This window comes from Micrasema longulum, unplaced genomic scaffold (assembly GCF_059751315.1).
Source record: "Micrasema longulum isolate JH-2025_06_02 unplaced genomic scaffold, ASM5975131v1 h1tg000109l, whole genome shotgun sequence".
Classification (NCBI taxonomy): domain Eukaryota; kingdom Metazoa; phylum Arthropoda; class Insecta; order Trichoptera; family Brachycentridae; genus Micrasema; species Micrasema longulum.
The window spans coordinates 5634-293991 of record NW_028277315.1 but is presented as its reverse complement, the minus strand read 5'-3'; the positions used below and the strand labels follow the sequence as shown (position 1 = coordinate 293991).

The 288358-nt window shown below is 33.2% G+C and overlaps 5 protein-coding genes across 15 annotated transcripts; 3 read left to right on the top strand and 2 right to left on the bottom strand.

Moving 5' to 3' along the window:
• Positions 1–7953: 7953 nt before the first annotated feature.
• On the bottom strand, positions 7954–45738 carry LOC148284568 (uncharacterized). Its single transcript, XM_088237934.1, has 18 exons — positions 45538–45738; positions 45219–45322; positions 44347–45048; positions 43324–43450; positions 41320–41437; positions 37418–37532; positions 35474–35710; positions 34169–34303; positions 32113–32137; positions 23543–23701; positions 23270–23373; positions 21114–21857; positions 18119–18239; positions 17418–17535; positions 15206–15317; positions 13167–13400; positions 9581–9715; positions 7954–8158 (listed from the first exon to the last, which is right to left on the bottom strand). The coding sequence occupies exons 1-18, from the start codon at positions 45640–45642 to the stop codon at positions 8056–8058; spliced, it is 3498 nt and encodes a 1165-aa protein (XP_088094060.1). The 5' UTR covers positions 45643–45738; the 3' UTR covers positions 7954–8055.
• Positions 45739–48135: 2397 nt separating this feature from the next.
• On the top strand, positions 48136–72810 carry LOC148284567 (uncharacterized). Of its 7 annotated transcripts, none has more exons than XM_088238114.1 (10): positions 48136–48319; positions 51297–51412; positions 53762–54488; positions 56599–56767; positions 59969–60073; positions 62962–63116; positions 66871–66995; positions 69220–69477; positions 70967–71101; positions 71734–72810. In XM_088238114.1, exons 1-10 carry the CDS (start codon positions 48215–48217, stop codon positions 71933–71935), a joined length of 2097 nt encoding a protein of 698 aa, XP_088094240.1. In that variant the 5' UTR covers positions 48136–48214; the 3' UTR covers positions 71936–72810. The 7 variants fall into 7 exon arrangements, 6 of the variants coding, with proteins under 6 accessions (XP_088094240.1, XP_088094264.1, XP_088094271.1 ...); XM_088238127.1 differs by lacking the exon at positions 48136–48319 and adding an exon at positions 48403–48464; XM_088238120.1 differs by lacking the exon at positions 48136–48319 and adding an exon at positions 50199–50486.
• A 14743-nt stretch (positions 72811–87553) lies between these two features.
• On the top strand, positions 87554–122772 carry LOC148284566 (guanine nucleotide-binding protein G(I)/G(S)/G(T) subunit beta-1). 2 transcript variants are annotated; one of them, XM_088238026.1, is made up of 10 exons: positions 87554–87788; positions 104826–104953; positions 110012–110110; positions 112206–112351; positions 114262–114432; positions 115900–116022; positions 117858–118059; positions 118431–118508; positions 118902–119040; positions 120138–122772. In XM_088238026.1, exons 3-10 carry the CDS (start codon positions 110054–110056, stop codon positions 120242–120244), a joined length of 1023 nt encoding a protein of 340 aa, XP_088094152.1. In that variant the 5' UTR covers positions 87554–87788; positions 104826–104953; positions 110012–110053; the 3' UTR covers positions 120245–122772. The 2 variants fall into 2 exon arrangements, with proteins under 2 accessions (XP_088094152.1, XP_088094160.1); XM_088238034.1 differs by lacking the exon at positions 87554–87788 and adding an exon at positions 87812–88063.
• Positions 122773–158180: 35408 nt separating this feature from the next.
• LOC148284564 (polyamine-transporting ATPase 13A3-like) lies at positions 158181–277032 on the top strand. Of its 3 annotated transcripts, XM_088238091.1 has the most exons (18): positions 158181–158781; positions 223020–223159; positions 241049–241216; positions 242093–242157; positions 245776–245885; positions 247436–247592; positions 248094–248298; positions 251945–252140; positions 253945–254080; positions 256263–256428; positions 257095–257295; positions 258763–259182; positions 259971–260099; positions 262026–262170; positions 265267–265509; positions 266579–266730; positions 270119–270344; positions 275139–277032. In XM_088238091.1, the coding sequence occupies exons 2-18, from the start codon at positions 223043–223045 to the stop codon at positions 276155–276157; spliced, it is 3855 nt and encodes a 1284-aa protein (XP_088094217.1). In that variant the 5' UTR covers positions 158181–158781; positions 223020–223042; the 3' UTR covers positions 276158–277032. The 3 variants fall into 3 exon arrangements, with proteins under 3 accessions (XP_088094217.1, XP_088094207.1, XP_088094227.1); XM_088238081.1 differs by lacking the exons at positions 158181–158781; positions 223020–223159 and adding an exon at positions 236971–237784; XM_088238101.1 differs by lacking the exons at positions 158181–158781; positions 223020–223159; positions 270119–270344 and adding an exon at positions 236971–237784 and having other exon boundaries at positions 275139–275321.
• Polr2L (DNA-directed RNA polymerases I, II, and III subunit Rpb10) lies at positions 218104–222420 on the bottom strand. Of its 2 annotated transcripts, none has more exons than XM_088237961.1 (3): positions 222314–222420; positions 221910–222014; positions 218104–218296 (listed from the first exon to the last, which is right to left on the bottom strand). In XM_088237961.1, exons 2-3 carry the CDS (start codon positions 222002–222004, stop codon positions 218188–218190), a joined length of 204 nt encoding a protein of 67 aa, XP_088094087.1. In that variant the 5' UTR covers positions 222005–222014; positions 222314–222420; the 3' UTR covers positions 218104–218187. The 2 variants fall into 2 exon arrangements, with proteins under 2 accessions (XP_088094087.1, XP_088094076.1); XM_088237950.1 differs by having other exon boundaries at positions 222223–222379.
• Positions 277033–288358: the final 11326 nt, after the last annotated feature.

The following is a 288358-nucleotide window of genomic DNA, read 5'->3' as shown; positions in this document are numbered from 1 at the left end:
AACAAAGGCTATACACTTGTGGAGCAGTTGATTCAATATTGGTATGGGCGAATGAGACAATCCATTTTACCTCTACCTAGCTCCACTATCCATTTTTTATAGCCTTTTTAAACATTTTCTCGTTACTAATTGTTTTAATAGATAGTGGAAGTAGGTTATAGATTTTAATTGAATAATACTCAAAATCCCTTTGTCCGAAAGTGGTATTAGTTTGTATTTGTTTAAGTTGTCTATGTGTTGAGGATCTAGTGATTATATTATTTGTATGTGATGTATTGTGGGGGTTATGTCATTCATTTGAGTAAGAGTAGTTTTTGAATCTATAAGTGAGTATTGTTTTAGCGAATAATTGTTTTGGTGTCATAAGTTGTGATTTATAGAATATTTCTTCAGTAGATGTCTGTATCGGGACTCTGGGTATTATTTTAATTATGGATTTTTGTGCAACAAATGCACTATTTAAAAGTGTGTCACTCGCGCCACCCCAACCTATTATATCGTACTCCAAAATTGATTGGCACAATGCAAAATAATTTTTTTAAGTTCCTGTACATTAATTATATTTCGAATTGTTTTGAATATATACGTTAGTCTCTTAAGTTTATTAGTAATATGTTCAATCTGCTGTTTCCACTTTAAATTTATATCAATAAAAACTGCTAAATATTATGCTCTAAAAGATAAAAAATCTCCATCTTACAACAGGCTGAGCCATGTTAGATGGAGACTATCATAAACAGAGAACACTTCGTTTTCATCTTCTATTCATTAGTTTTATATAGATTCCCTGTTAATTACATATTTAATAACTATGTATACTATTTTTATGCAATAAATTTATAAAATAAAAAAATGTTTAAGGTTACAATAATGTTCTGTGTGAAAATTATCCTGTTTGGTTTACGTGTTCGCATTTTTTCGACGTTAAATTATCCGTTTTATATTATGGCATTACATTTTCTTTTTTCTTGAACACGGTGAAAATTATATTACGGCATTTAAAAAAAAATCATATAAAGCTTATATTTTATAATAAGTATTATTTTAAGGTGCAGTCGACTGATTAAATCGTAAACCAAATAAATTGTGAAACAGATAACCAGGTTGTTCAATATTCCGAGCAACAGGTAGTTTTGAGTTTCAAATTTCATTTAATTCGCTGATAACATAATATTGATAATGATAACCAACGCGTATCGATAAATTGCTTGCTGATCAAACAAAAAACCCAAAAAAAATATAACTTAATGGTTTGATGAAAATAATATACAATATTTTTTTAATATAACGCGACGCTGGAAAGGAAAAAAATACCAAGCGATATGCAACAATTTTACGGCGCACTATGAGGAACTTCAGCCCTACGGGAAATAAGATACAAAATATGTTTTCTTGCGCCCGGTAAAAATTAGAGCATTAAATTGTACTGCAAAGTTTCTTGAAAATGTACGAAAAAAATAATAAAAAATATTTTAATAAAAACGCACTACTTTGATTGACGTCACTGGTTCATATGAATCATCCAATGATGTGACAGCTGTGAAGGATATCCGGTTGGCTTACCGTAAACGAACCAATAGGAAGAACTAACAGAGAACAACCTGAGTTATTTCAGAATTACAAAACATTAAAAAATCATAGCGCTGATAATACGATATATAAAAAAAATGGCTTAGTTTAATAGTCTAAAGACATGAAAAGACACTGAACTTCTTCATTCTGGCAGTGCAAAACGGAGTTTTAGTCCCAACACTTAAGTATGAAAGTGAAACAAGGAACTGGCGGAGGAAGGATGAAAGCCGAGTGAACGCGGTTGAAATGCGATCTCTTAGACGAATTTATGGGAAATCAATGTATGACAGAGTTACAAATGATGAAATCAGGCGAGACTGTAAAATTGAGTCAAGTGTAATTGATAAGATTAAGAAAGGGTCTCTGAGATGGTTTGGTGATGTAGAAAGAATGGTAAAACAAGTCTATATGGCGGAAATGAACGTTAACGTGAGGCGAGGACGACCAGGGAAGACGTGGCATGATCAGATTAACCAAAACCTTAAGTCGGGTCTTGTCAAAAGCAGACATAACCAAAGGGCATGAATGAATGTGGAAGAAGCTAGGAATATATATCAGAAAATACGTGTGTGGCAGTCCATTCTCTCTGCCTACCCCTAAGGAGAAATGCCGTGATGATAGTATTAGTAGTAGTAGTAGCCAATCAGAATTCTTTTAAAATTAATACAGAATCACGCGTACAAATTTTTTATTTAAATTATGCAGGAATCACGTCAAAATTAAACATACAGGGTGTTCTTTAAACCCTGTCACATCCGAAACCACGATGATCAGTATGGGCAAGAAGACATATTAGCATATTAAAAAAAAAAAAATTGCATCGGAGAAACGAGGGGGGAGTCTGGTACACTGTCGGCGGCCGCGCCCCTCGCTTCTCCCCTGCAGAAGTAAGCAACTATTTGTTTTTTTCAATATTTTATTTTCAAAAGTTTTCTTCGTTCTAATCATTTTTTTAAATATGCTAATATGTCTTCTTGCCCATACTGATCATCGTGGTTTCGGATGTGACAGGATTTAAAGAACACTCTGTGTATATATATATATATTGTTTATTTGATAGAGCAGCGTTTTTTTGATACTTTAAAATACATATTACAATTTGTTACCCAAGTGGGTTTAAATTTTTATATCTCTTTTAATGTTTTTTTACTTATTTTTTATTCCTAATAATGACTTTTAATTTTTTTACACAATATGTAAGCGTCTATATTGAATGAAACCATTGTGATATCATGTACATATAAACGTACATATAAACGTTTAATGCTTTTTTTTTCTTTTTTTATGTACTGTATTGAAGTGTTTATTTCTACACAATCTATATTTTTTGTAAAGTAAAAGGCACTACATGCCGTGTATATAAATAAATAAATGAATAAATAAATACATGTTTTAATTACTATATTTTATGTACCAATTTTTTTAAATATTTTTTTGGCTAGCAACTCAAAATTGACAACATTATTTTCATTGTCTATGTTTTATCTATTATATAACCTGTGCATATTTTGGATTATTTTTGTATTTTTTTTATTTGAATTTTATTTTAATTGACGAATAATATTATATTACTAAGCAAAAGGGCTAGCTTCTTTTGTAGTGTGGTATTTCGTTGTTTTATTTTTTTTATTTACTTTTTGCCTAAATACATATCTACCCCTTCATGTTAAAATTGTACCTACTTTGAAATAAAACGGATTTAATATAAATACAAATTTTCTTGAATATTTATTTTATTTATTAAAGGCTACTCTTAAGTAAAAATTCTGCAAAATTTTTGTATGCTTTATTATGTGTTTGCTATAACTTGATCTAACTTCAAGAACCAATTATTCTTTAAGTTTTTGATAAATAATTGAGTTTCTACTACTTAAATATTTTTTTAAATTAATTTTTAAATTAAAAAAAAATAAAGTGGAGATGTGTCGACCTCATGGTATACGGCTAGTGCATTTGCCTGCCATCAAATAAATAAAAGTGATTCTATACGAAAAAATCTCAATCCACCGATTTTCACCATTATTTAAATCACATTTTAAATAATATTTCATAAAAGAAATCAAATTCGGCTTTTAAGCATCGTGGATAAATGCTTCAATTACTTCTATATACCAGGCGGATTTATTTCCTCTTGATTTAATTTTTCAGGATTTTTACCCATCGAATGATTGAATAAAAATCATTGGAAATATAACTAAATTTTACATAGCGAACTATTTTATTTATCTTACCCGTATTAACTACATTTTATTCGTCACTAGTAATATCACAAATATGGCACGTATTGTAAACGTTTATCATCAAAATTATCCAAAATTTCACACGCGGCATTACAAAATAAAAGTGATTTTGTGAATGCAGCATTATGTCAGAACCTACCTACATTTTCCGGTCATTAGTACATTCGAGCTCGAAGTGTGACAACTGGCAACATCGTTTGATTAATTCAATAAATGGCGCTGGTAATGGCGGTGGCGCTGTTGTTTTGATTTGTGACATAACCTTCGAAATTATAAAAATGTTTTTTTTTTATGACAGAGCCCCGCAGATTATATCTTAACTTTGCATCAGTGAATAAAAATATTTTTGACAAAACTATTACACAATTTTAGAATACCATTTGCTTACTTGTAAAGGTTATAATCACGGGTCCTTCCGCGATTGAATTGTTTACACTTTTTAATATTCATGCATTTGATTTATATAAATTACGTTTATGTATTAATAAATGTTTATATTTACCCGTGTTCGAGCTGAATAATGAATAAGTTTTGTTTAAAAAAAAAAAAAACCAGAACCCCATATAAATGTTTTCCATATATGTAATGGCTTCTTTTAGTTAATAATCCTGATAAGAAAAATCAAGTGGGAATTAGCCACGTGGTCCATTGGTTAATTTTCCTGCCATGCCTAAAAGGCCATTTACATGTGGACGTTACAAAAGATTTGCTATTTATCAAATCTTCTAGGAGCAACTTTTGTATTTATGCCCTAATGTGGCAGCCTCCGTGGTATAATGGCTGAGACACCACTCGCACGTGGAAGGTTCCAGGTTCGATTCCCAATGAGAACACAAAAATTGAATGCGATTTTTCTGAGGCTGTTGCCGTAAATATATGTGTATCTTTTTAATTAATTAAATAATCTTTTTAAAAACGTGACGACTTCTTAATTTTTTACTAAATTAACTGTAAAGTCCGTAAATAATCAGTGGACAGGCGCGTGAAGCATGATCATCTTACCTTCATATATAGTTCGCCCGCACCTAGAGTATTCCTGTTATCTGGTCTCCATATTATGATGTTCACATCAAGAATATTAAATCAGTTCAACATCGATTTTTGAGAAAAATAGGCTGGAGGTTGGGCTTATCCAGAGACCAATATAAGTATAATGAGCTAGAAACTACCTTAAATATATCTTCTCTCCCGCTTCCACTCCCACCAAGTCTACTATATACCATTGTGTCTTTCTACTTTCCTTTATAATAATTTTCTATGCATAAATATGTCCTTTAAAATGCCCATTGAGCGTATATATAAATAAATAAAATAAAAATATATGTCATAAATTATATTTGATGCACTAGGATTGAAGTACTAATGCCTACCATAATACATGCCACTTAGTACAGATTTTGGAATGATGATGCCGTAATGTATTTCCACAAAATATACAAATCGAATGTTAAAAAAACTTAATCACTATCTCATAAAATCTTTGAGATTTGCAATGGTTAAAATGTCTGAAGAGAATTTAATATAAGCTGTGCTGGACAGTATTCAAATTCCTTCATGAAATGGCTCCAAGGTATCTATCAGGACTGCAGTAGGGAAAATACAAGTAAAGAAAATCTACTCTTAGGTCAGCATTTTCATTTGATTCAGAGAGAGGAAAACTTGTCAAACTCCGGCGCTGCCCAAGCACTATAATAGGTTTGGAGATCGGCCTCTGCCTGGAAGCAATTGCCTTCACACTCGTGAATCATCGACAGTCCCAGTCAGTTCAGATCTCAACTAAAATCCCACTTATTTTGTTCATTAGTAACTCTCAAGGTTTATAAGCAGATAGTTTAATAGTGGCCCTTAACCGGTGCAAAGCAGAACACTGGTGAACCGCAAGCCTGTTGCAAATCTTCTTATGGTTTATTTCCTCTGGATTAGTTTGCAGCAAAGCTCTTCTCTTCTTTAGATCTTCACGTGTCCTGCAGCTCATATCTTTGCATAAATCCTCGAGGTATTCTCGGTACAGAACGCCCCCTATAATTTGTCCCCTCACACATCTCTATTCCATCATGTAGGAGACCTTTGTGATCAATCCATCTACCGCGTCTTTCGGGAATGGTCTTAAGCAGGTGCCTTTCTACTTCGGTTCTACTAAAAACCTAAAAAAAATTACAAAAGCAGAAAAATCTTTTTAAATTTAACTTTATGGAAGAAAAAATTGCATATAACCTTCCCTTAAATACATGGAAAATCACAAAGCTGGTGTTTCAAATATGAATTTTATGGAAAATTATGACTGGAAAAAAAAGAAGCTCTGTACGTAAGGGTACTGAAAATCTTGTTATGGTTTTCGACATCATATTTGTGAGTTCTGTTTTTCAACAATAACTAACACATTATGAAAACTAAAAAAACGAGAAAGACTAAAAAAAATATACGAGGAATTTAAGGTAGCTATTAGCTATTTATCAAAATACACAACCCCATATTTTTTAAATCTGCAAAATCCGACAAACTCAGGTACCACATTAATTCATTTTTACATCAAATAAATTTTATTTTGTTTAGGGTAATTTAAGTTACAGTTTTCTATGTGTAACCTTTTTAATTTGTAATAAAAGTCATGTCCGCATATTTTTATTTGATTTTGGTGCACTGCAATTTTTTCATACGATCAAAAATGCACCGTGCCTTCGAAATAGTCAAGAAAGAGTCACTGCACAGCAGTTCCCAGTCCATACTAAGGTGCAAAAAAATTCATAAATATTCAATAGGTACGGTTTTATTAACTGAAACTTATATAGTTTGGGACAACGATATTTATTCAAATAAAAAAACGAAAAATGTATTTGAAGCGAAAATATCTTTATTTTCAGATATTTTGAAATGAAATACATATATTATGAAATGCAAAAAAGGAATTATAAAGACAATTATAATTCATCATTTTCAGTCATCTACATACCTTAAATTACAGTATAAATACAAAAAATCCCTTAAATAAATTACTAAACACGACACATAATAATATCATTGAAAGTTTGTGATACTTCAAACTATTATAATATGAGATCTTCTAAAAAATAAAATACTAAAAGACTAATCAGACTAGATATAACATGACTTTACTTTACAATATGTTTATGTAACTCTTAATCTGTTCATTGGAGAAACGTAGAACAGCAATGAACCTTTTATGCGTTTTCAAAATACTATTTATTTTAAGTTCAATATGCAACTTATGCGTGGTATAACAGATAGCAAAAAGACTATTAATTTTAAGTTGAATGTGCAAATAGAACTTTAAAAAAATAGTAATTAGGCTACTGGTTTTGTTGGTCTTTCCAAAAACAATGATGATGGACGGTGGCGGTTTTGCTTTTAACTCCCTCGAGTGATGCCTTATTTCTGTTGCTATCAATTTCTTTTTATGACCCCAACCGTGTCACCAGAAGTCAAAATTTTCTATGTATCAAATCTTCTAACAACTTTTGTTTTTATGCGCCAATGACCAAAACGTGTAGAATAGTCAATTTGTCGCACAACTTGGAATTCTTTGTGATAGTTCTTCCCGCTTTCGTAGATCTCTTTGCCATTAACACAGTGAGATGAAAATGGATTGGCATGGCTTATCTCAAAATTGTGTATGTTGATCATGTTCTTGAATACATTGTATATCACTATTTTATTGTCCTTTTTTGTCTTTGCTACATAGTTTTATGATCTTTTTGTTCAGTTTCTTGTACACACGTTTCTTCATATAACTGTTGTAATTGGCTTAGGCCACATATATAATAAATAAATAAATAAATATAACCTTTAAAGATTTTTTTTCAATTATGTACTTGACAGATATTTAAACAGATGGAAAACATCTTTGAGATTACATGACATGTATTTTGAGAGAAATGGAAAACCTCTTTGAGACTTTGGTACATCTTTATAAATTCCTTAGGGGCATTTGCACCATAAAAGGTTAAGTTTAAAAAGTTTAACAATTTTTGCATTTTTGCTATGCAAAATGGCTTGTTTTATCTTTTTTTTTGCAACTAATTTTGTTTTTTTTTTGTGCAACTGGCCCCTAGAGTTAAATCCAGTGCTTACCTACAATGATTCGACCACAGACAAAATTATGTATTTGTCTTATATTATCATCTTTTTCTTTTTTCTGTAGGTGTTTTAATAGGAATTTGAGGTTGTCCAAGCCACAAACAATTTTGAAATCACACACAAATCGAGTATTCAGTTTGCAAATGATTTATTTCACACACGGCCTTTTCAAATGCCCCGACAGAGTTCCTTTACTAACAAATCCTCTGTCACAAAATCTACATTTGTATGGCCGATCTCCCGTATGGATCCTGCAAGCGAAAAATAAATATAAAAAAATGTACACACATTCAATAATTATAAAATTAGACAAAAACCAAAAATTTCCTAAGACAAAAACAAATAATGGACAAAGACAAAATAACTTTCATGCACCTAAACCTAAAATTGTTTAAATTTGGAAGAAAACCGACACAACCTATATTAATTCCTAATACACTACTTGTCACCCCAAAACACTCCTAGCCTATTGACCAGTGGAGTTTCTATATCCACAAAAAATTTAATGCATGTGAGAAAAAATATGCAAACAAAATAACCTCTTTACATTTTACACATAGATTTCTGTCATCCCAAATTTAAGTCTCAAAATTATCATATACGAGCTGCACCCGGCAATGCTTTGCTATTGCTAGATTTGAGTATACAGTCGTAAATAGATTAAACCAACACAATCGAAAGTTCGACTTTTGTGCTTCGGATTACATGTGAGGATATGGGTATTTGAAAATTGTTTTTCAGTCACTGTCTTGCAGATGCCTCCCCGATACTGTGCGAAAAAGACAACTGCATGTCGGACCTTTTATACCCAACTCAAAAGGATAAAATCGACATTTCGCTGTCCCGTTTTCCGCACCTAAGAACTGAACTGATTTTGTTATTTTTTAGACAGAATATCAGAATAAAAATTTCTGTATTGGTACGTCTTGCAGTTTTCAAAATGAGTTACCATATTTGTATACCGTGCGCCCGAAGACAGCGGATTAAACTGGGCATTTTTACGGGATTTAGGATGGTTGTAACTTTTCATCGGTAAGTAGGTACCAAGGTACTTGTTTATGATTGAATTCTAAAACTTGAAATAATTAATTTTCAAATAAAGAATTATTTTTGGTAATTTAAGGTCAAACTCAGCTCTTCTTACCAACACGGGTGCACTTTATGTAGGAATACGTTTTTTTAAAACTATATTAAATGCTATTTTAGTATAACCAAAAATCCAGTAAAAATAATCAAATGGGTGGAAGTTATAAGGAATTTAAGTAAAGCATCTGATTGGGAGCCATAAAAAACTAATGTTGTTTGTATACATTCAAATTCAAACTTTTTTCAAAAATAACATTCACTCATTTTTTTAGTATATGCGTTCTCCTCGAATGCAGCCCTGGTGAATGATGAATAAGACATTTACGCTCCTAACTTTTTTTTTTACATAACAGATTAAAGATGTTAAAAGTTATAAACATACCCATGGCAAAGCCCATCATTTTGATAAAAAACGCACATAAATCAGTCAAGTAGTTATTTAGTCTATAGTCACACATACGAACATTGCTTTATATATATATATAGAAGAAACCAGTCTGAGATTAATTGAGTGTTTTAACTACAGGCCAATCTCTACCAAATGAAACAGGTATTGAAATTAAATTTATTATTTAGAATGGTTTTACCTCTCGTGGATAACACAAGATGTTTTTTGAGAGAAACCTTTATCACAATGGGAGCATTTGTAGGGCTTACTGCCCGTGTGAATACGCTCGTGTTCCTTCAGCCGGCATGAAGATATGAAGCTTTTCTTGCAAGTCCTGAGGATGAAACAAATAACATTACTACTCAATATTAGGAGTTAAACTTCTGGTAGTCTTTTTAAACTCTTGATGCTAAAATAGGACGAAGAGTTGATGATTCTGTAATCTGAGAAAGATTAAGGAGAGCCTACAGGTGCAAATGCACAAAAGCATGCTTTTCGTAGGTAGGTGTATCGACAATACCTCATGTGACGCAACGTCCGTCTTGCTCCGATGTTTATCTAAGACTAAGTTTGCATTAGACAGAAAGTAATACATATCGTGGTTATACAAGTAAAAGTGACCATTAACGAAAATTGACGAAATTGAGATTAATGACTTTTTGACATCGTATTAGCATAATGCTTGACTGCTAAAAATGCCAAGTCGATCCGACACTCCAAAAAAATTTAATTTTTAAAATATGTGACCATTTGATAGAAGCTCACAGATTTTTGACAAGTAAAACTGACCAACACACATAGTCACTTTTATTAGTAAATTTAAGATCCAAAGAATTGACCAAGTAACAGTTAGTCAATTTTACTTGTAGGTGATGTCACCAGTGAAGAGTTAGTTAGAGTTAGTAGTTAGTAAGTTAGTATACGTTTTGTATTTGACATATACATTATTTTTAAATAAAAAGTTACCTAATAAAATTTATTCTTTAGACTATTACGTAACACTTCTTAATTATTTGTTCTATTTCATTTACTTTGTATTTCAGTGTTTATTTAACCTTCATAAATATAAAAAAATTTAATTATTGAAATAAAAAATCCCAAAAACATAATTTATAGTTATAAAATAAAATACTACCTCCCTCAAGAATGAAACAAAAATGATTATCTGCAAAATTTCATGACAAAGTTTTTCAATTTTTTTTAATATAAAAGTGAAAATGTTTTTTTAATACATTTATACTTTAAATTAGAGTTGAAAGTACCGTACAAATAATGTAAAATTATCAACCACCTACTTGAAAAATCCAATCTTTGAGAAGCAATTGAACTCTAGAAAAACACTAAAATGACTCCCCTGAACATTATTGGGTCAATTTTTAGGTCAATTTTTCTTGTATGCCCACGATATATAATAAAATAATAAAAAATGGTTTTAATGATACCATTATTTTGTATATTTGATTATGTATGAATCTAAATTTGTATAATTTATATTTTAATATTGGTCTGATTATCTTATTTGCATTGTATTCTTTAAAATTTTATTATTTGTTACTTATACCTTGTTTTTCTAGATTGTTATTCTATTGCATCACATGTCATTATAATTTAATCTAATTAATTTTACTATGTATTTTTATTGCTAATTATTATGGCTTGACACGGGCATAGCCTAAAAAGCCTTTATAAGTTCATTAATATTACGAGTGTAATTTTAGTGAATAAATAAATAAAATATATGAGGGGTTAAATGCAAAACGGCTACTGTGCATTATCATTATTTATAGGAAGGGTCTCAGTTTTGGCTCTTCTCGCCTCTGTTGATTCGGATCTCGTTCACCTTGAAGAATCGTCCTTTTGAGCTTCACATTTTTTTTGTAGTTCGAAGTAATCTAAATGTAATAAAGAATAGTGTCTCACTCAAAATAATGCTACAAAGACCATACTGAATTTACAGAAATATTTAATATCGAAGTAAAAATACTGGTAAGTTAGCAATTAAAATTAAAAAGAAAAGAATAAGTCATTTTAAAAGATAACAGTCAGCTGCGGCCGACTGTTACATACTCAGAGTAATAATGCGTAACCTACGGAGAAGCCCTATCACTATGTTTCATAGAACGCAAGCGATGTTGGTTAGCAACAAATTGCTGGTTATTTTGTTTTGTTTGACGACAAACACATAACGGTTCTGTCGGATGCTTTTGTCGCTGTGCTTGGCTTTGTTTGTAAATAACTTGGATATTTTCCATGGAGCTGGGATTTATGTCTCAATAAATGTAACATAAGTATATTGTGAATAAAATGAATAAATGAATAAAAAAATTAACACACATATATTTTCAGTTTTATAAAATATATTGCTTAAAAACTTTCCTTATGTCAACATATTTACTTCAGATACTATTTTTTATCAATTTAGGGGATAAATTTGTGAATTAAAGTATGTTTACTGTGGATAATGACAGTTGATTATGGGCAATATGTCAGGGCCGCACTAGGCATACATATAAAGTTTGAGTTTTTATTGAGTAGAGGTCGATTAAATGAATAAATAAATAAAAAAATAAACACACATGTATTTTCAGTTTTATAAAATAAATATAGGCGAATTATAGAAAAATAAATTGGAATAACCCTGCAATAATAAATACACAGGTACATATTTAAAAGTATTTACAATGCAAATTAATATCCATTTGGCAATTCTCGACCTGAGTACGGCCCATTGTTTTGCTGCGAACTGTAGCTAACTTAATACCCAATAGTCATAGAATAGTTTTTCTACGTTTGGGCTCCTCTATAGCTTGGCGCATTATTACTCTGAGGTTACATACAATTTTAACAAATAAAAATGACCCTGATTCAGCGGAGATACCACGGTAATTAGGCTGAAATTCCTGTGCGCGAGTATAAGGGACAGACGCAATCAATCAATTCTAGAGTATTAATATTATAATGTACAAGAACTTTTAAAGATTTATTTTGCATTGTGCCAATCAATTTTGGAGTGCTGGGGACACACTTTTAAATAGTGTATTTGTTGCACAAAAATCCATAATTAAAATAATACTCAAGAGTCCCGATACAGATATCTACTGAAGAAATATTCTATAAATCACAACTTATGACACCAAAATAATTTTACGCTAAAACAATACTCACTTATAGATTCAAAAACTACTCTTACTCAAATGAAAGACATAACCACAATACATCACATACAAATAATATAATCACTAGATCCTCAACACATAGACAACTTAAACAAATACAAACTAATACCACTTTCGGACAAAGGGATTTTGAGTATTATTCAATTAAAATCTATAACCTACTTCCACTATCTATTAAAGCAATTAGTAATGAGAACATGTTTTAAAAGGCTATAAAAAAATGGATAGTGGAGCTAGGTAGAAGTAAAATGGATTGTTTCATTCGCCCATACAAATGCTGAATCAACTGCTCCACAACCGTATAGCTTATGTTAGGTTTTTGTTATTTTCATTGTGTGTTTTGTAATATAAATAATATAGATGTACATAAATACCTTGTTTTTAAAACTGTCTGAATATTTTTTTATTATGTTTGTTTTTTAGGTTAGTCTTCTTTGTTTATTCTCAAATGTAATTTCAAAAAACTAAATTGTTAAGTGTCCTCGGCACGGGAAACCCCAGTGAGGTCACATTATTTTTATTATTAATTATAGTTTGTAAGCGAAAAATATGAACAAATAAATAAATAGATATCGGAATTTCTCAGTAGGGTTGTGCTGTTTTTCTCACTTGCAAATGTAGGGTTTGTATCCGGTGTGAATCCTCATGTGCAACCGGAGATGATCCCGGGAGCTTAATTTCTTTCCGCATACATTGCATAGGATCTTGCTTCGGCCTATGTGGGTTTTATAGTGGTGCAAGAAACTGTTCTTGATCGTGTACTCCCTTCGACAGATTGGACAGGGGAACACGATCGGCTGCTCTGCGGACTTGGGATGATATGTACGATGATTAATCAAGTTACTGGAAAGACAATGACCACATTTAGTGTTTAAAAATTTTAGACAAACTATGTCTTAATATTATCACGATCATAGAGCAACAGTGCATGTGATTTTTTTCAACTTTACATGAGAGAGCTTTACATTTTTTTTAACACTATGTCACAACTCGATAAGTGCAAAAGATCCTTTGATACTAGGGTTAGTTAAACAGCTAAACTTGGTCACGGAAATACCGAAATTTCGGATATATTGAGGAAACATTAGTTGACATCATAGAATTAATACTTAGAATACATCGGACTATGTCCAAAATTTCCCCCACTATGCCCCACTTTCGCCGCGTAATGTTGCATGCTGGGAAAAAATATAATCATAGCACAAATGTAATTTATTATATAAATAAAAGACGAGTGATACTTTAATTCACAAATTTGGAATATCCAGTGACCGGTTTCATCGCTTTCGCGACATCTTCGGGACTGGTATCTTTATTAAGGAGTTCAATGTATTTATACAAAACAGAGGTAAGGATAGATAATTCAAAGTTATATGAAAGTAAATTAAATAAAGTTATTTTTATCCTAAGGATCATTATCAAAAAAAATTCTTCGGGTTAACTAATGAGTTGATATAATGCTATTTTAATGAGTTAAAGTATTTTATTTTTAGTGTCCCATCCTTCTTGAGTGTGATTTTGTAAATTATGATTTCTGAAAAACAAAGGGTAAAAAGTCATTAGTAAAAATATATTACAATGGGTAAAGTAATTGTAATATATTTTGACTAATGACTTTTTACCCTTTGTTTTTCAGAAATCATAATTTACAAAATCACACTCAAGAAGGATGGGACACTAAAAATAAAATAAAATACTTAAACTCATTAAAATAGCATTATATCTACTCATTAGTTAATTAAAGAAAATTTTTTGATAATGATCCTTTAGATAAAAATAACCTTATTTAATTTACTTTCATATAACTTTGAATTATCTATCCTTACCTCTGTTTTGTATAAATACATTGAACTCCTTAATAAAGATACCAGTCTCGAAGATGTCGCGAAAGCGATGAAACCAGTCACTGGATATTCCAAATTTGTGGATTAAAGTATCACTCGTCTTTCATTTATATAATAAATTACAATTAACTTCCATCAAGAATTTTCACTTACAAACTTAAATGTTTTACACAAATGTAAGGTTAAAAAAAGCAATCTGTTAATTTCTCTCAAATTTTATTGTGCACGCGGAAATATTAATTGACACAGCAGAGTAGATAAGTAAAAGGTCATTTAATAAGAGTAATTGAATTAATGAACTTTGAACTTAAAATATAAAACAAATTTTATTTTATATAAAACTGATATTTCATATCATGTTAAATAATATTTTATGTTTTAAAGATGATGTCGGTCCAATTTTCATCATACCAAAAAGCCGCTTTCTTTCGGAAAGCCTTGTACTAAATCTAAAAATTCCGTGTCCAGACGGATGAGCGAAAAAGAACCAGATGCCTGAATGAGTGTTTTCGACTGACTCGATAGCTACACTTGGGTGAAAATCCCAAGAGTGGAAATTGATCGGAGATAAGTCCGTCTCATTTAGTGGTTGGTGCATTCTCCAACCATCCTCGAGGTCCCGTGTTCGATTCCCCGAGAGGTCGATGTGAAAAATTTATTTTAAAGGCGGTTAGTTGCAATATTTCGCTGTCCCCGACTGGCGCCTGAAGCGTAAAACGGTCACCTTACCTTCGATTGAAATATGCCGCATTTGGTGTGCCGTATATTAAAAAAATTAGAGAGGAAATAATGGTAAATACATACATACAATTGGCAAACAGTTCGTCACACAGATCACACATGTACATTTTGTCTGTTTTACCACCCAATTTGTTTGCAGGATGGTCTTTCTTTCCGTTCTCGTGGAATTTCCGACCTAAAAGGACAAAAAATAGTATATTTATTTATTTGTTCTTTTACAATTTATGTATTACTTTTTTTGTATTAAAGATACTGGGGTGTCCTGTGTCGAGGGAGACATTTTATATAATTTTGAAACATGCCTTATTAAACATAATCAAATCATAATCTCAAATACATATAAAACATAATAAAAACAACAATATTTTGAGTTTGTCTAAATTTATGTAGACAAGGACTGGATTCAACTTCCTAGGGAGCTGATAACATTAACATATTACAACAGAGATGAAGAACATTTCAGAAAAGGTAATATAGAAGTCTAGGCATCTACAGGGCTTATGAAGGCGGCCTCCGTGGTGTAGTGGTCAAGACGCTTGGCTCACGCACAAAAGGTTCCGGGTTCGATTCCCGGTGAGAACACAAAAATTAAAAATGTGATTTTTCTGGAGCCTGGTTGTTCTGTAATGTAATTCACCACTGTAATTGGGCCTCCTGGCCTGTTGTGGTGCAAAAAAAAATAAAAATGACCTGTCATTGGCTGGTTTACGTATATGTTATTCAAAATTGTTTTCTTAGTTTTTTTTTTAACTGGTTCAAAGTATTTCTAATACCAAATTATCTTTTTTTATCGATAATTCTATAACTGGTAATATTTTATTCTTTTATATAGTTTATATTTCTTAGACTTCCTTAATTAATAATATTGTTTTAAATGCTCTGTATTACTTATGCTTACATGTATGTATATTTAATTGTATTTGTAACTGTATTTGTTCTGTAATATTCAAGGAGTTTGCAGTGCTTGATATAAGACAGCAATATTTACTGAGAGCAGTGGTGGTCACTCACATTAACAGAGATATACATCCATCAGTTGGCTATCAGTATGAGACTCGGAGTTCCAGTAACGATCTGATTTATCGACAAATGGTTAGAACTTCCTTAGCACAGAGACAATACTCCTACATAGGACAAAAGCTATATAATATAATGCCAGAGTCATGGAAATGTTGCAAGAACCACAAGCTAAAGAGGTTGCTGACTACTTTCCTTGGAGAAATTGGTCGCAGGGAGTCTGAGGGGTTAATGGTGGCTGTTAGATGGCCAACACATGTTTTAATTTAAATTGTTAATATATATTTTTAGTTTTTTACTGATTTAATTTTTAAGATCCTCATGACTTTTTAACTTGTTTTAACTATGTATTTATTTTTAAAATTTTTATTACATCTTTTACTTTATTTTTTAATAAGCTGTTTTTTTTTTTTTTTTTTCCTTTAAATATGCTTTTTGCTATACAACATACATTAATTTTTTTATTATGACTTTAAATATGTTTCTTACTATGTATTCTGTTTTTATTTCGCATTTTACTGAGTTTCAAAATATTTTAATAGACATATTTATATATTTTCATGGTTTTTTTTTTACTATGTTTTCACTGCATTTATTACTTTTTTTTATAATTATTTTTTTTGCTACGTTTTTTTTACTACATTTTTACTATGTTTTTACTACATTTTTACTATGTTTTTACTACAATTTTACTATGTTTTTATTACATTTTACTATGTTTTTACTACATTTTTTACCATGTTTTTACTCCATTTTTTACTTTGTTTTTCACTTTGTCCTGTATCTTTATAACTGTTTCTATAAATTGATTACTGTTTTTTATATTTTTTGACTGTTTTAGAACGGGGTAAATAACCCTAGTTAGACAGTCAAAGCAACTTTACATAAATTATAATTTTGTGTATGTAATATAATGATAATAATAAATAAATAAATAAACTAATACGCAAAAGGCACTAAGTGCCGTTTATTTCAATAAAATAAAATAAAATTACCCCTTTGCAATCGGAGTAACCATGCCACTTTCCTTAGAAAACGGTCTTGGACAGACTAGATATGGTCAATATGAGTCCTATAAAATGGAGACCAAATTGGAGAAGCATATTCTAGGTGGGGTCGAACTAGTGAGCAATAGTTTTAATGGAATCAATATTTTTGAAGAAAATGGTCATAGTTATTTATTAATAGTTGTATCAAATCTAGTGATTAAAAAACGTGAGATTTCAGTAAACATCAATAAAATAAATTAGAGACTTACCGTGTTCTAGTATTTCTGTCGGAGAAGGAAAGCTCTTTTCGCAAATAGCACAGACGTATGGCCTGTCAAATACGTGTTTTCCTAAGTGCTTGGAATAAATTTTTGAACTTTTGAAAACCTAAAATTATAAATATTGGAGGTGAAACAAGAGGCCTCGAAGTGGACGAAGGAGATGGTGGGAGAGTTCTATGAGGAGGGGATCAAAAAGCTTGTGCCACGACTTACAACCTGCATAGAACGGGAAGGCGACTAAACGGAAAAATAAGTGATATACTGCTTTGTCTTTAAACCCCGTCACATCCGAAACCACGATGATCAGTATGGGCAAGAAGACATATTAGCATATTTAAAAAAATATTTAGAACAAAGAATTTTTTTTTAAATAAAATATTTAAAAAAAACGAATGGTTGCTTACTTCTGCAGGGGAGAAGTGAGAGGAGCGCGGCACAGTATCAGACTCCCCCCTCCTCCTCCTTGTTACTCCCCTGCAGAAGTAAGCAACCATTTGCATTTTTTGATATTTTATTTTTTTAAATTTTATTTGTTCTAAAAAATTATTTTAATGTGCCAATATGTCTTCTTGCTGATACTGATCGCCGTGGTTTCAGATGTGACAGGGTTTAATGAACATCCTGTATATACAAACAATGTAGTGTAATTAATGAAGCAGGCATAAATAAATCGAATTGATTTAACCAACCTTTTCACAAATAGCGCAGGTAAAACTATCTCTCTTTATTTTTAACTTTAATTGTTTTTCAAGTCTGCCTTCTGCCTTGGATACCATGTTTTGATATGCGAATGGACTTTTGTAGTGAATTCTGAAAAAAAGGAAAACATATATATGAATCTACAAACAAAGAAACTATAGTAGGGCCAATTGAATAGGTCACATTTGACACTTCATCAAAATTCAACAACATAACCTTGTAAGGGCGGTAGTAAAATATTATTTATTTTTTCGAATTTAGAACTGCAAAATTGCTTAACTTTTTTCAAGTACGTTAATTAGAAAAAAAGTAAAATAAATATCTCTATAGTAGGGCCAATTTAATAGGTCACATTTGACATTTGTCGGTTTTAGCTTCATAGTGAGGTAACCTGCTTAAAAACATCGATTAAAGTGAATGAATCGATTCGGACTTCAAACATAATATATGCCAATTGAATTCAGTTGCTATGAAAAAGTACTTATAGGTACTGTAATTTTATTTTCAAAATCATAAGTCGAATCCCTGTCCCATTATTATTTTCTATCTTAAATTTAAGGAACAAAATAAGATATGTACATAATTTAACAAAACTGTCAACATTCGATTTTTCTGGGTAACATCCCTAGTGTTTAAAAAGAAAAAGGGTTCACTGATGCAACATTGTAACGACGCGACGTTAAGAACAGAAAAAGTTTATTATGTTTAGAATGGTTTATTAGTGAAAGTAAATCATAAAATTACCTTCTTTTGTCATTATTACAATAAATATGTAATCGCAATTGAAAAAAGTGAAGCAATTGTGCAGTTCGAAAAAATAAATAATATTTTACTACCGCCCTTACAAGGTTATGTTGTTGAATTTTGATGAAGTGTCAAATGTGACCCATTCAATTGGCCCTACTATAAGTACCAAAATTTGTTTTTTTTTTTACTCAGCAGTATTTCATAGACCCTTATAAATTTAAAATTGTAAAAAAAAGTGATTTTATCCTAATAAATTACTGGTTACCAACTAAGGAATTTTAAATTTTCATAAAAATATACACATTTTTGTATATAAATATCAATTTTACTTTATACCGTCTCGATATATAATGATAAAGATAGCGTTTATCATCACAACCCAACTTATCATATAATAAGGAACAAAAATCATATAATCAGCCCTTTTACTTCACAAAATTCAAGGAAATGCGGATGTATAAACAGGAATACTGAATGATACAGTGCGTAAAGCGGCCTCTTAAAGCAGCCAATAACAGGTCATAAGCCCTGTAAGTGCCTAGACATCCATAATTCCGTATCATAAATAGGACAAAAAAGCGACAACACCTTTTAGACAGATCTCCAATTTCAATCGCAGGTTGTGATCTTACCCTAGTATAAATATTAAACTACTGGGTGATCATTTAGATTCAGATCGTTCTCTTCATTCTCAGGTCAAAAAATGGTCAGTGCTGGTTTCTTCCATCTCCAGCAAATCAAATCCGTACAGAGAAATATTCCTATGGACACAACATCTTTTTTGAGATTTGCATTGATTAAAAAGCCCAGAGAGAATAAAATACAAACTTTGCTGGACAGTATTCAAATCCCTTCATGAAATGGCTCAAAGATACCTATTGGACCTTTGTATTAAGGAAAAAACATGTCAAAGAAAATCTTCTTTTAGGTCAGCATTTGATTCAGACAGAGGAAAAATTGTCGAAATCCGGCACTCCCCAAACACTAGATTCGGAGATCGGCCCCTCTGCCTGGAAACAATTGCCTTCAAATTTACGAATCATCGACAATCCCAGTCAGTTCAGATCCCAACTAAAATCTCACTTCTTTAGTTTATCATACCCTCAATTTTAAATCAGAAAATATAATATGTGGCTTTAGCTTAGTTAGAATGTAAGTTTACGTATACAATTGTAAAGTGCCCTTGAGGTGATTTTTCACAAAAATGGCGCTATATAAATCAGCCAAATTTATTATTATTACAAATATTTTACCTGTACGTTCAAATAGATTTTATATCTACTAGATTACTGCTTTCAGGATTTTTGCCAGAGATTAACTATCGAGTCCAAAGCACTCGTTCAGGGTTCTGGTTCTATCCGACACAGAACTGTATTCTTCATTTGCCAGAGTACAGAATAACAACAGCACCCTAGAGGTGATATTCACAAAAATGGTGCTGTACAAATCTGTACCTCAGAGGCAGATGGATGCAAATCCAGAATTCGATGAAATGGCATTTCGATTTTCGTATCCAGTTTATGATCATGTCCATTGATTTTGAAGAAATGTAAGTCTTATAATGAAAGAACCAAAGTATTAAGATACTGAAAATACAAATTAATGTTCTGAATCATTAGAAATTGAACATTTGACGTTTGGATTTGCATCCGTCTGCCTCTGAGGTACAGATATTATCCATAATATTGGCATTGCCGATTATATACAGCCGATATTAAGAGTTTGAAAAGCTATAATACTTGTCTTATCAACTGAGCTCAGTTGCCTCAGAGCGTCTGTTTTCAACTGCAGGTCTCATACAAAATGATTTGCGTAACAGATTGTCTGCTAATAATTTGAACCAACTTTGTTTTCTTAACAAAAATCTACCACAAGTTAACTTTAATTACTGACTTTGTCCTGTGTATTGGTTGTCTTTACCACTTTGTGTAATTGAATGATAATTACGTTCTTAATTAGCGCTTTGATTGCTTGATAATATTCTTGATTATTCCATACAAATAAATGTTTTCTTCGAATGTTAATTTAACATTTCGGTTTACAACTTTTCAAGGTTCAGCCTCTAATAAATATAGGTAACTTTTATGCGGAATAATGACAATTATTCATTTTTTATTTTTTCTATTTCTACTAATCCACCGATATCGGAATCGGTATGGCCGATTATTTACTCTAATGATCGGTATCGTATCGGCAAAATTATGTATCGTTACATTCCTAATAATAACCGTTACTCACTTGTAATGCGACAACATTTTGTGTTGCGTATTGGATTGAAAATCACAGATACAGCAATTCCACTCGAGACTCAGATCTTCCTCATCGGGTTCGAGGTTCTCATGATCATCCACCGACACATCGGAGTCTGTAGTCGGCTCGATTCTGTCTCCAAACTCATCTTTTATGACAATCTCTTCTCCATTGTAACTCGACCTTCGCTTCCTCCGTTTCTTCTTTCTAACATACAACGGTTTATTATCTTCCTCCTCAGAAACTGTCTTGGTTATGGATTTGGAACTTTTTTGAGTCTTATTTTTTACTCTTTTAATTTTAGATCGTTTTCTTACTGTTACTGTTTCCGTTTTGTATTCATTTTCATCGGATTTACGGTCTTCGTCTTCATCTTTCACAAAGACGTCAAAAGACTCATTATGAAAATTATCAAATACCTCCACGTCGTCGATAATATTGCAAAATACTGGAGATGGAGGATTCGATTCATGTTTTATTTCGTCTGGTTTTAATAATTTACCGTTGGTGTTCGCCGTGATCGACGCTGCATACTCTTGTAATGAAGAATTTGGCTCTTGTTTTATTTCGTCCGGTATTAAGAATTTACAGTTCGCGTCCGCCACGATTGGGGCTGCATATTTTGGTAATTGTGTGTCATTAGTTGTACTATCCGGTGGGAACTCAGCATCTATTTCTTGATTGACGACATTACTAATTTCTTTGCTTTCGTATTTCTGAGCAAGAATCAACCTAAAAAAATACAAAACTTTAAATAAGTTTCCAAACTATAATGTTTCAAACATAAAAACAGTATTCTTGTAGCGTTCATACGATGACAATACAATATTTTCTTGTCCCAGCATCAGACCTAAATGTCCCGATTGTGTCGCATTGTAATCTGGAGACGAGATCTGGACTTTTTTGGTGTAAGTCTTTCTAGACTTAAACAATCACTAAGATAGACCAAATTTTCTTTAGTTGCATTTTATTTCAATTGAATAACAAACCAATACAATCAATATTTCCTCGTAGGGGTAGACAAAGAGGATAGAATGTCACATCACTTTCTCACATCACATCTTTGCATACAGACCTCGCTTCCTCTACATTCATACATCTTCTCGTGCACGCACGCCGATTATTCTGACTCTTGACATGTCCATCTTCAAGTATTTGATGGACTTGATCGTGCCATGTCTTTCTCGGTCTTCCTCGTTTTCTGCATCCATCAACATTCGATCGTTCTTTCCTTGTCCATTTGCTCTACATGTCCAAACCAGCGCAGCACCCCTTTCTTGATTCTGTCGATAATGCATGCCTCGGCCATACACAGTTTGCGGATCTCGACATTTGTGCACCTATCATACATCGATCTACCACACATTCGCCTGAGGTATCGCATTTCGACAGCATTTAACCAACTTTCATCATTATTTTTCCAATTCCATACTTTCTTCCATACATTAGGGCGAGCACTAGAACTGCATTGTGAACTGCTAGTTATGCCTCCTGCGACAAACATTTGTTTGCCAAGGTAGATTTCAGTGCACCGTTTACCCTGTTCCCGGCACTAACCCTCCTTTCAATATCTTTCTGTCTTTCCATCCCTAGTAAACATACTTCCCAGATACACAATTTCAATTGTACCTGTATATTTTATAAATAAATGTACTTACTATTGTTACATGGACTTCATAAGTCCGTAAATAAATAAATAAATAAAAGGCAATACGAGGGACAGGACAATGTATCGGACATTGTCACAGAGATAGACGGGCAGGACAGTGGATTACCACCAGCTCCATTGTCCTCGTGTGAACGCGCACTGACAGGACGGTAGGACAATAACCATCTTCTCGGCGCGTGCGTATCGCTCCCGCGCGTTTTTACTGCCGAATGTGTCGGCAGAAAAATGGCTATTTATTTAGTTTGTCCTCCAACAATTTCAAAACATGTTTTATCCAATATTTTTCGCGAACACGCTCGTAACGCACGTCGTCGTGTATTCATTTTCGCAGCGTTCCACATGTGAACTACGGCCATATTTTGTCCCACTGTCCCGTCCTGCGCGGTCGTAGCTGTTCAGAGCTGGGACAAGACAATTATTGTCCTCGCGTGAGCCTAGATTTAAGCTGGTTACAAATAATAGAGCGTATATTTACCTTTTTTGAGCATCTAAAGCATTGTTACAAAATTGGTGAAATTCTTCGACTTTGCAAAAACAACTGTCGCATATTTTTTCGGGTAAGCCATCATCTTTTGATATCTAAAATAAAAGTTAATGTTTTATTTTCATAAGTAGGCGTAGTTTAAAAAATTTAAACATCAATATCAGTTTATTTTATGATTCATTATAAAAGTTAACTATACTAATTAAATGCGTGATTTAAAAAACGCGTTAAAATTAAATCACGAAGCAGACATAAAATAGTTACCTGTACGGGTAAGCAAAAGCTTATTTTAAGATGTATTCTAGTATTTCCAAAAATATACGTGTTGACTGATGTCAAACCGAGACATAATCTACAGGGTTTCGTCATTATAGAAAATATTTTTTGAATTTCAGAGCTTATGTCAGAAATCAAAACAAACGTTCGGCATTATTATATGTATTCACCGCCGCCGGCGCCATTGCCGCCATTTTATCAAACAATGTTGCCATTTTTCAAAAGCGACATCGATATAAAGTACGAATGACCGATAAATATAGGTAGGTTCTCAAATATTATTACCACAAAATATTAAGATGCGGCATTTTCGTATGCAGAAATTCAATATTGTATCTTGTTGAAAAACATTCCCGGCGAGGTTGATAAGAAATATAAAGACTTTTATTTGATGCTCCTAGATTTTGAATCTAGTAATTATTTTATGTACAACTTGTACATTCTGAAACAATAAGAAACTTCAGCTCTACGGGAAAATGGATACAAAAAATGTTTTCTCGCGCGGGGCAAAAATCAGAGCAGTAAATTGTTGTGCAAAGTTTCTTGAAAATGTACGGAAAAAATATTTTAATAAAAACGCACTACTTTGATTGAAATTTTCCGGTCTGCTTGTCGCTTCTGGACCAACGGGAAGAACTGAATAAGAATAAGCGAAAATGAACTTATGACGTTACATGTGGAGTTATTTCAGAAATACAAAACTTAGAAAAATCGTAAAAATTCAAATTTTTTTTTTGACTTAGTTTAATAGTCTTTTAACAAAAAAAAATCACTGAACTTCCTCGTTCAGTGCCCCCATTCAAACAATTGAATGCGAATAAGATATTGTGTTTTTTTTGTGTCAATCTATTTTTTAATTTTCTCTTAGTAAAATATATTTTCATTCTCGAAATTTTTGGTAAAAATATTATAATATTAATTGCTAATTAAAATATTTCTAAGTAATTAAAATATGCGAGTGTGTCTTTAGTAACAGTGTATTATGTATTAGAAAAAACAAAGCATCTCTTTTCTTATATTTCCTTGCATATTAATTTATTACGAGTCAATATTTCGGATGCAAATGTTAAAATTCAATGATGCTTTATTGAAGCCTACCTTTATTTTTCGGTCATTATTCATAAGTTAATTTGTTCGATTTCGAAGTATGGCAATGTCTGCTTCGTTCTTTTTGTTTAAATTTGAATCGAAATAGCGCGAAATTAAAAAAAAAATTCAGTCGTCTATAAACAAAGTGTTTTATTAATTATAATTTTAATCGTGTTATTACACGAATGTGAATGGCGATTCAAGCTTACATTTAAGTATTATTTTCAAACCTAAGAATTTTGCTTTTCATAAAAGTTATTTTGTAGTAAAACTTAACTTTCTAATTTTATTTTAAACCTATTTCATTGTATTTGTTATTTAATTTAATTTTTTATTACCTAGGTAGATATTTTTCGCAGATGCTGTATTTTATTTTTACTATACTTTCTTCTAACATACATATAATAAGTTAGAAACTAGCTTAATTATATCTTTTCTTCAAGACCGTCAATATAAATTCAACCTTCTAGTCCTATTTAAAATTTTCAACTCACTCTTTGATGTGCTTGAACTACTAAGTACTTCTACATTATCTCTGTACTGAGCTCAATAAAATTAAATATCTCAACTAAAAACCTCAGACAAAACATACTCTTTTATACCGATAACCATAGAACTAACTATGGGTTTATGGGTTTTTATTCCCCTATGCCCAGCGTTCCGGACGCGCGGGCAAATTTATAAAATGTATTTACTATGCATTATGTAACTAAGTATAGGGCCTCGGTGTATGTAATTAATAGACACAAAGCCTTTTTTTTTAAAAACATTATTTCTTTACATATATATATATATATCTATTTCCATATCCATATCTATAACTATATCTATATTTATATTCATATCCATATCTTTATCCATATCTATATCTATACCCATACATGCATACAAACATATATATACATATAAATGCACATATATAAATATCCATGTCAATATTACATATTTATATTTCTGTTATGAATGCGTATTTATTTATTGAAACTTGACTATCTCTTTGTGTTGTTTTTTTTATTCATATATATATTGACTTTCAATAAGCGTGTAAATTATAACTACACGAAAGAAAAATTAAAAACTAAAAACTAACTGTACTAAAACTGCTCTATGTCTCCGTTCTTCTTCCTTCAAGAAAGCATCCAAACAGTTTTTGAACTGGTTGACTGAAATGTAATGGACATTATTCCAGTCTGAAACAGCCCTGCTGGAAAGGAAGTTTTTCTTGAGATTGAGGCGGAATTGGGGACGATAGAACTTCCAGTTATGATCCAGTAAATTTGTACGTGTTTTTTGTGTCAAAAATATACTTTTTCCTACTGAAAACCATAGACCTAACTATGGTTTTCACTTTGCCATGCCCAGAATTCTTTGCTCTGCCAACAATTATCCCAGTCTTGATTTCTTTGAAAACAAGTTGTCTTCTTCAGTTGAATCAAATTCAACTGTAAACATCTCTCTTCCTTTTCCAATCTCACCCAGTTTCCTATATACTATTGTCGTTATTTTCTTTCTATTATATTATGTTTACATATGAGAAAAACATAATGAGCGGACACCCGGGAGGAAAGAGATTAGTGGGAAGACCCAGGATGAGATGGGAGGATGAAGCGAGAAAGGATGCAACGCAGTTTCTCCAGGTGGCAAATTGGAAGACAACGGCTGAGGACAGACAGAGTTGGAGGCGAAAGTTTCAGGAGGCCAATGCTCAATATGGGCTGTAGCACCATCGGAGAGAGAGACATGGTGCTGGAACCTGGTGGACATGATGCTGGCACAGCTTGTGTGTTGGAAGCACTTCACTCGTAGAATGTTATTTGTTAATTTAAAGCGTTTTTGACTAGGGAATGGGAAGTGGGACGGATATGGATAGCATGCGCGGTCCGTCCATAGTTTGGATAGAATGAATGCTTCCCTAAAAATTTTACTTTAAACAATCAATAACTATTTTTTTTGTTGTTAATAGTAGCAATCAGAGATGGGCTCTCATTTATTAATAACTACTAAAAAATTACAACAACCTTTAGCCTACGCTGTTATGCATTAACTGAAGTCAAATTTACTGCACTCTATCTAATTCTGATTTAACCCTAATTTCATCAGGGATCTTGACGTAATTTATCAAACATATTGACAATATTTCAAATGAGGCCCTTAGTATGCTGGGATTTATATTCAAATTTTAAAATATTATACCAATCAAGTCACTTTATTGCTCCCTGATTAGAAGTCATTTAGAATATATTTCTCCAGTCTGGTCGCCCCAATATAGTGTACATTCTGATTCACTCGAGCGCGTCTAGAGGAAATTTCTAAAATATATTCATTTTAAACTACATATTTCAGCTGCTTTATTTAATCATAATCAATTGTTATCTTCAGCAAATCTTTTAGAACTTTCCGATGGAAGAATCCTAACTGACTTAATATTACTTTATAAAGTGATCAATTCATTCATTGAATGTCCAGATTTGCTGAAGTTGGTGTGTTTCCGTGTACCCGGTCGACATACCCGCCACCGATCTCCTTTTTGTTCTGCAAATTCTAGGACCAACTGTCACATGCACTCGCCTATCCCTAGGCTCCACAGATATGGTAATCAGTATGAGGACAAGGCTGATATATTTGGTTCTGGACTTGATAGTTATAAAACGAGTCTGATTTCTTTTTTTCTCTCGTAATATAATTCTTAAACTTTTCTTTATATTCAAAAATGTTTTTCTTTTTTGCTTCTTCATATTTATGCATTTATTTCGTTGCTTATGTGTATTTACCTACTTGTTACTATTTTTATAGTTATGCAATTTTGTCATTTTTTGTTATGTATTTATATATGTATTTTTTTTCATATTTATGTTCAATACATGTTAAAGGCAATTTATGCCGATTATGTAAAAATAAATAAGGAACTGCGTAAGTCTGTTGATTCCTATGAGGCGATCGCCCAGTACCCGATTCACAAATCTGGGCATGGGTAAACTCAGATCTTTGTAATTAATTATAATATTACACTTTGAAATATAACTCTTTATGCCGAAATTATGGAATAAAATTGCTTTTTAGTTTATTTCAAAGCACTTAATTGGAATGATTGTGTTAGTAGTATGCACATATTTTATCAATGTACCAAGTGACTCCTTCCCGAAAACCTCACCGCACACCCCAGATGGATAGTTCGATATTAATTTACTATTGAGAGTTAGTCTGAACAATTATTCTTATACAATTTAAGAAAAATGAATAAAATCATGGTCTTTAATTTAAGATTGGTTTAATATTCACGTTTATTTATGTACATAACATTATGGAAAAGTAATAAAATTCACATGTATAAAAATAATATTATTTAAATTACAACACACCCATTTGAATTAAAACATAAATATATAAAGTAAGCAATGATTATGAGAATCATATTTTGAGAAAGTGTTAAAGGATATTTCTGAGTTCCGAGATATTATTATTATTATGGATAACTTATATAACGCCATTTTTGTAATATAATACCTCAAGGGCGCTTTACAACGTGATTATATAGAGATATAAATTTAATTTTTTAATCTAAGGAAAACAATGTACTTTGTCACCACATGCTAAGGATTTATTCAAATGATTTAGAGAACAAGTGGGTTTTAAGTTTTTTCCGAAACATCACTTCACTATCACAGCCTCGCACCTCTGCTGGGAGGGCATTCCATGCCATAGGGCCTGCGACCGCAAATGCGCGTTCACTAAATTTAGTGCGCTGTTTGCGTAGAGGTATAATAACTTTTCCTCTCGCCGTAGACGTAGCTGATCTAAGCGTGAGATGCTTGTCAGCTAGTTCATCTGGAATGCATAGTTCCCTTAGATATTCTGGAGCAGAGTTGTGCAGTGACTTATACATAAGCCAACAGAGTTTGTATTTCACCCTCTGTGGAAAACGTGGCCAGTGTAATTCCCGAAGTAGTGGAGTGATATGACTGAACTTAGAGATTCCAAAAATAAGTCTCGCTGCGGCATTCAATACATACTGTAGGCGAGTCATTTTATTCATTGGTAGACCTGCGTAGATACCATTACAATACTCGACTCTAGACACTACAAACGTTATGTGGAATATTAAATTAGTGTTTTGTGTAATAAATCATCAACATGATAGTGAAAAGAACTGGACCCCAATGAGGAATTCCAGCCCAACCTGGAATTAAATTTTAAAAATGTTTTCGTGTACACGTGAATGTTTAAAAATTTTGGAGTAGGATGAAATATCTCAAAAACGCACACAAAAAGAAATAAAAAATGTTAAAAATAGTATTCATTTTAAAATCGTAAATAATGACGTCACTCCTTATCACGTGTAGTATTTCCGGTTTCCGCTTTAAAGCCCCCGCAACGTTTTGACCATAGAAAAAAAGAGTATAATTTGTATAATTTGACATTTCAACCACATATTATGTCAAGTTTCTAGGTTTTTCTTAATCGAAACGTTCGTAAAAACAACCATAACATAGAAATGTGCAAATTACGATCAACTAAATGAAGTAATCAAAGCAATATTCCATAGATTCTTGTCAGGTCAGTGAAAGTAAGAGCGCTAACCGTTTTTATTACGTCACTACTGAAAAGTGACACACTGATTACAGTCATTTGGCGCGGTATTTAATAAATGTAACTTTAAAAAAATCATATCTTTGTAAAGAACGCACAAAAAATATATATATACATATATTTTTGCTTAGTTATACTGTCTTTTGTCAAATTAATGAGTTTCTTTTTAACATTAGTGCTCTGTAGCAATACTCAAATTAATAACGAAACATCTTACACTCAAACGCTTACAAATTGAAAAAAATTACTTACAAATCAGTGTTCATTTTGCCAAACATATAGAGCTCATAGTGAAAATGTGAATTTACTGCGTGACAAGTTTGGCGATAGCATTATTCCCAGAAATTGTCCTGTTAATTGCCTCCACGATCCTGTGATTTGACGCAGTTGGATTATTTCCCGAGGCTACATCAAGTCCGCGATCTATGGAAACAAACCAACGACCTTGAAGCATTGAAAGCCAATATGATATGACACGCACCATTTTGGAAATAACGCCAGATTTGTTGGTAAAAGTGGCCAGAAATTGGACTGACAGAATGCGTTACGTAACTGCTAGCTGCAGATTTTGACGGATTTTCCTTATTATTTTTATTATTAATAATACACGAGCAGCTATTAAACTGATGCGTGTATATCAAGTGTACATGGTTATTAAACATTATACATTGCTGTGTGCATCTAGTTAACATTCACTGAACTAGCACCAATCACTTTCTCGGGAAGGCCATTCCATTTCTCCACAACTCGGTTTGTCAGGAAGTTCTTCCTGGGGTTGGATGAGAAGGAGGCAGTGTTGAGTTTCAATGAATGACCTCTGAGATGGCGGTTTACATTCATAGTGAACATTGATTTCAACTTGGGTACATTATATTGCTCAGTTAAGATAGTCAAGTCACCACGCTGCCTTCGCTCTTCCAGCGAACTTAACCCGAGCTCCCTTAAGCGGTCCTCGTATGATTTATTTCTTAGAGAAACAACCACTTTAGTTGCTCTTCTCTGGACTTTCTCCAACAACTGTCTTTTTTAAAATAGGGACTCCAGATTTTACTCCAGGAGTGGACGAACATATGTTTTATAATTTTTGAGGAACTAATCTTGGGTGTTGTGAGCTAATGTTTTCCTTATTAAGTATAAGAGGGAATTGGTGCGTTTGACAATTTCGATAATATATTAGTAATCCCACTCAAATCCCTCCCACTAAGGAATCTTTTTGATGAATTTCTGAATGTTTGAGTTTACTGTTTAACATATTGATGTGCCATATATTTTTTTTTTTTAATTATTGTTATGTTTCTGACCCATATACTCATGTGTCTGTGTCAACTAATCGCTTGTCCCAACTCAAAACAGGACTTTTAGTCCCATGGAGTTGGGACTTATGTCTCAAATAATTTATAAATATAAAAATAAATAAATAAATATTGTTTTAAAAAATTAATGTGTATTTTCATTCTACCGAACACAATAAAAAAAAAATCTTTTCAGCACATATTTGGTTATTTTATTTCAATTCAAAGTTATATCATGTTTAAAAAACACCCGATTCAAGGTAATGACATTATATTAATTTCAGTTTTGTTTTAAAATGATATCGAAAGATGATAAAAAAAATAAAACAATAAAAAAAAATCTTTTCAGCACATATTTGGTTATTTTATTTCAATTCAAAGTTATATCATGTTTAAAAAACACCCGATTTAAGGTAATGACATTATATTCATTTCAGTTCTGTTTTAAAATGATATCGGAAGATGAAAGACATGAGAACACCGGCACCCTCAAATATTTGCTACTCATTTTTGACAAACTGTAGTTCATTTCACAATTTTTTGCTGTGTACCTCTATAAAAAAAAATATTTTCAAATTATTTCATACAATAGGGAAACATCACTTTTCAAAAAAACCTTTTTTAAATAATACCGGTCAATAAAATACTGTCCAGTAAAAAAAAATTTTTTTGATACTTGTTCGTAGCATAAAAAATATTTTTAAATTTGTAATTTTGAATTCCCACAAAAAACGGTCATTGGATTGGCCACGCCCCTAATATGTCACGATTCATGTTAATTTTCAACTTTATTCCTAACTGTTCAAATTTTTATAGGACATTGTCACGCGAATCTTGATGTCACAACTATTAATGCCAAACATGTCGCGTTTCTAGTGACATATTTTTTAATAATTTTTTTTTGAATGTTATATATGAAAACATTTTTCCACAACATCCATATTGATTTTGAAAATACAATTGATTATTCTTAATCCATTTCATATATTTTAATCGGTATTCGTAGTATTTATATTTCCCTATTGAAGGGTGCACGGCTAAAATGAGCTCATTGCATTTTTTCTATTTTCGAGATATTAATGCCATGTTTTTCTCCTGAACGAGTTCAATAAAATGAAATATTCAAAACTAACAAAATGTGGCTACCTGTCTTATAAATTGTAGGAAATAAATATGGGGCCACGGCTGACAAAAAAACAGTCAATATGCGTCAATTGTGAGAAACTGCTCATTTTGTTCAGTTCCAGAAAGGAGTTTTTTTTCAAATATAAAATAGACATTTTTGTTTCTTATTATCTGTAAAAATATATATTACATCAATTGAAAATCCATTTGATGAGCCTGTTCTTGCTGCAAACCCTTCAATCAAAAAAAAAAGTTGATAATGGTAAATAATTTTAGTTCTATTTAATTCATTATATATAAATAAAAAACATTTATATAAACACAAAAACAGTTAAATAACACATGATTGTTGAAATATTATAAGACAGAATGATGTATCTAAATATTAACTTATATACAGGAAGTTTTCATATGCATTGAAAGGAGACCTTTGGCCACAAATCCTTTGTGACATAAACTGCAAACGTATGGACGAGACCCTGAATGATACCTGAAAATTAAAATAACGATACATTATTGTGGTGTACAGTATGAAGTGTGTGGAGAGGTGGGGTATAGTAAGGTAGGCGGGACAGTCTTCATTGCTGCAGTAGCAAGTGGCCAGGAGTCATGGGAGTATAGTGTACAGAATGAATACTTTGTTGATTTATTAACGCATTAAAGGGCTTTTACATATACAGAGCTTACAAACAATTTACAAATATAAAAATACAATTTAAAATGAAAAAAAAAAAAATATATATATATAGAGGTTTTACTGACAGAATGCATTGAGTCATTTTTTACTTTTTTAACGTATTCTTTGGATATTATGTACACTAATGTGTTTTTGTTATATATATACCTAATTTTACCTAATTATTTTAATTATTTCTATATGTATGAATTAAGATATTCCATTTTGTAATGTACATATATATGAATAAATAAATAAAATTGAAATTGAAATAAAAATAAAATAAATTGAAATTAAAACAAGTCTTTTTTAGTCTTTCAACACATTACACAATTTTCTTTTCGAGCTTTGAAAGAGTAATTTTTATCCTAGGCATAGCATAAAATTTGAAATTAACATCTTAAGGACTGTTGACTTAATGCATTTTGTCAGCATAGCCTCGATATAAAACAAATGAAAATACTAGGAACTCAATTATTATTCAAAAAAATTATTAAATTAAAAATTAAAGTTCCAGCAAATAAATCTATTTTTTGGTCAGAGTATTTGTTCCAGAGAGAGTGAATTCTCGGGAACAGAGAATATTTATTTGCAATGCAATAAATACGCATTAAACATCATTCTTGTCTCTTCTGTCAATCTCCAACAGCGGTAAGAGCTCCAATCTTCAACCAGCTAAATCCTACATAACCATTGGCTCTAGTGATAACCCTCACTTGATTTCATAAGGTAGAAAGCAAACCTTTCATCGTCATAACTCGCAAATTAATTTGCCAACCATAAATGCCTATTTGACAATATTCAGTAATTGAATTTTTTTTCATGAAAATCATAGTGATGCCAAAAAACCTTAAAAAATTGTTTTGAAAACTCTTTCTGTTACAGATGCGCTCGTGGAAAGTCAGGTTGCACTTCTTCACGAAGCCTCAGTTGCAGGTTCAAGTTGAGATTTACTGACTTTTAGCACCTGGTGCTCATCCAATGATCTACATCTCAACTTAAGTAAGTGCAAGGTTATGAAATTTTTTCATCTGGAAAATCCAATCATATACGACTACTCACTGAACGGTTAAATATTATCATCTGTGTCTAGTATCCGAGATTTAGGTATTATACTTGACACTAAACTTTCTTTTACAATTCATATTGAACACATTATCAATAAATCCTTAAAACTCCTTGGATTTATTAACAGAAGCACAACTGACTTCAAAAATATCAATACCCTTAAAACTCTCTTCTGTTCCCTAGTTTGCTTGCACCTAGAGTATTCCTCTGTTATCTGGTCTCCATATTATGATGTTCACATCAAAAATATTGAGTCAGTTCAACATTGATTTTTAAGAAAGATAGGCTGGAGGTTGGGCTTATCCAGAGACCAATATATGTATAATGAGTTAGAAACTATCTTAAATATATCTTCTCTTCAAGACCGTCGAAAGAAATCCGACCTTTTAGTCCTATTTAAAATTCTCAACTCACTCTTTGATGCGCCTGAACTACTGAGCTCAATAGGATTAAATATCCCAACAAGAAACCTCAGACAAAACTTACTCTTTCACTAGAATTAACTATGGTTTTCATTCCCATATGCCCAGAATTCTTAGGTCTGCCAACAAACATACCAGTCTTGATTTCTTTGATAACAAGTTGTCTTCTTTCAAACGATCACGGAATCAAATTCAATTATAAATACCTCTCTCCCGCTTCCACTCCCACCAAGTCTACTTAATACCATTGTCTTTCTATTTTCCTTCATAATAATTTTCTACGAATAAAAATGTCCTTAAAAATGTCCATTGGGCGAATATTTAAATAAATAAAAATTAGTTGTAGTTAAATTACCTCTCGTGTATGACGAGTGTGGACCTCTGAGAGAAGGCCTTCCCGCAGTGGGAACACACGTGCGGCCTCTCCCCACTGTGGACGCGCTCGTGGAGAGTCAGGTTGCATTTCTTCACAAAGCCCTTGCCGCAAGTTCTGTTGGATAAAGAAGTAAATTATATAATCGTATTCCATTACCAGAGCTAATACTACTCACTTAGTGTTAATCTTGCCATGTTAGGTATACAAAGACCATAGAATTAAGAATAGTCTAGAAGGAGCGTAGAATCATATTTGAATACATCGGACTGTGTCTAATAATTCCCCCAATATGCCCTACTTTCACCACGCGCATTCGTAAGGTCGTAGCGTAATATTGCTTGGTGGGAAAAAAAAAATCATAACACTAATTTAAGGTAAAAAAATAGCAATCTGTTAATTTCTCTGAAATTTTATTGTGCACGCGGAAATATTGATCGACACAACAGAGTAGATAAGTAAAGGGTCATTTAAAAAGAGTAATTGAATTAATGAACTTTAAACTTAAAATGTAAAACAAATTTTATTTTACATAAAACGGATATTTTTATATCATGTTAAATAATATTTGATGTTTTGAAGATAATGTCTGTCAAATGTCCACCACAGAGTTGTTTAATCCGAGATCCAATTTTCATTAATTCTCTCACTAAATGAGCAAAGTAGGGTAAAAAAATTTGCTACCCTGGCAACACTAACGAAATTTCCATTTTGTTTCTTCGACAATCTGACAGATGGAAAAATAATTCAATTTTTAAGTAATACATTTGTTATATACACATTCATTTGCTAATTACACATGAAATGTGATTGCATCCTGTTTCTTTAAGATCCTTGCAGTATTTTTACACTTTAAAAGGACACAACACGGCATAGTTGAAATCAAATCAGGAGTTGCGTACTGAGCGATGTTTTCAAAGAAGCTAATGAGTCAAAATGTAAACCTACTCATTTATGAGTAGTTGACTCGCCTTCTGGTTGATGTGCGTATGCGGTTTCTGGACTATTCTTAATTCTATGACAAAGACTAATTCTAATTAAAATACTCAACTGACACTTTATTGACCAACGAGCGCTTTCGCTTAAGCAAAACACCAGTTTTGAAGATGCCTACTTATGAAGAGGCGGAAGTTGGTCAATAATAAAGTGGTATAATCAAGCCAAAAAATTTCAATGATAATGGCGAGAAAAGGGTGACTATATATAGACACATAAAATATTCAACAGACACTACAGCTACCCGAATTTGGATACGAAAATAAAACTTGTTTTTGATAGCGAACTTACTTGCACTCGTGCGGCTTGAAGCCTGTGTGTATGCGGATGTGGAACTTGAGGTGCTCGCGCGACGTGAGAGCCTTGCCACACATGTAGCACAGGAAGTTGCGCTCCCCGCTGTGCGAGCGCAGATGGCGCCTCAGGCTGTTGAGGTGCGTGAACTCGCGCCGGCAGTGCATGCAGCGGTTCACCAGTGCGCGACCGACCACCTCTGGGTGCATCGCCTCGCGGTGGCTCAACAGGTACCTGCAACGGGAGACCCTCGTTTAAAAAGCAAATGCGCGAGATCTTCGTCATGGGAAAATTGGCGATTGTTTATTTTAGACATAAATATCAAAACAGGGCTGGAGCCAATCAACATGGAAATCTAGATATTGGCAATGCGTTTAAATATTTAATAACCCTATGTTAATGTTTTATTGCCTGTCGGTGAACCAAGTAAACATACAAATTTTGTTTCAAAAGCACACCAGAATATTTTATTTATTCATATTTTTTTCCATTATAAACTATGATTAATAATAAAAATAATGTGACCCGTGCCGAGGACACTTAACCATACACTTTTTTTTTTAAATATTTTTACATTTAAGAATAAACAAAAAATACTTAATAAACAGAGATAATTAACAAAATGTTCAGACAGTTTTAAACACTACGTATTTATGTTTATATTATTTATATCACAAAACACACAATGAAAGAACAAAAACATATGTATATATTATAAAACACGGTATATATTATTTTCGGATTTTTAGGGCCAATGTGTAGGACGGTGCATTTCTCAGGGTTTAGCATTAAGAGCCATTCTTTTGTCCATTGAAAAATCTGATTAAGTTTATCTTGGATTTGCTAGTGGCTTATTATTGGGTTGACAAACAACTTTATAATGTCAGCAAAAAAAGATATGGGCGTACGAATTAGTTCTCTCAAATCAGTCAAATAGACTGTTGCATAATGTAAAATGATCAGTCTTAGCAATCCAGAGATAGTGAAATATTGCAGTGTTAGACCACCTTTAAAATAAAGATGGAAAGAGGCAAAACACTACACTATGAGGCGGACTTATCTCCACACAATTTCCTTTTTCAGGATTTTTACCTAAGAATAGCCATCGAGTCGAAAACACTCGTCCAGCAGCTAAATCACAGATGTACACCATGATAATAAACTCGGCCATGTGCATTGGAAATGTTAGTTTATCGTGTCACGTGGCCAAACGCCATACATCAAAGTCAATGTGAGTCGAGTTTTAGTTTGTCCGTTTGTCATTTATTTTGAAGTGTGGCAATATTGAAAAATATAACAATCCCCGAACGTTCAATTTAAATCAATATTCCACTTGAATCGGAAAAAAAAATCGCAGTAAAAAATAAATGTAGATTATTACCGATAGTAGGACCCGTTGTGATTGAGGTACAGGTTTTTATTATAAAAAAACATAACGCTAAATTGAACGTAGTTATGCAGATAGCAGCCAGCCATAGAAAAGTGAAACTGAGATAATAGCACCTTTATGAAACGAGTGAATAATCAAATCTACACAACAGTTGGAATGTTTTTGACTTTTGACAAATGATAAACAATAAATGCATTAGTTTTTTTAATGTTACAAACAAGATTTTTTTAATGAATTTGACCAGTTTTAATGATTTTTAAAGTACCGTCAGATTCCCCTAGTGCTGTGGGTGATTTTTGCAAATCGAGAAATGCCTTTTTGTGATCGACATTATTTTCAGAAAGTGATTATTACAGTTTTTTGTATGAAAGCGGTCTGGCTGTTTTTAGCAGAACATAAGATTGTCCTAACTGCACCCGATAACACCAATATCTATTTTTTTTTTTAAATAGTGGTAGGCTGGTTTCTGCACAACTATGTTAAATTGTTTTACTTGTTAAAAATTACGCTCCTAAAATGTATTTAATTTTGTCAAAAGTTGTTTAACATACTTCATGTAAACAAATGTTTCATCACAGATATCACACATGAATCTCTTGGTTGATGGTCGAGGACCAGATTCATCGCCTCCTCTGCCTTCCTCGTCATAGGTATGCGCTTTCTTACCTGAAAAGCAAAAATATACATGCTATACTATAATTTTAAAATCAAATTCAAGGAATAATAGTTGATTATTGTTGTTACCTCTGAAAACATTCAAAACTAGACGGCACAAGTAAGTTAGGCAAACAATGTATACTGTGGGCGTAGCTACTGGCATATAGTAAAATATTATTATTCATTATAGGCAGGCATCCTTTTCTGGTGCGCCTATATCTAGTATACTGTTTTTTGTCTGCGTTCTTTTTCATTCAAAATCTAAACGATTTTCAAACTGGTTGACCGACATGGAATGGACAACTATATCTGTACCTTAAAGGATAAACCCGGGAGTCGCATTGAATGAAATGTTCAGGAAATAAAATTTTGTGATAGAGTGATTTCCAAAACATCATAACTTTTGAATCAAATGAGATAATTTCAGTCTATAAAGAACTTTCAATGTAAAATAATTATTATTTTGATAATAAAAGTACATATAAAAATGGCGTATCTGGGACTACTGATGTTTTTTGCATTAAAATAAAGTGAACTTTAGATTTTTATTTCAACTTAAAGAAGCATTTTAATGACGAATGTGGAATTCGGTGTTTTATTCACATATAAAATAGCTTATTGCAAGAATTTATGCATTGTTACTAATTATCGACCTATTTGTATGCAATCAGCTATCCCTAAACTTTTTGAAAATATTGTTGTATATAAAATATCACATAATGTAAATAATGTCATAAGTTCTGCCCAACATGGCTTCATGTCGTCAAAATCGACTTTCTCTAACTTAATTTTATATGAAGACTATATTTCTAAATCTTTTTTATTGCAGAAGCAAGTTGATTCTGTATATACAGATTTCAGTAAGGCATTTGATAAGGTGGATCATAAGATTCTCATACAAAAATTATCAATGTTTGGTGTAAGTGGTCCAATGCTGTGTTGGTTTAAAAATTATTTGACTGAGAGAACACTTACAGTGAAAATTTGTGATACTTTGTCAAATCCTTTTCTTGCTACTAGCGGGGTTCCACAGGGATCGAACCTGGGCCCATTATTGTTATTAATATTTATAAATGATATAGTTGACATATTTGAAGGAGTCGAAGTATTATTGTTTGCAGATGACATGAAGATTTTTAGGACTATTAACAATGTTGATGATTGTGCTATATTGCAAAATAATTTAGATAAGTTATCTGTATGGTGTTCTATTAAGAACCTTCAATTGCATATAAAAAAAATGCCATATCATGAGATTTTTCAGGACAAAAAATCCTATTTATTTGACTACTCAATCGGTAACACTGCATTGGATTCAGTTACTGAGATGCGGGATTTGGGAGTGATTTGTGATAAGAAATTGTCTTTTATCAGTCACATTAATGATATTAGTAGTAGATCTTTGAAGACGCTTGGGTTTATTTTGCGCATCACTAAGGACTTTAAAAATATAAACACTTTAAAAATTTTATACACCTCCTTGGTGAGAAGCATCTTGGAGTATAATTCTACAATATGGAGCCCTTATTATGCCTCTCACCAAATTACCATAGAAAGAGTTCAGAATAAGTTTTTGAGATATGTTAATTGTAAATTAAGAATACGTAATGAATTTCGTAACTATGATTGTTTATTAAATATATTAAATTTGATTAAATTAAGGGACAGGAGAACTATTAATGATTTATTAGTTCTATTTAAAATCTTTAATTCAGTATTGGACAGCCCTGAAATTTTGGCCCTCATTAGTTTTAAAGTACCAGTTAGAGTGACAAGGCTAGTTCAACTTTATCACTGCAACAATCATATCTCAATATATTCTAGCAATTCAGTACTGAATCGTCTACATGCGCTGGGTGATAAACATTCGGATTTAGGTGACATATTTTTATTGAAATTTCCAGCTTATAAACAATTACTTGTAAAACATTTTAGTGGGGAATCAATATTTTAATTATGTTCTTTCTAAGTAAGCATTGAAAAAGTTGTTACTGTATATACTCCACTGTAAATACTTATGTATGTATGTAATGTAAAAGGTACTTGTACCGTTAATTCTTGAAAAAAAAAATTAAACTTCAAAGCAGAAAAAAGTGGTCTCCCGTGTTTTATCCTCTAAGGTACAGATATATATGTATGCTAAGAAAAAGAAGGAATGTTTACTATAAACAAACTACTAATTTAACATGTAGTATGTGAACGCAGATAATCATACCTAAATATGGGCAAAAATGCTAAAAATGACATAAATGTGGGCACTTCATGTCTTACAAGCATATTGACTTTTTAAAAAAATATTTTGTTCATCTTCAAGTACATATTTGTTGGATTTGGGCATGTCATGTCTTTCTCGGTCTACATCGTTTTTTGCATTTTTATTTAATTTTACAATACGCCCAAGGGGCATTTACAAAAAATATACAGGTAAGTACAAACATAGAAAGTAATAATTTAAAAAATAAACAACGCTTTTTTGTATACATGTAGAAACAATAAAAAGCATACTGCTATGCAAAATAAAAGTAAAACTTTACATAGTAAAAAAAGAAAAATATATGGATATAAGAAAAGTGATTGAATTAAAATGCAAATTGTAAATAACTTGTAAAGAATTAAACAAAAAAAAAAATATATATATATATATACATATCCTAGAGTATTCCTCTGTTATCTGGTCTCCATATTATGATGTTCACATCAAGAATATTGAATCAGTTCAACATCAATTTTGGAGAAAGATAGGCTGGGGGTTGGGCTTATCCAGATACCTATATACGTATAATGAGTAAGAAACTACCTTGAATATATCTTCTCTTCAAGACCGTCGAAATAAATCCGACCTTATGGTCCTATTTAAAATTCTCAACTCACTCTTTGTTGCGCCTGAACTACTGAGCTCAATAAAATTAAATATCCCAATCAGAAACCTCAGACAAAACTTATTCTTTCATACCGATAACTATAGAACTAACTATGGTTTTCATTTCCCTATGCCCAGAATTCTTAGGTCTGCCAACAAACATACCAGTCTTGATTTCTTTGATAACAGGTTGTCTTCTTTCAAACGATCACTGAATCAAATTCAATTATTAACACCTCTCTCCTGCTTCCACTCCCACAAAGTCTACTATAAACCATTAAGTCTTTCTAATTTTTTTATAATAATTTTCTATGTATAAATGTGTCCATAAAAATGTCCATTGGGCGTATATATAAATAAATAAATATACGCATAAAAAAAAAGGTATTAACAAATTAATGTTTAAAACAAATAATAAAAATTAGTTTACAGCATTCATGAACATTCGCATTGTAAATCTTTTTAGCTGTTCTTTCGCCGTTCATTCACTCTACGTGTCTCATAGATTTGGTCAGGCGACGCCTTTCTCGGTCTTCTTCGATTTCTGCATCCATCAACATTTGCATGGTAAATATTTTTAGCCGTTGTTTCGCTGTGCATTCACTCTGCATGTCCAAACCAACATTAACTCTAACGGGACAATCAGTCGTTCTTTCGCTGTCCATTCTCTCTACATGTCCAAACCAAAAATCAGCCGTTCTTTCACTGTCCATTCTCTCTACATGTCCAAACCAAAAATCAGCCGTTCTTTCACTGTCCATTCTCTCTACATGTCCAAACCAAAAATCAGCCGTTCTTTTGCTGTGCATTCTCTCTACATGTCCAAACCAAAAATCAGCCGTTCTTTCGCTGTCCATTCTCTCTACATGTCCAAACCAAATGTGACGGTATTGGAGCAATCTGAAACTATTTGATCTAGATACATTATATATTTACCGTGTTTCAAAATCTCCAATGGATTCTTAAAGGTCTTTTCACATAAGGAGCATGGGTACGCTTTATCATACCCATGTTTTTTTATGTGACGTGAATAATGGGTTTTAGATTCAAATTTCTGAAATGGAAAATAAGATAAATTAATATAAGCAATTACCAAAATGGAATAGAACCAATTTCAGCAAAATAACATACGAAGCCATTTGAGTTTGGTGCGAAAGTGTGATATTTTTTGAAATTGAAAATAAAGCAAATGCTTTGGTTTTGCAATTCCGTATTTTGTAGTCGGTACAATATGCAGAATAATGCCATATTTCACATCTTATGGGTGATAAACATCATCATCATTATCTTTCCCTTTCCGCACCTAATGGTGCATAGGGTACTGCATTGGTACACCATTCGCAGCATATCTTGATCATTTTTTTGTAACACGAAGGTAAGATAATCAGTCTTCACTTCAGGTGCCAGTCCAGGGACTACGAAATATTCTAGAGTAAAAAATCATTTTTAAATAAATATTTTCATTGCAACAGATAGGGAAAACATTATTGAGAAGGGAATATGGAAGTCTAGGCATTTACAGAGCTCATGATCTGTCATTGGCTGGTTTAAATGGCCACTTTACACACTGTGTAACATTCACCACTCTCTCCATGTTTAAATATCCACATTTCCTCAACTCTTTCATCTGTTGACTTTTGTAAAGTAAAGCAGCTGAAACCTTTATCATGCGGGTGAGATTCATCCGGCTGAACCAAATCACCTACTAGACAATGCCTAAAAACAATTTTCCAATTTGTATGCATCTTCTTTTACCAGGTAGTTAATTCAACAATGTTTGAATATGTCCAAATGCTTGCAGACTGGCTGGATTTCCTCCCTAAAGTTATTCATATCTAAATTTATTGCTTTTGATAGGGAAAACATTATTGGAAAGGGAATGTGGATGTCTAGGCATTAATTATTATTATAATTATGGATAACTTATATAGCGACATTTTCGTAATAAAATACATCAAGGGCGCTTTACATAGTGATTCTATTGTTAAATTAATTTAATTGAAGCTTTAAAATATGTAATTTAATTAAAACAATTTATTTTGCTGTCACATGCTACGGATTTATTCAAATGATTTAGAGAACAAGTGGGTTTTAAATTTTTTCCGAAACATCACTTCACTATCACAGCCTCGCACCTCTGCTGGGAGAGCATTCCGTGCCATAGGGCCTGCGACCGCAAACGCGCGAAAATTTAGTGCGCTGTTTGCGTAGAGGTATAATAACTTTTCCTCTCGCCGTAGACGTAGCTGTTCTAAGTGTGAGACGCCTGTCAGCTAGTTCATCTGGAATGCATAGTTCCCTTAGATATTCCGGAGCAGAGTTGTGCAGTGACTTATACATAAGCCAACAGAGTTTGTATTCGACCCTCTGTGGAAAACGTAGCCAGTGTAGTTCCCGAAGTAGTGGAGTGATATGACTGAACTTAGAGATTCCGAAAATAAGTCTCGCTGCGGCATTCAATACAGATTGTAGGCGGGTCATTTTGTTCATTGGTAGACCTGCATAGATACCATTACAATAATGGACTCTAGACACTACAAACGCATTGGCTGGTTTAAGTGGCCATTTTACCCTTCCCTTCTCAATAATGTTTTCCCTATCTATTGCGATAAAATTTAGATATGAATAACTCCCTAGAGAGGAAATCCAGCCAATCTGCAAGCATTTGGACATACTCAAACGTTGTTGAAATATTTTCATGTCAACCATGGCGGGAAACGAACCCGAGACCTCTTGCATGGTAGGCAAACGCATTGGACACTACACCACGAGGCCGACTTGGCTGATAAACAGCTATGAAAACTCAATTTTGATAATCCGATACCCCTTCGCTCCTATACCTGTCAGATAATCGAGAATCTACTGAACTTATTTTTCAAATGGCATTTATTTCGTTGGGTTCTTTTTAATTAGATACATTGACAAAGTGGATTGTATTACCTTTTCACAAACGGAACAAGTGTATGACTTTTTACTATCCTTCACCTTTTTTTTATTTTCTTTCTCTATATAGGCCTCAGTGATAACAGACTCATCCTGTTTGTCGGGTGGATTCTTGTAGTGAGTTCTAAAAATACAATATACAAATCAAACGTAATTATGACGTTACAAGTATCAAATCACATAATCAAATATAAATAAATACTATTGAAATATTTTTTAGTGTTCTTTCAAACAGTTATATTGGCATGCTACGTAAAATCTATGTCACTTAACCTTTCCCTTACTGTCCTAAAAACTTCCGCGCGTTACGGTGGTGTGTAGTCACTACACATGCAAAAAATGAGAGATTTTAAAGTGTAATATTCACCGGCAATTGCTTCAATTATTTATAGTTGAAGTCAAAGGTGATGGTATTTTTAATCTAATTGCTAAAAACATTAAAAATAATATTAATTCATTCTCTCGGTGCGTGCAAAAGAACCACCCCCAACGAAAGCCGAGCAGCTACTATACTAACGCAGCTAAGTCTGGGAGAAGTACAAGCAACTTTGCTGTCCGCGTGTGTAACACATAAAAATTATCTCTCTTGCTCCCAAATATACCTGTATTATCGAGAGTGAGACGTAAAGAGTGTGCAAGAGAATTATATATTAGGATTACTCTTTTACTACGAACGCAACATGCGACACATTGGTAAACTATCTGTTGTATTGGTGAGATCTCTGATTTTAGATAAAACACTTTTTATGTTCTCAATAAGCATTAATTATTTAATAAAAAAAATGTTTTTACCGATATGTAAATGTATAACGAAGGAATACCCAAAATCTCAACCCATCATTTATTATATTAATGGAGATATTAAAGTTATTAGATGCAATGTGTACTGGCTACACATCACCGGGAAGGGAGAGTTAATATATTTAGGATACCAAAAACACTTTTTTCTTTATGTTACATACACACAAGATGATTACAATTGGATTGAATGTGTAACATAATACATATATAAGGACTTACTTGTAATGTTCCAGCATTTTCTTTTGATTATTACATTTGTAGAAACACACACAACAATTCCATACTTCATCATCGTTTTTATCTAGAATATATTCCGACATCTCCGACCCATCTTGAAACTCCACTTTGATCCCATTTTCACCTAGAACTACATTATCTTCGGCGGTGAGATCCTCCGTCGGCTTCCGGACCTGCTTGGCCTTTAAGATATTCAACGTTTCATTGAATTCCTCATCGTCGGAATCGGTTTTGGTCCCTGTCCTGGCGGACGTTTTTATCTTTTTAATTTTGATTTTGAGTTCTTTGTTTTTTTTTGACTTTTTGTTTTTGGAATGTTTGCCGACTTTTTCGGGCTTGATTGAGTCGGTGGATGGCCCTTTTTGGCAAAAAGAACTGTCGTGGTCGACAGAAAACATCTCTTCCATGTACTGATTATCAGTGTGGTCTTCATCATTAATAAAAGGAGAGGGTTCTCTCTTTATTTCATTAGGCTTTATTAAGTCAGAAGCGTCTTCTGTTTGAGTGCTAACTGTTACGGGAAATTTTAAGTATTTTTCGTCTTTAGATTTTAAAAGATTGGCTTCTGGTCCTTGGAAACCATTCACAAGATTAAAATTTGAACTAAATTGATACACTTTATTGCTATCAAATTCACCACTGTTTTCATCACAGTGTTCCGATTTTGTTTGCTCGTGAATCAACCTAAAAAAACCCATTATTTTTATTTGTTTTTATAGGGACTGGAGGAGTACATGCCTACATGATTTTAGATTTTTCTTAAAAATTACTGCTTTAAGTCTCTAAGATATATTCTAAGCTTCAAACATTTTGAGGAATGTCTATTTTGCACTGTATAATTTGATATTTTTTACCTGTTTTCGGAGTCCAGAGCTCTATGACAAAATTGATAAAAATCGTCAACCTTACAAGAACAAATATCACATATTTTTTTAGGCAGCGAATCTTCTTTTGTCACCTAAAATTAAATCACGAAAAAAACAGAATGTCAACAAACTTCGTAAGCATAAATTTAAAAAATGTATTGTTTAATAACTGTACAAATAACCAAACAAAAACGCAAAAAAAACAATAAATAATTTTCTCAATTAACGAAGTAATAATCAAGTAATTGGTTTATTCTAAATGCATAAAATGGAAAATAAATATACAAGTTTATATATTCTTTTTTACCTTTACAGGTAGACAAGAAGTGAGTTTTATAAGAATTTTGTTGTCATCTCCAAAAATACAATTATTAACCAGCGTCATGCTAAGACACAATCTACATGTATCCATCGTGTCATTTAATTTATTTTAGAAATGAACATGTCAAAAACAATACGATGACAGATCAGCCATTTTAATTATCGTCACAGCGTTGCCAGACCCGATAAAGCGAAAAAAGGTAGATTCAGAAAAATAAATCGGTAGATTTCGGTAGATTCGGGAGAGGTGGGAGGGGGGGGGGGAGAAGGAGGGCAAAAATAAATTTGACAGTTGTTCGAAATTAAAGCGCCGTTTTGCCTAAAGCCGTTGCTTTAAATAATTGAAAACGCTTGATAAATGAACAATTGAAAACCAAAAGGACTGCAATAAGTGAATAACCAAAATATAGTGATTTATAATGTCTTCTTTTTCTTACAAAGAAATGTAAATTACAACATTTCAAAAGGAATATTTGAGTTGGTTCTTTTAAAAAATTATGTTATAAAACATAGATTAAAATTCAATATTTTATTTTATTGAATGAATGACACAATTTTGTCAAAATATATAGTATTTTTACTGTCAAACAAAGAAATAATTTACGTTTTAAAGTTCTTTCAGTGCAACTTAAAACTTAATAAAAACTGCTAACTGCTGAAGTACTGAACAAATTATTAAAACAATTATCAACTAAATTTAAATAGATATTTAACTGAAGATAAAACCATTTATATAATTTTCAATATGAAAAGTGATCCCTCTACATTTCACTTCATAAAAAAGACATATTTACATTTTTCAATAATGTCATGAAATTCTATGCCATGATTTATTTTACCATATTATATTCAACAATACTAGCCATTTCCATAAGTAATATATCATTCATTGTGTACTTATGTACGATAGATAAGCAGTTTTTTTAAATAGGCAACTGAAGGCAATCGAAGTGAGCAAAGAAGCAATAAATAATTATAATATGAAATCGTTTTATTTGCATTGAAATTTTGTTCTGTGGAAAAAACAAAGAAATGTATAAAAATTGGTAGAATTTCAATCGAATTCGGTAGATCGGTAGATTGCTCCCAAAATCGGTAGATCTGGCAACGCTGATTATCGAATACATCAGATGCCAGTGCTGCCAGGATATATTTTAATAAAATTAGGTACTTACATACTTTCGGGATGGTTTTTAAACCGTAACAAATTGATTAGATTTTAATCATCATTATATTTTCGCACTTAGAGTTGTTTAAAACCCTGCGTTAGAACACCAATCGCTGCTTAATTAACTTTAGTTGTTAATTTAGAAACTATGATGTAAAAACTCATTAAAAAAAAACATTTCATCTTATTCATATCAAACCGGAGACTTCTTGTATGAAAAACTATTGCGAGGTGGACTAACACCATTTTTACACAGCTGTTGAGTGGGTCAGTAGTCAGCTTGAGGAGGTAAATATAAACCATGTTCTTTTGGATGTCCCATAAATGATTATTATCCTGAGTTTCTATCCAACCTCTCCGATGTAAACATTCCATTCCCTACTCTTATCCTAACTCTCCTGTCCCCACCCAATAAGCAGGTATTTTAAATATCCAGTAATAAATGGTGTTAAGTTGTATATATGTTATATAATGTCAAGTTTTCAAAATATTTCAAATTACTTACTCACTAACCTGTATACAGGGTGTTCATAAACCCTGTCACATCCAAAACCACGATGATCAGTATGAGCAAGAAGACATATTGGCACATTAAGGAAATTTTTAGAACGACTAAAATCTTTTTTTTTTCTTTTTTTAAAAACGAATGGTTGGTTACTTCTGCAGGGAAGAAACGAGGAAGGGGAGGGGGGAGTCTGATACACGGTCAACCACGCGGCCCTACCCCCTCGCTTCTCCCCTGCAGAAGTAAGCAACCATTTGTTTTTTTAATTTTTTTTTTCTTCGTTCTAAATATTTTTTAAACATGCTAATATGTCTTCTTGCCCATACTGATCATCGTGGTTCCAGATGTGACAGGGTTTAAAGAACACCTGTATATTACTAACACATGTGCAAATACCTAAGTAAACGAAAACTTGATACTGGCTAGAATACCCTAGCTCGGAGGTAAAACGGCCGTAAAATTTGTAAAATGTACACTTTATAGCAAAAATGTTTTACAAATATGTTCTTTCTGTGCGTGCACGATAAGATGTATGAATATAGAGACAGCGAGGTCTGTATAGAGAAATACAATGATATGGCGTTTTATCCTCTCTGCGTACCTTTAAGGGAAAACCAGCGATACTGTCTTTTTTTTCAAAACAAATACTATTTTAAAATTGTTCGGAGTGGAAGATTTTTTCATTTGACTGTAATATTAGTGTCCACTTGATTCTTGCTCACTTTATTTGATTGCAGTGTGATTCAATCATCAGAAATCTAATTTTACAATCGAATAAAATTGGCAACCGCTTTCAAAGAAATTATTAAAAAAAACCTAATGAATCCGATTTAAAAACAATAAATTATTATACTTTGTACCCCGGTATTTAGCAAGAATCATTAGCAGTTTATGGGAGCTGGCAACCCATTAATAAAGGTCAAAAAAATGGCTGAATCGTAAGTCTTGTGCAGGTGCCAAAAACTTGTTTATTATTAAAATAACTTTAAAATGTCTGACATTTGTAGGCTTTGCCTCGGCAGACAATTTATAAATCATTTTATTTTTGAAGAAAACTGTGCGTTTCTCAAATTAGAGGCATATCTTCCGATAAAAGTAAGTTTGACATAAGATATTAATTTCCCAAATAGTATGACAAATAAATACGTCGTCCCCTGTATATCAATTTTTAAAATGGCATGTATTTTCGGATTTTGAATTTGAACAGTTGTTTTTGACAAAGTAGGTTCTGGCGTCTATAGTACGTAAACAGTTTTATTATATATTACTAAAGATTTCTTGCAATTAATAAATTATTTTTAGTTAAATAGTAACTTCAGTTTCTCTGGTATTTAAAATTAATAATCCATTTTTATAACTTCTAGCCGAAGACATTCGGCATGCTAGAAAATTCGGTACTTCGGGACTCATGTAATCGGCTCTTCATCTTTTCTGAGAGAGTGAGATGTTTTTTTGTGATGAAAAGTAGCTTATGCCACTTTTCATCTCTCCGGCTATCCCTATGCAAAAAATCACGTCGATCGGTCGCCCCGTTGCGACGTAGAAGTAACAAACAGACGAACACACTTTCGCATTTATAATATTATAGTATGGATAGATAAACATGTTTTTACTTTTTACCATACATTAAAACTCCAATTACCAAGATTGATGAGGAAATCCGGATAGCTGGATTGACCATAAAAGTAAAGCATTGTTTTGAAAGAAAACAAAATTTACTCCAAGATCATTTATTCACTACCTTTGAAAAAATACAACGAATTGGAATCACATTAAAAACTTATTTAAACATTTCCAGCAAATATATTATTTATTGTTTCAGCATTTACTTAGTGAAAAAACATTTTGAATTTATTTAAAATGAAAAACTTTGTAATTTTTACCACATTCTTTTCTTGGTTCCTCTTTCTCTCTCCTTCTAAACTCATTATCTGATCCCACATTCCTTATCATTTTATACGAATAACATTTTTTATATTTTTATTAATGTTAATATATGCAAGCCTTATCTCCCAATTAAAAAACAACTGTATTTTTAATTAATTAAGTAGTTTAAAAAAATATATACATATATATATGTATCTTTTGATATACATTTATGGTTTTTTAGTACAAAATTTATATTTACACCTGATGATGGGTAATTCAGAATACCTGAAACTGTAGTTCTTAAAATATAGCTTGATTAAAATAACAGCTGCCAAAATAATGTCAGTAGTGATGGGAAATTACTGATCACTGATCATGTACCGATTAAATCAATTTTATCAGTTTTTTTTTTGCAAACATGAAACCCTGTTTCCGAAAATTTATATGAAAACGCAAAAACATGCCTATTATAGTGCGTTTAAAATAATTAATCATTAAAAAGTAAGACATTTATACTTTTTTCATGAACAACACCAAATTAATTTTTTTTTTTATTTGATCAATTTGTTCCATCTCTAACGTTTTTGCAAAATGATGTAACCTTGTAAGAACGTCGTTAATAATTAAGTTTATTTTAGTTTTTTTTTAGTTTAAAAGCTGATTTTATTTATTTATGTTGATTTACATGTCAAGTATTGTATTAAAAAAATAAATTAACATGCCAGATACGAATGATCTTTTGTGTGTCAATATAAATCACTCCTTAGACATTACTATAAAGTTATTTCGTCACCTTTGCTGACCACTGTCATTCTAATCAAGCTGTATTTTAAGGACTATAGTTGTGATATAAAATATTAAACCCTTATGTGGTAAAAATTACAAAGTGTTTCATTTTAAATCAATTTCCAGCAAAGTTAATTGCTTTGAAAAACTCATTTACGAGCAGCGAGTTCCTTATTTTGAGATTTTATTTCCTGATATTTGGCAATCCGAATGACTGGAGCCCGAATAAACGGAGTTTCTGTATTCATTTTAATGAATCTTTCATCCCGTCAAATACCACAATAAAAAACAGTGAAGATAAATATGACATTAGCAAAAGTATATGTTTTTTTAAGTAAAAGATTTGGAAACTCTCGGTTTCACAACGCCGCAGGAACGGCAAGAAAGGGGCGACCTGATAGAGGCATACAAGATACTACAAGTCACTATAGCTGCCCAAATTTGGGTCCCATGTTCAAGCTCAAACAAGATGCTCGTCTTCGAGGCCACAGTCCCAGGCTGGAGAAAACCAGATCCAATCTAAATCCACGGAAGCATTTACTGACCAATAGGGTTGTTGATGGTTGGAATAAGCTGCCATAAGAGCTAATCTCAACGTGTAGTCTCAGTGAGTTCAAAAATGGACTAGATTTGTTTTTGAAATGTTGAAGTGCGCCAACAACTAGCTGTTGTTAAAATTGATTTAAGCATATCAGCTTTAAGCTGCTCGCATATAATTAATATAATAGTAATAATTTAAGTAGAAGACACGTTACAAGCGCGTAATAGGTGGCATTTCAATTAGTGGGTTATTGTCTTTTCTCCCAATGGCAGGCAAACACGCCAACCACTACACAACGAAGCGCACTTACTCCACTTGATTTCCTTATTCAGATTTTTTACCTGTGAGCACTTAACCTAACCTTCGTTTTTTCATTCTTATTTATTTATTTGGGATTTTTGCAGCTATTTACATAAAAAAAATAAGTAAAAATATATTAACAATACTAGAGCTAATAAAAAATATCCATTATTAATCTAATAATACATAATATATAAGAAAAGAGTTTATAAAATTGTATGTGTGCGACGTTTGTATTTATGTGTATGTGTATATGCATGTGTGTGAATAAATGTGTTTGAATAAATGTGTGAGGATGTGTTTGTGTCGGTGCGTAAAAAAAAAGTTATTTGAAACGTGTATAGGAGAGAACTAGGTAAGAGGTTTGACTATAAAGAAAATAATAACAAACATAAATAGTTAATACCTACTTTCAAAACCTTTTAAAAAATATTTATCTTAAGTAATGTTATGTTTTGATTGTATTTTTAAAAAATCATAGTTAGTGTCAAAACCTTGTTCTGAATAAAGCATTTGAATTTAAAATTAATAATTAATAAATTAATATCATAACTTGATTATTTTTTTATTTTTTAGGTTTCTCGAGTTGACAACCTACCAAAAAAGATTTGCAGAGAATGTGCAAATAAATTAAATAACATTAACGAGTACTGGACAAATGTCAAAGAAGCCGAAAAAATATTAAAAAGAGGGTTTGTAAATATTTTCTGTTCGGCTCTCTGTGCCGAAGCTATGATTTCAGGCTATTTATTTTTTATATGTTTTTTTTATTTATTCATATAAAGATACAGATTACAAAAAAAAGAAAAACATATCCCTAACTCCATGAGGCCAAGAGCCCTGTGTTGAGTTGGGATACAATGTAATAGAAAGTGGAAGCATTCGTATTATTAATGAATACTACCAATAAAAATTATTACATAAACATAAATTTTAATAAACATCTGGACAACACACTCAAAAAAATAATTTATACGATATACATAAAAAAAAACTACTATTATTTTTTTTTTTCATACATATTTTTTTTTTTTATTATATTGAAAACATATTATACATAATTATATACAATATTCCCAAGGAGTTTTTTAAAAAAAAACTCATTTAGGGACATACAGATAATAATTTTTTAGAGACGTTTTTAAATTTTAAACTATAATATTATTTAACAAAAGCAGAAAAATTAAAATTATGATATACTACAAATTAAAAAGGGTATGAAAAATACTTGAAAATAACAGAATAAACAGAATACTAGGCATGGAAATAAATTCAAAATAATGTTTACATTATGCAATCTGGGAAAGAAAATTGAAAAAGTTTAAAAATTACATGGATGTATATATACATACTGAACTAGTACAAAATAAAATCATTTTTTTTAATTAACAAAATATGCGCACACCCAATACAGGTTAATTTTTTTTATCAAAAACGTTGAAAAAATTGAAATTATGTATACAAGCCAAAAAAAGTATATAAAAAGAAAAAAACACAAATAACATTTAAATAGTATTAAAAATTACATATACAAGCAAAAACGGTGAAATATTAAAAGGTATATGTTCAAGATTCGCAAGCGCATTCTCTATAAACTAACATTATTTATTCAAAGTACTTCTGAAAATTAAATTGAAATAATTCATCCCTATCAAAGTATATCACTATCCTTTTCTATACAGGGTGTTTATTATACCCTGTCACATCCGAAACCACGATGATCAGTATGAGCAAGAAGACATATTGGCACATTAAAATAATTTTTTAGAACAAATAAAATTTAAAAAAATAAAATATCAAAAAAGCAAATGGTTGCTTACTTCTGCAGGGGAGAAACGAGGAGGGGGAGGGGGAATTTGATACTGCGACGCGCTTCCCCCACTTCTCCCCTGCAGAAGTAAGTAACCATTTTTTTTAAATATATTTTTTAAAATTTTCTTTGTTCTAAAAAAATATTTTAATGTGCCAATATGTCTTCTTGCTCATACTAATCATCGCGGTTTCGGATGTGACAGGGTTTAATGAACACCTGTATATGTAAAAACATTAAGTTCCATATGTTTGTGGCCGCAAATCTCGGAAAGTGATCGATGGATTGACTTAATTTTTTTACAGAACATTGCAGTTTAGTGGAAGAGTGTTTCTATATACTTTTTGTTCGGAAGTTTCAACGGAAATGAAACATTCTATGCGTTTTAAATTGACTCATATTTTTTTATAATTAACAAGTACTGAATGACAGTTCTACACAGTGCTGCCATTTTATCAATTTTGGCTAACGTTACAATTTTCTTTCCTTTTATTCTACAGCAGTCACAGCAACGCAAATTAAGATATCAAATTAAGCAATGTGTTTTCTTAGACAATTTATAATTAATAATAATAATAATCATAGTTTATTAACAAAAATAACAATGACTTTATCTACTACATACACACTTAGGTAATAGATTTATCTGGATCATGTCTATTCTGCCTAACTACGTACAGCCTGTTTTAAGGCAGACATTTTTATGCAAAAATAAACATTAACATTACTTCATACTAGTTAATTTACTATACAGTTATGAAATATCAATTTATTATTTAAGAATGTGTTTTGAGTCAATTTTCCAATTTTTCTCGAATATTTTTGTTTATTAGTTGCTAGGCTATTTTTAATTACTCCCCTAATAATTATTATCAGACAAAGCCACAGCGAAGCGTGGCTGGGTTCAGCTAATATTATATAAAAGTTGACTTTGTACATATTAAAAAAAAAAAAATACATATTTCGTAAAAATTTATCTTGAATTTTCAAAACAACTTAATTTTTTAAAACGAAAGTCATCTATAGTGATGAATTTCACTGGGGAAATACGGATGCTCAAACATAAGCAGAATAGTGAGTATTATAATATGTAAAGTAAATAACTGGTTATAAATCCTGTAAATACTTAGACATTCATTTTCCCTTCTTAAAGAGGTTCTCCAACTCTGTTGAAATGTTATTGAATTATTAAAAATCTCAATTTTAAATTTATTTTTCAATCTTTTTGTAGCATCCCTCCGGATTCATTTTCATTGCTGACTCCATTTTTAAAATTGCCCACTCCCACGTTGAATTCTCCAATCAAAGAAGAACCGATTGATTGCAAAATCAAACCAATCACAGAAAGTGTCATCGTAGTTAATAATTTTGCCACAAAATTCAAACAGGCTTCAAAAGTTGCATCAATATGCACGCAAACAGACTTAACTCTTATGGACATACCTCAAAATGGAGACATAGCTCATGTTCAACTTGTCGAAGATAAGTTTGATGAAGAAATAAAAATAAAAGAAGAAATAGCGTATGAATCCGCCGAGGAAACCAATTTTAACATGGACCAAGCCGACCCATACAGCTCCGAGGATGACTTAACTTTAAATAACATCGTAGGCGTATCTTCCTTAAAAATCAAAATCAAGCGCAAGTCTGTTCACAAAAAGAAAAAGGCGAAGAAAAAAGACAAAGATCCGATCGAAACCATAGAGAAAAGACCGCGCGGCAGGCCGAAGGGGTCCACTAAAACACACAAGACGGAAAAGAAGAGAAAGAAATCGAAAGACCAGAGGGATGTCAAGTGTGAGTACGACGTAAAATTGGAAGATGAGAAATGTACAGACGATGGAGATAGGTGGTTCTATCCGGAAGGTACAGCAAAGGAAGAAAAGAAATGGCAGTGTTTGACTTGTTTTGTTTACCAAAATTCAAGAACTGAACTCCTGCAGCATTATAAAAACCATGTAAATATGCCTTTTAATACAGTATGTGTTTAAAAATATTTATTTATTTATTCATATTTTTTCTCTTACAAACTATAATTAATAATAAAAATAACGTGACCTACCCTGGGGTTACCCGTGCCGAGGACACTTAACAATATACTTTTAAAAAAAAATAATTACATTTGAGAATAAACAAAGAAGACTAACTTAATGAGACTAACAGAGATAATTAACAAAATATTTAGACAGTTTGAAACACTATGTATGTATTTATGTTTATAATTAATTTATGTACATCTATATTATTTATATTACAAAACGCACAATGAAAAGAACAAAAACCTAATATAAGCTATACACTTGTGGAGCAGTTTATTCAATATTGGTTTAGGGCGAATGAGACAATCCATTTTACTTTTACCTAGCTCCACTATCCATTTTTTATAGCATTTTTGAACATTTTCTCATTACTAATTGTTTTAGTAGATAGTGGAAGTAGGTTATAGATTTTAATTGAATAATACTCAAAATCCCTTTGTCCGAAAGTGGTATTAGTTTGTATTTGTTTAAGTTGTCTTTGTATTAAAGATCTAGCAATATATATATATATGCACTCTGTGAAATCACATGATTAAATGAATGCAAATAGTATTTAATATATCGCCGACAAGATAGTGAAAATAACTGAGATGCAATATCATGATTTTAAGAAAAATGACTTTCAGTCAACCGGTCAAATAAATCATCTTTCTATTGTAATCCCAACATTTATTCAGCCAACGTTAATGAAACCATTTTTCTTCTTCTAATAGTGCCACCCTACTGTGGAAATTAGCAGCTATCGTCACGGGGTCAATCCAAATCAGTCCAGAAATAAATAAAATGGTTGCTTGACTATATTTAAAAAATCTTATGTTTTGTGTGCCATATCTGCTCGTAGTCAAATCTCAAACTGCTAATTTTTGGTGCATTATACTACGAGTATCATACAGTAATATGGGGTGAAATTTCAGAATTTTATCTTGTGCTCCTCCAGAGATATTCAGTCCTGAAAATAGAAAATTATGATGATTTCAAAATTTATAGAATTTGTCGTTTTAAAGGTGGGTAAGTCTCAGACTTGAAATTTTGTCTGTGAACACAACTAGTTCTAAACTATTTGTAAAAAAAAAATTAAGTCGTAGCCCCATTCCCTTCCTCCAAAATCTTTCCCGTGAAAGTGGGACTTTTCACAAACGAAAGCTAAGAATTCAGGCAGAAATTTCACCCTTTCACATTAAGGTGAAAGGGTCTCCCTAAAATCTTGTAGTTGTTTTTTTTACCAAACTGTTCCTAGCCCCATATTCATAGGGTCGAAGAGATTCGAGTTTTCACAAATCCGACTGATCCAACTGTGACAACTTCTGCATATAGTAAAACAAATGTGGCCACCACACGAAAACCAAAAACAATAAAATTAAAATAATAATCGTTTTGAACTACTAACATGTTGGAATGATTGCACTAAAAAATTCAGATTTTATACATATGGGCAAGCAACCAGTGTTCAACCAATTGACTTGGACTGATCCTATGGCTCTTTTTATTTGTCTGCAGTCACTTTAAATAAGGATTTGGAGCTACAGTGGAACCACTTTCTTAAGTTTTTAAGCCAGGAGATACGTTGTCTTCCTACACTGCGTCTTCCTCTAACTTTTCCTTGTAAAAAAATGTCAAAAGTACTCCAGCTTTCTTTCCTCAATTGTATTTACTTTGTAATTTTAATTGTCTACCCATTCAAAAATGCTAAGGCTACCAGATTACAGAGAGCCCTTCGGGCAGCTTTTCTCATTCGGCAACGAGCAAATTTTCCATGTATGTGGGCACTGCCAAGGAGACTTATGTCCGCAGGTGCGGTGTGCGGTGGGCAAGCTGTCCACCTATAATGTAAGGGAATAATGAATGAATGATATTTTAAGCATTCTATTATATAAAACCTCTAGGAAAAGTTTACTACTTGATATACCTGTATGACAAATTTATTTTTAAAATTACAACACTACAAATTTCAAAAGATATTTTAAAAGCATCAACAATTATTTTAAAAATAAAATCAAACGCATATACTTATTTTTATTTATAATTTAAGGTATCTAATCCACCAATTTTACCAATGCCTGCGGGAACAGAGTCAGGAAAGGCTGGCGAAGAAGCTGAGTCTAAATTAGATGAAGGATCAGAAAACAAGACTGCTAATTCTAAACTTTTGCCTGCAGAAAGTTTCATTGTTTTAAATGGCGACACCAAAAAAGATAGAGGTAACATTACTGATCCAATGAGAAAGTTTATTGATTTTTTTATTTGTTAATAGACTATTAAACCAAGCCAAAATTTTTTACAAATCATATTATCAGCGCTATGATTTTTTAAAGTTTTGTATTTTCGAAATTACTCCCCGTGTGACGTCTCAAGTTCTCTTCCCCTCTTCTCGATGAGTTCTGCTGATTTTTCAGTTGAATTTCCGTGAACCGTAAATCTATCACAACTCTCTTATCATTGGTTGATTCCGAAGAACTAGCGACGTCATTCAAAGTAGTTCGTTTTTATTAAAATCATTTTTTTAATATATTTTACATTTTTAATACTCTTTGCCGTATAATTTAATCCTCCCTTCCCCGTATGTGTAGCTAGTACACATTGCCTCTAATAACTTATTAAAGTTAAAAAAGATATGAATCTACAAAAATACTATAAATTATCAGTAGAGATTTTCGGTATTTTTCCATTATACATTTACGTGTCGGTAAAAATATTTTTTTATTTTAATTAACGCTTATTAGAAACAGAAAAAGCATTTTATCAAGAATCAGAGATAAATCATCAATATAATAGAAAGTTTACCAATGTGTCGTATGTTCCGTACGTAGTAAAAGAGTAATCCTAATGTATAATTGTCTCACACACTCTTCACGTCTCACTCTCAACAGAACAGGTATATTCGGTAGCGAGGGACAATTTTACGCATCGCAAGCAAAGCTTCTAGTACTTCTCCCAGACGCTCGTTAGTAGCTACCCGACTTTCGTCAGGGGCGGTTCTTTCGCACGTGCTGAGAGCATGAGCTAATGATTTTTTTATGTTTTTAGCAATTAGATTATAAATATTATCACTTTTGACTTCAACTATAAATAATTGAACCAATCACCTATGAATATCACATTTTTCCGATTTGAAATCTCTAATTTTTTTGTATGTGTAGTGACTGCTCAACACCGTAATGCGCGGCTATTTTTGGGACAAGGGAAAGGTTAATGCTCTAGAAAAAGGGGCAATGTACCAACAGATGAGGGACATCTTGGGGAGTAACATCCGTCACATGGGCAGGTGTTGATCTCGGATAGCTTGATTCTGTGCATGTACCTAATGAACCCACTGTGACTCATCAGAATTTGCGTAAGTTCTTAAAAGTTCGCAAACGACGGTCAGCTTTCCCTACTCTTTCAATAACACCCCTATTTCTATAACAGATTGTCAAATTCGCGACTTGGTGTTATTATTGATACCAAACTAATATTTAATATTCATATTAAATCAGTCCTGAAAAAACAATATAAAATGGTCGGACTTATCATGCGGATATCGGTACCATTTAAACATGCAGAGACATATGAAAAAATTAATTAAACATTCGTTCGTCCTCAGCTAGAATACTATACTCCTATTTGGTCACCTTACTATAATGTAAGTATTAATAGACTAGAAAGAGTCCAACAAAAATTTTATAGACAGGTCGACTACCGGTTAATCCTTAACTTCTCTAACTATGCTGAAAGTAATACCTTAAACCTTAACTTCTCTTACTATGCAATACCAAGGAATAAACTCTTAAAAATCGAAGAATAATGTTAGACCAGTTATTTTTATACAAGTTAATAAATAATAAAATTGATTCTCCTAATGTACTTAAGAGAACAACAATATTTTGAGTTTGTCCAAATTTTTGTAGACAAGGACTGGATTCAACTCCCTGGGGAGCTGTTTATATAAACATATTACAACAGAGATGGGGAACATTTTAGAGAAGGTTATATTATAGAAGTCTAGGCCTTCCATTCCGCTTGCCATCTAGACCGACAAGACAATATCTTCTGTTTTACACAGACAATGCGTCAACAAACTATTTAAACAATCAACAATACCTAGAATAGGCGAACAATATAACAATAGATTTACCGAGGCTGATATTATTATGGCAATGTATGTAAGTTTTTAGGATAGTAAAAGAAAGGTTAAGACAATTATTTAAATGTAACAAATGTAAAAGAAAAGAAATGAAAAATATGTATATATATAATATTTCTATGATTTTTGGCTTAAATTTACCTTCGAGTTACGGTGATGTGTGTAGTCACTACACATTAATAAAATGAGAGATTTAAAAAGTAAAAAATTAAATATTTATAGGGAATGGCTTTTATTAACCATAATTTAATTCAAAGATGATAATATTTCAAATCTAACTGCTGAAAACATGAAAAAATTATTGGGTATCGCTAACGACTCGGGCGAAATGTGCGCCCGCAAGATAACTTCCAACTTCCCGAAAGATACTAAGTACTCGTAGCTTGTAGCTAGTACTGGGCTTTGTGACTGACAGAGTATACTTTTGATGATATTTGTAAGTTATCGCCGATTTTTCCGATAAAATGCTTTTTTGTGCCTAATAAGAACTTATTATCTAATAACAAATTAAAATTTATTTCAACAGAGAGGGAAAAAAATTTTGAGAAGGGAATATGGAAGTCTAGGCATTTACAGGGCTTATGACCTGTCATTGGCTGGTTTAAGTGGCCACTTTACACACTGTGTAACATTCACCATTCTGCCCATGTTTGAACATCCACATTTCCTCAACTCTTCCATCTGTTGACTTTTGTGAAGTAAAAGAGCTGAAACCTTTATCACGTGGGTGAGATTCATCCGGCTGAACCAAATCACCTACTAGGCAACGCCTGAAAACAATTTTTAAATTTTTACACTTAAACCAGCCAATGACAGGTCATAAGCCCTGTAAATGCCTAGACTTCCATATTCCCTTCTCAAAAAAAATTTCCCTCTCTGTTGAAATAAATTTAAATATGAACAACTCCCTAGGGAGGAAATCCAGCCAGTCTGCAAGCATTTGGACATAATCAAACATTGTTAATAACAAATTGTTTCAGTCGATACGTAAATGTGTAATGGAGGAATACTGAAAATCTAAACTCAATATTTATTATATTTATAAAGATATTATAGTTATTAGACGCAATGTGTACTAGCTACACATCACCGGGGAGGAAGGGTTAAGTGAAAACAATTTTGGTGTGTGCATGAGTGTCCTCCACATATACAAAGAAATTATCAATATTTCAGCACATACTGTAATGAATAAATAATAAATAAAAGTTCGGCCATTCCCTTCAGCTCTGTGGCTGCTTCAGGCTGAAATTATTGATGTATAGTGTGTTTTTTTTTTCAGCATACCAATGTATGAAATGTCCCAAAATATTCGATAACAAAAGATCTATGAGACGGCACCTTATATCGCACGATTCTTCGAGACCCTTTCCTTGTAACATTTGTGGTAAGTTACTCGTTATAAAATATAATATATTTTTTCAATACAACAAATTAATTAAGTAGTAAAAATAAACATAAATATTGTTTATTTTTGCTGGTGGTTCATCTAAACTGCCTAACTAGGGATAGCTTCCCCGTTCTAAGGCAGTAAATTATGTATTTTATAATAATATTAAAAAGTAATTACAGTTTTATTTTTATGTGTGCTATTTCAGCCTTAAAAGTAAATAATAAATGTACAATGAAAACATAAATAATACCAAAATCTCTATATCCTAAGTCATTACTAGTAAAACAAGAAATCAGCTCACATCCTTCTACATCGGACAACAATTTCTCTGACTCCCTCCGACCAATATGGATTAAAAATGCAGTCAACACCTTCCTCAGCCTGGCAATCCCACCACATTTCCACGAATCTGGGATAAGGTTTTATACCCTCGGGCCTGTATAATATTGCTGCCTTTGAGCCAAAAAAGTATTGACTCCTCTCTGTCATCAGATCCTTATTGGAGTGTCTAGTATTATGAGCATGACAAACCGTTGCGTATTTTTCCCTGTTGAGATGCGTGACCGCTACTGACCTCAACTGTTGACGAATATCCAGCACTTGAAATTCTTTGAAGAGCTTTTTCTTTAACATAATTTCTTTCCTCGTTGCCTTTTCTGTAAAGCTGGCTAAATTTTGCTTACTATTTTTTGTTTTTACACCGTCTATATAGACTTTTCTACAACTTTCTATTCTTTATGCTGTTTTCCTAAAATAAATTAAATCAACCTTATTTTAAAAAAATAAACACATTAATGATTAAATATAATATCATCATCATCATCATTCCCTTTCCGCACCTAATGGTGCATCGGGCACTGCATTGGTACACCAATCGCGGCGTATCTTGATCATTTTTATTACATGACGGTAAGATGATCAGTCTTACGCTTCAGGTACCAGTCCTGGGACCGTGAAATATTCTAGTGTAAAAACAAAAAAACAAACGAATTTTCTCGCCGTTTCTCTGTAAGGGTAGGCAGAGAGGATTGAATGCCATATCACTCTGTTTTTGCATACATATCTCGCTTCCTCTACATGCATACATCTTATCTTCAATGACACCATGTAAAAACACCCTTCTAAATAAATATTTTAAATCTACCATGTCGGGAATCGAACCCGAGACCTCTTGCTAGGTAGGCAAACGCGCTGACCATTACACCACAGGCCAAATGTAATATACATTCGGTCAAATAAATACCGGATCTGAGTAAATTATTAACATAAAATCAACATCAAATCTATTATTCTTCAAAATTTATTGAATCTCCCTCAAAATAGACTCCTGAAGCGATACATTTTTTCCAACGAACAATCCATTTATCCATGCAGCTTTTGTAGGCACACTTTGGAATTGCCTTGAGTTCCCTCTGCGAATTTTATTTTCTTCAATAGAGTCAAAAAAAGTTCCACAAAGCGGTAATTTAAGTTGGAACAGAAAAAATTACTGGGAGCCAAGTCAGGAGAATACGAGGGTTGTTTGATGACATTTGTTGAGGCTTTGTGAGACGGTGCATTATTGTGGTGCAAAATCCAAGAGTTGTTCTTCCACAAATCTGGCCTTTTTCTGCGGGTGTTCTCTCTCAAACGTCTCATAATGCTCAAATAATTTTGTCTTTTTATATTATTCTCTTTATTACTTGCTGGTTTAATTGTTTAGTAATAATTTAAATCGTATTAGCGATAGATCCAATAGTGTACTGTCAGTTCCAGGATGCAGAACTAAGTTTGCACAGAGACACTCCTTACATGTTGGTCCAAGATCCTTCAATCTTCTAACCAAGGAACTACAAAACATTAAATCACTGGTACAGTTTAAAGTAGGTTTGAGGTCTCGGATTAGCATGGAAGGAACAAATAGACACATTCTTCAAAAGATTAAAATAAATAAAACAAATAAATCATGTTTTCGTAATATCAGCATATATTAATTTGGTTTTACTTTTCTTTTTCTTTTCTTTACTTTTCTTTTCATGGTCATGTCATACCATATTTATATGCTATAAACTTTTTAATAATTAAAAAAGGAATGGCCCAGACGCTGAAGTCTTTGTGGGCATTTTTTCTAATTTATGTTAGAGCTTAATTTTAAGATGTATTTTTCTAAAGAGTATTTTTGTAATTATATTTCTATGTAAATAATATATGTATGGAAAAATAAACAAATAAAAAAAAGATTAAAAAATTGGCCACTTTACACACTGTGTAACATTCATTGAATGACAGGTCAACATAAGCCCCGTAAATGCCTATACTTCCGTATTTCCTTCTCGAAAATGTTCTCTATTTCTGCTGTAAATTATGTCACAAATCGAACAGTGTATTCACAAACACAAACAAACCATCACGCCGTTTCCCCGTAGGGGAAGGCAGAGAGGATAGAACGCCATAACACTCTATCTTGGCATACAGACCTCGCTTCCTCTACATTCATACATCTTCTCACGCACGCACGCCGATTATTCCTACTTTTGACATGTCCATCTTCAAGTATTTGATGGACTTGATCGTGCCATGTCTTTCTCGGTCTTCCTCGTTTTCTTTCATCGTAGATCCTTTTAGCCGTTCTTTCGCCGTCCATTCGCTCTACATGTCCAAACCAACGCAGCACCCCTTTCTTGATTCTGTCAATAATGTATGTCTCAGCCTTACACACTTCACGGATCTCGACATTTGTGCACCTATCATACATCGTTTTACCACAAATTCGCCTGAGGGATCGCATTTCGACAGCATTCAACCAACTTTCGTCATTATTTTTCCAATTCCATACTTCGCTCCCATACATTAGAGTTGGCACAGTGTATTCATTTATAAATATGTTCACAACTTGCTTTTAGGGCGTTCCTATAAAAGGGCGTACGAAATCCTTTTACATGGCCGTGCGCACAATGGAGTCAAGACGTTATTCTGTCGCTACGATCAATGCAATTACAGTACTGTCTATAGAGGTGCGCTTATCTCCCATCATCAGAGGCATGAACCAAACTATAAGGTAATAACAATTATAGGGGAAATAAAATGGGAATGCCGCATACTAAACATAACATAAAAAAGTCATTCAATTATCTACTTGATTATTATTATCTATTTATTTTTATTTAAGAAGGTAAACATGAAAATATATAAAAGGAATAATAATGAAACCCACTAAACCGGCTTGTCAGCAGGCTTCTTATTTTTTCTTTACAAAGAAAAATATTAGAGAAATTATATCAATTTAAAAAGTAATATAAGCATTATTAAGAACTAAAAGCGTACATATTTTTTACACAAAATTTATTTACAAAAGTTTAAATAGATGACTGTTAACATAAAATAATAATCAATATAAAGCCATTTAACTATTTTTTTCTTAAAAGTTTTGTCAACATTTTCTTTTAAGATCTGCTTTGGAAAAGCCTTTACGTTGTGCTAGCCTTTTATTATGTGTATGTATCAGTGGCGAGCCGTGATTTATTTTATAAGTAATCTATTAAAAATGTTCATTAATTTGTACTACATATAAGTACTTACATAACATGAAGTAATGTAATTATAAATGACTATTTTTTTGTGGTTCTGTGAAAATTAACTCAAACAACAATTTTTATTAACCACGCGATAAACGTAGCTTTATTCTTAACTATTTTAATACGATACTTGTACAAAAGTTTATTAACAAATACCACAATGACATTCCGCAGATATTTCCATTATGATATGTCATTGACAGTACTGTCAAGACTTGAGCACTGGCCGATTTCTTTTAAAATTAATAATGCCTAAAACGGCCACTGCGAACGCCACCTGTCCTATGTGATACATAATATGTCAACGGTATCCCATCAAAGAAAAATAGTCCTTCGGAAAAAATGTTCGAAATACTAGTTTCCAAATAGAGAATCTTCTAAAAATATTTGTAATCTGCAAGTTTGTTTTAGTACTAAAAAAGCCGACTTGGGTTAAAGACGAAAAATACAGTGTACTTTTTTGTATGGAAGAATAAGCTGAGGTAATCGGCTAGTTTCATCGTTCAGTAAGAATAGGCTGGGCGCTGGCGCTGGGCGCACTTCATAAATATTTTTTTGTAGAAAGATATAAACGGTGATTTATAATAAATAACAATTACTTTATTTATTTTCCCATAAACATGGTTACTATAAATTATTATTATTAAAAGTCAAATATAATGGTAAGCTGTGCATAATCGCTTACTTTAACGATTCGCCCCTGGTATGTATCTACCTTTTCTGGTAGCTACTATCAAATCGATATCTAGTGACAAATTTGAGCGAAGAATAGCAATTAAAAAAGCCATCTTATATCTTTGATGTTTTGGGCGGACATCAGAGCGGGCGCGGGTCCACGTGAGGGGCGCAGGGTGCACGCCCGCCCTCCCTATGACAGAATCTTCTAAATGGACTTGCCTTCTTAAACACCCATATCGACATTGTCTGTTCCGCCGAGGAAGTAATTTGCCAGGAAAATTAGGAGAATAGAATTTGTATTGAGAAGTGGAGAAAAATAGGAGAATACGTCCAGCATTGGCATGCTTCTACACCGACGACGACGACGATGATGATGCGCCCCTCCCTTAAGGTTTTTCTGAATCCGCTACTGCATAAAAGTATAGCTGCATTTTTTTCATTTTGCGATTTAAATTAGAAAATGATCCTCGTGTATAATTCTTATTCTTAGTGGTGGGGGTCAGTGCTATGCAAGCTCCTGACGTTTAACCAGTGGTCCCCTGAGGATGAGGCTCCTTTTATGATGTAAAGCATCACATTCACATAGAATTTGTATAGGTGTTTCCTCATCTGCACTGCAGAACCTACATCTAGAAGTTTCGGAAAGGTTCATTCTAGCAAGGTGTATGTTCAATCTGCAGTGTCCTGGGCGGGCTCTAGTGATAACCCTCACTCGATTTCGGCTGAGCTTTATTAGGTCAAAAACAAAACATTGCGAGTACCTATTTATCAGTTCCTTGGCATGGCGCTGACCAGGTACTTTTTGGTTATTTGTGTATGCCTGCATCAATGGTATTAACAGTACACTTTCAGGAATACTCAAAACATAAATAAACAACTGTGTGCATATTAAACTCTGGTTTTAATAAAATTAGCATGCGCATTTGTGTCATATTTACAGTGGCACGAATAGTAAAAGACGGTCTCCGTACAGTAGACTCATTTCTATCCCATCTTTAATGGTTCCAGTAGTATATCTGGAATAGACAGATGAAATGATCTGTAAAAAATAACCCATTTTGCAAAATATGAGTTATGTAGCTAAATAATTGAGTTCGTAATAATGTTTTTTTCTTTCCTGAAAAGTTATACTCTCATGTCCGCCCATCTTCTTCTTCTTCTTCACGTGTCATGTCGGGTCTCCCCGACGTTGACGATCACTCGGGAGAAAGCGTCCCTATCCTAAGCAGTGCAAAACAGCTCCTCCATAGTTCTAATCCTGGTCCATGCACGGATGTTTCGAAGCCAGGAAAGCTGTTTTCTTCCAAACCCTCTACGTCCCTCGATCTTCCTCTTCATGACAAGCTGAAGTATGGCATATTTATCACCTCTCAACACATGGCCAAAATATGAAATCTCACGGAGCTTATCAGTGGTGAATAGTTCTCCATTAGTTTTGGCTCTATGTAATACTTCATTGTTAGCTATCATATCAGTCCAAGATATTCTTAACATTCTACGGTGGATCCACATTTCAAATGCTTCAGGGCGGTTCATAATATTAACTTTTAGAGTCCACGCCTCTACAGCGTACAGTAAGACAGACCATATAAAACATTTGACCATTCGTTGTCTCAGCTTAAGGTTTATATTATCGTCACAAAGAAGATTTTTCATTTTGTGAAATCCTTTTCGGGCTGCTTCTATTCTGCATTTTATCTCAATGATAAATAACACCGAATATGCTACTGAAAATATACTAATCTTATATCAGACCAATGCCCGAATATGGGTTTCAGATATAGAATCCCTAATATTTTTTTATTATTTATTTTATTTAGTTCTATGATTAACATAGTCTAATATATATTTACAACACAATATTTACATCTATACTTATTCTAACATTATTTATCACTATTATACACTTAATATCCTAATTTATAATATTAACTGTTTCCTATGTATTTTCATTAATTATATTCACTATTTACACTATATACTACCTAATATTTTTCACGTATATACTTTTTACATTTAATTTTAAATATATTTACATTTATTTCATTTTTTATGCTTTCTGGCATTTCTTCAAATAGTTGTATTCCCTTGTACATAAGGCAGTTCTGGGACATTGCTTTTGATTTATTTTCCAGTCTTATATTTTTAGATCCTCTTGTTGCATAGTTTCTATGAAAGAACTCATTATTTTTAGTTTATTTTGAAAATATCTCGGAACTATTCCTTTAATAATTTTGTTTATTTCATTAGCAACATTGAATTTGATTCTTTGATCAATTGTCATGATATCTAGAAGTTGAATCATTTTCTTAACTTTTGTTCGTCTCCCACATCTTAATATTATCCTCATCGCTTTGTTTTGTATTATTTGGAGTCTCTTTAGATCTCCGTCATTACTTAAATATAAAAGGATATCAACTTGTCTGAAAGAGTCCAAAGACAAGCAACAAAGCTGTCGCTAAGCCTGAAATGGCTTACATATGTGCAGAGACTGAAAACTCACAGTCTCACATATGTAAATATTTTGTTTAAAATTTGAAAATGGTGTTTGTTTTTCAGTATACCTGCGACATATGCAATAAAGGATTTGACGTCTTGACTTGGTTCAATGAACACCAGAATGTGCACACAGGACTGAAGCCGTTTAACTGTAACCTGTGTGGGAAGAATTTCATATATTCAAGGTTTCTATATGTTTATTTTTGCTAGCAATAGGCAATAGTTATAAATAAATTAGAAAGATAAATTACAATTTGAAATGTTTGATTAATTTTTCATACCTTTAAGAAATATACTAAGGATTAAATAGATTAAACTAAAACAATTGTATTATGGATTGGTAAATTCAATACTGACGTATAGTCTGATTGGCTGGGGAAGCTGCACTAAAACGACTATGGCTTCAGCAGCTATAGCTCAAAAATCAGTGTTAAGAGTTATATTAAAAAAACCATACCGATACCCGAGTGATTCGCTCTTCAAAGAATTTCAAGTGCTGGATATTCGTCAACAGTTGAGGTCAGTAGCGGTCACACATCTCAACAGGGAAAAATACGCAAGGGTTTGTCATGTTCATAATACTAGACACTCCAATAAGGATCTGATTCTACAGAGAGGAGTCAATACTTTTTTGGCTCAAAGGCAGCAATATTATATAGGCCCGAGGGTATATAACCTTATCCCAGTTTCGTGGAAATGTGGTGGGATTGCCAGGCTGAGGAAGGTGTTGACTGCATTCTTAATCCATATTGGTCGGAGGGAGTCAGAGAATTTGTTGTCCGATGTAGAAGGACGTAAGCTGGTTGCTTGTTTTACTAGTAATGACTTGGGACTTAGGATATAGAGATTTTGGTGTAATTTATGTTTTCTCTGGATATTCATTGTTTACCTTTAAGACTGAAAAAGCACACATTATGATAAAACTGTAAATACTTTTAAATATCATTATAAAATACATAATTTACTGCCTTAGAACGGGGAAGCTATCCCTAGTTAGGCAGTTTAGATGAACCAACAGCAAAAATAAAAAATATGTATCCTTACTTTTACTACTGAATTAATTTGTTGTATAAATAATTACTTGTATATTGCTGTAATAAATATGTAAAATAATAAATAAATAAAATTGATTGGGTTGTGGTCCTGTGGCTAGTGTCTCGGACTCACGGACCAAAGGTCTGTGGTTCGAATCCCACTTTACCCCAACTTGATTCCATTTTCTAATAGTGAGTTATTTACAACTCGTTGAAAATGGCCCTCAAAATTAAATATTTGGGTAAATCATAAGAACGCAAATATTTCTTTTTCTATAAAAAAAATTAAAAAAAAAATTTGGAACATATATCAAAATGGTTAAAAGTGAATAAATTAAAATTAAATATTTCAAAAACAAAATATATGAATATTGGTAGAAAAAATATACCCCAGGGATACAATATTAATATTGATAATTTAAATATAAATCCTGTGGACGAAATAAAGTATCTCGGGGTTTACTTGGATTTGAATTTCAAAACACATTCTCAATATTTAACAAAAAAAAATTAGTTTCTGGGAAGATTGCAAAATGTAATAGATGTAAAGAGTAGTGTTCTTATATATAGAAGAATCATTTGTCCACACATAAATTACCGTTCTTCTATTCTTCTTTTATGTAATGAAGGAGAAATTAAAAATATACAAATTCTTCAAAATAAGGCGATAAGGATTAGACTCCAAAGAAATATATATTCTGATGTAGAAAGAATGCACAAAGAAATTTGCTCGCTCACAGTAAAGCGGCAAATTAAATATAATGTAGCAATTTTTATGCATAAAGTAATTAAGGGGATGAATAAAATAAAAACAATAATAAAATTTAATTAACAAAGGCATACATATGAAACAAGGGATAAAAAAAAGATAAGATTACCGATGAGGAGAAAAACAGAATCTCAAAACTCATTGTACAAGGGATTGAAGCTGTACAATAAGTTACCTGAAGAAATAAAGGAGATAGAGAAGATCAAAATATTAAAAAATAATTTGAAAAATATGTTATTGAAAAATTTTTATAAAAAAATTGTTGTTATTAAAAGTTTATATTCGTTCTTAAGATGTTATGAACTATCTTAATAAAGCATATATAAATAGTTGTCGAAGTTTTTATTTAAAAATAAAGCATATTTGACGCTTCCTTTTGTTCATGTTCAATCGAGGGAATAAAGCTGCCATAACTGCTCACAGTATCTGCACAGTGTACGGAGAAATATAAAATTATAGAGACATTGACAAGTTGTAAACCGGTATGCTAGTTGACGCAGAGGGCGAGTATCGTGTTGTGTTCTATTCTATTCTTGTAGATATTAATTTCCGAACGATTATTGTTACTATTATCATTGTCGATTACACACAGTTTGTTCCTTTCAGGTACTTAACCTCTCACCGCAAGATGGTCCACCCAGAGACCCTGGGCCCCCGCCCCCTCCGGCACCGCTGCCCCGTCCCCTCCTGCCCCGCTCTGTTCCTGCTGCGGAGAGAGCTTCGCGCCCACGGGCTCCAGGAGCACGGCTGGAAGGCGGGGGGCGCGCCCGTGCTGTGCGACATCTGCGGCAAGGGGCTGAGCTCCAAGGAGCACCTCAAGTTTCACCGCAGGACGCACACGGGAGAGAAGCCGCATAAGTGCCTGTGAGAAACAATTAATAAATCGATCAAGATATTACAATTACTAATATTATTTCTGCGCTCTTTCGGGGTTATGTATTACTATTGTAGATCTTTCAAATTTGACATTTGGTTTGAGAGCTCGAATTGACAGATCATCACCTTAGTGCCTGTTTGTCCTGTTGACCATTTTGGCGAAAATGACCTTTAAGAGGAAACGCGGTCTTACTTTTCTTCATACAAACGTAGTCCTTCATCTTATGCCCAGTCCCTTCATGAATTGAAGCAATGTCTCGGCAATGGGACAGTTAGGGGACATTGAAGTATCTGTAATTTATTCAGGGGTTTATGATACCTCCCCAGCCTAGTATACCCAGTGGCGTGCGTTCCATAAAGGCACATAAGCAGTGCCTGCCCTACTAGAATTTCATTAAAATAATATCAAAAATATTAGTAACTATTTTTAAAATTTGAAAAACGCGCCAGAGATAATTCGGTTAAGTAATATATTGTACCGATCAGCGCGCCGCTATCGGCCTGGGTCGGGAGAAGCACGAACTACAAATGCTTTTTTCTTCCATATGAACATAACGCGATGCGAATACAATATGTGTATGTGTGGGTTTTATTTCAGTTGTACTTACGCGTGTATGTGTAAGCTAGTAGGCAGTGCTTTTTGAACGTTGGTAGGTACATTGTTTAAGAAAGAACAAACGAATACGTTACTGACATCTAACGTTTTTTTCGATTATTATTTAATAAAAGACAGTCATGTCGAATAAATAACCTCAAATTGGTTTCTGTTATAAAATTATGCAATCGAGAGTATTTTTGTTTCGCGTTTATTTAAAAAAAAATTATAAAAAGGTAATTTTTTGGAACTTATTGATTTGCTAGCTAAATATGTCGGTATCTTGGAAAATCACTTGCAATTATCTAGTAGTCCATTTATGAGAATATCAAATAGAACCCAAAATGATTTAATTTCGAGTGTAGCAACCGTAATAAATGAAAATATAAAAATATTTAAAAGAAGGATTTCGTAGCAATATATTATATAAATTATATTAAAAATAAGAAATATATCATATAAATTTAGCATTTATTTGGATATTTGATGTAGCTTAGGTAATTTCAATATTAACTACCTACAGCATAGTGATTCAAACTAATGTGACTAGTGAAGGAAACTGTTTGGTAAGATTGATTAGGTACTTATACTATATAAAACATACTTTTTTCCTACTGCCTACCCTAGTTGAAAACCCTGTGCACGCGACTGAGTATACCATAGGTAGCCACTGGCTGGAAAATAGCAAAATACACAGTTCTGAAAGTGCCAATGTCTCTGAGATCTCCCAAGCCAGCAGAATGCATGACACAGCTTTTAATCTGGAAACCAGCGGCCGGATCTGAACCCCATTGTAGATTTCTGTCAATATTATTCTCGGACATTTAATATAGTCAACTGGTTTTAAAATACGATCATACAATTTACTTCTCTATCCAACAGAACTTGCGGCAAGGGCTTTGTGAAGAAGTGCAACCTGACTCTCCACGAGCGCGTCCACAGTGGGGAGAGGCCGCACGTGTGTTCCCACTGCGGGAAGGCCTTCTCACAGAGGTCCACACTCGTCATACACGAGAGGTAATTTAACGACAACATATAATGATTATTAGCGCAGAATCTGCAATTAAGGCTTAGTGGAGAGCAACCTGACTCCACGAGCAATACGATAGCAAAGGGAAAATAAAAATGATAGAAAGAGAACAGTGTGAAATCAATTAGCAAAGGTGTAGTAGGGTAAAATTCATATTATATCTATATTTTGCTTACCTGTCCTGTGGTTTTGTTTAAGTTTAGTTCATTCCAGAGTAGCTTGGTCATGTCTAAGAGGAAACTCGGCAAAATTAGGATTTGTCCTTTTTCCAGCGTAGCTTCCCAAGCCTATTTATCCATTCTTTCGCTACCTAGAATTCCGCTGTGTCCTCTTACCGATCCAATATACGTGTTTTGTGATCTGATTACTTACTTGACTACTTTTATTGACGTCACTTGTTCATATGAACCAACCAATGCTATGGGAGCTGTTGCTAAGGATATCCGGTTGGCTTACTGTAAATGAACCAATCAGAAGAACCAACAGAGAACAAACTCTTACATCACACGTGGAGTTATTTTAGACATACAAAACTTAAAAAAACCATAGCGCTGATAACACGATCTATAAAAATATAAAAAAAACACTGAACTTCCTCATTCAATATTTTTCTTTCCAGGTACCATTCCGGTTTTCGACCCTACACGTGCCAGCACTGCAAAAAAGGCTTCGTGGCCCAAGGGCTTCTGTCTATGCACCTGAAGACGTGCCTCACTACTTGTCACTCTGTGATCCATCGGCTTTCTCCGACGAAGGAAGCCGAGAGATCTAAAATATATCTGAAGCAACCTAAAAAGAGCCCAGATTTGGAGGACCCGTGATAGAAAAGTAAAATCTCCGAAAACAGTTATTTCTCCGAAAATATTGCCGAAAATATTGCAAAAATAAATGCGGGCGAACTAGGGAACAGAAGAGAGTTTTAAGAGTATTGATATTTTTGAATTCAGTTGTGCTTCGGTTTAAAATCCAAGGAGTTTTAAGGATTTATTGATAACATGTTCAATATGAATTGTAAAAGAAAGTTTAGTGTCAAACCTAAATCTCGTATACTAGACACAGATGATAATATTTCGTCGTTCAGTGAGTCGTCGTATATGATTGGATTTTCCAGACGAAAAAATCTCATAACCCTGCATTTACTTATGTTGAAATGTAAATTATTGGATGAGCACCAGGTGCTCAAAGACACTTAATCAGATTGTAATAGTGAACAATCGGAAGGGTTGTCAATTTGTTTGAGAATCTTAGTGTCGTCTTCTTATTTTTATCTTATATTTAATCTTATTTTTGCAGTAAGCCACCTCTCTGGTGGTTATTTTAATAACCATTCAAGAGCTTCCCGTATTGCGAGTAGTTCAGCCTGAAAAACTGAGCGGAAACAGTCTAATTTGGGTATTTTAAATTATAACATAGCAACCTTCATAGTAAATGTTGCGCGACTATCTACAACACAGTTCTGTGTGTGAAATAAAACCAGAACCCTGGACGAGTGTTTGCCACTCGGTGGCTTCCTCAGGTAAATATCCTGAAAAAGAGAATCAAGTGAAAACAAGTATACCTCACGCAGTGCCGGTGGGGATAGGAAAATTATGAAGATAATAATTTCAAGAAAATAATTGTTTTTAATATGTTTAAATTGTAAATATGTAAAAAAAGTTATTAAAATTAATGTTAATAAATGTATTATTATTGATTTTTAACATGGTGTTTTATTTTCTTTGATTGAACTAAATTTTAAGGAGTTTTTCAGCATCAGCATTTGTGATTTACCCACTAACACATTTTTATTGTGCAATCAAATCATCCTAATACGTATTTAGCTCTAGTTGGCTGTGATGTCATGATAGTCTACATACGATACAGACTATATATCTCTCGTATTTTTTTAAATTATGAAGTTGTATTTTTTGTAGTCTTCAAATGAACATTTTTACTAAAAATAATTACTGTAAATAAATATGTAAAAGAGAGAGCACGAAGTCAACAATGAAGACAGACGCTGTTCTGTGGCCGGTGTTCGTGTAAAAGTGATTTAGTCAGTGATGGGGGGCCCACGCATGTAATATAACCAGTGATTTTAAATTTATTTTGCTAAAACAGGGCAAAATTATAAGTTTGTACAAATTATGGAAAAGGAACTATTAAACAGTATGTGATTACGCCACATTCACTGTATGTGTGTTACACATTGAATTCATTTGCTGCCTACTGGGCCCTGTTGCAATTCTTACTGTGAAAAAAATAAGAACCGAACTGCCATTGTGAACGTGCTTTTTATATTGTCACCGCGATCGCGAATAAGTTATTTTTGCGATCAATAATTTAATCCACTGTGTTGTGTAATAATATAATAATAATCAAGGAACCACGTCAAGTGCCCCCCTCCTTCCTGATCTGATCTGATCCTGACTGTGGCGAGAGAAGTTCCAAACAACAAGGTGCCAGAACCCCAGTACAAGGTAGGTAATTGCATTCATTGTATTAGGGTTCGGTGGAAAAGTAAATAAAGATAGCGCATTCCCCAAACCAGACTAATTTTGACCGTTCATCTGACAACAGGCAAGTGGCGCAATCAGTATGTCTCCATCATGGAATTAAGAATATTATTCTATGGTCTCCATGTTTTTTTTTCAAATATCTAAACTTTAGAATATTCCGTATTTTGCTTGTGGTAAGACGATGTTACATCACCGCTCGAAAAGGAATTATTTACCACAGTATTTTAAGACTAACGAATCATGACTTGCCTATTTGTAGCATTCATGTAGGAAGATACAAATGTGTGTTTATTGGGTAACTCAAAAATTATTCATTTTGAAGTTATCTCGAAGTAAATTACCGCATGATTTTATGGTCCTCTGGACTTGCGCCTAAAAAAAAACTATTTTTATTATAACGCCGATTGTAATGAGAAGTTAACGCAGTTATAAAACAAAAAAAAATGTAAATAAATAAATCTTCAATTAACATTTTACAACAGAGATGAAGAACATTTAAGAGAAGGTAATATAGAAGTCTAGGCATCTACAGGGCTTATGACCTGTCAATGGCTGGTTTAAGTGGCCACTTTACACACTGTGTAACATTCACCATTCTGCCTTTTTTCTGACTTCTATATTACCTTCTCTTAAATGTTCTTCATCTCTGTTGTAAAATGTTAATATAAACAGCTCCCCAGGGAGTTGAATCCAGTCCTTGTCTATAAACATTTGGACAAACTCAAAATATTGTTGAAATCTTCAATTGTCCATAAAATAAAATCCAATTTTCTGTACGAAAATGTGTATATTTGTATGAATATTTCAAGTGTCTTCATCGAATTCAACAGCCCCGCCACACTATGCTCCTTGCGCTGCTCATCACTATGCTCCTCGCGCTGCCGCCCTCTCGCCCGATGTTGCCCTCTCTACCTAAACACTGCTCTACTCGCGCAATTAATCGTGACGCTCCGCACTTGTCATTTGCCTTTGCTATACAATGGACGATGAAACTGTGGCAGCGTGCGCGCTATGCATTTTTAGTATAGCTAATTATATCAATGTCATAAAAATAAATAAACATCATTCAAAAATGACGCGTGCGTCTTGTGTGAGCGCTCGACGCGTACTGCGACCGCGCGATTATGTGGCCAGACACTCGCGCTCATATTGCCGGTCCTTTGACTCGCGCTCAAAAACCGACAAAATAGGGAGCGGTGGGCACGACGAGGAGCATGACGTGCGGCATAACGAGTAATGTTGCCACACTACGTCTCTGCCTCCTTTCCTCGCTACTTCTTATGCCACTCGTCGAGTGTGTGGCAGGCCCATTAGTATGAATATTCAATTTTTCATACAGAAAATTTTATTTGTCTGAGGACAATAAGGAAATATCACGTTTATTTTTTTTTACAAATTGTAATCAATATGGGTCTATGAAATACTGCCTAGTAAAAAAAATATTTTTTTACTACATATTAGTAGCATAAAAAATATTTTTAATTTCCGCGAAAACGGTCATTGCATTAACCACGCTTCTAATACGTCACGATTCATGTAAATTTTGAACTTTGTTTGTGACTCTTAAATTTAAATAGAACATCGTCACGAATCTTGACGTCACAATTATCAAGGGCAAACATGTCGCGTTTTCGTAGGAACATCTTTTTTAAATTTAATTTTTAAATTTTGCATGAAAACATTTCTCCACAATATCCGTATTGATTTTGAAAACACTATTCAATTTTCTGAATCCATTTCAAATATTTTTATTGGTATTCGCAGTACGTGATATTTCCATTTTTTTTTTATTTATTTATAAATCATGTAACACAAAGTATTTTACAAGTATAATACGTTGAATTACATTCCGATACGTTGAATTACAGAGTTACAACAACTCAATTCGGGACATAAATAATATTAACATTTAGAAAATAACACATATTGAGAACAACAAAGAAACAAGGCAAGTTTAGCACCTTTATAACTAAATATAGCACAACAATATATACGCCAAAAGACCAAATCATGGTGTATACAACAAAGGCGAGGATAGATAGAGAGAAAAAAAATAATATTAGTTTCCTGTTTATAATATTGATATGAACCGGGTTGCGGTCCCGTGGCTAGTCACGGGTCAGAGGTCCAAAGTTCGAAGCACGCTCTACCACAACTGGATTACCATTTTCTGGGCCCCGTGTTACAATGGGAAGTTAACATTTATCTACAAAGTAAAATTAAGTTTTCTGCATGAAAAATAGGATATGCGTACATGTTTTTTTCTAAGCATGTTCAATTACGGGCTACCGTCTAAGATACGAGTACGTTAAATGTTCATGCACATATAGGTACTCATCTTCGTACACAAATATCGGTTTTTCTTTATTAGTCTAAAAAGTGAAGTCAAATTTAATGTACCTACGAAATTTCGTTAATTTGTACGAATTTTTTTAATATCTTCATCGGTAACATGTAATGGAATATGTTGAGGAAAAAAAATATTTGCCTATTCTATTTTTCACACAGAAAACTCCATTTTACTTTGTAAATGAAAAATAATAAAATAAAGACATTCAATCAAAACATTCAAAGAGCGAGGCATACATGTATCTTAACTTTTATAGTACTTAGGTATTTCATATTTCATAGTTAATATTTCATATTTCTTAGTAGATATTTCATATCTCATAGTAGGTATTTCATATTTTGTAGAAGGTATTTCATATTTCATAGTAGGTATTTCATATTTCATAGTAGGTATTTCATATTACATTGTAGGTCTTTCATATTTTACTGAAGTTATTTCATATTTCATAGTAGGTATTTCATATCTCATAGTAGGTATTTCATATTTCATAGTAGGTATTTCATATTTTGTAGTAGATATTTCATGTTCCGTAGTAGGTATTTCATATTTCATAGTAGATATTTCATATCTCATAGTAGGTATTTCATATCTCATAGTAGGTATTTCATATTTCATAGTAGGTATTTCATATTTTGTAGTATATATTTCATGTTCCGTAGTAGGTATTTCATATTTCATAGTAGATATTTCATATCTCATAGTAGGTATTTCATATCTCATAGTAGGTATTTCATATTTCATAGTAGGTATTTCATATTTTGTAGTAGATATTTCATGTTCCGTAGTAGGTATTTCATATTTCATAGTAGATATTTCATATCTCATAGTAGGTATTTCATATTTTGTAGAAGGTATTTCATATTTCATAGTAGGTATTTCATATTACATTGTAGGTCTTTCATATTTTACTGAAGTTATTTCATATTTCATAGTAGGTATTTCATATCTCATAGTAGGTATTTCATATTTCATAGTAGGTATTTCATATTTTGTAGTAGATATTTCATGTTCCGTAGTAGGTATTTCATATTTCATAGTAGATATTTCATATCTCATAGTAGGTATTTCATATCTCATAGTAGGTATTTCATATTTCATAGTAGGTATTTCATATTTTGTAGTATATATTTCATGTTCCGTAGTAGGTATTTCATATTTCATAGTAGATATTTCATATCTCATAGTAGGTATTTCATATCTCATAGTAGGTATTTCATATTTCATAGTAGGTATTTCATATTTTGTAGTATATATTTCATGTTCCGTAGTAGGTATTTCATATTTCATAGTAGATATTTCATATCTCATAGTAGGTATTTCATATCTCATAGTAGGTATTTCATATTTTGTAGTAGATATTTCATGTTCCGTAGTAGGTATTTCATATTTTGTAGTAGATATTTCATGTTCCGTAGTAGGTATTTCATATTTCATAGATATTTCATATCTCATAGTAGGTATTTCATGTTCCGTAGTAGGTATTTCATATTTCATAGTAGATATTTCATATCTCATAGTGGGTATTTCATATCTCATAGTAGGTATTTCATATTTCATAGTAGGTATTTCATATTTTGTAGTAGATATTTCATGTTCCGTAGTAGGTATTTCATATTTCATAGTAGATATTTCATATCTCATAGTAGGTATTTCATATCTCATAGTAGGTATTTCATATTTCATAGTAGGTATTTCATATTTTGTAGTATATATTTCATGTTCCGTAGTAGGTATTTCATATTTCATAGTAGATATTTCATATCTCATAGTAGGTATTTCATATCTCATAGTAGGTATTTCATATTTCATAGTAGGTATTTCATATTTTGTAGTATATATTTCATGTTCCGTAGTAGGTATTTCATATTTCATAGTAGATATTTCATATCTCATAGTAGGTATTTCATATCTCATAGTAGGTATTTCATATTTTGTAGTAGATATTTCATGTTCCGTAGTAGGTATTTCATATTTTGTAGTAGATATTTCATGTTCCGTAGTAGGTATTTCATATTTCATAGATATTTCATATCTCATAGTAGGTATTTCATGTTCCGTAGTAGGTATTTCATATTTTGTAGTAGATATTTCATGTTCCGTAGTAGATATTTCATATCTCATAGTAGGTATTTTATATTTCATAGTAGATATTTCATATCTCATAGTAGGTATTTTATATTTCATAGTAGATATTTCATATCTCATAGTAGGTATTTCATATTTCATAGTAGATATTTCATATCTCATAGTAGGTATTTCATATTTCATAGTAGATATTTCATATCTCATAGTAGGTATTTCATATTTTGTAGTAGATATTTCATATCTCATAGTAGGTATTTAATATTTTGTAGTAGATATTTCATATCTCATAGTAGGTATTTCATATTTTGTAGTAGATATTTCATGTTCCGTAGTAGGTATTTCATATTTCATAGTAGATATTTCATATCTCATAGTAGGTATTTCATATTTTGTAGTAGATATTTCATACAATTTACTGTAGATATTTCATAAAATTTATTGCAGGTATTTCATATGACGTAGATGATCATCATGTATTAAGAATTTGGTATAAAAGGGAACAGTTGTGTTCCGAAACAGGTGGCCATCAATTTTTTTTTTCTTCATTTAACCCCTCAGCCAGGGTGTAGGATATTCAAATGTACTAACACGAAATTTAATATTTATTTACTCCCGTACCTACTGAAGAATCGCGCCGAGACTATCTGGAATAAATATGCCGCGATATGGACTGTACCTGCTATACCGAGCTGAAGACCAAGCGGAGTGGAGGAAAAGATGCAGAACTTTACTGCCAACCAATCCCCAGGATTAAAGCTGAAGCAAAAGAAAATCTTTTGAAATTGAAAACTGCCAAGTTTATTTTTTATTACCTACTGCTATCCTTAATTGACTACGTACGCATTAAAGACCATAATCCTTGTTAAAAGAAATGAAAAAAACCTCAAATGCACACAGCGATGCATGGAAAGATCCATGCTTGCCAATAGGCAGAGTAAGAAGTGAGGAAATTAAAAACAAAACCAGAATAGCGGATATCATGGATCGCGTAGTAAGACTAAAGTGGCAATGGGCAGGATATGTTGCGAGACAAGACCCCACAAGATGGACCCCTAAAATTTTAAGATGGAGACCTTGGGAGAGTAAGAAAGGCGTCGGAAGACCTCAAAAAAGATGGTCCGACGACATAGCCGCTGTGAGGGATAAAAATTGGCTGCAAGCAGCAACCGACCGAAAGAAATGGAAGAGGCCTATATCCAGCAGTGGAGGGCAAAAGGCTGAAGAAGAAGAAGATCCTTAAGTACATACATATTTTTTTCTGCTTATGTTGGTAGTCGGCATAGCACGGAAAAGTTCGTTTTTAGTTTAATAGCTGGCTTCTGGCTGGTTTCTTTGTTTTTAGGCGAATTATTGCTGTCGACATTTCAAGCAAGCTTTAAATGAATCAATGTTTTCCCTCTCTGTTGAAATAAATTTAGATACTTCAGTAAAATAAAACAAACATATTTCATGAGCTTCGTCGATTTATAATCGTTTGTGAGCCAGTGTTAATATATTTTAATATTTTTAAAAACGTTGAATTTTCAAAATACTACTTTGAAAAGCAGTTATTAAATAGTATATCTTTTTTTTAAATGTCTGAACTTAAGAAAAGATATTCCGTCTTTTGATTGTGTTAACACGCTGTTACATCACCGCGCGCAAAGGATTTTTTTACCACGGGCTTTTAAGAGTTAAGGTCGTAATAATATTAATCATCATGTTTGGTCTCACGTGTTCATATTTATTAGACTGTGTGACCATATATGAAGCAAAATGTAGTCGCAAGCAAATAATAAAAATCCACAAATTAACAACTCTCTACCCCCGCGAGAAGACTCATAATAGCACCCCAGGGCAGGAAGATGTTGTACCTGTCCTAGCCGCTAGCCAGAAATTGATCCTTTAAAAATATTCGTATCAAATATGAAAATTAAATGAAAATTAAATTTGTTCTAATTAGAGATGAAAATGATCTAATGAATTTTCTGAATTTCTTGCAACAGAGGGGGAAAAAAGTATCGGGGCTTATGACCTGTCATTGGTTGGATTACGTGGCCACTTTACACGCTGTCTAAAATTCACCTTTCTGTCTATGTTCAAACATCCACATTTCCTCAACTCTTCCATCGACCTTTGTGAAGTAAAAGAGCTGAAATCTTTATTGATATGGGTGAGATTCATCTATACTCCCATGGATATCCATATTTCCTTCTCAAACGTGTTTCTCTCTCTGCTGCAACGAATTTAGATCTTAACAACTCCCTAGAGAGGAAATCCAGCATGTCTACAAACATTTGGACATACCCAAAACTTTGTTATTAATTTACTAATTTAGTTATATGTACGACGTTTTTTTTTAAAACAAATATATTCCATAAAGTCGGATGCACAATTTATTTAATTTTTAGCTGTTAATGAACTAAAGTCTGTTCATTATCACAAGCATTTCCAAACAATCAAACCAGCCGCGTGATACCCGACGGAGAATGGCCTATTTCACACATATCATCTTAATCTAAACGGCACGGAAAAATTATAGTGGATTGACATTATTTTTTATATTCATTGATTAGTACCTATTTAAATTTGTTGATATTTTTAATTTATAAAGCTCTCTAGTTAATAGTTTAATTAAAATGCTACTAAAAACGCCTCGGTTAATAAATTACTTTTTAACAAAAGAAATTAAATGGTTCTTATAATTTACCCAAATATTTCAATTTTGGTGATCATTTTCAACGAGTTGTAAATAACTCAATATTTGTCACTAACAAACTATATGTTTTTAAAACAGATTGATTTTATTTCACAAAACAGAGTGAAACAGTAATTTTTGTCGTATAATACTCACTTACGTATTAAAAAACTACTTTTACTAAAATGAAAGACATAACCCCTACAATACATCACATACAAATAATATAATCACTGGATCCTCAACACAATGACAACTTAAACAAATACCACTTTCGGACAAAACGATTTTGAGTATTATTCAATTAAAATCTACAACCTACTTCCACTATCTATTAAAAAAATTAGTAACGAGAAAATGTTCAAAAAGGCTTTAAAAAAATGGATAATGGAGCGAGGTAGGAGTTAAATGGATTGTCTCATTCGCTCAAACCAATATTGAATCAACCGCTCCACAAGTGTGTAGCTTATGTTATGTTTTTGTTATTTTATTGTGCGTTTTGTAATATAAATAATATAGATGTACAAACATTAATTATAAACATAAATACGTAGTGTTTAAAACTGTCTGAACATTTTGTTAATTGTCATCATCATCATCATTCCCAATCCGCACCTAATGGTGCATAGGGTACTGCATTTGTACACAAATCGCAGCGTATCTTGATCATTTTTGTTACATGAAGGTAAGATTATCAGTCTTACGCCTCAGGTACCAGCCCAGGGACTATGAAATATTTTATTAAATAAATATTTCATATTAACCCTGTCGGGAATCGAACCCGAGACCTCTTGCGTGGTAGGCAAATGCGCTGACCATTACACCACGAGGCCGACAAGTTAGTTTATCAAATTGGTCTTCTTTGTTTATTCTCAAATGTGAAAATATTTTTTAAAAGTATATTGTTAAGTGTCCTCAGCATGGGTACCCAATGAGGCTACATTATTTTTATTATTGATTATAGTTTAAAATGAAAAAAATATAAATAAATAAATATATTGCTACTTTATATTACATTGCCGACTGTTACATGAAACAAAATTCCTTGGTAGACCTCGGTTGATCAGGTTCTCAGACACCTTAAATTATTCTTATCTTGTCGGCCTTGTGGAGTAATTAATGGTCAGCGCGTTTGCCTACCATTCAAGAGGTCTCGGGTTCGATTCCCGACATGAAATATTTATTTAAAGGGGTGTTTTCACACTAGAATATTTCATAGTCCCTGGACTGGTACCCGAAGCGTAAGACTGGTCATATTACCTTCATTTAACAAAAATGATCAAGATACGCTGCGATTTGTGTACCAATGCAGTGCCCTATGCATCATTAGGTGCGGATAGGGAATGATGATGATGATGACAATTAACAAAATGTTCAGACAGTTTTAAACACGTATTTATGTTTATAATTAATGTTTGTATAAACTTAAAACAACTTTAAAATACATAGAACATACCATAGATCATAGAATTAAGAATAGTCCAGAAGGAGCGTAGAATCGTATTTAAAAACATCAGACTGTGTCCTGTCGGCCAAATGTCCACCACAGCGTTGTTTAATCCGAGGTTCAATTTTCATTATTTCTCTTATTATATGAGCAAAGTAGGGTAAAAATGTTTACTACTCTGGCAACACTAACTAAATTTCTATTTTGTTTCTTCGACAATCTGACAGATGGAAAAATAATTCAATTTTTAAGTAAGGCATTTGTGACAAACACAGTCGATCATTTGCTAAGTACACATGAAATGTGATTGCATTCTGTTTCTTTAAGATCCTAGCAGTATTTCTATACTTTAAAAGGACACAACACGGCATAGTCAAATTCGAATCAGGAGTTGCGTACTGAGCGACGTCTACAAAGAAACTAATGGGTCAAAACGTAAACCTACTCATTTATGAGTAGTTTAGTCATCTTCTGTTTGATGTGCGTATACGGTCTCTGGACTATTCTTAATTTTATGCCATAGATCTTAAAATTAAAATAACAACAATTGGTAACGAAAAAAATCAGAATAAATGTAACTGGTTTTTACAAAATTCAAAATGTGTTCAATGAATGAAATAATCTACCTAATAGTATTAATATTATGTTTGAGCAACACTAAAAGAAACGCGTCAAAAAAGTACCGATTTTGAATAAATACTTTTGTTGACAGAATGAATAAAACATGACGCCATTAGTTTTTCCTTGCGGTTACAATTTTAAAGAAGGTTTTTTATTAAAACAAAGTCGTTGACGTGTGTGACAAACGTAAACACTGCAAAAACAAATTATTCAATAGCATTTTTATAATCTATTTTTGTAACTTGTTTGTGACAATATTGAATAAGCATTTTTAATAATAATTTTCATCATTTCCCTATCCGCACCTAGTTGAGCATGTACATATATTTATTTATTTAAATACTTAATAAACATATACAGTAAATGTAGGTACATTTAAGGGCGGGAACATTGCTTTGACCTAAGCATGGATTTAAGGGGTTCAAACTGTCAGTAGGGTCGCAGTGAGTCACATCTTGATGGAGGATGTGATTCTTTAACATGCTGCGAACGCCCAGTTGCATTCCACCGGCAACACTACTGACTAGTCCAACTGTTAGCGTCCACGTCGCGAACCCTGGCCAATGGGATCACACTCATAACGGTGTGATTATAGAGGATGAAAGGCGAGTTTTTGGCACCTCAAAACCAAAACCAACCAGCTAAGGAAAGGTATCCCCGGCAGAAAATCCACCAGAAAAGGCAACGGGAAACCACTCTGGTCATCTTTTCCCAGGAATCACTACGGCGAGTACATCAATAAGCAGTCGTCCTGGCTGCGAAATGTAAAATTAGCGCAGGACGGATACATATGCTTTCGCTGTAGTGATCGCCAACGTCGGGGGGACCCAGCAAGGCACTAGAAGAAGAAGAAGTCTTTGTCTAAAATGATATCAGTGGCTAACTTATGAAAACATTTTAAAGATTTTAGTTGAAAAAGTTCATTAACATTGATTTGTTTAGTTTTTTTTTTAAGAGTTCTTTAGTTGGTATTAGATAAGGGAGGTCATATACTTCAATATTTGTTTTTGCTGTCGTTGTAGTCTGTTTATGCCATTTTGGTTTCCTGTTCCCCATAGTTGTTGCATATACTCGTAACATATTTAAGATTTGACCAGATTTGACATAAGCTTCCTACAAAAGATTTTTTTCCGTTTTTTGAACAAAGTTTTTGATTTTTGAAAAAAGACTCGATAATGTTGCTATTCTGCTAATTATATTTATTGATGTGAGTTTGTCCATGTCAATTGTCTGTCTATTGTTAATCCTAAATATTAAACGTGTTCAATTTCAATTAGTCGTTCTTTGTTTATGTAAGCATCTAGTTTATGACTTTTTTTCTAGATTCAAAATGCATATTATATTATTTTTTTATCAACTGTAAGTAAGTTTGTGTTTGTCCATTTAGTCAACATAGTGAGGTCTTCGTTTATGTCATTGTTTGTTAATACTTAGTTAGTCCATGTCGCCAGCATGCATAATAAATTTTGATTTAAAATTGGACAGTGATAAGTCATTAATATAATATCATAAATGAAATATATAATAGTGGACCCAAAATAGATCCGTGTGGTACTTCAAAATTTACTGTTTATATTTGGCTATTTTTTATTTTATTTTTATTCACATTTTATCACTTCACAATATTTTTAATAATCTCACTTCGCATGTTTATCTGAGTAAGCTCTTCCAACCTTTATCACAACATGGGCTATCTCTTCGTTCTAGTAACAAGAGAACCCTTGCAATACCCATTTCAGAGGCTTAATGACATTTAAATCAATGTTGAAATATCATTATCTAATACTTATTAATAAGTTTTTCCCTTTTCCTCCTTATTTACTCCCCCCCCCTCTCTTCACTTCATCGTATAGTGTAGATTTTAAGCTCATTTTTGTTTCTGCAAATTTTTTGTTTTGTCTTCCTGTTCTTTTTATGTGGAAAAAAAACGGACTCAACTTATGTTTACACCAACAAATTAGTAAATAATGTATTCTGCTTCATTATTTTACAACAAATTATAATTCATAGCATCTTCACCGTACACTGTGCAAATGTCGCGAGCAGCTTTGGCAGCTTTATTCCCGATTGAACGCAAACAGAAGATGCCGAAAATGCTCACTTTCGTCTACTTGACATTCCACTCACATTTGAAGGTAAATGCGAAGGTAAAATAATGTATGTAAACAATGTATGACAGAGGGTTACGAACGATGAAATCAGGCGAGAGTGTAAATCTGAGTCAAGTTTAATTGATAAGATTAAGAAAGGGTCTCTGAGATGGTTGGGTCATGTAGAAAGAATGGTAAAACAAGTATATATGGCAAAAATTAATTAACGTGAGACGAGAACGACCAAGGAAGACGTGGCATGATAAGATAAACCAAAATCTTAAGCCTGGACATTTCAAAAGCAGACAGAACCGAAGGGCATGTATGACAAGATGTATATATGAATGTGGAAGAAGCTAGGAATTTATGCCAGGATAGACGTGTGTGGCGGTCCATTCTCTTTGCCTACCCCTACGGAGAAATGGCGTGATAATAGTAGTAGTAGCATGTAATATACCTTCATGTAACAGTAATAATGATCAAGATACGCTTCAATTGGTGTACCAATGCAGTGCCCTATGTGCCATTAGGTGATGAAATGGAATGATGATGATGACGATGATGTAATATAAGTGCAAACACAATATCTTAGAGTAGAGCAGAACTTTTTTCTTTCGAATGGCGTTTAACATTTTTTATGCTCATTTTTAAAATTAAGAGAAAACGGACACAACTTATGTTAAAAACCAATATATAACAATTTAACTCTGTAACGCGAATTTGAAATCGTGTTCTAAAAATTATCAAACAACATTGTCGTGCAAAACGCGTAGTAGAGTAAAACGCCGTTTACTCTGAATTCAAAGCAGTGCATCGCGTCCTTTCGCATTGCTTCACATTTGTTTAACGTATACAAGGAAAAATACTATAATATTACCCACCAAATACAAGGTAAGCTCTGGAACCTATGTTGATTGGAACACAAGTCAGGCGCTTACTTCTGCATCTTGTGTGTGCATCATAGAATTATGAATAGTCCAGAAACCGCATACGCGCATCAAACAGAAGGCGACTAAACTACTCTCAAAATAGTAGTTTTACGTTTTGACCAATTAGTTTCTTAGTAGATGTCGATTTGAGTTCAACTATGTCGTGTCGTGTCGTTTTAAAGTGTAGAAATACTGATGGAATCTTAAAGGAACAGGATGGGATCACATTTCATGTGTAAGTAGCAAATGCATGTGTAAGTAGCAAATGCATTACTAAAGAAATTTAATTATTTTTCCATCTGTCAGATTGTCAAAGAAAACTAAATGGACATTTTGTTAGTGTTGCCAGGGTAGTAAATTTTTTTACGTTACTTTGCTCATCTTATGAGAAAACTAATGAAAATTGGACATCTCGGATTAAAGAACGCCATGGTAGACATTTGAGCGCATTATCTATTATTTGACATGACGTAAAAATATCCGTTTTCTATAAAATAAAATTTGTTTTATTTTTAAAGTCTAAAATTCATTAATTAAATTACTCTTATTAAATGGCTTTTTATTTATCTACTCTGTTGTGTCAATCAACGTTTCCGCGTGTAAAATAAAATTTTAGAGAAAGTAACAAAATACTTTTTTGAAATATAATTATCTTACATTTGTGTTATGATTATATTTTTTGCGATCTGGCAACATTACGCGGCGTCTTTACGCATGCGCGCGGTGAAAGTGTGGCAAAGTGGGGGTTTTTCGGACAAAGTCCGATGTATTCAAATATGATTCTACGCTCCTTCTGGACTATTCTAAATTCTATGGTATGCTCATATATATCAACGTATGCACCTGCCTATCTATTACTTGCGTACTAATATTTTAAAGAAAGTTCTCGGAATTATTTTGTGCTGAGGTAAATTGTATTTTAAGAATACGTTAATGCATTTCAGAGTTTTTAATGATTCGTCGATACAATTTTATCAGATGTAATTTTATTTTTAGTTTGTTGATTTCTTCGCGAGGCCAAATAGCAGCTGTCACAAAATTTTACCAACCAGTTGAATAGTACCCAGGGAAACACCTGTCTCAACGATTTACCGTGTGTAATATAGGTGTGTGTAGTTTACCATCGTATATTTAAAAGAAATACCGTTAATATGCACCTTTATTGGAACCTTAAAAGAAAAAAATAACTGAAATAAATCAGTATTTGAATCAAGTTGGAATCTAAGATAAAAAAATTATGCGGCAAGTACGGCATGAAAATTGACTATACGATTTTTCATGTTTTTGCGTCTCTATTTGGAGTTTGTGAGACCTGTTGTCTTTATTCTAGTAACAATATTATAATACAGTCTCTCAATAAGCATACCTACAAATAAACTTTATGTAAATTTCAGTCATTGTCAAATATTTCAATGATTAGTCTAATCAGTGATACAAGTGACATTCGAAAACGGCGCTCTTTCGATTGGTACGCCCTGTTTGACGTCACAAATGTACGGGGTCCTCGCAGGAAACTCACCGCACCCTATCCTACGGTTCGTTCGTTTCACATTTCCGTTTTATCCTAGTACCGCGGTAAGAATGCACTACGTCGATCGCACGTAATGTTCCGCTAGACATTATTACACATTTGCGCAAGATCTGTTTTCGAGAGTATTTTCATCCCAATTTACACCGTTCTAGAACTGCGTTGTTCAATACGCCTCTGAATTCAACCAATGAGAGCGCGTGAGATTCGACTCAGTTTGCAAATGGCCGTGAAAAAAGTCGAGCCCGGTAGAAGGCGTAGGGATAGGTTGATGGTTGCTAAATCCTTCTAAAAGTTGTGAACGTGAAATAGTTATCGCCCGGTGGTTTTCATACAACATTAGAGAATGTACGAATCAGTGAAAATGAAGTCTATTTGACTGTGAAAGTGATAAACTCGACCAGGCGACTGGGAGTGGTGTAGAACACAGTTTTTCCGCTGACAGAAGGGTAAAGTACCGACAGCATTTCTCGATAACTAATTTGACAGACGGTTTTGCGGGCGTATATTTTCGCGTTCGGTCCCCTCAGATCCTTAATTCTCGCTCTGGTACCGTTAAAGTGCTGAATTGTGTTAGTTGTGATTACAGTGCGCCAATTTATGTCCGGCAGTCGCGCCTCGTATAGAATATTCAAGTCGTCCATCGGCTTTCGGAAATACATTAGGACATATTTAATGTCGAAATTTTCCTCGTTGAAGGTGTCTTACAGCACCGCATTCGAGTGTACGTAGCTCATTTGAGATAATACTCGTTTCTAATAATTAAATCCCGGAATTAGCGGGTAAAAGGTTCGGTATGAAAATTAGTCAGTAGGTATACAGAACATCACCTGTTCTCCGGTCGGGTTGATCGTGTGAGGACTGCGGTGTCGATCATTTCTCGGCCCTGTACTTGTCTGATTGCGATCTACAAATTATTAAGCATTGCGCTAATGGAATAAATATTTTGATGCAATGAGACGCATAGGCACAGCCTTCGACAATATGTGCATGTATAATACTCACAGGATAATTTGTATATGTGCTAAATAGAGTTTAGTCAGTTTTGTGCGATGTCTCTGCCTGTTGGGACTTCTGAATATGGATGTTTACTCTTATTACATTACAATCTTTTAAACAAGTCCAATGTGTATTCGTACGTCGTTTGATAATAGTTTTAGCGTGTTTTTTTTTTTCAAATAATTTGACACAATTTTCAACACCCATTTTTAAGGTGACCATTTTGGCGGTGTATATTTCTTTGAATCGAGCATACAAGATACAAATTACTTCTAAATGCATTTCAACAGTTATTTCTAACAATTATCCATTTAAATACAATCGATTTGATTAATAAATCTTTAAAAACAATAATCTTAAACTATTTTCAATTGATTTTGAAAACTAACCTGACCCAATATATTTTTCACAATTTAGTATAACATGACGTGTCTTCCTTTTTGTGCATCGTCTTATTCGTCCATTTAATTTTTATTATTCTTAATAATTTTATTAAATTTTGAGTTATTAACGAGAAAATTATTAAATGTGGAATCAGTGTATGACAGGATTACGAATGATGAAATCAGGCTAGAGTGTAAATCTGCGTCAAGTATAATTGATAAGATTAGGAAAGTGTCTCGGAGATGGTTTGGTCATGTAGAACGAATGGACGACGAAAGAATGGTAAAACAAGTATATATGGCAAAAATTAATTAACGTGAGACGAGAACGACCAAGGAAGACGTGGCATGATAAGATAAACCAAAATCTTAAGCCTGGACATTTCAAAAGCAGACAGAACCGAAGGGCATGTATGACAAGATGTATATATGAATGTGGAAGAAGCTAGGAATTTATGCCAGGATAGACATGTGTGGCGGTCCATTCTCTCTGCCTACCCCTACGGAGAAATGGCGTGATAATAGTTGTAATAGCATGTAATATACCTTCATGTAACAGTAATAATGATCAAGATACGCTGCAGAAGAGCGTGTATGACAAGATGTATGAATGTGAAAGAAGCTAGAAATGTATGCCAGTCCATTCTCTCTGCCTACCCGTACGGAGAAATGGCGTGATGGTAGAAGTTTTCTTTTTTATATGGGAGTTGCACTATTTTTTACCTTGCTTATAATATAAGGTTTATATATTTTTTTTAATGATTTTTCTGCAGTTAAATTACTTTGAATTTTAGCTAAGTTTTTGGGATCAGGAAGGATATTTTAGAGTGGATCAATCAGGAACTTCCTAGCATTTGCTCATGTGGAGAGAAAACCACTTAAAACTCTTCAGGAGAAGCCAGCCTGTTGGCAGTAGTCAACAGGCCTTCCGCTCCACTAGAAGAGTGTTTGGCATTTTGTTCCCTACTTTGGTTTATTTTACCGATTGCCTGCACAATTTTGACCGAAAAATATTTGCGTTAAACAAACCAACCATCACGCCGTTTCTCCGTGAGGCTTGGCAGAGAGAATTGAATGCCATTTCACTCTCTCTTTCTCTACATTCATGTAACTTCTCATGCAGGCACGCCGATTATTCCGATTTAACGTGTCCATCTTCAAATATTTATTGGATTTCTGCATCCATCAACATTCGCATTGTAAATCTTTTAGCCGTCCATTCGCTCTACATGTCCAAACCAACGTAGAATTCTTTCTTGACTTTGTCGATAATGCTTCGTATTTGAGTTGAAAAATATTTTTATATATTAATATTAAATTAATTTTAAGCGAGCAGCTCAAAGCTGGGCCCCGTTTACAATGGAAAAGTAACATTTATCTTCAATTTTATCTACAAAGTAAAATTAAATTTTCTGTATGAAAAGCAGAATATGCATACAATTTTTTCTCATAAATATGTTCAATTATAGGTTACCGACGAAGATACTTTGAATATTCATGCAAATATACTCATTTTCATACACAAATATCGGTTTATCTTTATAGACAGTCGAAGATAACTCTGTTAACTTCCCATTGTAATCGGGGCCCCGATATGCTTAAATCTATTTTAACGAAAGTTGGCGCACTTTAACTTTTCCAAAACAAATCTAGTCCATTTTTATACCCATTGAGACTACACAGTGAGATCAGTTCTTGTGGGAGCATATTCCACAACCATCAACAACCCTATTGCTCGGGAAATCCTTCCGTGGATTTAGATTGAATCTCGTTTTCTCTGTGAAGACTGTGGCCTCGAAGACGACCATCTTGTTTAAGCTTGAACGTGGGATCCAAATTTGGGCAGCTGTAGTGACTGTTGAGTATCTTGTATGTCTTTGTCAAGTCACCCCTTACTCGCTGTTCCTGCAGCGTTGTGAGACCGAGACTTATTTTAAAAAAATGAATTTATTCATGTCCTTATCCGCACCGTTTGGCGCATAGGGCACTGCGTTGGTATACTAATTGCAGCGTATCTTGATCAATTTTGTTACATGAAGGTAAGGTGATCAGTCTTACACTTCAAGGACTATGAAATATTCGAGCGTGAAAACACTCCTTTAAATAAATCGGTAGTCAGATGGCAGAAGGGACCATCTGTAATTTTCAAAAATGTTCAGGAGAGTTGAAACACGTCTCAATTTCAAGACTTTAATCCACAAACTAAAATATTTTAGTGTTGCTTTTCAAAAATAAATTACCATTCTAAATGACGCTGATTAAAAAAAATAAAAAAATCTGCGTGCATTTACTGAAATATTAATTAAAACTTTTGAAAACAAAAACATAGACAAAAATACAGATGGTCCCTTCTGCCATCTGACTACCGAAATATTTCATATCAACCATATCGGGAATCGAATCCGAGACCTCTTGCATGGTAGGCAAACGCGCTAACCATTACACCACGAGGCCGACGAGTATAGTTATACTAGGTTGTAAATATTTTTATAGGTAACTTTTTTCTTATATGGGGTATAAATAGTTACACCTCCTATGGTTATTGCTTAGTATAAGGAAATCTAATAAGTAAGGCCTATATTCTGTTATCTAAAAAAATAAACGCAAATTTGATGAGTTTGTTTTTTTTTTACTTCCCCAATTTTTGATCGCCTACCTGGACTCTAAAATCAATGGGAAATTACAGAGTTATCGAAGATAAAAACCGATATTTGTGTACGAAAATGAGTATATTTGCATGAAGATTTAAAGTATCTTCGTCGAGAACCTATAAGTGAACATGTTTAGAAGAAAAAATTGTATGAGGGAGGAAGCTAGAAATGTATGCCAGGATAGGCATGTGTGGTAGTCCAATCTCTCTGCCTACCCCTTTGGGAAAATGGTGTGACGGTAGCAGTAATAGTTGTAATATTGGATGTTCTTTTGAGAATGCATTTTATGAAAAGGATGGTAAAAGAGATGATTAGCAAACAGTAAAATGTCATATTGGTGGTGAACAAATTTGTAAACGAAATATACTAACAGTCTCCTTTAAAATTATAATTTTCTTTTGAGGTTCTAGTACCGGTAGTCAAAATTTCTCAAAAATATCACTATATCACTCAAATATCCACGATGATAACTATCTAGGGCCCCGATTACAATAAGAAGTTCACAGAGTTGTCTTCGACTGTCTATAAAGAAAACTCGATATTTGCGTATGAAAATGAGGATATTTGCATGAACATTTAAAGTATCTTCATCGGTAACCTATAATGAGGAATTCCAGCCCAACCTGGAATAAAATTTTAAAAATGTTTTCGTGTACGCGTGAATATTTAAAAATTTTGGAGTAGGATGGAATATCTCAAAAACGCACGCAAAAAAAAAAAAATGTTTAAAATAGTATTCATTTTAAAATCGTAAATAATGACGTCACTCCTTATATCTAGGTGTAGTATTTCCGGTTTCCGCTTTAAAGCCCCCTGCACCTTGTAAGGAACGTTTTGACCATAGAAAAAAAGAGTATAATTTGTGATTGAAAAGTTTTGACATTTCAACAGCGTTGCCAGATCTACCGATTTTTCGGTTAATCAGCAAATTACGATCAACTAAATGAAGTAATCAAAGCAATATTCCATAGATTCTTGTCAGTTTTGTTATTGGCTGGAGAAATACAACTTACCGCGGTCAGTGAAAGTAAGAACGCCAACCGTTTCATGACGTCACTACTGAAAAGTGACACACTGATTACAGTCATTTGGCGCGGTATTTGATAAATGTAACTTTAAAAAATCATATCTTTGTAAATTACGCACAAAAAAAATAATAATTGGAAAACAGTGGAATTCCTCATTGAGCATGTTTAAAAGAAAATAAAATATGCATATTCTGCTTTTCATACAGAAAACTTAATTTTACTTTGTAGATAAAATTGAAGATAAATGTCAACTTCCCATTGTAATCGGGGCCCAGACACGGGAAACATGAAAATGTTAAAAATTCCCAAGACTTATGATGTCTGCATATTTTTTGCATCAATCAATCACTGATTGGTTATCTCAGTTCTTATACAATAGTATTTGTTTTTTATAATTTTTATTTACCGATAGCGCCACGGTCTCATAATTACCAAAGCATTGTTTCTCCATAATGTTATATAATAACCATTGTGATGGAATGCAAAACGCGTATTGTATTTGACTCACGTTTTTATATTTTCTTATTCAATTTATTTACCAAACAATCAAATTGGGTTATTTATTTAACCCGTCGTAGTATAGACTGCGAGTCTCGGGAAGTATATAGAGAATGACAGACTTTCTGGCGAATCCTTGTCGGAGAAAATAACATTGTAATTACCGGAATCACTGAAATAACGGCGAGTCCGGAGACGCATTATTTAAACTGCCTGTTTTGCCTCCTGTGATAAACATTTGTTTGCCAAAGTAGATTTCAGTGCACCGCTCACCCTGTTTCCGGCACTCACCCTCCTTTCAATATCTTTATCCCTGGTAAACATACTTCCCAGATACCAAATTCTAATAAATAAAACTGTTTTTTTGTATAGTATGTGTCCTTCGTGGGCCCAATTCAACGGTCACATTATGTATACTATTTTGAATGGAACATTAGAGGGCAAGAACCTTTAATGCATTGTTAAATTAATGTTTAAAAAATAATTTTACACCTTGTAAAAAAACTATGTGAAATCTGAGTCCAGTTTATTTACAGTATAGAATCGCCCAATAAATGAATTAATTAATCTTAAAAGGTACCCATCTCGCGATTTCTACTGTTTGGAGTTAATGATGCCATTTTATAATTTGTCATATCTGTATATTAAATGTAAAAAATACCCTAAAACATATTGTGTCAAATAAAATTGCTGTCAAAAGGTACTGTCATACACTTAGATCCCATTTAACACTCCCTTTAGTCATTAATTTCTACAAGGAAATCGTTAAACGAGAATGTACAGAATGAAAATTATAAATATAGAGCTATTGAAGTGGAAGATTAAAATTGACTTAATTAAATTGAATTTTGATCTTTTTTTTTTCAAATATATTTTATCAATGTGTGAATTTCAAAATTGATTGTTAAAAGGGACCCATGTCTGCGAAATCTTTTTGCGTTTTTTTATTATGTAATGAATATTTTTTTCATTATTTAAATTCCATGTCCATAGATGCATAAATTAGTGTTAAAAAGTTTTTGAAAACTTGAAAACCATGCTGATTTAAATAAAATATATTTTTAATTTTAATTTTTTTTTATTATAAAGAAATATTTGCGTTCTTATGATTTACCCAAATATTTAATTTTGAGTGCCATTTTCAACGAGCTGTAAATAACTCACTATTAGAAAATGGAATCAAGTTGGGGTAAAGAGGGATTTAAACCGCGGAACGTAGGTCTGTGAGTCCGAGACACTAGCCACAGGACCACAACCCGATTAATTTTTAAGTAAAAATTAAAATTATCTTCTCTGTATCAATATACTTATCATGCGCGGTCCGTCCGTAGACTGGATGGAACCAAGGCTTCAGTATATATTTTTTAGTAACCACAGCAATTATTTTTTAATAAGAATGTTCATTAATTAATAACTTCTAAAAAATTGCGACAACCCCACAAACAACCTTCCGACAACCCCACAAACAACCTTCCGACAACTGCGCAGTTATACTGCGCAGTTATACGCGGAGTAAAATACACTGCGCTCAGTCTTATTCTGGAATATTAAAGTGTTTTAGTTCCTTTATGGCAGTTCCCCAATAATGAATTTCACAAGTCTGAGCATGCACAAATTCAAATCTCGAGTATGTCTGGAACAAATTCTAACAAACCAATCCAGGTTTATTTTCCATATATTGTGACGGTTTCACAACATAATAATATTTTACTATGAAATATGATTCTTTTATGCTAAAATTATGGCATAAAATTTCTTTATAGTTTATTTTGTATTTCTGTGTTAATAGTAGCAATACAATTTTATTTATTTATTTCGACGGCTTACGCCTTTGACAAAGTATAAAATAATATTGAAAAACAATTATAATGAAACAAAACACCTGAACACAGTATAAAAAATATCGATACATGAAATGAAATCAGTAGAAAATAATAACGAAAAATTAAATAAGGAATTATAACATAGGTATGCAGCAAATTAACAATAAATAAAGGGCTTAAATATAAAATGTATTGAAGTAACAGAGGCGATGTATCATAGCATAAACAGTAAAACAAGTATAACACTTAGTACATTCTATAATTTAGAAAAGAAGTGATTAAAAAGTAATGATTTTAATTGGTATAAAGATAGATGAAATAAATCTAAATTTCCTTGTTTGTTTGCTAACACGTGGAACCGTGGAATAGGCGAGTATTTGGCATAGTTTGAACTATGCAAATCAACAGCAAAAGAAGTATTTGGTCTCGTCCCACGCTGTCTCACATAAAAATTCACACAATTTAAAAGTTCTCGACTTTCAAGAACATTATTTAACTCAAAAAGCAGCACTAAATCTGAAATTTCCCTTATATCACTAATACATATTAATTTTAACTGCTTCATTAAACATTTATAGTTAAGCTCTTCAATTGGAGTGCTTAATTTAAAATTCATAAATCTTAAAAACTTGTGTTGGACCTTCTCCACACTGTTTATATGGGTAACATGATGAGGAGACCAAACTGAGGACCCATATTCTAACTGGCTTCTTACTAGGGTCATATATAATATTTTTAATGCATCAACAGACTTAAACTCTCTTGTTGTTCTATGCATGTATGTAATACCGAGTGACTGCTTCCCTAATCGAAAACCTCGCCCCCACGCTCCCTATACTTCAAAACCTTTGAACATCAATTGATTCAAATATTTCTCAATATTTTTCCATCCAGAGACAAAGCGATGGCATGCATACATGATTAAATTATTGCAATACACTTTAGTATATTATAACAAGAAGTGACTCGGACAATGTCTCTAATTAAAATCAATAACTGACTCTTGTAGACATAAGTAGCCTTCGTATTTCAATAATCATTACGATGACTGTCATCTTCCCAGAATACAATATTTGTTGAACTTCTTCGATGATTTGAACTCAACATCAGTATAATCAATATTTGAAGCATAAGCTTTGTCATTCCCGTGTTAACTTAAAGTTATTTACTTACAAGTATTTACTACTGTGATTAAAAAATAAGGTGAAATTTTTTAATTAAAATTGGCGGGCTCTTTGACTCTTTTTTTGATTTTTTTTTATTATTTATTTTATTTAGTTCTATGATTAACATAGTCTAATATATATTTACAACACAATATTTACATCTATACTTATTCTAACATTATTTATCACTATTATACACTTAATATCCTAATTTATAATATTAACTGTTTCATATGTACATTTTCATTAATTATATTCACTATTGACACTATATATTACCTAATATATTTACATTTATTTCATTTTTTATGCTTTCTGGCATTTCCTCAAATAATTGTATTCCCTTGTACATAAGGCAGTTCTGGGACATTGCTTTTGATTTCTTTTCCAGTCTTATATTTTTAGATCCTCTTGTTGCATAGTTTCTATGAAAGAACTCATTATTTTTTAGTTTATTTTGAAAATATCTCGGAACTATTACTTTAATAATTTTGTTTATTTCATTGGCAACATTGAATTTGATTCTTTGATCAATTGTCAGGATATCTAGAAGTTGAATCATTTTCTTAACCTTTGTTCGCACACTGGTGAACGCAACTGGTGAATCTTTTTTTTAGTTTGGTAGTGCTGTCACTGACATCTGTGTCAAATTTCATGTCAATATCTGCATTTGTCCAATAGTTTCCGATTTTTACAATGTCTGATTTCGTTGAGCAAAGAAGTTGCATTAAATTTTGTTTGTGGAATGAAATTTCTGGTGCAGAAACGTTGAGAATGCTCCTAAAGGCCTTCGACCAAACTGTTAACAAGGAATATTATTTGAGCGTTTACGTGAAGCTATTCGCAAAGAGGACCAGAATTCGGTAGTCATATGGCTGAAGGAACTATCTGTAATTTTTTTAGCTTTTTAGTTTTCAAAAGTTTTAATAAATAAAATAAAATAAATAAAACAACTTTGTTTTTAACCACTAATTTTTATTTTTCACCGACCGGTTTCAAAGCAAACAAGCTTCTTTTTCAAGGTTTACGTAACTAATGAATTGATTCCTTTTTTTATTTCTATCATATTCACTAAATACTACACGTGGACCCAAAATTTCAAGTGGTTTTTTTCCTACACGGGTGGTAATTCGATATCATTATTTTCGAAGTAAGACAGGAGAGGACTCAAAGAAATATTGTTTATTTGGTTATTAATTATTGTTTTCTTATTATTAATCGCTTTTTTAATTTCTAAGATTTCTAAGTTGCCTAATTTTAATATTTTATTTTCAACATGAAGTACTTTTAATCCAGTGTCTTTATTGAAGTGATGATTATTTTCTATCAGATGATTTGCGAATTCAGAAAAATTATTATTATTTTAGCATCTTAAGTGTTCTTTTACTCTAATATTAAAGTTATGTTTTGATAAATGTTTCAGTAAATACACAAAAATAATAAAAAAACAGTATTTTTTACAACGGTAATTTATTATTGAAAATTACACTAAAATATTTTAATTTGTTAATCAAAGTTTTCAAATTGAGTCTTATTTCACCTCTCCTGAACATATTTCAAAATTACAGATGGTCCCTTCTGCCATCTGACTGCCGAATTATGGGCAGACAATTCTCGGTTTTTGCACTACGCTAATGCACCATCACTGCATTGGTTCTTCGAGACCACTTCGCCAAAAATTCTAATCCTTCCACAACCATTGTATGATTTAGCTCCGTCTGACTCCTGGCTATTCCCTAAGCTTACGAGACCGCTCCCTTTTGTTTCGTTTTTACAAAAACAGTTTATTATGGGAACTAGAACCACCCGAACCCGTAAAAAAAATACAGTTTTATCAGCTATCTTTGGGCGCTTGGGTGTACAAATATAACTATTTTTGAAAAACGCAATACGTACCGATACAGAAAATTTTATTCTGATACTCTGTCTAAAAAGTAACAAAATCGTTTCACTCTTGAGGTGCGTAAAACGGGACAGCGAATTGTCTATTCTAACAAAAGGTCTGACATGGAGTTGTCTTTTTCGCACAGTCTCGGGGAGGTATCTGTAGTAAAACAGTCACAGCGAAATAATCTTCGAATACCTTTTTATCAAAATTGAATGTCCTCACAATTTATGTAAACCGAAACACAAAAATAATAATGTAGGCATAAATATTTAATTTAGACTTAATACAATCAATTAGTTGAATCTCACCTGCATAAATAAAGGTTTCAGCTCTTTAACTTCACAAACATCAACAGATGAAAGAATTGAAGGAATATAGATGTTCAAATATAGGCAGAATGGTGAATGTTACACAGTGTGTAAAGTGGCCACTTAAACCTGCCATTGACAGGTCATAAGCCCTGTAGATGCCTGGACTTCTATATTACCTTCTCTTAAATGTTCTTCATCTCTGTTGTAATATGTTAATATAAACAGCTCCCCAGGGAGTTACATCCAGTCCTTGTATACAAAAAATTTGGACAAACTCAAAATATTGTTAATACAATCATTTATATCAAACTTTTGATTGTGTTAATTTAAAATATATATACGAGTATGTACTCAAATCTAGCAATAGCAAATCATTGCTGGGTTCAGTTTGTTATTTATAAATTAAATCAAGTAGTTTTCTTGGAAATCAGGTATTTATTTATTTATGACAAAATACATCTTTTCAACTTTACATATTACATTGCATTACATATTTTAATTGTATGAAATATTGCCAATCAGCAAAAGTGCTGGTATGAGGGGATCAGTCCAGGCACCCAATCTAAACCCAGTGCATTTTAATCATACCACTACACTGCCTCCATCAAATGTAAAACATGGGATCAATAGGCATCATTTCATATTTGCGTATCATTGGTAAATACTACAATGTTTGGAAGCTCGTATTCCCGGGCGTACCAGCTCTAGTGGATATTAGCATTTGTATTGGCTGTAACGTTATTTCCCAGGGGGGTGTTCAACCTCCCCCTGGCCACTCTGAATATTGATAATATTTACTCTATTTTATTATAGACTGCAGTATTTTGGTGTAGCGAGTACAGAAGAGTTGAGTATCTTTATTTAATACAAATGGACGAACTTTTTTTGTGCTCTGAGATTTTAAACATTGATCTAGAACATTTCTTAACTGTCAAACGATGTAAAAATGTAGTTCTATTGTTTAAAAACAAAATAAAGTAGGACTAAAAATACTATTTCGGCCTCGTGGTGTAATGGTCAGCGCGTTAGCCTGCCATGCAAGAGGTCTCGGATTCGATTCCCGACATGGTTGATATGAAATATTTATTTAAAAGGGTGTTTTCACACTAGAATATTTCATAGTCCCTGGACTGACTGTAAAGCTAGGGTTTCCTAGGACAGCGGTGACCGTATCTTAACGGCCGTAGTGAACGCTGATGCAGTGGGCAGCCGTCGTTACGGTGACTAGAGAGTGGTTTCTTAGGAAAACGGCGTTGTTAAATGTTATCAACACCGTTTTCCTGGGAAACCACTCTCTAGTCACCGTTACGACGGCTGTCCACCGCATCACCGTTCACTACGGCCGTTAAGATACGGTCACCGCTGTCCTAGGAAACCCTAGCTTAAGACTGATCATCTTACCTTCATGTTACAAAAATTATCAAGATACGCTGCGATTAGTGTACCAATGCAGTGCTTAATGCACCATTAGGTGCGGAAAGGGAATGATGATGATAATGACAAAGACTATACACCGGAACCTCCTAATCTATATATATAAATTTAGGTTCCGTATGTTTGTGGTCGCAAATCTCGAAAACTAATCGATGGATTGACTTAATTTTTTTTACAGAACATTGCATTTTAGCAGAAGAGTGTCTCAATATACTTTTTGTTCTGAAGTTTTAACGGAAACGGAACATTCTATGCGTTTTAAATTGACTCATAATTTGTTATAATTAACAAGTACTGAATGACAGTTCTACACAGTGCTGCCATTTTATAAATTTTAGTCAACGTTATAATTTTCTTTCCTTATATTCTACAGCATAGTCAGAGCAACGCAAATTAATATATTAATTAATATTTAAAGCATTAACTCTGTGGTCAAACGTTTTACTAAATCTTATTAAATATTTGTATATAACCACTTACCGACTTTTCTATGTCTACTGGTCTCGAGACGTACCCGTCTCTTCGTCAGGACACCAATTAAACCAACATGCAAAACCCACTATACACCTTCACCATAGTTGTTGCACAAAAATATAAAACCAACACATGCATTTTAATACGCACATGCACTGATTAAATTATGAAAATAATCTATGTTGTTTTGAGAAATAGTTGAAAAAATGCCCTGTAAATGCCTAGACTTCCATATTACCTTCTCAAAAATGTTTTCCCTCTTTGTTAAAATAAATTTAAAGATAAACTTGATTCTTAAATTAGTTATGAAAAATGGTATTGTTTGGTAAACTAATAAAAAGTATCGATTACAGTAGTCACTTTCTTCTTGTGAACAATAATATAATATGTGAAAACAGTACTTTATTTATTTAGTTGTTTATTGTTTACTTTTTATCATGAACACTTGGCTAACTTACTACTCTGCTCAATGTATTTTTTTCTTTAAATCATTGTTAGGTTTCTAGAATGCCATTCTTCTATGCACTTTTATTTTTTTATTTTCTTTTATTTAGGAAACATACAGTACAGTTACATAGTTATATATTTTACACAGTTAGACTTAACTCGGTTGTTATGGACCAGTGAAGTATCCATATTATAAAGTAATTATATGTAAGGTTATTAATTAAAGTACAAAAAAGAGAAGGAAAATAAACATAAATAGAAAGTTGTTTAAAAATTAAAATTAACGTGAAAAAACGTAGAAAATTTGTAAAAGTAATTAAAAGTTAAGAATTAAAATAAAGAATGAAAAACATGCTTAGATTTAAAAATAAAATAAAACAATAACATTTTTTTAAAAAGGAAAAACATAAATATACACACATATTTTAAGGGATTCAAAGAAACGATGAGAAGAATCTTTAAATAAGAAAATAAATTTATGTCAATTTAAAAAACATCTTCAAAATTAATGACACATAGTAAGAGCAGCAATATATTGATTTCATATACATATACAATATAAGTAATTAAAAGTAGTTTAAAATAATAAAAATATGTCAATGCAGCAGAGAAAAAAGAAGGAATAACAGATATAGCGAGTAATATTTAAAATTTGAAAAAGCATTATAAGGAGAAGATTTTAAACCAAATTTCATTAAAGCGATTTTCGCAGTAATACAAATTTCAGTAGAAAAATTTGATTAAAATTAACAATATTAATGTATTAATGCATTTTGTAGGTGCTATCTAATTATTTCAAACTTAAATTTCTTAAATAGGAATATTATGTATCTTTTTTGGGTAATACCGTGTATGTTGGATTTGATCCGACGTTTCGGCTACCATTGCAGGAGCCATCTTCAGGGAAAACTGTGTGTTTTATAAAGAAATATATGTGTTTATGTACTAGTAATTTGTACCGTGTCACAGCCAGCAGTAGGCACATTTCTAGTCTTGTAGGAAAGAATAATTATGTTTATGTACTAGTAATTTGTACTGTGTCGCAGCCAGCAGTAGGCACATATCTATTCGTTTTTGTCATATGTAGTGCTGGGAACCATGTTGAATTTAATTTAAGCCCGTCGTCATTGTTTATATTATCTGGATGTCTGTGTATTTCAATTGCCTCTTTTATTATTCGTGCACTATAATTACTAGGTTTATGTAGAATTTTTGGTTCAAAGGCGAAAAAATGTCCTGTGTCTATAAAGTGTTCCGCTATTGCGGATTTGTCTGGATGCCCAAGTTTACACGCTCTTTTGTGTTCGTCAATTATCTTCTTTGCTGTGCGCCCTGTTTGTCCAATATACACTTTATCACATCCTTGGCAACTTAGTTTGTACACGGCTTCAGTTTCTAGAGGATTTTTATCTTTTGGGTTTACTAAATGGTCTTTTATTTTTCCACAGTCCCAAACGTTGTTGCAATATTTTGTTTCTTCAGCACTTTGGCTATCCTGTCAGTTACATTCTGTACATATGGCAGGTATGCAGTCCCTCTGGTAATATAAATAAATAGGGTGTAGAATTCCAACTCGAATTCCAGCATTGCCTTCCCCCTTCCCCCTTCCGCCCGACCCTATCAGTACCTAAGTATTAATCTGTGTATGTATTTTAGTTTAGTTTATATTTACGCCTGAGGATGGGTAATACTGATTACCCGAAACTAGTCGTGTTTTAATGTATTAAACTCTTGTGTGGTAAATTTACAAAGTGTTTTAATTTAAATAAATTCAAACTGTCATTCTAATCAAGCTATATTTTAAGGACTCGGGCTTGGAGGGGGAGATTTAGCGATGGGAGAACACTCGCCCTCCTCTCGGCAGCCAGGCTCTTTAAAGATCTAGAGGCTTGGAGGGCGAGATCTAACACACAACACAACACAACGCAATCGCAATAGATCTATTCGGGTGTCAGTGACGTCACGAGCTTATTTAGCTCTGACCCCCATCTGCAAGAACAAGAATAAACAAATAACACAGTTGTAATGGAATATTATTAAACTGGTACGGAGTGTCGGTGTGTCGGTCGGCTCGTTATAGTATCTGTGTTTGTTCATACAATCAGCAGTGTATTTAGCGTCACATTTATTTGTCTCGAGAGATGTCTCGCATTTGTCCCAACTTTGACAGTCTTTTCAAATCGTTTACTCTCAGTCAAAACAGTTAATTCGATAATATGGTCTCCTAATTATAATATTCATATAACGCGGATTGAATCGATGCAATGTAAATTTTTTCAATCGTTAATATTTAGAATCGGATAAAAAAAATAAATAATTTTAACTTTATTAGCATAAATAAACAATACATTCAGTAAAAAAATGGAACACTTAAGGTTGAACTTGCCAAAAAAGAGTCTGGCTCTTGTGTTTGGCAAGTTTACAAAATAACATTAAAAAAAAAAACAAAAAATAATAAATTAAACAATTTTAAAAATTGAGAAAAAATAACCAAAAATTTTTAAATAAAAACACACAATTTATAAACACACATCTTTATGTTCAAAATACAGTTGATGTTAATTATGTCAAGAAGCTTTTCTTTAATTTATCCTTAAATTTTCCGTGATTTATTTCTTGACGTAGATTTTGTGGTAAATTATTGAAAAGCTTCCGTTTTATATAAGTATAATGATGTTTGGCCGTGGTAGTTTTGATTCTCTGTAGAGCGAGGCATCCTGTTCTTAACCTTCCCGTAATACGGTTCGATGGGAGGCTCTCCTTATGCACCTGGAGAGATTTCATAATTAACTATTATGATCATCTATCTTCAGTTTAGAATTCAGAAGGCTGGTTTGATATTCTTGCACAAATTAATATCTAACTGTATAGACGCCCATGATATCCTCGCTCAGATAAACCTTAATGTACCTCGCCGTAACTTGCGTACCAATCTTGTCTTTGCTGTGGGAAATTATGAAACTGACATCGGATTCTTTTCTCCTCTGCAGAGGATCCTCGGAGCAGTGAACGAAATCTCATTAAACGGTGCTATCGATGTGTTCCTACAGCAAGGGCAGGCATTCAAGAAGCAAGCGGTTTTGTCACTCCTGACTCGCGATGACACACTTGCCATGTCCGCCTAGATTATGCTATATTTATACCTTTTGTAAATTGAAATAGATTTTATGACCGTTTAGATTAAGTATTACTCATTAATGCCAATCTGTTAGGGCTTACTTAGCCTGTTGATTGGCTTAAAAAAAAACACGCTATGTATTTTTATAATTATTTTTCTTCTTCTTATCTTTCCTCTCCCCGGGGGAGGTTGGAAATCACCGTAGCAATTCTCACTTCGTCGGCAGCTGCCCTGAACGAGGACTGAGTGCCACAATGGAACTAGACGCGCAAGTTCTTTAGCCAAGATATGCGCCTTCCACCTGCACTGCATTTAATTTATAACACACAGAAAAGAAATAAACAATAAAACCGCTGCGAAAAAACATAATTAAAAGCATCAAATATTACAATAAACTGACAAGAAATTTTATTTACTTTTTTTATTTGTTTATTAAAAACCTTACGCATGCATTAGTTGATTACAGAGACACAGTTTATAGTAACACAATAATTAACACTACTAAATGGGACTCACAAAATGATGTGCCAACCCTGCATTATTGACTCGTGTCAAATCTTAAACATAGTTCTCATTTGAACCGCTGTTGTGTCGATAGTGCGTGTCTTTTAAAAGAAGGAACATTTTGAAAGTTTGGAATCAATGAAACATTATCAGTAAAAAAGGAATTAAAAATTTTTGGGCCTATAAAATATGCATGTCTCTGTGCGAGCCTCGTTTTACAATGTGGTATTTCTAACACACGATTCCTTCTTTGACTTGATCTATTTGAATTACTTGTAAATAAATTTTGGTTCTTAAATATATATTTTAAACATTGAAAACAATATATTCGTCGTATACCTAAAATTTTAGCTTTGTGGAACAATTGGAAAGAAGGAAAAGTGCGATTTTTGTGAAGCATTATTTTAGGATAAATCTTTGAACAGTTTCTAATGGTTGAATATAATTGTTGTAAGTTCCCCGCCATCCAATTATTCCATAGGAAAGCGATGACTGTACAAGTGCATAATATACCATTTTAATAGTATTTAGCTGGGCGTAAATACTTAGCCGTTTGAACACATAATATGGATCTGTTTTGCTGTACATATCGGCAGTTTAGCAGCTATCTGCATTCTGTTCATTAGCTTATAACTTAAATTTACAGTCTGCATTACGTGATGGGTTAAACAGCCCGTAAAGTAATGCAGACTACAATTGTCAAATAAATAATGTAAGTATTTTCCTATTCGGTCTGTTATAGTGTTTTTTTTTGCATTGCAGATACTAGTGTAGAGGATTGTCTGCTATAGTCGGCGCCCCTACACACCACACTCCGGAGCCCCCGGGATTAATCCCGCTGTACTGCTGCTGTACCGCCCATTGCCCACCCACGGATTTCTCCACACTCTGTGAGTTTGACACTTTAATTTTTTGCGTTTTCACCAGTGACCGGGCTTCGTCGTGACCGACATCGTCTGACTGGTGGAAGACTGAACAAATTTCTGTGTTACATACAAGTGCAAGCCGGGGTTGCAAATCACGATTTTATGTAATGACAATTCTTGGTAACAAAGGTCTACGGTGTATGCAAGAGAAGCGATTTGCTGATGAATGTTGATAAATCGAATGTGATGGTTTTTGAAAGAAATGAAAGTATGACTAAATGTGAAATCACTGTGAATGGAGTTATACTAAAACAAGTAGAGGAATTTGTGTATCTGGGAAGTATGTTCACTAGGGATGGAATGACTGAGAAAGATATTGAAAGGAGGGTGAGTGCCGGGAACAGAGTGAACGGTGCACTTAAATCAACCTTGACAAATAAATGTTTGTCACAAGAGGCAAAATTGGCAGTTCACAATGAAGTCCTGGTCCCGACCGCGATGTATGGGAGCATTGTATGGAAAAATAATTTAATTTTTAAGTAATGCATTTGTTATATACACATTCATTTGCTAATTACACATGAAATGTGATTGCATCCTGTTTCCTTAAGATCCTAGCAGTATTTCTAAACTTTAAAAGGACAACACGGCATAGTTGAATTCAAATCAGGAGTTGCGTTCTGATCGACGTCTACAAAGAAACTGATGGGTCAAAACGTAAACCTACTCATTTATGAGTAGTTGAGTCGCCTTCTGTTTGATTTGCGTATGCCGTTTCTGGACTATTCTTAATTCTATGTACTCACCATTGACCAACGGATCATCGCATTTCTTTCATAGCGATAGTAGGAAGACTGAGCTGCCTTCGTTTCCGATTATATATATCATTCCATTAGGAAAATTCTTATTGATAAACTAAAACTCTTATTAATTAACGACACAACTAATTAATTACCTAAATATTTTTAACCTAATACCATGTGAACAAAGCCGCGAGTTAAAGCTAGTTAGATATAAGTTAATATTAGGACTTAACATAATAATTAATTTATTATTATTAAATATTAATTAATATGTTAATATTCTTAATTCTTATTTATTTTTTTATTTTTTTTGTCACATTTAATGTTTATATCTTTTTAATTTATGAAAACTTAATTGGTCTTTTTATGTTAAAAAATTGTTGTTTTTAATACTTATTTTGTATGACTATGTTTTCTGAATAAAATAAAATAATACAATAGAGATGAAGAACATTTTAGAGAAGGGATATAGAAGTCTAGGCATAATTGAATCATATGTATCTCACCCGCAACAATAAAGGTTTCAGCTCTTTAACCTCACAAACATCAACAGATGAAAGAATCTAAGGAATATAGATGTTAAAATATGGGCAGAATAGTGAATTTTACACAGTGTGTAAAGTGGCCACCTAAACCAGCCAATGACAGGTCATAGGCCCTGTGGATGCCTAGACTTCTATATTCCCTTCTCTAAAATGTTCTTTATCTCTGTTGTATTATATTAATATTAACAGCTCCCTAGCGGTTTGAATCCAGTCCGTGTCTACAAAAATTTGACAAGCTCAAAACATTGTTTATATTAGGACATTCATATATTATAATGTTTGTACTATTTTAAGACCAAATAAAAAAATATAAAATAATGGTCGTCACCGGGACTCCACTGTGATTGATGGTCGTCGCCTCCTGCAACAAGCATTTATTTGTCGCCTATGAAATAAAATCTCGAGAAACATGTGTCCGTCTAATTCAGCCAACTATGGTTGGGTCTTTGTGTCATTTCTTGTACCGGTGACTTGTTTGCCAATTAACATTATAAGGGCATTAATGAATGCAAATGTATTCTCTATTTGTTCAGCTTCTGTATGCTATGCACTCTCCACTACTGGTTTTACTTGTAGATTTTACCTCACTTAAAACTATTTCCACTGCTGTTCTGTGATGGAGAAGTTTAATGCTATCTAATTATTATTATTATTTATTTTATGATAAATATGAAAATTTAGATGTATGGCAAACTTGTCAAAAACAATATGCATGAACCAGTAATGGGTTCGGTAAAAACAGCTGAAAATAAATCAAGATTGTTATATTATATTGCAACAGAGAGGAAGAACATTTTTCATTTAAAATAAATAACAGCATGCTGTGGACAGTTATTTATTTAAATGCCCATAGGGCTTTTTAGATTTTTAAATACAGTTTACAAGTGATAAAAATATTTTATTTTACACAAGTAACAAAAATTCGTCAGCCTCGTAGTGTAATGGTCAGCGCGTTAGCCTGCCATGCAATTCAATTAAATTAATTTATTTGAAATAATACATACATTACAAACTAAAATTTTAAGATGTGCATATTATAAAAAGACCAAAATTACTCAAAGAGACTCTTGTCAAAATGGTAGGAGAATTCTGCTCCGGAAAACCCCTTCGGATACATGAAACAGATCAACATCCAAAGCAAGAGGTCTCTACGAAATATTTATCTAAAAGGGTATTTTCATAGTAGAATATTTCATAGTCCCTGGACTGGTACCTGAAGCGAAAGACTGATCATCTTACCTTCATGTAACAAAAATGATCAAGATACGCTGCGATTGGTGTACCAATGCAGTGCCCTATGCATCATTAGGTGCGGAATGGGAATGATGATGATGATGAACAAAAAATGCAAAAATAAAGAAAAACTGTGCGTGAGTAAAAAAACACAAGTAATAGTTAACAAATAATGAAAAAAATATATACAGGAAAGAATGTAACATATTTCAACTCTAGCTAAATGAAATTTAAATTGTCTCAGGTCACTACAAGGGAAATCATCATCATCATTCCCTTTCCGCACCTAATGGTGCATAGGGCACTGGATTGGTACATCAATCGCAGCGTATGTTGATCATTTTTGTTACATGAAAGTAAGATGATCAGTCTTACGCTTTAGGTACCAGTCCAGGGACTATGAAATATTCTAGTGTGAAAACACCCTTTTTAATAAATATTTTATATCACCATGTCAGGAATCGAACCCGAGACCACTTGCATGGCAGGCTAACGCGCTGACCATTACACCACGAGGCTGACAGGGGAAATACTGATGATGACATCTTGAAATTTAGGCTTTGCCAACAATTTAAAAAAATATTTTGTGAAGCACTCGCTGTTTGGAAAGAGCTACTATAGTCGAAGAATATTTGCAGGACAAGACAGCTTGGCATTAGATTTGTGTTTATTGATTTGAATTTATTTGTTTGTTGAGTTTAATTTACTCATAGTTAAATTGTATTATATAGTTGTAATTTATTGACGTTTATAAGTGATTCAATGAATCCTGTGTAAAGAATATACTAAACTACCTTGAGCAAAGTCTCTCTGCAAGTACGCAATCTCACACTCAAGATATTTATGTTTTCAGCATACTCATTATTGAAGTTTTCGATTCTGTGTATAGGAGTATAGAATTGCGCCTCTGTATGGGTATTGTACATAAATCATAAGAGATTTAAAAAAAATCAATATACCTTATACAAACCTGCTTGAAAGACTTCCATTCCGTGTGCCATCTAGACCGACAAGACAAAACCTTCTGTTTTCACTGAAAACGCATCAACAAACTATGTATTTGAAACAATCTAAAATACCTAGAATCTGCAACCAATATAACAATTGATTTACCAAGGCTGATATTTTTTGTGACAATTTATGTAAATTTAGGTCAAAAATCATAGTAATTTTGAGAGAAGCAGATATTTAACTTTATTATTTTATGCATATTTTTTCATTTCGTTTCTTTTACATTTATTATATTGAACATAATTTAAATTATTGTATTAAGTGTAAACAATTTTTTTGGTGTGTGCATGAGTGTCCTACACTAATATTCAAAGAAATTGACAATATTTGTGTACATACTGTTTGTTTACCCAATAAAATAAATAAATAAACAAAAAGCATTAAATAAGAAACTTTAAAATATGAACAAAATAAGAAAAGATAGGTAATAAGCGTAGTAAGGAATTTCCCAATATTTTTTTGTGGAATTGGTCAAGATATTCAAATTTAGAATATTTCCACTCTCTCTGAGGGTTATGTACTATCATAGGTTTTTCAAATTTGATATTTGGTTTGACAGCTCGACTTGACAAACACCTAATATACACCTAGTTTTGTAATGACTCCATCCGTGACGTCACAAGTTCTCATCGGTGAGTTCTGCTGACATTTAAATGTAGACCCTCTTAGTGTAAAAATATATTAAATGTTTTAAAAAGTGGCTATCAGAAACCGGAAATCAATCACAACACATAAAAATGCTGCAATTGATTGGTTGATTCTAAAGAACTTGTGGCATAGTTCAAAGTACCTAGTTCTTTTTTTATTAAAACCATTTTTATGATTTTTTTCATAAATTTTTAAGAAACTTCTCCTTACAATTAAATGCTCTAATTTTTTATTTAAAAAAAAAAATATTTCTTAAGTAAGCTAATATAATAAACTAATAATAACATTTACCTTTATTACATATCTATTCACATCATCTTATTTATTTTTTCATTCATGAAAACATTTTTTATATCCGATTTTCCAATTATTACACTGAACTTCCTCATTGAAGAGATATGAAACTGGGTCGATAATTTCACTATATCAAAAAACTTTCATCTTTCTTTTGGCATGGTATCTATATGCTCCCTGATGGCCCAAAGCCATAGATTTTTATTTATGTAAAACAAATAAAGAAATAACAATAGGCGTATATTTTGCAATGTAAATAATTGACAGTTTTTCACAAATAATGATTCAGTTTTGCAGAAAGCATTGGAAAATTCATCACCACACCTAATACAAAAAATGATCTAGGGCATAGCAGTTGGCAAACCCTCCTCTTGAAAACGCTTGACGAGTCTCCAAAGATATAAATCTTTTTCGCAACGTCTCTGTCTCTTAAATGCTACATACTTCAAAATAGATTTTAAGAGTTTTATGCAAATGTCTCTGTAACTCATTCGAAGCCTTTAATAAGCTGTTTTCTCGATTATACAATGTGCTTTGTTTTGTTTCAGTTTTGTGGTGTGCTCGGGGGATAGGAATAGCCGGCCGCCACCATGAATGAGCTGGACAGCCTTAGGCAGGAGGCGGAGACATTGAAGAATGCCATCAGAGTATGTCTCATTATTAATATTACCATTTCAAGAATTGCGATTTTATTTATCATTTACGCTCTAAGCCAATAATTTTAACAATTGAATTTAATGCTCATATTTTTGACAGGTTTTTTTATTTTGTCTTACCCGTCTTACGTGAATTTTGTAATTAATTAATGTTGTAAATAATTGTGCTAAGAAATGGAATTTGGACTAATCTATGAGTCTGAAAAATTACCATGGGTCCACAACACAATTCATGTTGTTTTCTGTTCTTATGCAGAAATAAATATATTTCTACAATAACTTAACAAAATAAGGCATTTTTTAAATTTTTTAAAAGTTTTATTCATTTTAACAAATCAGTAACATACATAATTGTATTTTTGCTCCCGCAAAGCCAAAGCTTGTCTGCGGGTTACATTACATTAAAAAAAAAAAAATTATAAGTAAGTACATAGTTTAATAATAAATGAAGAATAAAATATATTTATATGCACACTTAAGTTTCACTTGCTGTTTTTAATAATTGTTTAACTATTTTTTTAATGGAATTATGTGGTTTTCCTCACGATTTTCAGCTGGTATTAAATTGTACAGTTTTGGTACTACTGAAACTATATCTGCGGCAGCATTGGCTTGCATTTTTAAGAACATTAATTTAATGTCATTTTTAAATTAAAATTTTAAAATTAATTGTTCCACTAAGATATTATAATTGTGAATACAATTTTAATCCACTGAAAAGTACAAACAATCATGGCTGTAGACAAGATCATATGATTTTTATATTTTTTCAAAATTACACCATTCAGGATATAAATGAAATTAACATTAGATAACAGCCGTGTTTAAGGTATTTATGTTTAAAAACATACTTGAAGTTTTATATAAATAACTATAATATTATTACTTTTTGGCTGGCAGATTCTGCCTCTTGAAATTTAGACTAAACTTAGGTACATTGGTACTTATATAAACAAGTATCAATGTAAAATATTTGTACCTTAGAGGACAAAACACGGACGTTCACTTTTTGCCCTTTTGAAGTTAAAAATGCAGATATTATCGCAATAAGCATCCATGTTTTATTAATATTTATATGAATAAAACATGGATGTCCACTTTCATCGTAAAAATAATTTTAAAATATGAAATGAAAATCCAAAGTCCACTTTGTTTTAATGCAAAAAACATGAGTTGTCCCAGATATACTATTTTAATATGTACTTTTATTATCAAAATAATGATTATTTTTACATTGAAAGTTCTCAATAGATTGAAATTATCTCATTTATTTCAAAAGTTTTGATGTTTTGGAAAATGCACAATCACAAAATCTTATTTTCTGCCCATTTTGTTCGATGTGACTCCCGTCTTTTATCCTTTAAGCTACGGATATGTTCTAATAATTTGAAGATAATAGATTGAAAACTCATCGAAAAAAAAGCTTCAATATTTGTTTTCGAACAAGCAATTTTAATTACACAAATTTTGTGATGTTTTTCTTAATTATAGGTCAAAAGAATTATAACTTCAATAATCGTTTCAAAAAATTCAAATGGTAAAAATATTTTAGTTCACTCACTTAAAAATATTTTCAACAATGTTTTGAGTATGTCCAAATGCTTGCAGATTGGCTGGATTTTCTACCTTGGGAGTTGTTCATATTTAAATTTGTTGCAACAGAGTTCAGGAAATGTGGATGTTCAAACATAGGCAGAATGATGAATGTTGCACAGTGTGTAATGTGGCCACTTAAACCAGCTAATGACAGGTCATAAGCCCTGTAAATGCTCAGACTCACATATTCCATTTTTTAAAATGTTTTCCCTCTCTGCAACAAATTAAAAAATATTTTGGTTGTAAATATTTCATTTCTACAATATGTTTTTAGCGAAATTTCAATCTGCAAATCGGCCATTCGATGGCCTTTGACAGATGTGTTTTCTGCTTTCTGCATTTAGATTATACACATGTTTTTCGTGTTTTTTGTTACGCAAAGTACACCATTGTTATTTAGTTAACATTTTTTTTTTAAATTATGAAATAATGAAAAAAACTAAATTTTCTCAAAATGTATATCCGACTAATGTTGAGTGTTTGGTTACAGGATGCCCGCAAGGCGGCGTGCGACACTTCTCTGGTGCAGGCCACGGTCACCCTGGAGCCCATCGGCCGCATACAGATGCGCACGCGGAGGACGCTGCGTGGCCATCTGGCCAAGATATACGCCATGCACTGGGGCAGCGACTCTAGGTAACGCCCGATAATATGGACAATAGACGGTCGTGTAAGGCTCAGCCCTGACGAATTAGTTTCATTAGAAAATGCTGCATTGCGATAATCCAGAGTTAAAATGCTGTAAGGGGTAAATTCTTTGTGAAATCCTTCGCCTGGATCAGTAAATACTCCAGGCCGCGGCCGATCACAATTGATGAGTTTGATAAATACTTATTAGATTAATAATGAAAACTCTGATACTTTGTATAACATTGAAATATTACAACAGAGATGAAGAAAATTTTAGAGAAGGTAATATAGAAGTCTAGGCATCTACAGGGCTTATAAGACCTGTCATTGGCTGGTTTAAGTGGCCACTTTACACACTGTGTAACATTCACCATTCTGTCCATATTTGAACATCGATATTCCTTCAATTCTTTCATCTGTTGATGTTTGGAATTTAAAGAGCTGAAACCTTTACTTATGCGGGTGAGATTCGTTTAATTGAATTATTTCACCTTACTAGGCAACGCCTGGATTTTTTTATTTTTTATTTCTACGCTTCTTCATGGACCAGGTGCATTTATTGTCATCATTCCCTTTCCACATTAAATGATGCATAGGGCACTGCATTGGTACACCAATCGCAGCGTATCTTAGTCTTTTTTGGTTCATGAATGTAAGATGACCAGTCTTACCTTTAGGTGCCAGTCCAGGGATTGTGAAATATTTTAGTGTAAAAAAAACACCCAATCAAATAAATATTTCCTTTCAATCATATCGGAAATCAAACCCGAGACCTCTTTCATGGTAGGCAAACGCGCTGACCATTATGCCACGAGACCGACGAAAATTATACGGTATTAAAAATTATTTTTGAATCTTTGTTTATGCCATCGAAGAATATTTAAATTATGTACAACTATTGTTGCTTTACGATGGAGACAATGGGTTTTTTTACATTAAAAATTTGCGTCAATCTCACCATCGTTCAGGCTGAGTTTCTTTTTATAACAATATAATTAGTGATCAAATTTTGCTCAGATTTTCTTGTTTTGTTTATGCAGTTTCTTTTTTTGAAGGCTCATTCAGAATTCGTATCATGAAGAATGTCAATGTCACCTTGCAATAAATCAGAAATACTGGATTCTGTAGTAAAGTATGTGAACAACACATTGTTAATTACAACTTTACTATAAAAAAAGGCATTATAAATAACCGCATGACTGAAATCACACAAAAAAAGTTGCAAAAGTGGTTGAAGTGTATACCTGTTCTGAAGTAGCTATAGTCTTTAAAATATAGCTTGATTAGAATGACAGTTGTCAGCAAAAGTGACGACATAACTTTGTAGTAACGTCTAAGGAGTGATTTTTATTGATACATAAAAAATCATTTGTATCTGGCATGTTAATTTCTTTTTTTACTACAATGCTTGACGTATATATCAACATAAATGTATAAAACCAGCTTTAAAACTAAAATAAACCTAATTATTAATGACGTTCTTACAAGGTTACATCATTTTGCAAAAATGTTAGAGATGGGACAAATTGATCAATTTATTGATCGAATGAAAAAAAAATCATTTGATGTTGTTCATGAAAAAAAGTATAAATGTCTTACTTTTTGGTAAATAATTGTCTTAAACACACTATAATAGGTTTTTTTTTGCATTTTTATATCAATTTTTGGAAACAGAGTTTTATGTTTGCATGAAAAAACCGATAAAATCGATTTGATCATTGATCATTATTTCCCATCACTAGTGACATTCGTTTGACAGCTGTCATTTAAATCAAGCTATATTTTAAGGAATATAATTAAGTGTGATTCTAAAGCTGATATGGTAAATTATCGTACCTCATTACATACATTGGTCTTAAAAAAAAGTGCCAAATAATGTTTATAATATAATATTAATTTGTCTGTGGCTTTTGCAGGAATCTGGTGTCTGCGAGTCAGGACGGAAAGCTAATAGTGTGGGACAGTCACACCACCAACAAGGTGCACGCCATCCCACTGCGCTCCTCCTGGGTCATGACGTGCGCCTACGCCCCTTCGGGCTCCTTCGTGGCTTGCGGGGGTCTGGACAACATCTGCTCCATCTATAGGTACACTCGCTTCTTCAGTTTTCTGATTTTGAGTTTGATATTTTACATTTTTTCAACAGTATAATTTTAAAAGCAACATTTTTACATGTGGTATATAATAATATTATCGAGCAGATGCGGGTAAATGCGACTTTTTGTCGGGTTAAGTGCGGCTCCCAATGTCTCTTGGTGAAAATATAGATAGTGTCTTTCTCCATTATATTTGTAGTTTAAAAATCTTCAAAAATAACTACGCACAATGACAAACAATTTATCAAAAAATAATAAATAGTTTCTTTTCTGTATTGTTCATAGAATAAATAAACTTTTTACCATATTTTTATTGAGTAAATTTTGTGTTTTCTTTCTAATTGATATATGTATTTTCTTACAAACATATTTTTATACTGCAGTAAAACTCGTTTTTACGTTTTCCCGCTTTTTACACCGAAATATTTAGGTCCCATTTTTTCCCATACATTCTCATTCAATTTTCCCCTCAATTAACATTTTTATAACCCCGGTTTTACGTCGAATTTTTTTCATAACTTATTCGATCTGTCAAAAGACGAGACGCGCGCCGCCGCGTGAATGGAGAATAAAATCGAGGTAAATAAAAAAAATGTGTAAATTATTGTCTCAAACTAAATTCAAAGTAGGTGCAGTGTAATTGACCATTTTGTTTAAGTGTCTAATTTTGTCATTTTACGAAATAGTGACATGTAGTTGACGCATGTTTAGGAAGAATAAAGTCTTTAACACCAATAAATTACAATGCAGAAAGTTAAAAAATTTAGCAATTTAAATATTATTTCATGTTATGCACACATAATGTGAAAAGGAGATAGTTTAAACAGTTATCATAAAAGTGTGAAACGGTCCGCGACGTAAATGACAGTTGAAATTTTGTGGTGCCAGACTAAAAAAAGTGATGCCATATAAATAAAATTTCCCAATATTTGGGGAAAAAAATCGTTATATTCATTTTATGCAAATTCAAATTTTTATTTTCGTGTTTTTAAGGTTAAGTACCTAGATAAAATTATTTATTCATGTATTTTTTTTAATTCAATAAAAAATAACACATTGCAGTTTTGTTTGAAAAAATACAAAATATTTTTAATTATATCATTGGTAAATATGGATAACCCCCAACCATGACAGTTCTTACAATTTTTCTGCAGAAAATTTAGTATAGTCTCTTGCAATTTTTTTTTTTTCAATGAAATTAAATTTTTTCTATATATTTTTTACTTCCCCACTTAAAAGAAAACGTAAAACAGGGGTTTCACTGTATATATACCAAGTATATTCTATGCAAATAAATTAGAATTTGTGTGTTAAATACTAAAAGTGTGAAAACATAACTATTGTGTGGCTCTTTATCTGGCCCTAAGTGAGCGGCGAGAGATGTAGCATACATGTACAATAGTTAGATCTCTCCCCCGGGCCTGGAAGGACGAAGCCTAATCCGGTGTTGTGTTTCAGTTTGAAGACGCGCGAGGGTAATGTGCGAGTATCCCGGGAACTGCCCGGCCACACGGGGTACCTCTCCTGCTGTCGGTTCCTGGATGACAACCAGATCCTGACCAGCTCCGGAGACATGTCCTGGTAACTACCGCTCCACTATTCCCGCTGACCTGAAACTTCCTGCGTACATGAATTTGAATGAATTCTATGTCTATAAATATTATGTATCTTTTTTGGTAACAGTGACCGTGAAAACCTTCACATCTATCTATGTCTATAGTTGATTAGTAAGACATCTCCAAATGGGAAATTAGTATTACAGTAGAACACATTTTGGAAGAAGCTTGACCTCGGTGCTAGTGTTAAAATAGCTAATATTCATATTTTCAATTATTTTATTAAATTTACTCTGTTATATAATCAGTTTTTATTTATTGCGATTAGATTGGATTATTAAAATTTCAGAAATAAATTTAACAAAATATCCCTTTATTCAATAAAAAATCAAATAAACTGTTGTGAATTAACATATTTTAGATAAAAATATCGATAAAATTTCTAGATTAAGTTTTATTTGACCAACGAATGCTTTTTATGTACTAGTAATTTGTACCGTGTCACATTCGGCAGTAGTAGGTATTTTCCGTGTCATTTTTGTCACGTGTAGTGCCAGGAATAATAAAAGAGGTAATTTAAATACATAGACGCCCAAATAACATAAACAAAGACTACGGGCTCAAATTAAACTCAACACTCAACCCAACTACAGCAAGACCTGGACAGTATTCATGAATGGATCAAGAAATGGCTTTTCACACTCAATGTTAATGAATCTACAGTTCTTCACATTGGTTCGAAAAAGCCCAAACTTATATATAGTCTAAATGGTGTAGATTAGAAAGCTGTAAAACAACAAAAAGACCTCGGAATAACATTAAGATGATTTAAATGGGAATGTCACATATTAAACAAAACAAAAAATCCTATTCAATTATCTACTTGGTAAAAAAAGCCTTCTCATATATAACACCGAATATGCTACTAAAAATATACAAAACCTATATCAGACCTACTCTCGAGTACGGGTTTCAGATATGGAATCCTTATTTTGTTAAGGATATCAACTTGTTGGAAAGAGTCCAAAGACGAGCTACAAAGTTGTCATCATGCCTAGAACGGCTTCCATATGTGGAGAGACTGGAAACTCTCGGTCTTACAACGCTGCAAGAACGGCAAGAAAGGGGCGACCTGATAGAGACATACAAGATACTCAACAGTCACTACAGCTGCCCAAATTTGGATCTCATGTTCAAGCTTAAACAAGATGCTCGTCTTCGAGACTACAGTCTAATCTAAATCCACGGAAGCATTTCCTGAGCATTAGGGTTGTTGATGGTTGGAATAAGCTGCCACAAGAGCTGATCTCAATGTGTAGTCTCAATGGGTTCAAAAATAGACTAGATTTGTTTCGAAAAAGTTAAAGTGCGCCAACAACTAATTTTTGTTTAAATAGATTTAAGCAAATTAGCTTTAAGCTGCTCGCTTAAAATTAATATAGTAATAATAATAATGGTTCCCCGGCATTACACACTGCACAAATTATTAGTACATAAATGGATATGTTTTTTACAAATTGCATAGTTACACCCTGAAGATGGCTCCCGTCAAAACGTCAGAATGAATCCAACTTACGCCGGATCACCCAAAAAGATACATATTACAGTGACCGTGAAAATCTACGCACCTATTCAGGACATAGCATAGCATGACCAAATTCAACAGTTACTTTAAGATGAACATGTCAAAAGTTGGAATAATCGACGTGCGTGCACGAGATGTATGAATGTAGAGAAAACGAGATCTGTATGCAGACAGAGTGATATGATGGCGTTCTATGCTTTCTGGCTACCCTTGCGAGAAATCGGCTTTGTTTGTTTGTTTCAACATTAAAATGAAATGATTTGATGTGATTTTAGTGCGCTGTGGGACATAGAGACTGGCCAGCAGTGCGGTTCCTTTGTGGGGCACACCGGCGACGTGATGTCCCTGTCCCTGGCGCCCGACATGCGCACATTCGTGTCGGGTGCGTGCGACGCCAGCGCCAAGCTGTGGGACGTGCGCGACGGCATGTGTCGCCAGACATTCCCGGGACACGAGAGCGACATCAATGCCGTCACGGTACGCCACTATTATTATTTTGCAGAACCACGTACATTCATTATATTTAGTAGACCTTTCCGTGGGACACAATTTTACACACATTCTACATAAAATAAATTTATTTATTACCTTTTAACATTTTGATTATTGTTACAACAAAACCATCGTCAGTTTATTAAAAACAAGTGTCATTTTACTCTCATTTTGAGTTGACATCTTGCAATAGTTTGATGTTGAATCTGATAGAATTAGGAAAGAGATATCTTTTTATAAGAATGAAAAATAACACAAAGCCATTTCAATAAATTATTGCTTGTATAGATACTGGAAAAATTAACAAAGTTTGGTGTATCTATGTATGTGTAAAATAAATCTTGTTTCCATTTCAGTTCTTCCCGTCAGGATTTGCATTTGCAACAGGATCTGATGATGCAACATGTCGAGTGTTCGACATTCGCTCCGATCAGGTATGTTCAACTCAATGTGAACTTATTGATAAAACCGCCTTTATAATCATATTCCATATCCTCCCTGTGAACTGTATTAGTTTTATAGTGTTCCTGTGTTGTTTAATTATTAGTTAAACCGATAGATATTAACTATTGAAACGGATAGTGATTTAGCCGTGAATTTCATGCACTTTAAAGTCACAACTTGTTGCATCTTGCAAATTTGCACTTGCTTTTTTTAAGTTAAAGAGCTGAAACCTTTATTTATGTGGGTACGATTCATCATTCGGAATGGCACGGGAGCAGTGAATGGGGCCTTTAGTTCTCGTAAAATACCATAGTTATTCCTACGAAATATGTTCTACTTTACGTTTCTATCCGTACTGCGACTGACGTAAAAATGTATTCCAGGAGCTGGCGATGTACTCGCACGACAACATAATCTGCGGAATAACTTCGGTGGCGTTCTCCCGAAGCGGGCGCCTGCTGCTCGCCGGTTACGACGACTTTAACTGCAACGTGTGGGACTCCATGAAGACGGAGAGGGCCGGTTAGTATATTTTCAAACAGCCATTTCTTAGTAAACAGTAAGACATTATTCCAATGAGAAAATTATCAAGTTTAGCAACTATCACATTGCCCTCGACAATTTAAATTAAAGATATGGACAGTAATGATTCGCACACAAACATTAGTCCGAGAAAGAGATATACATATTTCTATGTATCTCGTTACCCTAAAAATGTCCATTGTAGGCTGGAGAAGGCAAAATTACCCACAAATTGTGTATGTAATGTGTTTATTTTATTATCTCGTTAAAATTAGTACTTGTTAAAATATTTTTATGAGTATGGCGACAATGGTTTTAAAGATCTTTTTTTTTTTTACACCTGTCACCTTTTCAACGAATAAAAAGATACATTTTCAAACTATTTTTATTCATTTACACTGCATTTTGAATTAAGTTCGTGATATAATGGTTTATCTTTTTTGACCATGAAATAAGTAATGTCACAGGAAATTTAACCTTACGACCAATAGATGTATTTTATTTTTAATATTATAATCGAATGTATTAATGATTCGGGCATGAAAAGAGTTTTTTTCCTGCTTTGAACGTTGAAAGTCCCCTCCCTTCACTTATTCAGATCTGTTCTAGAGGTCTTGTAACCTCTTTTTAGATCCGCGCATTGCAAAAACAAATTTTAAGCTTTAATGAACGCATTATTATTTTAAATTAAAATATTTGCAATATTCAGAATTTATGTTTACCGTTTACAGCCAGTGTACCTCAATATGCGTAGTCAATTTGTCTGTCAACAGAATCTATTCTGTCAATCTAATTTTTCTTTTTTTGACCTTGATATAATTAAAAAGTTCTTAAGCTTCTTAGTAGATCGGGGAAACCAGAGCCATCACCGCCCCACCACCGGTTATTCCATAACATTTCATACAGAGCAACATTTCCATGACATTTAGCAGTTCTAAAGACGCCCTGATTCGGACATCTATCAAAAATTGAAACCTATCAAGCCCAAAAGAAAATTATAATTCAAACACACACGTCGTACATTACTATTTTTATGTCAGCCGAAATCCAACTTTTTTTCTGACTCATGAAATGAAATGATCGTTCTCGTCTTCCAGGTATCCTGGCCGGCCACGACAACAGAGTGTCGTGTCTCGGCGTCACAGAGAACGGAATGGCCGTTGCCACCGGCTCGTGGGACTCCTTCCTCCGCATATGGAACTAGAGCGCCACACCCAACCAGTACCACTACACCCGCACCCGGCGCCTTCTGTAGGTGCCAAGCCAGCAACCCAACCCAACTAAGAGATAGATAAACCAAATATTGCCAGACTGTTTGCAAAACTTGTCCGATTGATAAATTGGCGTTTAAACCAGAGTAACCCGACTATACTGCCAAAAAATAACCTTACCAAACCGTTCGCAGTGTTCTAACTGTGGAAATTACATTATGCATCGTGTGACCGCATTTGCAAAACTTTTCCAATTGATTAATGCAGTATTGCACGACTAGGTTTTTGATTTTTTTTCAGTAAAATAAAAGATAAATTGTTAAAAACTCTGCTTCTCTCTGCGTTTAGGCCAGTGGGGAAAATTACTTCACCTGAAGTTGCAATGTTGTGTTTGTATAACGGTTGCAGTAGAGAAATAGTTCATATCTACATCAAAGTGGAAATGAACCTTACCTTATTTTCTACAGGAAAAAACACAACCCAACCTAATAACAACGCGTGACTATACAAAACTATTTCTGTCAAAAGTAGAGTAACCTTTATTATTTACTGGGAATAAAATAACTCGCACCCCGAAGTCACAATTATTGCAAAATGAATACCCGACCTAATGTCATGTTTCAAGGTGGCGTTTTCAAAACAAATCCAATAGAGAAATATATAAAAGTAAAAGAAAGAAGTGGAGTATAACCTAACTGACTTCTCTGGAAAAAGAAAACTTAACACAATGATGCTTTTCAATTTTTTTATAAAAACATCGGTCTTTCTTACATAATATATTGTCGGTTGACGGGCAAAACTCGCTAAGTACAGTCTTATGAGCGGCTTAATGTCACTGAGTTCTATATTTTTAAACAATCTCACGCTTAAAAAAAACAATAAGCGATGTTTATGATTGTATAACTTCACTCGCTACAGTTTTGCGAGAGATTATTGAAAAATATATTGTAGAACTTAGATATAAAGTAATTTTACCATAAATCTATACTTGATGAGTTTTATCTGTCAACTGCCGATATTCAAGAATTTTGGCAGTCATCAAATGAGAAATCGGACTATTTTTTTTAACTATGCAATTATTCTCTTGCGCTAAAGTGGTTGCATTTGAGGTTAGGTAATTACAAACTCTAATATCTGTTGTAGAAGTTTTGCAAACGGCTTAACGCAGACTTATCTTTCTGTTTGGTCGTTGGCACCTTCGGTTGGCGCGGCGGTCGTCTCATATTAAGCGTCCACGCGCGTCGTGTGGATCGCGTGGGATTTTCTTCACAAAATATTTAGGGAGGTACGTTAACGAAATCGTAAGAGGGAAACATTAAATTGTAAACAGTTCGATGTTTTGTCCACGATGCGAAAAAACATCCTTTAAAAGATACAAATAACTCTCAGAAATTGTCGACGTGTCGAAAAGGACGGTCTTATTTCTAATCTTCATTTTATGTTAATTTTTTTCATCGTTTGATGCAGCGCAATCTTTACCGGCGAAAAGCTCGCAATTTGAATAGAAATAAAGTATTTTATCTTAATCATCGAAAATCACGATCCAAATTAATATATATTGTCATCTATCCTCATCCATTTGTCTTCTGACTCGACAAATGGTTGCAGTCACTAAAGAAAATATCTCAAAAAGTGTTATTATTCCTTCCTTCCTAGTAATTATATTGCTGATTGCTTAAAGAGCTCTTTGGATTATCGTGGGGTTTTTCTGTTGAAAGGTGCCAAAATATGAAGTGTTTTTTGTACACATTTTGATGGAGAGAAATATCAAAGTTTGGTGAGCTAATTGAAATTTAATGTATCCTCCTTCATTATTTTACATCAAATTAGTAAATAATTCATAGCATCTTCATCGTGCACTGTGCGAATATCGCGAGCAGCTTTGGCAGCTTGATTCTCTCGATTGGGTGCTAACAGAAGAAAGTGTGAAAATGCTTACTTTTGCCTACTCGACATTCCATTCTGAAGGCTTGTAATCAAATAAAATAATAAATGTAACGTAAAAGCAAACACAATATCTTGAGAGCAGAAAATTTTCTTTCGAATGACGTATAACCTTTGCCATTCTGTTTTACTTTTGGTGTTTATTTTTAAATTTGGAAAAAAACTGTCACCTATGGACACAGCTGTGTGTCTAACTCCACGCCATTTTTCAAAAGAGTAAACTAGAAATTTATTAATGCTCATAACTTAATGTATATTGACATTATAATAATATTCAATCCCTTTCAATCACCGCGTATCTTGGATCATTTTTGTTACATGAAGGCAAGATGATCAGTCTTACGCTGCTGGTGCCAGTCGGCCTTGCGCGGTAGGCAAACGCGCTGACCTGATTGTTTGTGGTATTTGCTCATTTGAGTGTTCAAATGTGAGGCGAACACTGTAGCAACAAATTACTGCAGTGTTTTCGTCAACATTTTTCTCGATTGATTTTTTTAAAATACCGAAGTTTGCGGTGTATCTCGCTCAGAAAAAAATGTTGAGATATGTGAGTGTTCGTCTAAAAAAAAAAGAAAAATGTGAATTGTATTCATAACTCAAAACTGCAAAATTAAGACTTACGACAAAGTCCTTCCGGGTGTGCGAATTGTTTATCCAGGATTTTTTTTACCACATCTTGTTTACGCAAAATGTGAAGAATCCGGTGATAATTCTAAAACCGGCATTTGTGGGTTACCCATTAGAAACACATTTTATTATTTCTCTATGAATGCCGCAAATAAGCAAGTCGTGATTCATTAAGATCATATTACAATGATTTGAATGCATGACTCATATCATTATAACATTCATGGAGGATTCAAAAATCTGTTTTTAGTGGGCAACTCACAAATGCTGATTTTTAAGTTATCTAAATTTTGAAATTACTCTGCGATATATAACTCAATATGCCTTGAACAACGGCGTATCATATTAAGCCATCTTTCAACAGATGTAATGCGAGAGAATGCCATTCAGAATAAAGTGCCATTGTATGTGTCAGACAAAATACAGGAGCTTCTAACGAGAACGCTGCAGTTTCGTCAAAGCGATCGTAAAAACGATCATCGTCGGAATATAAAGATTGCGCTGTATTATTTTCAGTTTCTTCTCACTGTATGAATGTGGACGAATATAAGGGCGAAATATATGAATATGTGCGTATTGTACGTTGAACGATGCTATATGTGCTTCGATACGAACGGTTATACCCCGCAACAAGATTAAATGTTTCTCTCATTCATTTGAAACTCAGCATCCGATTGTACGCAGAATCGCCCCGGTATCACGAAACACCGTTTTGTTTAGAAACATTTACATATAAGTTTATTGTAAAATATACTAAATTGCCGTAAAACCGTGATTAATTGCAGTCGATTCTGTGTACTAATAATTAAGAGTATAAAGAACAAAATCGTTTGAATGCGCAGTTTTCTAAAAAAAAACATTTGTAAAAATAATCTTAAATCCAATTCATTGATTATACTAAAATATAACATAAACTGTGTTTAATAATACTTTCTCCGCATTTTTTTTTTTTGGCTACCGCAGACGCAACCGGCGTTAAAATTAAGAACCACGGCTGTTAAAAAGCTCGCGTGTAAATTAAATGAAAATGTATGCGAGTCTGTATAATTATTCCAGCGCAAGGTTTGAGACCGGGATACGTATGTATTTCTCCGCTTGGTAATTTTTTATATTCGTCGCAAGAAACCGCCGAATTTTAAAAAAATTCCGCTCCTTGTCAAGATCTGTTTTAGGAATATGCCAAAGTTTAAAAAAAATCTGTATATTTCTCGCTTTTTTTTAAATCACTGATTGTTAAGTGTTAAAAATTACATTTCTTTATGTGCCATTTCGATGTCTGAACTTGAAAGTAAATTGATATGAACGCACATGCGTGAGAAAATGATATCGTACTTGAAACTTGTGTTGATTTGATTTATTGCACATGTAAATTACGTGAAATATCCTTACCGTTCAAGTAAAATACGTGAAGATTCTTTACCGTACATGATAATTATGTGAATTTTTACCACCACCAATGAAGATAACGCGAGAGCACATTGCTTGTAGATTTTTGTTTGTTTAAATCAGTGATTGTTTTGTTGAAAATGTAAAATTTAATTAACGAATTTTAACTTATTGTCATTAACCTTTCTTTTGCTAGTCCCTTTTCGTTAGTTACATGTTTAGATTTCTTAAAACTATCAAAAATTTCATGCAAATGTATATTGGAGCTGGTATATTGTTATTATTTCTTACTTATAATTTGTGTGGCCCACTGTCGAAAATACACAAATCCAAATCAAATCTACGCAAAGATATTAAGGAAAAACTATAATCCTCTAAATTTATAACCCTTAAAATACCCAAAACTTGTGATGTTTTTAATTTTAGATTTGTCTGATGAATTCACGTTTACAATAAACTTTTTTTAAATCGTTTTGAAAAGCACATTGCATATATTAATTTGTCTAATTTTTATATGCAGAATTGTGAAAAAATATGTATACACAGTCTGATAAAAAAATTGCACGGAATTTATATATATTTGAAAAAAAATCCTTATGCCTTAATATTAATATTGTCCCCTTCAAAGTAATCACCATCGAATGTATTACACTTATGCCAGCGTTTTTTCCAATCCTCGAAAAAATTTTAGAGCACACTTTTTGGTATGACGTTCAGTTCTGTCAACGATTTAATCTTTATCTCCTCTATGGTCACAAAACGTCATCCTTTCGTAGTCTTCTTCATATTCTTGGGAACAGGGAGAGTCGCATGGGGCCAGATCGGGTGAATACAGTGGCTGGGTGCATCAGTGCGGTCTGTTTTTTTTATTTTTGACAGAAACAAGCCGCGAGGCGTGAACAGGTATCCGTCGTTTTCCCTCTAAAATAATCTTTAAAATTTTCCCATCACACTAAAACGCGTCGTACTAGTTTGTCTGTGGAAAAGGACAGATTATAGGAAAAAAATAGGCTCTTGAAATTACGTATTTAATATCAAAATTCAAATATTCCCTGCATTTTTTTTATCAAACCTCGTATGTATAGTTTTTTTTAGTAAGAAATGGATTTGTATGTTTTTTTAATTTGGCCATACATAGTTTTTTTTTTTATCAATCATTTCATTGTATGATTAGACCGATCGGATTATTTCGATTTAAAAATATATTACGTTTCATTTTTATGTGTATTATCTATTAAGTAATCATTATAATTATTTTATGTACATTTATTTATTTATTTTGTGTAAAATACATTCTGAATACCACAGACATTTTAAAAACTGTTTTGTCTTTTACGAAAATTCAAATTTGGACTCCATTTCCAAGTCTCATTGTAATGTTGCCATAATCACTTGTATGAAAAAATATATATGGCTGTCGAATTTGAATTGTTTTTTTTTATCGATCAAAAGTAAAGTTCTTGACGTAAAAGGGGAGTTGATATTTTTGTGGTATTTATACATAATATGCATTTAACGGTTTAAGAAGGAAAAAAATGGCGCAAATACGCAGGAATTTCGCACATTTATTATTATTTTTGTTTATTTTTAAGTACAGTTATTTTAATTTTATCTTATTTAGCTCTGTATATTTAATTACATAAATTTAATCTATATTATTTGTATAATTTTTTTTAGAATTAATTGATAATTATTTAAGAAGTGTAGTTTATTCATAGATGGAGCACAGTGTTATTTTTTGTATACTTTTATTCCTTTTAATTTTTCTATGCGCACTATTCCAAGAGTCGACGTGGCTTTTTTCGTAAAGTAATAAATTTATACTGACAATTTATTTTAATGTAATTCCCATTCTTTTTAAATATATCCAACAAGTATTTTTAAATTAAATATTTAAAGCTGTGTTACCAATGTTACATTGCTTTACGCTTGATTTTTCAAAAATCTTGTCACATTTAAGTTTATTTTCATTTGTAAGTAGTTTCAATCAGTTGTTTACTATATCAAAGTTACAAATGATAAAAAGTGTAATAAAAAAATATTGTATATTATTTTTGTTTTATTTTTGTTTGTTTTAACCCCCCTCCCTTCATTTTCATTATCCTTTTTATAATTATTTATAATTTTATTTTGCTTGTATTTTATTAAATTACGAAAAATGACAAAAAATTGCACTTTAAACCGATGAAAACAAAATACAGTTATCAAAATTTGTACTTTCTCATGGTATGAATCGTTTTGAAAATAATAATTAAAAAATCAACACATCTTGCGGCTACATGGCGCGAAGATTATCTGGATTTCACTGATATAAATATTACGTATGCATATCAGACGGTATCACAAATGAGAAAAATCTGATGTCATTATTCATTAAAAAAAAGTAAGTGTTTTTAAATCGAACTTATTAATTAATTTCATTAACAAATGACTTTCAGGAAATGAAAATGAGAATCAAATAGATCATTGTGAAAACGCGGTGATTTAAAAAAAGTATGAATGTAACGTGTGAATGTCTCATTATTCGACTGTATGTATGTTACCCAACATCTGAATGACTCTTGAGAACATCTATGCTATCTAGCGTATGAATGTCTCCGTATTTGAGAATGCGTATGTTATTTAACATTTGAATGTCTCCTAATTTGAGAGCACTTATGTTTATCTAACAATGAATGTCTCCTTACTTGAGAGCATTTATGTGTCCATATTTGAGAATGCGTACGTCATCTAACATGTGAATGTCTCCACAAATCCTTCACTCATTCTATAAGTTATCTACAGTTATTTTTCCAAATGGTATTTATTATAAAGACATGCATACTTTTAAATATTCCTTAAAACTTATTCCTTCCATCGTTTTCGTATGTACTGAATGCTCTAATGTTTTTAAAAACTTAATTTAGTTTTGTACACATACCAATGGAGAGAAACACCATTCTAATACTTAATTTCAATAAATTTATATATAGAAGAAATTCTGTCTATATGGTTTTAGCTAGAAAGTTTTTCTAATTGACGTCTATCGTAACATGAAAATCTAAATCTTTTGTAGATCAATGAAATAAATGAATAACAAAATTATAAAAATCAATGAGTGATTTTGAGTGCATGTTATTTACAATATGTTATTAGTTAGAATCTGGTCAATTTGGCCTCATTTAAATGGCCAAAATTACATAAATAATCTCCCAATCAGACCTGCGCATAAATTTTAATTAAATTAATTTTATTTAACAGTCTCGATCCATAATATTATTACTAGAAGGCAGGCATTCATTAGCTGGCAGATCTCCTATTTATCTGGTACGTGCACTTATTACATAGGTCCATGTAATGTTTCCATGCCTATCTGGGACAGTCTGCTCACTGTATACTGCAATAATACTGCATTTGAGGATTCAAGTCTGGTAATGCCATGCGAGGAAAAATAGTTCATTGCCGAATGAGAAAAGCTGCCCAAAGGAGCTCTCTGTAATCTCTGGAAGTAAATTCTTCATTCACTTGTTTGGACATATGAACTGTTAGCAATTTAAACCACGATCTAAGTTTTTGTTAGGTCGATGGTCATCATAGCCGTATGGACTCACGGCCGAGTAATTAAAATGGTGTTTCTTTCTAAAAATCAAAATTAGATTGATTTACAAACATAAATTCACGAGTAAATTCCACACGAAATTCATTAATATTAATAAATGAACATATTTTTTAATCTTTTTGTATCGGACCAAAAACAGGATATGTTTAAATAATTAATACTTAAACTATTTATAAGTTTACAATGTTCGCTTGTTCAAAATGTTTAAATTCATCTCAGCAGTTCCTAAATCAGAAAAGATGTTTGATAATCTCATTTCCAATTGAAATATTGTATAATTTTCCCACTGCACAATTTTTAAGTACCCTCTTTAACAAATAGGTTTCGCTATTGCGCAAAATTGATGTATGTTCGTATATACATAATATGTCTTTAACTAAAGTTAATATCATGTTTTATACTATTTATTACAAAATATTAGGATGTGTACAATTAAATTAATAGTTAAAATATTTATATACTAATTAGGGGCGAGTTGACTGTTTCGAAATCTGATAATCCCGATCTTAGTTTGAACACTGCGCGAGTCGAAGGGGTCAATTTCGCCTCACGATATATGCATGAGTTACCGTATAATATTGTATGTAGATTGCTGAAATACAATTGAGTGTCTGTGTATAACGATTGTTTTTTTCGGTCATTCAGAAATGAATATCTTTGACAACCGAACGTATTGAGACTTTGTTGGTCTAACATTTCCCATTGCGGAAAAAACGACTAACATATAATATATTAATCATAGCCATAAATGTTTTTAAAAAGTCCAAAAGATACTTGAATGTTTTAAGCAGAATTACATGTAGTCTGTGTGATAAATCTGAGTAAAGATCCTTGTCCTTATTTTAAAATACAGATTAGTATTCACAATTCACACGCGACGTGATTCAGTGTACGCTTCGCCACTTTCTTCGAGTCGTGTTTGGGAAAATTAATTGTAAAAAATACTTTTTCAGTTTGGCAAAGTGTAAATATATTAAACGACTATAATATGAATACACTATAAGGATAAGTCCTAATATTAAACCCTAAGTATAACTAATTTAATCTCTGTCTGTTAAGTACGCCGGGTCTCGAGTGATTGGGACGGAGTTTGAATGAGTGATATAAAGGATTAACTGTCTTAGATTTAAAGCGACATTTATTTACAATTCACGCTGTGAAGTTTACATTACTTTGCTTTATTTTATCAAATAGCTTATTGCTTTTTCTGTGTTTTGCCTATGACTTTGATACGGGAAAGATTCTCATTTCGTTTCAAACACGTGTGACAAATTTCAGCATATTCGCAGACTTCTAAACAAATTTCAACTTACAGCATAAATTTAATTATGACTCGTGTTTGCAGAGAAGTTCAATGAAATTAGATTTATAAAATCTGGTATTGAAATATATCATTATAAATTACGCAAATATGATTTATTAAATAGAATGTATGTAAAATAATTAAAATTGTGATTTTTCACGTTATAAAGAATGTTCAACAATGTTTGATTTTTAAGAAAAAATTACATCAAAGGCGCTGAAGTATGTTAAAAGTGCTAGATTACGACTCGTCTTGCAGCCACAAAGCGCATGATTGGAATTCTAGCGCCATGTTTACCAAATCATTTTTTATATTAAAAACGCCAAAGAATTTTAATTTTAAATTTAAGGAAAGGTTTAAAAGGGAAACGCTTAAAAATTATCATGAATCTTTTATTTGTAAAGCGTCTTAAAGTTGATGGAAAGACATATTTTAAAATTGCAATTTGTAAAAGCTGGATTTATAATAATGTAAACATTTTGTATTTACACAAAATCACATAAGCTAACTCACAGACATGTTTTTTTTGTCATTTGTAATCTTTTTGTGAATCCGCTCAGTGTCATTAAGTAATATCAACCGACACACTGCCGAGCCAGTATAGGCCTCAGTGGGTGGAGTTAATCATACATCGGTGTTATAATTTCCTGCTTGAGTTGTCATGGATCAAGCCATGTTACATTGTTTTTGCTTTCTGGAATAATATAATTGTACTATGTAAAAGTACTATGTAATTAGGAATTCATTTTATCATTAAAATATTGTCAATAAAAAAGATGGAAAAATAATACACGGCTTTTATTATATTGATTTATTTACGTATTTTACAATTGAGCCCATTGCAGGGGAAGTGACCAACTGACAAAATGTTCAAAGTTTTGAATGTGTGAGCTTTTTGCCAATTTTTTTACTAAATTGTTTTGATAATTTTAATTAACGTGGATGTTTTTTTTACATAAAGAACCAGGGAAAAAAGATTTTTGTGTTGTACTGATTACAGAAATGTAATATAAGCAATGAGTTTACTTCACCTTTAAAATATTAGCTACCGTACATTCATGGAGACTGGACCCTGTGCACGCGCAAACCACGAGCCCACTGCGTGATATCGCATGATTGGCCCATTTCAATCTACACGGCATGATAAAATACAAGACATTTAAACATTTATAAGAATCAATTATACCATAAATACATATCATAAAGTCCAATTAGAGGCTTCCACATAATATTGTTATTGTAAATGTTGTCACATAAAAATTATACATAACATAAAATAACTAATCATACAAAACTTATAATATTACTAGAAATGTAAATGAATATTGGTCACACAGTTGCACATTACAATAAATAATACAACTATAGTTGACCACAGTGTTAATTTATTATGTGCCTACATACAGAACTGCACATCACCTGCATAATATAGGCTGCGGATTCAAGGCGCAACATCATAACTTGAATTATTTTTGGAAATTTCACTTTTAAAGGAAGTTAATATTATTAATATCAATACAATTTAATTTCTGATTACACATATGGCAGGTTCTATTTACAAATGAATTTTGAAAAGATTTAGTTTTACATTTAGAAATTTTAAAAAGAGATTGGTTTCTGGTCTGCGTTACTGGGACTCTAAAAGTAATGCATGACAAACGCAATAACCAGTACACCATGAGACCGACTAATCTCCAGTCGATTTCCTTTGCAGGATTTTTACCTGAGAGTACTCGCTAAATTTAAATGATTTTGATAAAATTATCATTAAAATCTCTTTTTTTAAGTTTTACTGTATTATTTGGATCGGGTTGTGGTCCCGTGTCTAGTATTGAGGACTCGCAGATCAGAGGTCCGAGGTTCGAACCACACTATACCCCAACTTGATTTCCATTTTCTAATAGTAAGTTTTTACAACTCGTTGAAAAAGGTCACCAAAATTGAAATATTTTGGTCAATTATAAGAACGCTAATATATATATTTTGAAAAAAAAACGAAAAAAATAAATACTATCAAATTTAAATAGGTACTCACAAATCTAATAATTGTCAATCCACTATAATTTTACCGTGCCGTTTAGATTAAGATGATTTGTGTGAAATAGGCTATTCTTCGTCGGGTATCACGCGGCTCGTTTGTTTATTTGGAAATTTCTGTAATAATGAACAGACTTTAGTTCACTCCCCCTACAAATTGTAGTCAGCATTACTTTACCATTATGTAATGTAGACTAAATCTCAGGGCGAATAACATTATGAATAGAAAGAATATATCTGCTAAATTGCAGTTCATTTTTATACACATATTTATGTATATTTTTTGATATGTGTAATATTCACTTCAAACAGTTGTATAACTACATAGTTTATTGCTTACTTTTGGATCACTTCCCGTTGTTTTCAACTTTTTTTTTCAATATTTAGTGTAATTTTTTATCTTATAATTACATAGGTTTAAAGTACATGTGAATAATTTTCTTCTTCTTATGGGCCGGTTCTCTCCACTGCCTCTTCCAAATTTTTCCATGTTTTTCTGTCCTGGGCTTTCTGTTTCCATCGACTTCGTCAGTCCATCCTCTGTGGTCTCCCTACTTTCCATTTACAGGGCTTATGACCTGTCATTGGCTGGTTTAAGTGGCCACTTTACACACTGTGTAACATTCACCGTTCTGCCCATGTTTGAACATCCACATTTCCTCAACTCTTCCATCTGTTGACTTTTGTGAAGTAAAGGAGCTGAAACCGTATGACCGTACAGGATGAGAGCCAGGGCGTAGCCCAGTACCAAAGAGTTCAAGATAAGGAAAGCAAGCTGGTTTGCTAGGAGAGCCCTGAGTAGGTGTCTTTACCAAAAAGTACCAAGAAGATAGGTAAGCAGAAAGGTTAGAAGACGATCCTCATTACTCTGACTTCTGGAGATAGGAATCTGCCTTATAAAGGGCAAAATTAAGGGCGATGACAAATTTAGGGGCATGGGGTAAGCGCGGGTGGCTGAGAGATGTCAGAAGGGCATCGCGTTTGAATACGAGTGTATGCAAACCTACTGTACATGTTAGAAGAGTTGTGAATACGTTCCTATGTTGTCAGAGTAGGAAGCAATATGCAAAAAATGTATGGGATTAAAACGGGTCCTATAAGGGTCATTTATTTAATGAAAATTTTAAGTAAAGGGTCATTGATTTAATGCACAATTTAAACAAAAAGTCATTAATTTAGGCACTTCACTATTTATAAAGTTTAGCTATATATTATAGCTATTGCTTCTCTGTATAAAGACAGCACAGCATGTGTTGGGGTAAATAGATCATACACATCGTGGTTTGACATTCACAAAGGAGTCAAGCAGGGATGTGTGATGTCACCATGGCTGTTTAACATATATATCGACAACTGCATGAAAGAACTGAAAGGCTTAGGAATAGGAGCAAAAATGGGTGATTTAAATGTCAATTGTCTTTTGTATACTGACAATGCCGTGTTTCTTGCTAACAACAAAGAGGAACTGCAATTCTTGGTAACAAAAGTCTACGATATATGCGAGGGAAGCTATTTGCTGATGAATGTCGTTAAATCGAATGTGATGGATTTTGAAAGAAATGAAAGTATGACTAAATATGAAATCACTGTGAATGGAGTTTTACTAAAACAAGTAGAGGTATTTGTGTATCTGGGAAGTATATTTATAGAATGACTGAGAAAGATTTTAAAAGGAGGGTGAGTGCCGGGAACAGAGTGAACGGTGCACTTAAATCAACCTCGGCAAATAAATGTTTGTCACAAGAGGCAAAATTGGCAGTTCACAACGAAGTCCTGGTCCCGACCGTGATGTATGGGAGCATTGTATGGACTTGGAAAAACAGGGATTAAAGTAGGCTAAATGCTGTCGAAATGCGATCTCTCAGGCGAAAGTGTGGTAAAACTATGTACGATAGATGCACAAATGTTGAGATCCGTACATTATGTAAGGCTGAGACAAGCATTTTTGACAAAATTAAGAAAGGAGTTCTGCGCTGGTTTGGACATGTAGAGCGAATGGACAGCGAAAGAATATTTACAATACGAATGTTGATGGATGCAGAAATAGAGGAAGACCGAGAAAGGCATGGCATGACATATCCAACAAATACTTGAAGATGGACTTGTCAAAAGTCGGAATAATCGGCGCGCGTGAATGAGAAGATGTATGAATGTAGAGGAAGATAGATCTGTATTCAAAGATAGAGTGATGTGGGGTTCTATTTTATCTGCCTACCCTTACGGAGAAACGGCGTGATGGTTTGTTGTTGTTAAGCTATATATAAAATATCAACAATGTTTTAAGTACCTACGTCCAAATGCTTGTAGATACACTAACCAATGATAGATCATACTCCATGTGCCTAGGCTTCCATAACCTTTTTGAAAGCTTTTTTTTCCCTGTTTTAATAAATTTAGATAAATATGAAATATTTTTTTGCATATGATTCTTGTGCAAACACGAAATACTCATCGTTTATTGTACATAATGATATAAATAATCTGCAGCCTTCGTGATATTTAATTATTTGACAAATAAGCAATTAAAGCTGCTCTTGCTGCCAATTTTTTTCACAATAATGTTGTTTCAACTGTTTTGTCTTTGATAAATATTTGAGTCTGCATATTTGATCTTTTCAAAGTGTAATTATTCCTAATAATCGAATGATGCAGAAACCACTTCTGAAAAAGATAATTATAACGGCCGAATCATATTTTTACTCATATTGCTGTTTTTTTTTGATTTCATAACAAAATTATCGACATTAGATGATTTGATTTCAATTAGAAAGTTCAGTGCTTCGAGAAATAAACAAAACTGTTTTCTTACATGTGGTAAAATGTACAGATTTTTTTATTATTTATAAAAATTCTATAAGTATGTACCTGAGAAGAATTTTTTTATTTTTTTATTTGTTTATTTTTCCATACACATATTATTAGGTCTAGTCATGTTATGTCCCATCTGGTTAGTGTAGTCGTCGTGTGCTGTTTTAGGTTCATTTTTAATTTGTCTGCAGTTCAATTTTCAAGTGGTAAGGTAAGTCATGCCGGCCTCGTGGTGTAATGGTCAGCGCGTTTGCCTACCATGCGAGAGGTCTCTGGTTCGATTCCCGATATGGTTGATATGAAATATTTATTTGAAAGGGTGTTTTCACACCAGAATATTTCATAGACCCAGGACTGGTATTTAAAGCGCAAGACTGATCATCTTACCTTCATGTAATAATAAAAATGATCAAGATACACTGCGATTGGTGTACCAACGCAGTGCCCTATGCACCATTAGGTGCGGAAAGGGAATGAAACGAAAAAAAATAAAAAAAGGTCAGTCGTTGTGTTTAAGTCAATTGTATAGTATTTTTGACTGTCCTACGCATTGGCATATTAATACATAGACATGCCCTGAGCCCTCAAAAATGATGACACTTAACTCATGCCCGGACGGTCAGTCATGCCCAACGCATATTTAGTCGTTCTTCGACCACCAGCTAAGCGTGACGTTTAGAATCGAAACAAAGATGCCTACTTGTGTCATGAAAACGTGTAAAAACCTTTCGAAAAAACATTGTAAAAAAGATTGTGTAACTTTTCATTGGTAAATATTTGTTCATGACGGATTAACAAAGCTTAAAACAATTAATATTCTAATATAAATATTGTTTTCTAAACGTCAAACTACGCCTAGCGGCGCAATTGCGAAGCTTTTCTTAGTTACAATGATGCACTGATAGAAATACGTTTTGAAAATATAATAAACGTGGGTAATATTAATGAACTACTTTATACTAACCCAGCGGACCCGACAGCCGACAGACGTTGTCCTGCCTGAACGTTGGCTTGCCTGCTATTTATTACCTTGGAAAAAGACTTTTCAATGATAAGTAGGTACCTAGGTACTTGTTTGTGATTAAATTCCATAAGTGAAAATTGTTAATATTTAAATATTGAATTTAAGTAGGTACCCAGGTACTTGTTTATGGTTGAATTCCAAAACATAAAATAAATATTTTTTCAAATATGGCATTTTTTTTGCAAAAGTCAAACTCCGGTCTTCTCACCAACAGGGGAGTGCACTTATGTAGGAATACGATTTTTTAAATGTATTGAAGTTAATATTATTTTAGTGTAACCAAAAATCCAGTATAAAGAAATAAATGGGTAGAAATTATAAGGAATTTAAGGAAAGACTCTGATTGAGATCCACAAAAAACATATGTTGTTTGTAAACATTCAAAAACTTACTTTTTTTATACACAAAAAACAACATCTTTCCATTTTTTTGTAAATGCGTTCTCCTCAAATGCAACCCTGGTACATTGATGAATAAAACATTAATGCTCCTTACTTCTTTTTTACATATTAGATTGAAGATTTTAATATCTACGAATACGTACAGCGCAAATATCAATATTTCTCTAAAAACCACACGTATATCGGTTGAGCCGTTTAGGAGGAGTTCAGTGACATCACCTAAAAAGAAACATATTGATAACAGTGACCGTGAAAACCTTCGCAGCTATCTTTATATTTACAATTCCTCTGTACGTGTGATGTCACTAAACTCCTTCTAAACGGCTTAACCGATTTACGTGGGGGTTTCAGCAAAATGTAGATCTTTGCCTTGCGTGTTCGTAAATAAATCAAATTTGCAATCGCATCTGTCAAAAAAGTTAGAAGCGTAAATCTTTTTTTCATCGACCAACCAGGGTTGTATTCAACGAGAATGCATATACAAAAAATGGAAGGATGTTTTTTTTTGTTTTCAAAAAAGTTTGTTTTTGAATGTTTACAAACAACATTCACTTTTCATGGATCCCAATTAGATTACTTCCCTACATTCCTAGTAATTTCTTCCTATTTTTTTATTTTTATTGGATTTTTGGTAATACTAAAATAATGACATTGAATACATTTTTGAAAATCACTTTTATGAATAAAGTGCAACCATGTTGGTGAGAAGATCCGAGTTTGACATTTGCGAAAAGAATTCTATATTTGAAAATTAATTATTTTATGTTTTGGAATTCAATCGTAAACAAGTACCTAGGTACCTAACTACGTATCTATTTTTTTTAAATCCAAGCTTTATTTAGCTTTTAGGCAAGCCAACGTTCGGGCAGGACAAAGTCTGTCGGGTCCGCTAGTATAACTGTATTTTTCATCCGCTTGCACACGAAAATCTGAATTTATTTATCTTATAATTTATACCAATTTGAAATTAATATTTGAGAAATTTGTCAAAGATCCTAATCGCCATAAAAACAAGAAATGTTTATATTTTTCTGACACTATATTTTGAGTTTGTTTTTGACTCTTTCTTGTATGTTTTTCCATTTATAATTAATTTAAGATAAGCTTATTCGAATGCACAATGAAATCAAATTATACGAACATTTTTTGCTAGCCGTGTTTGTAAAATGACTTTGGATTTTTAATACCTTTATTAATTAATTTTATTTTATTAGGAAATTCAACAAAGATACATGCATAAAGAACATACAATTCCACTGTATTCAAATCTAAAATAGATATGTTTACAAGTGTTTTTTTTATTTATTTATGTTTCTTGTATGTAAAAAGTTTTACACGTTTTTCTTATAGAATAATGTTAATTAAGATTTATTCATTTCCGCAAAAGTTTGAAGAGGACCATGAAATACATATATGTACCTATAAGGCTGTTTACACGTGGACAATACTATATTGTTTGGTCCCAGGACTCGACCATTGTCCATTTGTAAACAGCAATTGAACATAGTTATACAGAAAGCAGCCAGACCACAATAAAAAAAAAATAGATATTGGTGTATCACTCGGGAGGAATATCGGATTTAACCTACTCTACAAATAAAAGATTTTTTAAAGATTCTCCTAGTGTTTATATAAGCCCTTATAATTAATATTTTCATTCATTATTTTCGTTTAAAAAATAAGGTCTTTCTAAATAAGTATTTTTTCCACCTTTTGCCTTTTTTGTCTAATTTGACTGGGCTATCTGTCCCGCGCGATTGAGACTGTTCACGACAATATTTATTTATTTATATATCAACGGTTCAAAGAACCTTTTACAATAAAAAGTTTTACAGAAATAATCACAGCAGTGAACAATTCATTATGTAATATAAACGTGAAATATAACTATATAATTCAACTAAATAATCAAAACTAAACAAATTAGTTTTTTCTTTTAAACTGCAAAAAAGCAAAAAAGAAACATACAGATAAATAAAAGATAACAAAATGAAGTGAGAAAACCTTATGTTCTAAATATAAATATAGCAAATTAAAATTGAGAATAATTTAACATAAACATAAAGTGACTGGTATTTAGCTAGGTTATAATGAAAAAGAAAAATAGTGCTACAATAAGGTTTTATAAATAATACGTTTTTTGGATCAATGTGAAAGCTTAAATAATCTTAATAACACCTTTATTTTATCAGTTGATTGGAAGAAGTTGGAATTTGGCAATAAATCACAAATGTATAATTTGTATAAAAGGAAATAAACAAAAATACGTGTACAAAAAAAACAAATGAAATTTAATAATATATTTTTTAATAAATTCATTCCTTTTCTAAAAGATAACGAGTGAGATTATATTTTAATGCATTTACAAAGTTTGTATTAAAAATGTCAAATATTTTTTCGAACTTATTTCCATACCTATGTATTCTGGATATAGGTAAATGCATTTCGAAGTTGGTACGAGAATTGTTACAATAAAGTAATTCTTTACTTCTAGTGCACCTACCGGGTATTCGAATTTGAATTAGTTCAAGTAAAGCAGGGCTGTCAATTATTGATTTCTTTATTTTAAATAAGAATAACAAATCAGCTATAACCCTTCGGCCTGACAATTCAAGTAATCTCATTTCTCTTCTAAGAAAATCATAATTTAAGGCTTCAACAGGTCAATATTGTCTTATCTATTGTATTGTCCACGTGTAAACGGCCTGCTGACGACGCATGCTGACCGCGGGCCGAAGGTTAAGGTATGTTTCATTGCATGAAAATTTATTTATTTATTTGCATTCACAGTGTTAGTATAAAACAATAAAATTATTACGGATAAAACATAAACATAACACAGCACCAATGGGGAAATATTTCATACTACGAATACCGATCAAAACATATTAAATGGATTTAGAATAGTTGATTGTATTTTCGAAATTAATATGGATATTATAAAAAAAAAATATTTCATAAATTATTTCAAAAAATAAATCATAAAAAAATATATCACTAGAAAAATGCGATGTGTTTGGCATTGATAATTTTGACGTCAAAATTCGTGACGATGTTCTGTACAAATTTGAAAGGTTAGGAACAAAGTTCAAAATTGATATGAATCGTGACGTATTAAGGGCGTGGCCATGCAATGACAGTTTTTGCGGGAATTCAAAATCACAAATTTAAAAATGTGTTTTATGCTATCAATAAGTAGCAAAAAAAAATATGTTTAATCTACAATATTGCATAGACCCTCAATACTTTAAGAATGTAAAAAAAGTTTTATTTCCCTATTTTCTAAACATGACAAGATTTTTATTATTATTTATTCATACAAATATACCTATATGCATAGAATTAAGAATAATCCAGATAGTAGAGAAGGCGACGCAACTATTCATAAATGAGTAGCTTTACGTTTTGACCCATTAGTTTCTTTGTAGACGTCGCTCAGTACGCAACTCCTGATTTGAATTCAACTATGCCGTGTTGTGTCCTTTAAAAGTGTAAAAATACTGCTAGGATCTTAAAGAAACAGGATGGGATCACATTTCATGTGTAATTAATTAGAAAATGAATGTGTATGTAACAAACGCATTACTTAAAAATTGAATTATTTTTTCATCTGTCAGATTGTCGAAGAAACAAAATGAACATTTCGTTAATGTTGCCAGGGTAGTAATTTTTTTTACCCTACTTTGCTCATCTGATGAGAGAATTAACGAAAATTGAATCTCAGATTAAACAACTCTGTGGTGGACATTTGACCAACATTATCTTCAAAACATTAAGTATTATTTAACATGATACAAAAATATCAGTTTTATGTAAAATAAAATTGGTTTTATATTTTAAGTTTAAAGTTTATTAATTCAATTACTTTTGTTCAACGACCTATCTACTCTGTTGTGTCAATCAATATTTCCGCGTGCACAATGAAATTTTAGAGAAATTAACAGATTGCTTTTTTTAACCTTATATTTGTGTTATGATTTTTTTTCCCCATCAAGCAACATTACGCTGCGACCTCACGAATGCGCGCGGCGAAAGTAGGGCATAGTGGGGGAATTATTGGACACAGTCCGATGTATTTAAATATGATTCTACGCTCCTTCTGGACTATTCTTAATTCTATGCCTTCATATTACAAAAAAATAATAACACAACCCACATATTATTATTTTTTAAGAAAAAATAAATATCAGCATTCTTATAATTTACCGAAATATTTCAATCTTGGTGACCATGTTCAACGAGTTGTAAATAACTCACTATTAGAAAATGAAAATCAAGTTGAGGTAGAGTGGGGTTCGAACCTCGGACCTCTGATCCGTGAGTCCGCAACAATAGCCACGGGACCACAACCCGATTCGCATCAACCATGTCGGGAATCGAACCGAGACCTCGGTAGGCAAACGCGCTGACCACTACACCACGAGGCCGACGAAAAAATAATATTACAGAAACATAAATGCTTATAAACATCTGGTCCGCACGCTTATAACAACACTAATAATATATACAATGTCTCGCAGCAGTCTCCTGCAATGGTATCTTCCCTTAGACAAAATCTAAACTTGTACACTTCTCCTGAAAATGGCTTTCGTTTTGGAGAACCTAATACGATCATCCAGGACATTAAACACTCTTCGGACCACAAAATATAAATTCATTTGAGCAAAAGTCGAGCCTGTGTATAATACGTGATTTTTTTCTTCTATTTTTGTTGTGGTGAACGTGGAGTGTGGTACGTGGAGTGTGGTGTGTGGAGTGGTGTGTAGAAAGTGGTGTGTGGTGTGTGGTGTATAGTGTGATGTGTGTACAAAATGTGGTGTTTATGTTACGTGCATGGTAATAAAATAATACATATTAAAAATATTTTTTAAAACATATTTTAAAAAATTACTCATTACTAAAAGTGCGATATATTATACAATACGACAATTTTATGGGTAAGACACCTCATATAATAATTTATTTTATTTTCTTTGGTATTTTTACAGCTATTACATAAACAAAATAATTAGAAAAATCTTAACAATACTAAAGCCAATTAAAAAAATCCACTGTAAATATAATGACACATAATATTAAAGAAAAGAAGTTTGGTAATTGTATTTGTGTGACGTTTGTATTCATGTGTATGTGAATGTGTGTATGCGTTAATGAATGAGGGAGAGGATACATGTGCGTGTGTATGGATGCGTAAGTATGAAAATAATATATTTGCTTAAAACTTGTAAATTGTATTAAAAATGGTACAATAAAGAGCTTAGTAAAAAGTAAGAAACCTTTTTGTTAAAATTCAAATGACGAAATGATATACATTGTTTTTTTTTTATTTTTAAGTATGTTAAATTTCAAAACCATATTCAGAATATTCTTCAGAAGAAAAAAGCATTTTATTTTTTAAATTTAACTGATACACATCGAATGAATAATGTGCGACGAGTCCTATACAATACAGTAGGTAACCACAAAATGCAGTAAATACGAAATAATGACAACAATAAAATAAGGTTTGACAATACGCGAACGTTGATTCAAAACGAACACACAAATGCATATTATATGCACCTACATAATATATAAATAAGAATAACATAACATAATAACATAATGGAGGCCTTAATGAAAGTAATTTAAGATTTAATATTTGAGAACGGAATATTCACCGCTAACGTATTACGTGACCTTCATGTCACCCTGCAACTTTTTAATTAAGATAAAATGCAATCACTAATCCCAGGCAAGTCAATCAAATCACTCCTTATATGTCCAACTCACAAGTTAGCATGTAATTACCATACATTTACCACACTTGACACCTTGTAGGCAAATGAATGTGATTTTTTTGTTAGGTGTTGGCGCCACTTTAATATAATTTTTTTAAGGTTTACTTTATTTTTTATCGTTGCGTCACTTTATCACTTAAGCCGCGTGATTTTTTCATTAGTGGGCATTATTTATTTATTGTATTTTATTTATTATATGTACGGCCTAAGCCAACAGTTTACTTCACATTACATACATTGATATTGTTAATTTCAATCAAATTTTTCTGCTGAAATTTGTGTTACTGCGAAAATTGATTTACTGAAATTTTATCAACTACCTTTGGTTTAAAATCTTCTCCTTATATTGCTTTTTTTAATATTACCTGTTATTCTTTCTTTTTTCTCTGCTGCATTCACATGTTTTTATACTTTTAAACTAACTTTAATTACTTATATTGTATATGTATATAAAATCAATATATTGCTGCTCTTACTATGTGTCATTGATTTTGAAGATGTTTTTAAATTGACTTAAATTTATTTTCTTATTCTTCAAAGATTCGTCTCATCGTTTCTTTGAATCCCTTAAAATATGTATGTGTATATTTATGTTTTTTCCTTTTTAAAAACTGTTATTATTATTTTATTTTATTTTTACATCTGAGCATGTTTTTCATTCTTTATTTTAATTACTTTTACAAAATTTCTTCATTTTTTAAAATTTATTATAATTTTTAAACAACTTCTATTTACGTTTTTTTTCCTTCTCTTTTTTGTACTTTAATTAATAACCTTACATATAATTACTTTATAATATGGAAACTTCGCTGGTCCATTAGATTTAAGTCTAATTGTGTAAAATATAAAACTTTGTAACTGTACTGTATGTTTCCTAAATAAAAGAAAATAAATAAAATAAATAAACATGTGTTCAAGAAACTGAGCGAAAGAACATAAGTCTATGGTGGCAAAGACAAACAAGGGCAATAAAATAATGGTATACATATATTCATAAACACGATCAACATATAAGACTTCGAGCTAACCCGTGCCAATCCATCTTCATTCCACGCTGTATTAATTGCGAAGAGATCTACGAAAAGCCGGAAGATCTATCCCAAAGAATTCCAAGTTGCGTGACTTATCGACTAATATACAAATTCTAGACTTCTTCTAAGTCGGTCCCTCAATGCTAAAGATCGTGACCACCATGAAAACTTCTGATTAGTCTGATCCACTCCAGTCTGTCCTCAGCCCGACGAACCGACACATCAAATTTTAGCCCCGTAGCCTCCTTTATTTGGTCAGTCCATCCATATGGCATTCTACCCTGACTTCTCCTACCTTCAACTCGGCCAGACATTATTGCCTTTTCTAGATTGTCTGGCTCACGTCTAGCAATATGTCTAAAGAAAGACAGTATTCTCTTCAAGCACACCACTGATAGACGAGTTGTAATATGGAGCTCTTTCAGTATCGATGTATCCGTCCTTCTGGCTGTCCGAGGCACACGCACCAGTCTTCTCCAACACCACATCTCGGACGCATCGATCCTCTTTGACTCGTAGGCAGGCATTGCCCACGTTTCAGACCCATACAGGAAAACGGAGAATACCAGGGTTTCCATCAACCGCGTTTTTGTGTTTATTGATATACCTCGATCTGGCCAAATCTTCTCAAATCGATTCATTGGTTCTTTAGCCATTTGAATCCTGCAACCAATCTCAGGTCTGCAACTGCCATTGTTGGAAATAATCGAGCCGAGATACACAAAGTCATCTATTAGATTTTTTTCTTTGAAAGTCTGTATGATAGATGCTTTTTTTAAAATATGTTATTCAATTGAAAGTATATCTAGTTCTTTAAAAAAATATTTTAAACGGTAAGTTCTAGGCCTTTTTGTCTTTGTCTTGTAAGCTCCTCCCGATCCTATGATTCCATCGAATAGGTAACTAACATCACTTATGTTCATTCAATATCGTTTTTCGGAATTTTAACATCGAGTCAAATTGGTCGGCATTCTGGTTCATTCATACATAGAACTGTATTTGACAGGGATAAAAGTAGCATTGTCGTTTTATCATTGTAATATTAAATAGTGTCATAGGCGCAAACTTCTTAAATAACTTGCAATAAGTATCTCGTTAATTGCGTGTACGAAAGTCCATATTTATCGTGTCATACCTTGTTATATCCCCCATAAATGCTTACTAAATGCGCGGTTTGCATAATAACCATTACTTCTGAAAAAATATCATGACATGCGATAAATCCAGTATTTCTGAAGAATTATCAAGGCATAATTTATTATTTATCTACCTTCTTAGAATTACGTGCATAATAAATTTTGAATGTCTAATTTATTTCTACAAAAAAATCTTAAAAACAAAAAAGTCAAATAATATATTGACACAAAAACAGTGAACTAAAATTTTTGTGCCAAGCATAAAAACATCATCATTATTCCCTTTCCGCTCCTAATGGTGCATAGGGCACTGCATCGGTACACCAATCGCAGTGTACCTTGAACATTTTTATTACATGAAGATAAAATGATTGGTCTTACGCTTCAGGTAGCAGTCCAGGAACTATGAAATATTTTAGTGTAAAAACACATTTTTAAATAAATATTTCATGTCAACTATCTACATTCCCTACGGAATCGAACCAGAGACCTCTTGATCATTTTTGTAACATGAAGATAAGATGATTAGTCTTACGCTTCAGGTACCAGTCCAGGGACTATGAAATATTCTAGTGTAAAACTCATTTTTAAAAAAATATTTCATGTCAACCATGTAGGGAATCGAACCCGAGACCTTTTGATCATTTTTGTAACATGAAGATAAGAAGATTAGTCTTACGCTTCAGGGAGCAGTTCGGGGACTATGAAATATTCCAGTGTAAAAACACATTTTTAAATCAATATTTCATTAAACCACGTAGGGAATCGAACCCGAGACCTCTTGATCATTTTTGTCACATGAAGAAAAGAAGATTAGTCTTACGCTTCAGGGAGCAGTTCAGGGAGTATGAAATATTCTAGTGTAAAAACACATTTTTAAATAAATATTTCATGTCAACCATGTAGGGAATCGAACCCGAGACCTCTTGATCATTTTTGTCACATGAAGATAAGAAGATTAGTGTTACGCTTCAGGTACCGGTCTAGGGACTATGAAATATTCTAGTGAAAAAAAAACATTTTAAAATAAATATTTCATGTCAACCATGTAGGGAATCGAACCCGAGACCTCTAGTATGGTGGGCTAACAACCTGACCACTACACCACGAGGCCGACGAATCATAAGAATAGTAAAAAAATATGGTAGCACTTCTATGCTTTTTCTATAATAAACTAAAATTTTCGTAGCATAAAAACAGAAAACTAAAATTTTGATCGAACAAAATCAGTAAACTTAAATGTTTGTACGTAGCACAAAAACAGTTTACTAAAATTATGGTCGCACAGAATTAGTAAACTAAAATTTTGGTAGCACAAAAACCGTAAAGTGAAAATATTGTATGCTGAGGGAAAAGAGTAGTAAATTTTCATGCCGTGTGGATTTTTACACACTTCTGAAATAATAGGCCTCGATTTTTGAGGTAATTGGCGAATTCAATGGTCAAGGTCATTTACCCATTAACACCTGCATTGATTCGTGTGGATATAATTATATATATATATATATATATATATTATGTATTACATATATGTAGTCGTCGCTTTAGTTTTCGTCCAACATACATTTTTTAACAAAATTGAGTTAAGTGTTCAGAAGTTCTTATAGCCCCGCCGCACTTGCGCTGCTCATGCTCATGCTCCTCGCGCTGCCGCCCTCTCGCCCGATGTTGCCCTCTCCGCTCACACACTGCTCTACTCGCGCAATTAATCGCACTTGTCATTTGTCTTTCTATACAATGGACGATGAAATTGTGACAGCGTGCGCGCTATGCATTTTTAGTACAGCTAATTATATCAATGTATATTAATATGGAATATTTTTAAAAAATAAAAAAATATTTTTCTTTTTTAATTACTATAAAATAAAAAAGTACCTTATAATCTTTTACAGAATATTTTCTTTTCTCTTTCTTTTATATAATATAATTACACAAAAATATTATACCCGTCTTTTTATTATAGGAGCAAAAATTCATAAACACTTCTTATATACCCACGAACAGACCATGGCTTTGTAAGATTTTTGTTTACTATTTTTACTGTTAATATATGTATTTCATTGCCAAGTAATTATCCTTTATTTTTTTAATACTCTGTTTTACCTCATATGTACGAGTATATTGTAAAAAAAAACAAACAAATAAAAATAAAAAATAAATAAAAATATGTCAAACGAAGAAATATGCATCATTCAAAAATAACGCGTGCGTCTCGTGTGAGCGCTCTATGCGTACTGCGAGACTGCGACCGCGCGATTATGTGGCAATTTACCCGCGTTCATATTGCCGGTCCTTTGACTCGCGCTCTAAAAACAGACGAAATAGGGAGCGGTGGGCACGACGAGGAGCATGACGAGCGGCATGACGAGTAATGTTGCCACACTACGTCTCTGCCTCCTTTCCTCGTTTAAGATTCCTCCCATTAGATTTTTTTGTTAAAAAAAAATTGTTCAAGAAGTTTTTTAAACGAATTGTGTCATAAGTTGTGGTCATCTTTATGCCTATTTCGTAAAAAAAAATTCGCTCTATTTCTGCAGATTTGTGTTATGGTCTGTTGGATAAAAACAAACTGAGGCGACGTAGTTACTAAAGAAATTATTTAAAAAAACACATTTTTGAGTGTTTCTAAATGTTTGTAGACAAAGACTGTATTTCGCTCCCTTGGATGTTATTAAGATTAACAAAATACAACAGAGATAAAGAACATTTTAGAGAAGGAAATATAGAAGCCTGGGCACTCACAGGGCTTATGACATCCACATTTCTTTAATTCTTTTATCTGTTGATTTAAATATAATTATTTAAATTTATTGCAACAGAGAAGGAAAATATTATTTTGAAGGGAATATGGAAGTCTAGGAATTCACAGGGCTTATGATCTGGAATTGGCTGGTTTAAGTGGCCACTTTTACACACTGTGTAACATTCACCATTCTGCCCATGTTCAAACATCCACATTTCCTCGACTCTTCCATCTGTTGACTCTTGTTAACTAAAGGAGCTGAAACCTTTATCATGCGGGTGAGATTCACCCGGCTGAACAAATCACCTACTAGGCAACGCCAGAAAACAATTTTCCAATTTTTATACTTTTTCTTTTACCGGGTAGTTAATTTAACAATGTTTGAGTATATCCAAATGCTTGCAGACTAGCTGGATTTCCTCCCTAGGGAGTTAATTATATATATTTTTTAATTGCTCATGTTTGAACATCCGCATTTCCTCAACTCTTCCATCTGTTGACTTTAGTGAAGTAAAAGAGCTATCCCTCTCTGTTGCAATAAATTTAATTATGAATAACTCCCTAGGGAAAAAATCCAGCCAGTCTGCAGGCATTTGGACATACTCAAACATTGTTAAATATAATTATACTAATATTTTGTCGGCCTCGTGGTGTAATGGTCTGCGCGTTTGCCTACCATGCAAGAGGTCTCGGGTTCGATTCGCGATATGGTTGATATGAAATATTTATTTAAAAGGGTGTTTTCACACTAGAATATTTCATAGCCCCTGGACTGGTATCTGAATCGTAAGACTGATCACCTTACATTCATGTAACAAAATTGATCGAGATATGCTGCGATTGGTGTTCAAATCCAGTGCCCTATGCGCCATTAGGTGCGGAAAGGAAATGAAAAATATTGATTAAGCCGCAAAATATTTTTCAGTCTACACTCACTTAGAAGGTTGCAAAAATTCTTACCCATTAGTACTAAATGCACTCTTGTACAAGCATTACTACTACCCATTCTAGATTACGCTGATGTTTCCATGACTGATTTAAGCTGTGAGCAACTCGATAAACTTGAACGACTTCAGAATACATGCATAAGGTACATTTTTGGTCTTAGGAAATATGTCCACATTTCTGATTATCGTAGGCAACTGAAATGGCTCAAAATTAGACAGCGGAGAGACCACCACTCCCTCTCACTTCTGTTCAATGTACTTCATAGTCCTGACGCTCCTATATACCTGTGTGAAAAATTTCAACGCAAATCAGTTCATGGTTTACCTCTTCGTTCTAATTCTCAAGGCACTCTCTTAATACCCATACACAATTCCTCTTTCCTCTCTAACTCATATAGTGTCCATGCGGCTCGACTGTGGAATCATCTCCCATCCACCATCAAAGATGTTACTACATTATCTCTGTTTAAATCACGTCTGAAGAAACATCTCCTTTCTCTTCCTTAATCTCTCCTCTTTTCCTTTTTCCTCTTTCCTCTTTTTTCCTTTTTCCCATTGAGTAATAGTTTTGATTTAAGGTAATTTATAAACAAATACGTTTATTTCTATTTTTATATATCTTTGGCTTTTTAATCGTTTTTTTCTACTGAATACGTTCTGTAACTTGAATTATAAAAAAAACAATAATTTTAATGGTTGATTGGAAGAAATTGCCATTTGGCGATAAGCCCGCCAATGTACAAAAATTTAAATAAATAAAAAAAATGATGAATATTCTTGGTGTTGAAATTGTCAAACTTAGTATCTGCCTACCCACTAAAAATTAATAACAATCCTTGCACGGAGACTTGATTAAATATACGTTGCCATATGCAAGATTATTAGAATTATCTTTTGATGACTTATGTGAACGATAATAATAATCTAATCTAATGTTATCTAATTTATAAAATTACTATAATGGACATAGGCTATTGTGATACAAGTAAATACAGTTTTTGCTACCATTCGTGTTTGGTGAAAATTAAGGATTTTTATCACTTTGACAACAATTTGATTCATATATAGTCACACTGATAATTAACCACTAATAAAATTGGAACACGTGAATTCAAACATAATGATTTTTATTATTTATGTTTAAAACATTAACTTTGTGGTCACACATTTTAACTAATGTTAGCAAACATTAGTATATAACCACTTACCGACTTTTTAAGTCTACCGGTTTCAAGACGTACCCGTCTCGTCGATAAAGGAGTAAAAATTTTACATTCAAATAATCAGAAAAGATTTAACTGAATTAATATGGAGATTTTTCACATTAAAAAAGCCTTTAAATCTTCGTATCCCGAAGCCGTGTAAACACGTAATAATATAACCACGCGTTGTGTCCCGGTCGGGTGTTTTCACGTGGTTTACCAGCTGTCCAAAAAGGTGCATTTTATTGACATCTAGTGACTTTTATTAGTACTTTAACACGGGACCGGGACACAACGCGTGGTTATTATAATCACGTGTTTACACGGCTCCAAGATACAAAGCACAAAAAAAGGAGTGAGGCCCTGTATATGTGCGAACATTGCAATGTGGCTCTCCATGAACATAAAAATAAACAACGAAACTCTTAAAGAACTAGAACATGTGACTTACCTAGGACTCACAATGGACAGACAATTAAAATGGACAAAACACATAGACGGACTCACTAAAGTAATGGCATCACTACATAGCCTCTTCTACAAAATTAAAGATTTTCTATCAAGAAAGGAAAAAATTATGATGTACGAAGCCTATGTCAAAAGTAAATTGAGTTACATGATCGCCTTCTGGGGAACTGGTAACAAGACAGACATAACAAGAATACAAAGACAACAAAATAAAATTCTTAAACTAACATACAACCTACCCTACCTGACCTCTACGACTGAACTGTACAAAAAAACACACCAGTTTGACATAAACTACTTGACTAAAATTTAGACCTTAAAAATTGTGCACAAAATAACACTGGGAAACATACAAGACGACGACATAATATTAGTCAAAAATGCTGACATACATAAATATAACACCAGACAACAAAAACACTATCATATTGAAAAAGCAAAGACAAACACAGGACAGTCAAAAATACTACATAATGGACTTAAACACTACAACGACCTACCTTACTACTTGAAAACTTTTAATGGAGACAAATTTAAAATCAATCTGAAAAAGCACATGATGACTGAACTAACTAGACTAGACGAGACATAAAATGACTAGACAATATTAAATTTCTAATGTAACCCTAACGGGTTTTTTAAAATTGTAAATAAATAAAAAAAAAAAAAAAAAAAGGTCAATGTTGACAAAACTATCATACAAAAATTACTTATTTAATTATTTCAAATAAACCTCAGAAGTTTCGATTGATTTAACCCAACATTTTCATAATTATGACACTTTTAAGAAACCCTTCACAAAGCTTGAAATTTCACAAAAATGGGCCAGGCACAGGGTAAATTCATAATAACTTTTCGGTATGGCCCACTTTTGTGATAAAAAAATAACCAATCGGATAACCTCACCTCTACCCCCCTCCCTCATAACTCCCTAACAATTCTGCAATATAAGATAAAATATTTTTTAATTAAGCTTAATGCATGTTTAGACATGGTGGTGTTCGTATTTCTATAAATCTGCATGTAATTTATGTATTTTTTGAAATACTATATATATACTACGGTGATGGTGAAGGTGTAGATGTATTTTAGTATTTGCATGTTGGTGTAGTGAGTGTCCCGGCGAAGAGACGGGTACGTCTCGAAACCGGTAGACTAAAAAGTCGGTAAGTGGTTATATACTAATATTTACTAATATTAATAATGATGAGTTTTGTTTAGAACATTATTGCGACCTTGCGGATAACCCAAAACACTTGTCAGGTTACCAAACTGACATTTCATAGTTAGATGAAAATTTTCGGTTTTTAAATTTTTTTTTATTTTTTTTTGTGTTTTACAATAAACATAATAATAAAACAGAGTATTAAAAAAAAGCATAATTACATATCAATCAAATACATATTATAGACAAATAGTAAACAAAAAAATCCCACAAAGACATGGCCTGTTCGTGGGTATACAAGAAAATGTTAATGAATTTTTGCTCCTATAGTAAATAATGGAGTTATAATATTTTTGTTTAACATAAAAAAGAAAAAATAAAATATTCTGTAAAAGATAATATGGTAACAATATTTTGAGTTTGTCCAAATTTTTGTAGACAAGGACTGGATTCAACTCCCTGGGGAGCTGTTTATATTAACATGAAGAACATTTAAGAGAAGGTAATGTAGAAGTCTAGGCATCTACACGGCTTATGACCTGTCATTGACTTGACATTGACTTTGACATTGACTTGAATCCAGTCCTTGTCTACAAAAATTTGGACAAACTCAAAATATTTTTAAATATGAATGTCTTTGTGCTAGCCTAGTTTTACTAGTATTATTATTACAGGTTTTTCTAGCACACGATTTCTTTTTTGACTGGATCTATTTGAATTACTTGCAAATACCATTTTGTTCTTAAATATATATTTTAAACATTGAAAACAATATATTTGTCTTATTTCCAAAAGTTTAGCTTCTTGGAACAGATAGATCATTGATGAATAGATTAAATGCAAAAAACGCTGCAAAAAACACCACTTGCTTACTTTAGAAGATTGCCGTCTACTATTGGACATGGGGGTGCAGAGAAGAAGAACAGTAGATGCCTAGACTTCTATATTACCATCTCTAAAATGTTCTTCATCTCTGTTGCAATATGTAAATATAAACAGCTCCCCAGGGAGTTGAATCCAGTCCTTGTCTACAAAAAATTTGGACAAACTCAAAATATTGTTGATAAATCCACCTGGTCCATGAAGAAGTATAGAAATTGAAAAAATAACATTTTCAGGCGTTGCCTAGTATGTAGGTGAAATAATTCGATTAGATGAATCTCACCCGCATAAATAAAGGCTTCAGCTCTTTAACTTCACAAACATCAACAGATAAAAGAATTAAAGGAATATAGATATTCAAATATGAGCAGAATGGTGAATGTTACACAGTGTGTAAAGTGGCTACTTAAACCAGCCATTGACAGGTCATAAGCCCTGTAGATGCCTAGACTTCTATATTTCCTTCTCTTAAATGTTCTTCATCTCTGTTGTAATATGTTAAGATAATATGTTTTTTTTTTTTATAGGAACGAAATTTTTTAAAATTTAATTGAATCATCAAAGTTTAATCTCCTTCTTCTTCTCTTTTAAGAGCGATTAATTTGGTATCAGCTAAAAGCTAACTCCTGAGACTTTGAATTTCAGCTTTTTTTCCTTTCTTTGGCGGTCTTACGGGCAAACGGCAAACGGCCGGGATTTCGTGGGCAATGGTATAGGGGATTTTGGAGCTGTCCATTAATGGAATTATTGACGAAATCTCTCCATAATCTATTTACTAAGCAATGGGTATCGCAAATCCGTCTAATTTCTTGACTCTAGATTCTGCCTCTTTTGGGTCTCCCTGCGATTGCCTTTAGTAATTTCATCTCTGACGTTCTGAGCAGTTATTTGGTGTTACTATTTAGTTTTTCGTATTTTTTATTTTCTCTCTATCTATCCTCGCCTCTGTTGTACACCATGATTTGGTCTAACACACGTTTTGTATATCCGAATTATGTTTCCAATAATCATGTGTTCATTGTACTATACGACATTTCTTGGGCATCCAGATGTTTACTAGCTGAGATGGATATGTTTTCATCATCACTATGGCAGCATCATCTGCATGGCATGTGATGTTAATGACCTTATTTCCCTTAGTGGATTCACTACTTTTTTTATTCTTAAAAGCATTTTTTTATATATTTATTTTGATTGTGTAGGAAAAGAGCACCTAGAGTATTCCTCCGTTATCTGGTCTCCATATTATGATGTTCACATCAAGAATATTGAATCAGTTCAACGTCGATTTTTAAGAAAGATAGGCTGGAGGTTGGGCTTATCCAGAGACCTATATACGTATAATGAGTTAGAAACTACCTTGACTATATCTTCTCTTCAAGACCGTCGAAATAAATCCGACCTTATAGTCCTATTTAAAATTCTCAACTTACTCTTTGATGCGCCTGAACTACTGAGCTTAATAAAATTAAATATCCCAACTAGAAACCTCAGACAAAACTTACTCTTTCATACCGATAGTCATAGAACTAACTATAGTTTTCATTCCCCAGAATTCTTAGGTCTGCCAACAAACACCCCAGTCTCGATTTCTTTGATAACAAGTTGTCTTCTTTCAAACGATCACTGAATCAAATTCAATTATAAACACCTCTCTCCCGCTTCCACTCCCACAAAGTCTACTATAAACCATTGAGTCTTTCTAATTTTGTTATAATTAATTTTTATGTATAAATGTGTCCATTAAAATGCCCATTGGGCGTATATATAAATAAATTAATTAAAGGTTTTTGGCGTATATATTGTTGTGCTATATTTAGTTATAAAGGTGCTAAACTTGCTTTGTTTCTTTGTTGTTCTAAATGTTAATATTATTTATGTCCCGAATTGCGTTGCTGTAACTCCTGGGAATGTAATTCAACGTATTATACTTGTAAAATACTTTGTGTTATATGATTTATAAATAAATAAATAAATAAAAATCAATGTGGCCAGATATGAAGCAATGATGTGTAATCACACAAAAAAAAATAAAATCACTAAATTCCTTTCTTGCGGAGTAAATCTTTTTAATGGTACTTTTCAGTAGCACCCCTGGAGAAAATTAATTTTAAAATTCGTGAATATTTTAATGACCACTCGGGCTGAAGGGTTAATGCAAAAAATAGCGCGCAAATTGCGAAAATAGCGTGATTAAACCACATGTTTTCGTTCTGCAACCATGTTGATATGATTTATAATTACTTATGCTGCTATTGTTTGCTGACTTGTGTCAATGAATATGCGCCATTATTTGTACACAGTATTATATCATATTCAATAGGCGCTTAGAAAACGAGTACACAGATTGACATTTTTAGCTCCAGTAACTTTGTAGCTAGGGTCATGAACGCCCCTGGCAAGAAGATAAAAGAAGGCCTTTAAAGTGCGCCCTCCTGGGCCACGATTACGATGGGAAGATAAAGACGTCATACCTTCACCTTGACGGTAAAGTTGAAGAAAAATTCTCTTCAGCGATTACGAAGATACACTACCGACCCCTCACCTTCAAGTTTTGGATAGGTACATCAAGTATGACGTCATATTTAAAGATAAAAGTCTCCCGACCGACTACTAAGATACACTACCGATCCCCCATAATCAAGTTTTGATGTAAGTACAACGGTTTATACCGACGGGTCTAGAACCCCCCGATACGTTTATTTACGCATTAAAAGTGTCATTTTTTTTGTAAACTTGCTAAAAAACATGCTAAGCATGTGAGCGATCACAACGAACAATAATGAACATGCTAACCCCACCCACTTCCCCAGATTTGTTTTACAGGTCTTGGGGGCTCTTTTTAGATCCGCACATTGGAAAAACAATTTTTTTATAGCTGTATAAACGGTAAATTATTTTTTTTCAAAAACTCCTTTGTTCACAAAAGATTCGGGTTTTTTTTTAGAATTTAAACAGAAATTTTTAGAAAACAAAAAACAATCCGACACGAGCGTTGACTTAGAGATTACACACGCGTTGACTTATGACTGTGATAACTTTAGCATGTTCATTGTGATCGATCAAATGCTTAGCATGTTTTTAAGCACGTCGATATTTATTTGTGATTGAGCTACAGATTACAAGTATTATTTGAAGATTCTCTATTTTGAAGCGAATATTTCGAAAATTATTTCTAGAGGACTATTTTTTCTGTGATAGGATACCGTTAGCATATTATGTATCACATAGGACATGTGGCGTTCGAAGTAGCCGTTTTTGGCATCATTCATTTTAAAAGGAATCGGCCAGTTCTCAGTGTTAACATTTCAATCATAATGGAAATATCTGCTGAATGTCATAGTGGTATTTTTAACAAACTTTTGTACAAGTATTGTACAAAACATTCGCCATAGTAATTGTGATTTAATTTTCACTTTTTTGTATTAGATACTCCTTACTATTTTGCAAATGCAATATATTGTATTATTTTTAATAGTAAACGCAGATTTTTCGCCAGTGACTGTATTTATTTACGAGGAAAACAAAAAACAAACCGACACGAGCGTTGACTTAGAGATTACACACGCGTTGACTTAGAGATTACACACGCGTCGACTTATCACTGCGATAACTTAAGTATGTACATTATTGTTCATGGTGATAGCTCAAATGCTTGGCATGTTTTTAAGCACGCCGATAGTTATTTGTGATTGAGCGACTGGTAATCTTTCTAAAATAAAAACAAATCTGTACAGATTTGTCGTTTTTAGTTGGGAAAAATAAGCCAGGCATACAGTCGTCTTTTTTACACAGTATCCAACATATACATGAAAAAAGTAAAATACATGTAAAAATTCGGAAAAATCGGCGTGCGTGCATAAGAGGACTTTGAGCACCAGTCAAATACACATAGAATTTACCCTGTGACCGGCCTATTTTTGTGACTTTCATGCTTTGTGAAGGGTTTCTTAAACGTGTCATAGTTATGAAAATACTGGGTTAAATCAATTTTAGCTTCTCATATTTATTTGAAACAATTTAATAAGCCATTTTTGTATGATAGTTTTGCCAACATTGGCCCTTATGGAGAGCCACATTGCAATGTTCGCACATATACCTACAGCGTCTCACTCCTTTTTTTGTGCTTGTATCCCGGAGCCGTGTAAACACGTGATTATAATAACCACGCTTTGTGTCCCGGTCCCGTGTTTTCACGTAGTTTACCAGCAGTGAAAAAGTCCTAATAAAAGTCACCAGATGCCAATAAAATGCACTTTTTTGAACAGCTGGTAAATCACGTGAAAACACGGGACCGGGACACAACGCGTAGTTATATAATCTCGTGTTTACACGGCTCCGGGATACAAAGTGTTAATGTAGAAGAAGCGAGGTCTGTGTGCAATAATAGTACATAAATACATAAGAAAAAAATTATTTTTTTTTCATTTGGCGTTATTCAAAATTGTTTTAAATTATTTATTATGTAATATTTTGTAATAGTTTTTTTTTCAGGCTGAAAATATTTATATTACAAAATTATTATTTTTTTATCAATATTTTTATAACTGGAAATATTTTTTTGTTTTTGTCGGCTTCGTGGTGTAATGGTCAGCGTGTTAGCCTGCCATACAAGAGGTCTCGGGTTCGATTCCTGACATGATTGATATGAAATATTAAAAAAATTGTGTTTTCACACTAGAATATTTCAAAGTACCTGGACTGGTACCTGAAGCGTAAGACTGATCATCTTGCCGTCGTCTAACAAAAAATATCAAAATACGCTGCGATTGGTGTACTAATGCAGTGCCCTATGCACCATTTGTTGCAGAAAGGTAATAATAATTATGATGAATTATTGTTTATATTTTTTGGACTTCATAATTTGTAAATAACTGTTAAGTATTAATTTATTTTAAATGCTATATTTACAGGGTGTTTATTTAACCCTGTCTCATCCAAAACCACGATGATCAGCATGAGCAAGAAGACATATTGGCACATTAAAATATTTTTTTAGAGCGAAAAAAAAAATGACAAAAAAATCAAAAGGTTGCTTACTTCTGCAGGGGTGGAGAGGGAGGAGGGAATCTGATACTGCGCCGCGCTCTCCTCACTTCTCCCCTCCAGAAGTAAGCAACCATTTGTTTTTCTCAATATAAAAAAAAAATCTTTGTTCTAAATATTTTTTTAAATATGCTAATATGTCTTCTTGCTCATACTGATCATCGTGGTTTCGGATGTGACAGGGTTTAAAGAACACCCTGTATAACTTATAATAGTGATATATCGTTTTTTTTACATTTTTACAGTAATAAGGGTCTATGAAATACTGTCCAGTAAAAAAAAATATTTTTGCTAATTGTTAGTAGACAATATTTTGAGTCTGCCTAAATTATTTTAGACTGCCTTTAACTCTCTGGGAAGCTGTTAATATTAACATATTACTCCAGAGAAGAAGAACAGTAGATGCCTAGACTTCTATATTACCATCTCTAAAATGTTCTTCATCTCTGTTGCAATATGTTAACATTAACAGCCCCCAGGGAGTTTAATCCAGTCCTTGTCTACAAGAATTTGGACAAACTCTAAATATTGTTGATAAATCCAACTGGTCCATGAAGAAGTATAGAAGTTGAAAAAAATTTTTTTTTCATGCGTTGCCTAGTATGCAGGTGAAATAATTCAATTAGATTAATCTCACTCGCGTAAATAAAGGTTTCAGCTCTTTAAATTCACAAACATCAACAGATGAAAGAATTGAAGGCATTTAGATGTTCAAATATGGGCAGAATGGTGAAAGTTACACAGTGTGTAATCTGGCAACTTAAACCAGCCAATGGCAGGTCACAAGCCCTGTAGATGCCCAAACTTCCATATTGCCTTCTCTAAAATGTTCTTCATCTCTGTTGTAATATGTCAATTATTAGTAGCAGTCAAATCTGCCATTCGAATTTCATTCATTTCAATTTCATTCATTCAACTGTCAAGGCCAAACATGTTGCGATTTTCTAGCGACGTATTTTTAAAAAAGTTCTTTTTCAAATTTATGTATGAAAACATTTTTCCACAATATCCATATTGATCTGGAAAATACAATTAATTATTCTTAATCCATTTAATATATTTTTATCGGTAATAAAGGTATGTGATATTTCCTTTTCTATTTACATGTACTCGTATGTATATTATTGTATTAGTAAAACTAATATGTAAAAGATACTATGTGCCGTTTAGTTCACTAAATAAATACCAAAAAAAATACACAGCACTATGGCGTTCTACGCACTTGCCATAATAAAAATTATAAATAATGTCATTTTGAATTATCTTTATTAATTTTCTATTATAAATTATCTCTGAGCTTACGGTGTTAGAGTGATACGACGTTTTATCCTCTCTAGAAACGGCGTGATGGTTTGATTTGTTTTTAGTTTATATTGGTTGTTACAATGTAATGAACAACTAACTGAATAAAGCATAAATATAAATAAATGATTACTCTACAGATTGAAAAAAAATCAAACAGACGTATTAACAAACAATGACATAAACAAAGACCTAACTATGTATGTTGACTAAATGGACAAACACAAACTTACTTACACTTAATGAAAAAAAAGGCAATAATATCCATTTTGAATCTAGAAAAAAATGACAGAAAGTAGATGCTTACATAAATAATGAACGACTAATTGAATTTGAACATTTTAAATACTTAGGACTAACAATAGACAGACAATTGACATGGACAATTCATATCAACAATTTAATTAGCAAAGTGGCGACATTATCGAGTCTTTTTTTAAAAATCAAAAACTTTTTCCAAAAACGGAAAAAAATCTGTATGAAGCCTATGTAAAAACTAAAATATGTTATACGCAACTACTACGGGGAACAGGATATCAAAATGACATAAACAGACTACAAAGACAACAAAATAAAATATTAAATTAAACAAACTAAGCAATTAAATATAACTAAACTCTTTTAACTAGAATCATTAAAATTTATCCATAAATTAGCCACTAATGTAATTGTAGACAAAGAACTGAAAATTGTAAAAAAATATAGTCAACATGGACATAATACGAGAATATCAGACAAATACCATACACAACTTTCTAAAACAATACAAGGACAATCGAGACTAATGAACCAGGGACTGAAATTATACAATAAACTACCATACAAAACCAAACCAAAGACTCAGACAAACTTTTCAAAAGGTGTAAAAAATATTATTTTGAACAACAGAGTATGAATGAAAAATGTTTTTATTATTTTTGTAAAATGAATGTAATAATCCGTAAGGGTTTATAAATAAATTTTCAAATTAAAAAAATAAAAAGTTAATGAATCTTCCTATGAAAGAAATAAATAATTCAGTTATTTAACTCGCAGAATAATCGGTTGCGCAAATAATCGCGCGTATGTGTTATCAGAATCGAATACATCACTATTTCTTAGTATAGAGTTGGCCGCTCTGCGCGCTGCTGTCCGCTGTCTACTAGCTCGCTTGTGCAAAAATAGTCCTTCCGTAGTGTCGAATTTTTGACAGCCAGAATTCGCACCCGCTGTCAGCCGGAGATTCATCCCTGAGTGAAAAACGTAATAAAAACACACCCAACCGCTAAAATAATACAAAAATATAAACTCACAAGTTAACACTACGCGAGAAAGATAATTGCATAACAATTAAATGCAATTTGCCGAGATTTCAGTACCTTTTCATCCCGCGACCCATATCGTATTTTGACAGCTGTAAAATTGTGCTCTGAACCATTTCGACGTACATTTTAAAATTGATTTCTCGGTGATTTATCCGCGTGTTTTTCATTTAATTTTCCCCTCGATTCACAGTGAGAACGTTGATGCATTCACTCATAAATTTTGCGTAATATATCGTGTGAGTTCCCGCGTTTTTAAAGTGAACCATTATTACAAATTACTACACGTAACGATTGAAAGATAGTTTCTAAATTTACCTGTGATTTCTTGTGTTTTAAGTGTAAAATGAATGTTTATTCCTGCACAGAACGCCTGCTTCGGTGACATATAACTTTAAGGTAGGCTGCACATTTATTTCATCACAAGATTTTAAATTGTATCTATAAAATTGCCTGGATTTATAGAATAATCACAATGCCGCGAGTTTCCGCACAGCTAAAATGATATTTTAATGTCGTTCGTAATTAATAGTTTATGCTTGATATTATTAACACATTACTGCCAAAGATATTTGTTTCCATGTTCTTACAATAAGTATCACAATGAATTTATTTACTACGCAAAATCACACCACATAATAGTATTATCACGAGGGTTATTTTATTCTAAAAAGGAGTTATATCGGTTACGTATTCGTGTCAAAATAACACGGTCCATAAATTAAATAAAAAAAGAACATTTATTTTAAAATGCGTAATAGTAATATCATTCCGTGTCCAGGCGGATGACGAATACAGTTCTGTGTGTGAAATACAACCAGAATGCCGAACGAGTGTTTCCGACCCGATGGCTGCTCATGTAAAAATCCCGAATAAGAAAATCGAGTGGAGATAAGTCCGCCTCGTCGTCTAGTGGTTGTCAGGTTCACCTACCATTCTTGAGGTCCTGGGTTCGATTCCTGGCAGGGTGGATGTGAAATATTGATTTTAAAGATTTTTTAATTGCAATATTTCATCGTTCCCGGACTGGCATCTGAACCGTTAGACTGATCACCTTACCTTCGTGTGATAGATGACCGAACTGCGGTGCATCTGGTTTATTAACGTAGTGCCTTATGCACCACTGGGTGCGGAAAGGGGGTGATGGTTATTATAGTAAATGTTACAATTTATTTACTACGCAAAAGTACACCGCGAACGTTAAGGCTGTGTCTAGTGAAACGCACGAAAAATTAGAAAATCAAAATATAATTTTGCAATTTTAAAATAATGTTTTTTGAAAATCGCGCAATAAAAAAACATGCTTTAGTAAAAAACAATAAATTTTAAAGGTAAAGGTGAAAAACACTTTAAAGTTTTATATGTATAACTAAAATATAATCACTTTTCGACCGGCAGATTTAGACTTACGACCAAACTTTGGTACATCGATTCTCATATAAAGACTAAGTAATTAACTTTTTTTTTAATGATTTGAAGATAATATATTGAACATTGAAAAGGCCGCAGCAAAACCTTAGTTTCTGTTTTTGAAATGAAATACAACCATTTTAATTCACATACATTTTGTGACATTTTTCTTTATTTCTACGTAAAATTATGCCTTATGCCTAAAAAAATATACTGAAATATTTTAGCTGAAATGTTTTCTTTTGTGATATAAATAAAAGACGGGTTATACTTTAATCCACAAATTTGGAATATCCAGTGACCGGTTTCATCGCTTTCGCGACATCTTTGAGACTGTGGATTAGAGTTCCACTCGTCTTTTATTTATATAATAAATAACAATGAACTTCCATCAAGAATTTTCACTTACAAACTTAAATGTTTTTGAAATGTTTTAAACAAATTACAACACAAATACAATATACTATATCGTTCTGTCCCACTATCCGACCTATTGTCCACGTGTAAACAGCAATTTGTAGGACGGGACATTGTTCAGAGACATTGTCACAGAGATGGAGGGCAGCGGGACGATGATTACTCTTACCACCGGACAGGACCTTAGGACAATAGCGATTAGCGAAAATGTCGGCAGAAAAGCGTCATTTTACTATTAAGTTCGTCTGTGATCTCTCAGGCGAATGTGTGGTAAAATCATTTATGATGGGTGCACAAATGTCGAGGTCAAAAAAGAAGCGCTGCGTTGCGTTGGTTTGGACATGTAGAGCGAATGGACAGAGGAAGAACGGCCAAAAGGATTTACTATGCGAATGCTGATGGATGTAGGCAACAAGAAAGATATGGTTCGACCAAATTTGACAAATACTTGCAAAAAAGTCGGAAAAACCGTCTCGCGCGCATGCGAAGATTTATGAATGCAGAGGAAGCGAGGTCTATGTGTAAAGACAAAGTAATATAACATTTTAAAGTGAAAATATGAAACTGATTATTTATAGATGGCGCTTTTATCATATTCACAAAAAATAAGATAAGTTATTTTTTGTTTTGTACACCATTTTGTGAAAAGGACCGAAATTGTATTGTTATGGTTTTTTTTACAATCAATATAGTGTAAAGTTTCCGCAAACCAAGTTTTGTAAAATTTCCATTGAAAATAAACGTAAAAATGGCATTTTTCATAAAACACGATAAAAGCGCCATCTATGAATAATTAGTTTCATGTTTTCGCTTAGAATCAAAAATTAAAAACAACCACAGCACATCATTATACTTACAGAGGAATATTTTTCTATAATGAAATGAACTAAGAAAATAAATAGTGCAGTCAGGAATACAACATATTTAAGGAAGAAGTAAAAAAATTATTCACAATTATTTTTTGTTGAAAACACCGTATGTTTTTTGGAATTTATCTTTTATACTTTAAATATTTGCTAACAAAAAAAACAAATTACAGTAGAACTCCAATTATCCGAATCGTTTTCAGAATTTCAGAAAAAAAAGACGGAAACGTACTGCGATTTGCAAAATAACGACTTGGCTGCCCGAAAACGGATGATGACAGTCAAACAGCTTACTTTGAGGTGTTCAGCTAGCAATGACTTTCATTTACATTGCGGTACGTACATAGTGTACTAATTTACCGCACTTGTAACTACGCTTAACGTGTAAAAGTGTTGCCTTTTCATTTAATTAATTAAAAGCTCTTTTTTTTAAAATTGTTTTTCTCCCATTTTAAACATACATACCCGTAATTAATTAAAATGGACCCTTTTTTCAAAATAATTCCAACTATCCGAATGGGACCCGGTCCCAAACGATTCAGAAAATTGAAGCTCTACTGTATTGGAAGACGTCACTCCCTATTACATACACAAAAATGATTTTTCTTTTATGTATGTAAATATATGTATTGAATTTATATAACTTTTACGTTTTGGACTATAAACTGACATACAACGAGCATATACATAATACAGTAAATAAATCACTGAAATTACTTGGCTTCATTAACAGAATATCCTCTGATTTGACTAATGTCCGTACAATCAAAACTCTTTATTGTTCATTTGTTTGCCCACTTCTAGAATTTACCTCCGTGGTCTGGTCTCCATTATATGTGAATCGCATAAATCATATTGAAGCAGTCCAACATCGCTTGCTTCGAAAAGTAGCGTGGATGCTTGGACTAGAGAGAGGTAATTATTCTTGTGCTGATATAGAGTCAATGTTAAACATTTCTAGTCTACAAAAACGTAGAATTAATATTGATTCTATATATATGTTCGGCATACTAAATGGTATACTCGATGTTCCATCATTACTGGGACAAGTAAAATTCCATATTCCGACTCGTGGGTTGATAAACAATGAAGTACTGTTCTTGGATCAGCATAGAATAAACTATGACCTTAATTCTCCAATGACCCGCCTATGTCGTATGTTAACTCAAGAAAAGATCTGGACTTTTTTGGTAAAGGTTTCCGGCGATTTAAACGAGCACTAAATAAATAGTCCAGATCTTGACTTGGTGTCCCTTATGTTTGTCAATGCTTCTTTTCTTTTTTAAAAGAGTTTTTTTTAAATAGTTTTTTTAAACTATTATTTTATTGTAATATTAAAACCCTATAAATTGTGTAAATGGACAATGTCCGTTAAGAAATACATATATTTTTTGTCGGAATAAACTAAAAAATTTTTTTTAAAATATGGCGTTCTACGCACGAACTCTAAAAAAAACATGATAGATTTAATTTTGAATTATCTTAAGTAATTTTCTATTTCAAATTATCTCTTGAGCTTACCAGATAATATTTATAAGAATATGTTTATCAAATCAATCTTTCGTATCAAATAACAAAATATTAAACGATTTAACCATGTTTTGACATTATACAATGTTAATAGCGTATCATTTTGACAGCTCTGAAGATAATTTTTTTACTTTCTTCATATTTATTTCAACCGAGAAGAAAAACAGCTCTTAATAGGGAATATAGAAGTCAAGACATATACAGAGCCTATTTATTTATTACATGCTAGCGAACCCAACACACGTTGTCCTGCCCGAACGTTGGCTTGCCTGCTATTAGCTTGGAAAAAGACTTCATTGATAAGTAGGTACCTGGGTTCTTGTTAGTGATTAAATTCCAAAACTAAAAACGGTTAATATTTAAATATTGAATTTAAGTAGGTACCTATGTACTTGTTTATGGTTGAATTCCAAAACATGAAATAAATATTTGTTCAAATATGGCATTCTTTTTGCAAACGTCAAACTCCGGTCTCCCCACAACAGAGGGGTGTACTTATGAAAGTTTTTTTTTTAAGGAATGACCCGCTTAGCCTCTATTTTAGAGGCTTGTCAGCTGGTAGGAAAGAGGGGATATGGAAGGAGGTAGAGAAAAATTCACCACAACACCCAGACCAATTGAGAAGAAAATCTTTCATGGATTTTTTTCTTGCAACTGGCGGGAATCGAACCCGCGACGCCAGTTTCACAGTCTGCCGTCTAACTAACTGCGCCACGACGCCTGTCAAATTTTAAAAAATGTATTGAATTTAATATTATTTTAGTGCTACCAAAAATCCAATAAAAAGAAATACATGGGTAGAAATTATAAGGAATTTAAGGAAAGAATCTGATTGAGATCCACAAAAAACAAATGCTGTTTGTAAACATTAAAAAACAAACCTTTTTTATACACAAAAAAACAACATCTTTCCATTTTTTTGCAAATGCATTCTCCTCGAATGCAACCCTAGTAGATCGATGAATAAAACTTTTTTCGTCTAACTTCTTTTTTACAAATTAGATTGAAGATTTTAATATCTACGAACGCGCACAACGCAAAGATCTATATTTCTCTTAAAACCGCACGTAAATCAGTTAAGCCGTTTAGGGGGAGTACGGCGACATCACACGTACAGAGGAATGATATATATAAAGAATATACGAACTAAGCCAATTACAACAGGTACATGATGAAACATAAATACAAGTAACTGAACAAAAAGAACATAAACATATTTAGTTAAGACAAACAAGGCAATAATGGTATACAAAATATTCATAAAAACGGAAGACATAAAAGACTTCGAGCTAAACCATGCTAATCCACCTTTATCCCACACTGTTTTAGTGGCGAACAGATCTGTGAAAAGCTGGAAGATCTATCCCAAAGAATTCCAAGCTGTGTGAGGAATTGGCTAATCTACACATTCAGGACATTGGGCCATAAAAACAAAAGTTGATCCTAGAAAATATTATAAATAGCAGATTTCGACTTCCTGTGACACGGTTGGGAACACGAAAAGAAATTGATTGCAACAGAGATGGGATATAACTTATAGCATAAAGTCATAGAATTAAGAATAGTCCAGAAGGAGCGTAGAATATTTTTTTAATACGTCGGACTGTGTTCAAAAACCCCCCACTTTCGCCGCGCGCATGCGTGAAGTCGCCGCGTAATGTGGCCAGATCGCGAAAAATATAATCATAACACAAATGTATGATAATTATAAATAAAATTTCCATTTTCTAATAGGGAGTTATTTACAACTCGTTGAAAAAGGTCCACAAAATTAAATTATTTGGGTAAATTATATGAACGCTAATATTTCCTTTGTTTAAAAATAATGTACTAACCGAGAAGATTTTATTGATATTTTTACTAAAGTCATTAACTATAAATTAAAAAAAAAACGATAAATATAAATATTGTTTATTGATTTAAACGCCTTTTATGCTTTTACATGTTTTACACGTTTTACATACACATATACAAATAAAGACAGGCATGTATTTTACACAGAAGTAGCAAAAAACATATAAATGATTTTAAGAAGAAAAATAAAAATATCATCTTTACATATTAGTATAAAAGTGGAAAGAATAGAAGTGCATTTTTAAATATGAAGACAGAAATGCATTTAACACAAAAAAGGAGCAAAACATAAAAATGTATTAAGAAGAGAGAGGAAAGTAAAAAATAAATAAAAATCATTACATATTAGTAAAAAATATATGGGAATACATAATAATACATACATATATTGCAGTGGAGAACAGGAGTACATCTTTTCGTATGGGTTATATTAAAATAATCTTAAAATTACAAGAAGTTAGAAAAATACTAATTTTGAATACAGATATAAGTCAATAAACGGTACACAATTGAAATCAACAAAGTATTATTTAGGTATTACAATTTGAAGATAGTAAATTGATACACTGCCTTTTGAAATTCAAAAGTGTTATATTAAATATATCGACGTCATTTGCGTATTCATTTGTAAACGCATGAATTCTCCTCATTGGCGAGTGTGCACTGTAGTTTGTTGTAGATACATTTACATAGAATAGTTAATTAAATCGGGTAACCCGGCCCGGAACTCGCAAGTTAATCAGTTGTAACAGTTCGGAACAATCAAATATAGAATTTAATATTTTAAATAAAAATAAAAAATCATTCAGTTTTCTTCTATGTTCTAATGTTTGTACATTTAAATATTTATTTAAGTATGAGTATATGTTCAACTGAAATACCTAATTTAAAATTAACGAAACGTAAAAATTAATGTTCAACTCTTTCAATATTATTTACATGTTTTTTTTATAATATGGTGATCATATAGCCGAGTTGTTTTCAAGTTATCAAATTTAAATAGGTACAAACGAATCTTATAAATGTCAATCTACTATAATTTTACCGTACCGTTTAGATTAAGATGATACGTGTGAAATAGGCTGTTCTCCGTCGGGTATCACGCGGCTGGTTTGTTTATTTGGAAATTCTAGTAATAATGAACAGACTTTATACATCTTCACATTAATAGTTGCGCAAAAAATGTTGATAGGACACACGCTATTAGAAGCTACCACCAACGTGCACTTCGGTCGAGGAGGAAGGAATGAAGGATTTCAATAAGGCCCTTTTTTTTGGGAGCAACACGTTCACGTTAAACAAATCTCTTTTTTCCCAACGTCCTGTCCGTACGTTTTCACACGAGAAAAATCCGGCCTCGCTGCAGTGTTCCGCGGAGACGGCCTGCCCCGGTGGCGATGTCACGTCACAATTTTTTGTCCTAAAAATTGCTGTTTACACTTGGACAATGGTCGAGTCCTGGAACAAAAGAATATACGGCCTTTTATTTTGGTGTCAGGTGTAGATTTGTACGGCGCGACCGGTGTGAGGTCGATTTTTTCATTAAAAAAATAGTACAGTCGTACTCCGTTTATCCGAACTCCAGTCATCGGGGTTGCCAAATATCCAGTTCGTTATCAGGAAACGAAAAATAAAGGAAATACTGTAATAATTCGCCATGGGCTCGAAAATGAGTTTTTTTGTCAAAGTTCTTCGTCAAACGAACTTCGTAGTTTTATGGTCTATTAATTTTTATTTTTTTAATTCACTGAACTTCCTCATTGATTAAATTATTAATAGTTTATTTTATTTTATTAGGTAATTCAACAAAGATACATACTAGAAAACATACAATTTGAAAGTATTCGTCGATACAATTTTACATGCATATATATCTTCAATTATAGAATTACACAAAATAGATTTATATATTAAGATTTATATATTAAGATGGCTAGCATGTATACAATATACATACCAGTGGCGAATGGTGATTTTATTTACAGGTAAGCTATTAAAAAATATCTTTTTTTTTTTACATTTTTTTTTGCACCACAACAGGCCAGGAGGCCCAATTACAGTGGTGAATTACATCACAGAGCACTCAGGCTTGAGAAAAATCACATTTTAATTTTTGTGTTCTCCCCGGGAATCGAATCCGGAACCTTCCGTGCGTGAGTCAAGCGTCTTGACCACTACACCATATATTTGTACCTACATAGGAGGTACATAATATAATGTAAGTAATATATACCTACTATAAATTAATATTTTTCTGTGGTTCTGTGTGATATAACAACTCTCATCCATGAAATCAACTCAAGCTATGTAACTTCGTGATATATTATATTATATAGATATATTATCCATTACTTTAATATATAATTCATTATAAAATAAATAAAAAATACCACTATGAATTCAGTCGATATTAGGTATTCAATTGAAATGTCAACCGGCCGCATTGTTCTAGTAATTACTAGTGCTAAAAACGGCCGCGTGGAGTGCTATATGTCCTGCTTTATGACGCATGAAAGTGATTATGGTCTTATGTCAAAAGTACCATCTCAAAGAAAAATAGTCCTTAAGAAACAATGTTTGAAATACTGTTTTCCAAATCAAGAATCTTCTAATAATTTGTGTAATCTGCAAGTTAAATCTAGGAGAAAAAACCCGCACTGGTTAGTACATTCAAAATATAGTGTACTTATTTGTGTGAAAAAATAAGCTGGAAGCTGGCTAGTTTCTTGGCTCACCGCAGGCACTGGGCGCGCTTTATTAAAATTAAAATTTATATTAGGATAAAAATACAAACGGTGGAAATGATTTAAAATAAATGGTAATTATTTTTTCTGTAAATAAAGTTTCAATAAAACATTATTATGGTTAGTCAAATATAATGGTAAGCTGTGCATAATCGCTTCTACACACGGTTCGCCCCTGCAATATACAATATAATAAACTAGTCGCCGAGTGACAAATATGTTTGAAATCATTTTTAGACATCGATAATTGGTACGTAGCAAATCGTCTACATTGGGCATTGTAGTGTAAAGCGTTAATCCAACCATCCGGATTTCTGCATATCACTCATTAATCCAGATAATTTGAGTCATACTGTAATTGAGCGATCTGGGTGTTTTGTTCGATTCAAAATTATTATTTAAAGAGCACATTATTAAAATATCTAACAAAGCTGTAAAATTATTAGGATTTGTACTTAGAACCGGAAAAGATTTTAATAATATAAACACATTAAAATATCTTTACACATCTCTAGTTAGAAGCCAACTAGATTATAATTCTCCAATATGGTCACCTTATCAAATCACTTTCTCAGATTCTATTGAGAGAATTCAGAATAAATTTCTTAGATATATTAATTTTAAGATGGGTTTTTCTACTAATCAATTAAATTATAACAAAATTTTAGACTCTCTTAAATTAACTAAATTGCAAGAACGAAGAACATCGACCGATCTTACGACTTTATATAAAATAATAAAACCAATGTTTGATACCCCTGATCTACTGAAATTGATTTCATTCTATGTACCACCTAGATTAAGCAGAACATCTACCATATTTTATTGTCAAAATTCTCGAACGGTAGCTCAATATAACTCACCTATTGTTAGATTACAGAATACCGGGAATGAATATGCATCACATTTTGATATATTTAGTTTATCGCTGCCTAACTTAAAAAATAAAATGACCAACATATTTTTATCAAAAAGAGCAAATCATCTTCAGAAGATTGGGTTGGAATAGTTATAATTTGATTCAATAATGTATTTTGTTATTGTATAATTTCTTTAAAATATATATGTATTTCAAGTAATTCATAATGTGTACAGTACGAGTATATTAATATTTCATACTCGATTTTTTTTTTTAATATTTTTATTTTTAAGCACTCTTTATACCACATATATGTAAATGGCAGAAATGCCGTATATAAATAAATTCTTTTTACAGCGAAGTGCGTTATTTTTCTAATAACTAGTTATTTAAAAAAGAAACTAAAAAAAATAACTGAACAGGTTTTTCCATAGGAGCATTGAACAGCCTTGTGATAACTTGTTTTCGCAATAAATAAAAATTATGCTGAATGCAGTTGCGTTGCATTAAACTGCATTTAAGTAACAAATGGGGGAACAAACTCCTGAGAATACCTAAATAATGCGTTCATCATGTGACGTACTTGCTTATTGCTTACGTCATTCTCAATTTTCGATGTGGGAGAATGTATTTAATAGGTAAATCTCCCCCTTTTTTGAAATTTTATATTAATAATGGTCTATGAAATACTGTTAGTAAAAACGTGTTTTTTCTGTATTTTATTCATCAGAAATGTAGATCATGTTAATATTTTAATAAAAACGCACTACTTTTTAATTTTTTTTGTTTTTTATTTTTATATATATTTTTTTTACAATATACATAAGGGGTAAAACAGAGTATTAAAAAAATAAATGAAAACTTTTAAAACGATTTAATTAAAATTTATACAGACAAAATATAATGTAGTTTTGTTTAGAAAAAAATTGAAAGAAAATGTTTCTTGTTAATTTTATGGAAAATAAATAAAAGTTCTTGAAGAAAACCGAACGGAGAATACATTTTTCACATGGAAAATATGAAGTTAGTAATTTAAACTGAAGATATTATGTTTTTCGTCCTTGAAAGAAATTTTTATCAGAAAATCGATTAAGCAGAAAATCTATTTGTCAAGCATAAAGTTATTTTGCCTAGTAAAAGTTATATCTGTATTCAACAGATGGAAGAATTGAAGAAATATAAAGAATTTAAAGAAATATAATATATAATATTTTTTTGCTTATGTGTGCCCTACTTCAAAGTTTAAAGTTACTGTAATATTAGTATCATTTAGCCTCTTTGAAAATAAACAGAAACAATTAATACTAAACTAGGTACTACCAGAATACACACTACATAAACACCACATCTTATACACATCACTCCATACACCTCACTCCACGCACTACATTTCATACTCACAACAATAAAAACACAATCACTAGTAAATTCACACAAAGCACAAATTCTTCTTACATCTTGTTGTACTGTTAGGTAGTTGTTTCATATATTGTGTTGTGTACGTAATTGGTGCTGTGTTAGGTTTATTTTTTGTTCGTAATATTGTCTAGATTTATATTAACATAGCACTGGTGCACAACATTAAATTTAAACAAATAAACTAATAAACAAAATATTAAAATATATTTTAATGGTTGATTTTTGAGCAGATTCGATAGGTTTTAATATTGATTTATATGTAAATAAAAAATGTACATCGGCACAAAAAGTAAACAGCAAGAGAGTCTGAACAAAAAGAGCGTTACTTTAACTATAGTATTACGGATTTGGTCTCGGAGCGTTATTCCGGGGCCTATCTTCATCTGTACATATCAAGACGGTATATTTAACTTCTGTACTATCTGTATCTACCTCAGTATATTCTACCTACGTGTCATCTCGACATCATATTATCGAAACAAACCAATGAACGTCCGAAAAAATTGTCCGCATTCCTTAATTCATTATCAGTTTTTTTTATTTTATTATCATTATTTTTTATTTATATTTTTTTGTTTTTTTAGCGTAGAATCATATTGGAATACATCGGACTGTGTCCAAAAATCCCTTCACTATGCTCTACTTTCGCCGCGCGCATTCGTGATGTCGCCGCGTAACGTTGTACGATGGGAAAAAATATAATCATTACACAAATGTAAGGTTTAAAAAAAGCAATCTTTAAATTACTCTAAAATTTTATTGAGCACGTGGAAATATTGATTGACACAACAGAAAAGATAAGTTAAGGGTCATTTAATAAGAGTAATTGAATTATTGAACTGTGAACTAAAAATATAAAACAAATTTTACTATACATAAAACGGATATTTTTATATCATGTTAAATTATATTTGATGTTTTAAAGATAATGTCGATCAAATGTCCACCACAGAGTTGTTTGATCCGAGGTCCAATTTTCATTAGTTCTCTCATTAGATGAGCAAAGTAGTGTAAAAAAATTTACTACCCTGGCAACACTTACGAAATGTTCATTTTGTTTTCTTCGACAATCTGACAGATGGAAAAATAATTCAATTTTTAAGTTATGTATTTGCTACTTACACATTCATTTGCTAATTACACATGAAATGTGATCTCATCCCGTTTCTTTAAGATCCTAGCAGGATTTTACTACACTTTAAAAGGACACAACACGGCATAGTTGAATTCAAATCAGGAGTTGCGTATTGAGCGACGTTTACAAAAACCTACTCATTTATGAGTAGTTTAGTCGCTTTCTGTTTGTTGCTCGTTTGCGATATCTGGACTATTCTTAATTCTATCGTGTAGGTAAACGTATCGAGAGGTTCTAGACCCGTCGGTATAAACCGATGTACTTACATCAAAACTTGACGGTGGGGGATCGGTAGTGTATCTTAGTAGTCGGTCGGGAGGCTTTTATTTTCAACTATGACGTCATACTAAAGCTATGTCATTTCAGTGCGTAGATATGTGTACCGTGACGTACGCTTCCCCTTGTTTCATATCGATGTACCTACCCAAAACTTGAAGGTGGGGGTCGGTAGTGTATGTTCGTAATCGCTCGAGAGAATTTACCTTCAACTATACTGGTTGTTTAACTAAAGCTGGCGCGTTCGCAAAACTCACACAAACGCATTTAAAATCTACAGGATGTTGATTTAAAAACAGGTTATATTACATTTTAATCAACGCTATCTTTATTGTTTAAAATCAATAAGTGTGTAAAAATATTTTCTCCAATAAAATTTATATTGTCCATTTTAATTTCACTGTATTAATTATTATTATAATGAACACAAAATATTAAATAAAAAACATGCTTGTTTAAAAATAAATAAATATATGACATTTTCTTAAGTCATTATTTTTTCGCTCTAACCCAGAAGAGATTTTTAAAAAGATTTAATATAATATCAGGATTTTAAAAATCAATATTCTGTACATTAAAAAAGTTTTTGTGTAAGTTTTGCGGAAGCGCCAGCACTAGATAATCAACCTATACATGATTTGATTAAATGAAAAAATATATTTCTGAACCAGTGTTTTTAATCCATAGCTTAATACATATACATTGAACACAAATTATTTTATTTTTGCTTTTAAGAATCGCAGCGAAATTCAGACGAACGTAGAAGCTTTCTGTGTGTATTATATTACCATGTCACTAGCAACTAACACAGCAATAGTTGTCAATGTCTCGCTCATAAGCGAGGTTGTCAATTTTTTTAAAGTTCGAGATTAGCAAAAATTTACATATCCGCTTACCTTCCATACTTTTACTTGTATTTGCTTTTTATATATCTTGATATTTTATGTTTTTTTTCATTTTGTATTTTTGTATAATTTAATTTAGTACGTACTATTATTTGGCATATGATTTATTGCTCCTATTTCTTATATTTCTTTATAGTATTGAGTGAGTTTTTAGAAAACATATCTCAATTATCATTTCAATTATCTTTTTTATATATATATTCTTTTTCTGTTGATTTCAATGATGCTCTTATTTTGTTTTTTTTTAATACTACTATATTTTACTATTATTTTGTTGATTTTAATGATACCATTATTTTGTATATTTGATTATGTGTGGTTCCTAATTTGTATAATTTATATTTTAAAAATTATTTCTGATTATCTTTTTTGCATTGTGTTCTTTGGAATGTTATTATTTATTACATTTACCTTTTTTTCTAAATTGTTATTCTATGTCATTATAATTTGATCTTATTAATTTTACTATGTATTTTTATTGTTATTTATTGTGGCTTGACACGGGCATAGATTAAAAAGCCTTAATAAGTTCATTAATATTTAAGCTAGTGTAATTTTAAATGAATAATAAAAAAATAATAAATAAATAAATATTAAAAAAAATAAAATTATATGGGTAAAAAATAATGACACTAAGATTGTTAAAAAGGTGTTTTATACAAGCGCGTCTGAGCGCGAGAGAGATAGAGATTATTTTCATAATGCGTATGCCGCGCGATGTCATACCATGGGCTTAAGCTAGGGTTTCCTAGGACAGCGGTGCCCGTATTTTAACGGCCGTAGTGAACGGTGATGCAGTGAACAGCCGTCGTAACGGTGACTAGAGTATGGTTTCCTAGGAAAACGGTGTTATCAACACCATTTAACACCGTTTCCCCAGGAAACCACTCTCTAGTCGACGTTACGACGGCTGTCCACTGCATCACCGTTCACTACGGCCGTTAAAATACGGGCACCGCTGTCCTAGGAAACCCTAGCTTTATTAACAGATACTACATAATACGTTTGTGTCAGTATTGCGAACGCGCCAGCTTAAAAAAATCCACCAGTACCGTCAAGGTGAAGATATGACGTCTTTATCTTCCCATCGTAACCGAGGCCCAGCAATGGTTTTTTTTTTCTGTCGATCGGTTTAAATAAAAAACCATGTTTTCTAAGTTCCAATGACCAGTCCGGCAAGATTGCATTGTCACGCGTCACGCCCAGTAAAATCGTTTGCCCTCAAGGCGAGTAAGAACTATGTCGCTTTTGGCGATCGTTTGATAATCAATGTGTCCATTTTTGGAAATCTCATATCAGATCCTCGACATGGATTTCTACTCACGATTTCCCTTGACCCATTCGATGGACTCGTGAAAATTCAATGGCACCACCTGTTTCACAATTTTCACAAGTACACGAAGCTATCAGATCACGAGAAATCTAATTATCAAAAAAAAATATTTACATCAATCATTATCTAAATCTATTACAGCTTCCTGTATGGCAGTAATGGTTAAAATACTCAATGAATATCTACTTCAGTTAAATTTGTTAAATTTAATTAATTACGCACTAAAAAATATGCAAGCTCTTGTGATTGATGTGGGATTATACATCATGTCCCAGGGCCAGACCGTGATACTTCAGAGGAACATCCTTCTTGGTAAACTTAAAAAAAAAAACATAATATTAAAAATGAATAAATTATGCTCAGTTCTCTCCGTTAGTTCGATTTCGATATATTTAATACTTCGCCTGCTTTAATTAAATAAAAAATGTACTCGAACCAGAGAAAATCAATATGTAAAAACACTGACTAACCTGGTGTTGAGTCTTCTTCTTTGTCGGCGATCAGCTCACGCGCTAACGGAGAAACTGGTGATCGGGAAAACTGCATGCACACAATTGTCTGGAGTCTGGAGGCGGCGCGGCGGATGATGATTGATGGCGATAGATGATAAAAATGTTCGCGGCGTTATATTGACTTTTACGGCGAAAAAGGCGGGAAATATTTTTCAACAATTAGAAAAGCGTGTGAACAGGACTCGTTGAAAAAAGCGAAGAATGGCGCGGAGGACGAGCAGTGTTGCCAACCAACAAATGTCCCGTCAGGCGTGGCAACCTCACAAATCAAAATTAGCCAGTATCTACTTACATACGATTCTTCTGGCTAAAATACATTGAAACAAATTATCGGCTCAACCAATTATGTTAAGTGCAATGTAATAAATTACCAGCTAAATTAATTACAATATTTGAGTTTGTCAAAATTTTCGGAGACAAAAGACTGGATTACACCCCCTCGGGGGTCATTAAGATTAATAAATTACAACAGGGATGGAAAATACCTTAAATAAGGGAATATGGAAGTCAAGGCATTTACAGGGCTTATGACCTGTCATTGGCTGGTTTAAGTGGCCACTTTACACACTGTGTAACATTCACCATTTTGCCTATGTTTGAACATCCACATTTTCCTAACTCTTCCATCCAGGAAATGTGGATGTTCAAACATAGGCAAAATGGTGAATGTTACACAGTGTGTAAAGTGGCCACTTAAACCAGCCAATGACAGGTCATGAGCCCTGTAAATGCCTTGACTTCCATATTTCCTTATTTAAAGGTTTTTCCATCCCTGTTGTAATTTGTTAAGTTAAATTAATGTTTAAATTAGTCACTCCCTTGCTACTAAATAATTAAAGTGATTAACATATTACAACAGAGATGAAGAACATTTTAAAGAAGGTAATATAGAAGTCCAGGCATCTACAGGGCTTATGACCTGTCAATGGCTGGTTTAAGTGGCCACTTTAAACACTGTGTAACATTCACCATTCTGCCTATATTTGAACATCTATATTCCTTCAATTCTTTCATCTGTTGATGTTTGTGAAGTTAAAGAGCTGAAACCTTTATTTATGCGGGTGAGATTCATTAAAATTGAATTATTTCACCTACATACTAGGCAACGCCTGAAAATATTATTTTTTCAATTTCTATACTTCTTCATGGACCAGGTAATTTATCAACATTATTATATTACAGTGATGAAATAACTTTTCTATATTTGTTTACATAAATATGTGTATACGCTTTTAATTTATTTTTTTTACTCTTTCAGATATATTAAATTACACATTGTAACAAGTAAATTACGAACTTTTGAATTACTTCTACTATAACTTCTTAAACATGTTTTTATCAAGTTAATTGTTTAACCTCTGTACTCGTATAACTGCTACCTATGTTTGTTTATAAACTTTTCTATGTATTTTGTTTTGTATAAGAAAATTTGTATTGTAAAAGCCCTATGAAAAAAAAAAAAAAACAAAATTTTTATTTTATTTTTATAATCTCAAAATAGAGTAAATTCTTAGTTTCTCAGACAAGCATTCCTTCCACAACATTTTGTACATATTTAATGTTTGTTGCACAAGAATGTCCCCAAGCGGTGATCCCGTATCTTATTATGGATTCTCCCAGAGACAAATATACTAATCTAAGTGTGGAGAGAGGAACTAAAAACTTTAATTTGTGCAGTTGACTAACTACAGATCTTAAATGAATTGTTTTGTTGGTTGGAAGAAGTACTGGAGCAATGAAACAATAAAGTACTCCTAGTGTTGACAGCAGGTACTCTAAAATATATCAATTTAAGTATTTTTGGTACGTCAAAGAGAGAGTTTACAATTTTATACAGTACAACGAGATCATTAATAGTTCTTCTTTCAGAAAGTGTATAGTAAAATTATAAGAAATTAATACACATCTATTTGTCCTCTAATTTGATAGCGTAACGGAGTCATTTTTTTATGTATTTTTTTTATTTTTTTATTTTTTTATTTTCTTTTATTTAGGAAACATACAAAGTTACAAAGTTTAATATTTTACACAATTAGACTTAATTCTAATGGACCAGTGAAGTTTCCATATTATAAAACAATTTCATGTAAGGTTAATTATGAAAATATAAAAAAGAGAAGGAAAAAGAAAAACATAAATGAAAGTTGTTTAAAAATTAAAATTTAAGTGAAAAAAGGATATTTTAAAGTTTGTAGTTTGTAGTGAGTATTTACAAATGGAAATAATATTAAAAATGAAGAAAATTTGTAAGAGTAATTAAAAATTAAGAATTGAAATAAAGAATGAAAAACATGCTCAGATGTAAAAATAAAATAAAATAGTAAAAACATTTTTAAAAAAAAAAGAAAAACATAAATATACACATATTTATTTTAAGGGATTCAAAGAAACGATGAGAAGAATCTTTAAGTGAAATATAAGACAAAAAATTTAAGTCAATTTAAAAAACATCTTCAAAATTAATGACACATCATAGTAAGAGCAGCAATATATTGATTTTATTTACATATATAATATAAATAATTGAAAGTAGTTTAAAAGTATAAAAACATGCAAATGCAGCAGAGAAAAAATAAAAAATAAAGAAGGAATAACAAGATAGCAAGTAATCTTTAAAATTTGAAAAAGCAATAAAAATGAAAAACGGTAATATTGACCTGCTGTACTTAGAGGTCATATTCCTCAAGGGTAAGTTAGCGAGTAAAAAAGACAGTAAGCACTTGTCTACGAAGATAAGGACATTACAAATAAAAGAAAAACCTTTAAAAACGCACCTTGACACTTCGAGTACCGGCCGAATACACATAGAATTTATCCTGTGCCCGGCTCATTTTTGTGAAATTTCCTGCTTTGTGAAGGGTTTCTTAAAAGTGTCATAATTATAAAAATACTGGATTAAATCAATTCAAACTTCTCATATTTATTTGAAACAATTCGAAACATTTTTGTTTGATAGCCTTTTTTTTTTTTTTTTTTTTATTATATTGAAAACATATTATACATAATTATATACAATATTCCCAAGGAGTTTTTTTTAAAAAAAACTCATTTAGGGACATACAGATAATAATTTTTTTAGAGACGTTTTTAAATTTTAAACTATAATATTATTTAACAAAAGCAGAAAAATTAAAATTATGATATACTACAAATTAAAAAGGGTATGAAAAATACTTGAAAATAACAGAATAAACAGAATACTAGGCATGGAAATAAATTCAAAATAATGTTTACATTATGCAATCTGGGAAAGAAAATTGAAAAAGTTTAAAAATTACATGGATGTATATATACATACTGAACTAGTACAAAATAAAATCATTTTTTTTAATTAACAAAATATGCGCACACCCAATACAGGTTAATTTTTTTTATCAAAAACGTTGAAAAAATTGAAATTTTGTATACAAGCCAAAAAAAGTATATAAAAAGAAAAAAACACAAATAACATTTAAATAGTATTAAAAATTACATATACAAGCAAAAACGGTGAAATATTAAAAGGTATATGTTCAAGATGCACATTCTCTATAAACTAACATTATTTATTCAAAGTACTTCTGGAAAAAATAATTCTTCAATTCGCACGTCCTGTTTCTATATTTTGAAATAGGTACTTTAAATTTTTGTGGCAATTTATTAAATTCCTTGAAACCTATGTATTGTAAAGATCTAGTACCAAACTTCGTAGACTTCACAGATCCAATATATATATTGTTTTTTGATCGAGTACTGTACCGATGGATGCCTCCAATGAAAGTCTCCTTTATGTTTGATAGTCTCTTTATAGTTTGAATAATATAGTTTGAAATAGTTTGAAGCCATTTTTGTTTGATAGTTTGATATGCCTTTATGGAGAGCCACAATGCGCATTGCAATGTTCGCACATATACAGGGTCTCACAACTTTTTTGTGTGCTTTAAATCCCGGAGCCGTGTAAACACGTGATTATAATACCCACGCGTTGTGTCCCGGTCCCGTGTTTTCACGATCACAATGGACATCCGTGAACACCTAATATCAAATGTCAAAATATTTACGTTTCGCGACGTATAATCCTGGGGCGCAATCACATATTTTAATTTCACCGGTGTAAATATGGAAAATATTCAAAAACTGCTATTTTTATTCATTGATTTATTATTGTATCATGCTATTTATTGCATTTGCTGGCGCGCGGCGGTTGGCAAGCCAAATCTCAAGAAATGCAGTCGCCATAGTAATTGTAATTTAATTTTTACTTTTTTGTATTAGATACTCCTTACTTTTTTGCAAATGCAATATATTGTATTATTTTTTATTGTAAACGCCGGTTTTTCGCCAATGAACTGTATTTATTTACGAGGAAAACAAAAAAAAACCGACACGAGCGTTGACTTAGAGATTATACACGCGTTGACTTATGACAGAGATAACTTAAGCATGTTCATTATTGTTCATTGTTATCGCTCAAATGCTTAGCATGTTTTTAAGCACGTTGATATTTATTTGTGATTGAGCTACAGATTACAAGTATTATTTGAAGATTATATTTCGAACATTATTTCTAAAGAACTATTTTTCCGTGATAGGATACCGTTGTCATATTATGTATCACATAGGACATGTGGCGTTCGAAGTGGCCGTTTTTGGCATCATTCATTTTAAAAGGAATCGGCCAGTTCTCAGTGTTGACATTTCAATAATAATGGAAATATCTGCTGAATGTCATTGTGGTATTTTTTAATATTTTGTACAAGTATTGTATTAAAATAGTTTAGAATAAAGCTACGTATATCGCGCGGTTAATAATAATTGTTGTATGAGTTGATTTCCACAGAACCATTGAAAAGATAGCTATTTATAATTACATTACTTATGTATATATTATGTACTTAAATGTAGGTACAGATGAAAAATATGTTTTTGTAGATTACCTATAAAATAAATCACCGCTCGCCACTGTTATATAGTACTTGTAAAATGCGGTAATTCTAATGTCAATTGTGACAGATTCAATGCCAAAAATCTAATCGTTGGTACTACAAAATATGTATTGTCTTTTTAGTGTAATCTTTTTAACAATCTTAAATAATCATCATTATAAAAATGATGATTATTACGTTTTGATCGTTCATGGCCATTATTTTTTGTATTCACGAAATAAAGTTTTATTACGTACTTTATTTTGTGTGTACACAATCATCATTATCATACCCCTATACGAATCCGATGCTGCAAAGGGCACTGCAATGGTGCACTCAATGCAGCATATATCAATCGTCTGTTACATGACGGTAAGGTGATCAGCCTTTCGCTTCAGGTGCCAGTCGAAATCAAGTGAAGGTTATCACTGGAGACCCTACAGGTCATTCTAGATTAAACAAACACCTTGCTGGAACCTTTCCTTTGAATCTTTCTTCTTAATAATTTCCTAATTCGAAATTTATGTAGGATCAAATGATGCTTGTATTTAATTGAAATTAACAGGATAATTCACTAATACATAATATTAAACGATTTTTAACGTAATCGAGATCGAGACATTTCTGTAGTCTGGGGTGCTATTCTGAACCGCTCTCGCGGCACGAGAAAACTGTTATTTACATACAAAATACACGAGATAATACGGCCGCGAGAGCGCTTGGAATACCACCCCATAGCACCAGTTTTTATATGCCAGTGTCAAAGAAATCCGCCGCCAGTTGTTTCAAGTGCTTTTTCGACCACGTGATCGTTGGAAAAACGTTGCCCAACTAAAAACTCTTGAAGTGTCACAAGTCGGGTGGAGTGGGTGACAATATCCCATCCAAACGTTGTCAACAGCTCCTGTATAACTCGCGTTGTGACGCAGGAGGACTACCCCTCGGGTCAGCATTCCCCTTCTGCAGTTCTGTATGGCTATTTTGAGTTTTTTCAATGTATCGTAGTAAGCCTCTGCATGAATTGAAGTCCTTTTAGGCATAACATCAATCAAAAGGACCCCCCCACGATCCCGAAAAACTGATGCCCTGACTTTCCCGGCCGAATGGGTCGTTTTGATCTTCTTAGTGGGCGAAGAAGATAAATGACGCCTCTAAGTTTATTTGTCTTTTGGATTCTGAGGTGTGGTGACACACCCACGTCTCATCCTCCATCACGATAGTCCAGAAAAGCGTCTCCTTCCTGTGAAAAACGATTGAAAAATTCACGCGCGGTGGTCGCATGATTTTGACGGACGGGAGGTGGCGGGAGCGCGCGACGCGCTCTCCATAAACAAAATGGCCTGCAACCATGCGCGAATAAACTGACGTGTTGGGGGGAATCCCCCTACACATCAGGTGCGCCAACTTTGGAACAAAAAATTCCCGAGGCCTCAGGAGCCTTCGTAACGTTATTTTGTGGATGACCCTTGTATGTCAATTGAATGTATGGCTTTGGGTTCAGTGTAAATTGTAATTTTAACATAAAGATAAGATGGAATAGCTCAAGACAAATTGTTTACAACAGATTTTTGAAAATAATTAAACTCTGCACAGATCTGCTTTGCTCTTTTATCTCGATATTATCAACTTTAAAACACTCGATATCTTTTTTTAGATTTTATTGACTGTTTGCAAGAATTGTATTTATTGTCTTCCATGTATTTCGAGGATTATAAATGTTTTGTTTGAAGATTTCAGAATAGTATCTAATTTCGACATTTCTTTAGTGATCTTATTTCTGGATTTATTTTTTAAGAGAAAAAGTTTATTTATATTTAAAGGATCTTGTTTCCACTCTATGAAAATCAATCCAGTTTCCAACCAACCAAGGTGTATTTCCTTGACGACGCTTACCCATTTTTTGTTTTGTTTTGAATTTACCGGAGTCTTGTGTTATCTTAATATAATCAAAAACGCATTAGATTTTTATATATATTATTGATTGTGTTATATTTAAATGTACAGGTTCTAAGATACGACTTCAACATAATAGTATTGATCTTTGGGTTCTAGGTAGTCGATTGTTTGGGTGTCTTTTGAGGCTATTTTAGCAGTCTAAGATTTGTATGTCACGATTACTAAATGGGTTGTCAATATTTGAAATAGAAAAATATATGTTTTTCCTGTTTGTAATTACGTGGGCTATTAAGGTACTACGATCGTTTGTTACTCTGGTAAAAAACGTTGTGTTACAGATAAAAAGTTGCACGAGATGAGGGTGTTGATATATTTTTTTGCAATCTCTCTTTTAAAAATTTATGTTGAAATCCCAAAGATAAGGGTTTCTTTCTTATTTTTGACTATTATTTCTGTCGTGTGTCGAAAAACAAATGTATATTATAGTTAGATTTTCGATAGAAAGCATAGATTCTTAATATTTTAGTGTTCCTCTAAGATTAATACTCCCAAGACCATTTTCACTGCATTGCATTTTTTATACTCGTAGCTCTATGTTTAATGGAATAGGGAAATATCACATATTACGAATACCGATAAAAACATGTGAAATGAATGTAGAAAAATTAATTGTAATTTTTAAATCAGTATTGATATTGTGGAGTGAATGTTTTCATGCATAATTTTTAAAATAAAATTGTTGAAAAATATTTTTTTTACAAAAACGCGACATGTTTGACCTTGATAATTGTGACGTCAAGGTTCGTGACGATGTTCTATTTAAATTTAAATCGTCACAAACAAAGTTCAAAATTTAACTGAATCGTGACGTATTAGTAGCGTGGCAAATGCAATGTAACGTTTTCGCGGGAATTAAAAATATTTTTTATGTCACTAACAAGTAAAAAAAATTTTTTTCTTACTCGACAGTATTTCGTAGGCCCTTATTGGTTTAAAAATGTAAAAAAATATATAATATTTCCCTATTGTGGACATATACAGCAAGCCCACCACCTCTTTCTCTCCTAAATTAAACCGTATTAATATTATTATGTTTTTGTCTTTTTTTATAAAGAATAAATCTGTTGTAAAAAAATCATTTCTACGGAATGTTTTTAGCAAAATTTAAATGGCGTCAAATGTCCGATACGGATATGATATCTTTATTTATCAGAAATACTTTAGATTTCCTTTTTATCCAATAACATATATTTTAACGGTGTTTTAAAATGGCAAAATCGTGTGATTTGCTTACTTTTTATCAGACTTTTAGCCTAAGCATACAAAAATTAAAATAAAAACCATAACGTACATTTTATCCGCAAAGTAAAATAAAGTTTATTTTATTTTATTTAAAAAAATAACCAGTAAATAGGCTACATAGTACAGAGCTAATTCTACCATATAAAACGAAATTATCTAATAAAATTGATATTTTAAGCACTTATGGTGGTTTCAGCATATCCCGCCACCACTCGATTAGGGGTGAATAGATCCAACCTGCAGTGGCTTGGAGAAGCGCGTTGTTGGAGCTTTTCAAGCGTTCGCATAGGCTCCAGGCTCTCTGGCGAAGTAGGGCAGATAAGGTGTTCACCCGCCTAGCTGTAAACACTTCGGAGGCAGTGTAGAACCTGGCAGTCCAAATTATTGCCTGTGTGCGTTATTATATGTGACTCTTAACTTTATAATTCGCATACTTTTTGTACATAATAATATTTGTACATTGGCGGGCTTATTGCCAAACGGCAATTTCTCCAGAGATTTTGTCAACTTTCTAGGTTTTTCTAAATCGAAACGTTCGTAAAAACAACCATAACATAGAAATGAGCAAATAACGATCAACTAAATGAACTAATCAAAGCAATATTCCATAGATTCTTGTCAGTTTTGTTATTGGCTGGAGAAATACAACTTGCCGCGGTCAGTGAAAGTAAGAACGCCAACGTTTCATGACGTCACTACTGAAAAGTGACACACTGATTACAGACAGTCATTTGGCGCGGTATTTGATAAATGTAACTTTAAAAAATCATATAAACTAACGTACAAAAAAATATGTATACATTTTTTTGCTTAGTTAAATAGTACGCTAATAGAAAAAAAAATTAGAAAACAGTGGAATTCCTCATTGCCTAGTTTTGCTGGTATTAACCAGTTCTAGGTCGTATATTAGGTACAATATAAATGCAATCAGCCCCGTGTATTAACAGTGGTAAGGAATGAGTGTTTGAATAAAGTAATGACTCTATGTACAAATGGCTTAATAATAATATTATATAATATGGGTACATGTTCATTGCCAAGGTTTTCTAAGTAGTTTAATAATATATTGAATAATGTTATGATTTCTTTGTAATATAAAATCAATTATGTATAACAGGTGTCCAGACTGCGTTTATATTATCCACACAGCACGGTTTACCGCACAACGACTGGTTTTATTACAATATTTGAGTTTGTCCAAATGTTCGTAGACAAAAGACTGGATGGTGAATGTTACACAGTGTGTAAAGTGGCCACTTAAATCAGCCAATGACAGGTCATAAGCCCTGTATTAGCCCTAGACTTCCATATTCCCTTTTTTAAGGTATTCTCTATCCCTGTTGTAATTTGTTAATGTTAATGACTCCCGAGGGTGTGAAATACAGTATTTTTTCTACAAACATTTGGACAAACTCAAATATTGTAATAATGAACATGCTTAAGCTATCGTAGTCACAAGTCAACGCGTGTTTAATCTCTAAATCAACGCTCGTGTCGGTTTGTTTTTTGTTTTCCTCGTAAATAAATACAGTTCTTTGGGGAAAAATCGGCGTTTACTATAAAAAATAATACAATATATTGCATTTGCAAAAAAGTAAGGAGTATCTAATACAAAAAATTGAAAATTAATTACAATTACTATGGCGACCGCTTTTCTTGACATTTGGCTTGCCAACCGCCGCCACCGGCTAAAAGCAATGAAAAGCATGATAAATAATAAATAAATAAATAAAAATAGCAGTTTTGGAATATTTTCCATATTTACACCGGTGAAATTCAAATATGTGATTGCGCAGCAGGATTATACGTCGCAAAACGTAAATATTTTGACATTTAATATTAGGTGTTCACGGATGTTCCATTGTGATCGCGAATAAGATAAACAACGATGGTGAGAAATTGTTATCACGTCGCTTATTAGCATGTCGATAGTTATTTGTGATTGAGCTACAGAATACCCTATCGCTAGCCAGCATTCTCGCCTCCCCTCACGTCGATCCCGCGCCCCTTAGGTCCTCTGAAGAAAGCCAAAAGACGTCATCGTCATCATCGGCGGTCTCCAGGGCCTCAATTATGATGGGAAGATAAAGGCGTCATACCTTCACCTCGACGGTATAGTTGAAGATAAATTCCCTCCAGCGATTATAAAGATATACTACCGACCCCCCACTTTCAAATTTTGGGTAGGTACATCGATATGAATCAAGGGGAAGCGTACGTTACGGTACACATATCTACGCTCTAAAATGACATAGCTTCAGTGTGACGTCATAGTTGAAGATAAAAGTCTCCCGACCGACTACAAAGGTATAGTATCGGTACCCCCACCATCAAGTTATGATGTAAGTATATCATTTTATACCGAGGAGTCTAGGACCCCTCGATACGTTTATCTACGCATTAAAAGTGTTAAAAATTTTGTTCCACCGAGCAATTTTTCCTTTAATTATGATTCTTTAAAATTTTTAATCGTTTTGAGGTTGGCACTTTTTTTCTTAAAAGCCTTTCAAAAATATGAGAGAGAAACAAGTAAGTTTTGAAGTCGAATTATATTCTGACATAACTGTCACTTTGATATAGCGAACGCCTAGATGTGGAAATAATGTCGCTAGGTTCTCTCCTATTAACAAATAAAAGTATCTAGGCGTCAGACACAGATTATATGCGTCAGAAAGTTACCACTCCAAAAAAAATATTTAGTCATTATATTTTTTCCATCTGTTTTACATCTTTCCGAGTTTGTGTATCGAGACGTTATAGAAGCCGGCTTTTTAGTCGATCGGTACAGATCGGTAGATACATACAGACGATCGTTAAGTGTACCGTCTAGGTGATTTCCAAAAGTCGTGCAAAATTCATGTTCAAGCGAGCATTTTTTGCTTGAATTGGGATTCATTGGAGTTTATAATCGCTTTAAAGTGAGCACTTTTTATTACAGAAGCCTATTTAAAATAAAAATGAGAACTCTTTTGAATGTTAATGACGTAAGGAACGCGGACTAATTGTTTGCGGTCATTCCATTGGCTTGTTTCGATCATATGATGTCGATATGACAAGTAGGTAGAACATACCGAGGTAAGATACAGATGGTACAAAGTTAAGTATACCGTCTCGATATATACAGATGAAGAAAGCGTTCATAATCGAGGCACAGGACACGCAGGTTGAGTCTCTGCATCTGCATCACGCGTCACAGCCAGGGACATTTATCTGAATGAAATGCTATGATGATAATTTTTACACTAATAAACGATATTTCACTTTAAAATCTCCAAGACAGCATGTTTTCTAAATTGTTTAAATTCGAGATAAATGCAACCCATTTTACTACTGAAAAATGCGACAGAAGACAGATCGCAGATTTTTTTCAGTATTATACCACGTTGGACTACAAAAGAATAAGTTTCTTTGGTCGCAATCCCAGCTCTATACCGGGTAAAACTTATGCGAAGTTTATAAGTAAGAATTTTAACAACACCATCCTTATTCTATCACAATGCCTAGGCGTAATTTTATACCAGGTTTATAAGTAAGGCCCAATGGGCCAACATAATAAAAGTAAAGCATAGTAAATAAAAAGATTACAAGATTTGTGATTAAACACTGAAACGTCGTCAGAAAAGCAATAAAATTTTAAGATGCATATTAAGTTTAATCTTACGTACATATTATGGCGTACACATCAGTGGCGAGCCGTGATTTATTTTATAGGTAATCTACAAAAAATGTTCATTACCTATTTGTACCTACATATAAGTACATAATATGTAAGTAATATCATATAACTTTAATGACATTTTTTTTTCTGTGGTTCTGTAAAAATCAACTCAAAAAACAATAATTATTAACCACGCGATATACGTAGCTTTTACAATACTTGTACAAAAGTTTATTAATCTCGATATTTGTGCATCTATCGTACATAGTTTTACCACTTATTCGCCTGAGAGAACGCATTTCGACAGCATTCAGCCTACTTTCATCACTGTTTTCCCTAGATCATACGTCCATCAGGGTCGGGACCAGGACTCCATTGTGAACTGCTAACTTTGCCTCTTGCGACAAACATTTAAGTGCACCGTTTACTCTGCGGCACTCACCCCCCTTTCAATATATTTTTCAGGCATTCCATTCCTTGTAAACATACTTCCTAGATACACAAATCCCTTCACTTGTTTTAGTATAACCCCGTTCACAGTGATTTCACATTTAGCTATACTTTTATTTATTTAAAAAACCATCACATTAGATTTATCGACATTCATCAGCAAATCGCTTCATTCGCATGCATCGTAGACCTTTGTTACCAAGAATTGCAGTTCCTCTTTGTTGTTAGCAAGAAGCACGGCATCATCAGCATACAATAGACAATTGACATTGAAATCACCTATTTTTGGTTCCATTCTTAAGCCGTTTAGTTCTATCATACAGTTATCGATATACACGTTGAACAGCCATGGTGACATCACACATCCCTGTTTGACTCCTTCTAATTTTAAGATTCTTTTAATATAACTGATGGGAAAAATGCACTTCTGTTCTCTCTATTGCAATATATACATACATATATGGACTATATGTATACCCATATATTTTTTACCAATATGTAAGATGGTTTTTATTAAATATTAAAACAGAGATGTGAAATAGAATTCTAGGCATCTACAAGGTCTATGACCTGTCATTGGCTGGTTTAAGTGGCTACTTTACACACTGTGTGACATTCACCATTCTGCCCATATTTGAACATCTATATTCCTTCAATTCTTTCATCTGTATATGTTTGTGAAGTTAAAGAGCTGAAACTATTATTTATGCGGGTCAGATTCATATAATTGAATTATTTCACCTACATACGAGGCAACGCCTGATTTTTTTATATTTTTATATGAATCTTACCCGCATAAATAAAGGTTTTAGCTCTTTAACTTCACAAACATCAACAGATGAATGAATTGAAGGAATATAGATGTGCAAATTTGGGCAGAATGGTGAATGTTACACAGTGTGTAAAGTGGCCACTTAAACCAGCCATTGACAGGTCATAAGCCCTGTAGATGCCTAGACTTCTATATTACCTTCTCTTAAATGTTCTTCATCTCTGTTGTAATATGTTATTATAAATAATTAATTAAATTTAAGTCAAAGCCCTATTTTTAATATTTTCCCTGTAAAGTCTAACCCCACCATAAACACAATTACCCCCTCCACTATCCTTATCGACACCCACTGTTCACTGTTTCTTTTACGTATGTATATTTAGTCATTATATAACCCTGAAGAGGGCAACGTGAGTTTCCGAAACTGTAGTCCTTAAAATATAGCTTGATTAGAGTGACAGTTGTCAGCAAAAGTGACGACATAACTTTGTAGTAACGTCTAAGGAGTGATTTATATTGACACACGAAAAATTATTCGTATCTGGCATGTTCATTTATTTTTTAAATGACAAAAATAAATGTTCAAATGACAAATGCTCTTAAAATAAATATAAAAAAAATTCTATTAAAAATTGATTATTGAGTACATGAAAATCTGTTGTAATATGTTAACATTCATATTTTATAGGCCCAAAAATTTTTAATTAATTTTTTACTGATAATATTTCATTGATCCCAAACTTTCAAAATTTTCCTTCTTTTAAAAAACATGCACTATCCTGGATTCAAACTAAAGATATAAACTCTTTTTTCTATGATACATTTTGTTGCCCCTCGATAAAAAATAACATTTTTATTTTTTTAAATATTTTTTATTTCCTTTTTTAATTACTATATAAAATAAAATAGTATCTTCTTATCTTTTCCAGAATATTTTTTTTTCTCTTATATAACACAGACATATTATGCCTATCTATTTATTATAGGAGCAAAAAATTCATTAACATTTTCTTGTATACCCACGAACAGGCCATGCCTTTGTGGGATTTTAGTTGACTATTTTTACTGTTAATTTGTATTTCATTGCTATGTAATTATCATTTATTTTTTAATACTCTGTTTTACCTCTTATGTATATTGTATAAAAATGAAAAAATGATAGTTCATAAGCCCTGTAGATGCCTAGACTTTTATATCACCTTCTCTAAAATATTTCTCATCTTTGTTGTAATATGTTAATATTAACAGCTCCCCAGGGAGTTGAATACAGTCCTTGTGTACAAAAATTTGGACAAATTCAAAATATTGTTGGTGGAATCTTTATGTTTTAATTTTTCTTATTCTTCTCAATTCCTTTTTTATTTTTTGCTATTTTTGTGTAAAAAAAATATTAATGTAAAACATGTAAAAGCTTACAAGACGTTTAGTAAATAATAAATGGTCAATCCACCCTGATACCTTTTTGCGTGCGTTTGAACGATACTCAGGAAATGGACCATCCCCGCCGTGGTAAAAATAATCGATTATGAGTGTAATATCCGTTAATATATTCGGTCAGACATCAATCATTAATACAACTAATTTTGCAACAACAACCTATTGATGAAGACAATCAAATAAATTACAAAGTCAATATGTCTACATTTGCGCAATATGTTTTTATATGGCCAAACAAAACGCCAGCTGTAACTATAAGAGGCAACTACGCGATTATTTTAATCTAACAATAGCCAGGACAGTGTTAAAAAATATAATTTTTATTTGTTTTTTCCTCTACCAAATGATTTGATTTGTGCAAGTCATTCATTTCTTTACACACAATGTTTCAGGGCCCAGACCGCGGAACTTCAAATAAACCTTCCTCGTGTTGAACTTAAAAATAAAACCCTAATAATTGTAACTAACATATTACAACTCAGATAAAGAACATTTTAGATAAGGTAATTTATTTATTTATATATACGCCTAATGGGCATTTCTAAGGACATATTTATACAAAGAAAATTATTATAAAGAAAAGTAGAAAGACACAACGGTATATAGTAGACTTGGTGGTAGTGAAAGCGGAAGAGAGGTGTTTATAATTGAATTTGATTCAGAGATCGTTTGAAAGAAGACAACTTGTTATCAAAGAAATCAAGACTGGTATGTTTGTTGGCAGACCTAAGAATTCTGGGCATATGGGAATGAAAACCATAGTTAGTTCTATGGTTATCGGTATGAAAGAGTCAGTTTTGTCTGAGGTTTCATTTTATTGAGCTCAGTAGTTCAGGCGCAGTAAAGAGTGAGTTGAGAATTTTAAATAGGACTAGAAGGTCTGATTTTTTTCGACGGTCTTGAACTGAAGATATATTTAAGGTAGTTTCTAACTCATAATACGTATATTGGTCTCTGGATAAGCCCAACCTCCAGCCTATCTTTCTTAAAAATCGATGTTGAACTGATTCAATATTTTTGATGTGAACATCATAATATGGAGGCCAGATAACTGAGGAATACTCTAGGTGCGAGCGAACTAGGGAATAGAAGATAGTTTTAAGGGTATTGATATTTTTGAAGTCAGTTGTGCTTCTGTTAATAAATCCAAGGAATTTTAAGGATTTATTGATAACATGTTCCATGAGTTGTAAAAGAAAGTTTAGTGTCAAACCCAAATCTCGTATACCTAGACACAGGTGATAATATTTCATCGTTCAGTGAGTAGTCGTGTATGATTGGATTTTCCAGACGAAAAAACCTCACAACCTTGCACTTACTTAAGTTGAGATGTAGATTGTTGGATGAGCACCGGGTGCTAAAAGACATTAAATCAGATTGTAATAGGGAACAATCGAAAGGGCTGTCAATCTGTATATTTTTTTTCTATATTTTTTTTTTTTATTTGAAAATTTATTTATAAACCCTTACGGATTGTAACATTCATTTTACATAAAATAATATATACATTTTTTATTTATACTCTGTTGTTCAAAATAATATTTTTTACATCTTTTGTAAAGTTTGTCTGAGTCTTTTGTTTAGTTTTGTCTGGTAGTTTATTGTATAATTTCAGTCCCTGGTTCATTAGTCTTGATTGTCCTTGTCTTGTTTTAGAAAGTTGTATATGGTTACATTACAATATACGTTGTATTACAATATTCCTTCAATTCTTTCATCTGTTGATGTTTGTAAAGAGCTAAAACCTTTATTTATGCGGGTGAGATTCATCTAATTGATTTATTTTACTACACACTAGGACAAAATTTTGACAAACTCAAAATATTGTTGATAAATCCACCTGGTCAATGAAGAAGTATAGAAATTGAGAAAAATATTTTTTTCAGGCGTTGCCTAGTATATATATATATATATATGTATGTTTGGATAATTTATATAGCGCCATTTTCGTAAAAATCAACTCAAAGCCGCTGCACAATACATAAATATCCCAGCACGTCTTGCAGCTGCAAAGCGCATAGACGGTTGGGATTCTAGTTTCTCGTCTCCAATTATGATATATAACAATTATGACATGTAGGAGCTAGATTACAGCACGTCTTGCAGCTACAGAGCGCACGGACAGTACGAAATCTAGCCTCTATTTACATTTTCTAAAAATTTTATTAGGATGTAGGCAAAATAATTCAATTAGATGAATCTCAACCGCATAAATAAAGTTTTTTTTTTAGGAAAAAGAAATATTACCATTCTTTTAATTTAAACAAATATTTCAATTTTGGTGGCCATTTTCAACGAGTTGTAAATAACTCACTATTAGAAAATGGAAATCAAGTTGGGGTAGAGTGGGGTTTGAACCTCGGGCCTCTGGCCCGTGAGTCCGCAACACTAGCCAAGGGACCACAACCCGATTCAAACAACCCGGTTAAACATCAACAGATGAAAGAATTGAAGGAATATAGAATATACATGTTATACAGGGTGTAAAGTGGTCACTTAAACCAGCCAATGACCAGGTCATAAGCCCTGTAGCTGCCTTAACTTATATATTACCTTCTCTAAAATGTTCTTCATCTCTGTTGTAATATTTAATATTAACAGCTCCCCAGGGAGTAAAACCCAGCCCTTGTCTACAAAAATTTGGACAAACTCAAAATATTGCTAATAATTTTTATTCAAGACTTGTTTTTTAAAGAATTTAAAAAAAAAAAAACTTTTTTGTCCCTTCAATCCCTACCGTTATCTACAGTGGCCTGAAGATAACGGTAGGGTACCCCCTATTTAGGTTATCTACAGTGGCCTGAAGACCCCTGACTGAATCGTCAATTATAACCGAATCATCGGCATACTCTAGGTCGCAGAGTTTTCGGGAGGAGGAGATAAATATTTCTCGATCTAGTGGAATTGACTTCCTTAAGATGAAGTCCATGAGGATTATAAAAAGGAACGGTGCAAGGACGCAACCTTGGCGAAGTCCGGTGGTGACCCCAACCAATCTGTGACGACATCGTTAATTTTGATTCGGCATTCGCCACTTGAGTGAAGGGCTTTAATAAGTTCGATCAGTTTTATAGGCATCCAAATGCTTCTTGTATTTTCCAGAGTGTAGGTCTGTGCGGACTATCAAACGCTTTTTCGTAATCAACAAAGCACATAGCCAAGGAACTATTAAGCTCCTTGTTCTCCTGTAGAATACAGCGTTAGAATGCAACATTAAGATCAAATCCATCAATTTATAAATGAGAACGGCGCGAGGACGCGACCATACCTCACTCGAGGCGGACAAAATCTACGTGGATTATTATTTTATGATTTATACTTGATAGCAGCCATCGAATCGAAATCATTCGTCCATGGTTGTGGTTCTATTTCACAAATAGCAAACTGTATTTTTCAGTAGGCGGTACTTATGATTTATACTATGCAACGATAATTATTATTCTCTGCACAGTGTAACTTCAATCTTCATTGTATTTTAATGTAATTCTAACCTTGTACATATGACAGCGACAGCGACTGTGGACAGCAAATACAAGACTATCAGTCGGGCCATAGTCGTGACTTCCATTGATCTAAGATATTTTTAAAATCTTTAATAGAGGTAAAACGTGTACCAATAAATAAAAAAAATGCATCAAATTATGTGTCCAGGCGGATGAAGAAATACCATTCAATGTGGTGTATGCATGTTCAGCCAAAATGCTTCTTCTTTTCCTGCTTTCTCTAGGACTGCGTCCTGTATTGCTCGGAGCCTGTTCCTGTGCCTCGATTATGAACGCTGCTTTCATCTGTACATATCGTGACGGTATACTTAATTTCTGTACTATCTGTATCTACCTCGGTATGTTCTACCTACTTGTATATCGACATCATATAATCGAAACAAACCGATGAATGACCGCAAAAAATGAGTTCGTTCCTTACGCCATTAACATTTAAAATAGTTCTAATTTATATTTTAAATAGGCTTCTGTGATAAAAAGTGCCCACTTCAAAGCGATTATAAACTCCAATTAATCCCAATTCAAGCCAAAAATGCTCGCTTGAATATGAGTTTTAAATGACCTTTGGAAATTACCTAGACGGTACGCTTAACGATCCTCTGTATTTCTCTATCGATTGACTACAAAGCCGGCTCCTTTAAAGTCTCGACACCCAACTCAGAAAGATAGTAAAACAGATGTTAAAAATATAATAACTAAATTTATTTTTTACAGTGGCAACTTTCTAACGTCTAGATACTCTTATATGTTAATAGGGCAGAACCTAGCGACATTATTTTCCCATCTAGGCGTTCGTTTTATTAAAGTGACAGTTTTGTCGGAATGTAATTCGACTTCAAAATTTACTTATTTCTCTCTCATATTTTTAATAGGCTTTAAAGAAAAAAAGTGCCAACCTCAAAACGATTAAAATTTTTAATAAATCATCATTAAAGGAAAAATTGGTCGGTGGAACAAAATTTTTGACACTTTTAATGCGTAGATTAACGTATCCGAAGGGTTTTAGACCCGTCGGTACAAACCGATGTACTTACATCAAAACTAGATAGTGGGAGGATCGGTAGTGTATCTTTGTAATAAGTCGGGAAAATTGTATCTTCAACTATGACGTCATACTGAAGCTATGCCATTTTAGTGCGTAGATTTGTGTACGGTGACATACGCTTCCCCTTGTTTCACATCGGTGTAACTACCCAAAACTTCTTTCTTTTTTTTTCAGGCGTTGCTTAGTATATATATATATATATATGTATGTTTGGATAATTTATATAGCGCCATTTTCGTAAAAATCACCTCAAAGGCGCTGCACAATACATAAATATCCCAGTACGTCTTGTTGCTACAGAGCGCATGGACGGTTGGGATTCTAGTTCCTCATTTTGAATTAAGATCAATCAAAAAATATAACAGATAGGAGCTAGATTACAGGACGTCTTGCAGCTACAGAGCGCACAGACAGTTAGAAATTTAGCCCCCATTTACACATTTTAAAAATTGACAAATACATTTAGTGTATTAAAAAATAATAATAATATGAATAGTAAAAAGGAGTAAGATTACAACACTAGGCTATTACGTCTTGCAGCTACTAAGCGCATAGACGATTGGAATTCTAGACCCCATTTACAAAATTTAGGTATTTTAAAGTTGATATATGAAAGCTAGATAACCAATCATCGTGCAGCTACAAAGCGCATGGACGAGAGGAATTCCAGCAAAGTTAAAACAATATTAATAAATTTATAAAAAAATAGAGTATAGTAGTAAATTGGTCAAGTGTTCATGCCAAGAAGTATGCAATAAAAAACGAAATAAATCAAACACTGTTTCAACTCCATGGTTAACAAAGGGAGATAGATGTCCGAAGAGAATCTTTTGTAGACAGTAGGTAGATACCGTCGCCATGTGGCCCGCTGGCTGGTAGATAGTTTCTGGAAACGCACGTGTGTAGTACTATGACGCCGTTCAGGCAAAATTCACTAACCCTTAAAATGACAGTTTTGAGTTAAATATGCCATTCGATGCGTAGAATTATGTTCTTTTAAAATTAAGAGGAAAACATCACCAATTAACTGAGTGATAAAAAAACTTATGTATATCAGAATTATTCGTTTTTTACTGTGTGGCTTTATATTAATATACAATATTAAAACATTAGAAATAATATGCCAAAAATTATTTATTTGAATCAAAATGAATTTTTAACTACAATCATAAAATTTAGAATAGTCCAGAAACCGCATACGCACATCAAACAGAAGGCGACTCAACTACTCATAAATGAGTAGGCTCACGTTTTGACCCATTAGTTTCTTTGTAGACGTCGCTTAGTACGCAACCCCTGATTTGAATTCAACTATGCCGTGTTGTGTCCTTTAAAAATGTAGAAATACTGCTAGGATGTTAAAGAAACAGGATGGGAACACATTTCATGTGTAATTAGCAAATGAATGTGTATGTAACAAATGCATTACTTAAAAATTGAATTATTTTTTCATCTGTCAGGTTGTCGAAGAAACAAAATGGAAATTTGCCAGGGTAGTAAATATTTTTACCCTACTTTTCTCATCTAATGAAAGAATTCATGAAAATTGGATCTCAATTCAATTACTCTTATTAAATGACCCTCATCTACTCTTTTGTGTCAATCAATATTTCCGCGTGCACAATAAAATTTTAGAGAAATTAACAGATTGCTTTTTTTTTACCTTATATTTGTGTTATATTTTTTTTCCATTAAGCAACATTACGCTGCGACCTCACGAATGCGCGCGGCGAAAGTAGAGCATGGTGGGGGAATTATTGGACACAGTCCGATGTATTCAAATATGATTCTACGCTCCTCTGGACTATTCTTAATTCTATTTTTTTTGTTTATTTTTTTTATTATATTGAAAACATATTATACATAATTATATACAATATTCCCAAGGAGTTTTTTAAAAAAAAACTTATTTAGGGACATACAGATAATAATGACTACAACATTATTTACTTATTTTAATGATTGCCATTTATGGCACAAGTGCCTTTTACAATATAAAGTATAACAATGTAATGAGTTAGTTAGACATACAAAAAATTAAAAACAATAATTAATAATGATTTTAATAAAATTATCATTAAAATCTCTTTTGCTAAATTTAACCATATTATTTCAATCGGGTTGTGGGTAGTGTTTCGGACTCGCAGATCAGAAATCCGAGGCTCAAACCCCACTCTACCCCAACTTGATTTCCATTTTCTAATAGTGAGATATTTACAACTCGTTAAAAATGGTTACCAAAATTGAAGTACTTAGGTAAATTATAAAAACGCTAATATATATATTTATACATAAAAGTAGGTTGAGTGTTGTCGAAATGCGATCACTCAGGCGAATGTGTGGTAAAACGATGTATAAAAGGTGCATAAATGTTGAGATCTGTGAAGTGTGTAAGGCTGAGACATGCATTACCGACAGAATCAAGAAAAGGGGGCTGCGTTGGTTTGGACATGTAGAGCGAATGTACAGCGAAAGAACGGCTAAAAGGATCTACGATGCGAATGTTGATGGATGCAGAAAACGAGGAAGACCGAGAAAGACATAGAACGATCAAGTCCATCAAATACTTAAAGATGGACATGTCAAAAGTAGGAATAATCGGCGTGCGATCATGAGAAAATGTATGAATGTAGAGGAAGCGAGGTCTGTATGCCAAGATAGAGTGATATGGCGCTCTATTCTTTCTGCCTACCCCTACGGGGAAACGGCGTGATGGTTTGTATGTTTGTTTATATATTTTACTAATATTTTAGCCGAGGCGTATATTGATATTTTTACTAAAATCATTAGCTATGGAATTTTATAAAAAAAAACGCAAAATACAAATATTTTTAAATTTTAATAGGTATTCACTAATCTAATAAATGTCAATCCAGTATAATTTTACCGTGCCGTTTAGATTAAGATGATATGTATGAAATAGACTATTCTCCGTCGGGTATCACGCGGCTGGTTTGTTTATTTGGAAATTCTTGTCATATTGAACAGACTTTAATGATCCCAGACGCTGCACAGCGCAAAAAACATCTTTCCATTTTTTTGCAAATGCATTCTCCTCGAATGCAACCCTGGTAGATCGATGAATAAAACATTTATGCTCCTAACTTCTTTTTTATAGATTCGATTGAAGATTTTAATATCTACGAACACGCACAGCTTAAAGATCTATATTTCTCTGAAAACCGCACGTAAATCGGTTAAGCCGTTTAGGAGGAGTACGGTGACATCACACGTACAGAAGAATTATATCTTTATATATATAATTCCTCTGTACGTGTGTACATGTTTTATTCATCGATCTACCAGGGTTGCATTCGAGGAGAATGCATTTGCAAAAAAAATGGAAAGATGTTGTTTTTTTGTGAATGAAAAAGTTCATTTTTGAATGTTTACAAACAGCATTTGTTTTTTGTGGATCTCAATCAGATTCTTTCCTTAAATTCCTTAAAATTTCTACCCATTTACTTATTTTTATTGGATTTTTGGTAACACTAAAATATTATTGAATTCAATACATTTAAAAAAAATCGTATTCTGACGTAAGTACTCCCCATTGATGGTGAGACGACCGGAGTTTGACGTTTGCAAAAAGAATGCCATATTTGAAAAAATATTTATTTTATGTTTTGGAATTCAACCATAAACAAGTACCTAGGTACCTACTTGAATTCAATATAAACAATTTTTAGCTTTGGAATTCAATCACAAACAAGAACCTAGGTACCTACTTATCAATGCAAAGTATTTTGCCGACGTTCGGGCATGACAACGTCTGTCGGGTCCGCTAGTACACATAAGATGACATTAATGCCGGTTGTAAATAAATAAAAGATTTTTAGATTCATGACTATCGATTGACTGGGCTTACGTGGAATCAGTAGCCAATCCATTACGGATCAAGTGTCATTAATTTTATTCAATATGTTAGCTTTCTTTGAAACATTATCGCTTGGTTATTTCCCGCCTCGTTTTTTTTAAATAAATAGATAATTGTATAGTTATTTTACCAACATTCAATTATTATTCAAGGCTGGTAACAAATAATGCGAGACCGGATTAGTGCAATTGACTGTCAACATAATTGCATACATTGAAAAATTATTTACAACTCAGTTATTGAACCACGTAGTATTAAAAAATTATATGGTAGATCACTGAAATTATAGTCTTTGAAATATTGCTTGATTAAAATGACAGCTGCCACACTAATTTCAGTAGTACCCACTTTACCATGAGCATGAACCTTTCTAGGTAGCGTGTATGCTCGAACTAGAGAGAGATAATTATTCTTATGCTGAAATAGAGTCAATGTTAAATATTTCTAGTAACTAATATTGACTCCATATATATGTTCGGCATACTAAATGGTATAATCGATGTTCCATCATTACTGGGACAAGTAAAATTCAATATTCCGACTCGTAGATTGAGAAACAATGAAGTACTGTTCATCAATCAGCATAGAACAAACTATGGTTTAAATTCTCAAATGACCCGCCTTTGTCGTACTCAAGACAAGATCTGGACTTTTTTGGTTTAAGTTTACAAAGATTTAAACGAGCACTAAATAAATAGTCCAGATCTTGTCTCGATGTCCATTATGATTGTCAATGCTTCTTTCTTTTTTTAAAATGTTTTAAACTATTCTTTTATTGTAATATTTAAACCTTATAAATTGTATACATGGACAATGTCCGTTAATAAATAAATAAATAAGTATGACTGCTTTTATATATAATGTTTCAGGGGTCTCAAAGTAATTATTTTATTTATTATATCTTCAAATTAAAGAAAATTCATTTCAAAAATAATATATAAATATTGGATATAAATAAAGCACTGTTTTAACATATTATATTATTGTTCGCAATATGAAAATGACTACCGATGTCCGAAGGGTTTGCCTGGTAACTGAAAACACAGCCACATCTTTCCGTATATATAAACAAAGTGTTATTTAAACCCTGTCACATCCGAAACCACAATGATCAATATGGGCATGAAGACATATTAGCATATTTAAAAATATATAAGAACAATTTTTTTTTTTAAATAAAATATTTAAAAAACCAATGGTTGCTTACTTCTGCAGAGGAGAAGTGAGGGGACCGCGGCGCAGTATCAGATTCTCCCCCCCCCCCTCGTTTCTCCCCTGCAGAAGTAAGCAACCATTTGCTTTTTTGATAGTTTATTTTTTTAAATTTTATTCGTTATAAAAAAATATTTTGATGTGCCAATATGTCTTCTTGCTCATACTGATCATCATGGTTTCGGGTATCACAGGGTTTAATGAACACCCTGTATAATGTTTCAGGGGTCTCAAAGTAATTATTTTATTTATTATATCTTCAAATTAAAGAAAATTCATTTATCAATACATGTGCCAGCCAGGATTTGTAGACGGTACCACCTGTTTCATGTACCAATGAGTAAAACATCGTATGTTAAAAATGCTTTTTTTCGTAGGACTTTTTCAATGTACAATACAAAATTTAAAAATATAGATTACACAAACATCACTCTGTCAGATTTAAAATTTACACTAAAAATGTATTATGTAACTTAGTAGACATTATAATAATAAATATGTACATCTCCCCTCCCCTCCTTATCCTCTCTTCAAGCATTTTTGTCCTTATCCCGTCCAATTTACAGTAACTCAATGTTCTTAAAATTAATATTTAAAAAATCTTTGATTATTGAGTACATGAAAATAACATTTTGATATGTATAAATTGTATGTATTTATTTGATATGTAATATATTTTCTTTACTAACTTTGTATACTATGTGGAAATCTGTTATTAGTTCTGAGTTTATACACTATATCTGTTTGTTTACTAAAAATATGTATGTAGAACTGTTGATTTCCCTAATAAAATAAAAATAAAATAAATAAAATAAAAATAAAATATAAATATTTGATATAAATAAAGCGCTGTTTTCACGTATTATATTATTGTTCGCAAGATGAAAACGACTACCGATATCCGAAGGGTTTGCCTGGTAACCGAAAACACAGACACATCTTTCCGTATAAATATAAACAAACAAACAAACAAACCATCACGCCGTTTCCCCGTAAGGGTAGGCAGAGAGGATAGAACGCCACAACACTCTATCTTTGCATACAGATCTCGCTTCCTCTACATTCATACATCTTCTCATGCACGCGCGCCGATTATTCCGACTTTTGACATGTCCATCTTTAAGTATTTGTTGGATTTGGTCATGCCATGTCTTTCTCGGTCTTCCTCTATTTCTGCATCCATCAACATTCGCATTGTAAATATTCTTAGCCGTTCTCTCGCTGTCCATTCGTTCTACATGTCCAAACCAGCGCAGAGCTCCTTTCTTGATTTTGTCGATAATGCTTGTCTCAGCCTTACATAATGTACGGATCTCAACATTTGTGCATCTATCGTACATAGTTTTACCACACATTCGCCTGAGAGATCGCATTTCGACAGCATTCAGCTTACTTTCATCCCTGTTTTTCCAAGTCCATACTTCGCTCCCATACATCAGGGATGGGACCAGGACTCCGTTGTGAACTGCCAATTTTGCCTCTTGTGACAACCATTTATTTGCCAAGGTCGATTTAAGTGCACCGTTCACTCTGTTCCCGGCACTCACCCTCCTTTCAATATCTTTCTCAGTCATTCCATCCCTAGTGAACATACTTCCCAGATACACAAATTCCTCTACTTGTTTTAGTATAAGTCCATTCACAGTGATTTCACATTTAGTCATACTTTCATTTCTTTCAAAAACCATCACATTCGATTTATCGACATTCATCAGCAAATCGCTTCTCTTGCATACATCGTAGACCTTTGTTACCAAGAATTGCAGTTCCTCTTTGTTATTAGCAAGGAGTACAGCATCGTCAGCATACAAAAGACAATTGACTTTTAAATCACCCATTTTTGCTCCCATTAAAAATATATATATATTTATATATATATACACACACATATACAAACATATATACACGTACATATACCTAACATATCAAAATTAGGGTGTACAAGATATTAAACATTATCCATAAATATTGCAACCATCGCCTCCTTATACTTGGAAGCGACACGTTCCCGATATCGAGATGTTCTGCAAATTCATTACTGGTGATGGGAAATTACTGATCACTGATCATGTACCGATCAAATCGATTTGATCAGTTTTTTCATGCGAACATGAAACTCTGCATCCGAAAATTGATATAAAACGCAAAAACAAGCCTATTATAGTGTGTTTAAGACAATTATTCACCAACAAATAAGACATACTTTTTTTCATGAACGACATTTATTTTATTTGATTTATTTATTTAACCCAATATAAAATACAAATACATAGATAACAAAAATGTTTACACAAGTACATTGAATATATTTTTTTATTATTTATGGATGTAGCTACTCCACTGGCCCACAGGCACGTTCCAGAGTGTCAGTGTATTATTTATTTTATACATAATTGTACATACTTTCACATCAATTGTGTAAAAGTTCAAAAGAAACCAAAAAAAATAAAACATACCTACATCAATAAAACGAAAAAGGATTTTCAAGAAACTAAAATTATACTCTTATATATGAAACATATTCCTCAGCTTCCTGTCTAGTCTTTTTAGCAATCCATTTATGGACTCGAACTTTGAAAATATTGTTTTTCATTTTGTTCACCATTATGTCCTTACTTAAAAAGTTGTTTTGATTTTTCTTTGCGAGCAGAAGTATTGTCTTTTGTCTTTGGCTAGTGTCGTAAATTTGTTATCCGTCATTATGTCTGTCAGGATTTTGATGCAAATGTCTTAAAATTGTCTTTATATATATTTGCCTTATGTCTAGTACTGGAAATTCTGTAAAAAGTATGTCTGTAGAGTATTGGTATTGCACTGGCTTCGTTTTCCGCAGAGGGTGGAATACAAACTCTGTTGGCTTATGTATAAGTCACTGCACAACTCTGCTCCAGAATATCTAAGGGAACTCTGCATTCAAGATGAACTAGCTGACAAACGTCTTACGCTTAGATCAGCTACATCTACGTCGAAAGGAAAAGTAATTATACCTCTACGCAAACAGCGCACTAAATTCGGCGAACGTGCATTTGTGGTCGCAGGCCCTACGGCATGGAATGCTCTCCCAGCAGAAGTCCGAAACTGTGAGAGTGAAGTGATGTTTTGGAAGAAACTTATACCCACTTGTTCTCTAAATCATTTGAATAAATTCTTAGCATGTGGTGAAAAAGTACATTATTTTTCTTAAATTAAAAAGTTAAAATTAAATTTATATATTTAAATAATCACTTTGTAAAGCACCCTTGAGGTACTATATTACGAAAATGGCGCTATATAAGTTATCCATAATTATTATTATTATTAAGGCTTTTTGTTGGCTACTCTTAGGAAGGCTTTTTGTGCTTTCATCAATGGCTCTAATGTGGTTTTACTTGTTCCTCCCCATCCCATTAATCCGTAACTAATAGTTGATTGTGCTAGAGCATAGTATACATCAAATGAATTATTTTTTTATTCGATCAACTTAAATTGATCAATTTGTCCCATCTCTAACATTTTTGCAAAATGATCCAACCTTGTAAGAACGTCGTTAATAATTAGATTTATTTTAGTTTTTTTTTTAGTTTCAAAGCTGATTTCATATATTTATGTTGATTTATATGTCAAGCATTGTATTAATTTATTTTTTTTTAAAGAAAGGGAAATATTTGCGTTCTTATGATTTACCCAAATATTTAATTTTGAGGGCCATTTTTAACGAGTTGTAAATAACTCACTATTAGAAAATGGGAATCAAGTTGGGGTAGAGTGGGATTCGAACCACGGACCATCGGTCCGTGAGTCCGAGTCACTAGCCACAGGACCACAACCCGATTTTTTAAATTTATTTATTTTATTTATTTACAATTTTAAAAAACCCGTTAGGGTTACACTAGAAATTTAATATTGTCTAGTCATTTTATGTCTCGTCTAGTCTAGTTAGTTCAGTCATCATGTGCTTTTTCAGATTGATTTTAAATTTGTCTCTAGTAAAAGTTTTCAAGTAGTTAGGTAGGTTGTTGTAGTGTTTAAGTCCATTATGTAGTATTTTTGACTGTCCTGTGTTTGTCTTTGCTTTTTCAATATGATAGTGTTGTTGTTGTCTGGTGTTATATTTGTGTATGTCAGAATTTTTGACTAATATTATGTCGTCGTCTTGTATGTTTCCCAGTGTTGTTTTGCGCACAATTTTTAAGGTCTCAATTTTAGTCAAGTAGTTTATGTCAAACTGGTGTTTTTTGTACAGTTCAGTCGTAGAGGTCAGGTAGGGTAGGTTGTATGTTAGTTTAAGAATTTTATTTTGTTGTCTTTGTATTCTTGTTATGTCTGTCTTGTTACCAGTTCCCCAGAAGGCGATCATGTAACTCAATTTACTTTTGACATATGCTTCGTACATCATAATTTTTTCCTTTCTTGGTATAAAATCTTTAATTTTGTAGAAGAGGTTATGTAGTGATGCCATTACTTTAGTGAGTCCGTCTATGTGTTTTGTCCATTTATTTCAACATGCCAGATACTAATGATTTTTCGTGTGTCAATATAAATCACTCCTTAGACTTTAAATTTATTTCAACAGAGAGAGAAAACATTGTTGAGAGGGGAAAAAAAGGGAACACTGTGTAACATTCACCATTCTGCCCATGTTCAAACATCCACATTTCCTCAACTCTTCCATCTGTTGACTTTTGTGAAGTAAAGGAGCTGAAACCTTTATCCTTAGACGTTACTACAAAGTTATGTCGTCACTTTTTCTGACAACTGTCATTCTAATAGAGCTATATTTTAAAGACTATAAAACATTAGCTTCTGGAGATATTTAAATGTATTGTTTGAAGCAGTGGTTCCCAACCTTTTTTTGATCAGGGACCACTTTGATTTCTTCGTTGTTAGCGGAGACCACAAGGTTCAACAATTATAAACTTATCAATCTAAAAATAAACTTTAAAAATATACGTTAAACTCAAAAGTAATCAGCAACAAAATGAAATCACGACTTTAGTAGAAAATGAAATTGCATTTGCATCAATGTTATTTTTCAGCCTGCTTCTACAAGTTATGTAATCCTGGGGCTAATATTATTGTTAAAAGCTGCGCGCATATCATCTTTTCTCTTTCAATCGATTCCTGGACTTGTTTTTAATTACCGGCAAAGCAGGAATCATTCAATTGTCAACTTGTCAATAGTCAATTGGTAACAGCCTCTTTCGGGCGTCCACTGCGTGCATCGTCTTCGATGATCATTTCGCCTCGTTAAAATTTAGCAAACCACTTCTCAACGGTTGATTTTCCTAGTGCAGTGTCCGAATAATGTTTATCAAGCCAAGCCTCGGCTTCAGCGGTATTTTTTTTCGCCAATAAGCAATGCTTCATTAACACACGAAATTCTTTTAAAAATTTTCATTGACTATATAAGATAACGATATATAACATATGGTACATACATTAAAAATATTTTAAAAATTAATAACAGAAAGAGATAAGATAGTAATAAAATACATCAAAAATAGAGAAAGAATTGCATCAAAAATAAAGTTTTATTGCCACATTAATAATTAGTTTCAAACAGTGCATTTAAGAACGTTTTAAAATGGATAACTGTCGTATTAAAAATGTCTACATCACAAGTAAATTTGTTAGCTAAGGAATGTAAACGCGGAATCGGAGAGTGTCAAGCATAGTTAGTACCTACGTATGTACTCGTAGTTGCAAACAACTCCGTACTACTATAGTCCTTAAAATATAGCTTGATTAGAATGACATTTGTCAGAAAAAGCGACGACATAACCTTGTAGTAACGTAAAAGGAGTTATTTATATTGACACATGAAAAATCATTCGTATCTGGCGTGTTAATAATTTTTTTTAATACAATGCTTGACACATAAATCAACATTAATATTTAAAATCTGCTTTAAAACTAAAATAAACCTAATTGTTAACGACGTTCTTACAAGGTTACATCATTTTGCAAAAATGTTAGAGATGGGACAAATTGATCGATGTAAATTGATCGAATAAAAAAATAAATCATTTGATGTTGTTCATAAAAAAAGTGTAAATGTCTTACAATATTTGAGTTTGACCAAATGTTTGTAGACAAAAGACTGGATTTCACCCCCTCGGGATTCATTAAGATTAACCAATTACAACAGGGATGGCGAATACCTTAAATAAGGGAATATGGAAGTCTAGGCATTTACATGGCCTATGACCTGTTATTGGCCACTTAAACCAGCCAATGACAGGTCATAAGCCCTGTGAATTCCTAGAATTCCATATTCCCTTATTTGAAGTATTCTCCATCCCTGTTGTAATTGGTTAATATAAATGTCTTATTTTTCGGTGAATAATTGTGTTAAACACACTATAATAGGCTTGTCTTTGCGTTTTTTATATCAATTCTCGGAAACAGAGTTTCATGATTGCATGAAATAACTGATAAAATCGGTTTGATCTGTGATCAGTAATTTCCCATCACTAATGAAATTAGTTTGACAGCTGTCATTCTAATCAAGCTATATTTTAAGGACCATAGTAACTTGATTCGGTATTTTGAAGTCAATAAGATTCAGGAGTTCACAACAATCGAGCTCCTAATTTAAAATTTAATATAAAAAGGTTATTTATTTTTCTACGATCTTCTAATTAAATTTAATTCAAAGTGTCTAATGGGCCAATCGTGCGATATCACGCAGTGGGCTCGTGGTTTGCACGTGCACAGCGGTCCGGTCTCCGTGAATGTACCGTAGTATAATGAGACATCATATACTTATTGGAGACAATGAGTATCCAAGGTCGCATAGTTCAGTACAGGAAGTAGTGGATACTAGAGATTACTTCCTCTGACCCCAGGAAGTGCAATCTTAGATCGGTATCTTCAATCTTTGTCGTCGTGTCGGCTGTCAAATGTCAAAACCTAATAAGCGCTTCAGGAAAATGATCAGGAAGGTCAAAAAACGCATTTAAGAATTTGTAAATTTGGAATATGGCAAATCTTGTAGATATTTGGGCCCCGATGACAACAGGAATTTAACAGAGTTATCTTCCACTTATATGTTTATAAATTTGTATAAACCACTTTAATTTAGAGTTAAGCTAGGGTTTCCTAGGACAGCGGTGCCCGCATCTTAACGGCCGTAGTGAACGGTGTTGCGGTGGACAGCCGTCATAATGTCGACTAGAGAGTGGTTTCCTAGGGAAACGGTGTTAAATGGTGTTGATAACACCGTTTTCCTAGGAAACCACACTCCAGTCACCGTTACGACGGCTGTCCACCGCATCACCGTTCACTACGGCCGTTAAAATACGGGCACCGCTGTCCCAGGAAACCCTAGCTTTACACTTCTACCGGTTTCGACGTTACTACCGCATCGTCAGGAATTAAACTAACTTAGTACTTTCATCTCTGACGTTCTGAGCAGTTATTTGGTGTTACTATTTAGTTTTTCGTATTTTTATTTTCTCTCTATCTATCCTCGCCTCTGTTGTATACACCATGATTTGGTCTGACACACGTTTTGTATATCCGAATTATGTTTCCAATAATCATTTGTTCATTGTACTATACGACATTTCTTAGGCATCCAGATGTTTACTAACTGAGATGGATATGTTCTCATCATCACTATGGCAGCATCATCTGCATGGCATGTGATGTTAATGACCTTATCTCCCTTAGTAGATTCACTACTTTTTTTTATTCCTAAAAACGTTTTTTATATATATTTATTCTGCTTGTGTAAGAAAAGGTTTCAGGCGTATAAGTTGTTGTGCTATATTAAGTTATAAAGGTGCTAAACTTGCTTTGTTTCTTTGTTGTTCTCAATATGTGTTATTTTCTTAATGTTAATATTATTTATGTCCAGAATTGAGTTGTAACTCCTGGGAATGTAATTCAACGTATTGTACTTGTAAAATACTTTGTATTATATGATTTATAAATAAAAAAAATAAAAAAACTTATTACTCGCGTTGCTATTTATATAGTAAAATATTGTATAAAAGAGACAGAAAAATGAAAGAAAAAGAGAGAAAGAAGATAAAGTGAATCATAACGGGAATATTTTTAAAAGAGGACTCGAAGTTAAATTTAATTGATATTTGAAGTTTTTGATTAATGGCTTCACTAATTTCTAATCGTTCTAAATTGTTTTAACGAAAACCATTTTTATTGACATGCAAAATGATTAAAGTTTCTTGATTAAAATCCTGGTTTTCGGATATAAGATGATTTGCGAATTCTGAAAAATTATTATTACTCAGACATCTTATATGTTCTTTGATTCTAACTTTAAATTTACGTGAAGTTTTTCCAATATAGAAATTCGGGCAATTTAAACAATTTATCAACAATATTTTGAGTTTGTCCAAATTTTTGTCGACAAGGACTGGATTCAACTCTCCTTTACAACATAGATAAAGAACATTTAAGAGAAGGTGATATAGAAGTCTAGGCATCTACAGGGCTTATGACCTGTCAATGGCTGGTTTAAGTGGCCACTTTAGACACTGTGTAACATTTACCATTCTGCCTATATTCGAACATCTATATTCCTTCAATTCTTTCATCCGTTGATGTTTGTGAAGTTAAAGAGCTGAAACCTTTATTTATGCGGGTGAGATTCATCTAATTGAATTATCTCACCTACATACTAGGCAACGCCTGAAAATGTTATTTTTTCAATCTCCATACTTCTTCATGGACCAGGTGGATTTATCAACAATATTTTGAGTTTGTCCAAATTTTTGTAGACAAGGACTGGATTCAACTCCCTGGGGAGCTGTTTATATTAACATATTACAACAGAGATAAAGAACATTTAAGAGAAGGTAATATAGAAGTCTAGGCATCTACAGGGCTTATGACCTGTCAATGACTGGTTTAAGTGGCCACTTTACCCACTGTGTAACATTCACCATTCTGCCCATATTCGAACATCTATATTCCTTCAATTCTTTCATCCGTTGATGTTTGTGAAGTTAAAGAGCTGAAACCTTTATTTATGCGGGTGAGATTCATCTAACATCCACATTTCCTCAACTCTTCCATCTGTTGACTTTTGTGAAGTAAAGGAGCTGAAATCTTTATGATGTTGGTGAGATTCATGCGGCTGAACCAAATCACCTACTAGGCAACGCCTGAAAACAATTTTCCAATTTTTATACTTCTTCTTTTACCAGGTAGTAATTCAACAATGTTTAAGTATGTCCAAATGCTTGCAGCATGGGCAGAATGGTGAATGTTATACAGTGTGTAAAGTGGCCACTTAAACCAGCCAATGACAGGTCATAAGCCCAGTAAATGCCTAGACTGCCATATTCCCTTCTCAAAAACGTTTTCCCTCTCTGTTGAAATAAATTTAAATATGAACAACTCCCTAGGGAGAAAATCCAGCCAGTCTGCAAGCATTTGGACATACTCAAACATTGTAGAGTTATCTTCGACTGTCTATAAAGAAAAATCGATATTTGTGTACGAAAATGAGTATATTTGCGTAAAAATGTAAAATATCTTCATCGGTAAACTATAATTGAACATGTTTGAAAGAAAAAAAATGGATGCATATTCTGCTTTTCATATTGAAAGCTTAATTTTACGTTTTAGATAAAATTGAAGATAAATTTCAACTTCCTAATGTAATACTGACCCAAGTTCTCTAGTACAGTATACGTACTTGACAGATAAGCCATATGCTCCAACTAGGGAGCGGACATGAAATGAAGACTAACTTAGTATTTTTTTTTTTTAATTATTGAAATTTTTTTCACATAAGCATTCTTCTAAACAATTTTTTTAATTCCCGCCAAACTGCAAAAGCAGTTTTTTTGCAGAAATTTCTGTCTTTAAACATTTTGGTAACACAATATAATAAAGTTTACATAAAAATATAAAATATCTTAAATATATCAATAATATAAAAGTTTATAAAAATTATATTTTTTTTTATTTATTTCTTAAGTTAGCTTATATTAAAACTAATTTAAACTATTATGTACATTTACATCATCTATATATATTTACATTTCCTTACAGTAACTTATACATTTATTTTTAAATTCTTTCAGACACTTTTCATTCTTCATACATTCAGGCATCTCATCATACATTTTTAAACCCTTATACATCAAACAATTTTGCGACTCAGCTCTTTTCAATAATGGTAGTCTTATTTTATCCTTTCGTCTAGTAGCATATTCATGACAATAAATCAAGTAAAGTATACAAGTAAATCAAGTCTTTTTTAATACCGAAAGATATAAAAAATAATAAACAAACACTTTTTTTGACACGGTTTTAAATTGTTTGGTTTCCTCATAATTTTTTTTACACGCTAAACTTAGAATTTAAGAAAAAGATTTTTCATTGTATTTAGCCGGCAGTTGGCAAGCCAAATGTCAAGAAAAGCAGTCGCCATAGTAATTATAATTTTATTTTCAGTTTTTTGTATCAGAAACTCCTTGCTATTTTGCAAATGCAATATATTATATTATTTTTTATAGTAAACGCCAATTTTTGGCCAATGAACTGTATTTATTTACGAGGAAAACAAAAAACAAACCAACACGGAGCGTTGACTTAGAGATTACACTCGCGTAAACCAATGACTGCGATAACTTAAGCATGTTGATTTTTGTTCATTGTGATCGCTCATTTGAGTATTAAAGCAATTAGCGTGTTTTTAAGCACGTCGATATTTATTTTTGATTGAGCTACTGAGGAGGATGTTAAAGAGCTCGCTCCCTGCCTATAGTCCTTAAAATATAGCTTGATTAGAATGACAGCTGTCAAGCTAATATCATTAGTGATGGGAAATTACTGATCACTGATCAAATCGATTTTATCAGTTATTTCACGCAATCATGAAACTCTGTTTCCGAAAATTGATATAAAAAACGCAAAAACAAGCCTATTATAGTGTGTTTAACACAATTATTCACCAAAAAATGAGACATTTATACTTTTTTCATGAACAACATCAAACGAATAATTTTTTTATTCTATCAATTTACATTGATCAATTTGTCCCATCTCTAAAGTTTTTGCAAAATGATGTAACCTTGTAAGAACGTCGTTAATAATTAGGTTTATTTTAGTTTCAAATCTGATTTTGTATATTAATGTTGATTTATGTTTCAAGCATTGTATTAAAAAAAAAATAAACACGTCAGATTCAAATGATTTTTCGTGTGTCAATATAAATAACTCCTTTGACGTAACTACAAAGTTATGTCGTCGCTTTTTCCGACAACTGTCATTCTAATCATGTTACATTTTAAAGACTATAGTAGCCCGATACTTTACGGATCTGAGCTTGGAGGGGGAGATTGAACAAAATGCAAACTCTCGCCTTCCACACAGAAGCCCGGCTCTTTAGACCTGGGCTTGGAGGGCGAGAACTATTCACGGGGACCCGTCACAATAGATCTTCACTGATCGCAGTGACGTCAGGAGCTTGCATAGCACTGACCCTCGCCTCCAAGAATAAGAATAAGAATCATTAGGTAAAAGATAAGACAATTTTATCATTATTTATAAAAATTATCTCTGCAATTGTTGCTCCGTGAACCAACAAATAAATTATGATCATTATCTGTTGATGTCATAGGATGTTTTCATGATAATATAATTTGATAAATGTCTGCCATTACACTTAAAAATAAATTAGTGATTTTATTACGGAATTAAACAATATTATGGCCAACAGATAATCAAAAAAGTATTTTTGTTGTTATTCAGCATTGTCAGCAATAAGATAAATTACAATATTAGTAAAGAGTGATGAGAATCATAAAGCAAATAATTGGTTTTTAAACCCGTCAAGCGTAAACAGAAAAAGTATAATTATAAAATTCAAAAATATACGTTATTTTTGTTCAATTTCATGTATGTATGTTTTTTTTAATGTAACTCTTTTAATAGGGTGTATATACAGGGTGTTTACTAATCCCTGTCACATCCACGATGATCAGTATGAGCAAGAAGACATATTGGCACATTAAAATATTTTTTTAGAAAAAATAAAATTTTGAAAAATAAAATATCAAAAAAAGCAAATGGTTGCTTACTTCTGCAGAGGAGAAACGAGGAGGAGTGAGGGGAAAGTCTTATACTGCGCCGCGCTCCCCTTACCTCTCCCCTGCAGAAGTAAGCAACCATTTGTTTTTTTAAATATTTTATTTAAAAAAAAAATCTTTGTTCTAAATATTTTTTAAATATGCTTATAAGTCTTCTTGCCCATACTGATCATCGTGGATGTGACAGGGTTTAGTAAACACCATGTTTTAATGAATATATGCCAAATAGATAACTACAATATTTTTAGTTGGTCAAAATGCTTGCAGACAAAAGACTGGATTTTACCCCCTAGGGAGTCATTAAGATTAAACCAGCCAATGACGGGTCATAAGCACTGTAAATGTCTATTCTTGTCTTCCTATTCTCTTCATACACTCCTTACTATTTTGCAAATGCAATATATTGTATTATTTTTTATAGTAAACGCCGATTTTTCGCCAGTGAACTGTATTTATTTACGAGGAAAACAAAAAACAAACCGACATGAGCGTTGACTTAGAGATTATACACGCGTTGACTTATGACTGCGATAACTTAAGCATGTTCATTATTGTCCATTGTGATCGCTCAAATACGTAGCTTGTTTTTAAGCACACCGATAGTTATTTGTGATTGAGCTACTGGGGTGCTATTCTAAACGCTCTCGCGGCCACGGCCGTAGAAAACGCTTTTTATACCGCGTATTTACATACTAAATATACGCTATAAAAGTGCTTTCTACGGCCGCGATAGCGTTCGGAATAGCAGCGCTGGGAGTCTTCTTTCTTCGGGGTTCCCTCACCGACGAGAACTTGTGACGGCATGGGCGGAGTTATTTCAAAATTACGAAACCTTAAAAAATCATAGCCCTGATAATACGATAAAGTATCCTGATATTTTTAATGTGGAATTTCAGCCCTGCGGGAAATTGGATACAAAAATGATTTCGTACGCGCGGTAAAAATTAGAACATCAAATACTTTCTTGAAAATGTACGAAAAAAAATATATATATATTTGAATAAAAACCAACTTCTTTGAACGACGTCACTAGTTCAAATGAAATATGAATCAACCAATGATGAGACAGTTGTGGAAGATATCCGGTTTACTTATCGTTAACGGATTAATAGGGAAATATCACATACTGCTAATACTAATAAAAATATATTCAATGGGTTGTGTATCATTAATTTAATTTTCGAAATTAATATGAATATCGTGGAGAAATGTTTTCAGACATAAGTTATGTATATTAGACTATGTTAATCATAGAACTAAATAAAAAAAAAAAATTTTTTTTAAAAAGTAAAAAATAAATTTAATAAAAATATGTTGCTAGAAAAACGCAACACGTTTGGCCTTGGTGTTGTGACGTCAAAATTCGTGTGTTCAATGTTCTAAACAAATTTGAATGGACAGGAACAAATAAACGTGAATCGTGACGTATTAGGGGCGTGGCCGATGGAATGACCGTTTTTGTGGAAATTCAAAATTACAAATTAAAAAATATTTTTTATGCTACTAATGAAAAGCAATTTTTTTTTTTTTTACTCTACAGTATTTCATTGATATTTTTAATACTTTAAAAATGTAGAAAAAACGTGATATTTCCTTATTGGGAGAACTGGCCAAGAAGAAGCGGAAGATGCTTGAGACGTCACTCGCAGATTAATTACAGAAATACTTACAAAACTTTGAAATATCATAGCGCTGATAATAATACGTAAAAATTGAAAAAATGTTTTTAGGTTTGATTTAATAGTCTATTAACAAATAAAAAATATTTTAAAAACATTGAACTTCCTAACTCCATTGTCTATGATTGATAATCTATTAAAAAATAAAAAAACACTACCACCACTATTACTACTACCATCACGCCATTTCCCCGTAGGGGTAGGCAAAGAGAATGGACCGCCACAAACGTCTATCCTGGCATATATTCCTAGCGTCTGTTCGCCCTCTTCTTGAATATGCCTCAGTGGTCTGGTCTCCATTCTATGTCAATCGCATAAATCACATTGAATCAGTCCAACATCGCTTGCTTCGAAAAATAGCGTGGATGCTTGGACTAGAGAGAGATAATTATTCTTATGCTGAAATAGAGTCAATGTTAAATATTTCTAGTCTACAAAAACGTAGAACTAATATTGACTCCATATATATGTTCGGCATACTAATTGGTATAATCGATGTTCCATCATTACTGGGACAAGTAAAGTTCAATATTCCGACTCGTAGATTGAGAAACAATGAAGTACTGTTCATCGATAAGCATAGAACAAACTATGGCCTAAATTCTCCAGTGACCCGCCTTTGTCGTATTGTTAACTCAAGACAAGATCTGGACTTTTTTGGTTTAAGTTTACAACAATTTAAACGAGCACTAAATAAATAGTCCAGATCTTGTCTCGATGTCCCTTATGTTTGTCAATGCTTCTTTCTTTTTTTTTTTTAAATGTTTTAAACTATTCTTTTATTGTAATATTTAATCCTTATAAATTGTATACATGGACAATGTCCGTTAATAAATAAATAAATAATAAATAAATAAATACCTACATGACACAGTTTTCTTAATCTGAATTGGTCCACATTAGTGCATACTAACGCCATCTCTTAGGATTATTCCAAACTTGTTGATACACCTAGTATTTCGACTGCATATTTAGTCATTTTATTTGTAATATGTATTAGGAATATTTATTAAGCAAAAATAGAAAGGACATTTATTGCTGGTAATGATACAGGAGAATGGTTTTTTTCCTTAATGTAATGCGAAACATTAAAATATTAGGTGTAACATAAATTGTGTTTCAAATTAAAAAATGAGTATCAAAAGAAAAACAAAATGGTTGAGGTACATTTATTTATTTACAAACATTGATATATTAATACACAATAAATCAATGTTTACAAACATTAGTTTATTGCACATTATTTGAGACATAAGTCCCAACTCCATGGGACTAAAAGTCCTGTGTTGAGATGGGACGAGCAATTAGTTGACACTGACACATGAGTACATCACCACAAATATAGGATCAGAAACACAAAAAATAATTCGAAAAAACATATTTATGGCACATCAAAATGTAAACTGTAAACTCAAACCTTTGGAAAAATCATCAAGGAGTTTCCCACTCAAATCCCCCCCACTTTCCAGAAAATCCAGTCCTTAACTCATCTCTTGAAAATAGTTTTTGTCCTTGAGTGCTTAATAAGCTCTTCCAAAATATTGAACACTCGGTGCGATTAATGAGAGATGCCTCTGAGCAAAGTCGTACGGGTTTTGGGTATGACATAATTCATGCTCTGGGAAAAATTCGTGCTCGGACATTTTGCTATGTTTCCTTTTACGTTACATATATCATTTTATTTGATTATAAACCTTCAAAATGGAATGTTGAGTGGGGAAAGTGAGCATTTTTGGAACCTCACTCTATTCGCCTTCAATTGAGGGAATAAAGCTGCTTGTGATATTTGCCTAGTGTACAGTAAAGATGCTATAAATGAAAGGACAGCTCGTCTATGGTTTTTGCGTTTGAACTCCATGAACCGATAAGAGGCTTTTGACATGTGGCTTCACCAGAGAATGCTGAGAATCCTGTGGACAGATTTAGTGACCAACGTGGAGGTGCCAAGACGAACCAGCTCGGAAAAACAACTACCGTTCTCAATAAAACAGAGAAAACTTACATATCTGGGCCATATCATGCGCGGAAGTAAATATGAGTTTCTACAGCTAATCGTGATGGGGAAGATCGAGGAAAGCGTGGAGTTGGAAGGCGGCAGACGTCCTGGCTGAGAAACATCCGCGACTGGATGGGAGTGCGTGGGATTGAGGAGCTTTTCCAGTTGGCTCAGGACTGGAATGCCTATTCTAGAGTGATCTCCAACATCACCATCGGGGGGACCTGATATGGCTCAGAAAGAAAATTTGTTTGGCTTAGTTTAGTAGTATATTAACAAATTAAAAAAAACACTGATCATCCTCATTCATCGCTGCTGTTATCATATTTTTTAGAATGCAGTTTTGTAATGGGTTCTTTGAACCATAAATAAATAAATATCTAAACATGGGAACAATCATTTTTATCTGCTGGATTATTTGAATACAATGAAATATTGAAGGCAGGTACTTATTAGTTCACGATTATCGTGACAAGGTCTTCTATCATGTGGATAATTTGTTGCTATTGTCGTAAAGATAGTGAAGTCAAACAATTAATCAAACTGGTATCTTAAGTTCATTAAACATTTGAGATTAAACGCATTACTAGACGCGAAGACTCATGTTTTTTCTTTACGATTTCCTCTGAAATGCGAAATAAAGTATTTTTAAATGGAACAACTTAGCAAACCACATTATCAGTGACAAGTGCTGTACCTATATCATAAGAGTTATTAATTAAAGATATAAAAAATGTTTATAATCCTATTCGTGGAGCTTAATCTTTGAATTTTTCCAATCAACTTTGACTGTATTAAAAATAACAGAAAATGTATAAATAATTATTATAATATAATGTATGAGTCCAATTTAAGTTTTTCACGACAATATAATACTTTTTGTAGACATACATTAGTATTAGTTTATTAGAACAGATTAAACATTTGTACGAGTATATAAAAATATTTAAAAAATATCATACGAGAGATTAAAATGAAATGATAATGATTTCATTCCCAGGATTAGGAGGGGTGAAAAGGATAAGAAAAGATTAGGATAAAAGATAAGGATAAAATAGGAAAAAGGAGGGATTGTGTTAAAGAGTTGATTTTGTTTGAAAGATTGTGTTTGTTCTTTTTATTTATTTAATAAACGCCTAGAGGGCTCTTACAATATACAGTCAAAAGTACATAAAGCATTATAGAAAATAACGTAAAATAAAATCATAACTATTACTCTAAACATGTAATTAATTATAAAAAAAAGAAAGAAAGACGAAATAAAGTGAAGATGAGTAGAGAAACGCATTAAAAAGAGGAAAATTGAGGGGATGGCCATTCGATGGATAGAATAGCCGATTTGATTGCAGCAGGAGTGGTGTGGAACAAGTCCAGCATAATTATTAACAGTTCTGTGGATGCACACTAGGGGAGGGGAGAATGGTGGGTGAAGTTTATCCTATTGTGTTCACACTGGAACATGTGTCGGAGTCTGGTGGTTCTTGTGGGTACACGAAAGTTTATCAGGAACAGTAATTTTGGGTGCATATCACTTTGTGTATTAGAGTCAGCAATTGTCCTTCTGGTGGAGAGCAATGCTAACCTCAACTCAGTCATCAAAGTTTGATAGCAAATTTCATTTGCAGGTTTACCCTTTTTGAACTGTATGAAGAATGTAACAATTACAATTTACTTAAACAATTTGTGTATTACCTTTTTTACATTGAAGATAATGTTCCCTCACTGGGGTGTCCCGTGCCGAGGGAGACATTTTGTATGATTTTGAAACATGTCTTATATCTTAACGGCCGTAGTGAACGGTGATGCGATGGACAGCCGTCGTAGTGGTGACTAGAGAGTGGTTTTATTTGTTAACGGTGTTATCAACACCATTTTTATAGGAAACCACTCTTTAGTCACCGTTACGACGGCTGTCAACCGCAGCAATGTTCACTACGACCGTTAAAATACGGGCACCGCTGTCCTAGGAAACCCGAGCTTTACTGTCCTAAAAACATTCGCGCTTTACGTACTGTGTAGTCACTACACATGCAAAAAATTAGAGATTTTAAGTGGCAAAAGTTTAATATTCATCGGCAATTGCTTCAATTATTCATAGTTGAAGTCAAAAGTGATGATATTTTAATTCTAATTGCTAAAAACATGAAAAAAACATTAATTCATGCTCTCAGTGTGCGCAAAAGAACCGCCCCCAATGAAAGCCGGGAAGCTACTAACACAGCTAACGGACTTCTGGGAGAAGTACAAGAAACTTTGCTGTTCACGCCTGTGACGCATAAAAATTGTCTCTCTCGCTCCCAAATATACCCGTATTATCGAGAGTGAGACGTAAAGAGTGTGCGAGATAATTATATATTAGGATTACTCTTTTACTATGAACGCAACATGCGACACATTGGTAAACTTTCTATTGTATTAATGATATCTCCGATTTTTGATAAAACACTTTTTATGTTCCCAATAAGAATTAATTATTTAATAAAAAAAAACATTTTTACCGATACGTAAATGTATAACGAAGGAATAGCGAAAATCTCAGCCCATCATTTATTATATTAATGGAGATATTAAAGTTATTAGATGCAATGTGTACTGGCTACACATCACTGAGAAGGGAGAGTTAAACATAATTAAATCATATTCTCAAATACATATAAAGCATAATAAAAACACGTTAAACTCAAAAACAAAAACACTATAATTAAAAACATCTTTTGACCTATTTCAACCGTGCGCTCTGCGCATCCGCCCTCTATTATCCGTTTCGCAATAGCGTTTTGTGACAGTATTTACTAACTGTCCTTATGGACAATGGAAGCAGGTTGTACACTTTAATGGAGAAGTGGACCGATCCTCTTTGACCGAAAGTTGTTTTAATTTTCGATTGCTTTTGCAGCATCAGGGTGGGAGTCTAGTAACTCTAGTAATTGTGTTTGGTGTCATGGGAGGCATTGAATAATTTTTGTATGCATAAATAATCAAAACTATGGCATAAATTTGTTTTACAGTCATAAATTATTTTTTTTTGTAAAAGTATAATAAAAGTGTTAATTTTTAATCAGCGTTTTTTAAAAGTACTTGTTATGTCTCAGTTTGTATAATATAGGTGAGACAAGTATACTTTTTAATACTATAACTTCAAGAAACGCCTGAAATATTACTATTTATACTTGGAACCCTAACATCTCTATTTATTTTATTTATTAAGGAAATCGTAGTCTTTATTTAAAACAAGGTACAAAAGAACAATTAAAAAAAGTAAGACCAATTACAGATTTCACACTAATTTATTATGAATGCAGGAGGAGAGGGAAAAATAATTGCATTTAAAAAAAGTAAAAATATGAATATTAAATAAAAAGTACATAAAAGGGAGAAGACATTGTATAGCTCCAACTCTACTTTCTTCACTCTCTCTCTGCTTCCATGAACATTTAAATTTCTTTGTAAAAATTCACAACCAACAATAATTTATTAGATGCAGGTAGTAGATGTACATATGAATAAGTATAAATTAAGAGTTGAAATCAAAAGTGTAAAAATAAAAGTCAAAATTGAAATTAAAATTAACAGTTTAAATTAAAGTTTAAATTAAAAGTTAAAATTAAGAATTAAAATCAAAAAGTTAAAATTGAAAGATAAAATCAAAAGTCAAGCAGGAGATAAATTTAAAATGTCTTTAACAGATCTGATAAAAATATGGTATTTACAATGTAATATGTTGATGTCACTAAAACTGTCATTATAGGTAATCTGTATTCTTCGAAGAGTGCTATTTTTCAAATAATTAGTCATTGAGTTAGAAATGTTGAAGAGTACAGATTGACGAGTTCTACGGACAGGGACTCTATATGAAATGGCTCTAACAATTTCTGGGCTATCAATTAGGTTATTAACAATTTTGTAGAAAAAACTCATATCCAACATGGTACACCGAGTTGCGAGATTTTGAACCTTGTGAGATCTTACTTACATATCTCCTTTCGGTTTCCTTATCCGGGTTTTTGACCTGAGAGCAGCGCAGCCATCGACTTGAAAGTACTTGTCCAGGATTCTGATTCTATTTCATACATAGAACTGTATTCTTAATCCACCCGTACAAAGATAATAAAGTAAATATGGTTAAAAGTAAAAAAATATGGAAATTTTTCACATTAGGGCTTTGAAAAATAATGTCCCTTTAATCGATAATCAAATTACTTTAAATAGCAAATAGATATAAATAACAAAATAAATAAAAACAACTTTGTTTTTAACCACTTTTTTTGAGCTTTATTAGGTCAAAAGCAAAACTTTGCGAGTATTCTTTTACACAACATTATTTTAAGTATTTATAACATTTCATTCCTTTCACCAACTCTTATAACTTGCATTGTCCAGATTATAAACAAGCAAATGTCACTTAACCAAATTTCAGTCACCTTGCCACATTAAAAACCTTCCAGATATTTTTTAATGTATCAGAAGGAAAAAGTTACCAATGGAATTTATTAAAAATATACAAATGAATTATGGTATTTATGTAAAACACAAAAATCAGATTTTCCTTAATCTCCAAAGTTTCAAATTGTGATTTCTAAAACTGGTGTTTTTTGGGCGACGATATGTAATATAATTGTACGAGTATATTAAAAACAAATTGCACTGATTATTTGTAAAAAGGGTAAATAAAAACAGATATGGAGTTTAGTTGACTTATATTTGAAACATTATATTAAACTTAAATAATAATTATATTTGAGATGAATGTACTAAATTTTATGTTTATTTCTCCAACGGAGCGTAGTTAAGGAGTTTTTCAATAAGGTCCACGTGTCCTAGAAGCATCCTTCTGCAGCAATACCTTTTTAGGCCGAGGGCATCCAGAGCATCACTGCAATACAAGGAAACAAATATAATTTTACTAAATAAAAATATTGTCAATGCTAAATAGGCTCCCCTGAAAATTGCAGTTTTTAAGATAGGCTGTAATTTTTTTACTAAAAATGTTTGTCGCACGAGGTATAATTAGCCGTTCACAATGGAGTTCTGGTGCCAACCCTTATGTATGGAAGCGAAGATTCGGAAATGGAAACAACACACAACAACATCTGAATGTTGTTGTGTGTTGTTATTTTGAATCTTCGCTACCCCAGAGAGTGATTAATTTGGGAATTTTATTTTTTGCATGCGATTTCTCTTTATTTAATATTCTGCCACACTGATAATTAAACGACATTTTCATTTAGAACATAGCGCCCTTAAGCATTATCCAACACACTAAATTAGGTTGAATTGACCAAACCGTATCCGCCTTTTCCATTTCTTAATCAGTTTTATTCATCATTTGATGTTTAATCATCAGTGTGGCCATTATATGAAGCAAAATGTCGTCGCATTCAAAATATAAAAAATCTCAAATTACCCACTCTCTAGAGGGTAGAGAAGATTCAGAATACCACCCTAGATGCGGTAAATACAGTTTTTCAAGTTTATTACATAAACACAGGGTATTCATTACACCAGTGATCCCCAAAGTGGTCCATATCGACCCCCAGGGGTCTATGACAACCTGCAAGGGGTCTACGTCAGCGAAAAAAAAATTTGGGGGTCCAAGAAATGAAAATGGGGGTCCACGATAGTGGATCTCAACATACACTGATAGTACATCTGTACTTCTGGCTGCAAAAAAACATACCCGTTACTTATCCTGTATTATGGAATATAGCGAGCAAATTTTTAATTTCCTTTCCATCGTCACACCTAGTGGAAAGGGGGTTCAGCGTTGTTACCAATCTCCTAACAAAATTGACGCCAAATGTTGATAATTTATTATTAAAGCATTAGGTTCATCCTTCCTACTAAAAACATTTACTTATTGCTTAGTGTATTTTATGTTACGTTTATTTTATATAACAGATACAAAATTTTATTTTGAGTAAATTTAATTTAAATTCAATTATTAAGTGTATAAAACTTAACATTTGTTTTAACTTTCAGTTTTTAACACTAAACTTCATTACAGTTAGAAATTTATGAAAAATCAATATCAGATAAGTACGGGGTCTAACAAAAACCGAAAAACATGGCAAGGGGTCTACGACACAAAAAAGTTTAGGAACCTCTGCATTAAACCCTGTCACATCCGAAACCACGATGATCAGTATGAGCAAGAAGACACAAATGGTTTCTGACTTCTGCAAGGGAGAAACAAATAGGAGGGGGGGGGGGGGGAGAAAGTCTGATACGCCAAAAATGCGCGGCCGCGCTCCCCTCGCTTCTTCTCTGCAGAAGTCAGCAACCATTTGTTTTGTTTAATATTTATATATTTTTAATTTTCTTTGTTCTAAATATTTTTTAAATATGCCAATATGTCTTCTTGTCCATACGGATCATCGTGGTTTTGGATGTGTCCGGGTTTAAAGAACACTCTGTATATTACAAAACAAAGTTTTCAGAATCATTTTGAAAAAAAAACAATGCACAAGTGTAAATGTGATGCTAAAAGAATGAAAAGTACTAACATATAAGCAAATAATATTTTTCAATACGATGATGTTTGTGTATAATATTATTAATTTTAAAAAAACACAGAATTTTGGAAAAAAATTATCAAAGCCAAGATGAATGTGATTACAATACCAGAGAAAAGGTAAAAATCAGACCCCCATTTAGAAAAAAGGCAAAGGCAAAGTCACAGAATTCTATTTTATCTATGGCAGTAAAAAATATTATGAAATGGAAAACATTTCAGAATAAAAATCAAAATTCAAACAGAAGGTTAAAAAATATGTGTTAAATAACTCTGTACCTTAAAGCTAAAAAGGCTGGAAGTCACATATAAAAAAAAATATTGAATTATGAATGTAATTTTGTTTATATATTCAGATTCTATTAATGCTAAAAACATTAGAGTCCTCCGGTATACCACTACTGAAATAGCTTGTTCTAAAACACCAGTACACCAGTAGTGCAGTAATAATACTGCTGGTATTAAAGCAGTGGATACCGAATAAATTCCACAATTTTTATAACAAACTACCTCTGACGCAGTGAGGGATTTTGCGCAAGATTAAGTCTTATTGTCATAATCAACCATACTTAACCATTATGTCATTTCTTTTGAGGTTAATTTCATTATTTTACTTCGCTTTTTTTCACATATTGTAAACAATTAATTACTGTTTTATTGCTATTAATATCATGTCATTAAATTTATATTTACCTGTTATTTTCATAAATAATTAACGTTTTAATTCATAAATGCCATTGCACATAATTTGTTTTTTTTGCTTTAAGAAAGTTTCATAAATACATTGCATTTGAAAGGGATAGTGAGGTTACTGACTGCATAATAAATGTAAACAACGAATGTCTCGAGCAAGTAGAAGAATTTGTGTATCTGGGAAGCATGTTTTCAAGAGATGGAAGAGTAGAAAAAGATGTTGAAAGAAGAGTGAATGCGGGCAACAAAATGAACGGAGCACTAAGCACAGTAATTTCTAATAAAAATATGTCAATCGAAGCTAAACTGGCAGTGCATAACGGAGTTTTAGTCCCAACACTTATGTATGGAAGTGAAACATGGAACTGGCAGAGGAAGGATGAAAGCCGAGTGAACGCGGTTGAAATGCGATCTCTTAGACTAATGTGTGGGAAATCAATGTATGACAGGGTTACAAATGATGAAATCAGGCGAGAGTGTAAATCTGAGTCAAGTATAATTGATAAGATTAAGAAAGGGTCTCTGAGATCCATAGAACGAATGGACGACGAAAGAATGGTAAAACAAGTATATATGGCAAAAATGAACGGCAACGTGAGACGAGGACGACCGAGAAAGACGTGGCATGATCAGATAAACCAAAATCTTAAGTCTGGTCATGTCAAAAGCAGACAGAACCGAAGGGCATGTATGACGAGATGTATGAATGTGGAAAAGGCTAGGATTCTATGCCAGGATAGACGTGTGTGGCGGTCCATTCTCTCTGCCTACCCCTACGGGGAAATGGCGTGATGGTAGTAGTAGTAGAACTTTTTATACTAAAGTCCCATAGTTATTTAATAGTCCATCCTTTAAATGTTTTTTTTTCTCAAGTATTCTTATCAAAAGCCTATAAACCCAAAAAAAAACAACAATAAATTGTGTTTTTACTTCGAGAGATATATTTGAAACAGTTTTACAACTTGAAACTGCTCTCCTGAACAATTTACCAAATGTGACTTCCAGCATTTCAGCTTTAAGGTACAGAACTTATAAATGAAATATATGTACATTGTTATTATTAGAGCTCACATAAGAATATGTTAATGTGTGCCCTATCTCAAGATTAAAAATAATAATAATCTTATGAATAATACTTGTCTCAGATTTGCACTCTTGTCCGATTTCATCATTCCTAACTTTGTTAATGCTAATACGCATTTATATATGCAGACTGTGCAATACGAGTTAAGTTTAGAAAATATTGATTGCAAATCCGCATATGTTGATCTTTATTGCTTACCCCTCAGTGTACTCAGCTTGCAGCAGCCCGAGATATGATTCCCACTTGTTACCGATGACCTTGCCACACGTAAAACAGCGAACTGGAATGATCATTTTGTAAAAACTAAAAAGAAAACAACATATTTGATTATATTACTCACAAGTTAACAAACACAAATGTACATACTCCTCAACATCGCAATAATCACGGCAAACTATCGTGTTTTTTTTATTATTATTAAGCGTCGGCGGCGTAAAACATCGCGCCATTTTGAGGTTAGGAATGATTTTACGACAAATTTACTACAGCAGAAACATGAAATAGAGCTCACTATTAGTTATAGGTAGATAAAATATCATCTTAAATTTGCTTTGAATTCCGATTTAAGTGGATTATTCGAGAAAATCGTAATACATGTTTACATTTATAACAGAAGTCAACTCCGGATCAGCGAACGACGACACAGAAATGTTTGACGTTTGGAATGACGCAGATAATGCTGTTATGTAGATGTGGAATGCATGTAAAGAGTTGCCATAAATATAATCAGTGCTTACCTACTACGAATTGTGAGGGCTGCCAATATATTTTTTTGGTTAGATTTTTAAATGTTTTCCGCTTACTAAAAGTATCAATCAACAATTCTAATGTTTCGTTTCAAAGACGAATTCATAAATAACTAAGTAGTCAATTAAATTATTTGATTTCTAAATTTTTCATGAATTATTGATTAAAAAAAAACGATCCGTATATATTTTTTTATCTTATTCTTCTTTCATTTGGATAGTTATCGTTGTGGATTGTTTAGATGCATATTTTTAAATAAGAAAAAAAACTTTTTATTTGCCTTCTGCTATTTAAATATGTTTATATATATTAATTTGATATTTTGTTTTTATAATTTCATAATTAATTATCCTTATATTATATTAATATTATGTACCTATACTCGTAAGTAGCTTTAGAACATGTATTTTTGTACTTAGTGAAGCTGCTATATTTACATATTTTCTTGTAATTTTACACGTCAAGTTATTTTTGTTAGCTTCCACTGACTCGACCACTACTATTTTTTTGTGTAGCATGCAAATATTACCATTATACCACTGAAACCATTTTATTTTTCAGCGCACACAGCGAGCGGGCACAAGATGGCGGTGGCGGATGACAAGCCCGCCAAGAACGGGGGGCGCACTCCGTGGTGGAAGGGGAGCGACAGCACTGATAAAGACCATGCGCAGTATATGGAGACGGAACACGATACTATGGTTAGTATTTTTAAATCACGTTACTAACCATTTCATTTCCGTTTCCGTTTCCTTATCCGCTTCTGTGGCATAGGGTGCTGAACTGGTTCAAAAATCGTAGCGTACCTACTTTTTTTGTTACTGTAGGCGAGATGATCAGTCTCCCGCTTTAAGTGAAATATTTCAGTATTTAAAAAAAAATTTTATCCATATCTGGATTACAGGTCGAAATTCCCAAACTTCGACTTATTAGCTTTTTAAATAAAGTCAAACAAACTACAATTTGGCAACCCCGTTGCAGAGAGTAACATACAAAATAAAAAATATAAATTACGCTAACACTATAATATGATTAAATTCAAATATTTTTTTCTTGCAATATATAAAATGAATAGAGTTTAAACAGAAACCGAAAGAGTTTTTTGTCACAATGTTTGTCTTCCTTTAAAAGGGTATTTTATAGTATCAAAACGTATTTTTACTAAATGTTCATTGCCAAGCATGTCGGCAATCGAACTTGAGACCTGCATGCTGACATTGCTGACTACTAGGCTTTGAGAAGGACAAAACATTTCGCTTTATAGATTTTATTTGGCCGACTAAATATTTAACTTTATAAATATATATTTTAAAGGAGACGAAGTAAAAGAAAATGTGAAAACCTATGCATTTTACAAGGCTAATATTGTCATATGCTGGTAAATTATCATATTATCATACACTGATTTGAGTCTAAAAATGCATCATCATCGTCATTCCCTTTGCGCCCCTAATGGTGCATAGGGCACTGCATCGGTACACCAATAGCAACGTATCTTGATATTTTTTGTTATATGAAGATAAGATGACAGTCCAGGGACTATGAAATATTCTGGTGTGAAAACACCCTTTTAAATAAATATTTCGTATCAGCCATGTCGGGAATCGAATCCGAGACCCTGGTAGGCAAACGTTTGCTTGGTAGGCAAACGCGTTGACCATTCAACTACGAGGCCGACGCAGGCCATCTAAAAATTAGCAAACTCAAATCAGTGTTGGTTTTAATCATTAAGATTCAAATATGTAGTTTTACAAGTCTCGGGTTCGATTCCCGGCATGGTTGATATGAAATATTTATTTTAAAGGGTGTTTTCAGATTAGAATATTTCAAAGCCCTGGACTGGCACCTGAAGCGTAAGACAGATCATCTTACCCTCGTGTAACAAAAATGATCAAGGTACGCTGCGATTGGCGCACCAATACAGTACCATATGCACCATTGGGTGCGGAAAGGGAATTGTCATGAGTTCTACAAAAGGTCTGATAAACCCATTGCAGGTTTTTGTAAGGCTGATTTTTTGTAACATTGAAATATTTGTTTTTAAAGAACATTTGTATCGACAACCCTGAAACGATTAAATTTCGGAAAATTTCTTTTCATCTTTTTTACACTAGTAACCCTATTAATAATTTGAAAATACGCGGTAAGCACCTTCCATGGAATCGGTTATTAGAAAAATTAACATGTTCCATCATATACTCTAAGGTTCCATCATTATTTTAAGGTGAGAGTATTATTTCGACTGGGTTCAGGACAAAGGCTTCAATGAACTATTTTAAACGTGTTTAAAACCAATAACGTGCCTATACGTATTCTAGCAAAAGTATTCAAATCGCACACACCTATTGGCTAAGTCCCATTGGCCGTAATTGTCGCCTTTGTCATAAACATAGTCGATTTGATGAATTTTAAGGTGTTTTAATATCTTTATGGGGTGTACTAATATTATGAATAAATAAATTTATTATAATGATAAAAAACTGTAGTTTTAATCCACTTTTATTTATAATTCTCACCAGTGACAGAATTTCGCCGTGTCCAACATCGTCAGACTTGTGGAAGACTAAACAATTCAATAAAAAATCAACTGCCGGGAATGTTCCTTTCTGAAAATTGCCTATTAGGGAAATATAACCTTTTTTAAACAATTTTAATTTCATGAGGATCTATGCATAGAATTAAGAATAGTCCAGAAGGTGCTTAGAATCATATTTGAAAACATCGGACTGTGTCCGAAAAAACCCCTCCTTTCACCGCGCGCATGCGTGAAGTCGCCGCGTAATGTTAACAGTTCGCGAAAAATATAATCATAACACAAATAATGTAAAATATTTATATTTAAAAAAAAAGCAATTTGTTAATTTCGAAATGAAATGTGATCCCATCCTGTTTCTTTTTGATCCCAGCAGTATTTCTACACTTTAAAACGATACAAATCGGCATAGTTGAATTCAAATCGGGAGTTGCATATTGAGCGACGTCTACAAAGAAAGTAAAGGGTCAAAACGTAAAACCACTCCTTTAAGAGTAGTTTCTTTTTTATGCGGTTTCTGGACTGTTCTTAATTCTGTGGAATTATGAAATCCTGTCGAGTAAAAAAAAACGTTTTTTACCACTTATTAGTAGCATAAAAAAATATTTTTATTTTTATAATTTTGCAAATTATAAATATAAAATTGCCCCTAATACGTCACGATTCATGTAAATTTTGAATTTTGTTTATGAACGTTTAAATTTTAATAGAACATCGTCACGAATCTTGACGTCACAACTGTCGAGGCCAAACATGTCGCGTTTTTTTAGGGACATTAAAAAAAAACTTTTAAATTTATGAATGAAAACACTTCTCCACAACATGCATTTTGATTTTGAAAACTCAATGAATTTTTCCTAATCCATTTCATGTATTTTTATCGATATTCGTAGTATGTGATTTTTTTTATTTTCCCGGGCAGAAAAATGGCTGGAGCACCCATTCGAAAGAACTACCGGTCACTGGTGAAAATTATAATTGAATGTCTTATAAAACTACTATAGGTACAGCATTTTATTGCAGTTTTACCTAGAAAATGTCAGCAGAGAAACAATCTATTAAATATTAATGAATTTAACGACTGGACAACATAGTGTGATAAAAACATTTACAAAATGTGCAGTGCAAACCATTATAATCAAACTTTGAATGTTGAAAACAGATATAATGAATAATGAATCATTAATGTACGTTAGTCCTTTGATAAGAATTTGGCATTCGTTGGGCTATCGATAAGATGATAAGGAAATATGTTCATAACGTTGATTTACGTTCGCAGTTCGCAGGGAGTGACGTGATAACATTTTTATCGAGTTTCAAACCTTAAAATATGTAATTTGTCATGAACCAACAATCTATTAAAATCCATCACGCCGTTTTCCCGCATGAGTAGGCAGAGGACAGATCTACATTCGTATCATCCAAAGACGAGCTACAAAGTTGTCGCCGAGCCTAAAGCGGCTTCCATATGTGGAGAGACTGGAAACTCTCGGTCTCACAACGCTGCAGGAACGGCGAGAAAGTGGTGACCTGATAGAAACATACAAGATACTCAACAGTCACCATAGCTGCCCAAATTTGGCAGCAATATCCCATGTTCAAGCTCAAACAAGATGCTCGTCTCCGAGGCCACAGTCTCAGGCTGGAGAAAATGAGATTCAATCTAAATCCACGGAAGCATTTCCTGAGCAATAGGGTTGTTGATGGTTGGAATAAGCTACCACAAGAGCTGATCTCAATGTGTAGTCTCAATTGGTTAAAAAATAGACTAGATTTGTTTGGGAAAAGTGCGCCAACAGCTAACTTTTAAGAGATTTAAGCATATCAGCTTTAAGCTGCTCGCTTAAAATTAATATAATAATGATAATATTCTCATGTACGCGCATCGATTATCCCGACTTTTGACATGTCCATATTCAAGTATTTGTTAGATTTAATCATGCTTTTCTCGGTCTCCGTCGTTTTCTGCATCCATCAACATTTGCACCGTAAATCTTTTAGCCATTCTTTCGCCGTCCATTAGCTCTGCATGTCCAAACCAACGCAGAACTCCATCCATGACGCATACAAAAACTAGATCTTCGGAAATCGACCAATTCGAAACCGACGGTATTTGCAAGCTAAATTGCTAAAACTGCAACTGGCTCCACGACACACCACACAAGAGTAATGTATTTCTGTCCATACAATATCCATACTTGCGATATGCGCCAGATAGCTCCTCAACACACCACTCTCCATCACGACACAACAATGTAATCCCACCTTAAGAGGATACGTGGTGCCAGACAATTTTTATAAATAGGTATTTGAACATTGTTTTTCTTTCACTCTCTCACAAATGACCCCCCGATACTGTGCAAAAAAGACAACTACACTTCGGACTTATTATGCCACACTAAAATCGACAAAATACGCGTTTCGTTGTCCCCATTTACCAAATGCTTATCTCACCTTTTATAATACTCGGATATCGAAATTTGTGTACCTACCTTCAGATTATCACCCTTTGTAAGGCAAGGAGATTCCTATTTATTCTTGTTCTTAGAGGTGGGGGTCAGTGCTATTCAAGCTCCTGATATCACAGCGACCGGTGAAGATTTATTGTGACGGGTTCCCGTGAATGGTTCTTGCTCTCTAATAAGCCCTAGTCTAAGAAGAGCCTGGCTAGTGTGTAGAAGGCGAGAGTTTACATTTTGCCCCTCCAAGCCCAGATCCGTAAAGTATCGGGCTATTAGGCAGGGAGCGAGCTCTTTAACTTCCTCAAGTTTAACCAGTGGTCCCTCGAGGATGAGGTTCTTTTTATAATGCAAAGCATTATACTCACATATAATGTGTGTAGGTGTTTCCTCATCTGCGCTGCAGAACCTACACCTGTGTTTCGGAAAGGTTCATTCTAGCAAGGTGTTTGTTCAATCTACAGTAACCTGTAAGGACTCTAGTGATTACCCTAACTTGATTTCGGCTGAGCTTTATTAGGTCAAAGGCAAACCTTTGCGAATACCCTTTTGTCAGTTCCTTCGCATGATGCAGAACAGGTACTTTTTGCCAAAGCATTATGCTCTGTTTCCTGGCCCATGACTTAAGCTCGTTACGAAGAGCACATTTGGGCAACCCACAGTAGGGCTCAGGGCCTATTGGGGCTGTCTCAGCTCCCAGCCTTGCCAATTCATCAGCTGCCTCGTTACCGTCGATGTTTGAGTGTCCAGTTACCCAAAATAATGTCACACTGTTACACGCACCGACTCAATTAAGCGCCCGAAGGCATTCTCAGAGCTCAGTGCTTTTAGAGCAGCTTGACTGAGAGAATATAAATTATTTTGTTTTTGTATTGCCTGCGCAAATTTTCATGTGCAGGCAAGAAGATACAATATCTCTAAAAAAATTGACTGCAGTTTTGGAATATGCCTTTAAAAACATAAACTGTTCTGAGAAAGGTATTAAGGTGGAAGGTATCAATTTAACAAAATTACGATTCGCTGACGACATCGTATTGATATTAGAAGATCTGAACGAAGCGCGTGTCATGCTAAAAGAGTTTACAGAAGAGGCAAAACAAGTGAAACTCGTTATCAACACAAGCAAAGTCAAATTAATGACGAATCTGATTCTTGGTGTTGCTGTAAATATTGACCATAATCTAAAATAAGGAATCTATGAATATAAGTATTTTGGCCACAACATTTACTCTTCAGAGGATAGTCGGTCTTGGGTGGGTAGCATATGGCAATCTGAAGAAGTTCTTTGGCAGTAAAATTTCCCAAAGTTTGAAACGCAGAATATATGACCAATGTGTACTTCCAGTATTGCAGTATGAAACAGGAACACTTACACTCATCAAATCGACTAAAAGGAAGCTCAATGTATCACAAAAAACATGAAAGAGCCATGCTACATATAAAACTCTCTGACCGAATAGAGATATATAGGAGGTCGGGAGTAACGAACGTAGTCGAGAGATTGGCTGAGCTTAAATGGTCATTTGCGGGACATGTTTCCAGATTAAAAAACCAAAGAGGGACTAAAAGGGTAGTCGAGTGGAGATACCGTGAAGACAAAATAAGTATAGAAAGACCCCCCCCTAACACGATGGTCAGATGATATAAAAAGAATTTCTGGTGATTGGATACAGAAAGCGCAAGACAAGGACGTATGGACGAGTATGGGGGATGCTTATATTTAGCAGTAGACAAAAATGGCTGTGTGAAGATGTTGGCGATGTATAATAGAGTAGGCCGATGTTGTATGAAGTTTTTTTTTAGACACCAAAGTGAAAGGTGTCTAAAAAGTTGCATTTTGAATCACATCGAACGTAGAAATTATTTAAAAAAATATTCCTTACTACTTTTGGCCCTCAACCGAGGTTTGAAGTTTATCACTGTCTGAACATTTTGTTAATTATCTATATTGATAAACATTTTTTGTTAGTAAAGATATAACTGAATCACATTACAAATTCGAACACGTTTTAAAACTACCGAAATGCAAAAAGTTTACACTCCGCGGAACTGATTCCGTTGAGCGCCTGGCTAACATTGAGGAAAACAATGGCTTAAAAACAACTAAAACAATGCTGCCCATTTATTACAAAACAAAGTGCAACTCACGCCCTTAGATGCTTATTTAATAAGATTTAATGGACATTATAAAATTTAATTGGACTGATTTTCTTACTTACATACGACAGCCGGTTTAGCTAAAAAAATCGACTTTTTCGTAAACTTCAAGCTGTGGGTGAAGGCCAAAAGTAGTATCGAATATTTTTTGCATTCCGAGTAATTCAAAAGGCAACTTTTTAGACCCCTTTCATTCCAGGCCCACCCTAATGTATAATGCCAGTACTCCGATTTGGGAACCCCTCTCTCTAAAGCTAGGGTTTCCTAGGACAGCGGTGCCCGCATCTAAACGGCCGTAGTGAACGGTGATGCGGTGGACAGCCGTCGTAACGTCGACTAGAGAGTGGTTTCCTAGGGAAACAGAGTTCAAGGGTGTTGATAACACCGTTTTCCTAGGAAACCACACTCTAGTCACTGTTACGACAGCTGTACACCGCATCACCGTTCACTACGGCCGTTAAAATACGGGCACCGCTGTCCTAGGAAACCCTAGCTTAACACACCAGAAAGTGGCGTTCACACGAGGACAATACAATATTGCCCTGTCCCAGCATCAGACCTTTTGTCCTCGTTTGAAAAAAAATTAGAAGGACAGGACAATGTACTGGGGCATTGTCCTCAAGATAGATGGGCAGGTTATCTCTGCAGGACGGTGGGTTAGGATAAGGTCATTCAAATTTACAGTTATTTGCAAAAAATACAAAAATAACTTAGCGGTTCTAAACAATTTGTTATTCTAAACATGAACTTTTAATTTGTTTTCACTAATCACGCAAATTTTTAAAAGGATTAAATCATATTTTAATATTGTTTGTTGAACATAAGTATACGGTTGTATCTCTTGATCCGTTTATATCATTCCGTTTATCTGTTCATGTTTATTTGATGCAGATTGTAAAACTTTTATAATGTTGAAGTTCAGTTGTTTTTTTTTTTTTGACTATCAAACTAAGCCAAAAATGATATCTTAAACTTTTGTAATTTTGAAATTACCCAGACTGTGGCGTCACAAGTTCTCGTCGGTGACTTCGGCTGATTGGTGAGTTGGCTTCTCATTCAACGATCATCGGTTAATTCGAAAGAACTTGTGACTTACTTAAAAGTAGCTCATTTTTATTATTGTTTTTTTCGAGAAACTTCGCCATACAATCAAAAGCTCTAATGTTTACCGCGCGTAAGAAAACATTTTTAGTATCCAATTTCCTGTAGCACTAAATTTCCTCATTAAGAACAATGAATTAATATATTACAACAGAGATGGATAATATTTTAGAGAAAGGAATATGGAAGTCTAGGCATTCAAAGGGCTCACGACCTGTCATCGGCTGGTTTGAATGCCCACTTTACGCACTATGTAACATTCAACATTCCGCTTCCATATTTATTTGATCCATGTGTTCTTTTTTTGTGAAATAAAAAAACTGACACTTTGACAACAAGAAGACATATTGGCACATTAAAATAAATTTTTAGAACATTGATCTAATCGAATTGTGAATTATGACTGTGAATGTTACACAGCGCGTAAAGTGACCACTTATATCAGCTAATGACAAGTCTTTAGCCCTTTAAATGCTTAGACTTTCATATTCCTTTCGCTAAGATGATCCCCATCACTGTTCTAATGTTAATTTTATAACTCTGCAGGGGGTTAAATCCAGTCCTTGTCTACAAAAATTTTGACCAACACAACACATTGCTGAGTACTGTAAATGAGTTGCATTCTATTTTTAAATAAGTTCCCCATTAATGTTGAAAAATCTGTCATTCCTGTTAATTATTATATAATATTATTTTAATGTCTACAAATATTAGTACAACATATAGTTTGTTACTTTGTTAGTATAATAATTGTGCTAGACTTTGTTTTATGTATTAAAAAATGAATCTACATATTATATGTTTTAAAATCCGTTTATTTAAAACTCTTGAAAGTTGAACAAACTCTGGTTTCTGAGCAACATCGTCATTGCATAAATACAGATGTTAAATTTAGAACACTTATAAAAAGAGAAGAGTAAAAACACGTCGTGTGAACTTATCTACGTGTTAAAAATATTCCCTTTTAGGCAGTGACAATAGTTTCTGCAATAACATTGCTATTATTGATAAACAAAACTGTCCTTGACGTGGTCAGTGTTGGCGTTATTTGTTATTTGTTAGTTGTTAGTACCTCGCAAGTAGCGAGTAGGAACTGTTCGTGAGTGACGAAATTCAAATAAGTAGCGAGTTTTCTTTTGTTTTAAAAATAACTAAGTGGAAAAAAATCACAAAAAAGCGGGAAAAGTGACGTTTTAAGTGAAGTTTCAATTGTTTTTATTTTCGAAGTGATTTTCTTAATATTTCTCTTGTTTTTTTTGTTGAGAATTGAAATAATAACCTGCAAACGTTAGCTTAGCTTATTCTTTGAAAGGATTCGCCATAATATTTACGATTATGGTTTCTAACTGGAATCAGATACGAAAGATTATGTATTCGATTACAGATTATAGCGTTTGTTTGTGTGTCGGTATTTGGTATGTGAAACGTAATATTTGAATTCCTTATACAAATTGATCTATTATTGTTTTTACAAGAGGCTTCTTTGTTCATATGCTGTTTTTCTTTCAATGTTACAAGTAATTTGCGACTCTTAAATATTAGCATAGCTTTCTTTCAGACTTTCTATTTTTTTGGTGAGTGTTGGCGACTTAGGCGCGTTTTTACAAATACAAACAACAAAATAAAACAAAACGCAAACCGTCAGAGATGATGCAGCATATATATGTCTTTGCATGCAGGCCTAGCTCTTCTACATACATTTTCTCATGCGCGTGCATGCCGATTATACCTACTTTTGACAGTTCCATCTTCAAATATTTGTTAGGTTTGGTCTTGACATGTCTTTCTCGGCCTTCCTCGTTTACAGATGCGATTTTAACATTTTCATTCTCGATTTTGACGGTATTATTTCATTAAGCTTATCCAGGAATCAGTTATCAGCTCCAAATTTATTTGTAATATACATAACATATATATGATATTTTATTTATATAATTTATTTATTCATTTAATTTAATTCATTTATTTAATTTATCATATTTATTTGATTTATTTTATGTATTTTATTTATTTGATTTATTTGATTCATTTTGTTTATTTCGTTTATTTAATTTATTTTATTCATTTAATTGATTTTATTTATTTTATTCATTTATTTTATTTTATTTGTTTTGTTTATTTGATTAATTTTTTTATTTAATTTATTATGTTTAATTAGTTTTTTTTTTGTTTAGTTTATGCATTTTAAAAATTTTATTTACACATTATTTATTTTATTTATTTTGTTTATTTAATTTATATGATTTATTTAATTTATATTGTTTATTTTTTTATTTTTTTTGTTTATTTTTTGTTTTTATTTTTTAGCCTTACATAATGTACGGATCTCTCCTTTTTCGCATCTATCGTACATAGTTTTACCACACATTCGCCTGAAAGATCGCATTACGACAGTATTTAGCCTACTTTCATCCCTGTTTTTCCAAGTCCATACTTCGCTATCTATGGACTTGGAAAAACAGGGAGCAGGACTCTATTGTGGACTGCTATTTTTGCCTCTTGCGACAAACATTTATTTGCCAAGGTTGATTTAAGTGCACCGTTCACTCTATTCCCGGCACTCACCCGCCCTTCAATATCTTTCTCAGTCATTTCTTCATCAAATACAGTTCATTGACGAAAAATCGGCGTTTACTATAAAAAATAATACAATATATTGCATTTGCAAAATAGTAAGGAGTATCTAATAAAAAAAAAGTGACAATGAAGCTAAAATTTTAGACCTAAGACAAATATATTGTTTTCAATGTTCAAAATATATATTTAAGAACCAAAATTTATTTACAAGTAATTCAAATAGATCAAGTCAAAGAAGGAATCGTGTGTTAGAAATACCACATTGCAAAACGAGGCTCGCACAGAGACATGTATATTTTATATTTTTAAAAATTTTAATTCTTTTTTTACTGATAATATTTCATTGATTCCAAACTTTCAAAATTTTCCTCCCTTTAAAAAACATGCACTATCCTGGATTTAAACTAAAGATATGAATTCTTTTTTTCTATGATATATTTTGTTGCCCTTTAATAATAAGGAATATTTTTGTGTTTTTTTATATATTTTTTATTTCCTTTTTTAATATCTATAAAAAAAATACCATATAATCTTTTACAGAATATATATTTTTCTTTCTTATGTTACCCAAAAATATTATAACTGTCCATTATTTATTATAGGAGCAAAAATTCATTAACATTTTCTTGTATACCCACGCACAGGCCATGCCTTTGTGGGATTTTTTTGTTTACTATTTTTAATATTAAAATATATTTCATTGCTATGTATTATGCTTTATTTTTTGAATACTCTGTTTTATCACTTATGTTTATTGTAAAAAAACAACAAAAAAAACCAATTACTATGGTGACTGCTTTCCTTGACATTTGGCTTGCCAACTGCCAGCTAAATGTAATGAATAGCATGATAAATAAAAAAAAAATAAAAAAAATATCGGTTTTTGAATATTTTCCATATCTACTTAGGTGAAATTCAAATATGTGATTGCGCAGCAGGATTATACGTCGCGAAACGTAAATATTTTGACATTTAATATTAGGTGTTCACGGATGTTCCATTGTGATCACGAATACAATAAACAACCTTGGTGAGAAATCGTTATCACGTCGCTTATTAGCACGGCGATAGTTATTTGTGATTGAGCTACAGATATGCTAAATTGACAATAGCATAGTTAGTATTGCTACTATCTGAATTTGGATACATTTTGATAAATCGGCCTAAATTTACGTTTTGTATTATCATTTTTTCCCTTTGTTTGAAATATTTTACATGTTTGATTACCGGCATTTATCTGCAATTCTTTTCACAAATTTAAATGGGAAATCTCTGTTATCACATTTAATTCTATCCGGGGCCTTATCGGAAATTAATATTTAAATTTCATGCACTATTTATTACGTTTTGTCAGTTAACTGGCAAGTTTATTCAAGCAGACTATCGGTTAGTTTTGTAAATACAAATGCAAAATATACTGGGCGTATTTTTGTTTCGTATTTTATTTTTATTTATATATACTTCGTATTTTTAATTACGAAGAACCTTGGTAATCATTGAATTGGGTTACAATTGTAAATTCAGTCATATTTACATTGGATTTCAAGCAATTTAAAATTTTGATGGCGGGCAAAATTACCATGTTCCTCCATGTTTGCCCGCAACCATTATTTGTTGAACTGTAGCTCATATGGCGTTCTTGTCTAAGAACTACTTTATTGAATTATTAATTCAAGGGCAAAATAGACGTTTGAGCATATTTTCAATGGCTAACTAATAAAATATTCGTCTAAAAACGATTGGGCAAATTTACCTGCCGAACTCTCATTTGTTTTCATACAAGCAGTTTATAGGTCTTAGGGTTGTCAAAATCTGGTTGATAACTTTAAAAAAAATCTTGTTTATTTAAAGAAATGTTTTATTAAGTACGCATACCAATAATCCTAGTCTTAATTACCTAAATGACAATTTCTAATATCAGGTGTGTACACACATTTTTCGAAATGGCAAATACTTATGTCGTGAGAAATAATAACGATTTTAGGAATATAGTTAACAAACAACTAAGAAGGTTAAAACTAGACGACATCAATTTTAAAAATTAATATAAATTATTTCGGAATCAAAGTCCATAGCTACGAAAGTGAAAAAATATCGTTTGAGGGTGGATAATAATGGAGGCTGGTTAACTCTGGTTAATGAAAATGATCCAATATAGAAACAAATTGTATACCATGCAAAAAATGAGAAATGCTTCAGAAACTATTAAAAAGCAATACAAGGAATATAAAAACACATTATCAAATGAATTAAGAAAGGCAAAGAAGAATTAAATTAAATTATCACAATAATGATAATATTTTTGAAAATCTAAAATACCTAATGTGTGCAAAACCTTCATATTACTTTTAATTTAATTTAAACTAATTATTTAAATAAGAAAGTGACAACCCTAACACATTTTTTCGTTTGGGCAAAATTGACAACCCAGAGGCTCAACTTATGCCTTTTAATTTGCCCATCGTCATAATTCTTGATTTAAGCTACTGACAGCACATAATATAAACAGGAAATGATCTAAAAACCTTTGTCTATATTATGCAACAAGAAAAACTCACCTTTGCTATCGAGCAGTATATTAAAAAACACAGTCGTAATGGGCACGCAACAAATTACACGCGCGCTTTGACAGGCTCTGACAAGCCACTGAGTAAAGTTAGTGACTAAAGCTTCTGAGGGAAGTTAGTGACATAAACCAACTTTCGTCCTTAATGTACTAAATTTACCGAAATCAAATGGAAATATATTTTTTTAAAGGTTGATCATAGATTAGACTTTTTGGGCAAAATATCCATCCAGGGCAAAATTGGACGGTTTCGCGGTACTGATAAAACCCTCTAAATGACAAAAATTGAGAAAACAACAAAAATCCCCTAATTACTCAAAAGGATGCCTTACCACCGTAGATTAGCACTATGGCATCATTGGAAGAACGACGGAAGAGAGGGGACTTTTTTTTTTTATTATTATTTTTTTTTTATACGCCTCCACTCGTTTGCGAGTGATTTTGGCTCTTAGAAACAAGAATAAGAAATTTAAAGAATATACGCTTCAGTGAACGACAAAAAAAAACCCATGAAAAAATATAATATAATGTGAGGTAGTTAAAATCAGGATGAAAGAGTTATGTGACAATAAAATATTATTACCGTATAAATTAAACGTAAACATAAAATGAAATTTTGGGCCAAAAGTAAAGAGGGACATTCAATTAGACTTATTATTTAAATTTTGCAAATAATATTTAACAAATTCAAATATTTTTATTATTTGTCCTTAAGAATTTAGTCAGAAGTAAATAAGTATCCAAATCATTCTGGGCGAGTAAAAATTTTACGTTAAGAGGGAACGTATTATATTCTTCACACATATTTTGAAGGAATTCGCTTCTTTCGTAGAGGGGACAGTCAAAAAATAGATGATCTAATGTCTCATCGTCATTTTCACAAAGACACATTGCCGAAGTAAAGACACCTATTCTCGATAAATGCGAGGCAACGAGACAATGTCCTATTCTCATTCTTGACATTAAAGAGATGTTTCATTTTGATTGCTTTTCGATTTCAAACCATGGTGTAATGGGGATGGAGCATTGAATACTCTTATAAAACAACCCAGTCGAGGAATTCTGCCAGAAAATTGTCCACTCAGATCTGATTTTATTAGTTATAGTTGGTACACAGTAGGACGACTAAAGGAGGAGAGGGGACTTAATAGATTTATTATTTATTATGCCATTAATTGCATTTAGCCGGCGGCTGGCAAGCCAAATGTCAAGAAAAGCAGTCTCCATAGTAATAGTAATTTAATTTTCACTTTTTTGTATTAGATACTCGTACTTCTTAATATTTTGCAAATGCAATATATTGTATTATTTTTCATAGTAAACGCCGATTTTTTGCCAGTGAACTGTATTTATTTACGAGGAAAACAAAAAACAAACCGACACGAGCGTTGACTTAGAGATTACACACGCGTTGTCTTGATAACTTAAGCATGTTCATTATTGGTCATTGTGATCGCTCAAATGCTTAGCATGTTTTTAAGCACATTGATAGTTATTTCTGATTAAGCTACTGGTGTGGATAAGGGTTTTATGATGATGGAAGAAGTGCTTTCGCTGCAAGGTAATATCATTTTACCTCCATTTAACAAAAATGATTCAGATACGCCTAAATAGAGCATCGATGCAGTGCCCTATCATACTGGGTACAGTTAGACAAAATATGACGTTGAAATGAGTATAAAATGTTGAAGTGTTTTTTTTGTTTTAATTGAAGTTGGAATTAAATTATAATGTGACTCCAATGAAATGTGTTAAGAATTAATATACACAGGTGTTTTGTGACTCGGATCTGTAGTTTTATTGTGAAAGCGAAATGGCGTCCGACGAAAGGACCCCACTTCTGTTTGGCGTCAACAGAACGGAGGCTGGTCATCATGAGGTACTGGATGTGCAAGAGATTCCCGAAGACCATATCACGTCAGACGGAGAAAAGGTTTGTCAAGTCAAGGGTAATAGGGAAATTTCACATTTTTAAACTCATAAGGGTCTACGAAATACAGGCGAGTAAAAAAAAAAAAATTTTGCTACTAATAAGTACCGCAAAAAATATTTTTAATTTTGTAATTTAGAATTATATTATACAGGTGTTCTTTAAACCCTGTCACATCCGAAACCACGATGATCAGTATGGGCAAGAATACATATTAGCATATTTAAAACAATATTTAGAACGCAGAATTTAAAAAAACAAATGGTTGTTTACTTCTGCAGGGGAGAAGCGAGGGGGGGCGTGGCCACGTGGTTGACGGTGTATCAGACCCCCCCCTCTCCTCTCCATGCTTCTCCCTTGCAGAAGTGAGCAAACATTTGTTTTTTTTAATATTTTATTTTTGTAAATTTTATTCGTTCTAAAAATTTATTTTGATGTGCCAATATGTCTTCTTGGTCTTACTGATCATCATGGTTTCGGATGTGACAGAGTTTAAAGAACATCCTGTATATAAATGCCAATTGTGGCACTTCGCTAGGGCCCAAAACAGCAATATACCGAGTTTTGAGAATAGGTGTCTCAGAAGAATCTTTGGTGTGCGTTGTTTTGACATTGTACGAATGAAGTAATAAGAGAACAAACGCAGCTAACTCCGGTGGCAACTGCCATCAAGCGGAGGCGATACGGTTGGCTTGGCCATGTACTGCGGATGCCTCCTGAGAGCCTTAACCACGCTTGCCTACTTTACAAGGCATCAGATTCTCGACGTCCTGGACGTCCACTGCTGACTGTTCGTCGGCAGTTCATGTCAGAACTACGAGACGCGAACCTGACTTGGGAGGATGCACAGGAGCTGGCAGCCGAAAGAGATGCCTGGAGGATCTTCGTGGACACCATATGCTCCAACCAGGGAGCGGACATGGAATGAATTTTGAATTCCCGCAAAAACGGTCCATTACATTGGCCACGCTCCTAATACGTTTGACAATCTGACAGATGGAAAAATAATTAAATATTCAAGTAATGCATTTGATACTTACACATGCATTTGCCACTTACACATGAAATGTGATCCCATCCTGTTTCTTTTTGATCCCAGCAGTATTTCTAAACTTTAAAATGATACAAATCGGCATAGTTGAATTCAAATCGGGAGTTGCATATTGAGCGACGTCTACAAAGAGACTAAAGGGTCAAAACGTAAAACTACTCCTTTAAGAGTAGTTTAGTCGCCTTCTTTTTGATGCGGTTTCTGAACTATTCTTAATTCTGTGGAATTATGAAATCCTGTCGAGTAAAAAAAATGTTTTTTGCTACTTATTAGTAGCATATAAAATATATTTATAATTTTGAATTCCCACGAAAACGGCTCATTGCAATGGCCACGCCCCTAATACGTCACGATTCATGTTAATTTTGAACTTTGTTCCTGACCTTTCAAATGTTTATAGAATATCGTCACGAATCTTGACGTCACAATTAGCAATGCTAAACATGTCGCGTTTTACGAGTGCTATATTTTTTTTCATTTTCTCATTCAAAGTTACGTATGAAAACATTTCTCCACAAAATTAATATTGATTTAGAAGAAAAAAAATAAATATTCTGAATCCATTTCACATATTTTTATCGGCATTCGTAGCGTGTGATGTGGAGGAGGCAAGATTGCTGACTAGTGATGGGTCTCCTCGAGGTGTCTGGTCATGTCATGAAAAAGAAAGAAGAAGATTAAATATAACAGTGTTTTTATTTTAACTAATGTTAGTAAATGTTAGTATATAACCACTTACCGACTTTTTTAGTCTACCGGTTTCGAGACGTACCCGTCTCTTCGTCAGGACACTCACTACACCAACATTCAAATACTAAAATCCACCTCCACCTTAACCACCACCGCAGTATATATACACGGTTTTTCAGGGCCAGACCGCGAAACTTCAGAGGAACATTCCTCGTGGTAATCTTTAAAAAAAATCCTCATGAAATTTTTCCAAAAAAATCATTAAAAAAAATTTAAATAAATAATAATCTCAAAACGTAGTGAATCCTTAATTTCTCGGACAAGCAGTCCCTCTACAAACCCCTACTCCTCTCCTACCGAGCCGCTTCCCTTGTCTGCATCTGGTGCGAATCGCTTCGTTGGTCAAATACGTTTTTATCTCATATTTTTTGTAGGGGAGGGAAAGGGGTTTGCGGAAGGGATGCTTGTCCGAGAAATTAAAAATTTACTCCATTTTGGCATTTTATAAAAAAAAAAAATTATAAATGATTTGATAAATTTTATAAGGATTTTTTTTTAGCTTACTGTGAGGAATGTTCCTCTGAAATTTCGCGGTCTGGCCCTGAAAAACCGTGTAAAGTATTTCCAAAAATACATAAATCACATGTAGATTTGTAGAGATGCGAACACCACCATGTCTAAACATGCATTAATCAAAAAATATTTTATCTCATATTGAATAAGTGGAAGGGAGTTGCGAGGGAGGGGGGGGGTAGGGTTACCTAATTGGTTAATTTTTAATTTGAAAAGTGGGCCATACTGGTAAAATATTTGATTATTTATTAAGGGAATATAATTTTTAAGGCTTTTTTAATGTGAAAAATCTCCATACCAATATTTACTTACATTAGTTAACAAATTACAACAGGAATGGAGAATACCTTTAATAAGGGAATATGAAAGTCTAGGCATTTACAGGGCTTATGATCTGTCATTGGCTGGTTTAAGTGGCCACTCTACACACTGTGTAACATTCACCATTTTGCCTATGTTTGAACGTCCATATTTCTTCAATTCCTCCATCTGTTGATTTAAAGAGCTGAAACCTTTATTGTTACGAAGAGATTCATCTGACTGAATTATTTAATTATAAATTGTTAATAAACTATCAAACTAAGTCAAAAATAAAAAAAATATGTATCGTTTTATCAGTGCTATGATTTAGTTAGTGCTCTAATTTTTACCGTGCGTAAAAAAACATTTTTCATATCCAATTTCCCATAGCACTGAACTTCCTCATTACAGTATAATATAGAATTACATCGACATAGTGTTTAATTTTTTTTTATTTAAAAAAAAGGAAATTGTTGCGTTTTTATGATTTACCCAAATATTTCAATTTTGCGGCAATTAACTCATTATTGGAAAACAGGAATCAGGTTGGGGTAGGGCGGAGTTCGAACCTTCAACCTCTGATTAAAATATTTTGAAAATATAATATTGCAAAACAGGTTTGATGATTGAATTGGTTGCTACGCTTGTTACAGGTCATCTACGGGTACCGCAGCTGCCTGCGTAAGCAGCTGGCCACGTGGCTCGTGTGCCTGGCCAGCGGAGGCCTGCTGCTGCTCATCTTCCACTGGAAGCCCACCTGGCGGCTGCTAGCTACGCACACGCGGTGCCCGCTCGCCAGCGCAACAAGACTACTCATAGCGGTAACTCTCCAGACTCTATACCTGACTAGACTACTCACAGCGGTAACCCTCCAGACTATTTATCTGACTAGACGACTCATGGCAATAACTCTCCAGACTCTATACCTGACTAAATTACTCATAGCGGTAACTCTCCAGACTCTATACTTGACTAGACTACTCATAGCGGTAACCCTCCAGACTCTATACCTGACTAGACTACTCATAGCGGTAACTCTCTAGACTAGATACCTGACTAGACTACTTATAGCGGTAACTCTCCAGACTCCACACCTTACTAGAATACTCATGACGGTTACTCACCAAAATTTATATTTAACGAGATTACTCGTAGCGGTAACACTCTAGCAGTGGCGAGCCGTGATTTATTTTATAGGTAATCTACAAAAAAAAAACATCAATTTGTACCAACATATAAGAAATATAATTATAAATGGCCATTTTTTCTGTGGTTCTGTAAAATTAACTCAAACAACAATTATTATTAACCACGCGATAAACGTAGCTTTATTCTACACTATTTTAATACAATACTTGCACAACAGTTTATTAAAAAATACCACAATGACATTCAGCAGATATTTCCATTATGATTTAAATGTCAACACTGAGCACTGGCTGATTCTTTTTAGAATGAATAATGCCAAAAACGGCCACTTCGAACGCCACATATCCTATGTGATAAAAAAAAAATATATATATTTTTTGTAGATACTAAAAGGATTACTTAATATATAACTGATTTTGATATTTGAAAATATTAGGTACTAAATGTTTAGAAGTAATTTTTTTAGGGAAACATTAATTCCGTCCAATATATTGTATGTAGATATATAAATATATGTTAATATTTTTTTATGTTTATTTTTGTTACAGGAAACATACCAAAGTAAATGCCGAACTTACAATATCAAAGATGTTAAGCTAGTTTTTGTAAATAGGTAAGATTACGTTATTTTATTTAATGTCATTTGTTGTGAGTTAACCGTATTATAACCCCCCCTTGCCGGTGATGTGTAGCTATAGTCCTTAAAATATAGCTTGATTAGAATAACAGCTGTCAAGCTAATTTCATTAGTGATGGGAAATTACTGATCACTGATCAAATCGATTTTATCAGTTATTTCATGCAATCGTGAAACTGTGTTTCCGAAAATTGATATAAAAAAACGCAAAACAAGCCTATTATAGTGTGTTTAACACAATTATTCACCAAAAAATAAGACATTTCGGTAGTCAGATGGCAGAAGGGACCATCTGCAATTTTCAAAGATGTTCAGGAGAGCTGAAATACGTCTCAATTTCAAGACTTTAATCCACAATCTAAAATATTTTAGTGTTGCTTTTCAATAATAAATTACCATTTTAAATGACGCTGATTTTTTTTTCTGAGTGTATTTACTGAAATATTAATTAAAACTTTTAAAAACTTAAACATAGACAAAAATACAGATGGTCGCTTCTGCCATCTGAAACCGATTTATACTTTTTTCATGAACAACATCAAATAATTTTTTATTTTATTCTGTCAATTAACATTGATAAATTTGTCCCATCTCTAACGTTTTTGAAAAATGATGTAACCTTGTAAGAACGTCTGGCGGGAAAACGAATTGCCACGCGGGTGTGGGGCGAGAAATAGCGGGGGCGAAGCCCCAGGGCTTCTACGATACAGTGGACTGTATTTTTTAAATTTTAATTTATTGGTGAATATCTTTGATATGCGGTATGCAATGTCAATCAGTCACAACTCCAACAAATGAAATGGATCAGGAATGGAAGCCACTAACCTGGTTCGTTCTTGATGGAATTGCGGTCCGACTAGTCACTTGCGAGCGGCACCACCGCTAGGATAGGCCCCCGATCTGGAGCTGAACACTGGCGGTTGGTGGAAACAAAATGGTGATGCGGCACACGTTTGGCGAAAAAATATACAACACGAGATATTGCTGTGGCGGGTTATCAAGGGATACTGGAGGTGGGAAGGGAACAGTTAATGTGGGTAAAGGATATTGAAGTGTAACAATAACCGACAAATGCATACCCACATAATTCGCAACCAACGTCGTTAATAATTAGGTTTATTTTAGTTTTCTTTTAGTTTTAAATCTGATTTTATATATTAATGTTGATTTATGTTTCAAGCATTGTATTAAAAAAATAAATTAACACGCCAGATACAAATGATTTTTCGTGTGTCAATATAAATAACTCCTTTGACGTTACTACAAAGTTATGTCGTCACTTTTTCCGACAACTGTCATTCTAATGTTATATTTTAAGGAATATAGTATACATTGCATCTTCTTCTTCTTCTCTTAGTGCCTTGTCAGGTATCCCCAACGCTGGCAATCACTCTGGCAAAAGTCTCTCTGTCCTGTGCTGCCCAAAAAGTCTGCTCCACAGTCCTGAAGCCAGTCCAATCTCGTATATTTCGCAGCCAGGACAAAAGTCTTCTTCCAGCCCCTCTGTGACCCTCAATCTTGCCTTTCAAAATTAAATGAAGCAAGTGGTACTTTTCTCCGTGCATTATACGCCCCAGATACGAAATTTTACGAACTTTTATGGTGGTCAAGAGTTCTCTGTTCGTTCTAGCTCGACTTAAGACTTCTGAGTTCGTTATCAGATCTGTCCAAGATATCTTAAGCATTCTGCGGTGCAACCACATCTTAAAAGCCTCCAGCCTGTTCATAATGTATGCATGCATCAAATAACTTTAAAACCTTTATGAATATAATAAATACTGAGGTAAGATTTTCGCTATCCCTCCGTTGTACATTTACGTATGTACCGAAATAATTTATCATTAAATTATTGGGCACAGAAAAAGCATTTTGTGCATCGGAGATCAATTACTAATATATTATGTTCAAAAGTTTACCAATGTGACGAATGTCATATATAAAAGTACCGAATATACGGATGTCTGAAACGATCTTTACGTCTCACTCTCGATGCTATAGATATATTCGCGAGCGAGAGAGACAAATTCTCGCGTCATGCAGGCCAGTAGCAAAGTAACCTGCGCCACTGCCACAGGACGCCAGTTTTGTACAGTTGCTTTCGGAGCGATCTCTATTTTAGCGCTGCGAACGCCAGCTGATGGTTTTTTCATGTTTTTAGCAATTAAATTAACCATATTATCGCTTTTGAATTTAACTATAAATGATTGAAGCAATAGGAAATATCACTTTTTTTTACAATTTTAAATTAATAAGGGTCTGTAAAATACTGCTGAGTAAAATATATTTTTTTGTACTTATTAGTGGCCTAAAAAATATTTAAAAAATTATAGATTTTAATTCACGCAAAAACGGTTCATTGCATTGGCCACGCCACTAATACGTTACGATGCGGTTAAATTTTCAACTTTGTTTGTGACCGTTTAAATGTAAATAGAACATCGTCACGAATTTTGACGTCAACTGTCAAACAAACAAACCATAACGCCGTTTCCCCGTAGGGATAGGCAGAGAGGATAGAACGCCATAACACTCTATCTTGGCATACAGACCTCGCTTCCTCTACATTCATACATCTTCTCATGCATGGACGCTGATTATTCCTACTTTTGACATGTCCATCTTCAAGTATTTGATGGACTTGATCGTGCCATGTCTTTCTCGGCCTTCCCCGTGTTCTGCATCCATCAACATTTGCATCGTAGATCCTTTTAGCCGTTCTTTCGCTGTCCATTCGCTCTACACGTCCAAACCAACGCAGCACCCTTTTCTTGATTCTGTCGATAATGCATGTCTCAGCCTTACACACTTCACGGATCTCGACATGTGTGCACCTATCATACATCGTTTTACCACACATTCGCCCGAGGGATCGCATTTCGACAGCATTCAACCTACTTTCATCATTATTTTTCCAATTCCATACTTCGCTCCCATACATTAAGAGTTCACTAGAACTCTGTTGTGAACTGCTAGTTTAGCCTCCTGCGATAAACATTTGTTTGCCAAAGTAGATTTTAGTGCACCGTTCACCCTGTTACCGGCACTCACCCTCCTTTCAATATCTTTCTCGGCCTTTCCGTCCTTAGTAAACATACTTCTCAGGTACAAAAATTCTTCTACCTGATTCAGAATATCTCCGTTCACGCTGATCTCACATTTAGTTATATTTTCATCCCTTTCAAAACCCATCACTTTCGATTTATCAACATTCACAAGCTAATCGCTTTTCTTGCATACATCGTAGATTTTTGTGACCAAAAATTGCGGGTCTCCTTTGCTGCTAGCAAGAAGCACGGCATCATCCGCATACAGAAGACAGTTAACAGTTATACCACCCATTTTTGCTGCCATTCTTAAATCTTTCAGTTCTTTCATACAGTTATCGATGTATATGTTGAACAACCATGGTGACATTACACATCCCTGTTTGATTCCTTTCGGAATAAGCCAAATATGTCACGTTTTTGTAAAAACATATTTTTCAACCATTTTATATTTTAATTTAATTTATTTGTATATTTTTGATTTCCCCTTCATTTCATAATAAAATTCATTTCATTACATTAATATGTTTTTGTATCTTCTTGATTGCAGTGAAGAACAAAGGTTTAGTTACCAGAATGTCAGCTACGACGGTGCTGAAGAAGATTCCCAAAGTAAATTGAATGCCGTGAGGGTGTATTTAGAAGATGGCTCATACAAAGGTTTGTCTGGCTGATCAAAATTGTAAACTTTAAGTAATACTGTTTGCTGCTTCAGTCAGATGCTGATTATTTTAATATGTGACACAAAGGCAGCAACCTAGAACTTAATATTAATAAATGTGAAATAATGTATTTTTATAGGTATTTATTTAAATAACTTAAAATGGAATAATTAAATCGAACTTACAAAGAATACACTAAACAACAGATTTACATTAACAACACTGTTCTGGCATCGAGACAACACTATTGCGTTGGCAATAAGGTCCATAACTTTTGGCAGAATCGTGGAAAAGCGGGAGTGTTGTCGAGTTGTGGAAGGTGTTAACCTCGCTCTTTCATGACATTGGTCGTAGGGAGTCAGAGAGGTTGATGCATGCCGCGGATTGGAGATGCTTACTGAATGTTAAAAATAAAATATTTAAAAAAATAATTTTTAAAAAATGGCAAACTTGAAGTTTCGCATTATACAGGGTGTTCTTTAAACCCTGTCACATCCGAAACCACGATGATCAGTACAAGCAAGAAGACATATTGGCTCATTCAAATAAAGTTTTAGAACGAATAAAATTTAAAAAAATAAAATATTAAAAAAAACAAATGGTTGCTTACTTCTGCAGGGGAGAAACGAAGAGGAGGGGAGGGAGGAGTCTGATATACGGTCAATCGCGCGGCGGCGCCCTCCTCCCTTCTCCCCTGCAGAAGTACGCAACCATTTGTTTTTTGAAAAATATTTTCTTTTAAAAAAATTTGTTCATTCTAAATATTTTTTTAATGTGCTGATATGTCTTCTTGACCATACTGATCATCATGGTTTCGGATGTGACAGGGTTTAAAGAACACCCTGTTTATTAAATAAATTGTCTATGTTTTATAAATGTATGTATGTGTATGCGCATGGCCCGCATGGGTGTATGTATATGTGTGTGTATGTATGTATATGTGGGTGTGTATATGTGTGTGTATGTATATGTGTGTGTATATGTATATACAGGCTATTCATCAAACCCTGTCACATCCGAAACCACAATAATCGGTATAAGCAAGTAGACATATTGGCACATTAAAATAATTTTTTAGAATGAATAAAATTTAAAAAAATAAAATATCAAAAAAAGCAAATGGTTGCTTACTTCTGCAGGGGTAAAAGGGGGAGTTTGAATATTTTATTAAAAAAAAATTCTTTGTTCTAAATATTTTTTTTAATATGCTTATATGTCTTCTTGCCCATACTGATCATCGTGGTTTCGGATGTGATACGGTTTAAAGAACATCCTGTATGTGTATATATGTATATGTGCGTATGTATATATGTATATGTGTGTATGTATATGTATCAAAATGTGTATACGAGTAAGATTATATTTTTTAGTCTGTGTTTTCTATTAACTTATAAACTATTATCATGTATTAAAATGCAATTGCCTAGCTTGGAACGGGGTATGTTCGCTTGTTAGCTGGGCAAAGTAAACATAAAATTGTAATTATGATAAAATGTATAAATAAATTAAATACGAAATATAATAGAGTGGAGTTTTTGTCTATTTTAGATGTTACAAGCTACAGGGTATTCAGAAGTAAGAAGACGACCTTTGTATGGGACGAAGAGAAGAACCGCTACCTTCGTATGGTGGGTATGGAAAAGGCCACCAACTGCATGGACTTCCATGAAGTTACAGGGTTTTCTAAGGAACAGCAGGATAAAATGTGAGTACAACAATGTTTTGAGTACGTCCAAATGCTTGAAGACTTGCTGGATTTCCTCCTTAGGTAGTTATTCACATTTTAATTTTTTACAACAGAGGGAAAATATTTTTGAGAAGGGATATGGAGGTCTAGGCATTTACAGGACTTATAATCTATCATTAGCTGGTGTAAGTGGTCACTTTACACACTTTGTAACATTCACCATTCCGCCCATATTTGAACATATATATTCCTTTAATTCTTTCATCTGTTGATGTTTGTGAAGTTAATGAGCTCAAACCTTTATTTATGCGGGCGAGATTCATATAATGTAGATGCCTAGACTCCTATATTACCTTCTCTAAAATGTTCTTCATCTCTGTTGTCATATGTTAAATTGAATTAGTCAGGACATAAAAAAAATGTGTATTGTGTATGTTAATTTTTTTTCAAATCCCTCAGACAAAAAATCCTTCGGACACACCAAAAATATGTCAGCATCTTCCACTGTTTTGATTCCAGCCGCCTGGTTTACGGTGCCAACGAGATCGAGGTGCCGGTGCAGAGCATCGCCACGCTCATAGTCCTGGAGTTCTTCAACCCCTTCTACATGTTTCAAGTGTTCAGCGTGGGAGTCTGGCTTTCGGAGAACTACTACTACTACTGCGTGGCCATCGTGGTAATGAGTGTCATCGGAATCACCACATCCGTCGTGCAGACGAGGAAGGTAACCACCATTTTGTCCATTGTGAGAATCCTACTCCTGAACCTATAAATTATCACTGCAGTTAAACATACACCCATCGCAATTCCCTTTCTGCATCTAATGGTGCATAGGGCACTGCATTGGTGCACCAACCGCAGCGTATCTTGATAATTTTTGTCACATGAAGGAAAGATGATCAGTCTTATGCTTCAGGTGCCAGTGCCGGGGACTATGAAATATTCTAGTGTGAAAACACCCTTTTAAATATATATTTCACATCAACCATGTCGGGAATCGAACCCGAGACCTCTTGCATGGTAGGCCAACGCACAGACCTAGATAGTAAACTCTCCTATCGTGAACACATTGATAATACTCGTATTGTAAACAAATCTCTCAAACTTCTCGGTTTTATCAATAGAGTGACGGCGGACTTCAAAAATATTAATACCATCAAAACTCTTTATTGCTCACTAGTTCGACCCCATCTAGAATACGCTTCTCCTATTTGGTCTCCATTCTACAGGACTCATATTGACCATATCGAGTCTGTCCAACACCGTTTTCTAAGAAAAGTGGCATGGTTGCTCGGATTACAGAGGGGTTATTATTCCTTTATTGAAATAGAGCAATCTCTTAATCTGTCTTCATTGGAGAAACTTAGAACTGAGATGGACCTTATATGCATTTTCAAAATACTCAATGATTTAAGTGATGTCCCATCTCTGTTGCAATCAATTTCTTTTCATGTTCCCAACCGTGTCACCAGAAGTCGAAATCTGCTATTTATTAAATCTTCTAAGAGCAACTTTTGTTTTTATGCCCCAATGCACGGTGGTCCCGCCGTAGGTCACAGCCTTCCAATATTCATGTCCAAATTATGATGCGTCACTGCAGGTAATTGGTGACTAATAGCCAAATTTACTGAAGGTATAAAAACAACCTAGGATTTCTAAAGGGTTCATTTGTATTTTAGCATCGAAAGTGAGTTCATCCAAGGAACTGTAATCAGTGCGCTTAATAGTCACCGTGTTAACTGTTCTATATTTCTCAGAGTTAGTCATTGATGTGTGTTTTTTTGTGATGGAAATTCAAGTTGAAGGTAGGTTTGATTATTTTTAAAAAAACGCCATACTTTACATGTGTTTGTCAAACAAATACCCGATGTCAAAAATATCGACACAAATAACTTGAAAAATCTTTTTTTTTTTTATTTTTTTTTTTTTACACTTATTTGTTTATAAATTTGTATAAACCACTTAATTTTTTTTTAAAATTACACTTCGACCGGTTTCGAGGTTACTACCTCATCGTCAGGAATTTAACTAACTTATAATTACACGCGTTGCTATTTATATAATAAAATATTGTGTGAAAGAGACAGAAAATTGAAAGAAAGAGAGAGAAAGAAGATAAAATAAATCATAACGGGAATAGTTTTAAAAGAGGACTCGAAGTTAAATTTAATTGATTATTTATTATTTGAAGTTTTTGATTAAAATTAATGTCAACTTTTTTAAATTAATTAAAATTAATCAAAAACTAAAAAAATAAAAAAATACAAATTTATAAACAAATAAGTGTAAAATGTCATACCACAAAGTGAAAAACGTTTTTGATAACAATAATATATATATTTTTTTTATTTAAATTTTTTGTTTTCTTACAATAAACATAACAATAAAACAGAGTATTAAAAAAAAGCATACTTACATATCAACGAAATACATATTAATAGAAAAATAGTAAACAAAAAATCTCCACAAAGGCATGGCCTGTTCGTGGGTATACAAGAAAATGTCAATGAATTTTTGCTCCTATAATAAATAATGGACAGTTATAATATTTTTGTATAACATAAGAAAGAAAAAAAAAATATTCTGTAAAAGATTAATATGGTATTTTTATTTATAGTAATCAAAAAAGGAAATAAAAAATATAAAAAAAAACACAAAAATATTCCTTATAGGGCAACAAAATAAATCATAGAAAAAAAGAGTTCATATCTTTGGTTTGAATCCAGGATAGTGCATGTTTTTTAAAAGAAGGAACATTTTGAAAGTCTGGAATCAATGAAATGTCAGTAAAAAGAGAATTAAAAATTTTTGGGTCTATAAAATATGCATGTCTCTGTGCGAGCCTCGTTTTACAATGTGGTATTGATTACATATACAAAAAAAATCTAATATTGGATGCAATGTGCCCGTTCAAAACCAAAAATGGTTGGTGAATATTCTGATTGGTTGAATGTGACAGAAGAATGCGACCTTTTGGGATCCACGCAACGTACAGAGAAGTCCAGGAGCGCCTACAAGAGATGCCGTTTTTAAATGATCGGCACAGGAAGAATTTCGCGGACCGTAGCTAACGATCAAAACGTAGAAGGTTAGCAATTTTATCAAAGGTGGACGATTCTGCCGTAAATACTTTATTAAGTACTCTGATCAATCTAATACATCTTTTTCACATGCCAGTACTGACGAAGTAGTATCTCTCAAACGATTTGTGCATTTCAAAAGAGCGGCTTATTCTCTACCATATACACAAGTATTAAGTGCTCTGACTTGTTATATAATTACGGCCTTAATAAGGATCTGATAGACAGGTGTTGCCATTTGCTGCAATGTTTGTCATCAGGATATTTTTTTAGTTATTTATTTATATACGGACATTGTCCATGTATACAATTTATAGGGTTTAAATATTACAATAAAATAATAGTTTAAAACATTAAAAAAAAAAGAAAAGAAGCATTGACAAGCATAAGGGACATCGAGACAAGATCTGGACTATTTATTTAGTTCTCGTTTAAATCGTTGTAAACTTAAACCAAAAAAGTCCAGATCTTGTCTTGAGTTAACAATACGACAAAGACGGGTCATTGGAGAATTCGGGGGCTTAGGGTCATAAGGGCGAAACTACAAAAAATGCTGTTTTGTGTTGAGTACTAATCTGATATCCAAACAAAATATCCTGTTAGTGACAAAAAGATGAAACTCATCCGATAAGTAGTTACCTAGATAAATTTGTGTGAAACTACAAATGAAGCGTTTTGTTTAAAGTCAGAAGAATAAAACACCTTTTACATCATTTTGTTAATTTACTAATGTAAGCGCAAGTTAGGGTCATATAGACGAAAGCGTAGTTTCATATTTTTGTCTCTAAAACATTTTATGCTCTATTAACTGTATTTTTTATTTTCTTTATTTGTTACCCTTAAAAGACAGTATTATTTTTTGAAAACTGTTTTATCATTTATCTCAAAACTGTGTTTTTGTAGTTTCGCCCTTATGACCCTTAACCCCCGAATTAAGGCCATAGTTAGTTCTATGCTGATTGATGAACAGTACTTCATTGTTTCTCAATCTACGAGTCGGAATATGGAATTTTACTTGCCTCAGTAATGATGGAACATCGATTATACCATTTAGTATGCCGAACATATATATGGAGTCAATATTAATATAATAACAGTATAAATAAAGTTAAGTATAGGGATTACACGTTACAAACTGCTTAACAAATAGTTCAGGAATATCTCTAGCACTTTCTACCCTATTTTCCCAGTCTTTTCTTGCTCTCAGTCTTACTTCTTTCTAGCACTATCCCAGTCTCTTCTACATTCTAGATCATACTTTTTTTTATCAAGAAGCCTCCTTCCTTCCAGAACCAGAAGAACCTTCGTTCCACAGTGCAGTCGGGCGGGCGAGTCACCGTGTGTCGGGGGAGCGAGCAGGTGGAGGTGGGGAGCGAGGAACTGGTGCCGGGAGACTTGCTGGTCATCCCCCCGCACGGCTGCACCATGCACGTAGATGCGGTACTGCTGCACGGTTCCTGCATCGTCAACGAGAGCATGCTCACGGGTAAATAAAGGTGTCAACAAAGTTGGCATTGTTTGTTGGTGTTTTTTTTGTAGAACTCCATATTATAATTGAAACACTGATTTGAGTCTACTATAGTCCTTAAAATATAGCTTGATTAAAATGACAGCTGCCAAACAAATGTCAATAGTGATGGGAAATTAATGATCACTGATCATGTACCGATCAAATCGATTTTATCAGTTTTTTCATGCAAACATGAAACTCTGTTTCCGAAAATTGATATAAAAACGCAATAACGCAACGCAATCCTATTAGTGTGTTTAAGACAATTATTCACCAAAAAAAGGCATTTATACTCTTTTAATGAACAACATTAAATGAATTATTTTTTTATTCGATCAATTTGTCCCATCTCTAACGTTTTTGCAAAATGATGTAACCTTGTAAGAACGTCGTATATAATTAGGTTTCTTTTAGTTTTTTAAAAGTTTTAAAGCTGATTTTATATATTTATGTTGATTTATGTGTCAAGCATTGTACCAAAAAAATTAATTAACATGCCAGATACTTATGATTTTTCGTGTTGAATATAAATCACTCCTTAGACGTTACTACAAAGTTATATCGTCACTTTTGCTGACAACTGTCATTCTAATTAAGCAACATTTTAAAGACTATAATTTTGTTTATATTATTTTTTAAATAAAAAACTAAAAATTGGTCAAGGACAAAGACAGCCCTAGGGGAAATTGGTAAAATATTAACAAAATATTTCACTAAAAACAAATTATTTTGAACGACGTCACTAGTTCATATGAAGCAACCTTACTTGGTGTACTTACCGTCAACCGACCAATCGGCAGAACTGACCGAGAAGAAGCGGCAGAGAACTTGAGACGTCACACGCGTATTGATTTCAGAATCGCAAAACTTATTAGGTCGAATCGGGCTGTGGTCCCGTGACTAGTGCCTTGGACTCACAGCTCAAAGGTCTGTGGTTCGAATCCCACTCTACTCTACCCCAACTTGATTCTCATTTCCTAATAGTAAGTTATTAACAACTCGTTGAAAATGGCCCTCAAAATTGAATATTTGCTTAGATATTTTGTCATTATAAAAATCATTTTTTGGCTTAGTTTAATAGTCTTATAGGGTGGGTGAGTTATTTGAGGTTAAATGAGAAAGTTGAATTGAGGAAGAAAATTGAAGTTATTTATTAAGTAGTTACACACGAGTTACATCCTATTCTTTTGTACAAAAGGAATTTACAATAGCGAACACTGGTGGAGAGCTGGTGGCCGGGCGACATGAATTGCCAAGATAAAATGTAATGAGTTCTTCCGATGCACGTGGTTTAATATTTTGTCCGAGCTGACGTTGCAGCGGGCCAAAGCGGAGTTCGAACCTGTCAACCTCGCGGCTCTTGGTGTTGCCCTCCACAGTCTATTAACAGATTAAAAATCACTGAACTTCCTCATTGCTTTACGTCAATATTTTGTCCGAGCTGACGTTGCAGCGGGCCAAAGCGGAGTTCAAACCTGTCAACCTCGCGGCTCTTGGTGTTGCCCTCCACAGTCTATTAACAGATCAAAAATCACTGAACTTCCTCATTGCTTTACTAATTGCTTTTTGTTGACGCGAACATCCCTATCTTGTGACGGGAGGAGCATGGCTTGCTCCATTGAGGTGGCACTCTGACCTGTGTCTTGGGAAGGTATTAAGTAAAATATAAACTATTATTGTTTTCATTTTATTATTTTCAAAATATGCTGGAAGGGTTTGTGTTTGCTAACACTCTTAGTATTTAAAAAGGATTCATTTTGCATTGATTTTTCTTTTACAGGAGAATCAGTTCCTGTAACAAAGACAGCCTTACCTCCCCAGAACCGTCTGTACGACATCAAGGAAGACTCCAGCCATACTCTGTACTGCGGGACCAAAGTCATTCAGACTAGATATTACAATACTGAATTGGTCAAGTAAGTCAATATTTATTTAATTTTACAATACGCCCAAGGGGCATTTACAAAAAATATACAGGCAAGTACAAACATAGTAAGTAATAATTTAAAGAATTAACAACGCTTTTTTGTATACATGTAGAAACAATAAAAAGCATACTACCATGCAAAATAAAAAGTAAAACTTTACATAGTAAAAAAGAAAAAAATAAATTGATATAAGAAAAGTAATTGAATTAAACAGCAAATTGTAATTAACTTGTAAAGAATTCAAGCAAAAAAAAAATATATATATACATCATCATTTCATCATCATCATTTATTTATTCATATATATGTACATTACAAAATAAAATATCTTAATTCATACATACAGAAATAATTAGGTAAAATTAGGTATATATAAAAAAACACATTAGTATACATAATATCCAAAGAATAATATGTTAAAAAAGTAAGAGAATCTTGTAACGAAAAACTCCCTCAGAGACGTGAAAAATGTCAATGTCCAAAGTGATATTGTTCAACATAGAGATAGCCCTTCCAACAGGCATAACCATTGGCAGGTTGGTCCTGTATATTGGAATGTGAAACTGTCTATGTTGACGCTGTCTAAGGTAATTATCAGGAACATAAAAGCTAATGCTCCGCATAATTTCAGGGTTGTCAATAATACCGCGCAACAATCGAAAGAAGTGCGTTGTTAAATACACATTCCTTCTAGTCTTCAAACTGCTGTAACCAAGCATACCCTGGAGGAACTCAGTGGGATAAAGCCATGGATAATATACATACACTTATACGTATGAAAAAATGGTATTAACAAATTATTTTTAAAAACAAATAATAAAAGTTAGTTTACAGTAAGTATATATAAGATAATATAATATCTGGTACACAAAAATATTTCATTCATTTATTTCATAAAAGATAGGATAATAATAATACACATCAAAACAGAGAAAAAATTGTTTCAAAAAGAAAGTTTCATTACGACATTAATAATTAGTTGTCGTATTAAAAATGTCCACATCACAAGTAAATTTGTTGGCTAAGGAATGTAAACGCGGAATAGGAGTGTCGTGCGTAGTTAGTACCTACATATGTACTCGTAGTTGCAAACAACTCCGTACTTCTAGTGACTCGATTCGGTATTTTGAAGTTAATAAGATTCAGGAGTTCACAACAATCGAGGAATAATATATGTTGATTGATTGATTTGGTGTTTATTTTGTAGAACTCCATATTTAAACTTATAATTAGAAATCAAACACTGATTTGAGTCTACTGAACACTTTATTTTATTTTTACAAATATAAACAAAGACATTCATTTGAAAATGCCTAATAAGGCGACACAATTGTCACGAAGTTTTTATTTTTATATGTTTATATTTGTAAAAATAAAATAAAGTGTTCAGTAGACTCAAATCAGTGTTTGATTTCTAATTAAAAGAATAATATATGTATTGATTTTATACATATTTATATTACCCACATTAAGATTAATATTCTCACCCGCACCTGTACCTGTCCCTCACCGCCCAGTAGTAGTTTAGTTAAGAGTTAAGCACCGAGTCATCTAGATCGCCGCCGCTTACCGCTCTGCACCGCGTAAAGCTCCCGCTACCGCATTATGCAAAACCACCACTAATTAAGTGAGAAGTGAAGTGTCCCAGAGCCATCTCCAGCCTCCGGTCAAAACCTCAGATCCGGAAGGTAGGAGATTCTTATAACTTTCTGCTGGGATCCAAACCCGTCTCCATAGTTCCTTTACACCGCACCGCTCCGCAAGGCCGCATGGCCCCTCCATATTGATATAAAAAAAGTAAACACAAATCCTAAGAAAGCCGATTGCACCAAAATGCATCTTACTAATAGGTTTACAACTTTGCTTCTGCCATTTTTTTTCTGAAATTCGGGGCCTAGTTGTAAAAAAACTGGTTATACATTTATGATTCAAAGGATTGTCCTTTGCTGGCCACTCCTTTCTCCCATATTTCGGGCGGCGTACGAATCCCGCATTGAAAAATCTGGTCATCTTTTGAAGCAATCCACGAATTGATCCAATTTCCTACTTCTTCATAAGACCGGAAGTGCTGGTCAGCCAGGCCGTGTGTCATTGATCAAAACAGTGTAGATTATAAATATGATAATGTTTTTATGACCGGCTCGATTTCATGTCAAGTTTTCTTTTTCAGAGCTGTGGTCCTTCGAACCGGCTTCCAGACCACTAAAGGGCAGCTGGTGCGATCCATCATGTACCCGCTCCCTGCCGACTTCAAGTTCGACCGCGACTCCTACAAGTTCATCATCATCCTCACCTTCCTCTCCATACTGGGCCTGATTTACACCATCGCGCTCAAAGTAAGAACCGATACTTGTGTATTCTCCGGAGCTTGGTCCTTCGAGCCGGATTCCAGAACCAAAGGACAGCTGGTAGACAATAAAGGTTGATCTTCCCTAGAAAGTGATGGGTGCTTGCTCGGTTAATGAATCTAAAAACCACCTGGTATTGTAACGAGTAATATTTGCTGCTTGTCACAGAAAATAATTGCAACCCATTTTTCTGATTTTGTCCATGGCCACACTGTAACATTCACCATTCTGCATATGTTCAAACATCCACATTTCCACAACTCTTCCATCTGTTGACTTTTGTGAAGTAAACGACCTGAAACCTTTATTATGTGGGTGAGATTCATCCAGCTGAACTTATGTAAAGTGGCCACTTAAACCAATCAATGACAGGTCATAAGCCCTGTAAATGCCTAGACTTCCATATCCCTTCTCAAAAATGTTTTCCCTCTGTTGTAACAAATTTAGATCTGAATAACTCCCTAGGGAGGAAATCGAGCCAGTCTGCTAACATTTGGACATACTCAAAACATTCTTTCAAATTTCAATAAAAATTGTATTTATCGATTCTCCGTGAACAAATCGTTGCAGTATGTACCACACATAAATCCATATTGTTTACTATTCATATTTTCTTTGTTTAAAACACAATTCAATATTAACATGTCTTTGCAGAGTGGTCGCAGCGTGTCTGTATCGGACATAATCATCAAGTCTCTGGATATCCTGACCATCGTTGTGCCGCCCGCTCTGCCGGCCGCCATGACGGTGGGGCGGCTGTACGCCATTTCGCGCCTGCGTCGGGCCGACGTGTTCTGCATCAACCCGCGCGTCATCAACGTGTGCGGGAGCATTAACTGCGTGTGCTTTGACAAGGTAATAAATCAACACAACGATGAAGTTGCTACGGGAAAAAAATATTTAAAGTGAACCACAGTAAAAACTCCAGCTATCCAGATTAATACCACAGTACCAGAATTTATTGCTTTTGAAATAATACGTTAAAAACTTACTTGAACATGTCCAGTGATCGCACCACTAGCTTGTTACCAGATGAACGTTCGAAATGCTGGTTCGCGGAATGTGTTATCCTTTATTTGCTTTGCCAATGAACCCAAATACAATGAATGCAATAACCTACCTTATTCTGGGTTTTGGCACCTTTATTGTCTAGAACTTCTGTCGCGGCAGTCAGGATTACATCAGATCTTGTGGTCAGGAAAGAGGGGTACTTGACGATTACCCGACACAGTGGATTTAATGAGGTATTGATCGCAAAAATAAGTTATTTGCGATCGCGGTGAGAATATATAAAGTACATGCACACACGATCAGTTCAGTTTTTATTATGGGGCTGGGACAATAATTGGTACCCACGGTGGGCAATTGCAACATTTTAACCAGAGCCCAGTAGGTAGAAAACAAATTTCAACGCCTCATCCTAGTAAATATGCTATGTATATATCGGTAGTCAGATGGCAAAAGGGGCCATTTGTAATTTTCAAAAATGTTCAGGAGACCTGAAATACGACTCAATTCCAAGACATTAATCCACAAATTAAAATATTTTCAGTTTGTGGATTAAATTATTTTCAATAATAAATTACCATTCTAAATGACGCTGATTTTAATTAATTTTTTTGCGTGTATTTACTGAAATATCAATCAAAACTTTTGAAAACTAGAACATGGACAAAAATACAGATGGTCCCTTCTGCCATCTGACTATCGATATGTGTATTCACATAGACTAAATGTGGCGTAACCATCCAGCAAAGTTAATTGTTCAATTAAATTTAAAAAAACCTTTATTTTATTTAACGATTCGGCTATTTGGTAATCCGGATGACTGGAGTTCGGATAAGCGGATGTCACAAGTTCTTGTAAATCAACCAATGAAAGAGTGTTGTGATATATTTACGTTTCTGGGAAGCCAACTTACCAATCGGGAAAACTCACCGAAGAGAACTAGTGACATCATATGCGGAGTAATTAGGTGTCTTGAAGAGACTTTTAACGTATTTGAATAAGTTTCAGTTTCGGCCGAAACTAAAACAGAAGCCGATTTTTGCTCCCATCATTAAATCTTTCATACAGTTATCGATATATACATTGAACTGCCATAGTGAAATTACACATCTCTCTTTGACTCCTTTAAGAATATCAAAACACAATTTAAATGACCCATTTGTACTACTGTGCTGTCCTTATACAGTGATGCAATAGCCCTTATCAGGTTGCCTTTCACTCCATACTCCGATAAAACCTTCCACAGTTTTTCTTTGTCAATTCTATCTAACGCTGATCAACATAGTATATGTAATGTTTTAATTATTTTTTTAGACTGGCACATTAACAGAAGATGGTCTGGACATGTGGGGCGTAATTCCGATCGAGAAGACGATACAGAAAAAACCCCGCAAAACATCGACAGTCCCTCTAATCCGTCGACGCAAGTCTGCGCTTCTCTCGTCCAATGAAATGGTCAACCCCGTGGACTTCGAGTCTAACCACAGCGCCGACAATCTCGGATTCGAGTCTAACCGGTGCGCCGACGAATTGGGGCTCGCAGCCGATGATGACAGCCCGTACGACAGCGATGCTGGATCCAGTGAAGGCGAGGAAATGGAACTCATGCTCGGAGCGCCAGTGAAGGATCCTAGTGTTTTGGACGATGAAGATCTGCTCAAAGTCGGGATGAATGTTTGCCATAGTCTGACTATTTTAGATGGAGAGCTGACAGGCGATCCATTAGATGTAAAAGTGAGTAAATTGAAATATTATGTTCTCTATGAATATCCTCGGCCTTGTGGTGTAATGGTCAGTGCGTCTGCCTACCATGCTAGAGGTCTCAGGCTCGATTCCCGACATGGTTGATCAGAAATATATTTTTAAAATTTTTTAATTTATTTATTCATATTTTTCTCTTCCAAACTAAGATTAATAATAAAAATAATGTGACCTCTATGGGGTTACCCGTGCCGAGAACACTTAACAATACAGCTATGCTGAACAACATCGCTCTGGATGTTGATCTATTCCATGTATCCGAAGGGGTTTTCCGGAGCAGGATTCTCCCACTACGTTGACAGAAGTCTCTTTTAGTATTTTTTTTCTTATTATAATATGTACGCCTTAAATTTTAGTTTGTTATGTACATGTTATTTTTTAAATAAATGAATTGAATTGAATGAAATAATTCATGTTGTTTATTATTTCATTTTATATTTCATTCAATATAAATTATTTGAATTTGGGATTAATATACCCGATAAATATTGTGTTTTGAAAAAAGCTAAATGACTTTAGATATATTTTTAAGCCAGTTTTTGGCATCTTTTGGTGTTTTATTTTCAGATTGTCGATGTGTCTTGATACTAGCTTTAAATTAAAAAAAAAAACAAATTGCCATGTGGGGCAATATTGGCATATATACTCGTACAATAGCAATATTGTGTTTCGAAAAAACGATCCTCAATATGCTTGTCCGAATGACACAATCCAATTTACTTTTACCCTACTGGATTACCAATTTTTGTCATTTGTTGTAGATGTTTGAATCTACGGGTTGGATATTGGAGGAGCCTACTGTTCCTGATACTAGCAAGTTTGATCTCCTGGTCCCCACTCTTGTGAGGTCGCCTCCCGTAGAAAAGGATGGAGTCTTCACCAGCGCACAGGTAAACCAATTGGACGACGACTTATTGATTTTAACGCCTCCATAAAGTACTACTTCCAGACGCCAGTTATGACACACTAACACAGACACATTGTGGAGTATCTGTGAATGAGCCCATGGTATGACATCGCACGGCATACGCATTATGAAAATAATTTCTGTCTCTCTCGCGCTCAGGCACACTTATGAGCGTGGCATAGACTACTATTGCTTTGTTAGTTGCTAATGATATGGTAATAAAATATACGCAGGTTGCTCTTGCGTTCGTCTGAATTTTGCTGGGATTCTTAATAGCATAAATATACTATTATTATATTAATTTTAAGCCAGCAGCTTAAAGCTGATATGCTTCTGCCTCTTCTAGTGCCTTGCCGGGTCCCCCCGACGTTGGCGATCACTACAGCGAAAGCATATGTGTCTGTCCTGCGCTAATTTTACATTTCGCAGCCAGAATAGGATGACTGTTTATTGATGTACTCGCCGTAGTGATTCGTGGGAAAAGATGACCAGAGTGGTTTCCTGTTGCCTTTTCTGGTGGGTTTCCTGTCGGGGTTACCTCCCCTTAGCCGGTTGGTTTTGGTTTTGAGGCGCCAAAAACTCGCCTTTGATCCTTTCGTTATCTGCTGTGATCACACCGTTATGAGTGTGATCCCATTGCCCAGGGTTCGCGACGTGGACGCTAACGAGTTGGACTAGTCAGTAGTGTTGCCGGTGGAATGCAACTAGGCGTTCGCAGCATTTTATAGAATCACATCCTCCAGCAAGATGTGACTCACTGCGACTCTACTGACACTCTCGATATGATTAAATCTATTTTAATGAAAGTTAGCTGTTAGCACACTTTAACTTTTCTCAAACTAATGTAGTCTATTTTTGAACCCATCGAGACTTATTTCTTAGTGGGAGCTTCATGGGAGGAACTTAGTGGGAGCTTATTCCAACCATCAACAACCCTATAGCTCAGGAAATGTTTCCGTGGATTTAGATTGAATCTCATTTTCTCCAGCCTGAGACTGTGGCCCCGAAGACGAGCATCTTGTTTGAGCTTGAACATGGGATCTAAATTTGGGCAACTATAGTGACTGTTGAGTATCTCATATGTCTCTATCAGGTCACCCCTTTCTCGCCGTTCGTGCAGCGTTGTGAGACTGAGAGTTTCCAGTCCCTCCACGTATGGAAGCCGTTGTAGGCTCGGCGACAACTTTGTAGCTCGTCTTCGGACTCTATCCAACAAGTTGATATCCTTAACAAAATAAGGATTCCATATCTGAAACCCGTACTCGAGAGTAGGTCTGATATGGGTTTTGTATATTTTTAGTAGCATATTCGGTGTTATATATGAGAAGGCCTTTTTTTATCAAGTAGATAATTGAATTGGATTTTTTTGTTATGTTTAATATGTGACATTCCCATTTTAAATCATATGTTATTGTTATTCCGAGGTCTTTTTGTTGTTTTACAGCTTTCAAATCTACACCATTTAGACTATATGTACGTTTGGGGTTTTTCGAGCCGATGTGAAATATGTATTTAATGTTTAGCAATAACAACATCAAACAAATAATTTTTTTATTCGATAAATTTACATTGATCAATTTGTCCCATCTCTAACATTTTTGCAAAATGATGTAACCTTGTAAGAACGTCGTTAATAATTAGTTTTTTTTTTTTTTTTTTTTTAGTTTTAAAGCTGATTTTATATATTAATGTTGATTTATGTTTCAAGCATTGTAATAGAAAAATTAATTAACACGCCAGATACAAATGATTTTTTGTGTGTCAATATAAATAACTCCTTTGACTTTACTACAAAGTTATGTCGTCACTTTTTCTGATATCTGTCATTCTAATCATGTTACATTTTAAGGATGTTTGACCACAGAGTTGATGCTTTAAATATGAATGATGTATTTTTTCTTTTTTTCAGGAGTGGGGCATCGTGCACCAGTTCCAATTCAGCTCTGCCTTGCAACGGTGCAGCGTCATCTGCCGTTCCGTGCACTCGGACGGCTACAGCCTCTTCTGCAAGGGATCCCCTGAGATGATCGCTTCTCTCTCCAGACCGGAAACAGGTTGGTCAATGCGAAACAACCGACTAATTGGTATATTGGAATATAGACTGGAATGAATATTACATAAGTGTGTTAAAAAAAATAATGGGAATTTTTAAATATCGCGGGTTTAGAGAGTCAGATTGTCGGTTTTCAAAATTATGTTGGTATACATGCCCCTGAAGTATGCTAAAATTTTTAGCTGTATTTTTTTCAATTTTTTTTTTTTGTTTTTTTACAATAAACATAATAATAAAACAGAGTATTAAAAAAATAAAGCATAATTACATATTAATGAAATACATATTAATAGAAAAATAGTAAACAAAAATCCCACAAAGGCATGGCCTGTTCTATACAAAAATATGTTAATAGATTTTTGCTCCTATAATAAATAATGGACAGTTATAATATTTTTGAATAACATAAGAAAAAAATAAATTTTCTGTAGAAGATAATATGGATTTTTTTTTATAGTAATTAAAAAAGTAAATAAAAAATATTAAAAAAAAACACTAAAATATTCCTTATTATCAAAGAGCAACAAAATAAATCATAGAAAAAAAGAGTTCATATCTTTAGTTTAAATCCAGGATAGTGCATGTTTTTTAAAAGAAGGAAAATTTTGAAAGTTTGGAATCAATGAAATATTATCAGTAAAAAAAGAATTAAAAAGAATTCATTGTTTACTTTGTCTGTGGCAGCCGCTAAGGTTAGACGTGTTATAGTCCTTTAATATTAAAATGACAGCTGCCAAACTAATGTCACTAGTGACGAGAAATTACTGATCAAATTGATTTTATCAGCTTTTTTCATGCAAACATGAGACTCCAAAAATTGATATAAAAACGTAAAAACAAACCTATTATAATAAGACATTAAATACTTTTTTTCATGAACAACTACAGACGATTTTTTTTTTCGATCGATTTTTTTTTACAGAACACCCGGCTTGAGAAAAATCACATTTAATTTTTGTGTTCCCTTCGGGAATCGAACCCGGATCCTTCCGTGTGTGAGTCAAGCGTCTTGACCACTACACCTCGGAGGGCGCCCTTTGATCAATTTGTCGTTAAGAAGAACGCCGTTGATAATTAGCTTTATTTTAGTTTTAAAGCTAATTTTATATAATTACCATTGGCTTTCTACTTTCCTTTATGATAATTTTCCATGTATAAATATGTCCTTAAAAATGGCCATTGGGCGTATATTTACATAAATAAATAAATATTACTTACATATTATGTACTTATATCTACATATTAATAAACGTTTTTTGTAGATTACCCAAAAAATAAATTACGGCGTGCCACTGGCATCCGCAGTATATGACTAAGCCAACCATATTGCCTCTGCTTGATGACAGTTGTCACCGGAGTTCGCTGCGTCCGTTCTTTATTACTTCCCTGAAAAATGAAATTTATTTATTTAATTGACTGACCATTGTAACGATGGTAAATACAATTTCTTATAAGAAATACAGGTACTAATCAAATAAAATATGACTAAATAAAATTAAAGCTAGGACAAAATAAATAAAAATTACTACCTCAAGACAAGATCCGGTCTATCTTAGTGAATTTTTAAATCTATAAAGACTTACACCAAAAAGTCCAGATCGTATCTCGAGTTTACAATACGACACAATCGGGACATTGGTGCATGCAAGCCATAGACGGAAGATCTATTCACCGAGTTAAAGATATTGGATGTAAGACAATTGTTTGTAAGGTGCCTACTACTTAAATTTTATGATAAATTAAGTGAGGTCAAAAGAACCCAACAGAATATAAACACTCGTTCAGCAACACAAATTAACTGTATTGTCCCATTTGTATCAACCGCCTTTGGTAAAAAGCAATACACAACATTATTTTGGTACGTGTATTTGTACATACTTAAAATACTCAACTTCAATATCAATACATAGATGGCGCTCCAACTCGCTTGTGAATGGTTTCTCGTTTAGTAACATATATACAAAAATCAAAAATGTTACCTGTGTGGATATTCGCTAATAAGCGGAATGGGGAATGTTGTAGTACCTACTTAAAGTGGCCACTTAACCCAGCCAATGACAGGTCATAAGCCCTGTAAACGCTCGAATATCCATAATCCTGAATTTGAAAAAAAAATTCTACCTCATCTCTGTAGGGATATAAATAAAAAGCAATACAATTTAATTGCTCCAAAAATATTTAATGATTTATTGCCAAATATAAAAGACTCAAATTGTAAAACAAATTTTAAAATAAAAATAACTGCACATATAAATAGTGTAGTGAGAGATTTTTTTGAAAAATATATGTAAATCAATAAACGTAGTACTTTATATAATTGGTACACATATTATTTATATTTTTATGTATTTCATTGCTTTATATTTGTTTTATTATATATTATACTATATTATTTATGTTTAAGTAACATGTATTCTTGGCACATATATATACTTTATATTTGTATATTAATGATTTTTAATTTCTTATATTTGATTAGCTAGGCATTTATAATTAAGTTGTTTTAGTTTTTCTTTTTTATGTTATTGTTTTATTAGTATAGGACTACTTACGCTCTAAGGATAGAAACTCTCCATCTTAGAACAGGCTGTGCCATGTTAGATGGGAGACTATCATAAACAGAGAACACTCCGTTTTCATTTTACATTAATTGGTTTTATATGGATTCCCTGTTATTAAGTATGTATATTATTTTTTTGCAATAAATTTATAAATAAATAATAGTTTGTACTGTGTTGATCGAGGAACAGCACATTATTATTTTGCAACCGGCGGATTGGAACATTGAATGCCACTTGTTCCAGTAACGATGGTACATCAATTGAGCCATTCAGTAAATTAAACATAAATATGGAGTCAATGTTATTTCTACGATTTTGTAGACTTGAGATTTTTAACATTGACTCCATTACTCCGTAAGTGTAGTCTCCCCTCTCGAGGCCAATCATCCATGCTACTTTTCTTAGCAAACGAGTTGCACCGATTTAATATGATTTATCCGGCCTGCATAGAAGGGAGACCAGATCACAGATGCATATTCTAAAAGAGATAGTTTATTTTGATGTCTCATTAGTAACATTGCTGTCTCTTTTCGCAGTTCCTAGTAACCTGAAGGCGTCCCTGCGCCACTACACGCGCCAGGGGTACCGCGTGTTGGGCGTGGGCTGGCGCCCGCTGGCCTGCGAGGGCATCCTGGGCGTGCAGCGCGTGGCGCGCGAGCACGCGGAGCGCTCGCTGGCCTTCCTGGGGCTCGTGGTGCTGGAGAACCGCCTCAAGCCGGAGACGCTGCCCGTCGTGGCGCAGCTGCTGGACGCGCACATCAAGGTGGTCATGATCACCGGTGAGTACGTATTGTAAGGCGACGAATGTGTACAGTGGCGCGCGGCCCTTCTGGGCTGGCGCGTTCGCAGAACTTACACAAACACATGTATTCAAATGTGCTATGTTTTTTTAAAATACCTTTTGGATTAGAGCAAAAAAAGAAGTCTACCAAAAAAAAACTTACTAAAATGGCGGCAGAAAACTAACCTTTTTATTATTTAGTTAGTTCAGCACTACATACTACAAAAATGGATAGAAATGTGCCTACTGCCGACTGCGACACGGTACAAATTACTAGTACTTAAATACATACTTTTTTTCTACAAAACACTCAGTTTACCCTGCAGATGGCTAATGCAATGGTAGCCGAAACGTCGGAACAAATCCAACACATACGGTATCACCCAAAAAAGAAGCAAATTGAGAACAGAACTAGTTCGCCCGCACCTAGAGTATTCCTCTGTTATCTGGTCTCCATATTATGATGTTCACATCAAGAATATTGAATCAGTTCAACATTGATTTTTGAGAAAGATCGGCTGGAGGTTGGGCTTATCCAGAGACCAATATACGTATAAGGAGCTAGAAACTACCCCTAATATATCTTCTCTTCAAGACCGTCGAAATAAATCCGACCTTCTAGTCCTATTTAAAATTCTCAACTCACTCTTTAATGCGCCTGAACTACTGAGCTCAATAAAATCAAATATCCCAACTAGAAACCCCCGAGAACCATAGAACTAACTATGGTTTTCATTCCCCTATGCCCAGAATTCTTAGGTCTCCCAACAAACATACCAGTCTTGATTTCTTTGATAACAAGTAGTCTTCTTTCAAACAATCACTGAATCAAATTCAATTATAAACACCTCTCTCCCGCTTCCACTCCCACCAAGTTTACTAAATACCATAGTGTCTTTCTACTTTCCTTTGTAATAATTTTTTATGTATAAATATGTCCTTAAAAATCCTCATTGGGCGTATATGTAAATAAATAAATAAATTTTAAAAATAACAGGAGGGTCTGCCCTTTCCTAAATCTGTTTAACAATTGATTGAAGTCTATATTGGGTGTACTATTGTTGCAGGCGACAACTTGGATACGGCCGTTTCGGTGGCTACTGAGTGCGGCATCCTCCAGGCCGGGGAGCGCCTGGTGATGTGTGAGGCTGTGGACTCGGAGCTCAAGGGGGGCCCGCCACGCCTCGTCTACACGCACACACTCGTCAACCTACAGGAGGTGAGACATTTCATTTAGGAAGTTCAGTGGTATGGCAAATCGGGTCAGGTTCATGTGAACGCATGTTTTCAATAACCAATAAATTGTAGTGTTGTTATAGCAACAAATTGCAGGGGAAAGCGCATGGATTTTTTGTGCATTCCAGAGAACCTAGCATTATACAAGAGTTAAATAATCGGTATTTCGTTTTATTTATTTATTTATTTTATAGGAACAAACAGTCGACAATGATATAATAACATAAAAAAGATACAGTTTAATGACAGACCAGCGAAGTTTCTAAATAAAAATCATACATATTAAATAAATTGTGGCACAACAAAAGGGTGTGTTTGTGTATTTGTATGAGAGTAAGTGTTCAGGTGTGTGTAAGCGTGAGCATCATTAAATAGCAAGTGGGAGCGTATCGCAGCCAGAAAGAATGAGTCAATTTATTTTTAAATAAATTTAGGGGCACATTAAATATATCAATAGATGAAAAAAAAGCATTATAGTCAGAGCAAGATTAGAGAAAAGAGTGTTGTGCATAGTTAGTGCTACAGACTGGCAGATGGTATAAATACTTATTTCTTGTCACGCGAAAGGGGACGTTGAGATTAATTTTGGAAAGTCTACTTTATTATTTAAAAATTGATATAAATAGCATAATTTATATATAGTGCGTCTATTTTCAAGGGTAAAAAATAGGCCGAGTATAGACTAGAGTTTCAGACAATATCGACATTCACATGTCTATATATTTATGAAAACCTGATCTATTCTTCTTGCGGTGTCTTGTCAGGTCCCCCGGCGTTGGCGATCACTGCGGCGAAAGTATTTCGGTACCGCGCTACTTTTATACCCCGCGGCCAGGACGACCGCTTACTAATCTACTCGCTGTAGTGATTCCTGGGAAAAAATTACCAGAGTGGTTTCCCGTTGCCTTCTCTGGTGGATTTTTCCGTCGGGGTTACCTGCCCTGAAATATAATCACACAAAAATATCATCACTTTTGACTTCACCTATAAATAGTTGAAGCAATCGCCGATGAATATTACACTTTTACAATTTAAAATCTTTCATTTTTTGCATGTGTAGTGACTACGCAGCACTGTAACGTGCGGATGTTTTCAGAACAGTAAAGCGAACGGTTAAAATCAACTGTTAGTATTAACAGCTCCCCAGGGAGTTGAATCCAGTCCTTGTCTAGAAAAATTTTGACAAACTCAAAACATTGTTGATAAATCCACCTGGTTCAAGAAGAAGCATAAAAATGGAATATTTTCGGGCGTTGCCTAATATTTTTTTTATTTTTTTTATTGAATAATTTATTTTTTTACAAAATACATTTTTGAAATACAAAATAGGTAAATATACAGAACATCTTATATATAACGTTTCTACCTCTCTAATAAAGTAGATACTTGTGTTTAGAGAGGGAGTTTGTTTCACATTTTTTTTTTTTTTATAAACAAAGTAAATTAAAATTAAAAATAAACAAGGTAAATTAAAAATAAAAAATAAACATTCTTTGATATGGAGTCTAGGAAGGGGTGAGTCTTAAATGTTTTTTAATTTTAGTTTTAAAAGTTTGATAATTTTTTATAGATTTTAAGTTTTCCGGAAGTTTATTAAAGTTTTTTTTACCTTTGTACGTATAATGGTTTAACGCTGCTGTTGTTCTACATCTGTGCAAAATTAAATTATTAGAAAATCTAGAGTTACTTGAATTTTGCACTTCAATTGTTTTTTCTTTAAAAGTTTGTAAGATAGAGGCTTTATTAAAAATTTCTTCAATTGTTGGTATATTAAGTTCTTCGAATACTAGTTTTGATGGGTAAGTTCTGGGCTTTTTAAGAATTATTTTTGCAATCTTTTTTTGAATAATAGAGTGTGATTTTAAGTTTGTCCTATAAGCTCCTCCCCAGCCTATAATTCCATACTGCAGAATTGACTGTATTAAAGCATAATAGACTGTTTTTATAAGTTTTAGAGATAAAATATTTCTTAGTCTAATGAATACATAAATAAGTTTCCTAATTCTTTTGACCATAGTGGCTATTTGTACTTTCCACTTCAAATTACTATCAATTATAATGCCTAGGTACTTAATATTATCCGCTTTTTTAATTGTCGAGCATAATTGGGGGCAAGAATGATTAATATTGTCATTTTGATTATGGATCGTGATATATGTAGGTGAAACAATTCAATCAGATGAATCTCACCCCCTGACAATAAAGGTTTCAGCTCTTAACTTCACAAAAATGAATACATTTATCGAGTATGCTCGTCATGTGATAAAAAAATTAGCACGATGGATCTTCTAAACGAAAAAAAAAACTGTTTTAAAAAATGTATCAAAATTGCGATAGAGACGTTAAAGAGCAATATTTTTAGTTGCTATTATGTACGCGAAAGTATGTGCATTAGTGTATGCGTATATGTTCATGTGTGTATGCGTGTGTATGTATGTATGTATATGTATATATCAACAATATTTTGAGTTTGTCCAAATTTTTGTAGACGAGGACTGGATTCAACTCCCTGGGGAGCTATTTATATTAACATTTTACAACAGAGATGAAGAACATTTAAGAAAAGGTAATATAGAAGTCTAGGCATCTACAGGACTTATGACCTGTCAATGGCTGGTTTAAGTGGCCACTTTACACACTGTGTAACATTCACCATTCTGCCTATATTTGAACATCTATATTCCTTCAGTTCTTTCATCTGTTGATGTTTGTGAAGTTAAAGCGCTGAAACCTCTATTTATGCGGGTGAGATTCATCTAATTGAATTATTTCACCTGCATACTAGGCAACGCCTGAAAATGTTATTTTTTCAATTAGTAAAGTGGCCACTTAAACCAGCCATTGACAGGTCATAAGTCCTGTAGACTCCTAGACTTCTATATTACCTTTTCTTAAATGTTCTTCATCTCTGTTGTAATATGTTAATATGTATACATGTTGTATCTGTACATTTATTAACATTTTTATTTCTTTTTTCATTGTTTTATATTTACTTACAATTTCTTCTTCATCTCTTCGTTCCCTATTTTCCCATCTCACTTCCTTTCACCCCTAGCGAACTGTACGTTTTGTTTTTTTATATTTTTATATTTTTATTCCTATATGAAACCCATAATTGGTCGTGTTATTTGTTGTTATTCTATATGTATTGTTTATTACTATGACTGTGTTGGTTTCCAAAATAAATAAATAAAAATAAAATAAAACGTCGACACACAACGATGTGTGTAAAGTGGCCACTCAAGCCAGCCAATGTCAGGGCATAGGCCTTGTGGATGCCTAGACTTCTGTATTCCCTTCTCTAAGATGTTCCTCATCTCTGTTGTAATACGTTGACAAAAATGCTGCATTAAAGCAATTTCCCCTCCCAGGTGAAGCAGTCGGGCGAGTACGTGGACGGGGAGAGGGGGCGAGGGCGCGGAGGGGCCGCGGGGCGCGTGCGGCTGGCGATGTCCGGCAGCACGTGGGCCGCCGTGCGCGAGCACCACGCGTCGCTGCTGCCGCGCGTGCTCGCCGCGGGCGCCGTGTTCGCGCGGATGACCTCGGACCAGAAGCAGCAGTTGGTTATGGAGCTGCAGGCTCTGGGGTATTATGTTGGTGAGGGATTATGCTTCGTACTAATTAAAGTTATAACATTCTTGGCTTACAATATATGTTTATTCAATCAAATTAATTTTATTTCATTGAAATATGTTCAAAACAAAACTTGTCTCACTTAGGGCCGGTTGCATCGACAAAAGTCAAGTTAAATTCAGGGCTAAAGTCAAATAAAAGTTACTTTTATGTCAAAATGCGTTGCATCAGAAAAAGTTAACTAAATATTAACAAAAAGTTACTTTTATTTAACCGGCCGCTAGGGGGCCGTTTTTATTTAATTTTTTTTATTTGAAAATTTATTTATAAACCCTTACGGATTATAACATTCATTTTACATAAAATAATATATACATTTTTCATTTATACTCTGTTGTTCAAAATGATATTTTTTACATCTTTTGTGAAGTTTGTCTGAGTCTTTTGTTTAGTTTTGTCTGGTAGTTTATTGTATAATTTCAGTCCCTAATTCATTAGTCTTGATTGTCCTTGTCTTGTTTTAGAAAGTTGTATATGTTTAAAGTTAAATGCGATCTGCCATCTGTCAAAAAAGCGTCGTGAGTGTTGAAATCCATTGATCGATCTGTGAAAAGTTGCACTAAATGTCAATTTTATCTGATTTTTCGTCTCCCGATGACGAATTTATCATCGAGTATATTCTAAACCGAAAAAAAAAACTGTTCAAACCACGAACGGACCATTTTTTGTGGGAAGAGTCCGACTTTATCGCAATATTTCGAATGTCAAAAAAGTGAAGAACTATTAATTATTTGAATTTTTAATTGTTAATTATTTTTCAAAACACGGGACTTGATCATCAGCGGGCGTGGTGTAAAATAAATCTAAATCATCACTGTATTGAAATGCTGTTTATTTATTTTTAAATAGAGCTAGATTGAGCTCAGCTAACTCTTTCTGGGCATTTCAGGCTGCCATAGTTGCCCGAAAAATGTCATTTTTTTGCTCATTTCTAGAGTAAAAAGTTCTTCATTTTGTTTTAGCTGTTGCTCTTTTAATTTTTTATCTAGTTCAAAAAGGACGATGTCCCTTTTGTTCTTTTCTTCTCCGAATGCGCGGTGTTGCTTCGCCCTTTCGCACACACTGAAAATTGGAACGAAATTTAAATGTTCGTGCCCAAAGACGCGTCGCGGGGCATGTGTATTGCTACCTGTAAATAAACAAGTACGTGCTTGCGCAAAAATCCCAACAATTTTTAGGGTGAAACTTGAACCTTTACAGTGGCAACATTCTTAACTTTAACTTAACTAAAATAATGTTGATGCAACGGAATTTTTCAGTTACCAGATTTCGAGCCTTAACTAAGTTTAAATATTCAACTTTAAACTAAATTTATACCAACTTTATACCAACTTAATATATAATTTATAAGGCCGACCAGAATTCACTCTAAAACAACAAACCAGCCGAAGTCATCTTTCAAAGCTAAAAGCAAACTTTTCTGTGTAATGCTGATTATCGACGCATACAAAAAAAAATAGAGACGTTCTTAGAAGCTCCCTAGTACTTAAAAAAAAAATGTTAATATTAAAACATTTTTCACTTCAATTATTTGTTTTTTCCTTTATTCCTTCGATTGAATGCAAACAGAAGGGGTGTGGAAAAATCTCACTTTCGTCCAATTGACATTCCATTTTGAAGGCTTGTAATCAAATAAAATAATATTTGTAATGTAAAAGCAAATATATAATAATAATAAAAATAATCATGGTTTATTAACAAAAATTACGAATTCTTTATCTACTACATACACACTTATGTAATAGATTTCTCTGGATCATGTCTGGCCTGCCTAACTAGGTACAACCTGTTTTAAGGCAGACATTTTTATGCAAAAATAAACAATAACATGACTACCTACTATTTAATTTGTTATAAAGTTATTTTATTTTATTTATTTGGATAACCAACAGCTATAATTATCTCATATTTATATAACAAAACAAATAACAAATAAGCCAATTACAGGTCGCATCACAGTAAGTTAAAAAAGATTCTCGAACATAAAATGAATAGTAATTAAATGTAAATTTAAAAGAAAATAAAAAAATACTACGAGTTATTTCGAAAGCAAGCGCCGTACGTCATTAAGATTATTAGCAAATAAATCTATGTTAAATCATTTATTTATTACATTAAAATTATTAAAAGTTCGCTATAAATATAAATTTTGCCTATAATTAGATGAAACAAGAGGTATGTGAAGAAGAGGGATGAAGAGGATGCTATATATAGTATTGTATTGTTATTTATTAATTTACACGCCCTATGGGCTTTTACATATTTTAGAAATTACATTCAAGTGCAGCAGTGAAACATGAGTATGTAAATTTAGTTAAAATTAAAGATAACATAAGAAAAGCTAAAAGATACAATAATAAGTAAAAATCAGGAAATGTATCAACATAGGTATATGGTACATAGAAAAATATTTAATAAATTTACAAATGAAAACATACACGCATACATATAAGTTTATACATTATTATAGAGATACATGAGAAAAAAAAATAGTAAAAAAAGAACAATATTAAGAAATTTTACACAAATTAATTTATAACCTTTTGAATACTTAACCTATATTTATATAAAGACAGACGAAATATATCAACTTCACCATACTCGTTACCTAGCCGGTGTAGTCTAGGTATTGGTGAATTGTAATAATAATTGTGACTGCCAGGAGATTAAAAAAATAACGTTAGCTGCTGAGTATTTCGAACTGGTACTTTTAAGCCGATAACACTAGTTAATTCCGGGACGTCCAATACGCCATTTGCTATTTTATATAAATTTAATAAATCATTTATAATTCTTCTTTTACATAGAGTTGACATATTTAGTGTAGATAATAAATTATCATAATCAATATTTTCAGTGGGTATATTGAAGAATCTAAGGAATTTACGTTGTACTTTTTCTAACTTTAAAATATAATATAAAGAATTTATTATTTTAGAATGTTTTTTAGTAAGTTTTCCGATTTTTCTCTACCTAAACCCGGTAACCATTTTATTACAAATTTATTTATTTGAATTTGGGGCATGGTTTTCTAATGATCGGGTAACATATTATGTACATATTGTAGAGAAGAAGTTTCTTATTTTTTAATATATATTAAAACGGACATATTGTAACGTCCCTTTGTGAGGAGTGTGAAAAATGTCCATATCAACAGATTTCAAAGATTTACAAAAAAAAATAATGGTATTGCCATACTTGACCTTTGACGTACCAAAAAATATTATTAATTACGCGCCGCTTAAATGGGGCAGGATGAAATACAATCGTTACAATATTTATTTATTTATTATTAACATACACGGCATAATTGCCTTTTACAAATTTATAATATAAACATATAAGGTTTGATATTTTTTAAACTACATATTTGCACTCAAAACTAAGGAACAATAATCAAGCCTAAAAATTATATAACATAATATTTAAAAAAAAAAAAAGTTTAAATAAAACAAAAGTTTGAAATAAAAAGTATACGAGAACTTTAAAAATTAATATAAAAAGTAAATCAAATTTTAAACATAATAAGGTTTATAATAAAAATATATATAAAAAAAAAAACAGAAAATCATATATGAAGTAACTACATTAAATATGATTACTGCTCATCTTTGAAAAAAATTATAAGGTTTGTTCTATAAGAACAATACCCCACATTAAATATATCCGATAGAATATCTTATGTTAATACCCAATATCACGTTTTTTAAAACATTTTTAAAGTAATTAAGATTTTTTTTTGCTAATTATTAGTTAGTTAGCATAAACTCCCACATTAGCAAAAACGGCCATTGCCTTGGCCGCGCCCCTAATACGTCGCAATTCATGTTATTTGTTCCCGCCCATTCAAATTTCTTTAGAACATTGTCACGAATCTTGGCGTCACAACTATCAAGGCCAAACATGTCGCGTTTTTATAGTGACGTTTTTTTTTTTTTACATTTGTGTATGAAAACATTTCTCCACAATATCCATATTGATTTCGAAAATACAATTAATTGTTCTAAATCCATTTCATATTATTTTTCTCGGTATTCGTAGTACAGGTAAACGTCGTTTTACGCCGGGTTCCGTTCCGAGAGACAGATGTTATGTTCCTTGTCAAAATTCTAAGAACAATCTAACAATTGTTTATTTAATACATATCCTATATATATATTCAAAATAAATAAAAATGTATTTAATAAATACAGTTCAAATTCGTTTAAAAAATAAATTAAAATCTCTTGGTTTAAATAATGTTTTTTTTATAATAAATACTAACTCACCAGTTCGTCGGTACTAAATAAAATTATTACACTTTTTTAGAAAAAGGATTCAATTTCATTTGTGTTGATTGTTGCTTCCTTTCTTGCAGAATCATAGCATAAACTACAAATATTTAAATATCCTATTAATTTTAATAGTTATAAAATAAAAAATATAATCATATCTTTTCATTTTTCTTAGAAAAAAAACTAAAACTCGGAAAAAATTTCACACACGCAATAGGCTGCTCGCGTACACGGTAATATAATAAAACAACGTGTAAAAGTGTGTCTGCTGTTAGAATCGCGGCGCCTGCTGTCGTCTGGTGTCGGCCGCACCGGGGAATCCCACGCCGGCACCAACCGGCGTAATTGTAAATCGGCGTAAATCGAACCTGCGCAAAACGACGTTCACCTGTATGTGATATTTCCCCATTGAAATGCAGTTCCACCGAAAAATACCAGTAGAACAACTCGATCTAAAAGTTAATCTACGTTTCTTCTCTTTCAGCCATGTGCGGCGATGGCGCCAACGATTGCGGCGCTCTGAAAGCCGCGCACGCCGGCATATCCGTGTCCGGCGAGGAGAGCAGCGTCGCGTCGCCCTTCACGTCGCGCGAGGGCCACGTCGGGTGCGTGCCCCTCATAATCCGCGAGGGCCGGGCCGCGCTCACCACCTCCTTCGGCATGTTCAAGTTCATGGTGGCCTACTCGCTCGCCGAGTTCCTCAGCGTGGCGTTCCTGTACTACTTCGACTCCAACCTGACGGACTTCCAGTTCCTGTACATAGACATCGCGCTGAGCATCAACTTCACGTTCTCCTTCGGCAAGACGCACGCGTTCCCCGGCAAGCTGTGCAAGATTCCCCCGAGCATGTCGCTGCTCGGCTTCGTGCCTTTAGTGTCGCTGATCCTTCAGCTGCTGATAGTCGTCGCGTTTCAAGTCGCCAGTTTTATGGTGCTGACGACGTACTCGTGGTACGTTCCGCATCAGTACGAAGGCGAAGAGGAGTACAAATGCCACGAAAACTACGCGATATTCTGCCTTTCGATGTTCCAGTACATTTCGCTCGCGATCGCGTTCTCGCACGGCGCGCCGTACAGAAAGTCGATCTTCACCAATTACGTGTTTATGGCCAGTTTATTTGTAATGGCGGCGCTCGGCGTCTACATCGTCGTTTACCCCGCCGACTGGCTCGCGAACCTCCTCGAGCTGATGATGCCCCCGGAGTACCGCTTCCGGTTCATCATCGTCGGCCTCGCCGTCGCCAACTTCGGCTGCTGCCTCTTCGCCGAGAAGTTCATCGTGCAGTACCTCATGCAGTCGAAGAAGATGGTTCCTCGAGCGCTGCGGGAAAGATCCGCCAAGCGGTTCTCGCACAGAGTCGTGGAGAAGGAGCTGGAGAACCAGCGCGATTGGCCGCCCGTGTCGGCCAACGGGAGCGCGGATTCGCTGAACGTCGTCAGCGAGAGGATCGCGGCCAACAGCAACGGAAACCTCAAGAGAACTTTGGACAATGCGGTTGGATGACACGAGTACCTGATAGTGAGATTAATATTAGGGACAACAAGTATTAAAGCATATAGGATTGTGTATGCTTCTATGTATATTTTTAAAACTATCAAAACTTAAAACAACCGTCAAAGCGATGACCCCATTTACCAATTTTATATAGATATATTTACTTACAAAGTGTAAAAGTGTTAACCTCTCTCTTAACTCTTCAAGTGCCACGAACAATATGTTTCAATCGAGGCTCTTTGTGACTGAATTTCACATGAAACTTACGTACTTTTTCTACCGTCTCAACATATAATCGTAGTATATGAATGAGAGTCAAAACTCACCTGTTTTACGCATTTTTCCAAAACAACATTTTATCAATTTTGACTGACGCTTAAGTGGTTAAGAGTTTGTATCAAGTTTTTTTTAATCGTTTCCAAATCCATTAAATTTGACTGATATTTGCTCGATCATTACATTTTGTCTAAATGCATTAAAAATATCCATATAGTTTAACTGACTCTTTAGTAGTTAAGAGTTCATAATATTTTTATTCAAATCCATTTCAATGACTGTCAAATTTGACTGACACTTAAATGGTTAAGAGTTCATATGATTTTTTTCTTAAATGCATGCAAAAATGATCAAATTTAATTGACACTTAAGCGGTTAAGAGTTCGTGTAATTTTATCCCTAAATGCTTTTCAAAATTATCAAGCGACACGTAAGTGGTTAAGAATTAGTATTATTTTTTTTGTAAATGCATTACAAAATTATCAAATGTAAGCGACACTTAAGCGGTTAAGAGTTATAATTTTTTTCCTAAATTTATTCTAAAATTATCAAATTTAACCGACACTTAGCGGATAAGAGTTCATATTAAATATGTGCCTATATAAACGTAATTTGAGGAAATTTTTTTGGGTTATCCAAACCTAAATGTATTCATCATTCCATGTCCGCTCCCTAGTTGGAGCATATGGCGTCCACAAAGATCCTCCAGGCATCTCTGTTGGCTGCCAGCTCCCATGCATCCCCCCAAGTCAGGTTCGCGTGTCATAATTCTGACATGAACTGCTGACGAACAGTCCAGGACGTCGAGAACCTGATGCCTTGTAAAGTAGGCAAGCGTGGTTAAGACTCTCGGGAGGCATTCGCAGTACAAAGACCAAGCCAACCGTATCACCTTCGCTTGATGACGGTTGTCGCCGGAGTTTTCTGCGTCCGTTCTCTTATTACTTCATCCCGCACAAAGTCAAACCACCGCATACCCAAGATTCTTCCGAGACACCTATTCTCAAAACTCAGTATTTTGGGCCCTAGTGAGGTGCCACGATTCGCATCCATAATTGAGAATAGATGTTATGCAGGCGTTATATTGGCGGCATTTGGTTTTCACTCAGTACACATCCGATCTCCAGACAGCCTTCATACTGTTGAATGTGGCGCCTGCTATTCCTAGTCGCACTCCCAGTTCTTTTTGAAAGCTGCCATTTTCCGTAACATATACTCCCGGGTATTTGAAACTCTCGACTCTTCCGATGACTTGGTTTGACAGTCAGGGGATTTTGGGCATCAAGGCATGAAGTGTTACACAGTACATGGGTTTTTGCAATACTTTAAACCCATGCATGCGGAGTACCTATTTAGGCCATTTACAGTGGCCTGAAGACCCCTGACTGAATCCTCAATTGAACGTAGTTATGCAGAAATCAGCCAGCCATAGAAAAGTGAAACTGAGATAATAGAACTTTTGTGAAATGAGTTAGTAATCAAATATACACAACAGTTGGAATGTTTTTGACTTTAACAAATGATAAACAATGAATTCATCTTTTTTTTTATATAACAAACATAAATTTTATTACGTATTTGACCAGTTTTAATGATTTTTAAAGTACTGTAAGATTTTTCTGGTGCTGTAGGAGTTTTTTGCAAATTGACAAAATGCCGTTTTTGTGATCAACACCATTTTCAGAAGGCGATTAATACAGTTTTTTGTATGAAAGCGGCCTGGCTGTTTTAAGCAGAACGTAGAATCGACCTTACTGCACCTGATAACACATATATCGCATTTTTCCACAATTATGGTCTGTCTGCTTTCTGCATAACTACGTTCAATTATAACCGCATCATCGGCATACTCTAGGTCGCAGAGTTTTTGCGAGGAGGAGATGGCTATTCCTCGATCTAGTGGAATTGACTTCCTGAAGATGAGAAGTACATGAGGATTATAAAAATAACGGTCCAAGCACGCAACCTTGGCGAACTCCAGTGGTGACCTCAAACTGTATTACTCAAACATAACATCTTATTGCTTGACCATGTTGGGTGGGTGCTATAGCAATTGGACACTCAATCTATTGGTCAAAAATAAATAAATGTATGAATAGGAAAATATCGCTTTTTATAACAGTTTTTACATTTGAAATACTGTCCAGACAGTTTTTACTGGTAAAAAAAATATTTTTTGCTAATTATTTGTCGGCCTCGTGGTGTAATGGTCAGCGCGTTTGCCTACCATGCAAGAGGTCTCGGGTTCGATTCCCGACATGGTTGACATGAAATACTATTTAAAAGGGTGTTTTTACAATAGAATATTTCATAGTCCCTAGACTGGTACCTGAAGTGTAAGACTGATCATCTTACCTTTACGTAACAAAAATGATCAAGATGCGCTGTGATTGGTGTACCAATGCAGTGTCCTATGCACCATTAGGTGCGGAAAGGGAATGATGATGATGATGAATTATTAGTAACATAAAAAATATTTTTTAATTTGTAATTTTGAATTCCCGCAAAAATTGTCATTCCATTGGCCACGCCCCTAATACTTCGCGATTCTTGTTTATTTGTTCCTGCCCATTCAAATTTGTTTAGAACAATATCACGAATCTTGACGTCACAACAAATACGGCGCATTTTTCTAGCAACGTATTTTTTATTAAATTTCTTTTTTACATTTATGTATGAAAATATTTCTCCGCAATATCCACATGTGATATTTCCCTATTTATCTTCAACATAAAAAATACACTTTTTTTTGTATTTTTTCTTAAAATAAATGGATTACATACTATAGCACCCACGCTACTTAAAAAATAGCGCCATAAGTTATCCATAATAATGTAGTGATAAATTGAATAGTAGTTATTTCCGATTTGCTATTTTCAATATGTCCCAACTTAGCAATATTTAATATATTTATGTTAAATAAATCATTTTTGAAAAACCTATCAAAAATTTGCATGTCACTTTATAAGTTTTTAAGAAAAAACAATGTTAAGTTTTTAACATATTAATAAAAAATATATAAAGTATTAGTCAATATCTCAGAGTAATAATGCGCCAAGCTATAGAGGAGCCCAAACGTAGGAACACCATTCTATGACTATCGGGTATTAAGTTAGCTACAGTTCGCAGCAAAACAATGAGCCGTACTCAGGTCGAGAATTGCCAAATGGATATTAATTTGCATTGTAAATACTTTTAAATATGTACCTGTGTATTTTTTTATTGCAGGGTTCTTCCAATTTATTTTATAAAACTGAAAATACACGTGTGTGTTTATTTTTTTATTCACAATATACTTATGTAACATTTATTGAGACATAAATCCCAACTCCGTGGAACCAAAGTCCTGTGTTGTGTTTGTTTGTTTGTCCGTCACATCTCCGAAACGGCGAATCGTAGCGGCCTGAAATTTGGACACGCGATGGCGTGTTAGATGCGATTTCAAGGTTAACGTTACTATTTTCGTTACTAACGTTAAAATTTTAATCGACCTCTACTCGATGAAGACTCAAACTTTTTATGGATGTCTAGGGCGGCCCCGACATATTGCCCGTAATCAACTGTCATTATCAACAGTAAACATGCTTTAATTCACAAATTTATCCCCTAAATTGAGAAAAAACAGTATCTGAAGTAAATATGTTGATATAAGGAAAGTTTTTTAGTAAATTAACACACGTGTCGGGACAATAAATGCCAAAAATCAATGTAAATCATGGGAAAATATTTGAAATCAATTACCTGTGAAAACTGACTCCTTTAACACCTTTGACGCTCCTACTGCTGCAACCAAACGTACTGCAATTCACCATAGTCGATTTTTATTTATTATAACGTAAATATCCAAGTTATTTACAAACAAAAGCTTGCACAGCGACAAAAGCATCCGATAGAACCGTTCTGCGTATGTTGTCAAACAAAACAAAATGGCCGCCAATTCGATGCTAACCAACATCGCTTGCGTTTTTTATTTTTATTTTTTTGTTTTTTTTTACAATACACATAAGAGGTAAAACAGAGTATTAAAAAAATGATAATTACAAGCAATGAAATACATATTACTAGTAAAAAAAGCAAACAAAAAATCCCACAAAAGCATGGCCCGTTCTTGGGTATACAAGAAATGTTTATGAATTTTTGCTCCTATAATAAATAGACGGTTATAATAATTTTTATGTTACGTAAGAAAGAGAAAAGAAAATATTCTGTACAAGATTAAATGGTATTTTATTTTTATTTTATAGTAATTAAAAAAGGAAATAAAAAATATAAAAATATTCCTTATGGCAACAAAATATATCATAGAAAAAATGAGTTTATATCTTTAGTCGAATCTAGGATAGTGCGTGTTTTTTAAAAGAAGGAAAATTTTGAAAGTTTGGGATCAATGAAAAATTATCAGTAAAAAAATAATAAAAAAAATTTGGGCTTATAATATATGCATATCTCTGTGCTAGCCTCGTTTTACAATGTGGTATTTCTAACACACGATTCCTCCTATCAAACATGGTGATAGGGCTTCTCTATGGTTGACGCATTATTACTCTGAGGTCCATATCATGTATTATTTAAAAATTATTGTTAATGGACAAAGATTTTTGACACTGGAAGTGTCTTTATATACATATTTAAAAAATAAATGACTTGGTCATAAAAATCTATATTGAAAAATAAATTAATGTTAAGAGAAATGAGTAGGAAAAAAGTCCTAATTAGTGTTAAGTATCCTTGTGCAGATTCACAGAACGCTGTTAATTTTAGTGGTTTTCTTTACAACAATTAAGTGAGAGGGTTAAAAGCAAAAACGCCACTGTCCGCGGTCACCGTTTTTGAGAAGAAGTAAACCAGTGGTGAAAAGACTATACTACTTCTTTTAAGTTCAATGTGCACATTCAGCTCGAAATGAATAGTCTTTTTGCTACCACGCACAAACTACACATTGAACTTTTGAATTCAAGATACGGCATTACCCGATGTAAGGAGTACCGCTTTACCCACCGTAAAACTACTGGGAGTCTTCCTTAATTCTGACCTTTCTCTTGACGCTCAAATTAGTAGAACGATAAGTCCATGCTTTTATCAGCTGAAACAAATTAAATGCATTAGCAAAAATTTGCCAGTTGATGCCGCCCGTCAATCAATAAATGCGTTTGTAGTGTCTAGAGTCGATTATTGTAACGGTATATACGCAGGTCTACCGATGAATAAAATGACTCGCCCACAGTCTGTATTGAATGCCGCAGTGAGACTTATTTTTGGAATCTCTAAGTTCAGTCATATCACTCCACTACTTCGGAAACTACACTGGCTACGTTTTCCACAGATGGTGGAATACAAACTCGGTTGGCTTATGTATATCACTGCACAACTCTGCTCCAGAATATCTAAGGGAACTCTGCATTCCAGATGAACTAGCTGACAGACGTCTTACGCTTTGATCAGCTACATCTACGTCGGAAGTAAAAGTTATTATATCTCTACGCAAACAGCGCAGTAAATTCGGCGAACGCGCACTTGCGGTCGCAGGCCCTACGGTTACCTTTTAAGAAAAGAGAAGCCAACCTCAAAACGATTAAAACATTTAATAAATCATAATTAAAGGAAAAATTGTTCGGTGGAATAAAATTTTTGTCACTTTTAATGCGTAGATAAACGTATCGAGGGGTTCTAGACCCGTCGGTATAAACCGATGTATTTACATCAAAACTTGATGGTGGGGGGATCGGTAGTGTATCTTAGTAGTCGGTCGGTAGACTTTCATCTTTAACTATGACGTCATACTGAAGCTATGTCATTTTAGAGCGTAGATATGTGTACGGTGACGTACGCATCCCCTTGTTTCATATCGATGTACCTGTCCAAAACTTGAAGGTTGGGGGTCGGTAGTGTATCTTCGTAATCGCTGGAGAGAATTTATCTTCAACTATACCGTCAAGGTGAAGGTAAGACGTCTTTATCTTCCCAAAAACGGTGATCGTGGACAGTGGCGTTTTTGCTTTCAACCCCATCAAAATATTATTTTTTGTATATTCTGCGTTTTAGCTAGAATTAAAATTCTCAAAGTTTTCAAATTTGTTGCTACAAAGAGGGAAAACGTATTCGAGACGGGAATATGGAAGTCTAGGCATTTACAGGGCTTGCGACCTGTCATCGGCTGGTTTATGTGGCCACTTTACACACTGTGTAACATTTACCATTCTCCCCATATTTAAACATCCACATTTCCTAAACTCTTCCATCTGTTGAATTTTGTGAAGTAAAAGAGCTGAAACCTTTATAATGTGGGTGAGATTCATTCAGCTGAACCAAATCACCTACTAGGCAACGCTTGAAAACAATTTTCCAATTTTTATATTTCTTCTTTTACCAGGTAGTTAATTCAACAATGTTTGAGTATGTCCAAATGCTTGCAGACTAGCTGGATTTCCTTCCTAGGGAGTTTTTCATATTTAAATTTATTTCAACAGAGATGGAAAACATTTTTGAGAAGGGAATATGGAAGTCTAGGCATGAATGTTACACAGTGTGTAAAGTGGCCACTTAAACCAGCCAATGACAGGTCATAAGCCCTGTAAATGCTTAGACTTCCATATTACCTTCTCAAAAATGTTTTCCCTCTCTGTTGAAATAAATTTAAATATGAATACTCCCTAGGGAGGAAATCCAGCCAGTCTGCAAGCATTTGGACATACTCAAACATTGTTGAATACAAATTCTATTTATTTTACCAAAAAACATTACAAATAACACAATTTTTATGGCGTTATATTGGGACAATATATCAAACCAGCAGCTCAATCACAAATAACTATCGACGTGCTAATAAGCGACGTGATAACAATTTCTCACCGTGGTTGTTTAACGTATTCGCGATCACAATGGAACATCCGTGAACAACTAATATAAAATGTCAAAATATTTACGTTTCGCGACATAATATAATCCTGCTGCGCAATCATATATTTTAATTTCACCGGTGTAAATATGGAAAATATTCCAAAACTGCTATTTTTAGTTATTTATTTATTATTTATCACGCTATTTATTGCATTTAGCCGGCGGTTGGCAAGCCAAATGTCAAGAAAAGCAGTCGCCATAGTAATTGTTATTTAATTTTCACTTTTTTGTATCAGATACTCCTTACTATTTTGCAAATGCAATATATTTTATTATTTTTTATAGTCAACGCCGATTTTTCGCCCACGAACTGTATTTATTTACTAGAAAAACGAAAAACAAACCGACACAAGCGTTGACTTAGAGATTACACACGCGTTGACTTATGACTGCGATAACTGAAGCATGTTCATTATTGTTCATTGTGATCGCCTAAATGCTTAGCATGTTTTTAAGCACGTCGATAGTTATTTGTGATTGAGCTACTGATGCCTTGTAAAGTAGGCAAGCGTGGTTAAGGCTCTCAGGAGGCATCCGCAGTATATGGCCCAGCCAACCGCATCGCCTCCGCTTGATGACAGTTGTCACCGGAGCTCGCTGCGTCTGTTCTCTTATTACTTCTTTCTCATAATTTTTACCGCGTGAAAGAAAACATTTCTTGTATCCACTTTTCCGTAGCATTAAACTTCCTCAAAGCATTTTCTCATCACGCGTAGTGGTATTTTTCAGCGTAGCGTCACGTCCGATCACGACGAAAGTTCGTTAGAGAATGTAGTCAAAGAAGGCAATTACCCACGAATTTAAATTCCATCTTCGCGCTCGTAACGTGTCTATTTAATTAAGTTATTGATAGCAATAACATAATGTCTTAATGAAAAGTAGCCTTTTGTAATTAGGTACTTAAGCTAGATTTGTATAACAAATAGAAACTGTATGAAGATTGTCTTCCTAATTCGCACATTCCAAGTTAAATGGAATATATTAGTATAATTAATTGTTTTATATAACTAAAAACTATTGTGGCAGGGCCAATAAAGATCTTTTTTACAACTGGTTCGTTTTTTATTTATATATGTTTAAAAAAACCGAATAAATTTGAACATAATCATTATCATTTTGCTGGCTCGTCACCGGCGTCTTCCACAGTCAGACTTCCCGGCGTAAACGGGGAGCCACCCTCCCAAGCAGAGTCAAAAGACAAAGTCGGAAGGTGGGGGGGGGGGCATGGCTGCGCCGAATACTATCCAACTTCAATAGCCCTGAAAAGGACCTTCCACCTGGTGCGGAGTGAAGACCGGAGAGCTCACAGATTGAAACGCGTGTTCACTGTTTAGAGACTGGAACTCTACTGATTCATTACCAAAAACACCACATGTTATAAAGCGTCCTTCTGAGGACCGCAACACAATAAACAACGTTACATATTTCTCATACAAATGAGTAAGTATTGCCATACATTTTTATACACGTATCTAACCAATCCTGCTGTATATCTCCCCTGGGATCGCTAGAGGCAGACCCGAAAGCGAACATATGTCTTTATTGAGGATCCAGCACATAGCTTTTAGATACCGGGGTCCTAGATAGCTAAGATTTTCCCATATCACGCGTCCGGAGCAATCATCATCAATTCAGATAGAAGGGAAATTTCACATTTAGTGCTGCTTTTCAAGTTATTAAATAATTTGGTAATGTATCCAAAATAAAACAAGTTTATTGGATTATAATTCTACTTTATTTTTTATAAAATATACCCTTTATATATTTTATAAAAAATAAAGAAGAATTATAATCCAATAAACTTGTTTTATTTTGGATACATTACCAAATTAAATATGGAATTCTACCAATTGTCTGCATACACAATAAATAAATTATTAAATAATGTTTATATTTTGTTTGTCTGTGCTCTATATAAATTTGTTAACTATTGTAATATATTAAAATGTAATTGCCTAGCTTGGAATGGGGGATGTACCCTTGTTAGCTGGGCAAAGTGAACATGGAATTGTATTTTGATAAAGAATGTGAATAAATAAATAAAATAAAAATAAAATAAAATGTTCTTGAAAGTCCAGAACTTTCAATTTGTGTAATTTTTTTACGTGAGACAGCGTGAGACGAGACAAAATACTTCTTTTGCTGTTGATTTGCATGGTTCAAACTATGCCAAATACTCACCTAGTCCACGGTTCCACATGTTAGCAAGCAAACATGGTAACTTAGATTTATTTCATTTATCTTTATACAAATTAAAATCACACTTCTTTACATCGCCTCTGTTACTTCAACACTTTTTATATATAAACCCTTTACTTATTATTAATTTGCTGCATACCTATGCTATAATTTCTTATTCAATTTTTTTATTATTATTTCCTTATTTTCTGCTGATTTTATTTCATGTATCTATATTTTTTATACTGTGTTCAGGTATTTTGTTTTATTGTAATTATTTTCAATATTATTTAATACTTTGTCAAAGGCGTAAGCCGTCGAAATAAATAAATAAATATAAACCAAAGTGTGCATATAATGCATTGGAACCCACCCACAGAGAAACACGAATCTAAACACTACTCATTAACTAGTTTAAAATGAGATTCAGTCTACATTAGTCTGTGTTGACTTACGGTCTAATTGGTTGGGGAGCTTGCACAAAAACCGCCCTTGAACCTGTAGCAATTGCACAGAAATCTTTAAACCAAGTCATTTAAAAAAAAACATTTCGTTATCCAAGTGACTTGCTCTTCAAAGAATTCAGAGTACTGAATATTATTCAACAGTATATATTGAGAACGGTAGTGGTTACACACATAAATAGAGACATTTACCCGAGCGTCAACCACAACCATAATACAAGATACTCTAATAGGGACCTGATACTAAGTGAAGGGGTCAACACTGTTCTGGCATCGAGACAACACTATCACGTAGGCAAAAAGGTCCATTAACCTTTTGCCAGAATCGTGGAAAGACGGGAGTGTTGTCAAGTTACGGAAGGTGTTGACCCCGCTCTTTCATGACATTGGTCGTAGGGAGTCAGAAAAGTTGATGCATGCCACGGATTGGAGAATCTTACTGGATGTCAAAAATGAAATATAAAAAATAAGGAATAATTTAAAAAATATATATTTATAGATGACAACCATGAAGTTTCGCATAAATAAATTGTCTATGTTTTTTATGAATGTATGTATGTGTATGCGCATGGGTGTATGTACGTGTGTGTGTATGTACATGTGTATATATGTGCATATATATATGTGTGTATATATGTGTATGTCTGTATATATATGAATCATATGTGTATCCGAATAAGTTTATATTTTGTCTGTCTGTGCTCTATATAAATTTGTTAACTTTTATAATATATTAAAATGTAAAGCCTAGCTTGGAACGGGGTATGTACCCTTGTTAGCTGGGCAAAGTGAACATGTAATTGTATTTTGATAAAGAGTGTGAATAAATAAATGAATAAATTAGAGTCATTAGGTAATGGGTCAAGTAACCCGTTAGTCATGCTGACCACAATTATTGTTACATAAATAAATCAATCATATTTTTAAAAGTGTATATTTTATATCAATACAAATAATGAAATTACTACTCTCTGCCCTACTAATTATCGATTATTTATATAATATTTATCAATAATGATTCATATTGGATAACAGATGAGTTCAAGATTTCCCGGACTTTCCCATTTCAATATTAATTTATTGTTACTAGTCATGTGGATACCGATTATTGATGATAGAATAATTAGATTGTTCCAAATCCGATATCGGTTACGAGATTAATCGTTAAGGCATTAACGGGGCGATTATTGATTTGAAATGATATAATCGGTATGCATTGAGACGGTATACATTCTATCTCAATCTACTGAAGTGTTACGGAGCCGGTTCTATCGACGCGACATGTCTATCATTGGATGCCCAGTTAAAAAAAATGCCTACTATTTTTGTAGTTCTGAGATATTTTAAGTTTAAGTGTTTATTTTGTTCCTGAAATGTTAAATGATAGAATTTCGAAAAATTGAAAATACGTATTGTAAAGTTTTTTTTTTAAATGTTACAATGTAACTCAACCAGTTACAAAATTATTGCTGTAAAAAAATGGAATTAAGCCTAAGGTCAGCATTTAGGGATTTTTTAAACGTATTTAAAGGACCAAGGGATTCTTTTAGAAAAAAAACTCTTGGACTAAGAGATTTTTAGGACTGAGGGATTTTTTGAAATTAATATAATATTTTAAAAATCATTTTTCAAATACTAAATTCGATATGGGTATTCTTATTAAAAAAATAATTAGGTAAATGTATAGTGCACAAAATGCTCTACACGACAGTGTTGCCAACTCAAAAGCGATAAAATTGGGCTTGGGAATTTTCGTAAAATGGGCATCCAATTGTTTTACCGTCGCTAGCGATTAATTTAAAAAGTATTTTTTCCCATCTTTCTGGCAGCATACGAATATCGTCTCCAAATAACGACTCATCGTTTGAGGTTATCCACGAATCAAGCTATTTTTGAAGTGGTGCTCAGCCAGCCCACGAGTCATCGATCGGAACAAGTGGTAATCGGAAGGAGCAATGTCCAGTGAATACTGCGGGTGGGGTAATACTTCCCATTTGAGGGTTTCCAAGTATGTTTTGACCGGCCTTGAAGGTAAGGTGATCAGTCTTACACTTCAGGTACCAATCCAGAGGCTATGAAATATTCTGGTGTGAAAACACCCTTTTAAATAAATATTTCATATCAACCATGTCGGGCATCGAACCTGAGACCTCTTGCATGGTAGGTATTTGTGCTGACCATTACACCACGAGGCCGGCTTATACCTTTAAAGATTAATATGGTTTCCATTCTATTATTTTGGCGATAATCGATTGTTGCTCGATCATTCGGATATTCTTAAAACCGGCAATGAATTATTCGATTTTATATATCGATCAGTTCTGTACATTGCTAATTATTATGTTTATTCGTTTAATCTGGGATCCGCTTCAAATAAGAACATGACGTGCTAATA

What these genes read in the sequence shown, in the direction of transcription:
- LOC148284566 (XM_088238026.1), top strand. Translation starts at nt 110,054, where the DNA reads ATGAATGAGCTGGACAGCCTTAGGCAGGAGGCGGAGACATTGAAGAAT. An exon ending in CATTGAAGAATGCCATCAGA is followed by an intron (nt 110,111 to 112,205) that starts GTATGTCTCATT and finishes GTTTGGTTACAG; the next exon opens with GATGCCCGCAAGGCGGCGTG. An exon ending in TCGACATTCGCTCCGATCAG is followed by an intron (nt 118,509 to 118,901) that starts GTATGTTCAACT and finishes AATGTATTCCAG; the next exon opens with GAGCTGGCGATGTACTCGCA.
- LOC148284567 (XM_088238114.1), top strand. Translation starts at nt 48,215, where the DNA reads ATGTCTGACATTTGTAGGCTTTGCCTCGGCAGACAATTTATAAATCAT. An exon ending in AAGAATTTCATATATTCAAG is followed by an intron (nt 66,996 to 69,219) that starts GTTTCTATATGT and finishes TGTTCCTTTCAG; the next exon opens with GTACTTAACCTCTCACCGCA. An exon ending in ACACTCGTCATACACGAGAG is followed by an intron (nt 71,102 to 71,733) that starts GTAATTTAACGA and finishes TTTTCTTTCCAG; the next exon opens with GTACCATTCCGGTTTTCGAC.
- LOC148284568 (XM_088237934.1), bottom strand. Translation starts at nt 45,642, where the DNA reads ATGGATACATGTAGATTGTGTCTTAGCATGACGCTGGTTAATAATTGT. An exon ending in ATTCAGGGTCTCGTCCATAC is followed by an intron (nt 23,702 to 32,112) that starts GTTTGCAGTTTA and finishes TAATAATGCCGA; the next exon opens with ACGTTTGTTTTGATTTCTGA. An exon ending in GCTTTAGATGCTCAAAAAAG is followed by an intron (nt 21,858 to 23,269) that starts GTAAATATACGC and finishes GTATTTTTTTAG; the next exon opens with GTTGATTCTTGCTCAGAAAT.
- Polr2L (XM_088237961.1), bottom strand. Translation starts at nt 222,004, where the DNA reads ATGATCATTCCAGTTCGCTGTTTTACGTGTGGCAAGGTCATCGGTAAC. An exon ending in CAAGCTGAGTACACTGAGGG is followed by an intron (nt 218,297 to 221,909) that starts GTAAGCAATAAA and finishes CTTGTATTGCAG; the next exon opens with TGATGCTCTGGATGCCCTCG.
- LOC148284564 (XM_088238081.1), top strand. Translation starts at nt 237,665, where the DNA reads ATGGCGTCCGACGAAAGGACCCCACTTCTGTTTGGCGTCAACAGAACG. An exon ending in ACTGCGTGTGCTTTGACAAG is followed by an intron (nt 257,296 to 258,762) that starts GTAATAAATCAA and finishes TTATTTTTTTAG; the next exon opens with ACTGGCACATTAACAGAAGA. An exon ending in GGCTCTGGGGTATTATGTTG is followed by an intron (nt 270,345 to 275,138) that starts GTGAGGGATTAT and finishes CTTCTCTTTCAG; the next exon opens with CCATGTGCGGCGATGGCGCC.